The sequence below is a fragment of the Xiphophorus hellerii genome, chromosome 9 (assembly GCF_003331165.1).
Source record: "Xiphophorus hellerii strain 12219 chromosome 9, Xiphophorus_hellerii-4.1, whole genome shotgun sequence".
In the NCBI taxonomy this organism is placed as follows: Eukaryota; Metazoa; Chordata; class Actinopteri; order Cyprinodontiformes; family Poeciliidae; genus Xiphophorus; species Xiphophorus hellerii.
In genome coordinates, this window is record NC_045680.1 from 1 (window position 1) to 268,948 (window position 268,948).

A 268,948-nucleotide genomic window follows, 5' to 3' on the forward strand; every position below is an offset into this window, starting at 1 on the left:
CCGCATTTCAAATCGACGGCCAGATTTTTCACAGCGAAGTTGAACTCATCGAGCGGCGTCTGGACGTGGGAGACGGGCAGGCCCAGGTAGGCCAGGTGGCGGGGCAGGATGCCCTCTCCGCTCAGGAAGTCTCTGGAAAAGGCCAGCAGCAGGTCCTTACTCGCCTACCAGACAAAACACAAACGGAGTGAAGATTTAAATCAGAGAATCCTGTGAACTAGCGAGAGAAACCCCATTAAAGAGAGAACATGGACAGAAACGTTAGGAAATTCAGTGTAAAAGGGGATGGAAATGTGTGGGGCTGAGCAATACACAGATTTTATCAATTAAAAACTGAATTTTATGGTCTTGGAGATTTAATTTTTGGGAAAATGAGGCAGCCATCTTGTTTTACAGCTATGTAGTGATTTCCATGTTGACTCAAAATGAATGAAATAAAAGCGAATTTTTCAGGTGGAGATATTCTGTGATTTCTATTGTTTTTTAGGAACAATTATGGGAAAAAAAATAAACTTAAACTGGAAATTAAAATTTTAATTTGGCATTTACAATAAATAAGCCATAATCGCTCAATCCTACCACATCTGTAGTTTTTGCAATATGTATTGACTAATTAACTCAATATGGGCATCTGCATAAATACTGCAACTTCATTATTTTAGTAAAGGATTGAAAGGACAGATTTTGCTTTTAAACCACTTAAGATTTGATGCAATAGTAGAAATACAAAAGATGCAAATAAATGAATTCCTTTTTTAACAATCATTTATTAATATAATGCACTTAAAAACCTGCAAGTCTTAAAACTGCAAGTCTTTTAAGTGAATGTAAACCAGGTGATAAGCTTTGGCTAAAACATTTTCAGACAATTTGTTTCATTTTCTTTTACTTTAAATGCAAAAGATAGATATATCGATAGATGATAAAGAGAAAAAGTGTGTACTCCAGATAACTTTAATTTATCTGACACAGACAATTCACATTAACTGACATTTCTGTAAATGTGCCATAATTAGCCAAAATTTTATTTTTCATCTGTTGTCCTTGGACTATGCCAATTTTCTCCTGCTGAAAAACAAATAATTTTAAAATGACTTAAACAAATCGTGTCAAATACTAAAAAACTTAAAAACATAAATCAATTACTAAATTAGTTGATTATTACCATAAATCATTCATCACAACTAATCAGTTACAATTGTTTTTTTTATTTTTTTGCAGTAAATATTGATATTTCTGAAATAAACTTCTCCTGATAGAATAGTTTCCTTGTTTTTTCACAGTGTTTCCAGAATATTTCCATATTTTCACAATGTGACCTTCAGGTTTCATGCAGCAGAGAGACGCGACCTTGACTCACTTTGAACTCTGCGTCGATGCAGAACAGACACGGGTCGTGTTCGATCAGACGGGATTCTTTGGCTTTGTCCAGGAAGTAGACGAGCAGCAGAAGCTTCTTCAGCGTGAAGCGGGACAGCGCCTCCTCATGGCCTGGAGCAGAAATGAAGTCGTCATGGCAACCATAAAGGGTTAATAAGGCAGCAAGAAATAATCAAGAGAAAACATCTGAACATGTATGGAATAAAGTCTCTGCCATGAAATAAAAATAAAAGCCCAACAGGAAGTCATAATTATGAGCTTTAAAGTTATAATAAATCATTTTTTAAAATCAAAAACACTGAGGTCAAATAACCAGATGCTTCTAGATGTTCAACATCATGACTCATTACATTTTTACCTTACTTTCTGATAATTGACTTTAAAATAAAAAATTATGACTTCCTGTTGGGCTTTTTTTTTTTTTTCTTTCATGGTACTTTCATACAATATTCAAACAAAAAAAACTTTATAAAATCTTAATGCGTCCGCTCTCCAACAGACCGTCAACCAATTTGATTCGGGTGAATGGATCGCCTCTAAGACCTAAAGTTCATCAGAGCGCCTCTCCGTTTTTACCGTCTTTGTAGAGGTTAGGCACCCGGGCGTGTCTGAAGGCTGCAGCGATGTCCGGGTTCCAGAGGAGGCGCTGCAGGACGAACATGGCCAGACCCAAAACGTCGCTGTTGCTCTCCAGGGAGATCAGCTCCCCGAAAATAGTCTGAGGACGAACAACGTTAGCTTAAAAAAAAACGCCTCAAAAACGTTGGCATGATAAATATATATGTAAAATAACACTGGATGATACAAACAAAAAGCTACAACAAATGGAAAATTAGTCCAGAATTCTGTGGACATAAAGTCAAAATTTGTGGGAAAAAAAAAACAGAAGTCCATTTTTTTTTCTAAACATTGGCCCCAATCTTCTTCCATAGATATCTGAGGTATTGGGGGCTCCACATTAAAAATCTGCTCGGGGCCCCAAAGAACTTGGTGCCGGCCCTGTTTTAGTTAATGTTTAGGTGCAAAACAAAAAAAACAGTCAAAGTATGAAAAAACTAAAACTACAACTATAAATCATAAAACCTCAACTGAAACTAAGGAATACTTAGCCAATAGTAACTAATAAAACTAGAACCCACTAAAAACTAATTAAGGCTGAATTTGACAAAAAGTCACAATGAAATAAACTGTAAAGAAAAATTTTGAATACTGTACAGCACCTTGGTGCATTTAATATCTACTTTTAAATGCTTTAAAAATCCCAAAAACTACTGAAGCAAGTTACCTCCAGGCCGATCCGTAACCAGAGCGGATTGTATGACAGCAGCCAGTTCAGGACTTTCTTACGTTCGCCTGATCAAAAACAACAAAAAAACATCTCAGACTTAAAGCTGGACAACAATAATATGTTTACTGCGATAAACACGTAATCAATATAGATAGATTATATATAGAATATTAACTGAACTTCAATCTAGACCCGCAAGGCATTCTGGGGGATGTAGGCAGAGGAAAGGTTTTAGCCGCTCAACCTCTCACAGCGAGCTAAGCTAGGTTGGTGGCATTAACTCACTAACTCATTCTTTGGTTGCCTAGCAACAACCTGCTGGTAAGAAGCAGTTTCAAGTTCCCCCCAAACTTGGGTTGCCTAGCAACAACATGTTCAGTAGTAGTTTAAAGTTTCTCCTCCGTGTCTCATAGCAGTGTGGAGTGAAAAGTGGATAAAACTGGCGTCGTTCCACCAGTTTGGCTGCATTTCAGATATTTAAAAACTAATCAATAATTATCGCAATACGTTTTTCAGTCGTACTTCAGACCGAATGAACATTTTAAAATGGCAATCATGGCGTCATACCAACGTCCTTCCAGAGGTGGCGGTCTTTGCGGACCAGCAGCCGCCGGGCCTCCACCTCCAGCTCCAGCCTCTGGATGGCCTTGACCACGGCCTCCGAGGTGAACAGCTGGCAGGCGGCGCGGCGCAGGCGGTTCAGCTTCCGTTTGGCCGTGTAGGTGCTGAAGGACATCTCCTCCTTGGTGGGCGCTTTGGGAACGCTGAGGTCATCCCCGACGCCCAGCGCAAGCGAGACGGCGCTCACTGACAATAAAAACTATTTTATTATTCATCTGTAACCTAAAACATAGCTCGTCTATAGCCACGTGTTACAGCGCCGTGCTACCTTTAGCCACTTCGGTGTTGACCTTGAAGTCGTCAGGGGTCAAGACGTGGTTGAGCCACCAGGAGAATCCTCTCTCCTGCTTCTCGATCCAGCGCTCATCGTAGAACATGTTCTTGGCTGCGAACGGCATCGGGTGTCTCGGCAAAGCTAAGAACGACACAGAAAACTAAATAAAATCTCCAAGATGAGGAGAAAAAAAACTAAATTATATGTCTGACGCAAATTAGAGCCACTAAAAAGAAAATTACATTTTTCTTCAATATTTTGACTAATCCGCAATGAAAAGCAGAAAAAAACAATAGAGTCCAGTACATTTTTCAAAAAGTAACTTCTCCTGCATAACACGCATCTCTGTCTCTGAAGCTTCAGAAAACAAATTGAGATCAGAATCTGATTTATGAAAATAAAGTCAGAATTCTTAGAGAGGAAAGATTCTGAGAAAAAAGATACAATTAAAATATTACAGTCAAAATTCAGAGGGAAAACCAACTTTTAAAGTTCAGAGCAATAACAATTGAATTCTATGTGAAAAAAGGCTAAATTTTGAGAAATAAAATCATCAAAATTTTATGAAAAAAATTCTAAAAAGAAAAGAAAGTCAAAATTTTGGGGTGGAAGTAAATCAAAATTTTGTGAAAAAGTGTGAAAAGAGGTCAACATTCTTCGACATAATTCTGGGAATTAATCTTGTGATAAAAAATAATTATTAATTGCTTTTTTTTTTAAAACTGTGGCCCTAATCCTCTTCCGTACATACCCGTCTGTTTTGGCTTGATGAACATTAGCTTCGACTGAGCTACAGCAACCACTTTTGAGATCTTCACAGCCTGACAAGCGGACGCCTTCGGAGCCAAAGCACCTAAAGAAGAAGACGACCAGGGAAATACCTCAGGAAACTGCAAAACAGAAAACAGATCCAAATGCCCCCAGACGACATGAAGATGTGCAGATTTATACTTTTGGTTGGGACTTTGGCGCTCGAACGTTTAGCCTTGGAAGCAGCTGCAGACTTTGCCGTCCTCACAGACTGGGTCAGGTCTAGGCAGGAAACAAAGATGGATTAATTACTCATCTTTATTAAAACTGTCACACAATTACTGTTGGGTAACTCAGAATGAAGTCATAATATTAGGATATTGAAGTACTAATTTTCAGAACTCCAGCACAAAAAAACAACAAAACAAAAAAATCCACGCTTATTTCTTATTAAAATGACTTTTGATATTCTTCTAGTAAAATTGTGCCTGTATTCTGCAAATATTGTGACTAAATTCTTGCAGCCTGGCTGTGATACTCTGTCATACAACAAGCAGAAGGGATGACTGAAATAAAAGACACTTTTTAAAACTGATTTGACATTTGTAATTTCTTTTTTAGAAAAGTGGAAAAAAAAAGATTAAAGAGGCAGCATTGTGTGTTTTCCAGGCACATTGTGCCATTTTATTGCACAATCCACTATGATACCTTTAATTATAAAAATGCTACATATATCAAATGGCTTGAAAGAAATTTTACTTCCTGATTTAAAGTCTGTCTCTTTAAGAAGCTCCGCCTCCAGAAAGTCTTTCCAACATGGCTCCTCTATTAATCCTTTAACGTTTTTACTAGCGTTGCTCTGAGCAGTAGCTCCTATAACGAGCTCAGCTGATTCAGTTCCACCAGATGTTTGCTAATTGCTGCTGGCTAGTCTGAAGGAGCTGAGTGGAGGAGGAGCAGCGCCTCGAAGGCGGAGCTAGGTCCACCCAGGCGTTTTGCACAGCTTGCCATGGATATTAAGATTTCTCAAACATGCATGAAAGAGTCAAAGCAAAACTGAGAATAACATAACTAGGCCTGTTGCAATAAGAAATAAATCAATTAATGACATGATACATTGAAATGAGCTCAATAATTTTCATATGCATAATTTAGCGTTTTTCTCTTTTCTAAAAACTAAATGCTTTGGTTTCAACCAGCCCTTTTTTGAAGGACAATTTTGTTTACAGAAAATGTATAATTCATTTTATTTGTGGTTTTGTTTACTATGGATATTTAAAGTGTCTTCCAGATGTTAAATGTTCATTAGAATTTTAAGTCTATTGATCTTTGTGAAAATGTTCTTACATTATTTTTCCATTATTTTTACTTTAAATGGTCTCAAAACAACAACATTACCGTTGTTCTGGGACAATTTATCATCCAGCTAAATCTGTTATTGTAACAGGCCTAATTCTAACATATAAAGCTCAAAAATTGACTTTGCATAATACTCACTTGTGACTTTCTCCCGCTGACTTGTGTTCCTGCTCTGGACCATCGCTGGCGGCTCAATTTTCCCGACCACAACCCGACTCCTCTTCACCCGCTCCAGCATTCCCGAGTCCCCGCTCTTGGTGGAATCGGCTCTCAAGAACTCCTCACTCTTCCTCTTCTTGCTTTCCGCTGTCAACTGGACAGGGAACAAGTCTTCCTGAGAAGAACCAGCTGGGGACAAGTTGGAGGAGCTGGCAGCAGGAGGAGCGTGAAGCGGCGAAGAGGTGACAGAGAACCGAGACATCGCCGGGTCTGGAGGGGAAGAACTTTGATTGGGGCTGGAGGAGGTGAAATCCAGGAATTCATGTCCAGCATCACACTGTTCAGCTCCCGTCTCAGCATCTATGATGGGAAGGCTCGGAGTTCCCGGACCGGAGTCGCTCTGGCTGCCACCGTCGGAGAGTTCAAGCGTTTTCTCCAGTAGCCGTCGGCGTGACTTCCTGATTTTCCTCCCTCCAGGACTGCCGGCCTCCACAGACGCTTTGCCTTTGGTCACAGTGGCAGATGTGAAAGAAAACTTTACCTTTTCCTTTTCTACAACCTTCTCCACCTTTGAAACAATCTTTTTGCTGACGAAAAACGTGAGTCTCGGCTCGTGAGGCTGCGCGTTTTCGCTCTTCGACTCCAGAGAATCTGAAAACTCGCAGCTAGAACTTGTATTTCTTGGACTGGTGTCAAGATGTCCGAGGTCCGAGTCTATCAGAACCAGAGCGTCCTTCAAAGAAGGAAGAGAGGATCCGGTTGAGTCGCCGTCAGGGGCAGGAAGCGGGCTGCCGGACTCAATACGAGGCATCAGTTTCTTGAACATCTCTGGCGTACCGATTGGAGACAGAGTCCTGTCAAACAATTTAGTCAGTTCGTTGTTTTTAGGATTTTCTGTGATGCCATCAGGGCCAGCGTGGACGACCTTTGTAGTCGGGACAAGTAGAACGACAGGCGAGTTCTTCCTTTCTGGAGAAACGTTTCCCTGTTCCGACAAGACAACGGACCGTCGACCCGAATTCGACGCGTTCTTGTCCACTAGTTCCAAGCAGCGATCTTGAAGCAGGTTTTCCTTCATGACGCCGTTGCCCTTGTTGAGCGAAGCAAGCGGGCTGCGCACCTTTTCCCGCTTATACTGCGACTGCCGCGACACCTGGAAGGTTTTGTTTCCTGCCATCTTCCGTGGACACGCCGTTCTTGTTGATGGCGTTTGTGTTTTTTCCATCCCTCTCTTGTGTTTGATCGAATCCCATAAGCTCTTCTGCAAGAACAAAAACAATTAGTTAAGTTACACTATCATCTAACATTGAAGAAAAGCTCCAGACAGTTCTACGTTTATTCTTCTGCATCTTAGCTTACCTCATTTTTGCTAATTCAACAATAAGGAAAATGAATATGCTGCAAGTTCGCCTATACAGTACATGTGCTTGTCTTCTAATAATGAGGCTTTGTTTGCTAGGTAAAGGGCTGTATCTGCAAATTGTGACGCCATAATCATGACATTTTAGACAAGGCTGCTTTACCACACACAAAAAAATTAAAGTATTAGCCATCTGCCCGACTTTTTAAACCAAGAGTCCATTAATTTGTGTCCAGCAACATGTTCTGCCTATCAAATGCAAAAAAAAATTTTTGGTGGATTTGGTACCAAAACTGGATCGAGCCCAGGTGCCCCACGTACTTCTGAATCTGGCCCTGTTCACACACAATCTTTGTTTTTCACAGACTTTGTATTTTCCTTTCAGATTAAACTGTTTGTTGTGACATACAACTCTTTACACATCACAAAAAAATATGTTTAAAACAATATTTTAAAAAGTAAAATACCTCCTCACTTGAATATACTTACACAAAACAATTGCTTACGACTTAGAGGCCTGGACTCTGTTTAAGTTTTAAATTTTACACAATCGCTAATGTTTGTCTGTGACGTATGTAATGTGAGTTCAATGCTATGAATCTTACCCTAAGTGCCAAGTGGAGCAAAATAGCTGTTAATCTTAATATTTGGAAGTGTGGCCAACACAAACAGAAGGCTTCTCACTTCCTCCGCTGCCATTGCTTAAGCTACAAACATAGTACAGAAAATCGACGTCATCGTTCGCTAATCGACGTCATCGTTCGCTAATTGGCCAAGTAGAAATTCTACCTGAGGGAATCCCAGTAAATGGGAGAAAGCCCCGAATGTGTCAGAAGCGAGATTTTACACAGGAAGGCAATAGCCAGGCTACTTACAGACAAAATTCAGTGTAAAAATGTTTGAGAGTCGGAGCTATACAAAGAAAAAAAACTGAACTGGATAGAAAATATCAGATTACAAGTTCAGATTTGTTTAAAAGCAGCTTCAGAAACAATGGTAGTGGTTAAAGCAACAGTTTTTTAGTTTTGCATTTAAGATGAGACGTAACCTTAAATCACCTTGGTGTTTATTTCTACAGTTGTGAAATTACAGGCTGATACCAGTGTTTTTCAGTCTCTGGCTTAAATAAATGGGTGATGAACAGGCTAATGCTATCATTTGAAGCAGGAGCAGAGATGCATCTAACATCTGCAGGGCAGTTTCAGTGTGCAGCTACCTTTTTCTTTTTTGTCGGTTCTGCTCTCCCCAGCAGAACAGCTTGATGTTTAAGAACTCCATTCGCATTGAACGAGATCACCTCTCTGATGCCACCTTCTTCTGTTGGGGTCCAGCTTATTCTCAAGGTGAATGAGCTCAGAGGCTGCAAACCCAAACACGGAGAGAAAGTAGGAACAGTTGATCCATTGCAAATCCACAATAAAAGTAATGGTGTTTCTGATAAAAATGTAGGTTCAAAAGTACATGTTCCAAGCTAGTGGCTTGAATATTGATAAAGTAAAACAGTTACCTGGATCGTAAACGTGTTCTGGTCCACAGAAAAACCTTTATTTGACGGAATCTTTTCGATTGTAACCTCCGCTTCTACATCCTCAATCGGGTTCTCAATTTGCAAAACAGCGGATTTCGAGGTCCCCAACTTTACAGTACCGAAAGACACAAAAGGTGGCTTTGAAAACTGAATGAGACTCAAAACTGGAACGTCGTTCTCCTTATTAGCATCAACTTTCTTCCCCGGACTGATATACAGCAGTCCCCGTTGTGCTGAAGTTACCGCTTCAGCCATTTTTTTAAGACAATAAAAACGCGATTCGAAACAAACTACATGTTACGGAATTGTAATCAACGTTTTGTGCAAAGCAAATCCAGTTAGTACGTGATCGGGTCTGAGACATGCCAGCTAACAAACGTTAAAACACAGCATTATTTCAAATTCTGCCTAAAGGAAAATCAGCCAATGGCAAGCGAGCTGCTTTTGAGCCATGCCCAATGAGGAGAGATAATACAAGGACGCACTGTTGAGAACCAATCAGTGTCCGAATACATGTTTAAACAATCACAGTCCACGCCTACATTCAGAGATTAACAGTAAAAGAAGAGGGGCCACTTGTATTATTTTTTCAACTCAACGCAAACGAGTTATTTAATGTTTGTTTTAAATACATATTTTCCAAGACAAAAGCAGTTGTAAGAATTAGTACATGTATTTAAATGCATGCATTTTTTCTGACGAGGACAGTGATTTTATAACAAAAAAATATCTATTTTACTTTCTAACCCCAAATTTTAAAATACGTGACACACGCTATTTTTCACAATCTTTGTCCTAATTCGAAACCTGTCATTGCACAAGCCAATGTAATCGTTTAAAACCAAATTAAATCTTACTTTCGTTGAATATAGGGAAGTATTTCTCGTTGGACCACTGCATACCCATCTGGCTACATAGCTCGCCGTGATCGTATAGTGGTTAGTACTCTGCGTTGTGGCCGCAGCAACCCCGGTTCGAATCCGGGTCACGGCAAGAAATGCTGGTTGTTTTTTGTGTTGTTTAAACAGGTTTTTATATACAAAATAAATATGGAGGTAACTAAAATACTAGAAAATAAAATTCAACTCATTACATTTAATTACTGTCAAACTGCTTGACCATTTGCTACTGAGGGTTAGGTGCACACACACTAAATGAATATATTATTATGAAGGAGTGGAACTATTGCAAAAGATATTGACTTAAACTTGTCAATATTTTGTGACACCACTATAATGAAAATATGAAAAGTGACATACGATTGTAATGAACCCTCTTATATTCTAAAAACCATAAATAAAATTAATTGCAACTAAATGCTTTCAAAGGTGAACCCATGAATAAATATCACTGTATATGATATTTACTCATCTCATTTTACTGGAGATTTGCTGGAGAACTCCAGCAAGCAAACAACACAATGAAGACCAAAGAAAAGAAAAGCCGGTGGTCAGTAATTTAAAATCAGAATGTTTGATTGAATTGAAATTTTTTTTTTTTTGGAAAGATTTTTTTATGTTAATTGGTGATATATAAAACTACATAAAGCTTAGAACATGTGGTCCACATATGAAATAGTAACACTAACAAAACAAATATATATATCAAGAAAAATAACACAGCAGTCAGAAGGGATGATTTATATTACCTAGTATTTGTTATTTGGTTGGTAATTGGAGCTGGTATGACTGCTGTTTGCTAGATAATATAATAATGAATATAATATATAATCAACATGATATAACTTACCACCAAATGTTATAATTTTAAAGTGCAACATATTAAAAACAGTCTTTAAACAGGTTTTTATATACAAGATAAATATGGAGGTAACTAAAGTACTAGAAAATAAAATCCAACTCATTACATTTAATTACTGTCAATTGTTATTGTTACAATGAAAAGCAGGCATAATTGTCTATTAATCACCTGTTTTGTGAAACTTATGCTGATTGGAAGAAGTTTTTGTGGATTATTTTTATGGATTTTCTCCTTTTTTTCAATTTTCCAGCTTCCGGAAGCGAATGCGTGTCACGTGATTTGAGCGCTGTCCAATCAGCTGCCAGAAGCGGACGGCTCGTAATTTTGAACAGACGGGGAGCAGCCAGCGATGAGTGCTGCAGCTAGTTAGCTGGTAGCAAAACATCGACAGATATTTCTCCAAATAATGGACTTTACGCTGTTTCTCTACTCTGGATAAGGTGGAAACAAATCCGTGTTGCTATTATTAAACATGGACTCTCATATTATCACTCCTGGACCCTATCGAGCCACAAAATTGGTGAGTTTTTGTTGTTTATAGAGCAGAATGAGACCTCGCTAACTATTTTACTAACGGAAAGGTTTGGGGTGTTTTTGTTTCAAATATGCAGTAACAGTTGCGTACACCTCTTTGATAAACTAATTTTAATAAGAATTGAAACTAAAAAGACGTTTGTTTCTTTTACTTTTTCTCAAAAACATTCCTTTCACCCTGACTTTAAAAGCAGCTCTTCTCAGCAGCTGTTCAGGAGTAAAATCAAATACTTTAGCAGTTAGCTTACTAAATGCTTATCATGGTTGGTTAACTTTGTACATTTTAATTTACTTAAGTTTCAAACTTTCTTGATTAAAACATGTAAGAATATTTTATAATACAATGTTTAAATGCATTTAAAGAAAAAAACCGGTTTTCTTTATTGTTTCAAAGTGGGAACATTCAGGTATGTTGGCAGCAAAGTAACAGGCAAATTGAAGTATGAAAATACACACAAAGTAAAAAAAAATCTGTACATTAAGCGCAAATTTAGCGTAGGAAAAATAATACTGTGCAACTATATTGAATTTTAATTGATTTGATTAGGACAGTGCACATTAATCAACATTACCTACAATTCATGGCGATGTAAATATGCAGGAATTACACAATAGCTAAATTTTATTCTGTGTCCTAAGACAAGAAAGCAGGAAAAACATCGTACTTTACGGTTCACAGGACAGTACTCATAGTTCTATTAAAGAAATAAAAATTAAAAAAACAAAAAAAACAAGAAATAACCAACAAACAGAAACAGTTAAAAAAATGTTCGCACTTCTCAGGTGCACAGTGTTTATTCAACATTTTTGCTTGTGCCTGTAGATCAAAATAACTGAGCTTTTAAAGCTCGTCTTAAAACCCATCTATTTTATTTGGCTTTCAACTCTAGCGGGATCTAGTTTTAAATTGTATGTTTTTGTTTTTAAACTGTAAGTTTTTATTTTATATTTTTTTTATTGTTATGTTGTGTTTTGATGTACAGCACTTTGTATCAGCTGTGGTTGTTTTAAAGTGCTTTATAAATAAAGTTGGTATGGTATGGTAATACTTAATGTGTTTGACTATTTTTACTTAAGTTGGAATAATTGTTGCTATTCTGGTTTCTGTCTTTCTAAAGATCGGTAATTGGCGATCGGCCAGAAAACTGCAATCGGTGCATCAATACTTACCTGTCTGTGTTTTTCTTTCAGTGGAATGAGGTGACACGTTTGTTTCGGGCCGGCATGCCCGTCAGGAAGCACCGGCAGAACTTCAGGCACCACTCTTCCTGCTTCACGGCCGCCGCCGCCGTGGACTGGCTGCACCAGCTGCTCCAGAGCAACAGCAACTTCGGCCCCGACGTCACCAGGCAGCAAACCCTTCAGCTGCTCAAGAAGTTCCTGAAGAACCATGTGATCGAAGACGTGAAGGGCCGCTGGGGAACGGAGGACCTGGAGGACAATCACATTCTCTTCAGGTGACTTTATTGTCATATTTTAAAAACATACATGACCTAAACTGGGATTTAATCAAAGTTAAGTTGTTCATGTGTGTTTTTCTTTTTTTTTTCAGATTCCCGTCTTCTTCTCCTCTGAAACCGATCCCGTGTCCAGCTCCGGCGGCGCCAGACTCCAGGTCCATAAAGAAGCGGCCGTCACTCCGGGACCGGGAAGGTTTCTTCAGACTGAGGAACCTCAAGAAGCAGGAGAAAGAGTCCATGGTTAGGACTAACCAGATATTTATATAACCTGAATAAAAACACACAAACATGTTTTTATTCTCACCGTCTGAAGTCAGATCATTTGGTCAGTTTCAGGGATAACATTGTTTTAAAATGAATGACTTTTTGTATTTTCAATTGGCACAATTACATGGTCAGTGGAATAAATTGCCCCAGACGTTATTGCGATAAACAATAATATTGTTGTTTTGAGATGATTTTAAAGTAACATAATGACGTAATAATGCAAGAACACATCCTCAAAGATCAATAAACTTTAAATTCTCTTGAACATTTAACACTGGAACTGGAAGACATTTTAAATATGTAAAATGAATAAACAAAACAACAAATACAATGAATTACAAAGTCTCTGTAAACAAAATTGTTCTTCAAAATAAGAAAAGCACCAGAATGGAGATTTTTGTCCTCTAGTTTTTGGTAGAAAACAGTCCGACAGCCCTAGCAGCATAACTACCGAGATATAAATACTTTATTCCAACTTGTTTTTAGGAGAACGTGGATCCTGCGCTCCAAACGCTGCAAGACGAATCAAATCCGCCGACAGAAGAGCAGCAGCACCAGAGACGAGAGCTGACGCTGGAGGATGAACAGGAAATCTGGAGAGACGTCACCCTGACGCAGTAAAAACACTGAACAACCAGACTCACAGGCGTAATGTTGCATCAGAGCACAGAAATCCAAATTATTATGAGATGGAAAAGTTTGTTGTGTTTCTCCAGCCTGCAGAGGATTCTGGGCGTCTCTTCTCTGGATGAGGTTTTGGACCAGCGGCACATAAACCCCCAGAACATCATCCACAACATGACTAATGTCAACAAACACGGAGTCGTCACGCTGGAGGACAAGAGCAGTGAGTGATGGACCGCACCCAGTTAATTATTCACAGCCCTGGTAGATCTAGATTCAAAGAAACAGAAACAATTAACTAATTATTAAAATAATCGACGAATTTAGTAATCGATTAATTGTTAACTGGAGTATACAGATTCAAATAAGACCATATGCTGAGAGAACAATACACTCAGAGCAGTAATTAAACCAAAACTATATCATAAATATAATAGTTTATTTATATCATAAATGTTGCATTTATGATTTAAAAAATGTTTTGTCTGTAAATATGTTCTACTCAGAGCTCCTCAAGAGGTAGTTTCAGTTTTACCTGGTTCAAATTCTGCTGAAAAAATAATAAAAATTCTCCTATTAAGGAAACAGAGCAGTAATGAATTCCTTGGTCAGTCTAACCTGTCGGTTTTTCCAGATGATCTTCCTCATTGGGTTTTGTCCGCCATGAAGAGCCTGGCGAACTGTAAGTACAACAGATTTCTCAGAAAACGCTTCACACTGCATCATAATGATCCCAGTTTTCATGTGGGTTTAATCAACTGTTTGCTGTAGAAGTACAGCAATGGATTGTGTGTACAGAGGTGATTTTTTTGGGGGGGGATTGCTGTCATCCAAGATTATTTCCGGAAGTGCATGACAAACGTTTTTCATCAAGAAAATGTGAAAATTACTTCAACAAATAAGATTGTATTATTTGAAATGGGAGGAAAATGTGGCCTTAATGATGCAGGAGTTTTCCATGGACCCCGGGCAACATGGCGTCCTGCTCCCAGCTGGAGGGCCAAAAGCTGCTCGCTAATGATGACTAGCATTGGTTTTAGCTGACAAGTTTCAACATAACACGTTAAATATTAAATGTATGCATTATAGAAAAAAGGAGGCAGTGCTTTGCTACTAATTGTCAACACTACAACAACTAGATGGTCAGGAACAAGTTTTAATAATAAAGAGAGAAACATGGTTAAGCTAGTTATGCTAGCTTAACTTTGACAACAGTAACATGTAGATGTGATGTGGAACTGTTTGTGTTTCGGTTCAGTTAATAAAAAAGGAGGACTCACACCAATTCTGACAATCATCAGGAAAGCAGGCGTTTACATTAATCAACCAACTGCTGTTAGCTTAGCTAATAGCAGGGGTTGCTAATCTGATGACTCATTGATAATCACAAAATAAACATCAACATTAAAAAAACATTAAACTGTAACGGACTAAATGTTCTGTTGTTTGTGTGGGGAATGTTTGAGTGGTTTTGTTGTTGTTGTTTTTTGGTGTTGGAACCTGAAACATATTGTGGCGAGGATGACAGTTGCTATGGCAACGAGTCTGCGTGTCTCGTAGCCGACACAGCAGGCGAGAAAACAGAAGAATATGAGTGGCTTTCAGTTGCTCTTCAATGGTTTTTATGCTTTATTTTCCTTTTGCAGTGGCGCATGGCCTTAAATTAATAACTACAAATCAGGTTTTATTTAGTTGAAGGAAATGTTTTCCCGCGGCTATGGCGAGCGCAAGCCTTCCCGCGTTTTGCGCATGCGCAAAATTTCCGGACGTGAACAATAACACGCAAGGGGTTCACGTTGTTGCTTTTTTCCGGGACATATCTCCAAACAAATGAGTAGTTTCTAATCTTTACAGTGCAGGTGTAACGAACCTAAACCAGCCGGTGACCATGTTCTGTTGACCCGCAGGGCCGAAGTACGACAGCGACCAGCCGTCCTACCCCGGCTTCGAAAGAGACGTCTTCAAAACGGTGTCCGATTACTTCTACAGCCTCCCTCAGCCGCTGCTCACATATGAACTGTACGAACTGTTCATCAACGTCCTGGGTAGGCAACGTTTTTCATCCTGACCCGCTCAGCTGCTGGGGAATCCGACCGACCAGTCCTGTTGATGTGACTCTAACAGTGTCTCTGACTGCTAACAGAGGTCTTGGTTGTTGTTGTTTCTGTCTGTAGCTGCGTTTCCATTTACCAGAGAATTGCGCCAGTTGAAATCACGAAAATTAAATCACTTAATATAAACACGGCCACTGATGTTTTTTGATGTAAAAAGTTGTATCGCTAGGATGCGGTATGGAAACACTGTTTTCGCATCAGACCGGTCACGGATGTCACTTCTGCCGGAAACGCCAAATAAGATGACAGGAAGAAGTATGAACATGATGATTCTTTTTTTTGTGTGTGTGGACAATCTGCAGCTCACCGCATCCACAGCTCATAAAACTTTGCTGTTATTCCAACGTGTTGAATTTATACACTGCAAAAAATATCATCTTTCCAATTATGTTTGGTCTAGTTTCTAGTGCAAATATTTTAGTTTTATCTTATTTTAAGTGTACTAACTTACAAGTGACTTTTTCAGAGCTTGTTTTAGGTCAATAATTCCTTAATATTGATTAGAAAGTACTATAGATAAATTCACTTATAACAAGATATTTTTCCCATTTACTAAGTGAAATAATCTGCCAGTAGTAGATTTTTATCAGTACGAAATAATTATTTACTTAAAATAATAAATGATTCAGTCCGCTATAATTTATTGTGCGATTAATTGATTTATTGCTTATAGCGACAGACTTGCGTATGATTTTAAGTAAGTTTCTTATTTAACAGAAACACCGTAATCACAAAATAGATTTTTTATTTTTATTTTTTTTTACAGTAATGGAATATCAACAAAGATACATTTATAATGGAAACACAGCTACTGATGTAAAAGTGTGACTTAACTGCACCCTCTCTCTTCCCCTTCACCTTCTGCTTGCGCTGTCCTCTGACCTTTGACCCCGTTCCTGTGCTGCTTGCCTCTCCGCCTGCGTCCCTGTTTGCATCTGCTTTCAGTGATGTGTGGATATGTCGCAGCGCCCCCTACGCTCCAGCGTGGGAAGCGGAAGAGTTCGGAGCTGCCGTCGGTTGCGGCGCCGCCGGCCAAGTCGTCGTTTCTCTCCACGGAGTGCCTCCTCCTGTCGCTGCTCAGGCAGGGCTCATGCGACGAGGCCGAGTCGCCCATGAGGGACGTCCTCAGCGGGACGCTCCAGTCACGCAAGGAATCGGGCGGCACGAATCTGAAAACGGTTAGACTTCGCACAAGAAGCTGCTCCCTGGAAACCATCCTGGACCGCTCTCCTCCTCCTCCACGCGGCCTGCAACCGTTTCCTTCCAGCGACGAAAATCTTGTTTTCCCACCTCAGGAAGGGCACTTGAACACGTTTACGACCAAAGCGGACAGTTTTGTTCACGAAAACGCAGCAGGAGTTGTAACCAGGAGGAAACGCTCCGCGGGTTCCAAGGTTAGACCGTTAGACGGTCAGGCGTCGGCGCGGCCTCGCAGCGCCAGCAGCTGCCTGGACATCGTCATGGAAACCAAAGAAGAAGAATATGGAGGGACGAAATGGTCCAGCTGCCTCAACATGAACCAGTATCCTCCGTCTTCCTCCCAACATCTTCTCTCTATCCCAACAAAAGCTCAAGGTAGGGGTGGGCATTCATCGCGTCGTTCGTCAACTATTGTGATAAAAACTAATCAAAATACAAATTTTTAAAATTTATTATTGTCATGATTAGGCCTGTCACAATAAATAATTTTCCAGGATGATAAATTCTCCTAAAAGTTATTGCAATAAACAATAATGTTGTTGTTTTGAGAACATGTTTAAGTAATATAACAGCATAATAATGCAAGAACACATTCTCAGAAATCAATAAATGTTAAATTCTAATAACATTTAACGCTGAAATAGAAGGACGCTTTCAATATTCAAAATAAATAATCCAAACAACAAATAAAATAAATTATAAAGTCTCTCTAAACAAAATAGTTCTTTTAAAAAAGGGACTAGTGAGACCAAAACACCAAACTGAAAACATGTATTATGCTATTTTTGTAGAATGAAAGAGAGAAACAATAAATCATGCTAACTGACATTATTGCTCTAGTTTTAATTTATTGTGCCATTAATTGGCTCATTGTTTATTTCAACAGGTCTAGTCATGATAATTCCCAGTTAATGATGTTTAAAACTTTCTGTATTAGTATTCTCATTTTTCCTCCATTGATTCTTCATTGAGAGAATTAATAAAAATCAATACATTTGAAAATGTGATTAAATGAAGTTACTGTGTGCAGATTAGTGAAACAAAATCACACGAATCAGTTACCTAAAGCAGATTTAATAAATCATTCTTACCGTTATCTCAGTAGCATCGTGATAAAAGTTAAAGTCCGTATTGCCCACCCCTAGCTCATGGCTCCACCCCCGCCTGCAGTACCTCTAACCTTTGGGCGCTGCCGGCGCCCGCCGTCCGCCGCTGCCTCAGCTCGCTGGACGTGTCCAAGCCGCCACAGCCGCATCGGTCTGCGTCGCAGCTCAATCTGCCCGTCTGCGTAGCTGCCAGAAACTTCCAGCTCCCCCAACCCAAACCTGAGCACAGTAAGACCTTCTCCCGCCTGCGTGTGTGTCGACGCCAGATCTAACACCCTCACCTCTGCTAATGTCTTCCAAGCAACTTTTTTCTTAAATGAATTCAAAAGCAGCCTGCTAACGTCTGTCTAAATGCAGTGTGGATAGTTTTGTGCTGCTTCTGTTTTATCTGCATGTTTTGAACGGCTAACGCCTCTTAACTTCTACCTAACAGTCTGGTCAACTTGATTTGTGCAGAAAATTTCAGCAGTAAGGCAGTTTGACGTGCTTTACATCCTGAAAACATGATTCAGTTACCAATTATGTCAAATTTACATCAAATATGTTGGTCAGCGTTCCAGTTATTATGGTTCAAAAGCAACACTACACTATAAAACACAAAATCTTAGCAGGTGTTTTTTGTTTAGTTTCTTGTTAAAATGTCTTAGTTTTGTCTCATTTCAAGTTTACTAACTTACCAGGTAAGTTCATTTTATTTATATAGCACATTTTCAGCAAAAAGGCCATTCAAGGTGCTTTACATAGAAGGAAACAAACTAAAGAGCAAAACATAAATAAATCTAGTAATGTTGATCCATACCAATGACTTTTCATCAATATATGAGCTTCTTTAAGGTCAACATTTTTAGAATATTAATTTAAAAAGGTTCTATTCTATTGGGAGATTATTTCCATTATAAAACCGGAAAAACTCCTTAAATATTTTTCTTATTTTGTTCCATACCTTGCCAGTTTTGCTTCTTGAATCTTACCCAGCTCACTCTGCATCATAGTTGTAGTTTATTAATATCACCCATCTATTCACTTATCTAATGTAATTACCATGAATAGATGTGATTCATAATTTAGCCCAGTTTTGCCTCCATGTCGTCTCTGATGGTGATTATTTATTTTCTTGCAGGCGTTCTCCAGCCGCAGTGCGAGCGCGTCGCCATCGAGGCGCTGCAGCTCTGCACGCTGCTCCTCCCGCCGGCGTCCCGCAGGAAGCTGCAGCTCCTCATGAGGATGGCGTCCCGCATCAGCCAGAACGTGGACATGCCGCGCCTCCATCCGGCCATCGGCACCCGGACGCTGGTGAGGAGCGAACGGACGACATGTTTCCAAACACAAAAGTTCAATTCTTTTGTTGAGATTTTATGTCACGGAGCAACAAAAAGCAGCGCATGTTTGATAACTGAATAAAGATTATGATTGTTTTTAATTATTTATTACATAAATAAATAAATAAACAATTTATTTATTTATCTAACTTTATTTTTTAAAGGTAGAAGTGGGAAAAAAGCAACAGTGTTTCACTACAGCCTCTCTGTTCCCAGAAAGTTGGAAGGAAGATGAGGGAGAAATAAAAGCAAAAAAATATTTAATTCTATAAACTTTTTAATCTTAAATTGTCATAATTTTTGTTTTTAATTATTTTTTTAATGTAATATTTGTTAAAATATTTAATTTAGATGTTACTTACATTCTGATTCGTCTTTGCTCCTCTAAAGTTAGAAATGGAAACGTGTCTGACAAAATAACATTAGGCGTGATTAATATAAAATATTACATATTTACCTGGAATCAAAAAGGGGATTGTGATGAAAAATTGTATTATTTGGTAATAATGTCATAATGTATTATCAGGTAATATTTTCCACCACAGAGCTCATGGCTGTCTAAAATCAGACATTATTACATTATTTTATGATAAATGAATGTAATAATTATGGATTAGTGACTAAAAAAATATTCTATAAGTTGATGTTTCCTTACAGATTTTCGCAAAAAGAAAAAACGTTCAGTTGGCTTTTGTGAAAAAGAATTAATGTGCAGAAAGTGGAAAAGTTTCCCGTGTTATAAGTGAAATAATCTGCCAGTGGATCTAGAAGTGGGTTGCTAGGTAACGGCCTGGGCTTGGCTGCGGTTGCTAGGTAATGGTCTGGGGTTGCTAGGTAACGGTCTGGGGTTGGCTGCGGTTGCTAGGTAACAGTCTGGGCTTGGCTGGGGTTGCTAGGTAATGGTCTGGGCTTGGCTGCGGTTGCTAGGTAACAGTCTGGGCTTGGCTGGGGTTGCTAGGTAACGGTCTGGGGTTGGCTGCGGTTGCTAGGTAACAGTCTGGGCTTGGCTGGGGTTGCTAGGTAATGGTCTGGGCTTGGCTGCGGTTGCTAGGTAACAGTCTGGGCTTGGCTGGGGTTGCTAGGTAACGGTCTGGGGTTGGCTGCGGTTGCTAGGTAACAGTCTGGGCTTGGCTGGGGTTGCTAGGTAATGGTCTGGGGTTGGCTGCGGTTGCTAGGTAACAGTCTGGGCTTGGCTGGGGTTGCTAGGTAACGACACAGAAATAAGTGCAATAATCTGCCAGTGGGACTCAAACTTCTTCATCAGAAATTATTGCCTTTAGACAAGCTTCTTTATCTTGTTGAAAAACTACTTATGAATTAATTTGGACTTATTTGAAGTGAGCTGAGAAGTTTGGTCTAGAAATTAGACCAAACTACTTGGTGAAGTTTTCCTTTGTACTTTCCAGATGGTCCACACGTTTTCAGGCTGCGTCCTGAGCAGCGCGGAGGACTGCGACCTGGACGAGCTGCTGGCGACCCGCCTCGTCTCGTTTCTGATGGACCACCAGCAGAGCGTCCTCTCCGTCCCAGAATACCTGCGGAGCGCCATCAGGGACCACATCCACTACCTGCGCGCCGTACAGGTGCGCCGTTACCATGGAGATGGAAAAACTGGAGAAATCCCCAACAATGCTTCAGTTTATATTTAGTGTTTTCAAGATTTGAAAAGTGCTTGATATTTTAACTTCACAGTTTTGTAATAAAATGCCATTTAACATTTGATTAAAAACGTAAATTTGGAAAAAGGTTTTTTACAGTTGAAGCCAAATATTTTCATCCACACAATAACACATTTTTAACGATAAATTGTCCCAGAAGTTACTGCGATAAACAATAATATTGTTGGTTAAAGACCATTTTCAAGTAATATGATGTTAATGGTAATGCAAGAGAACATTCTCAACAATCAATAAACTTTAAATTCTAGTGAACCTTTATCACTGGAACTGGAAGACATTTTAAATATCCAAAATAAATAAAACAATAGAAACGACAAATAAAATGAATTCTAAAGTCTCTGTAAACAAAATTGTCCTTCAAGAAAAGCTCTAGTTGGGACCAAAAACCAGATTAAAACTTTGGTCGTCCAGTTTTTGGTAGAAAGAAAAGCTATAAATCAAGCAAATGGAAATGATTGAGTTTGTTTTAATTTATTATGCGATTAATTGATTTGTTGCTTATTGTGACAGGACTACATACTCCTAATAAAAAGACAGACACATTTTTTTCTCACTGTCTGGAGTTAAATCAGACTCATCTTGTTTTATGTCAGGTAGAATTACCAAAATAATTTTTATTTTCTAAATTCTAGAAAACTTAACACAAACATTTTTTTTTTAGAGATTTTCTTTTAAATTTCTAGATATTTTGTATTTCAGTATGTAATTTTAGTAAGGTAATTTACTTAAATAATATCTATTATTGTTTCAAAATAATATTTATTATTCCTAATGACTCAATGTCTTATAACTCTCATATTTTATATGTTAAACAAATTTATTGAAATTGGGGGAATTTTGTGTTCATTAGTATCAGTTGTGTAAAATATTATAACATGTTTTAGTTTAAATTGTTCCTCCTGTAGAATGAAGAATACTACCACAAAAAGTTATTAATAACAGTAATAAATTATGTAACATAATAATTTATAGTTCATTTGTATTGTTTTGTTTTTTGCGTTATTTTTTGGTGCAACGTTTGGAGCTGGAAAAGTGAGATAACGTCCCTTTAAAAATGATTTAGTTTTACTGTTGAAATGTATAAACTTGAATCCTCAACATCAATCTGAGACGCAAAATAATTTTTTAACACTTAAAAAAAAATCCTGATCCACAAAAGTATATAAAAGCTTTTAAAAGCGTTTTGTTTTACAGTGCCCCCTAGAGGCAGTAGATGAAAACGTTTTAATGTATAATTTGTTTTATGACTGTTTGACCGCCCTGACACCAGGTTCCTGTCGACTCGGGTCCAAGCGACGGCGCCGACCCGGTTTGCGTTCCCATGCCGATGTACGCGTTCTGCAAACAGATAAGCGGCGCTGAGTTTGAGCAGCAGAAAGCGGAGTCGTCCCAGAAGGCCATGGAGGAGCTGCTGGAGATCCTGCTGACGGACAGGAACCTCACCGAGAAGGACCGGCGCAAGAAGCTAAAGCAGGTCAGCTAACGGAACCAGAACCAAAAACAGGTCTGGATAGAACCCAAAATGATCCCATTTTCTAGAGTTTTACCTCAAGGTTCCACTTCAATTTCCAAAGCAGCTTATGGACTGAATGTTGTGAGAAAATTTAATGTTAGAAACTCATAATCAGCCAATTAACTCAGGCTGGGTGTAGCTGTGGTTGCTAGGTAACGGAGCAGCGCTTGTTGCTTGTGAAATAAAATGCCAGCTAGAAATGTTTTCATTAATATTGAGGAATTATTGATGTACAAGCTCCTTTATCTTGTTGAAAAGTTACTTGTAAGTTAGTTTGTTTTGTACTAAAATATTTTTATTAGAAACTGGACAAAATACGGGTAAGATTTTGTTTCTGCCGTGTTTCTGGGGCTTCCTGCCGATGGCTGAGTTATGAATATCTCATGTAGCTGTTTTTTAGCGACTTATTCAAGTTTATCCATACATATTTTTTCATTTAATTGAAACGCCACAATTACCAAATTGTTTTTCCCCCCAACATTAGTGAAACATCGACTAACATTTGCTGACCTTTGTAGTGGAAACGCAGCTGTTATGGTCTGTGGTTCAGTTTCAGAGGCAGTACCCTGACATCTACAGCCGCCGCTTCCCTTCCTGCGGCGAACAGAGCAAAACCGACAGCAAGCCAAAGATCAAACCGCCGCTGCTCAACATCAAGAAGACCTTCAGCATCAGGAACTGACGCCATGACGCTCACATCACGGTCAAAACTGTTACATTATTGGTGGAAAACTCCACCGATATCCGTTTGTGTTGGTTCATTCTGTAGATGAAGAGCGTCTCATACAGGCAGCTGAACAGATTTAGAGTTCACACTTTGTTTTCTTTTCAAATACTCTGCAAACAGCATTTGCAGCAAGTTTGGGAGAAATATTAAACTTTGAGCTTAAATTTTAACTTATATAAATAATTACATTGAGAGGAGCTCCATTTGTCTAAAGTTTTAAATCTTTTAGGATATTTTTTGCTTTTATTTTAAATGTTTTTAAGGACGTTTTGTTGTAATGGAAGTTTTTGTTTTGTTTTATGGCTTTAGGTTTCCAGATTTAACTGAAATAATTCAAGTGAAGCAGGGATTTTTATTTCTATAGCGCCGTGTTGGGGATTGCAGGAAGAAGACGAAAAAAAGAGTATTTTTTTATAGAAAAAACTTGGAAATTTCTGAGTTTGAAAAATCTAAAATTTTACAGAAAAACAGAAATGTTGAGATTAATCTGTGAATTTTCTAGAAAAAAAACTTGGAAGTTTTGAGTTTCAAAATGTGAAAATGGTTAATTTTTCAACTTCCAAGTTTTCCACTTTTTTTCTAGAAAATTTCTCAATTATTCTGAAAATAATATATATATTTTTTAGAAATGTACTCATTGTTTTTGTTCCTTCTACATTAGCTCAAATACGGTGTCCTATATTTCTGCTTTATATGCAGGTTAGAAAATGTTTTTCAGTGTTTAAGAAGAAAACCTTCGTTCACCGCAATGTTAATCTTTTATGAGTCATAAAGACTCTTAGTTGAGACTTAATTCAGCATTTTTTGTTTTTATAAATTAGGCCTTTAATTTACTAAATGCAAATCAAAACTCCTAAATTGTTACTTTTCATGCTACATGCTCACAGGTACTTCATACATAGAAACTAACTTCTACTTTTAGTTTCCCCTCTTTTGTTCTAAATGTGTATTTGACTTTATGAAGTTTGTTTATACCTCAAATGAAGTTAAGTGACCACAGAAATACTTTGTGTTTTTGTCAAAAACTGAACATAGGAGTGAAAATGCAGCTATAAATGTTTACTATGCAAATGTTGGGAAATAAACCTGGTTTGTGTGACTCCTTCTCAGTTTATACTATCGGTACCTTTACAAGGTGGTGAAAGGAAAAACTCACTTTAGTTTCTTAAAATGAACTGCTTGCTTATGAAAGTTTAACAGCACATGGGCGGTTCTAGGCGGGGGACAGCGGGAGGCCAGTGCCCCTGTACCGAAGAGATATTAGATAAAATAAAAGTAAAACTAACCGATCTTTTGGACCGGCTTCAAATTTTACCTTCAGTTTTATTTTAACAATGAATTAAAATTTTATTTGTTGCACTTTTAGCTTCAGCCCTATTGTGCTAGAATCATACTCTAACTTTTATTTAAAAAAAATATATTTTTACATATTTGTTAAAACTGTCAACTTGCCCTGATAGTTTATGAGGCAGATAATCTGGGAAAAGATCAATTTCCTTCACCTGCTTTTTAGCTGCTATTGCTGTCTGGTTATTTTTGGTGCTTTTCTCCAATCAGAGCCAGGAGGCGGAGCTTAGCGCTGTCAATCAAACTCATGTAGTCGCAGCTAAATGTAGTAATGGCAGAGAAACAACTACAGGGAAACTGTCTATCCTCTGTCGTCGGTGGCCATGCTAACTAGACTTAGCATTCACAACTGGATGATTGACAGCACTAAGACCCGCCTCCTGCCTCTCATTGGTTGATTCTAGTTAAATCCTTTTTTATTTTTCACAGATTATTTGTCTCATAACAGAGTTACAGTTTCAACAAATGTCTAAAAATATATATTTTCTATACATAAATGTTAAAGACTTAAGATGTTTTCCAGATTCACTCTCCTTCTTTCAAAAGTAAAAAAACAGAAAGTTTCCCAAACGTTTGCTGAAAACCATCAGGAACTAATCAGCTCTAATTGCTTCTGCATGTTTATCCAACTACAAAGGACGGCGGGTTTTAAAATTCAATTTTACTGGTGGGACCCACATCATTAGGAGGAGAGGTTGGTCGTGTTTCCAGGTCGAGAGAAAATCCAACATTGAGGCGAGGTTCTGGCGTCTGAAAGGAGCCGAGACAAAGCTGGTCTGTTCAGCCTGAGGGAGGCGTGGGGGAAAGTTTGAGGAGGAGGAGGAGGAGGGGAAAGGAGGCTTGAAAGGAGAAAAGAGAAGAAGAGGAGGAGTGAGGAAGGATGGGGGAGCAGCAGGGAATGTTTGTGTGGTTTAAATCCGAACCAGAGTCTCTTCTGAAAGCAGTTGGCGAGTCCAGGAGATTCAGCAACAACATGGTCAGCCGGTGAGGAAATATTTCCATTATTTACTCTGAAAATAGAGAGAAAGCCGTAGAGTCAGTTCTGATGTTGAAATGTTTTAGCTTTTTGAGACGTTTTACTGGAAGAAAACACCAAATCTTACCAAGTGTCTTATTGCGCTTGATATAAAACTAAACTAACTTAATAATTTTTCAGCCAGAAGTAGCTTGTTTTAAGTATACAAGTACTTGATATACTGTAGATAAAAAGTACTAGTTCTACTGGCAGATTATTTAAAAAATCTTGTTAAAAGTGAAATAATCTGCCAGTGGAACAAAAAGTTACTTCTGAGTTAGTTTTGTCCTAATTCCACTGTAGTACGATACTTACACTAGAAACTAAATCAATAAAACTTTGTAAGATTTTGTGTTTTTCTGGTGCAGATTAAATTCTGGTATGGAAATGTTTTGGTTTTCTGAAATGAAACCAGAGACATTTTACTGAAAAAACACAAAATCTTAAGTATCCTCTTCGAGTTTCTAGTACAAATGTCTAGAAATAAGACTAAACAAACTTACCGATAACTTTTCAGCAACATTTAGAAACTTAGCCAGTAATTCCTTGGTATTAATAAAAAGTGCTAGGCAAATTATTTCACTTATAAAATGGGTAAAATGTCTTGGATTAAGTGAAATAATCTGCTAGTGGAACTAGAACTCGGTTGCTAGGTAACCGGCTGGGCCTGGCTGTGGTTGCTAGGTAACAGCACAAGGCCTGTCATTTGTGAAATAAGTGAAATAATCTGCCAGTGGAACTAGAACTTTTTCATCAATATTAAGGGATTATTGACTTATTTCTAGCTGAAAAGTTACTTTCAAGTTAGTTTTGTCTCATTTCAAGTATACTAAAATATTTGCTTTAGATTAGAAACTAGACCAAAAATACTTTTTGTTTTTACAGTGTTGAGATGAGATGGAAAGTTTCCCAGATTTGGAAAAACAGCCTAACCATTCCAGCTTTTACAGTTCCAAAGATAATAAAGAAAACTTTTAAAAAGCTGTTTTTAATGTTGAAAAGAAGAGAGCAACCTGTAGATGAGATGAGAAGTTTCTCCAAATCATTTAATAGAGAAAAGAAGATTGTAAAACTTTAAAAGGAAGATTAAGGAGAAAAATCAGATGGAAAGTCTGGACTAACAAAGGAATGTAAAATGGGCGTAGAAGGACAAATTGAAAGCTGGTGTTGTGAAGCTGCCAGGACTGATGGGAACTGTAAACAGTTATGATTTGTGAATCAATATAATGCACCAAAACTGTTACTCAGTACCATTTACACATAAAAATACATTCTCAGTTGTCAGCTTGTTTAAAAGTATTCACTTTTTCCACATTTTGTTATAAAATCTTTATCTCTTTCTACAAAACTTTATACATTTTGACCATATAGAAATAAAGTTTGAATGTTTTCTAATTTTATTAAGAATTGAAAATCAAAATGATCTCACTTACATAAATTCACATGATTTAATCCTTTAGTTATGTTTGAGGTTTGATGTTTTCAATGTGGTTTCAACTTTGTTGTCAGAGTGGAACATCCTGCTGCAGGTTACCGGAAGATCTTTGAGACGGTGGAGGAACTAAATGAGCCGATTTCTGCAGAAATAACTGGTAAAAACACAAAAACAGATGGGAGATTTATTTATTAACAACTATAAACATAAAAACAAACTTTACTAACTTCAACTATTCAACAAGCTGTTAAAATGGACTTTATGCCCCACTGGCAATTGTTGTATTTTTGCCACTTTTGTAGAAATGTCCTTTGCTAAAATATGTAGAAATATGTTTTATCATAAAATCTGTTTTGTTTGATGATCTGTAATTATACTCTAGATATGTAAAAATGCATTTTGACTATCCAGAATGGTAACTTAAGATCTCTACATTTAGATTCTGACTGGTAAGAATAATAATTCATGATATCTTCAATTACATTCATCTCAAATGACTATTTAAATGTTTTTTATCCTTTATGGAAATTTGAAATGGAACATAAATCTGTGATGTTTTGACTAAACAGAAAGCTAATCCAAAGTATTGTCACTGACTTATAAAATATATCGAAGTACTAAAAAATAGATTAAAGATATCTTGAATTAGAATTTTTACCAATCAGAACAAAAAGTCGGATATCTTTAATTTATTTTAATTGTTGATATTTGAAATCTTCATTCAGTAATTCATTAGGTGTCTTGAATTAAATCTCACATACTAATTAAAAATGAATCTGACATCATTTATGGCAGTCAAAATGTAATTAGCAATATCTTAATTTACTAATGTCTAGTCATAAGCCACTTTCAGATATCTGGATTGTAACCAATTTTATGTTAAATCGACTTGCCATATAAACATTCAATCCAACAGGAGGAAGTACGGAAGATCAGAAGAGTCGATATAAGCACAATAAATGATGGAGGAATGTGTGTTATGTCATCATCAGGTGATTTTGATGAACTGTCCCCTCAGGTGTTTTCCCGTTGTGGCTCAGAGGAAGCCTCCTACGGATGGGTCCGGGTCTTTTCGAGATCGGGGACGAACCGTTCCACCATTTGTTCGACGGACAAGCTCTGATCCACAAGTTTGACCTGAAGGGTGATCAGGTGACGTACTTCAGAAAGTAAGAATGCATCGCAGATTTAAAAATGTTCAGCTGCTGCCTGTACATGAGCACACATATGGCTGCATGTTAGGGTCACTGTGGGACACAATTCCTGCCAAAAACCTCAATGATTTTCTAGAAAAACCTGGAGATTTATGAGTTTCAAAAGTTTATAATTTTCTTGAAACAAAACCCAGAAATTTTGAAATGAATCAAAATACTTTGAAATTTCTGAGCTTGAAAAGTCAAAAATGTGCAAGAAAAAAACTCTGAAATTTTGAAATTAATCTCAGAAATCGTCCAGAACAATAAGCAGATTTCTGAGTTTCAGAACTTATTTTTGACATTTTAACCTCAGAAATGTCCAAGTTTTGCTAGAAGATTTTAGCTTTTTTTTTTTTTACTTTCCCAACTAAGAAACTTTCTTGTTTTTTTCTCCAGAAAATTTCTGAGATTATTTTCAAGTTTATTTCTTGCAAACTTCAGACTTTTCAAGTTCAAATATTTCCATGTTCATTTCTAGAAAATTTCTCAGATTAATCTAAAGATTTTGAGTTTTTTCTTGGAAGTTTTTGTAAAATTGTAAAATTTCCATGTTTTGTCTAGAACATTTTTGACATCATTCTCAAAGTTTCAGATTTTTTTATGAACATGTACCATTTTTTATCTTTAATAGCCGTTTTACTCGTTATATTTTATTTCCTCTAAAGTTCCTTTACACTGGTTTGTTTCCAGAATCTAGACAAATAAATATGATTCTGACTAAAACAATAAACCACAACAATAACCCAAAGAATTTCTGCAAATAAAAAGTTTCTTTTTATGTTCATGTGAAGCTTTTGAGTTGTTTTTGTGCAGAAATTATGTTTGCAGCATTGCTGGTTATTTTTGCAGGTAAGTTTGTAATCATTGTTTCAGGTTCATCAGGACGGATGCATATGTTCGGGCCATGACAGAAAACCGGGTCGTCATCACAGAGTTCGGCACCACTGCCTATCCAGACCCCTGCAAAAACATTTTCTCCAGGTAAAACTGACAGTTAATGTTTGCCTGGCTGTTAACACAAATAATTCATTTAATTAATAGCATCTTAGGCACAACGTAGGTCTAAAGCTGGATTTAAACCCGTTCAATAAAACGGGTTTTATTGTGTCTGTTCAGGTTCTTTACGTACTTCAGAGGCATCGAAGTGACAGATAACTGCTTAGTAAACGTTTATCCGGTCGGCGAGGATTTTTATGCCGTCACAGAAACAAACTTCATCACCAAAGTGGATCCAGATTCACTGGAGACACTGAAGAAGGTAAGAAGGTTGGAATTTACCTGAGATCATTCAATTCAGTTCACAAATACTTTATTTATTCCAAAGGAAAATTAAATGTCAGAAATAATTTCATCCAAGTATCTTCAAAAAGTCGTTCTGGATGGAGATGCTGGAGGCAGAAAGATCTCCACAAGCAGTCAGTCTTCCAACGAATCTGAAGATGTCTCTGACTGAAGACTGACTGTATGATGAATATTTAGGTCGCTAACAAAATATTTAGGTTCCTAGCTAAATACTTATAATTATTTAGCTAGGAACCTAGTAATATTAAATTTGCTATCTGCTTGATAGCAAGATAAATACTTAGCTCGGACCGAAATATTTATCTTGCTTGCTAGCTAAATATTTAGCTTCTTAATTAAATATTTAATTTTAAGCTGAATATTTATTTTACTTACCAAATATTTAGCTACATAGCTAAACATTTAGCTAGCTTGATTGCAAGATATTTAGCTTCCTAACTAAATATTTAATATTTAATTTGCAAATTAAAGTATTTAGTTTGGAACTTCAACATTTAAAAATGTGTGAATAACATGGTAAAATATAATTTAGAAAATTAAACCTCTACTTTCCCCCCTATGACAGACTAAATAAACCAAAATATTGCTGTTAATTTTTGTATTGTGTAACTTTCCAAGCGTCACCTCATAAATTCTGGAAACTGATACCAGGTGTTTTCTTTGTGATTTTCTTAATTTGTTTCTCAGGTGGATCTGTGTAAATATCTGTCCATTAACGGAGTCACAGCGCATCCCCACGTTGACGCAGACGGTTCGCTCTACAACATCGGAAACTGCTTCGGCAAAAACATGAGTCTGGCGTACAACATCGTCAAGATCCCGCCGGCACAGAAAGGTGGGAAACGCAGAGACACATGTGAAATACGTGTTGTGGGCCTCTTTGTCACATCAAAAAGCTATGGTCTGTAGGTCAATCTGTGTTGTCAGAGTACATTTTTTCCAACAGGAAAAATTTACTCTGTTTGAAAATAAAGTAGAAAATAAAACGAAGCAAAATAAATATCAGTAAAATCTGATTTTTGTCCTTAGATAAATCAGATCCCATTGAGAAATCCCAAGTTGTGGTCCAACTACCCAGCAGTGAAAGATTAAAGCCTTCATACATCCACAGGTTCACATTTATACTCCAGAAAACTTTTTTCTTTTACTTTTCATCAGTTTAAATCAGTCTGTTTTGGTCTGTTTTGCCCTCCGTAGTTTTGGTATGACTGAGAACTACTTTGTGTTTGTGGAGCAGCCGGTGAAGATCAACCTGCTCAAGTTTCTGTCGTCTTGGAGCGTCAGAGGAGCAACGTACATGGACTGCTTTGAATCCAACGAAAACATGGGGGTAACGACGGACAATCAGCGTCCGAACTTCACTCACGCAGGGGCGGCCCTAGAGTTTTACCTTTAGGGGGCCAAGCAGGGGCACAAACACAACAATGGTGGTGTACTAAAATTTAAATATTTTAGCAAAACAATTTCTTTACCCAAACTAAACACAGGGATCTGTTTGGCATGTGAAAACTATGCCTCAGATTTGTTTGTTACAGTACGACAGAGTAATGGGCCAAAACAGAAAAATGAGGCGGAAATTTCCGGCAAGACATTTTTAGATTAATCCCAGAAATTTTCTGAAAACAACACAGAAATTTCTGAGTTTTTATTGCAGATTTGCAATTAAAAGTTCAGAAAATTTGAGATTCTTCTCAAAAATTTTCTAGAAAATACTTGGAAATTTTTGAGTTTGAAAAAGTCAGAAGTTGGCAATAAAAGCTAAGAAATTTTGAGATTATTCACAGAAATTTTAAAGAAGAAACTTGGACATTTCTGAGCTTGAAAGTTGAAAATTTGTAATAAAAACTCAGAAATTTTAAGATTCACTTCAGATTTATTTAGGAAAAATTTGGAAATAGAAAATTTTCAACTTTTTAAACTCCAAAAGTGAAAATTTTTTCACATGTTCTAAATCAGAAATTTCCAAGTTTTTTATAAAAACTTTCTAAATTTTTTGGGGCTGAAATTTACTCCTTCTCTCTTCTTTCTATCTACAATGACCCTAATACTGATAACAGAAATATGGAAAAGGATTAGGCCCACCGGGAAAAAAAGAATCTTGCCTTTAATCTTCTGAGATCAAAAGTCAGAGCTATGAGAAAATGTCAAAAAAAAAAAGTTATTCTGTGGCCCTAATTGTCTTCCGTACATAAATTACGACATGTGGACAAAATGCTAACTTATGTCTGGTCTGACATGAACAAACTGATCAGGTGCTCTGACTGGGCCGTCCAATCAGATTTTAAGCAGAGATGGTGGCCCCCCCAGCCAACCCCGTGGCTACGCCCCTGCTCTACAATATAAAACATGAAAATGTTGATTTTTTTTCCATTCCTTTGAATCATTTAGTGTTTATTTGCTGCAGACGTGGTTCCACTTGGCCACTAAGGATCCTGCAGATTACATGACAAACCACAAATTCAGAACCTCGGCTTTCAACCTGTTTCACCACATCAACGCCTACGAAGACCAGGGATTCATCGTGGTCGACCTCTGCACATGGAAAGGGTAATTGAGAAGCTCCGGGTATCTCTATTTGTTGATAGAAACACTGATATTTTATTCGTATTTCCAGGCATGATTTTGTGTACAACTACCTGTACCTGGCCAACCTAAGGCAGGAGTGGGAGGAGGTGAAGAAAGCGGCGATGCGTGCGCCTCAGCCGGAGGTCAGACGATACGTTCTGCCGTTGGATATTCACAGGGTGAGAGCAGAAACGATCACTTTCCGCTGCCAATCCTAATCTCATTTTATCCTGTTAAAAACACCTTTACCATTTAATCATAAAGCACAAATCAGAACACATAGTTACGCTAATGCTATAGCACTATTTAGCAGAGGCTAATGCTAAAGTGCTAACTTCAATTGAAATTGTATTTTACATTAACCATATATTCTATAATGTCCTTAAATATTGTATTTATGTGTTAATGTGTTGTACACTATTATCCTTGTTTTATTTTGTTCACATATTGTTTAAAATAATTATTTTTAGCTTAGCGCGTTAGCTAACTATGAAAATGTTTAGCGCACTTAGCTTCCCCTAAATAAATTTTCAAAAAAACATTCTAAACTGCTCATTTCCTTGGCTGTTTTGTAAACTTTCATTTGACTGAAGTTTGAAGATTGAAGTTGAAGTTTTGGTAAACAACTGAGAACACTTCAGTTACACATTCATAGTCATGCTCTTATTTTGAAGTCTGTTGCACAGCTGTTCCATTTCCTGTCCTCAAGTTCTCACTTTTTTTTGTTAAAGATTTTTCTAGAAAATTTCTGAGTTTGAAAAGTTGAAAACTTTTTATTATTTTTTATTTTTTGTGTTTGTTCAGGAAGAACAAGGCCGAAACCTCGTGTCTCTGTCCTACACGACAGCAACCGCCGTCCTCCACAGCGACGGATCCATCTGGCTGGAGCCTGAAGTTCTGTTCTCTGGACCAAGACAGGGTGAACAGAAACACACACGCATGCACACGCCTAACACACACACACACACCCACACACACACAATATCACCTTCCTGTTGTGGCTAAAAAATTGCCAATTTAGTTTTAAGAAAGATGTTTGATCATGATCTGTTTTTACATTTTTGCTAAGTTGCAATCATGTTTTACAGAGAAATGTTGTTTTGGGCTGAAGCCACAGGTTTGCTTAACAGCTTTACTTTAAAATTATTCCCCAAGAAATCAACATCTCACTATATTTGCATTGATTAATTTAATTTATTGTTTATTTGACAGGAACCAATACAAAAGCATAGATCAAAACAACCTAACGTGTAAATAGCTGTAGATAATTCATTTGTCCCTAAAAGGAACTTTAACAGTTTATTAAAATGAAAAGTTAAGATCAGTGATGAATACAATACAATTATGAAAAAGAGATATAAAAACTACTGAATCAAAACTATTATAATATTTAGATAGTTTTAAAATTCTAATCAATTTAAAGGTGAAGAAATATGATTTAATAATTGTATTTTTTAGGAAAGCTGACATTTTTTGCTCTTGGGAAGAAATGTGTTAGTATTTTAAAGGGGACCTGTTATGCAAATGTCACATTTTTGCACATATTCTTTCTTCCTTTTTGTTTTTACAGCTTCTAAAAACAGTCTGAATAGCAATAAGTGAATGCTTGTTGGTGTTTGAAAATGAGCCGTTTCTAAAACCTTCCAAACGTAAAATCACATGCCACTGGCACTAAACTGTTACCTAGCAACCCCAGCAGAGTTCCAGCACATTTGGTCAGCTAGTTTCACTGCTGTATGCTCTGTACAATGGCTGCTGGAAAAGAAAGTGTTTTGTTGTTGACTTCCCATCCAGAGACCACTTAATGCATTCTTGTTTGTTGTGCAGGAGGATCCACTTCTGCTTTTCAAAAATGTACAGTTGAATAGTAGCGTATCTGTTTGCAGCCATATTCACATGCGAGTGTAAACGTTGAGTTGGGGGTGTGGCCAGCATCAGTTTATTGAGATTTAACGTGATAAAAAACGCCCTAAAACAAAGTAAAATCTTATATTAGAATGATTTTGTGTTTTGTTGTTTGTTTTTTTATGTCCCTTTTGTCTTTTTCAGCCTTCGAGTTTCCACAGATTAACTACTCCAAGTGTTGTGGAAAGAAATACTCATTCGCATACGGCCTCGGACTCAACCACTTCATCCCTGACAGGGTAGGGAAGAGAGAGAGAGTGGATCCCACCACACACACACACACACACACACACACACACACACACACACACACACACACACACACACACACACACACACACACACACACACACGCTCACAGATTTGTTACCTTCTGTTGGTTTCTGCCTCAGATCGTCAAGCTGAACGTCCAGACCAAAGAGACGTGGGTGTGGCAGGAGGAGGACTGTTACCCATCAGAGCCGCTGTTTGTTCCCGCACCTGGAGCCACGAAGGAAGACGAAGGTAAGAAAGTTTAAGTTAATGACATTTCTAATGCAGATTTGCTTTAAAGGTGTAATTATTAACCAAATAATGGAAAGCTGACACTTTTAATGCTCTTGTAATGACATTTTTTAGTCCAACTTTGCTTTAAAAGTGTCATTATTTATTTACTACTATTATTTCAGGGTGTATCAGGTGGTTGCGCTGACCATTGGCGCCATCTACTGGATGGCAGCCAAACTACGACAGTATGTTAATCGTCTGTCTGACCTCTGCAGGCGTGTTGCTGAGTGTTGTGGTGAAGCCGGGCGCAGAGAGACCAGGTTTCCTGCTGGTTCTGGACGCCATGATGCTAACGGAGCTAGCAAGGGCCGAAGTCAACACCGTCATCCCTGTCACTTTACACGGGATGTACAAACCTCCTCCTTCACCCTAAACTCACCAGTTAAAACCCGTTTTCTACTTATTGATGATAGTGACACATTCAGAACAGTTTTTAAATCAAATACCACTCTGGTTACTGCTAAGGTTTCAGTAATGACACGGATTTAAAGCTACAGAGCAGCAGACGTTATTAATTTTTTGTTTCATGTAATCAAAATCAAAGAAAAACTATTGGCTTTGGAAATTAAAAGGCACAATTTGAAGCTAGTATGTTTGTTTTTTAGTTCACTTTTAGCTTTGTTGTCAGCGGTAGGCACATTTTCGCTAAACTGCTAAGAGTAAAGCTAATTTTTCTTTTTTATTTAAAGATTTACAAGCAAGGCAGTAATACAAATACAAATAAGTATTAGGAAACAGATGAGAAATTAAAAGCATAAGTGCAGAATGGAAAATAAATAAATGAATAAAAACATTGAAAATTGGATAATTTCAGACTCTAAAATGCTAAATTATCTTCTACAATCATCTCAATGCGTTTCTTAACATTAGGGTTCACCATGAATTTTACATAACATAGAAACTCATTGAGAAAAACACAAAACCTGGGAGACATTTTCTTACATTTGGATTTGTGTATATGATTTTTCAAAAATTCTGTTAGTTTTTCAGTTAGCACTTTAGCATTTTTGCTAACTTTGAAAACATTTAGCACTTTTATCTTCCCCTAAATGATTTTTTCCAGATAAATTCTAGAGCACTAATGTACTTGGCTGATTTATAACCCTTCAGTTGAATAAAATTTTACATCTGTGTTCAAGATATGGTTATCAAATACTGGAGGAAAAAATTAGCTCCATTATTAGCAGATTAGCTCATCATAATCATGCTACCAATACAGCTGATGCTGCCTCCGTCAATTAGACTCACCACTTTCTCGTGGTCCTTTTGTTCCTGTGCTTTTATTTCCTGTCTTTTCAATCAAACATTGAAGTTATTTGAGTTTGTTACTGAATCCACATCTGCTTTATTCTCCAAGCCTCCTCCGTGTATTGGAGTTTACTCTTCCTTCATTGTTTGAGGACAAAAAAAGCATGTTGGTATCATATTTCAGAGCAATTTCTGCTATAAACACTTAACATTCCAGTTTAATACATTTTATATAATGGATACAAATTGTTGATGTGTCTTGACTGTATGATATGTCAAATAAACAGTTTGTTTAAAACTGAAAAGTGTGGTGTCTTTGTGTTGTTTCTTTCTTCAGTGAAAACATACACACATATATATGTGTGTGTGTTTTTTTGGAACTGAGAAATTTTTCAGATTAATCTTAAAGTTCCAGAAAATTTTCTCACAAATTTTGGACTTTTGAAACTCAGAACGTTGCAACTTTTCTTCTAGAAGATTTCTGAGATTATTCTCAAATCCTGGACTTTTGGCTCCAAAATATTTTCCAAAATGGTTTTTGGCTGAAATTTACTCCTTTTTTTTCTGTTTTTCCTAATATGCCATTGTAGTGATGTGATAAATGTTGCAGAGCAGTGTAATAACTATAAACAAACACCAGTTTAGCAGCCAGTCATTTTATGTTATACAAACAAGCATAAGTAAATTTTTTAGACATTTCTAATTACAAAAAGATTAAACAGATACAGGTTAATCGTTTGTAGGGTTTTTAGACACACAGTACTTCAAAATACAGTTTAGAGGAATAAAACAGTTAAGGCCTTTTGGTTTTGTAAAGATCAAGATGAATCTATAGGCTCCAAACTGCAGATTCACATTAGAGCATATTTATGTTATGCTGCACACAGAAGAAAAAAGGGATTTTAAAAATGTAAAAATGACATTCTGCATCCCTGAAGTTTTTTCTGCAGAATCTCCTGAAGTGAAATAATGTCTGCTGCATTAAAGTGTGAGTCATGATGACCCTTAAAAACAGGATCCAGATCTCAGAAAACCAGGAGTGTTAGGAAGGCGTCTACATCCGCAGCAGCACAGGCTGTTTTTTCTCTGTGGACAGCTGGTGGCGCTGTTGTTTGATAATATCCAGAGCGTCTCTGAGAACCTGCGAAGAAAAAGAAAATCAGACTTCTGGATTAATTTATATGAAAATAATTCAGTATTTTTACCTTCCTGGTTTCCTGAGGCAGAATGACTCCGTCGTCCCACATCCTCCCAGAGGAAAAGAACGCCGAACTTTCCTCCTCCAGCTTCTCGTTCAGCTTCTTCTCCTCTTCCTGTTTGGTATCGGCAGGTAGCAGCGAGTCGGCGTGACCCGGCGCCGCCAGCGACACTCTGGCGTTGGGCCACAGGAACAGGAAGTTGGGATCAAACGCCCGTCCACACTGAGGACCGACAGGAAAGAAGACGTTGAGCTTCATTGTTTTGGTTGTCAATTGCTATTTTCTCATCAGAGCAGACAGAAATCACATGTGAGGTACCACAAGGTTCAGTCCTGGGACCCCTTCTATTTAATAGCATTTTTAAACTGAAAAAACACTTTTATGCTGAAAAAAAAGATTTGAAAGTGAAAAATAATTTTTAAAATGGAAAATTAAAAATATTGAAACTGCAAAATAATTCTTTAAACTTTTTTTTGAAATTGTATTTTCAGTTGAATTTATATTTATTTGTTGTTTAAAACAAACTTTATGGCAGCTATTAGCTCAATATAATTAAATAATTTTATGTTGTTTAAAACATAAAATAACTCACGATACAGACAGTAAGAAACAGAAAAACAAAGGGAAAAGAACAGAGTTGCTCACCATGGCATAACTGTCGCCGCCATGGCAACCACCAATCACCACGGTGATTTTTGGGACAGAGGCACAGGCCACTGCTGACATCATCGAACCCTGAGCCTTCAGACGGTTGCTGTTCGTTTCTGCCTGTCAGAAAATTACAGTATAGAAGAATCACTAATATACATCGCTTTACAAGTTCCTCATGTCTATAATTTTTAATTACTTGTTTGTGTAAGTTTTGTTGTCATGGAGATAACAAATCGTTATTCGGCTGCTTTTACCTGTGCGGCAGAAAGCGTTAGCGCCGCTGCAGGCGCCGTGTTCTGGAGGAAAAGCAGCGGTGCGTCTCTCTGGTCACACAGCTGGACGAAATGACTTCCTTTCAGCGCCGCTTCGTATGTTAGCGCTCCATTATTGGCTACTATTCCTACCAGGTGGCTAAAAACATAAAAAAAAAAACATACAAAATCAGACTTTAAATCAGACTTTAAAACCTTAATACAGAAATAAAATATGACAGAAGAATATTGTTTGTTATGGATGAAAATAGCAGAAGATATGATTAAAACAGTTATTTATATGGTCAAAATTAGAAGTTCTTTGCTTCTCTAGTACCATTTAGATAAATAATAAACATATTTTTATAACATTGTATCTGTGGTGGCAATAAATTAAAAGTACACAATAAAGTAGGTGTCTAAATTTATGATGGCATATTAAAGTAAATGTAAATATTAAAAGATGGAGGAGGATATTTCTGTCAAAAAATGTCCTTTTGAGATTTTGAGAATAATCTAAAATGTTTTGTTTTTTTTACCCCCCCCCCAAGGAAATATGTTAATTTGAAATGTAAAAAATTAGCTAGAAAAAAACTCTGAGATTTTGAGATTTCAGAATTTTTTTCTGAGTTTTCTGACTTCAAAAGTCGAATATTTTTGACTTGAGACTCAGAAATGTCAAACTCAATCAATTTTTTTTATTTATTGCTTTTACTGTTAAAATATTCTGAATGTTTGTGTTCCACTATAAAGGCTAAATCAGAGCTTCAAAATTAATAGATCAATTTATTTTAGGGATGCAACTAAAATAAATGGATTATTGTGGCAATTAATCGAATAAAAAAAAAAGGCCACAATCTGCAGATGTTTTATTTAACCATATTATCACTGATAACATGGGAAAATGTCTGGTTAATATAAGGAACTAGTGCTTTTACATCAATATTAAGTAATTATTTACTTAAAATAAGCTCCTGTTTCTTGCTGAAAAGTTACTTCTTAGTTAGTTTTGTCTTATTTCAAGTGTACTAAGATATTTCAATTAGAAACTAGACCAAAAATACTCGGTAAGAATTTTTGTTATAGCAATGTATTACATATGAATATAGTAGTGGTTGTTTTTTTTACCCATGAATCTTTGCAAAACCAGTTACGAGTGTGGTTCCATATCGACCTTTGAACTCCTGGAAGCGGCTCCCGTCTGTCAGTCGACTCACAATCTGAGCGGGAAACAAAAACGCAACTTGGTCAGATCAGGACCGCTCTGAAGAAGCTCAGGCTGCATTAAAAAACTATTTAATGTTTTAGTGTATTAATGGTTTATTAGATTAAAATTAGTTCCAATCGATTATCGATTCACTACTAACGGCCCTTTGCGCTTGCTTTAAGTGTTGTAGTTTGCCCGCCATCCAACAGAGGGCGCCGCTGGTCATACTTAGACGAAGCCGTTGACACAAGATGGCGGCGCTTCACCAGATCGGTACAGAGAAACGGTCCAAACGGAATCCGATGTGGGATGCAAAATGGACTTTATGCGGTTCTGTTTTAAAATATAAACACTCGACAAATTCCCGAAGTTTCACCTTAATGAAATTTAGTAAGAAACGTGGATTTTTGAGAGCTGTCGTGAATTTAAAGAACTTCATGGAGCGAAGTTTTAGCAATCCGTCAAGAAGAGCAAACTATTTCTGTATGAACATCTGTGTTCATGGCAGAGCAGTAAGTGTTAAACATATTGTATTCTCTTCATCTTTTATTTTTCTGTTCAGCAACTTAATCCCTGTTTTATTGCATTTTATCAGATACACGCCTACAGTTCTTGTTAGTTTTATATTGAAAGAAACTGATTTATGGTTTTAAAATACCTATATTTCCACATAGATCTAGATTTTTGTCCATCTAATGATGTACTTTTTAAATATAATTATTTTTTTGATCAGATAGTTACTCAAGTAGCCTTTTCATCAAATACGCTTTTACTCTTACTTGGGTAATTAATTGGACAACTACATTTTACTTTACTAGAGTAAAAATATATTGAGTGGTACTCTTACTTTTTGGGTATTTTATTAACCTCTTTATTTTATAAAAGTGCAAGTTTAGGGTAAGTTTAAAAATGTGAGAAATCCAAATGTTTGTGTTTATTCAGTCAATATTTAATACAACAGATTTTTTTTTAAAATTCAGCATATTACTAAAAACACAGTCCTTTATGTTAGGGAACGAGTCAATCCTCTTTATACAAGACAAAACTCAGCTTTTTAAGAAAATGGCAGCTTATCAGTTAATCAATAAGATCAATCAGTAATCTAGAAGTAGTCGTTACCATCTTCACATCCAGAGTGTGGCTGTAGCTCCGAGGAGCGAACCCCAGAAGCTCCTCTGAACTGTGCAGCGGCTCCTCTGCTGCTTTCCTCTTCGCCGTGTCCTCCTCCTCTTCCTCAGGCAGGTGGAAGTTCAGGGTGGAGATGATGTTTCTCGTGTGATCAAATGCCTCCTTCTCTTCCCACGCAAAGTGGTCCACACACCCACTCACCCTAAAACAAAGCAGCAATCAGAGATAGTCTCAATCAGTTCTGTAGCTGCGTTTCCATTACAAATGTCTTTGTCAATATTCTACAAAAAAAAACACAACACAGTTTTGCAATTGTGGTGTTTCCATTACATAAGAAATTAAATTAAAATTTAATTTAAATTAAGCTTCTTCACGTAATAAGTCGTTGAAAATCATGGCTGTGAGGAATGTAAATAGATGAAATATATTCATAATTCAGCCGTCAGATGAGACGTCTGCGGTTTATTCAGCCGTTGGCGCGGATACATTTGCAACATTTTGGTGATTTTACAGAAGAACTGCCACAACTTTTTATGAACTGTGTGATGCTGAAAGCTGCACATTATCCAAATAAATCAACAATCATCCTCCTACCACTTCCTGTCATCTTCTTCTGCGTTTCCGGCAGTAGTAACATACGGCTGTTGATCATATGTGATGCAAAAAAAGTAGCTGTGTTTCCATTAATTTGCTTAATAGAAATTTGCCAATTTAGAGGAAAATTCAAGTTTTTTGATAAAACGTTTTTGTGCTAAGATGAGTCATATGGAAATGGATGTATTTCACAAAACTGCGATGGAAACTCTTTGTTTGCCTTGAGATCTACAATCGGATGTTACTACTGGTAGAAATGCTGAAGAAGACGACAGGAAGTCGTCTTCTTTGTTCTTACTCGGCGTGTAGTCGGGCCCCTCCCAGCTCCTCCGGGGTCACCTCCTCTCCTGTAGCGGCTTTGACGAGCGGCGGGCCTCCCAGGAAGATGGTTCCTATCCGGTGCACCATCACCGCCTCCTCTGCCATGGTGGGGATGTAAGCTCCACCCGCAGTGCAAGACCCACACACCAGCGCCACCTTCCAGACCCATAACGGCGTTTAAATCGACCAAAAAGATGCACAAAAAGCCCTAAAATACTTTATAATGTGAAGCACTTTGAGCTGCAGGACATTTAAAAATGTCCTGCAGCTCAAAGTGCTTCACATTATAAAGACACAAAAATATCATATAGTCACCAGTTATAAAACCAGTAACATTACATTTTGCCAATATAATGAACCTGGTCAGTTTCTTCATTTATTTTACATTGGCTGTTATACTGACTGAACAAATTAAAGTTGTTTTGTTTTTACATGTTTGACCAAGCTAATGAAGCTATTGGTGTATTTAAGTTCAGAGTTATCAAATTAATTTGTAATTCAGTACATTTATGACTGTTTTAAAAATAGAAAAATTGTAAATTAGTTCTGAATTTTACCAACACAAAAATGTTTTATCCAACTAATTTGAATTCCCCTTCAGCATTGAAATAAAGGAATTCTTTTTTTTTTTACCAAAAAATTCAAAAAGTCTGTTTACACTCATAAACATTGAAATAAATAATTAGATATTTTTTCTTTTTACCTTGCATAGTAACACTAAGTAATTAAACGGTGGCTTATATATTCCACCACCTCCTGATGTCCTTTTGGATGGACGTTCAACACTGAAAGAAATACTACAATCTAAAATCAAAATAACTTCAAATATTGTCACTTAAAATACTTAAAACTATACTCAAGGCAGCTTTAAGGCCACCATGAATTTAAATTAATATTTTTGATGGAAAATAAACATTAACTCTTCTTGTTTAGTTTTAAAAATGCTTGTCTGATGCCTGAAACTCACTGATGTTGAGATTAAGAACCTAAATGTCACTGGTCAATAAGAAACTATTTCGTAAAAATAATCCCTCAAATGATAAAATCCCTACTTTCTCATTTGTTTAAACCCAGAAATGCATCCAGCTGAATTCAGCTATTTTTCTGTATCGGCTGATACGAAACCTCAGATATCGGTGTCAGAGTTAAAGGTGGATCGGTTCATTCATATTTTTTTTTTACCTGTGGGATCTTCATGGCAGACATGATGGCTTCGTTATAGAAAGTCCTTCCTCCCTGGTTCTTATCAGGAAAAATCTCTGACTGGATATTTATTAGACACAGAAAGGTGTTAGGAGAAACATGGCGGTTGGTGTGATCCACCTGAATGTGATCAAATGAACCTGTAAAGGTAGGAAAGCTCCTCCAGAGTCCACCAGGTAGACACAAGGCAGCCGGTTCTGAATGGCCACCTCCTGAGCTCTCAGCTGCTTCTTCACCGTGATTGGATACGCTGTGCCGCCTTTCACTGTGGCGTCGTTGGCAATGAACACACACCACAGACCGTTGATCCTGCCAACGCCTGCACACACACACACACACACACACACACACACACACACGGTCATTCAGCTGGAAGTGGTTGAGAGAAACAATAGCTGTGTTTCCATTACAAATGTACACAAAACGTGGTCAATATTCCTGCATTAAATAAGAAACACAATGAAAATCACATGATAAATCTTTTTTAAAAAATCAAAAAAAAAACATGGCACCTATCATCCTCTAACTACTTCCTGTTGTCGTCTTCTTCATGGTTTGTGCCAGTAGAGCTTCTTTCACTTTAGTATAATTTTTGGGTGTTTGTTTCAAAGAATGCTAGACTGTATTGTTTTCAAGACTACGTTTGCTGTAAAGTCTATTGAACACACAAATTTTATAAAACAAAAAAATACCACTAAAAAAATTACCTCATCCTAGGGTCAAAACTTTTGATCAGGAAAGGAAGTTTTATTCGAAATCGCAGTTTCCATTAAGCAGATTTATCTTCGTATTGTAAAACACAATAAATGTCGTCAGGTTTTATTTAACCGCAGCCACTGCTTTGCAGTTCACCAACACGCTGACTCTTCTTCATTGTCTCGTCTTTCGTCTAGCACCACCTCTGGTCAGGATTGGTAATGTTTCTACATTCCTAACTGCATTATGTGTCGTAAGCGACGTCAAAATGTAAAATTTTATTGTGAATGGAAACGCAGCTCCAGTCAGACTGGGCTGGATATTCAGGTTAAAGTACCAAAGACACAGCTAGGGATTTCTGACCAGTCAGGCAGCCGGCTGAAGGGATGTCGCCGTACGGCAGACCCATCCCAGCAAACGGGGAAAGCTCCAGGAAGTCGTCATCGTCCAACAGGAAGCGGAGGCGGTCCCTGACCAGCAGCTTCCTGTTTCTCTGTGTGTGTCTGATTACAGCGTTTTCCCCTCCACCTCGCCTCACCTTCTCCTGTAACTCCGTGTACCTAACAGAGGAAAACAGAGATTTAAACAAACTTCAGTCCTGCAAAATCAAGGTTATTATAGTTAACTAAATAACAAAATAATGAAAACTGACATTCAGAAAACATTTTTGTAAATAAAAACGATAATTAATGGGAAAAACTGTGACTATGTGAAATTGATATTTTTGCCCCACACAAACGGTTTCCATCAGCTGTCGGCAAATTACGGCGCTTACTCTAGAAAATGTTTTATCACCACAGTCAGTTGGTTGTTCAACAATAATTGAATAAAAAATTGTTTTTGTTGAATATTCATTACTCAATCAATTTAATTCTGTACCTAAAAATGAACCAAAGTAAGAAAAACTAAAACTACTACTATAATAAAAACTAAACAATATTTGACAAACACTCTAATTAAAACTAACTGAATTAGACAAACCAAAAGGTCACAACGAAATAAAACTGAACCATAATGAAAAACCCAAAACTATTATAACCTGTTAGAAAGTCTGGTTTGTTTGGGGAGGAGTGAATGGGCATTGACTCTGATTTGGATCAGAAAACAAAACTGGTCCATCTATAAACATAGATCTTGGTTCAGCTGATGGTGAACAGTGCAAGGTATTCTGGGTAAATACAAAAAACAACAAGCAAGCTAGTCTAGTGCAGGGGTTCTCATGTCCAGTCTATCCTGCAACTTTCAGATGCTTCCCTGCTCCAACACACTCGAATCAAATGAACGGCTCGTTAGCAGGCTTGTTCAGAGCTGATCCCGGTCTGTTGGAGTAAGGATGCATCTAAAAGTTGCAGGACAGTAGCTCTGTGATTTTCATCCTCAATTGAACTGAATGTACCAGATTATCAGCTGGTAGTGAATGTTGCTTTGTTTCAGATCATCCTGTTTCCACCCCTCAGTCAAATGGTAACTGCAGACACTCATTGTTTTTGATTCCACAACTGTCCAGCCTAATGTTCATGAAGTGAACAGAAGGTGATGCAACTGTTTGACTTAACAAACGTTTGTACTGCTGCATAAGTTCTGTAATTCCTGTAAATAAATTAGGAATTTAGCATTTTTCATGCACTGTGATGTGTAAGCTGAACCTACTTGTTTTGGCAGGCGCGGCTGTTTCTCAGGTTTGCCTCGTAGACGTGGCGCTGGATGGGCAGCAGGGGGAGCTCCAGCACCGGGAAGGAACTGCGCAGAGCTTTCCGCTTCGCCGCCGCAGAGCGAACCGAGAACTGCCGGCGCTGCTCAGCAAACCTGGGAAACACAAAACGAGAGCAAACACACTAATACGGACCAAATATCTCAAAATCAATGCAAGAGCTGAAATGATTCATTGGATTAATGGATTATTGACATAATCGTCAACTAATTGATTAATCGTTAACTGGAGTATACAGTCTCAAAAAAGGCCATTTGCTGAAAGAACAACACATTCAGAGCAGTAATTAAGATAAAACTGTACAGAAATATCTACATTTTGCATTTAAGATGAAAAAAACTTGTCTGTAAAAATGTTCTACCTGAACTCCTCAAGTGATAGTTTAATAAATAAAAAAAACTTTCTCTCAGACACCTTTTGCAATCGTATTGATAAGTCAGAAGGGCTGAGATTTTTACATGTTACAAGTATTTTTTTTAGCTGTAAATGCATCAAATTCAACAAGTGATCAAGCGTTCACTAAATGAATGCTGTTGTTGCATTTTAGACGATAACATTTTTATTAAATAATTTGTATTATTCTAATATCCTTTTCATGAGTCTGCTTTACGACAACAGGGTGTCTTCAGTCAGAGGCCTTTTCACAGTCGCTGTAATACAGACTGCTACAGGAGAACCTTCCTCCCCGACAGCCATCAGCATTTCTTTGAAAAAAAATTGTATGAGTTGCAACAACATTTAATCTCCCTTTGGGATCAATACAGTTTTTTCTTTTTAATATGTTAGCCTCTGCATGTAGTTGGTTGCACTGGGGTATCTAAAACACTTTAAATTTGTAAAAAGTAAATAATTTTACTTTAAAAAAAAAAAAGTTTCCTTTATTTAACCAGGTAAACCCATTGAGATCTGGATCTCATTTTAAAGAGGGACCTGGGCAGAAGTCATAGCAACCTGGTTACAAAATAATAAAACTATAATTTTCTTTCCATTTCACAGTCATGTGCTACTTTGTGTTTGACAGTCGTAATAAATAATTTAAAACTACCGATAATTTGTGTTTGCATGAGGAGAAAACGCTGAAAAGGTTCCGCGGGTGTGAATACTTTTTGGAAGCAATATACACACAAAACTTAAGAGACAAACGCTACATTAAATCACCCTGACATTAAAAATTAGAGATAAACACAGCCTTGACTCTAATCTCTGAAAATGTTAAAGTGTGCCAAAGGTCATCTGAACGCGCTGCGGATGTTAAATTAAAGATACTACAAACAAATAATCACTCCTCTCGTTACCTTAAGATGCAACGCTGCATGTTTCACAGGTTTCCGCTGCAACGCAGCTAATTACAGCTTTAATAAACTAATTCTGACGCCAAGATCCATTGATCTGAACTACAACCATTAGCAGCCAGGAAACGCTTCTTCTCTCTTTGTTGACAGCGGTGATTCCTGGACGCACTCCACTGCCCCCTATCGGAACAACTGTAATTACAAGCGGCACAACGCAAATATTTTTATTTTAAAGTCTTCGAAACTCCATTAAAGGTTTTATTAGATAAAACCTTTAATGGAGGTTTTATTTAAACCTCCATTTTTTGTAATTTCACTAAATTACAAGAAACTAATTGGTTGGGTGATATTACAGTATAAGTCTGCTAAAAGCAAATAATTCACTAATTAAAATGATAATTTTAATTATCATTTTAATTTCATTTTAGCTCCAAATTAAGAAGCAAAACGTGAAGATGATTCAACAAATATAATTCCTTATAACTGATACATTTGTGGTGAAATTGAATTTTAGCAGTTTTAAACCCAAGAACTAACTGTAATAATCAATTTAAATCATCAAACCACTAACAAACTTTAAATAAATGAAATTTAGAAAGAGAAAAACTTCCCTGGTCTGCTCAAAAAATAATTAGAATGTTGGATGTTCTTCTTTACATAAGTTAAACTTGGTCATGATTTACCTTTTTAAAACACATACCCAGTATAATTCAACTGAAAAATAAATACATCTGTTTTACAAGTAAAAAAAACCCCAAAACTTTGGCAGTAACCTGTCTGTACATCAGTATTTTGTTCTTGCAGCATTACTCCATAATCCAGAAAAATAGATAACACAACAGTATGTTATTATGTACAGAAATTGTTGGAATTTTTCATAGCTCTTTCAGTGTTACAATAGTTTGTCTTTCTTTATAATATAAAATCCTTTCATTTGACAACACACCTCAGTCGCAGCATTTCAGCTGTAATTATACAAAGTGGCCACTAGAGGGAACAAGAACATTATTTTTTAAATAATCTGACCATAGGGCTTCATATACTGATTTGATTATATGAATAATGTCATGTAGCAAATTATATGCTCCAGCTTCACAAAAAATGCGAAATATAAAGGAAAAAACTGCATTTCAGGAAATCCAAAGTAAGCAACAACAATACAGTAACATAACAGGGCCGGATTTAATAAATTGTGGTGCTCTGGGCAAGAGATTTGGTGCCCAACTCACAGGTTTTATTAAAAAAGAGTTTGTATTTTTTTTAAATTCCTATAGATTAAGCATAGCATCATTTCTAAATAATGAACAACAACTAAAAGAGTGAAAAAGATTGCAATTGTTACAATAGCTCTGTCAGTTCTGAGATTATAATGATAAAAGCTGAAATATTAAAAACAAACAAGTGAAATTAGAGCCTAAACTTGCTACAAGTTTATCAAAAAGGTTTTTGATAAACATTTTTTATCAAAAAAGTTGATAACTTTCAATTTTTTTGTTGAAAGCTGTCTACACAAAAACAACTCATTTAAACCACTAAGTTCAAACTTTTTTTGTTTTTTTGACTCTGCTGAATAAATAAATCACATTTTTCAACTTGTAAATGTTTTTTTAAGAAAATATTGTAAGCTCCAGCAACAGTAAAAACAACAACAAAAACAAAAAATTTTTATTCTTTATTTGTTTAATTTAGCTAATTTTTATTTCATTTTCAGTTTTTTTAATCCATGTACTTAAGAATGGAGAAATTTGCTGGGGTTTGTTTTGTTTGCTTATTTTTGCGTTTAGTTTTGTCATTTAGTGCTTTGTGTTTGTTATGCTAATTACTGTTTCCTCTCTGTCTGATTTGTAATTTTTGAGTGAAAATTTTGAAATACTTATATACTGAAAACAAATACTTGAAAAACTAACATTAATTGATTCTCAATAAGTATGTTTATGTAATTGTAAAATTTGAAATAAATCATATTTAAAAAAAATAAGATCAAATAATTCTTACTATGCAAGTTTATATAATTGTTTTTTATACATTTGTTTTTGTATTTTTCCGTTTATAAAACTGAACTGATTTGCACTTTTTAGCATCACAGACAATACATATATTTTAAAATGTACTAGAATTATTAAGTTTTATTTGGCTTATGGTCCTGGGCCGCTGTAGGGCGGCCCTGCTGGTTCAGTGGGAGGAGGAGAGTCAGTCAGTCAGGAGGAGGACGGGAGTCCCAGCGGCAGTTTGGGAGAACCAAGGCGGGGGGAAAAGTGCGTCCAAACCGGGAGAAGTCACACGGAGGTGTCCGCCATGAGTTGGGGAACGGAGCTCTGGGTGAGTTTTCAACTCTTTAGGCAGCTGTTTCCCGGCTCGGCTGTTCTCGTGTGAGACTCCGGCCGGGACTTTTTAATTTATTTTATTTTAATTTTTTCTTTCGGGACGTCGAGTGGAAGAAAGGTGCCGCGGTTCAGGACCAGCTTTGTGTGGAAGGCAGCGCTGTTAGCCGGCGATGCTAACGCTAAAGCTAATCCACCTTAACGGCTGTGACAGCGGCGCGGAACAATAGGCAGCCCGGTCCTCGCGCACGGGGTCCGGGGCACCGGGCCGGAAGCGGGGAGGCTCTGCCTCCACTGTTCGGTGGCTAGTTGACTTAAATTACACCCGCGTTGCTATTGTTCATATGTGTGTGAGAGAAGTTAAGTTGTATTTTTTACGGTGTTTTTGTGTCACACCCATCCTCCTCAGGCTCCTTTTAAAATTAACCCCAATTAAGCTCCTTCTTCTTCTTCGTCTCTTTGTCTTCACTTCAGCGTCACATGACTGAACGTATGTCAAAAACAGCAATGGGTTGTTTTAACACACAATTTTATGTTCTGTACAGTTAAATCATGACTTCCAGTGAGGAAGTCATGATGGACTCTCAGTCTCAATTGGAAGTGCTGTTGCGTAATGTTAGTATTTGTTCAGAGTGTATTATTATTTGTGGTGTATATTTTTGGGGTGTTGGCCCATCTCGATGTGTGAAACCAGAGAGGCAACCAGCAGCATCCCCCCTCTCTGATGAGGAGGAGCAGGAGGAGGAGGAGGGGATACTTGTTGTCCCAGAGATGATTCTCCTCCATCTGATCGCTGTGTTTATTATCTGGCATCTGAAATAGGCTCATTTTTTGCATGCTCAGCCCCCACATGTAACATGACCATGCTGCGGCGGACAAAGAGATAAAAGTTTGCTTGTGTGAAATTCAAAAGCGGTGTGAAAGGAGTTTGGTTTGTTGTGGGGTTCATTTTTCTCCCCATTCATGTTTTCTGTCCAGTTTCAACCAATCTAGCCCAGTGTCATGGATGATTTTCTGTATTCTTTTTAAAGTCTTGCTAAAACGGGAAATTTGTCATGATAACAAGTTTTGCTGAACGATAAATTGTCACAGAAGTGATTGCCATAAACGATATTGATCATTTTCAAGTAATACAATGGTAATGGTAACAGAAAGACATCTAAAATATCCAAAATAATAAACAAAACAGTAAATAAAATTAATTATGAAGTCCCTATAAACAAAATTGTCCCTCAAAAAAGGACAATTGTGAGACCAATAAACCAACCTGAATACTTTTATCATCCAGTTTTTTGTAGAAAGAGAGAAAAAGCAATAAATCACGCAAACAGAAATTATTAAGTACACAGGTTTTTGTCCTTTTTTAACCACATTTTGTCTCTTACCTTGGTCTTATTTTAAATTTATAGGGAGTAGGACCACAAATACCCAGCGATATTCACTGAAATAAAGACTTGGACTCATCCATTCATTAAAGTCTGCAAAATACAACATTTGTTTTGAAAGCTGGCGTCACTTTCTAATAAAATGTAGAGAATGTGTGAAAAGAAACAACATTTTTGGAAAAAAAATTGGGAAAATGCTTGCTTTTCTATTAAAAATATTTCATGTTTAAATATTGCTGCAAATTTAAAAGTAAAAGTATATAGAAATACCTAAATTTTTGTATTTGTAATTGGACAAAAAGGTTCTTTGAATTTGGTCAATTTGGCCCAAATGACCAAAAGTCGTACCGGATCGTTTGCTTAGGTAAAAACATGGATAAAGATTGGCTATAGTTGGAGTTTTCTCCAACTATATATAGTATACTATACTATATATGGTATACACTCTAGATTGTGTAAGCGTTGTTGTAATTTAACCATATAAATGATAAATAGCTAAATAAAAGAAAACATCTGACAGTTTCCTTGATGAAGGAAGTCATTTTTAAAATGGTGGCAGTCAAACCCACAGTTACGCATCATAATCACTGCGCATCAAAGGAAATGCGCTTGGTGTGTTAAATTTAATAGAGACAGGTTTTTGTTTTGACGTATAGCATTAAATGGAAAAAATAATTTCAGATTTTCAAAATTCAACCAGCAGATGATGGATCCTGTCTAGGAAAAACTAGACGGTGGATTGGTGCTTCAATCTGTTTCAACAATTTACTTTAATCTTCATATTCAATGTAAATGTGTATGGTTAGCATATAAAACATAATAAAAACATATTTTTAGATCTGAAATCAAAAGACACTGTTGAATATGTTTGTTCTTGAAAAGGTAGAGGTGCTGAATGGATGAAGGATTAATTCATTTTTTCCCATTTTTCCTTTTTATGTTTTTCCTTTTTCTTCCTTTTTGCCTTTTTATTAATTTATTCTTTTTATGTTTGTAATTTAATTTAGCTCAGAAAAGCAAATATTCTACTTTAAACTGGGAAACATCATATTCTGCATTGAGAGGTATTACTTTAAACTTAACTCTCTTTAATTCATGCACCATAATGACATTACTTCTTCTTTGCTTAAGAAGATAACGGATAAACAGAATTCAATTAAAGTCACTCCAGTTAATTCCAACACAATACAATATGTAGCCTGATTCAGATCCAATTCAACACAATATTAATTATTGTTTTTATAATTAACGTCAGTCATATAATAGCAGTTGGTAAAAACCCAGTAAGTGGAAGCTCAGTTTGTGTCAAGTCACTGATTTTTCAGAAATCCCTCATCCTCAGAAGCCTGTTGCTTTAATAGAATAAGACTTTAACCGTTGCCTGTTCGCTGTGTGTGATGTCAATGAAACATCCGTCCAAATAACAATATTTAATAATCAAATATTAGTAATTTATCGCTGCATCATGTCTTTTCCTCCAGCCTTGCAGCAAAGCAACCTGCCTCTCACCAGCTATAGTGGAAATGTAATCCCTGAATGATTGGATTAATGTGCGAGCTGCCCGTGGTTAGATTAAGGATTAAATGTAAATTATGTAAATCTGCTGATTGGTCAGTGAGATGCTCAGATTACTGCAGACTGAATCTCATTTATGAAACCAACTGATTTCAGATTCTGGTGTTAATTCTTACTAAAAGTTAATATAATGTGACTGGATCATTTATTCTTTATTGCAATATTGAAAACACTGATGTTGTGATTAGGCCTGTTGCAATAAGCAATAAATCAATTAATCACATGATAAATAAATTAAAATCAGCTCAATAATTTCCATTTGCATTATTTTTTGTTTTTCTCTTTTCTCTCTTTCTACTAAAACTGAATGATTTTAGTCTTCAGTCTGGTGTTTTGGTCTCAACCAGCTTCTTTTTTCAAAAATAGAGACTTTATAATTCATTTTATTGTTGTTTTGTTTATTTTTGGATATTTAAAATGCCTTCCACTTCCAGTGTTAAATGTTCATTTTAAAGTTTATTGATATTTGAGAATGTTTCCTTGCATTATTATTACAAATATATTGCTTGAAAATGGCCTCAAAGTAACAGTATTATTGTTTATCGCAGCAATTTATCGTCCAGTAGAATTAGTTTTTGTGACCAGCCTAGCGGTAGCATCTCCGTCAAGTGTCTCGGTGCTGTTTGGTTTAGCTTTTGCTTTGTGCTTTGGCTCCTGCTCATCCTTACAAAGCAAGTGAGGAACATCCTATTACTGCGCTGGCTTCCTGCCCCAACACACACACACACACACACACACACACACACACACACACACACGCCCCCACGTCCCCACGTGTGTGTGTAGAGTAGGAAGTGTGTCTGAATTGGAGCTGTGTCTGTGTTTTGTGTGTGCGTTAGAGCCAGGATGCCGGCCTGCTGTGCTCAGGTCTGTCTGAGCGAGTCGGGCTTGAGCCCAGCAGGACGGAGCGGTCAGAACCAGCTGAAGGACAACGGGCTGACAGGCGGTCGTCCATGTTGGCCGGCCAAACTGAAAGACAAGGATAAGGGGATGGAGACTTAGACGGTGGTGTGGAAAGGTCAATCTCTACATGGTTTTAGGATTTCAGAGTGAAAGCTGTGAAATGAAAAGGATTGACCGACTCAGATCAGCGGTTTGGAGGCTGATGGTGTGGATTTGGAGTTCCTGAAAGTGTCCAGTGTTGCTGTTTCTCCTGCTTCAGTTGGGAGCATTGTTTGCATTCTCTGCCTCACATTCAGACTTGCACAAAGGTGCTTGTTATTCGTGCTCCTGTTTGTGATATTTATAGCTTGCAGACTCCATGTCTGGACGCAGACAGCAGTCTAGGATCTCTGGGGCTCTTGGGTTGCTTCGACTACCATCCACAAATTTACAACAAAAAATACCAAATAACAAAATTATTCTGAAATTTAACTGTTGGAGAACATGAGTTTAGTTAAAAATGATTTTTCACATGTCAAGTTATAGCCACAAATTTCAGTGGTTTATATGAGGGGGGTCCAAAGTGCGGCTTGGGGGCCATTTGTCGCTCTTGGAATAATTTTGTGTGGGCCCTGACTGCAGTTCAAGAAAAGTACAGATTATTTTTGTAATTAAGATCAGATTTCTTCTTGGACCAATACCAGACCTTCCAATACAAAGACCAAGATCAGATCCATCAAGACCGGACCTACTAAACCTGGACCTTCAAAGGCTGTTTGTTGAGAATATGACTACTATCTCATGATGCAGTTATTTTTTTGTGCACCACAAATTGCAAAAATTAATGGAAAAAAGTCAATTACTCAACCAAAACTATTAATTGGTATTAAACTAATAATTGATATTTAAGTTATTAAATGCAGGCAAACATCGATACATAATCTCTACACTGAATTCATCAGCTTTTTTTGGACTTGTATGATAAATAATAATACAAAAAACAATAAGAGGTTAATAAATATGTGTCATATCAGGCATGGAGAGCTAGACCAGCTCGAGACCCTCCATCCCTTCACTGCCCTCCTGCCCATTGCCAATCATTGACCAGGAGTCTTCTGGTGTTTCAGCCCAACTCAGCAAAGTCCTGAAAATATGAAACGGGGCAAACCCCAAACCTCGGCTTGTTGTTTCTTCTGATTTATGAATCCATGGAAGTCGTGGTTCTTTAGAGGTTGGCTACTGTTGGATGAAGCAGCAGGCTTGTCCCTCGCAGGCCCCAGCGGGTGAGAAAACAAGTCATGCTGAAGCTGAGGGCGCTGGCCTGGACATGACAAGCTGTTAGACTCAGTCCAGCCAAGCTTGTCAACACGTTGTCTGTGTGCAGGGGGTGGGGAGTGTTTTCGTAGGTGTGAGGAAGGAAGCATGATGTTTTCAGATCAAGATGTGTGACGGCAATGGGTGAAGCCCACGCCGGCCCTTATGAGAGGGTGGATGTCTTTCCTAATTAGAAAAATGTCCTAGCAGGAGAGTCAAACTCGAAGATGGAGGGGAGGGACAGATGGGAGGAAGTTTAGTAATGGGAGATGCGCAGGGATATTTTCGTTTGGTCGGGGGAGGTGGGTTGATGAAGCCTGAGAGATGAGCCGCGTTTAGACATAATGGATTATATGAAACTTTAATGATCCCACTGGACATTTGTGGTAACGTGATACGTTGTGATTGAATGGGATGTCAGTCAGAGCAGATGAAAATTAATTTGGCTAAAGGGATCTTTTTGTGATCTTCTACATCCTCAGTCTGAAAGCTTTCTTGTGTCAAAATGTATTTATATTTTATTTAATAATCTTCTGAAACAAAGTAAAAATCCGTAAAAGTGAATCAGTTAGCAAAAAGGACTGTATATACTATTAATTTATACTATTGTGCGATATATCGGCACCAATATTGGCATCAGCCGATATTAGTAATTTTTTTAATATATTGGTATAGGTTCAATAAATAAAACTGGGTCGATATGAACAATCAATATTTTATTTTTTATCTGTTTTTGATGTTTTTTCCCCCAAAGGTGTTAAAATGGTGGTGAAATATGTATAATATTGGTAATATAACAATATTAATATTGGATATCGATATCAGCCTAAGTTTTTGTATTGGTGCATCCTGACTATTTTATAAAATAAAATCAATGCATAAATCAAGTTATTTAAAGGACTTTATGGAGGCCTTGAGTTCAAATAGCTTTTAGTTATTGACATTACATGAAGCTCTACTGGTTCAGAGTTAACCTGAATCCTTCGGTGTTATGCTTGACTGGTTTGAGTCTTACATGAAGAACATGGACTTAATGTTTCATCTAAGCTGACTGAAGTCACCCGTGGAGTACCTCAGGGGTCCACCTTGGGGTCCCTTTTATTTAGTATCTACTTATCCCTGATAGCGCAAATTATATAGCTGTAATGTGCAACAGCTCTACATTACAATGTCAGTGTGTCACAACGAACTGATGCAGAGAACAAAATAATGTGTAGATGTGCCTTTAATTTGAATTAATAGAAACAAATCTCAAGAAATAATCGAATAATCGAACTCTGATTCAAACCCAAAAAGGTCCATCTACAAACCTTGGCCTCGGTTCGGTTGAAGTGAACTCTTGTGCTGTTCGAATGGTTATGTGAACGCTAAATGGATCTGAGACCGCTCTAAAAACAGGAAGTTGATTACAGCACAGTGCATTCTGGGTAAATACAATCAAAACAAACATGTGTCTTGCACTAGCGGGAGAAATGGCTTGTGGTCTTTAGCTAAAGACAAAGAGAAATCCTACAACCGCTAAGATTTGACGCTACTCCATTTTTGTTTATATTTTGTGAGGAAGTTTCTTCTTTAGAGGTTTTTGTGTCATTTCCTTTAGTAGTTCTTGGTGCAGTGCCCCCACAAGTGAGGAGGGGAACAGTTTTTTCAGAGGGTTTTGCACATTTGATACAGTCAGTGAAAAAGAAAACCAAACCAGATGAAAATGTAACGAATGTTGCAGCTTTGGTTCCCCATCAAACCGAGTCTACTGGACAATCAGGTGTGAAAACAGCTGATTTCACACCTGAAATCAGCTAGGCATTTAGGCTGCATCCAGCCAGCCTAACTGAACCATTATTTTTTTCTCACCTTGAGGTGAAGGTAAATGGATTGATAAGTTCAAGGCTAAAATGAATAATAGAAATTAGCTTATTTTTAAAATGAAATTTCCTGCTAAAGGACTGGTGCTTGCATCCATTATGTGAACAAAGAGCCTTCTTCATCTCTGCATTTCTTCCGAATGTTTCCCCAGTGTTTCTGCCGTTCCTCCCCCTCTTCCTTCCTCTCATCTTCCTGCTGCGTCCCTCTGGACTCTTTCACAGCTGCATCCAGCCAGCCAGCTGTTCAACAGTCTAGTTCCTCTTGGATCCAGACGCAGACCCACCTGTAGGGCCTCTAAAACCAGTGACCTGGAGTCAACCCGTCTAAATAGGTCGCTGCACGTTATCCGACCTGACTTTTTGGAGACTGTAACTCCTGACATTAGCACTTTTCTATGTTGTTGAAGGATCAGTGGTTTGCTTTGGGTCACTGTTCATAGAGAACTTGGAGGATTTGATTTTCCAAAGCTTTTTAGAGACTATATTTGTGATACTTTTTCTTCATGCCAGACACAGAGATCATGTTTGGTTATAAATAAATCTAATCTCTTGTTGCACAACAAGTGTTAGTAGTATTTTCTTTCCAGGAAATAAAAAATGAGTCACAATAGACAGAAACTGTTCCAGGCCTCTGAGTTATGACTCCGCTAGTTGTAAGGATTTGTTCAAAGCAGCAGCTGCGTTTAGTGCTGTCCTGCCTTCGTGAGTCAGTCTGTCAACTGTTTGTTAGTCAGTAACTTTGTCAGGCAGTGGATAAAAAATAAGCGTTGGACCATGTGGAGAACTGGTGGAATTTTTTAGAGTTTTCAGAGTTTTAGAGTGCCGACCCCGTCATTAAACCAAGCCTCTGCTGGATGGTTGTATGTGATCAGACATGTCTTGTGTAACACAGACAGTAGCAGGGATTTCCATCAGGTTACCGCCAACAGGAAACAGTTGCCAGCTTGGTGTGTCTGGAGAAAGGGAATACTTTGCTGTTCCATCAGACATAGTGATTTCAGTCATTATTCCCGGCCAAACGTAAACACTGGGAACTTATTTTAACCCAAGACTGCATGTTTTAGTCTATGCTGGTTTGTGGTTAATGGAAAGGAGCAAATTACACCTAAATATCAGTGTGTTTCAATTTATTCAATCCTGTATTCAACACATCCAAATACACAAGTTTGTAATAAGCATACCTAAGCTAATTTATTATTTTAAAGCAAAAACACACATTTAAGGAGTTGCTAAAGATTGTCCTCAGCTGCATCGTCTTTTGTAACGCACTCTATTGGTCGTTCAATCAATCAGTCAATCATGTTTATCTGTCGCACATTTCAGAAACAAGGCAAAAATGCAAATTCATAGAACACAGTCAAAATGTGAAAATGTACATTTTGCCATTACACATCAAAATGTTGGTCGATGTTTCAGTTATTATGGTTCAAAAGCAACTCTAAAAAGGTGGAACTCAGTGTTTCAGCTGTTTTGCAGTTTTCTGGAAGTTTGTTCCAGTTTTGTGGTGCATAGAAGCTGAATGCTGCTTCTCCATGTTTGGTTCTGGTTCTTGGGGTTCTTCATTCGATATTTCTGCCTTCACCTGTGATCATGAACTCTTGGTAGTGACCTGAAGATCGATATTACAGATACAAGCAGATGAAATTAGTTTGCTTGAAGCATTCTGGCTGCATCCCAATTCAGAGAAGGACCCAGGACACGGTGGAGGGACTAAAGTCTCTTCTCCATTGCCAAGTCTCTCGGATTGGGGAAGAACTGATTATAACCACAGCATAAATTTTGAATTCCTCTTGCATCATCTCTGGATGGTTTATGAAGACGCCGTAAAGGAAGGCATCCTCAGGTTTTACTACAGTTGTAATGTTATGCAAGGGTCATCTATGTTGGTGAAGGAATAACTGACGTCTGGACTGAAAATGATTTATAATTGCTAGTGCACCTGACAGTGACACCATAAAACAATATACCTTCAGTTGGCATGCATTGCCATTTTAAATTGGCTACTGCACAGGGATATTGAGCTTCCTTATTGGAAATGCTTGGGAAATTGCATCTGGAACTGGAAATCTCTTCATCCTTTGTCACGAGTGATGCATACAGATGAGCATTGTTGTTATATAGCCAGATGGGATTAAAAGCCTTTAACCTCGTCTTGAAGCACCAGACTTGTTTCACGGACATCTGATTCTGCAATCATGTGCGTCGACTGTAGCGTGTGTTACTTGCAGTAGCAGTTTCAGTTTATGGCACAGATACTGGATGTCCTCGGGCCGATGTCCTTTGGTTGTTTTGTGCTAAACACATCAGCTGCCGGCTAAACCTGCTGGGCTGATGTTATCTCCTTCATGGATCGGTTTTACTGGAAGAACCTTACAGGAGCCTCTGAACTACCACTAGTACCTGACTGAGAGAGTTGCACAATTACAGTGTCATAACTTCTATGTAGGCTTCAGTAATGATTTCTCTCTCAGTCATGTGACTGTCCTTTTACACAGAGTAATGCGGGACTCCCTGGAGTTGGTAAACCAGAAGAAGAAGCTTCTTTCAATCAAAATAATGTGTTATCCTGTCTAATTTTATGTGGCTATTTTGTTGTACGTTTCAGTTTGATGATAAAACTGCAGATAATCTTTAAGGTGGATATATGCTGTTAAATCCTCCCTTTTCCCATTTAAGTCATTCGTTTTGCTCCACAGGCCCCTTTTTTACCCTCATTCTGAGGTGTGTCTGAGAGCAACTTGGCAACTTGGGCATTTCTGTGGTTTGCTAGCAGCTAGCGCTAGCAAGAAGAACATCACTGTATGCATTTGGATCATTTGTTCCCCAACAAAATGGCATAAATAACGGCAAACTGTTTAATTCAATAGTATTATTCAAAACACACCATACTGCTATCTCTTCAAGGCGCTAAAAGGTAGCACACTATGCTAACAAAAGCTAGTAGCATTCTAACGCTAGCAAGACAATGGCCAGTGAATTAATGTCTAAAATACTGTTTGTCATTTTAGCGTTAGTAGCAGCTTACCGCTTTGCTGCGTCCGTCGTTTCCATCGGCAGAAGGAACTGACGCTTCATTTAGGCAAAATCTTTCAGGAAATTCTTCTTTATAAAGAAGCGATTGGTGAAGCGCTCAAACTTTCCCCGGTTGTGGGTACATTTTCCAAAAAAATAATACTGTAATACTATTTAACAAGACTCTTTGAAGAGTTTCTGATGCCGGTGGACGGTGTAATGAATTGTCTGTATTATGCACACAAAGACCCAAAGCAACAGCCAGCCCTCTATTAGCGTTAGCATCCTTCAGTTTGGACTACAAAATCGCCTTGAGAAATAAAAATGGCGGATTCATAAGCCAGAAATTCATGACCTTGTTTAGCAGTTCTGCAGCAAAAACTGTGACATGATAGGAGAACCATCATGGACTGTAAGTTATTATAATAAACAATAATATTGTTGTTTTGAGACCTTTTTCAAGTAATATAATGATAATAATAATGCAAGAACACATTCTCAGAGATCAATAAACTACAATTCTAGTAAATATTTAACACTAGAACTGGAAGACATTTTTAATATCCAAAATAAATTAACAAAACAACTGAAATTAATTATGAAGTCTCTGTAAACAAAATAATCCTTCAATAAAAGGGCTAGTTGAGATCAAAACACCAGACTGAAAACTTTTATCATCCAATTTTTGGTAAAAGAGAGAAAAACAATAAATCATGCAAATGGAAATCATTGACTTTGTTTTAATTTCCAATGCGATTAATTGATTTGTTGGTTATTGCAACAGAACTACACAGTCTTTGTCCTTTTTTTAAACAATTTTTTTTCCTATTTTGCTTTTATTTTAAATTAATGGGAAGCAGGACCATAAATACACAGCGACATTTACTGACATAAAGACTTGGGTGCATCCATTCATTAAAGCTAGAAAATAAACAACATTTATGGAAAAGAGAAAAATGAAAAAGCATTCAAATGTAAATTATTGAGCTCGTTTTATTTTATTATCTGATTAATTGATTTATTACTTATTGCCACAGGCCTGTGTAATAGTTCAAAAGTAGAGAAAAACTGAACCGATTGAAAAATATAACAGAATACAAAGATATTAATTAAATTATATTATATATTGATTAAAGATACTCCAGAGACGGAAAGTACGCAACATAATATATTTAAAGGCTAAAAAAAGTTAGAGTGAGGTAGAGAAAGCAGCAAATGGCTAAAAGTTGATTATTTCCAACATTGCTGAGGTGTTTAAAATCATATTAAGAGGGAAATGAGCCACTCTGGCCTCCACTTATTATGCCTGTGTGTCCATGTGACTAATGGCAGCAGGCATGTGTCTGCCGCATGATTACAAACCATTAGCTCTTCGCTTCTCTTTGTTCATAATTGCAGCTCTGTTCTCTGTTTGTGCTCCAGCCCTCTTATGTGGTTCCCCTCTGCACCATATTTTATTATGATCTTTTTATTTAAGGGTTTCCCAGCACACAAGATGAAATAATGAATTAGAAAGGCTTTTACTGTCCCAGACCCTTAAATAGATTGACCTGAGCTCCTTTTGGCCGTGCAGAGGCCACGTTTCATCTGGTTGTTTTTGTTGTAGCTAGAATAGAAACTTTATGTTAGAATGTTAATAGAAAGTAAAATGTACCAAATAAAATTTTCAGTTTTTTTTTAACGACTAGTTTTACTTAAATAAACCATAATTTACCATTTGTTTTTGCATCCAATGAGTATTATGTTCATAAACAAATAAGTAGAGATGCACCGATCTGGGATTATTGATCTCTGATTTTATAGAGGACCAATTTTAGCCTATCTGAATTTCCCCTAAAGCTCCATAAATGACAACTTTCAAAATAGTTTATTTTTTGAAAGAATTGAAAATGTGACTCTTTTTCAAAGCTCAAATTTGATTCATTATGAGTTACATGAAACACGTTTAGAGACGTAGTTTGCTATTTATAGTATTAAAAACTCTGCCGATTTTAGTGCAGCCATATGCATCCGGTTTTCCTGTAACAATAAGATGTTTCTCTTCCATTAGCACATTTAGCAGTGAGTACATGAAGTTGATTGACGGCGCTAAGACCCGCCTCCTGTTTCTGATTGGTTGTTTTGGTGCATCTCTTCAGACCACCATAATAACTCCAGGAGGAAGTGGAGGAGATCGATTTTGTTCACAGATTATCTGTCTGATAGCAAACTGTCACAACATGGTGATAGTTTGAACAAAAACAAACAAAAAAACATTTTTTAATAAAACTTTGTTCAACTTTATTAGTGTGGCAGCTCCTGGCGCCCCGGAGGAGAAGCCGCCCTGGGCAGCTGCCCACTTTGCCCTTTATGACTAAATTAAACAAGAATTTGTTTTTAAGCTTTTTTTAAGCTGTTTACTGTAGGGGTGCTCAAGGTGCAGCTCGGGGGCCATTTATGGCCCTTGAAATGATTTATGTTGGGCCCCCTGACCACAAACCAAAAAACTGTAAAAATTCGGCCAAATTTTGATGAAAATTTGGAAATAGTTTTTCTTTTTGATAAAGCAACAGTCCAAAAGCCATTTTTATGTTTTGACTCTAAGAATTTATAAAATTCATAAAAATGTTGTTTATTATCAAACAAGTAAAACTGGAAAAAAGAAAAAAACAACTGAAAAAACAAATTTTTTCATTTTTAATTTAATGAATTTTGTGGTAGCTTAAATTTGTCTCCAGGGCAAAATGTGTGGACACCACAAGTTTACCATACGAGTTGATTTAGGAAGCAGCATTGTGTTCATAAACAAAGGGTGAGGTGCGTTTTTCTGCTCTGGGTTTGTACGTGTATCTGTGGGAAACTCTGGATTTTGTCAGGAATTTTCTACGTTTCATTACCATAGATAGAGATTTACAGATGGGTCAAGTGTAACTAGGACAACAGCGTTGGAGGAAACAATGTGAATTCATTGTAAATTCATGCAACAACAGTTTTTCCCAGGCTGTTTATTTGGACCGGTGAAGTTTCAGGGCCTCATAAAACTCCTGAGCTCACAGTTCATGGAGGATTGGGCGTAACCAAGGCAACGCCGTCATGGCCGACAGATTATAGCTGTTGTTACAGTACAGACAGAAAACATCAGGTAGACACAGGATGGTGAGACATGCTGGGTGTTTTCTGTTTTCTTGTGGGTGAGATATGACGATATTTGTCTGGATTAATCTGGGTAAACGGTTTCAGACAGAACAGCAGATCCACACAGGAACCCACTTATGGTAATTTATGATCTAACCCACTTTGTGAACTTCTTTTGTTCAACTAATCAGCGATTAGCAAACACGGCTTGGACTGCACTCATTTTAGACCCCCCATGGTTCACTTGACTTATTAAAGGCTGGATATTTTCATTATTATATTCCAGTCACATGGTTTCTTGTTTTAATGAGAACATTTCTCTAACAAGATGAGTTTTATACCTTAATACGACGTTAAAACGAGAAACATTCTCGTCAGAATGTTAAAACGAGAAATGTTCTCATTACGAAAAAGTTTCTCGTAACGAAAAACTTCTCGATGTAACGAGAAAGTTTCCCATTTTAAGAAGGAAGTTTCTCGTTCCAAAAAGTCGAGTTTTATTATAACAAGAAACTTTTGTAACTTTCTCTTAAGAAATTTCTCGTTACACTGAAATGTTCTCATTTTAATAAAGTTTCTCATCAGCAAGGTAAAGTAATAATCATATCTATGTTCTTGTAAAAAGAAATGGTCCTAATCCTACATCTTTAAGCTCATGGAAACAGTGATTAAAATAAAAGCCACTTTTCCAAAAAAAAAAATTCTGTATTTTCTTTTTTTAGTAAAAAGAAAAGAACAAAAAAGAAAGAAAGAAAATCAATTAAATTTGGAAATCAAATTCGAAACTAAAAAATGTGAGATTTTATTTTGAAGCCATATCATCCAGCTCTTAGTGTAACATTTCCTGAGGTTATGCTCATGTTTTAGATGCGTTTCCATAACATCTGATCTACATGTGAAACATGGAAACATTACACCTTTAGTTCCCTGGAGAGGCTGATTTTATTGAGGTTTTGGATCAGCATCCTGAAGCTGCAACACATTTTATTTAAATGTGTGATGAGATTCAGGTCATGGTTCGTTCAAATGAGAAGTGCACTGACTGTCGTGTTCTCCAAACATTATGGCAGAAGGTCAAAGGTCACCAAGCTCCAGTGAAACGACATGAAGAAACAAGTTTAAAACCACTGTGCAAACTATTCAACTTTTTGTGTAAAGACATTTAAAGCTGATTAACCGCAGCTGTAATTTCTGGTTGGAAAACTGAAAGTTTTTCATTAATCTGGTTTAATTTTAGGGAGCAGATGTTGCAAATTTTACTGGACAATATATTATTGTTATTAAAATGTACAATAATATTGTTGTTCTGAGACCATTTTTGAGTTATATCTTAAAATGATATAATAATGCCCTCACAAAAACCACAAACTTTCATTTAGTAAAGAACATTTAACACTGGAAGACATTTTAATATCCGCAATAAAACATGACAACCATAACAATAAAACGGAGAAAAAACAACCTAAACCATGAATAAAGTGGATAAAATTGGATTATTACTCTAAGCAAAATTAAAATCTAATAATCAAAATGGAAATTTATTGAGCTTATTTTAATTTATCATGTAATTAATTGAATAATTGATTATTGCAACAGGCTTGCTCAGCTTACATCATGGCTGTCAATCAGTTTATTATGGGATTATTTGTGTAATACGCACTAATATGAGATGTTCTGCATTTAGAGAAGACGTAGTTATGTTTTCTTTTTCTCAATTTAATACATTTCTTGTCTGATTACCCATAATCCACCACTCTAGCCGCGGTGAGCGCGGCCTGAAAAGGTGTCGCAGTCATCAGACCTCGTTCTGAAGAATGGAGGCGGGATAAATGAAGGATCCTGTGGTTTTCCTTTTGTTTGTTTTGCTGAATGAATGAATGAATGAATGAATGAATGAATGATCTGTGTTGTGACGACGCGGCTCAGAGGCTGGATGGTCAGATGCAGTAATTACCACTTCCTGCTCTTTCATTTTGGACACACACAGGAAACCCTGAGGTTAACGCTGCAGCCGCTGAACCGGTTTAATCTTTATTTACTGATTTTTAAATGTTTTACATTTAATTAAGAAATTTTCATCCCTGCATGACAGAACAGGTGAAAGAGTTGATGATAAATCTGATCCTGAGATGTTCAAACACTTTCTGGTTATCATTGAGTTTTAGAATATTAGAGATGTCCAATTCATGCAGAATTATCTATAATAATAATAATTTCTGTCTCAAATTATTTTTAAAAAATATATCTACAAATATGAAATATCTGAAGTTATTTATAAAAATACTTAGATGTAAAAATATATATACATCTCTAATTACTTATAAAAATATATAGCTCCAGTTATTTATAAACATACATCTACAAATATTTATAAAAACCCCACAGTTATAAATAGCTATATAAATAAATTAATATTATTTTCAGCTCTTGCTTTTAGCTGAAAAGTCAGTAACTTTAAAGCTCTAAGCCGATAATTGCCTGGAATCTCAGGAGCATCTGGAACATCTGGGGGTTTTTCCTGCACTGTTCTTCCTGCCACCTGCAACATTTTAACTGTTTTATTTAATCGTTTTATTTAGTAGATCTATTTGGTGCTGAGCGTATAAAACATTAGGAAAACATTAAGATGGGGGTAGAAATTATAAGTATTTATGTTAAATGCTTAACCTGCAAAAAGAAGAAGCGTGAGCAACAGACAAAACAATGAGAGCAGACACCGTAATTAAAGCTGCATTTAGCTAAAGCCTGAGCAACGCCACACCCTGCAGCAGCCATTATGCCGTCATTAATCAGTCAAAACAAAAGCTGCATCTTTTTTTCTTTTATGTGCAACATTAGAGAGAATACTTTTCCTGTTTAGGATCTTTGTCCTCGCACTGCAAAAATACTAAATCATACCAAGGATTTTTGTTTAGTTTCTAGTGAAAATATTTTAGTACACCTGAATTAAGACAAAACTGAACTAACAAATAATTTTTAATGAAGAAATAGGAGCTTGTTTTACATAAATAATTCCTTAATATTGATGAAAACGTTCCAGTTCCACTGGCAGATTATTTCACTCATGGGAAAATGTCTTTAAGTACTATGTTTTCATGAATATTAAGGAATTATTTACTTAAATGAAGCTCTCATTTCTTGCTTAAAAGTTACTTGTAAGTTAGTTTTGTCTTATTTAAAGTGAACTAACATATTTACTTTAAAAACTAGACCAAAAACACTTGTGTTTTTGTAATGTAAACACCATAAAATGAGATGATTCCAGTTAATTTGTTCTCCATTCAGAAAACCTGCAGCTGTTCTGATTCCTCCTGATAAAACATTTCATTTATCACCTAAAAAGATAACTAATCTCCTCTGCATCACGTTCTCTGACTCGCTGAAGGTTCAGGCGGCCATTTTTTTTCTCTCTCTCCCCGTCTCGTCTAACTTGTCTGTCAGGCTGCATGGGAGGCATCAGCAGAGCAATACAATAGAAAAAATCTGGTTGCTATGAAACTTGATTAGCAGCTTAGCTCAGGTGTGTTTTTTCCACTGGTGGGATATAAATAAATCCTGGATGGCCTCCAGTCCAACCCTAACATTTTGGAATGGATTCCAGTAAATTTCAGTTACATCACCGTACTTTTGTTTTGGTTGATTTTGTTTTTTGTAACTTTTCAAGCCTCAACATGCTGGTTAAGAGCATTTAAAACAGTCTGGTTAAATGTTGCCTTATGCTGTAAATTATGTGTGAAACGCATCGTAAAGGACTCATGTGTCAGCAAAAGCTCTGTGTTACTTCAGACGAGGTCAAAGGGCGGCTGTTGCTAATTTATGCCTTTACTGTAGCGATAAAGAAGAGAGGAAGTGACATTTTTATTTACTTCCTGGTGAAGTTTATGTGATATTAGGAAGCAGGAGCTGCAGAACAGAGCTGCTGAGTCAAAGAAAGGACAATGATTTATTATTAGAGAGGAAATAATGTTCTTTATTATTACAGATTAAACTGTAGGTGCTGTTCAGTGTCTGTGGTTTAATATTTAACTGACCCATCTCTGGCTGGTGACTTCTGATTGCTCTTATCTACACTTATTAAAGATTATTCTGCTGCTAAAAATATTTTTGAAATCCAAGATAAAGTTATTTAAAACATCCAGCTCTGATGGGTATCAATGAGTAAAAGTTTTTCCTGTTTATACAACACAAAGTGTTTTACAAGATAAAAACAGGAGTTGGCCAGTATTACATTTCAGCTTTATTGCAAAAAGGAATAATAAATGATAAATACACAATTATATGAAAAATTGGCTCATTTCAGTAAATATTATTTTCTTTACTAAACTGTAACAAAACCTCAAAACAATTTTTTTTTCACTAATAAGCTTTCTAAATTGGTTTTTCATGTTTCTGTGTAAATTGTGACATTTTTGTATACATTTAATTCTCCCATATTTTCCCTAAAACTGCCTCAGTGCTGCCCCCTTTGGGTTGAATGGTGGCTACTGCAGGTGAATTTTCCTATTGGTTACAGTGGTACATCACAGCCTCTTGTTTTTGGGGATTTGAACCCTTGACTTTCTTACTGGAAGGTAGCAGTGCAGCCCTCGCCCAAAGCAACTTGTCAATAATCAAATTTATTAAATATGACTCTAGATTTAAAGAGAAAAGATGAAACCAAGAAATTTGTTTGATATTGGAAGATTAAAAATGTCTCACCGTGTTTTAGGCCTGGACGTGTTTTAGGTCTGAAACACGTATCACGATAATAGCGTTTCATATCAGTCGATGTCAATAATTATTAATTTTTGTTTTAACACAGACCTTTCCTGTCTTATCCACAACTTTCATTCCACGCCGTTTAACTATTTTTAAGCAGTTATGATGCAAAAACTTAAACTGCTGCTGCGCAAGTTACTTAACAGGTTGTTGCTAGGGAACCAAATAATGAGTTGCTAGGTAACCAAAGAAGGAGTGAGTCAGTTGATTCCACCAACCTGGCCTAGCTAGCTGTCAGAAGGCTGAAGCCTTTCCTCTGCCTTCATTTCCCATAATGCTGTGCGGTTCTGGATCGGAGTTCAGTCAATATTCTATTAAATATTGAATATTTAATACATAGTTATTGATTTATTGTCCAACTCCTCTGAGTTTTGAGTTTGCCTTTGACATCCAAAGCCCTGTCATGGTAACAAATTTTGCTGGATGATAAATTGTCCCAGAAGTTATGGCGGTAAGCGATAATATTGGTGTTTTGAGACCATTTTCAAGTAATATAATGCAAGAACACATTCTTAAGATTAATAAACTAGCAAACATTTAACACTGCAACTGGAAGACATTTCAAATATCCAAAATAAGTAAACAAAACAACAAATAAAATGGATACTACAGTCTTCAAAAGGTGTAGTTGAGACCAAAAGCACCTGACTGAAAACTTTTATCATCCTGTGTTTGGTATAAATAAAAAAACAATCAAGAAAATTAAAATTATTGAGCTTGTTTTAATTTATCATGCAACTGATTTATTTCTTATTGTGACAGGCTTTGACATTTATGTTTTAGCAATGTTTTTTTTTCTCCTTTTGTCTCTTTAGGCTTTTGTCAGGTTTTACCCAGAGGTGTATGTTTCTGGGTTTATGTTTCCCCTGCTGTCGGGGATTGAAAATGTTTGACTCTCAGAGCCATAAAAGGAGTAGAAATAAATCTATAAACAATATGCAGCAGATTTTTAATTGAGGATCCAGTAGTTTCAGCTAAAACTGTCTGTGGACGCAAACTTTAATCAACAAATGGTGGCAGTTTTTCTGAAGAACTGCGCAGCTTTTGGAAAACCATTAAACTGTTTAGAACAATCATCTGAGTGGAAAAGTAAACAATAACAGACTGCATAACAAAACCTCGGCAGTTACATAAGAGGAAGAAACTCCCGTTTCTTTCGCTCAGAGGAACAGTTTGAACTGATTGAAAGCAAATGTCTGCCTTCGTTTCACAATGGGAGGAACATTTCACAGGAACTCACGGGGCTCCAGCGCAGCACAGATAACCAAAACAAATGTCTCCAGAAGAGACGAAGAGAGCTCCATGACACCAAAACATTGGAATTAGGACTGCTGTTAATCCCTGAGGTTGGCTTGTCTGCCAGATTTTTGGACGTTTGCTGCCGCAGGGTAAAAAAAAAAAAAAAAGGAAACAGGCAAATCAAATATCCACTGGAATGTGCGTGTGCTCACAGGTTGGAGATAAAACAGTGCAAACAGCTCGTTAAATAAAAGACAACATTTGGCAGATTTCAAGAGTTCAGGTTCAGAAGAGGGTTAGGGCCTCTGGAAAAAATGTTTTTTTACTTTATGAGAAGGTTAAAATCAGAATTTCGAGACAAAAGTTAAAATTTTGAGATTAAAGTCAGAAATCTGAGAAAATATCTGAATTTTGAGATTAAAATCCTTTTTCCACTCACCTACATGAAACCCATTTGGATAATTAAAACGTCTCTCGTCCACTAATGCTAATTTGGTCATAGTCTAATGTCAAAAAGTCACAATAAATGTGGGTAACCGTGGCAACCGGTGACAGCTTAAAGGGCGGCCGGCTCTTTCTGCAGCCGAGTTGCGAGTTTACAAACAAATAATCCCTGAATATCTTAGACCTCTGGAGAAAACGGTGATAATAAACTCTTAAATGTTTAGCATCCAGCACACAACAACAAAACAAAGGCCGTCTCGGCTCCCCACCTTCACATTCTTCAAATAGAGAGCAGTGTCTTTAGGGAGGCCTGTGTGTGTGTTTGTTGTTGAGTCGGATCAGACACACAGTAAACACACACAGGGTGCAGACGGAGCCCGGGGGTCTGCAGCCTGATGCCAGGCTGACATTTCCTGCAGTGTGAATCAGATTCTGCTCTCCTCTGCCTCTCTGAGTAATCAGCTTCTAGTATTAGCAGAATTAGCTCTGCTAATTAATTGTGTGTTTTTCCTGTACAACGCTCACAGATTAACGCTGTATGGAAAACTGATGGAATTTGCTTATGAGGATTTTTTCAGTTTCTTCTTCTGGACTCTAAGTGACTCATTTGTTCCCAGATTGCGATGTGAGTGAATCACAGCAGAGAAGGGGTGAAAAAGTGGAGCTTTCAGCCTTTCAGGTGTCAAATCTCAGGGGTAAAAAATGTCTGACAGTTCAAGTTTGTGTCAAGGCTGATAAAATGTTGCTCAAGGTCCTTAAACTCCACTTCTTCCTTTTATGTCTTTTAAAATACTCCAAGTATTAAATTACGCATTAGAAGTTCCACTCGTTTTCTTTTTTTACCAATTTTACTTTCATTTTAGTCTTTTTAAGTGATTTATAACTTAACAAATAGCTGAACTTATTATATTTTAGTGATGTTTCTACAGCATAGTCTCCCCTTTAGTCATTTATACTTTGCTCATTAATCAGCTTTACTGCAGTGACAACATGGAGTGCATTTCCACATAAAATGCTTAGTGAAATAGTCATTTTTGATAAATATCCACAGTTGGAAATGTATTTATTCAGAACCATCTTTCTTAATCCATTTTTAGGTTTTCAAAGAGAGAAAAACATGGATATATCACAAAATATTTTTTTAAAAAGCACAAAATTTCCAGTCTAATTTTGAGAAGGAAAGTGGATTTAAAAACATTGCAGGTACTTTTTGGTTGGTATGCTTCGATTGCAGCTTTCTGACCAATCGCTGATCTTTAAAAACTGATCTTCTAATTCCGATTTTGGCCAATTCTGATTTATTTTGTCTGAAATCTGAAATTTTGTTGCTAAATATAGTAAGAAAGTCATGAGAAAGAAACGTGCAGCGAGCGGGGCAAACAGCCAAACGTCTCTGACAGCAGAGCAGAAATGAACAGTGGTTGATTTTTAGACCTTTGCTGATTTAGATAAGATCTGCTTCACATGTAAGTGTTGGCGTCAATAAATAGCCTGAACTGTAGTCACCCCAAATTACAGACTTTGTTTCTATATTTAGCAACTTTTAAAACAACAAAAAAAAAATTATCAGCCAAATTCAGAGTCTACAGGTTGAGTTTTTTAAAGAAAAGTGCAATTAATGCACCTGTAAATAAAACAGCACCTCAGCATCACAACAAAATAAAAAATCTCATTGATGGGTTTATTTTTTATGGACGTTATGATTTTTCAGAATCAGGATTTTCCTAAGGAAGACCCTGATGGAAACAGAGCCATATGTCAGTGCAGTTTCTCTTCTGGTGATATTAATAATACATGCAATATAGATATTTCTTTACATTTTTTCTTCTTTATTTTTACAGAACAGTCTTGTAGGCCGTGTTTCAGCCAGCTGACTGGCAGGACACAGGAGGAACTGTGCTAATTTGATGTTGATCTATTAGAGAATAAATCAAAATTCCTACAAAATTGATTGACAAGTTATCAAAGTGCTGCTTCAGTCTGTGCCAACAATAAAAACTTAATCTATTGCTAATCTTGTTTCAATTACAAATGTTGCTGATGATAAATTGTCCCAGAAGTTATCGCGATAAACGATAATATTGTTGTCAGATTGTTTTCAAGCATTATAATGGTAATAATGCAAAAATGCACTGTCAAATATATATAAAAAAATTTACTCTAATGAACATTTAACTCTGGAACTGGACGACATTTTAAATATCCAAAATAAACAAACAAAACAACAAATAAAATGAATTGAAAGTCTAAACAAAACACCAAACTGAAGAGTTTATCATCCAGCTTTTGGCAGAAGAAGAGAAAAATGATTAATCATGCAAATGGAAATGATTGGGCTAGTTTGGATTTATTATACATGTTTTACATGTTGTAGTGGGCCAACATATTCTATCTGACTGTCTGAAATAAAGTCACTTCTATCATCTATTATTCAGTTTAATCGAGTCAATTCAATTTAAAAGTCCTAAAGGGAAATTAAATCATCATGATGAACTTCTGTTGTGAGCAAATGAATTAACTAACTAACTAAAAGTGAAAGTAATCAGTGTGATTGAAACAGAACTAAATAAAATCTTCACCACCATCTTCATCCGCTTGTTGCTAACAGATTCCAGTTTTCATCTCCATTTTTGTCCCTGCGGACGGAGAGAACAGGAGCCTGGAGACGCAGCCAAAAACTACAGCATGAGCTCATAGTCTATTACTTATTCATAGCCCCGTCACACAGGCTGATGCAATCGCCGCCTTGCAGCTAACAGGAGGCCGACGAGCCGGAGAGATGCTCCAGACATGAGCAAGACGGCTAAAACAAACCCAGAATAAACCTCAAAGCTCACAGCTGTGATTCAGAGTGAGACTCTGAGTATGAGCTAACTGCTGCTTAACGTCTTAGTCAAACCTCCCTTTTCTGTTTTTTTTTCCCTTTTTTGAACAAAAAATGTCCAGGATTTTAAGGAGGCCGGCGGAGGGTTTTTATTTCACAGTTCAGACTTGCTGGGGTCGCTTTGTTTGTCCGGGTTCAATAATTAGTCAGCGTTTTGTTCAGCCGGTGGCTGCTGCAGGCAGCAAACATGATTATATCCTCTGCTTTTGATTCAGTTTCATTTTGTGCTGTAGTTCAACTGAAATATGACCCTCCTGTTAGTCACTGGTTGAATTAACGTTGAGATACACAATAAGCAATGAACCAATTAATAATGTGATCAATTAAAACCAGCTCAATAATTTCCATTTGCATGGTTTATTATTTCTCTCTTTCTACCAAAAACTGGATGATAAAAGTTTTCAGTCTGGTGTTTTGATCTCAACTGACTTTTTTGAAGGATGCTTTTGTTTACAGACTTCATAATTCATTTTATTTGTTGTTTCATTTAAAATATCTTCCAGTTCCAGTGTTAAATGTTCATTTGAATATAAAGTTTATTGATCTTGGATTATTATTATAATCCAAGAACTTGAAAATGGCCTCAAAACAACAATATTATCGTTTATTGTGATAACTTCTGGGACAATTTATCGTCAAACAAATTTCTTGTGAGAGAACTGATGAATGACTTAACTAAATTGTGGTTTAGTGTATGTTGATGGAGGAAAGGCAGGTCTCTGTCATGTTCAGCCATCTTGTTTTCTGTTATATTCTATGTGTTCCATTAATTTAAAGGGGCAGAATTATATAAAATTTACTTTTTTATAGCTTTACATCATCTTATAATGTTTTCCCTCATCAAAAGCAAACCTGTAGTGTTGCTTTAATTTTTTTTTTCCATCTTTGAGAAATCCTTTAATCTCCATGGCAACCATTCATCTGCGCTAAACGCCTGTTTGGCTCTGGCTCCGCCTTTAAGGCAGAGCTCCTCCCACACCCAGTTCCTTCAGACTAGCCAGCAGCAATTAGCAAACACCTGGTGGAGCTGCTGAGCTCATTATTCTTGATTACTTGATTATAACACAATCAGGTAGCTATGAGACCATCAGTTGTTGTAAAAATATCAATTAAAATCACTAGGTTAGCAAAATAGCTCAGGAAAAAAACAACTTTGGTTTCATCTATTAAACCTTCCTGTTATCAGCTTGGAGTCTCACTCTCTGTCTGCCTGAATGAACAGTTTGTTCTTCTCCTGATTTTATTTTTTAGATACCCATGTTACACAGTAAATATTGTATAATATTGTAAGATTTTTGTAGTTTTTCAGCCTGGTGTTATTGTACGCATGGAGCTGTAAGTACAGGTGCAAACAACAGACTAGAATACGAGATTCTTGTATTTTGTATAAATGTTTTTAACAGAATAAATGTATCTTGAACCTCCATAAGAAACCATTTGTCTGCACACTAGCAAAAATTAATGTTTAGTTGTGTTAATTAGGCACAAAAATATATGTATAACAAATGGTTTCTAAAATGTGATTTCTTAAACCAACACATAAATGTGGCTGTTTTCTAAAACACATGTAGTGTGTGTGTGTGTGTTTTTCTTTTCTTTTGTTCTTTCTTTTAATTTTCTGTCTTGTTTTTTTTTTTATTTCAGGACCAGTTTGAGAATCTGGACAAACACACTCAGTGGGGGATTGACTTCCTTGAGCGCTATGCAAAGTTCGTTAAGGAGAGGCTGGACATAGAGCAGAACTATGCCAAGCAGCTACGGTACGTTCACACACACACACACACACACACACACCCACACACACACACTGACAGACACAAATATAACCATATTGACATAGAACGTTATATAAATCCTTGTATTACTGTTGTCAGATTCAAAAATATATTTTTACCTGTATGTCTTGCAATCATGCCTGAAATTTTAGCCATTTTTCTCTCTACCGATGCTTAAAAAGTCCAAGAGTATCACATTTCACTGATTTAATTTAAAAAAAATACTGAGACAGTAGCTGCGTTTCTGGAGATGTAGGTATTATTAATTTAGTGCAGTGTGCAAAAGTGAAAAATAACGCAGAAAAACCGCTGAAGCATAACTCAAAACCACTCGTATTCTTTTTTTTCTCGCTCTCTGCGTTAGCTGTGCTACACACAGACTCGTTGCCATAGCAACCGCTAACGTATCAGAATTTAACACCAGAAAACACTCAGACATTTCCCACACAAAGAACAAAACATTCAGTCCATTACAGGTTTAGGTTTTCAGACTTGATGTTTATTTTGCGATAAGTGATCGCTGTGGTAGATTAGCTACCGCTGCTATTAGCTAATCTAACACAGCGCTGGTTGCTTAGCTAATTTAAACACCTGCTCTATTGATTATCTATCAGAGTTGGTGTTCAGGTTGCCTTTTTTGTATCTATCTATTTTTTTTTTTTAACTGAACCGAAACACGCAGAATTCCACAGCACATCTACATGTTAAGGTTGTCATAGTCAAGCTAGCATAGCTGACCTATTTCCCTCTCCCATGCTACTTTTTGATTAAAGTTGTTTCCTGACCTTGTTATCTAGTTGTCTTTATGTTGACAATTAGTAGCAAAGCACTGGATCCCTTTTTATTTTAATATTTAAACATTAGGGTAACAACTTAACGGCTAAAACCAATGCTAGTCATTGTTAGCGGGCAGCTTTTTTTGCCCCACAGCAGGAAGCTGGCGGTGGGATCTTGCGTGTGAGACGTCACGCTTCAATGTGTCGACATATTGATGTTGAGGATATTGAAATAAAGAATGAAAATGCCTGTTTATGTTTCTTTGTTACCAAACTGGTAGAAACCTCTTTAAGAATCAAGTAGGGAACTACAGAATGTGTATCTCTGTCTCTGTCTGTTTCCAGACAATGTTGCTGTTTTCTTTTTTACTGATAACAGCTCTCACACTCATGCATCTGCAGCTCTGCGTAAACATGTAGCATAACCCACCTTTAGCCGTGCTCCAGTTAATTAATTCAAACTGCAGGAGCCTCAGGGAAACGACCGGCGAAGACTTTGATGTTTAAATCTTTGATTCCTCTCTAATGCTTGGATCCTTTCTTGCTGAGTGTGGATGTCTCTCCTCTCGTTTATGTGTGTGTCAGTCTGACTTTCAGCATTTCTGTACCTGCAGGATTAAAATTTCAGACAGTGCCTTAAGCTTTTATGTTTCCCTCTTTGCCTTGTAGGAATCTGGTGAAGAAATACTGTCCAAAACGTTCAAAAGATGAAGAGCCAAGGTGAGGACGTCGTTTAGTTTTAGTCCTTTACTCGATGCTTTCAGATGCCTGTGGACTGGAGCAACGGAAAACCCTGCTGGAATCTTGATGAATAATTTGACTGGTCATTTAAAAAAGCGTGTTTGATGTGGCTGCTCACATCCCGTCTGCAAAATTACCAAACAATGCAATTCGTCACATAAACAGCAGGAATGTAGAAGGATTTGTGGAGGCCAGGAGAGATTTTTCTGTCCCCTTTAACCACATGAAGCTTCTACATTTATATTATTACAGCTTCCTTAAAGTTTCGAAAGACTCAGAAATTTGTTTGGAAGTTTTTGTTTTTTTTCCAACAAACAGCTGCTTAGCCACTTTTCTAGAAATTAGATCATGGAAATGATCTATGGTTCAATGTAGAGAAAGGCTTTACTCTTATTTTAATACATTATGAATGAAAGTTAATTGTTCATGAAGGTTTGAATGAGCAGGAAATGAGGATTATTGAAAAGAAAAATTCATTTTTAATATTTTGAAAATATTTTCAAAATAAGATAAACCAGAGATTCATCAATTGATATTTTTATGGCTGATTATCTACATATAAGTGAAAAATCTGCCATTGGAACCGGTATGTTTTTTTTATTATCCATCTTTGAGATTTATTGACTGAAAACAAGCTTATTTATCTTTCTCAGAAGTTACTTTTAAGTGTTTTTGTTTAATTTCTAGTGTAAATATCTTATTATACAAGAATTAAGATAAAAAGTAACTTAAAAGTAACTGCTCAGCAGGATAAATTAGATTGTTTTCAGTCAACAATTCCTGAATAAAGATACACAGTACTGGTTCCACTGGCAGACTTGTCTCACTTAAAACAGTAAAAATGTCTCATAAGTGGAAATAATCTGCCTGTGGAATTAGTACTTTTAATAATATATATTCAAGAATTGTTGTTGTGAAAACAAGCGTGTTTATCTTGCTGTGAAGTGACGTTAAGTTATTTTGAGTGTACCAAGCTGTTTACACTAAAACTAGACAAAATTATTTAGTAATATTTTGTGTTTTTGCAGCGCTTTCTAAGATGAACTTTCTGGAATCCACCAGTTTTATAATTTTTCCAGAGAAAAAGTTGTTACTGAAATAAACTCAGAGTAATTTTTGAAAACTTTTATGTATTTTTGTTTAGTTTCTAGTGCAAATATTTTAGTACACTTCCATGAAGACAAAAATTATGTTGCTTTTCAGCAAGATATCAACAATCTGCCAGAGGAACGAGCATTTTTTAAAATTTTATTCAAGAATTGTTGTAGTAAAACAAGCTTATTTATCTTGCTGAAAAGTTGCTTTTCAGTTATTTTTGTCTAGTTTCCAAAACAAATATCTTAGTACACTTGAATTAAGACAAAATAACCCTAAAGTAGCTTCTCAGCAAGATAAATAAGTTTGTTTTAAATCAATAATTCTTCAATAAAGATACAAACAGTAGTAGCTAGTATTTGCTATCTTTAAAAATATATATTAAATAATTATTTACCTAAAACTAGCTTATTTATCTTGCTGAGAAGTTACTTTTAAATTATTTTGTCTCAAAGCATGCTAAGATATTTTCATTAGAAATTGGACAAAATTCTGTATTTTTGCGGTTCTGTCTCAGCTGGGATCTGTTTTGTTGCAGTATACAGCATACAGCTAAATTCAGAGTGATGTTTAAACTCCGTAAATTAATGTTTTATTTAACGACAGGTTCACATCGTGTATGTCGTTCTACTCCATTATGGGCGAGCTGAACGACTACGCCGGCCAGAGGGAGGTGGTGGCGGAGGAAATGTCCCACAAGGTTTACAACGAGCTGATGAGATACAGCCAGGAGCTGAAAGCCGAGCGGAAACACGTGAGTGCCGTCACGCCTCCGTCCGTCTCCGTCCGTCTCCGTCCGTCTCCGTACGTCTCCGTCCTGAAAGCAGATGTTTTGCTCCTCTCCTCTGTGTCGCTTGTGTTTTCTGAGGAATAATCTGTTGCATGTCATGTTATCCATCTGTCGTCTTGTTTCTACCATCTGCTGCTGGAAAAATTAAAATGTTGATGTGTTTTGGGAGAATAGTGGCCTCTAGATGTTTTTCAACCATAATTTATCTAATTTTATTTCATATTGAAGTCTAGTTTTCATTGGTTAAATGTTTTATATGTGTATTAGACTTGAGGTTTCATGATAAAACGAAGTATAAAACTTTTAAATATTTCTAAATGAAACTGAACTGAATTAAAAGAACATCAGTATTGATTTATTAAACCATATAATCAATTTTATTAGTAGGTCTGTCACAATAACAAATTTTCCTGGATGACAAATTACCGCAGAAGTTATCGCTAAAAATTCTAATATTGTTGTTTTGAGACCATTTTCAAGTGATATAATGATAATAATTATATTACCACACTACCACATTTTGCAATAAAACATATATTTTGGCTTTCTAATGTTTTTTATATTAATATTTTAATTGTTTCAAAGTCTTTGACTTAAAATAGGCATATTTTAAGTCAAAAGTCTGTTTTATTCCTAGTAGCTCTAATTAGCATCATACCTAAATTTACACTAATGTAGATGCAAAATTCACATTTCTAATCTCGAAGTAGTTTCACATTTGATTGACAGAAAAAAACATAAATTTTTGTGGCATGAAGATGTTAAATATGTTAGAAAATTCAAAACCTGATCAAATGACAAAGCCCTTTCGTGTGGCTTTGTCACGTTGAACTATATTTTTGTGGTCTGCTTATTTACGTGTTTCTTGTTTCTGTGTGGAAATGAGCAGCACCTACAGGAAGGAAGGAAGGCTCAGCAGTTTTTGGATCACTGCTGGAAACAGATGGACAACGTAAGTTTGGGGGTTGAGGAGAGAGAACGTGTTTATGGTAAACACTTTTCTGTCGGGGACGAGCAACTGCTACTCACACACTAACTGACACCAGGAAGGAATGAAAGATATGCTAACAGAGTTAGCCGAAGGATAAACTGAGTCCCCTCTGATCTTTTTTACCCATTTTGGACAGGAAGCAAACACATTTCTTCCATTTAAATCTGTTTTTAAGAAGCTAGCTTCGTGCTAAACAATACAATCTGTAGCTTTAATTATTTTTTTTATCATATTCAGAAATTGTAGCGTCATTTTTGTTGCCTTCTTGGCATCGACAGTTTCTAGGAAAGAGACAGAGACATCAGTGCAGATCTGAAGCTATTAAAGCAAAACTGTGTTACTGCACTGAAAAAACACAAAATCTTACCAAGTATTTTTAGCCTAGTTTTTCAGTAGACTTTAGACACAAAATTACTAACTTACACATATGATGTAGGAGATTGTTTTAAGTTGACAAGTCCTTAATTTCAAATTAAAAGTACCAGTCCCATCGGCTGATTATTTCACTAATAACATCTTTCTTCAAGTCAAATGATCTGCCAACGGAACTAGTATTTTTTAACAATATTGAGGAACTATTAACTTAAAACAAGCCCCTATTAGTTTAGTCTTAAAAATAGGCTAAAAGTAAGATTTAGTGTTTTGCAGTGTAAACTTTATCTGATGTTTTGGAGCATTTCAGTGTGTAGACTGTGTGACTTTACTGTGACTACCTAGTGACCAGACTGTAATGTCTCAGCTGTTTGCTTTACTGCTAATGCGATCCAGATGGCGCATCAGGAAGTAAACTGTCTCTGTGTGATTCATTCACGTATTTTTCTTGTCTCATTTAGCGAGACAGATGCAAATCTGTTGCAATTAATATTTTTGGTGTTTGAAATAAACTGGATGCTCTATTTTTTCCTTTTAGAGTAAAAAGAAGTTTGAGAGGGAGTGCAGAGAAGCAGAGAAAGCTCAGATTACCTACGACCGGCTAGATAACGACATCAACGCCACCAAGTCAGAGGTGGAGAAGGTAAGCTGCTTCCACCTGCAGAGCCTTCGCACCATTTATCTAGATTATCGGGTAAATCTTTCCTAAATTTTCACTGACTTGTAGTGAAAATTTTGGTTTAGTTTCTTGATACTCTTGAAATAAGATCAAACTAACCCACAAATAACTTTTCAGCAAGATATAGTAGCTTTTTAAAGTAAAGAACTCCTTAAAATAGCAGAAAAATTACTTGTTCATTTCGCAGATTATTTCAGTTACAACAAGACAATTTCCCATGTTATAAGTGAAATAATCTGCTAGAACTTGGTTGCTAGGTAACGGGCTGGGCTTGGCTGGGGTTGCTAGGTAACAGCCAGTGCTTGTCACTTAAGAAATAAGTGAAGTAAAATGCCAGTGGGACTGGTACTTTTTCGTCAGTATTAAAGAATTATTGACTAGAACAAGCTTCTATATCTTGCTGAAAAGTTACTTATGAGTTTGTTTTGTTTTTTTAAAGTCTAGTAGGATATTTGCACTAGAAACTAGACCAAAAATACTTGGTAATATTTTGTGTTTTTGCAGTGTACATGCTGACTTTGTTCTGTGGTTTGGCAGAAGAATGAAGATGAAAAAGGAAATTATTTATTCTTAAATCATTATCTTAAAGTCTTATGCGTCGTTCCATCTTCGGAAACATTGTTTAACATCACAGTTTGGAAATTTTAGCCCACTTTTCTTTGCAACATTGTTTCAATTCAACTGGATTGGAAAGTTTTTCAGTTTAAATTGCCTGTTAGATGTCAAACCTAGAGATGGACCGGTCCGATGTTAATCTCTGAATTGAAAAAAGTCTAGATCAGGGATCGATTACAATGTTCCCGATCTGTAAAGCCAGGTCTATTCAGTCTAATTCTGTGCTTTATTATTTATTTTACATTATTTAGAATGTCACTTTCTGAATGTTTAGGCTTTAGGTTGCCTTTAGTGGATTACTTGTGTGATTTTCCACAATTATATGACTAACTGTTCAGGCTAAAGCCCAGCTCTACACGCGGACTCACATGGCGGACGAGAGTAAAAACGAATATGCTGCTCAGCTCCAGAACTTCAACGGAGAGCAGTGGAAACATTTTAATAACTCCATACCACAAATCTTTAAGGTAAATAAAACAATTCAGTCGTTCTTACTCACTTTATAATTCCTTTGTTATCTTTGTATTTTTTAAGTGTTTATTACTTTTAAAAGCCTTTTTGTGTCATGATTTGCTGTTAAGAGGTGGTGAGGAAGACTCTGAGGACCCAGGTTGGGATGAAGAAGTGATGATTTAATAATCCAAAACGCACAATAATCCAGGCAGCACAGATGAGCGGAAGGCTAATGCTCATAACCAGTAGCAACTGGAAATAACTGACAGCAGACAAGACATCTGACTAGACAGCTTGACATGACTAGTCAGATATGACAAGGAACACAGGCGGCATTAAATACACAGAGGACAATCAGGGAACGAGACACAGCTGGGAACAATCAAGGGGTACACAGGACAACACAAACATAACTTAACACAGAGAAAAACCCAAAATCTTACACTTTGTTGCTTATATTCAGCCTCAGCATACATGAAGAGTGTTTGTTTTTTAAATTACAGATAAATTAGATTCCAAAGATGTATTAGATTTATGTGGGTGAATAGAATTGGGTTTATTGTATTTATTTATGTCACTTACTTCACTTATGTTTTGAAATGAGTTTGTGGATTTATTAAAAGTTTAAACTTGATTTACAAAGTTTGGCTTCATTGGAAGCAAATAAAATTTGGCAACATGAACATAAAATCTCACCATGAACATTCAAGATGGAGCAAAACTGGATATAACAGCAGAACTCTGCTTTTATATCCACAAAATTGGGCGGGGCCAAGAGTCTGAGGGGCGGGGCTAAGTGTGGGATTTAGCGAGGTTTGCAGACCCCTTTAGCAACTTCTTTTCAAAAAAGCAACAAGCAACAAAACTTACTTGCTTTGAGTTTTTCTTGCATGTTTGATAAATACTTTAATCATTTAAAGTAGCTGTGCAAAAGGACTGGTTGAGCCTAGCTCCTCCTTCGAGGCTCAGCTCCTCCTTCGAGGCTCAGCTCCTCCTTCGAGGCTCAGCTCCTCCTTCAATCAGCTCCTTCAGACTAGCCAGCAGCAATTAGTAAACACCTGCTGAGCTCATTATATGAGCTACTTGTCAGTGAAACGCTGGTAAAAACGTTGCTAGAGGGTTAATAGAGGAGCGATGTTGGGATGACTTCCTGAAGGCGGAGCTTCAGAAAAAGCAGGAGTTTTTAAAGAGACAGAGACCCAATTTCAAGAAGTTAAATCAGAACGTAAAAATTTTTTAAGTCATATTTTATATAAACAACAATTTTATAACACCTGACATTGTGCTATGAAATGGCACTATGTGCCTGGAAAATATGATACTGCCCCTTAAATGAAATGCTGAATGCTTGTGATGAGAAATCTGCTTTCTTTCAGATGTTGTGTGTTTGTCTCAGTGTCTTTTATTCATCTTTTCCTCTGTATGCAGAATCTCCAAGGCATGGATGAACGGCGAACGGTAAAACTCGGTGAAACGTATCGAAGCTTTGCGGAGGCTGAGCGGAGAGTCATTCCCATCATCACCAAATGTCTGGATGGGATGGTTTCTGCTGCCAAGGCCGTCGACGAGCAGCGGGTACGAAACTGAAAACATCAACCTTCAAGAAACAAACCCAATGCCGTTGAAACTATTCCCTCAGTTTCCATTTTCAATCCTCCCAGGACTCGACTATCGTGGTGGAGTCGTTTAAATCCGGCTTCGAACCACCGGGAGACTTTCCGTTTGAGGACTTCAGTCAGAACCTGAGCAGGACGGGTTCGGACGGGACCATCAGCAACACGCCGAAAGGCGAGAGAGAGCTGGCTCCGGTGCCGCGCTCCGAAGCAAAACACACGATAAGCAAAGGCAAGAATAAACTCTGGCTGTTTGGGAAGAAACCGAAGGTATGCCTGACATACTTTAATTATTCCATACTCACATCTGTTTCAAAGTGTCTTTGACTCAAAACAAAAACTTTATTTCTATTAATCATGATGATTTTCTCGTAGCAGTTAATGAAAGTACGATATTTAAAAGTAGAATTTTACCTCAAACCAATAAAAAACTGGTTTGAAAACAGAAGAAATGTTGGATTAAAAAACAGTATGTTTAACACCTGCTTAAAGGTTATTTTCAAAAGTTACTTTTACTCTGACAAGCTATATTCTAATTTATTCAGTATGGCTGCGTATCAAAAAAGATTAATACATTTAATTATTTACATAAGTATAAACCCTAATATGTTTTTTATTCTGAAACCGGACAGTACAGTAACAGAAATCTTTAAGTATTTAGCTGTATTTGAAACGATGCCGGATGAAAACAAAGATTCCTCAAAAATGTCGAAATTCAATTTGTAACAGAAAAGGTTCTAGGATCTCATGGGACCGTGCTAAAAATAAATTGTGTTGTGTTTTTGCGCTATTTAAAACTGCAAAGACGAGCATGGCATATATTTTAATTGTTTCAAAGTCTTCCTTGACTTAAAATATACATACTGTGATTAAAAAGTCTCTTTCATTCCTTAAGTTCCTAGTAGCTCTAATTAGCATCAGACCTAAATTTACAGTAATGTAGGTACAAAGTTCAAATTAATAATCACCAAGTAATTTCACATATAATTGACAGCTAAAACATGTGTTCTGTTTGTTCAGTTCTATGTAAATTCAGGCATTAAGAGGTTAAATATGTCAGAAAACTAAATCTCATCTATTAAATAACTAAACTCGTTTCCCTTCTTTTATGTTTCTATGTTTGTCACACTGTCCAGTATTTCTGTGGTCTGTTTATTTAAGTTTTGTTTCAGTGGTTTTCCTTGAGAAAATGTTGCATTAATGTTGTTTTACTTCCACTTTAACCAACTTCCTGTTCAGTTTTGGAGTTATTTTAAAATTATTTTTCCAGTTTCATACTTTCCAATCTGCTGCCGTTTTTGGACCCTGACCCTCTGCTAAGGCACGCCGTTGGTCACTGATTAACCTCCTGCAGCTGGTTCATGTTTAACCAATCAGCTGCTTCATGGTATCAGCAATCTGTTTGATAGATGGGGCGTGTGTTTGTGTACATGGAGCCGTTTGCTCAACACTCGGATCAGCCTTAAGGACAGATTAAGATTCTCTGGGATTGAGATTGACGCTGGTTTTTAGCTCCGTCTGAATGAGTCAGCCTCGGAAAACACAGAAGAAGAAATGCGGAAACAGGAAACCAGTCCGGACCTAAACTTTATCTGACTTGAAAATATTTTTAATTTGAAATATGTCGTTTCTTATCAGCAACTCTGCTAAAAAGAAAATGGTTAAAAGTTTTAAAATAAATACATTGTTTTTAGTACAGTAGCATAATCTCACACTGAAATACAATTAGATACATTTAGTCCCTGTTGTTTTGTACGTTATCAGAAACACTGTTCGCACAGCAAATAATTACTTTGAAATCAACAGGAATTTAAAAAAAAAATTATTGTTATTTTCCATCTTTTTTTTAAGTTGCTTGGAGTTTTTTAAAATTTCTAATTAGGTATCAAGAGCTTTCATTATTCCTTCAGGATTTAGCTATTTTTTTTGTTAATTATTTTATTTTTTGTGCAATCAAAACATTGGAGCGGCTTTCGAAATATGTTAAATGTTAAACTATTTCCAAAATATACGTATAGAAGAAAAGAGGAAAAAAGAAAATAACAAGCAGACATATTGGAGACACAAACTTTTCTATTTGTCTTTAAAGAACTTCTTGGTTAATCGCTGCATCGATCACTTGACATCAGCTAAGGCAAAGTCAGCAGAGGAAACGCTGCCACCTGTAGGTGGGAGTTGGCATCACTTAAACCCAATGTTTTTGACCATTTTTGGAAAAAATTTGCTATAAATTTACAATTATGTTGGTGTGAAAAAATGCAGGGATCTGTTGCCTTCGCGTGAATTTCTGTGATCTCAGAAGTACAGAAAAACTGGAGGGACTGCAATGTTGTTCTTTGGGAGCCTTTTTCGTCTACTGGTTTATAATCTCTCCTTACTAAAAAATTTGACCCAAATTTGAATTAAAATTTTTTGCCCATATGCAACCCACATCCATGGTGGTCTGAATGGCAAAATTCTGATCTTTTCACCCCGAGTGAGAATTATTTATTTTCCTAAATCAAAATGTCACACCTTTAACATCAGTAGCTGGGTTTCCATTACAAATATGGACAAAACTTTGTAGATATTCTACTAATAAAAAAAAACAATTTTGTAATTGTGGTGTTTCCATTAAATAAGAAATGCAATTAAAATCATATGTGAGTAAGTTTGACATGCAGTGGCATCATCCTCCTATCACGTCTTCTTTGGCGTTTTCGCCAGTAGTAACATCCTGTTGTTCATCACGACTCGTGAATGTTTTCATTGCAGATTTGTAAAATACTCTGCCGCAAAAACTTTTCATTGAAAAAGGATAGATTTCTTCAAAATTGGCACGTTTTTATTAATCAAATTTATTTTCAGAATTCAAATTTATGCAATTTTATGGTTAATTAAAACGCAGCTACTGAGAAAACACAGTTCATGTTGAGGCATTTCAGACATTTTAACATTTGATCACCAAAACATTGATCAAATGTATGTTGTAATTCAGGTGTAGGGAGTAGATTTACCAAAAATAGAGTCTAGTGAAACTTTCCGAAGTGTTTTTGTGAAAATGGCCGACTCACTCCCGTATATCTAAACAATGGAAGCTAAAGCTAACAGCTGTTTTATTCTGACTTCCTGTCCAGTCCCCATCTTTTCTCCCTCCTCCGCCACCTTCTTCCTCCCATCATCATCATCATCATCATCAGTGGTCCGTCTCCCAATTCTTCCCCACGTCGCGCTTCGGCTCCGACCTTGTAAGCCATTATCTGTCTGAGATTAAGACTACAGTACCCAGAATCCCTCAGAACATAAGAGGTTTGAGAAGAGGGGTGAGACAAGACGTGTCCATGAGTTTGAAACCGGTTTGTTTTTATTTCTGTTTTCATTTTTTTCTATCGTTTCTTTTCAGGATGTCTGCAAGAAAATGTTCTGATTTTCTATAAAACGTCTCAAATGTTTCGACATCCTAAACTGAATTATGATGGTATAATACAGAGGTGTCCAAAATGCAGTAAGGGGGCCAGTTGTGGCCCTAGGACTGATTTTGTGCGGCCCTCATCTGTAATTAAAAAATGATGCAAATTTGGAGACTTTTAATTTGTAATTTTCTTACAGTGGAAAATGTAAAGTACAACAGAAAGTGTTTGTCTTTTTATAACTGAGCTTTAACAAAATGTAAAATCATGATTATATACTGAAACGATGCACTCAAATCAACTTTTATTTAATTTGTTAAACTTTACTAACTATGATAAACATTTAGAAAGAAAATGAAACAAATCCTGTTCCTATTACTGAAAATAAATTTGTTCAACGGAGCCGAAAAGAAATTGAAAACTAGAAGCGTTTATCTTAATACAGTAAAAGTGCAAAATTTACAAAGGAGTATTTTGGCCATTGTAGATATAAAGAGAAAAAAATAGAGTGGCAAATTTCCAAAATAAAAAATGTTGTGAGTAATCTCAGAATTTTTCTGAAATAAAATTGGAAATTTTTGAGAATTTTTAACTTTTGAAACTCAGAAAATTCCAAAAATTGAACATTTTTGAAATTTTTTCTAGAGAATTTCTGATATGAATCCCAGTTTCTGAGTTCTTTGGTGGAAATTTACTTCATTATTATTATTATTTATCTACAATGGCAATACAATTTTGAAACTACAATAATTATCAATTTTAAAAAATCTGGCTTCTTTATTTGCCTGATTATTATTATTATTTTTTTTTGGCCTTTGATAACTTTTGCCTCAACGATTTTGGTCCAAATTACAAAAAATGTAATATTACCCAACAGCTTGCAGACACCTTGTTTTTTCTTCTTTTCCCTCTTTTTGATTCATTTTGTTGTTTTTGTGTGATTCTTGTCTGAAAGACGGAGGTTTGCTCCAATCAGAGCCGCGGATCCCTGGTGGTTGACGGTGTGTTGCTGGTTTTTGGGTTGATGCTTGCTGTGTTTTTGGTTTGCTGGTGCATGTGGAGAGGCGATAAATAAACAAAAGCACCAACATTATTTTAAAGATGTTGGTTTGGCTTCAGCCTGCGGTTCTGTTTGTGTGCGCTAACATGTCTGAGAGCTGAGAAAACAGCTTTGAGCCTCAGATGGTTCAGCATAAACTGGTGAATGACACTCGGACTCGGCGCCAAGAGAAATCTGGGACTGGCTGATTTTCATGGCTGCAAAAAATAATTTTATTCCAATCTGAAAAGCTTTTATTATATTTATCTGAGCTAATTAGCAGGTAAGTATTTTAGAAAGTAAATCAATACTTCAGGTAATATAACCTTGAGTATAAAACCCCCCACTGGATTTAAAGAAAAATATAGAAAATAAAATAGTTAGTATGGTTTATCTGGTTTTATTTAAAGTGAAAGCAAAAATAATGATGCATTCTGCTTCTGCAATATAATGTTATTACAGATAAACAAATAATTATAACAATGTATTTGCTACAAGTGGAACTTGATTATGATTTTTAGTCAAATTAATTGCAGGACCTGTAATTATTAATCACATTTTAAGAGTGAGAAAATAAGAAACGGTTTCAGTTCAAAATCTTTTTTTGCTGCTGAATTATTGAACATTAAACATGATGTCAACAACAAAGATATTTATTGTTTTTAATTAACCTCGTTAACCTTTTTTACACAATCTTAGAAGTACATTAAAATATGCAAATAAACAAATAATTCAATCCCTTTATTAAAATAAGAAAATAAACATTTCTATACCCAAACAACATTCGTGTAGTGAACGCTAAAGGAAAGGATGAATCTGCAGCCGTCTCTGCTCGGCTTATTACAGCAGGTTTATTCATTATTTTTTGGATTAATCGATTAATAATTATCAAAAAGTGCTTATAATTGATGTTTTTATTAATTGTATTTTTTTTTTTTTTTTACATAATTTGAATCAGGTGAAGCTAAAACTGCCACTTGAGAAGTTCTGGGTAGAAAACGGCATGTTTTTGAGTCTGTATTCTCTAGTAAATGATCAACCGATCACTACATTCGTTGATAATTATTTAAATTAATCGATTAATCATTATTAATTGTTTACGCCCAATTATTATTATTACATCTCTAATAATAAATGTTTTTTTAATTATTAATTCATTTGGTTGTTTTTTAATGTTTTTAAATGCAAATATTGTTGTTTTTTAACTCAAGTTTCTGAATATTTAGCATCCTGGCTGTAATCTGAACACAAACTGATTACATTTTTTTATTCGTGATTTTCACTGAAAACTAATCAGAATGTTTCTTTTCTTACTTTAACGGTTAATGCTCAGTGGTCGGTCAAGATGGTAAGTCAGTGTGTTGGTGTGTAAAGTAGTAGGAACTCCATTAGTGTCGAAACAACGCCAGTAGAGACCCAACAGTAGGAACTCCATTAATGTCGAAACAACGCCAGTAGAGACCCAGCAGTAGGAACTCCATTAGTGTCGACACAAAGCCAGTAGAGACCCAGTAGTAGGAACTCCATTAGTGTCGACACAATGCCAGTAGAGCTAGAGATTCAGTAGCTGCTGCATCTTTTCAGCTAGAATAGTTCCCCTGTAAAACAGACGCACAAAGTGTTTTATGTGTCAAACTAAAACAATAATTTGCAGAAATAATACTTTATTCACCTATAAAGGAGTTCTGTATTATGAAACTTTACAGCAAGGGTGTCCAAAGTGCATCCTGCACATAATAATCACATAATAAATTACAACAAGCGCAATAATTTCCATTTGCATTATTTATAATTTTTCTCTTGACCTCAAAGTGCTGTACAATTCAACTACATAAATCAAGATAACAATAAGAACAAAACATAAATGTATTTAAATGAAAGCATATTTGTATTTAAAACAGAGTTCAAATGTACTTCATAACTGTTTGAATCAAACGCCAAAGAATAAAAATGGATCAGAAACATTTGAGCTTCTCGACAGTCTCAGCACTCCGTACATGAAAAGTTAAACAGCAGTTGATTTTGGCCCATGTTGCAGAAAGTTTGGACACCCCTTCTTTACATTGGCTGTTCTGCTCCTAACTGTCCTGACTGAACAAATTAAAGACATTTTTTATGTGTTTCAACCAAACTTCTGAAACTATTGGTGTATTTTAGTATTTTAGTATGCTGTTCTGGCGCAAATTTACCAAATACAGCACATTTATGTTTATGTTTTTAAAAAAATTGACATTTGAAGTCAATTCAGTTGTGTTTCTGTATTTGTTTGGACCTCAAACATTGGTATTGGCATCAGATATTGGTATCAGAAGTGAAAAAGTGGATCGGTGTGTTCCTGTGTGTATACACTAACACCACTGCCTGTAGCGTTTTCTGTGATTTTGTCCTAATTGTGTTTTCTGATCGGCAGATTCCATCTCTGGAGGATTTCAGCCACTTGCCTCCTGAGCAGAGGAGGAAGCGGCTGCAGCAGAAGATCGACGAACTGAACCGGGAGCTGCAGAAGGAAACGGATCAGAGGTGAGAGGTCGCCGGCCGAGGCATCAGGAAGAGCTGCGGGTCCGATGCTGAAGCTGTTCGTTTCTGTCAGGGACGCCTTGAACAAGATGAAGGACGTGTACGAGAAAAACCCGCAGATGGGCGACCCCAACAGCCTGCAGCCCAAAATCTCTGAGACCAACTGCAACATCCAGAAGCTGCGATCAGAAATCCACAAAAACGAGGTTTGATGTTTTTTTCTGGATATTACTGAGCTCGTATTAATTTATTGTGTTATTAACTGATTCATTGCTTATTGTGACCAGTTGCTTGTTTGTGATGGTGGAATATGATGCTGTCATCGGCGTACAAACAGATCATCCTAAATCATTCTTGGTCTTTTCGTGGTTCTCTTTGCAGACGTGGCTTTCGGAGGTGGAGGGAAAGCAGAGCTCCAGAGGAGACCGACGACACAGCGCAGACAACCACCATCACACGCCTCACGGCAGGGAGAGGTGACCAGCCAGCCGGCTCCACACCTGCTTCTATTATTGAGAGCTGATTAATCAATTAGTTAAATAATCGTCAACTAATTTAGTAATCGATTAATTAACTGGAATTTACAAACTCAAAAAAACAGGCAATTTGCTGAAAAACAAATTAGACCAGTAATTAATCAAAACTGTATAGAATTATAAACATTTTGCATTTTAAGATCACAAAAAACTTTGATGTTCTACTTTGAAACTCCTTAAGTGGCAGATTTAGATATTTAGTAGAAATATTTGAATAAATCCATTTAAATTAAAAGTAGATGTTTCTAAATATTTTTTTATTGTGTATTTGAATTGGGACAAGTGTTAAGATTAACAACGTAAAGGCAATAAAACAACATAAAATAAATTATCATACATACCAGAAATCATAATATTAACTTAAAACAAACCACGTTTAAAAAATTATATAAACTTAAATGTTTCTAATTTATCTCCACAAAATCTGTGACTTTAATTGCAAAAGTAAATCACAAAAAAAATCATTAAATAAAAGATGTTCAGTATTTATAAATGCACACACAGCTATTTATTAATACTGTTCACTACGTTCTGGAGCTACTGGCCCTTTAAGAACATTCATGATGTAGATCAGCTCTCCTGCTGCTTTAATTTTTTTTTTTTTCCCATCAGCCCTGAGGGCAGCTACAATGACGACACCAGCCAGGAGCATCAGACGCCACATCACACGCCGAAGCACCGCCCCGCGCAGCCGGCCCAACCCAACCACGACCCGCACGAGTTCGACGACGAGTTCGACGACGACGACCCGCTGCCTGTCATCGGACACTGCAAGGCGCTCTACTCCTTCCACGGTAACTGATGCAGTGCTTAGCTTCGCCACCAGGGGGCGCGCCCGTTTTCTGAGTAATATTTTATTCAGATGAGGAAGCGGATCGGCGGAAGTTGTGGTTTGTAGGTAATTTTGTGGTTTTTATGAGAGTGTTCGTCTATAAGACTGGTAAGTTACAGTCTGTTTATGGTTAAGAAGGATAATATGTGTATTTTATTACTTTGGACATTTTCTGTTTGCTCAATTTGCCCAGAATAAGCTATGGCTAAGCTAAGCTAGGTTCCACTTTAAAATGGTGAATTGTATCATGTTTAATTGCTCTGTTTTACTTGATTTAACTTTATTAATGAGTGAAAGATAAAACTGGAGGAAGAGGGAGTAAAGAGTAAGAAGAATGTTTTATTTTCATTTACCAAATATAGCTTGCCTTACAACTGGGCCTAGTGGTAAATAAGGCTTAAAAGACAAGTAATATGATTATAATATTTGAAGCTTACAAAATGATTATTATTTTTGTTACGTTAAAATCAAGTCAGTCGCAAATCAACTTAAAAGTAATTGCCAAAAAATTTAAATAATAATAATAATAGAAAGATTGAAATAAAAACAAGCAATTAAAGATTTTGTTTTCTTTTAAAAAATGTTTGTAGAAAAGTGTTGTTCATTGTAAATCCAAAACTTTTAAATAGATTTACACATTTTCTGTACAGAAAGAAATTTCACCTGGTTTTCACATTTTTTTGAGCGTCAATAAACAAATTTATTTGAGTAATTTTCTTTCGAAACACTTACTCACCAAGTTTGAGAAATTAAAGAAAAGCTGATTTAGGCACCACAAAATTGGTTTTTCAACGTTGCATTTTATAAAAGTTTGGTTATAAAAAGACAAATTGGTCAAATTTACCCTGATTACAAAGTTTGCATTTAGACACCCCTGGTTTTGGACAGAATCAGTCAAAAATAATTTTCTTTTCAGACTTTGGAGTTTTTAAAGATAAATGTTTGAATGTTTAGAAATATAGGCTGCATTATTTCTGATGATGTGTTTCTTTGTTTTGTAGGTCAGAATGAGGGGACACTGACCATGGCAGAGGATGAGGTAATGTTCATCAGTTCTTTGCTTTTTGAAGCAATGGCGCCATCATGTGGTCTTCTGTAAAACAACACGCATGCCGCGTTTTAGCCTGCCTTCAGAGAATTAGTGACTTTTATCCCTGCAAAAACACAACATTTATTTCAAGATCTCTTAAAATTATTTACAGAGAAAGCCACATCCCCTTGTGTGTTTATTTGTTAAGCATTTAATAATGACAGTATGTATTTATTTTAGTTACATACACAGAAAACCCTGCTTGCTCATTTGAATGTTGGAACATAAAATAAAAAAGTCTGAAATAAAAATGGAGAAAAAAAGTCCTTGAAATATTTCAATTTGCTATTTGTTATAATTAATTTGATAGCAATAATTCATTGACAACAGCATTTATTTAAGTTTGAATGAAACTGCTTTTGCATGTGGCTTAATCTGCCTGTTTAACGGATAAATGTGGGAATGACATCCACAGGTGGATAAAGTTCCCAAAAATTAAACTGAAGAGTAGCACTACTTTAACATATCTTTACTTTAGTAAAAGTAAAAAGTATCCATCAAGTAAGAGTAAAAAAGTATTTGGGAAAAGAACTTTTTCCCAAATACAGTTACTCAAGTACGGAGTAACTGATCAGATTATGAATCTAATAATTTTTTATATTTAAAAATTACAAAATATAAAGTTAAGTGGAAATTAAATGACAATAATTTATAAAAGTAACAATCAGGAAAAATAAAATGTTTCTAAATCAGTTTCTTTCAATAAAAAACTTATGAAACTTCAACAGAAACTGCAGGTGTGTTTCTGAGTCTGGTGAAGTTTTGGTTAAAACATGTTTGTTTTTCATTCAGTGGGTTGAAAATCCAGAAATTTTGCTCAAGTAAGAGCAGAAATACTTTATGATAAAATTACTCAAGTAAAAGTAGAAAGTACAGCGTAGTAAAAATACTACTAAATGTACATTTAGTCAAAAACAGTTAATCAAGTAAAAGTAACTAGTTACTACCAAACTCTGGAATAATTTCTTTATTCCAGTTGCAAGTTTGAAAACCAGTTGGGTTCAAACTGGGCGCCTTGTTTACGTTTTACTGCAATGAAATATTGAAAGATTTCATGTTTATTTCTGCCACTTTTCTGCTCATAGCGGCCATGTTGGGTATGTTGTTGGACTTGTTGCAGGTGCTGTACATCATCGAAGAGGACAAAGGCGACGGCTGGACGCGGGCGAGGAAGCAGAGCGGCGAGGAAGGCTACGTTCCCACTTCCTATGTAGAAATCACCATCGAGAAAAACAGCAAAGGTGCCGTGACGTACATTTGAGGCGCCGCCGCTTCCTGTCTGTCGTTGCCTCCATGTTTGCCTTTTAGCGTCAGCGTGACGCCGCAACATCCAAACGCCGTCCGTCCCCAGGACCGGTGCTGGGAGGGGACAACCAGGACAAACCTGCTGAGCTCAGTATCAATCAGATTATCTTAGATAACTTTATGTAATATATTAGAAACTTTTTTTTTTTTTTTTTGATGAAACAATCAAACTCCCTGATTTTAAGCTCTTTTTGTGTTTTTTTGTGCATTTTTGCACTTTTTTGTTGTCTGTGCCATCCTGCAGGTTTGTCTTCATTAATGCCATTTTTATGCACAAGAGTTCATTTCATGCAGTTTTTTAAGAAGAAAAAAAATATTAAGATGACATTTTATGCTTTTCTTCCTGCAAACAATTCCCACCACAAACTGAGCTGCTTACACCTGCAAAGTTTCAGGAAAATTTATTTTATTTTATTAGATTTGCAGAGTTTTGTGCAGCTAAGTTCAATAACAATTATAGTTAACAACATTTAAAATTTTTAGATACTTTCTCTTATTGTTTATTAATAATTGAACTAAAGGAGTTTTAGGACCAGGTTCAGAAAAAAAGAATAAATTCATAATATTATGAGAATAAAGTCGTAATAATACAAGAAGGAGAAAAAAACCAAATTATTTTCTTCTGTGAAAAATTATAAAAAATTAAGATGAGGATGTTGAGCATTTTGTGGAAACATTTCAGCATCATATTCTCAATTTCAGAATTTTGAAACAATTGAGCAGCTTATATATTTTTTTCTCATTAAACAACTTTTTGTTTTTTATTTTTATGACATTTTTCAGTTAATTTTGTGTCTTTATTCCCCAAAACAAAAAACATCTTTTATTCTGACTAATACTTCGTTGTATATTTGTAGAAATTCACTAATCAGAATTTTGTTGCCAATTTCTAAAACGTGTTTTTTTTGTAAAGGTTTAAGCTAATTTAACTGAGTCGTGTTTCTTATTAACAATTATAAGATAAGAAGACATTAAAATAGTTTTTCTCTTTCCTGCTGTGAAAAGTTAGTAATTATTAATATTAGAAGGTTATGTCACACAAATTATTCACTGTAAAGTTCTGTTAATTTGAATCCAATACAAATTAGTTGATTTCTTATTAGCAATAAGCAGAATTACTCAGACTGACATAACATAACAATATTCTAGAAAGTATAGATCTATACTCAAACTTTGAGATTCCCAAATCCAGAATATTTCACTGCAGAAATGTTTTTAAAAAGTGAAAACCGTTCATGTTGTTCAGCCTTCCTGTTGTCTGCTCAAAGTCCTGCTCTCTCTCACTTTTTAGCAAACAATGGCAAACATTTATTTTCTTATAAATGGTACCTTACTGTTACCTCTGATTTAATTTTGAACAAAATTACACTTTGGTCTCTGTTTCTAAAGCCAACTTTCAGTTTTCTACCTTCAGTAGCAACTTCCACACTGAAGAGTGGTGTCATCAGCACCATTTGTTTATAGATGGTGTGTTCGCTGACAGAAAAAGTGTTGGATTTTCTGACCACCAACTGAAAAATATCAGATTCTGAAATCATTTTCTGGGGGTGGAAATTTTTTTTTTTCAAATTCCAAAAACTAGAAAATTTGTGAGAAAATTTTAGTTAAGTTTTTATTTACAAACCTGAGACAAAACTTTCAATGGGGACCATAATGGGTAAGATATGCAACTTATGTGTTGAAAAATTACAATTTCCCTCAAATTTAATAAATGTATGCCATTTTTATTTTAAAACTATTAATGCAGGGTTTTTTTTATAGATTCTTAAAGTTTCTTGATAGAAGTTGAAGCAGAAATGAATATTTCCTTGTTTTCTGCACAGTTCACAGTTCAATTTGTGCATAAAAAATGAACAAACATGAGGATTTAACCTGGTGGTTTGGTGGGGATTCGGTGGCAGGAAGAAAAGCAGCCATGGCCATCTTTTAGGATCTGGTTTCATGTTCAGTAAGAAGGATGTTTGTATGAAGTTTGCAGGATTATTTCAGTAATTCAGAGTTAATTCTGCTGTGTTTCTTTTTGGTTCGTTCCAAATCCAAGCTTTTATTGTCTGTTTGACATAAACAAATTAAAATATTTGAAAGAAGATGTGGTGCTTTAGTGTGTGACAACCTAGCTGTAGCTGCGTTTCTATTACAAATGTTCAAAACTTTGTCGAGATTCAGTAAATATTGAAAAAAAAAACAATTTCGCGATTGAAGTGCTTAAATTAAATAAGAAACGCAATTAAATCCCACATGAACACGTTTGTTCACTCAATAATTCATTAAAAATCATCCTCCTGCCATTTCCTGTTGTCGTCTTTGTGGTTTCTGGCAGTAGTAACATCCTTTTGTTGGTCATGTGATTCATATGTGAAAAAAGTTTTTCCTTTACAGTTTTATGAAATACATTAATTTCCACAAAACCACCTAATTTTAGTGCAAAACTTTTTGTTCAAATAATGATTTCTGTTTTTTTAGAATTTGGCGTCTTTCCATTAAGCAAATTTATTTTCAAAATGTCAAATTGTTCATTTATCTGGTCAATGGAAACGCAGCTAGTGTCGCAGAAAACTTACGTTTCTCTGAAAGTTTTAATTTTTCATGTTAAACACAAGATTCTCTGTGTTGAAGTTTTTAAGTGTGTTTCTGTTTATTTTTATAACAGTTTCTCTCCTCTTCGTGGCTGCAGGTTCCTGAGGGCTGCAGAGTGGCCGGGCGATTTGATTGGCTGGTGGAGGGCTCACTCTGATAATGATTGGTGGTGGAGGCTGGGGGGGCGGGGAGAAGGAGGCCCTGCATGTTTCTGTGCTTTCCATAATCAGCAGAAAGTCAGAGATTTCATTAATGACGCCATCTTTGTTTTCATTCAGTTGCATCCTGATTCGCTCTCACAGTTCGTCTTTTAACGCATCAGCATGAAATTATGAGACGGGTGTTCAAACGGACTGAGTCTCCTAACTATCAAAGCTTTTTTCTCATTAAAATAGCTTTTATTTTATAATTTTACAACTGGAATTGAGCTGAAAGTGCAAAAACATAAAAAAAACAAGCTGCACCATCTTTAAAACATAGAGCAACGTTTGCACATTTCTGATCGACCTTTCCTCTAACAGGAAAAAAAATAACTTTAACAAAAGTCTCCTCTGTACAGGAGAAGATTAGGATCACTGAAAAAAAGAATTCTGAATTTTGACTTTTTTCCAGAATTTTTTATTTAATCTTAGAATTCTGAATTTAACTAATACCATTAAACTCAGAATTGTTTTAGAATTCAAAATTTAAAAAAAAAAAATCAGAATTCTGAATTTATGCTCAGAATTACGATTTTATTCTCATAATTCTAACTTCTTTCTGATAAATTTGAATTTAATCTCAGAATTTTAAATTTAATGTCAGAATTCTGACATTAAATTCAGAATTATTATTTTTTAGTGGCCCTAATCTTCTTCCGTACCTCCGATTGTTTAGCAGAGAGCCATGTTGAATCCCAGCAGTGCCCGGACTTTGTTTAAGCCGTCTCGGTCTGCTTGCTAACACCATCAGTGCAGCTGTGCTCCATCTGTCTTCTGTCATGATCTGTGCTCTGTTGGTGATGTCTGCCTGCCTGCCTGAGCCACTCTGCTCCTCATGCCTGCCTTCATCCTCACCAAGTCGCATGTTTTTGACGCCGTTTCTGATGTTTCCGTTGATCGCCACGTTGTCGTGTCCTAATGAAGCATGATTTTTTAAATGTTTGTAACTTCTCAGAGATCATTAGACAGACAGCAGGAATCAGGTGAAAATACAACCCTTCCTCCTCCTCCTCTTCCTCTCTGTCTTTGCCTTTCCCTCCTCGGATGTCGTTGCTCCAGTCGACCAGCAGGGGGCGGCCTTTCCTTCGCCGGAGCAGCTCCAGCTGGACGTCAGCCTTAGAAAACCTTCATGTTGTTTTCATCGTTGTTTTTTACACACTACATTTCCCATCAGCCACCTGGCTTCACCCTTCGCCCTCCTGGACTCTCAACATCAGTTTGTTTGTGAATGTTTCGACACGCATCACGTATGGAAAGCCAAGTAGGCCAAAAATCTGTCCGTGTTACATGCGCCATGTTCTTTTTTTTCCTTTAATCTGTTGAATTATTTGTACATATAAACATCTGTGTCATGCTGAATGTGTTTCCATGGTGATTGTTTTGTTCCTCAGAGGTGACACGGTTTGAAGAGATGCACTTTGCCCTGAAACAGTGTTTGAACCTGATGAATGAATGAATGATGTGATTTTTGTTTTCCTGAATGACCACTAGGCAAACAAAAAAAATATTTGTTTTGTACTCTTTTTATTCAAAACACTTTATTTTTGCATGATTTGTTTAGATCTTTGATTCATGACGGTATGTCTGAGACACTAATGAACGCTTCAGACTTTTGAGGAATAGTCTCTAACCAGCAGCCGGCCGTGATTCTGTTTCTGTTTCTATGACGAAGCTGTGAAATGTGCATTATGACGCTGTAGATGTTCTAACTCCAACTTCCTTATTTTTGTCACTTCACAGCCTCCATATATCTAATCAGGGCTTAAATTAGCTTCTCTGTTGCCTTTATGTAAACTTTAACCTTGAAACTTTTTCTTAAACATGCAGAAAATTTAAGTAATCAGCCTGGAAATGATTTTACAATATTCTTCTGACTTCTTGCAGAATGAAGCAAATTAAAAATGTCAGTTTCTGCAGCCAGACGGATTAATTTAATGCATCTTGTTGCAACTTAAGCAATGACTTTGTGCTTCCTTACTTTGTACACTTAAAGTACGTAACTTTCATAAAAAGTTTTTTTTTACATATTTGTTAAAACTCATGTTCTGACAGTTTGAGACAGATAATCTGTAAAAACATCGACCTCCTCCTTGAGCTGCTACTGCCGTCTGAAGAAATGCACCAAAAGTAGCCAATCAGAGCCAGGAGGCGGGGCTTAGCACATTCAATCAACTCACTGATCAATGTGCTAATGGGAGAAAAACAACATAGAGGAAACCTGTCAGAAAGAAGCTGCACGGTAGCACAGTGTAAGGGCTGTGATTGACAGCATTAAGCCCCGCCTCCTGGTTCTGATTGGTTGTTTCTAGTTAGCACTGCGAGAAGACAGGAACTAATTTTTTTTCCCAGTTTTTCTGTCTCATAAAACTGTCACAACATGGTGAGAGTTTTAATAAATATGCAATAGAATATTTTTTAAAATAAAATTTAAGACACTTCAGCTTTAAGCCCAAAGTTGTTCATGTCAGGTTTGGATCTCGATTCATCAAGACATTTGTCTTAAATTATATAGACAAAAAAACTTTTCAGTTTATATTTTATGCATTAAAAAAGTACATTATGCTAAATATTTACACCCTTGTCAAAAACTAGTGGAAAAAAATGTAACGTTGCAGGGGTTTTTCGGTAATGATTTCATTAATTTTGGGAGATCAGCGATCGCCCCAAGCAAAGATGGCGCTGTTGCTGACTTTGAAACTTTGTTGGGATACTTGGCAACTTTTCAGGCAAATTGGTACTGGCCAAAATCTGAATCATCTGGCCAGAAAACTGCAATCAGTGCATTTCTAGTTTCCACTTTGATTATCGCCTCGTCTTTAAAGTCGGATGTCCTCCGTACCATCACCCTAATCTTAGCTCCCTCCACAGATTCTTTAGTTAGGACACTAAAACTTTACTACTGCCTGCTAGAAGAAACACGTTTACCAGATTAAACGTCCAAAACTCTAAATCTGAGTTGGGGTTGAATCGTTTTGGGGTTAATTGTAAACTCATTTCTTTAAACATTGAAAAACCATTTGCATAATTTTGTGTATTAAAATGCAGTGAAACCTTCTACCCTATTTTTTAAAGCTTTTCTGTGTTTTAATATCTTATAAATCATTCCTAACCTAAATGTCTTCCAACTATTTGCAAAACAAAGTCCAAAGATTTCCAAGTTTTTGTTGTGTCACAGAAAAAAAAGAATCAGGGAATGTTCTGCATAAAAACCTGAAAGAAGAAAATGTTTTTTCTTTTAATGTTTTTGGAGAAACATTAAACTTTTGTTTCAAACATATAAACCTGAAGTAAGTTCTTGTACTGGAAGCCACTGTGATCGTGATCCTTCAATAAACCCGACAAATTCTCTGTCTGGTTCTGGTTTTTTTCTCCAAAATCCTGTGAAAACTTTGAGAATCTTCTCACATAAGAGCCATTTTAGATAGAAAAAAAGAAAAACGGGAGAAAATTAACACCAAAAAATTAAGAATTTTTTAGATTAATCTCAGAAATTTTGGGGGAAAATTAGAGTTTCAAAACTAAAAAATTTGCGAGAAAAAATGGAAATATCAGAAATTAAAAATATGAGAGAAAAAAAATCTAATTTTGAGATTTATCAGAAATTTTCTAGGAAGAAGCCGAATTTCTGAGTGTGAAAAGTTGAAAATTTTGAGAAAATAATGTGGAAATTTCTGAGTTTCAAAAGTCAAAAATTTCTAACTTTTGAATCAGCATTTTCCTTTTTTTTTTTTGTAAAAAAAATATTTGGTTCATTTGAGCAAATTTGTGACTTCAAATTAAAAAATCTCCACATTTTTTCTAGAAAAAATCTGACACTAATCTAAAAATTCCTCAGTTTTTCTGTTCAACCTTTCAAACCTTTTTTTAAAAAACATAATTCAGACATTTTTTGGGTGAAATTTAGTCAAGTTTTTGTATCTACAGTGGCTCCAACATGCCGTTCAGAACATTTAAGCCTTTTTTCCAGTAATTAAACCCAGAAGCAGCCAGAAAAATGTAAATCTGTTCTCCGTATGTTGTAACCATGGCAGTACTTCATGCTCCATATTGTGCACATTTTTTATTTTCCTTGAATGTTGTCGAATACTTTGAACATAATTCTCCTTTTTCTTGTTGAAAATGTCGCTCTAATTAAACAAACATAAAACCACGAGAGTATTTTGTGTAAAAGCAAACATTTTGTCATGCAACACTTCATGGAAACCAGATGAGTTAGATCATAAACCGTATTTATTACATTTTACAACATTCATAATATAAACATTAAAATTAATTTTTTTTTACAGTCTTAAAATATTTACAGTCTAATATGTTTTAAATATGTACAACTTTAATATCACAATGCATTTTAGTGATTTTATTTTTAGTGAATTAAATAAAATCTTCATAGATACATGTGATTTTTGTTCAGTTTTGACTTTTAAAAAAGAAATAATTTAACCTTTTTTTGGCTCCATATTTTATAAAAACACAGCTGACAGCCATTTCCTCTGCGTCGCTACTTCGTTTTTATCCACTAAAAATACAGTCATGAATTAAATTTAAAGAAGAAAAACTGAGAAATTCATTTTTTTATTCATTTTTTGATTCTGTTGATCATCAAGTGGATTTCAGACATTATTTGCAAAATCAGGGCTCATATTTTAGCCAAGAGATGAAAAATTTATAATACTTTTTGGGGAATTTTGCAAAAGGAAATGGTTTTACTCGCGTCTTGGCTCTGTAAAAGTTGTGTTTTATATGGTAATTTAGCAATAGAAATGCAGATAAAGACCCGTCATCTATTATTGGACCGGTCATGTCCAGTGTATTCTGCATTTTAACATTTTTATAAAGCAAAGTTTTGAGAAAAGTAAATAAAATTGATTTTGACGTGCCAGCATGTCATCCACCCTCAGACAGTTTGCATTATATCAACTTAATTTATAATGGAATTAGACAAGACATATAAAACTGAAGTATTTAACAATAAATTGGTTTTCTGTTCATCTTTTGTGAAATTTCACCTCTTGGTTTATGTCTGCTGATTTTGCTGGTTAGTTGGACGTTATTCTGGCCTTGTGGTCCAAACTTTTCTGCAGAAAATAAACATTTTGTTTCTCAGTGTATTGCCTGTAGCTTTAGTTCTCCTATGGGAGACTGATCCTGCCAAAATTAATAATAAATATAAAATAAATGGCTTGATAAAGTAATTAAGTATTGCATAAAAAAGAACTTTCCCATTTATTTGATTGGGCAGTGTGACGTAAATTAATATTTGTAATTTTCAACATTAGTCATTTAACTAGGCAATGAATAGCAAGTAAAATAATATAAATTGTGAATAAATGGAAAGAAGGGAAAATGCAAAGACGAAATGTTACAGGAGAAAATAAATCAAATGTATGAAAAACAATTACAGAAAATTTTAAAATTACTAAATAAAAAATATGGAGAAAATGAAAAAGTGACAGTAAATTAAAAAATATCTAAAGAAAGAACAAATAAATAATGAAATAAATTAAACTAATACAACAATAAGATTGCAAGTAAGACCGAAAATTATAATTACTGGTCATAAAGTTAAATTAATACTGATGAAAATAATAGCACACAGTAATAAAATAAGCCGGGAAAATTTTCATATTTTATTTTTTGGATGCAACTTTTTGGCAAAATTACTTTACTGAGCCATTTATTTACTTCTATAGTCATTGCCAATTTTGGCAGGATCACTCCTCCATACATTTGTGATCAGCTCCACAGTTTCTGTTTTAAAGTGTCGCTCTACAACAAATCTTCATAGTTTTGGTATTAATGCAGTATTTCCTCTGTCTCTAAGATGTTGTGGTAAATATTTAATACTGGATTAAAAACTGACCTGATTACTGAACTCACTTTAAACAGAAAGAAAAACATGAAACACAAACCAACGTGCTTTTTGTTTTGTTTTGTGCTGCTGTGGCTCAAAACATTTGAAGCTTTGCTCCGTTTTGAGTCCAAGTCAGTTAGTCCTTTAGTTAGTGAGCTGTGTTTTGGTCACAGGCTCCAGTTTCCTGGACAACGCGGTGAGGATGAGGTTGAACTTGTTGTAGCGATCTGATTGGTTGACGGCTGCTCCGCGGCTCCCCCAAAGCAGCCGCAGCTGAAAGTCCGTTTTAAAAACTTCCAGCAGATCTTCGTCAAACTGAAACCCTGAAGAGGCGAAAACAAAAACAAGTCGAAGGAAATCGGGCAGGAAAACGGAAAATAGAACGTCTCAAAATTCAAATCTAACAAAATTGGTGTCAAACGTTTGTGTTACGTTTGTGCCGCAAATTTTTTTTCATTTGTGACGCTATAATTTTAAAGATATTAATAAATGTTTCCAGATGTCATAAAACCTCCCACCTTCTTCAAATCTAACAAATTTGGTGTTAATCAACTTGGCTACGTTTGTGCTGCAAACACTTTTATTGTGCTGCTTTTGCTCTGAAGATAATTAAAGTTTAAAGGTCATAAGGTCGACCAGCTCCCCAGTCGTTACCCAAATCTAACAAAATTGGTGTCAAATATTTGCTGTTAATATGTGCTGCTATCATTTTAAAGAGATTGATAAAAAAACAACTTTCTAAAGGTCATCAAAGGTCATCATCAATATCTTCAAATCAAATGAAGCAAAAACTAAAACTTTTGCACAAATGTAGGCGAGTTTTTACATTAAATTAGCTATATTTTGTAAATGTGAGCAGTGATGACCTCTTGAAACCTTTTTATTAACATATTTAAAATGATAGCAGCACAAATTAACACTTTTGCAGCACAAACATTTGAAAACAATTCTGATAGATTTGGGTAATGTGGGGGGCCTGGTTGACCTCTTGACCTTTCAACTTTAATATCTTCAAAACAAAAACAGCACAAATTAACTTTCTGCAGCACAAACGGAGCAGAGATGATTGACACCAATTTTGTTGAATTTTGTAAATATGGGGGGTTCAGAGGCTGGTTGACCTCTGATGACCTCAGGAAGCTTTTTTTAAATTAATATCTTTGAAATGACAGCAGCACAAATTGGTGTCAAATGTTTGTGCAGCAAAATGTTTCGTTTGTGCTGTCATTTTAAAGATGTTTCCAGAGATCTCATGAACTGTGGAAACTTTTTTATTAATATGTTTAAAATTATAAATTTGTGCTGCACAAAGGTTTGACAGCACACAAGGAGGTGTGTGGGAACTTGATTCTATTTTTATTGACCTTCTATGATCTTCTCTGCGTTGGCCATGTAGCTCTGAGTGTTGTTCGCGACGTTGCGCGCCGCCTCCAGGTGACGCAGCATGATGTCACATCCCTGGTCGCTGGTTTCCCAGAGCTCCACCCCTTCGGGCGTGGTTGATGGTCGCTCCATCAGGGTGAGCAGAGGCAGGAGGAGAGGGATGCAGACCACAGACAGAGAGGAGGCTGGAAGAGAAAGTTTAGGTCCTGAAAATGTTCCATATTTATATTCAAATGATGCTACTTTGAACAGGTTAGGATAGATCTATGGTGATACAAATGTGTTCATTACATCTTGACAAAACATGGTGAAAATGGCTGCAAATATACAACCGTACGTCTTTGAAAAGCAGAAATGGGGCCTCCTGCACAGCCAACAAGAATGCAGCAAGTAGTTTCTAGATGGTAAGACAACAAAACTCTTGTCTTTTCCAGCAGCCATTGTACAGCAGTAAAACCAGCTGACCAAATGTGCTGGAGATCAGCTTGAGTTGCTAAGTAATGGGAAGAACTCCGCTGGTGTTGCTAGGCAATGGCACACTGTGACTCAACAATCAGGAGGCTTGTGAAACGTTTCTTTTTTCAGACACCAAAATACATTAACTTGTTTCCAGAAAAGCTGTTTTTAGAAGCAGTAGAAACCCAAACGGAAGAATAAAAACAAGCAAAAAGTTAAACTCGTGTGATGTAGCTCCTTTAAAACTTGTATCGTCTGCATTGCACAGAGCAGAAAGCACTTCGACTCGCTGAAATGCCAGCAGAGCTTTTCCTGTTTTTCCTGTTACCTTCTCCTTCATACAGACTCTTGTAGAAAGGTTTGAGGATTTTCTCGTAGCTGATGGCGGTCTGCGTGTAGTTCCTTCGTAGAGTCGTCCAGGTTTCCTCCAGGCGGCTGATCTGGACCAGAAAACACAAACAGCAACTCAGAGGAAACGCACAATGTTTCACATGTTGGCGCCCCCTAGAGTCTTACACAGACAGCACAATTATCTTTCACAACATCCTTTTGGCTGAGAGTGTTTGGCAAGTTTCCTCCAAAAAACATTTTGAGATAAATCTCAGAAATCTACAAAATCAAGGAAATTTCTCATTTCAAAAAGTAAAAACAATGCCATAAAAAAACTAATTAATCACATTTTAATTTTGAGATTAAATTTGGAAATTTCTGAGTTCCAAAAGTCAAAAATTTGCCAGAAAAAAACTCTGATTTTGACTTTAGTCTGAGAAAAAACATGGAAATTTCTGAGTTTCAAAAGTTGAAAATTAGCTAGATAAAGACGAGTTTTGGTTATTGGCATGAAACTGGAATGAATTGAATGATGATTTTATAATTTAAAAAAATTTTTTTTTACCCCTCCAGGGGGTCTTTTTGTGGGCTCTAGTGTCCTTTATATGATAGTAGGCTGACAGGAAACGGGGAAAGAGAGGGGGGAAGACACGCGGCAAATGTCGTCGGGTCCGGGAGTCGAACCCGCGACGGCCGCGTCGAGGACTCAAGGCCTCCAAATATGGGTCGCGCTAACCGCTACGCCACCACGGCACGCCCCCCTGAATGATGATTTTAAATCATGAAATATTGGTGAGCTTTAAAGGAGCTGTAAAATTTAAAGTCATTACCATTTAAAGTAATATTTTATTTTTTCTTTTTTAACGTTATTTTGTTCAGTCTGGATGTGAACGTCGTGTTTCTGTTACCTGCTGCATGTCCAGAGCTTTCATGAGGGCCGTGAAGGCGAACAGATCGCCGACCGCGTTCTTCAGCTCCATGGCAACCAGGATGATGCGATTCAAGGTGGACGCCCGCTCCTCCACGGTGCCGGTGCATCCCAGAATATCCACGGCGACGCCTATCGCCATGGTGTGGTGCCTGGGGGACGGATTTGGGTTTTTGATCATGCTGCCATCATAAAACTCGTCACCAATAAAAACAAGGCGCTGCGGTAGCCATGGTTACCGTTCCATCAGGTCCAGCCTCAGCTGGCGGCCGTGCGGCAGCGTCACCAGCTCCAGACCCGAACAAACGCCCATCCGACCTTTGACCTGAGGAGTCACTCCCAGGATCCGCACCACCTGGACCAGCAACAACCGTTTTTACAAGAAGCTCTTAAGAAGAAATTCAGTTATATTTCATCACTCAGTGGAGAAACATCTGCGTCGTGTTTGTTGGGTTCATTTGACGCCACAACAACTTTGTCTCCATTTTCTGACAGAGGAGAGAAACCAAAAACCAGAAGTAACGGTAGTACTACTTCAACATATTTGAAGTAAAAGCAAAAGTAAAAAGTAGCAGTTCAAACGTTACGTAAGAGTAAAAGTATTTGGTAAAAAGTAATTAGTAACTGATCAGTTTGGATTAATATTACATCATCAGACGAATCAATATATAAAGTTAAGTGGAAATTTTGGTATTTGAATGATAAAATAATTTAAACGGTAAACGGTGACAGGTGTGTGTGAGGTGTGTGTACCTGGCAGTCGGCCATCAGCAGGTGTGTGTGAGGTGTGTGTACCTGGCAGTCGGCCATCAGCAGGTGTGTGTGAGGTGTGTGTACCTGGCAGTCGGCCATCAGCAGGTGTGTGTGAGGTGTGTGTACCTGGCAGTCGGCCATCAGCAGGTGTGTGTGAGGTGTGTGTACCTGGCAGTCGGCCATCAGCAGGTGTGTGTGAGGTGTGTGTACCTGGCAGTCGGCCATCAGCAGGTGTGTGTGAGGTGTGTGTACCTGGCAGTCGGCCATCAGCAGGTGTGTGTGAGGTGTGTGTACCTGGCAGTTGACCATCAGCAGGTGTGTGTGAGGTGTGTGTACCTGGCAGTCGGCCATCAGCCGGAGGTGTGTGAGGTGTGTGTACCTGGCAGTCGGCCATCAGCAGGTGTGTGTGAGGTGTGTGTACCTGGCAGTCGGCCATCAGCAGGTGTGTGTGAGGTGTGTGTACCTGGCAGTCGGCCATCAGCAGGTGTGTGGCGATGCTCTGGTGGTCGTGGCTGAGCAGCAGCTCCTTCGCTCTCTTCAGCACCGCCATCTCCAGCGGTTTGTTTTCAGGCGGCAGCAGACGTGATTCGAACTCCGCCGGCCTGAACGCCGACTCCGTCTCCAGAACCGGCCGCAGAAACCCACGCCTCATCTTTTCCTCTTCCTCCTCCTCTTCCTCGCTCGTGCTTTCCAAGGCGGCGATGGCGTGGTGGTAGGAGCTTCTGTCGAGCGTTTTCCGGCCCGCAGCCTCGCCGTCGGTTTTCAGCAGCTCCACGTAGCCACACGACGTGGACGGGTTCTGCGAAGTCTGGCGATCCCGGTCCGGTTCCGGTGGGCTGTAGGACCGAAGGTCGGCTGGGCTCGGATTCAGCCGCTCCGTCCTTCCTGACGACAGCTCCGAGTCCGGACAATGGACAACTGCAGGAGGAGAAACCACACAGCTGGACGGACTGCGGGAATCCGTAAGAGGAAAATGTCGACATTTCTGGGGCTTCGCAGGAGGAACAGGCGGAGCTGCAGAGGAAGAAACACATCCCTCTGTGATTTTTATACTTGAATACTGAATAAATGGGCTACATCTGTGGAAAAACATCCAGCTGTCACCTCCACTCCTCCTGGAATTAGCCGGGTTTTCCCCAGAGCTGCTAGAGGGCGGCATGAGGGGCAGCCGGGTCAGGGGCACTTTGCTCGGTTTGGGAGGCGGCTTGGGACACAGCTGGCTGTCAGAACCACGGATCGCTTGACCTGCAGCGGCATTTAGATTTTAATATTATTATCAACAAAACACACAAGTTCATTTCAAGAGTAAATTTAAATTGACAGCAATATATTAACCTTCACAGGAGATTTTACAGCCTTAAAGTCAGATGAAAATATTTATTTCAGTCAGATCTGAACCAGAAATGTGTCCAGAATTGATTTAGGGAGTTCTCACATCTGGTAGTTTGGTAGATTCGGTTCAATTTGGGACCAAAATTGCAAAATTTGACACATTTTCACACAGCACTGTGCAAACGAAAAAAAACCTTTATAAAACCTGTTCCCCTCCTGGCCTGTGGGGGCGCTGCACCAAGAACAACTGAAGGAAACGACACAAAAACCTGTGAAGGAGACACTGAGTGCAACTTCCTTCTTCACCAAATGTAAACAAAAATGGCGGTTGTAGGATTTCTCTTATGTTGTTGGTAAAAGACCACGAGTCATTTCTCCCGCTAGCGTTAGCCTCGTGCGTTTGTTTTGGTTGTTTTTACCCAGAATTCCCTGCGCTGCAGTCCACTTCCTGCTTTTGGAGCGGTCTCTGTTCCGCTTGGCATTTGCATATGGATTCAAATCGCACCAGAGTTCACTTCAACTGAACCGAAAGTGTGGTTTGTCGGCGGACCAGAGTTAGATTTTTTGGTTGATTAGAATTCACAACTACTCAAACTGAACTGGACTTTCTAGGCAAACGGACCAGAGTTGGATTAAAGCGAATTAAACAGAGCTGGTGTGAACAAACTCTTGTTCTTAGAAATAGTGAGTTTTGAGTTTTCTTTTGGTTTTCTGCTTTTGATTTTTAGATCTGTGTGAGCCTAAGCTTACACACTGTTATTACTACATAAAAGTAAAACAGCAAAAATATATTTTCTTATATTAAGAGCTCATATAAAGATATCTGATTACCTGCTAAAGGTTCTGCAGATCTACGCTGGGCTGACGGGCTGAGGACCGGCTCACTGCCGGTCCGAAACACCGGAGACTTTGGTCCGGGGCTGGTGAGCAGCGGGTCCGCAGACTGCTGGGGCAGCTGTTTGGTTCCTAAGGAGGAAAAAAGATGCCAAAGTTATAAAAAATAAATTTAATAACACATCCTTAATTGGATTTAACATGAATTTTTTTTATTTAGTGGACAAAAATCCTGCTTTCACACTGAAGGGCTCATTGTGTTGAACATCTTCTATTAGTTTAGCGCTTTAGCACTAGCAGAACAAATTTTTAATGTTTAGCTCAATTAACTTGTTAGTTTTTAGTATTTACTATTAATAAGTTTGTGATTTTCGGACCAAAATACACATTTATGTGAAGCAAGCTAACGTTTTTCATTTCTTACCCAGAGGCAGGAAGCTTTCCGATTGGTGCGCCTTCAGGGGACGTCGCTTCTCCTGGACTTGATTGAGACTCGCTGGCTGACTGCCGCATCGATCTTTCAACCTGACAGGAAGAGGAAAGGAAAACTTTACAGGTGAACATGTCTCAGGACTGTTGAAAACCCTCTGGAGAGGTAAAGTGGGGAAAATGAGTTGACTGGGTCTATCTGTAAAAACTAATATAAAACTATTGAATATTTTACATAGCAGCTCAAGAAATATAGAGATACTGCCTGAAATGCAAACAGTAAGCATATTTGAAAGCTTAGCTACACATTCTTAGGCTTCAATTATACTAAACTTTTGTTTTTCCTAAATCTTAACATTTAGTTTTGTATTTTCCTCGATTTGTCTCAAGCAAAGTATGAAGAAATATACATTGCGTGAGAAAGACACATCAAATGTTGTGCTATTTTTGGCCCTTCTGGCATTCCATATGTCAGGAACAGAAAAACCGGAGTTGAGTTCAGAGGAAGAGTTTATCAGAGTACGTCAGAATATGAATTGAGCGAACATTTGTGAGATTTAGACGCACACACCACAAATCATCGTTACACAGATATAAGCGCTGAAATCAGTCTCACTGCACAGTCAGATTCAGGGTTTGAGCAAAACTGGATTTAGCCATCTCACTAGAAAAAGTTAATTATCTCTGCTATTTAAACACAGCTGACGGTTTAAGACGAAGCAATGTAGTGAAAATAAAACACACCTAATTAAATCCACGGAGGAATTTGGAGGTTTGGTGTTAGATTTGCATGTTTGTGTGAGTTTGTGGTGCGCAGACCTCAGCTGGGCGCCGCGGACGAAGCCGTTGTCCTGGCCATGATGGCCGTCGTGGACGTTGTGCGCGCCGTCGTGACCGTTGGTGATGTTGAGGCTAAGGCGGTTCTGGCTCCGCCTCTCCTGCACCATCAGCCCCGCCTCTTTGTGGTTGCTCGACAGTCCGTACTTTTCCTCCAAGTAGCGCAGCGGGAACGCTCGGTTGATCGGCTGGAAGATGATGGCACCAACAACCTTGAGTGGGGAGAAAGGTTTGTGGTTTTATTTTTTCCATCAAAACCAGCGGTGGGGATCAATTACGATTTTAACTTGAGTTTATTACACGGCCTGTTATCAATTAATCACATTTTATTCGACAAAATAAGCAACAACTTCAATTCAAAAACCCCTTTTGCTGCAAAATTATTAAATAAACAGATTTATGAGCTCAATAAGAAAGATATTTATTGTTTTTAACCTGTTATTTAGATTATTCAACTGTTCAAGCCTTAGAAATGTGGTTGCTAACATTAGCATTGCTGCTACATGTTTAGCATTGCTGCTACATGTTTAGCATTGAGATGCTATTTCTGGCTTGAGTAGCTCTGCTGCTAGGCTAACTCCTTCTGAACACAACAACAGCCTTTTGCTTCAAAACCGTCCAATCCTGTTGATTTTGAAGCTAAAATGAATCCCCAGTGAGCCAAGAAAAAAGTTTTTGTCGTTAGCGGATGTCACTTGTGCATCAGGTTTTACTGCCGTATCAGAAACACATGAATACAAAGGTTCCGGTTTCAGACTTTTGGATGTAAAAGAAAACTGGAATTAATTTTGTTGAAATCTATGTAATTATTAAACACTTCCACATTTATTACATAAATATCAACTGGTCAAGACTGAACATATAAATTATGAAGAAACATTAGAACAACTTGTAGCTTGTAAAACCAACCTGTGAGACGGGTTTCCTGTTGCCAACGTAGTATCTGATGAGTGCAGGAACGCTGTCAAACCCTTCCTTATCCAACAGATACTCCACTCTGGAGTACGCTTCATTCAGGATCACCATCTGAATGAGTCAAAAACAGACAAAACTTCATTTTTTTCTGCTTTTCTGATAAATCTAAAGGCGTGAGACTGTGAAAACAAGAAACGTGGTTCTGCAGAGTATAAATAGTCAAATGAATGATAATGTATGACTTAAAGCTGGAGAGAAACAACGTGAGTTTGCTTTTATTAGGAATATGGTGGAATGCTGTTTGACACCTTGAAGCTGAACGTTCTGATGAATTCATCTGATCACTTAAACACAGGGGCGTCCAAACTGTGGCCCGGGGGCCATTTGTGGCCCTTGGAACAATTTCGTGTGGCCCCCAACTTCAATTCAACAATGGTACAAACTTGGACCTTCAGTGGGCACTTTTGTAATTTTTTAGCATGAGAATTTAAATTAGTTCTGCAATTAAATTCTAATATATCTGGAACACAAAGTATTTTTCTTTTGATATCAGTGTTTTATTTTGATTTTAATATCATGGTAATTAGGGTCATAAATATCTGAAGAAAGTTCAGATTTTGTCACTGGTAATAAATTAAACGATTTTCTGGATCAAATAAACTGAAAAAAATTACTAGAAAAGTTAGGAAACAGTCTATCATTTATTAAGACAACAAACGTCCACTTTGCTTAAATTAAATATTTCATATTTAATTTATTGCTGAGTTACAGAAAATAGGATTAGAGCTACTGAAAAAATAAATAATTCTGACATCAAACTCAAAATTCTGACTTTTGGTCTCAATAAACTCTGAATTGATTGAAGGAAAAAAGTCAGAATTTTGGGAAAAAAGTAAAAAAAGATAATAAAAAAAAAAAAAAAGTCCAAAAATGTGTTTCAAAATGTTGAGAAAAAAAGTTGCCTAATCATTTCCCACACTGAGAACATAAAAAAGGAAATAATGTTGCGTCTTTAGTTGGAAAGACAATGTGGCTCCTGAGTTTGTCCTGCTGTGGGAATCTGATCCATGGTGCAAAACATTTGGACACCAGTGACTTAAAACAGTTTGAGTTTTTTGTATGTTTGTTTAATCCTGCAAAGTCAAACAGAAAATAAAACCCAAACGATGAAATGGCTTCATGCTGTGGAAGCTGGCGATCATGAAAAGATCTCATAATAAAATCCGAGTCTTGAAGTCGGACTGAGTCTCCGTACCTTCTTGCTGATCTTAAAGTGCTGCGCGGCGTTTCTCCACTGGCAGGTCAGAACGTAACTTCCTGGGCTGGAGAGCGAATCCCGCAGCAGGAAGTCTCCGTCACGCTGCACCAGGCTCTCTGCGACCTGCAGGTCGTGAGCGGTTACACAAACACACAGCGTCTGTTTGCAGGCCAAACGTTTCATTAAATCTGATGATGGTGGTCTGGGTGGCTGGAACCAGTTTTATGAGCGCAGCGCCGGCTGCTCTGCACGGCTAACATGCTCTAAAATGTTAGTTTTCTTTTTCACTGACGTGTCAACAAGTTCAACACTGTTTTTAAACTTTAATTTGTCTGGATGGAAAGACACATTTAGCTCTGGTTGTTTCCCTCGGCTCAGATTAACTTTGTAATTTCTGACTATCGTTTTTCAGTTTCACTTTAAATCAAATTGCTTTTGCGATGTTTTTCTGCTACATAAACTGTAACCGACACTTGATCCACACAGCAAGCAGGCGACACAGGTCAGACCTTTTTGCCCAAATGTGACAGGATGTAAACATTGAATTGCAAAGTTTCTTAAATTAAATATTTTCCTTGTATCTGGATTTCACTCATCGTATTTTGTATTACTGATTCCCAAAGAAGCAATTTTTACAGTGTCAATGCGTAGACCTGAGCATTATGATAGCATTAAATTAAATAACTATAACGTGTTTCTACTAGGAGAGAGAGAGAGAGAGAGAGAGAGAGAGAGACAGAGAGAGAGAGAGAGAGAGAGAGAGAGACAGAGAGAGAGAGAGAGAGACAGAGAGAGAGAGAGAGAGAGACAGAGAGAGAGACAGAGAGAGAGAGAGAGACAGAGAGAGAGAGAAAGAGACAGAAAGAGAGAGAGAGAGAGAAAGAGAGAGACAGAGAGAGACAGAAAGAGAGAAAGAGAGAGAGCGGATAATCAGGGTGATTTTATGAAGATTGTCTCTAAAAATAAAAGTATAAATTAAATTGTTCAGTGTTATTGAGAAAAGTTTTTTTTTTTTGAACATTTTATACATGTAGAAATTTTATTTCCATCCAGCCACCTACACTGCAAAAACACAATATTTTACCAAGTATTGTTGTTTAGTTTCTCATGCAAATATCTTAGTTCTGTTGAAATTAGACAAAATTAACTTACAAGAGATTTTACAGAAAGTTATAGAGGCTGATTTTCAGTCAATAAATCCTTAATATTGATTTTTAAAAAGTATTAGTTTTACTGGCGGATTATTTAACCTATTTCACAAGTGACAGGCCTTGTGCCGTTACCTAGCAACCCCAGCCAAGTCCAGTCCGTTACCTAGCAACCCAGGTCTAGTTCCACCAGCAGATTATTTGACTTCTAACAAGACATTCTCCTCATGTTTTCAGTGAAATAATCTGAAACAAATATCATTATTGAGGAATTAATTAGCTAAAATAAACTCATAGTTATTGTCTTCTCTTATTTTAAGTTTACTAAATATTTGAACTAGAAACTGAACCAAATTGACTTGGTAGGTTTTGTGTTTTTGCAGTGTAGGCTTGTTTTGTCCTGTTTTCTTGTGTTTCTCTGTTTCAGTTGCAGCTTTTCACTCTTTTTCTTTCCCACAGAAACACACAAACCTTCATGCCGGACTCAGGGCTTTAATTAGGCCGCTGTTTGTTTAGAGTGTAATGGTAGTTTAGCCAAAGGAAGCAGCTTATTAAAAGCGATTACATCTCAGCCCTGGAGAACACAGCCTCCCTCACACAGTTATCCAGCACAACAAACAAACGCATACAGAAAGCTTTCTGTACGGCAGCCTGGAGGAGCAACCCCTCTGCTGGGGTCCAAACACACCCAGTAATCTGCCTGCAGTCGCAGCGCTGCAGGCTAATAACACCCGGCCTGGTCCAACTGGTTTCCAACTGGACTTTTAAAGGGAGTGTCTCTGTTTTTGTGTTGTACCTGTCTGGGAATCGCGCCGTGGTACCAGGCGTGACTCCTGGGCTCCTCGCTGCTCATCTTCAGCTCCTCCTCCAGCTCTCTGCGGAGCTTCTCCAACGAACAGTCCAGGATGAACTGGTCCCTGGAGAACTGGGAGGAGAACAGGAGGAACCGTTCAGATGAAATCTGTGTCTACCAGAGATCCATTCACAGCTTTATTCACTCAGAAATGTTGGTCCTTCAGTTTCACTCCTTTGATTTAATCCTTTCAAAGCAAAAACAACTTTTTAACTGAATAATGTTCATTTCTTTGGTTCAGGTTTATACAAAATTTGTATTTTTGTATTTGTATTTGGAAATCCATTAAAGAAACTGATTTTTAATTTATTTAAAGTTTGTTTTTTTGTTAATTTGGATCCGCATTATCCTTTTTTTTTTTTTTTACAATTATAAACATCAAAAAAAGAGAAAACATTACAAAAACCGTTACACACACTTACTAAAACATTAGCAACTGCAAAAACACAAAACCTTCCCAAGTATTTTGATCTCGTTTCTAGAGCAAATATCTTAATGCTCCTGAAATAAGACAAAATTAACTTACAAGTAACTTTTCAGTGAGATATAGGAGCTTGTTTTAAGTCAATGATTCCTTAATATTGATGAAGAAACACTTATGAAAAACTGGCTCAGAGCAGATCGATGTGTGGATGAGCCAGAACAGAAACAAAACCAAAGTTTTTATTTTTCACCTTAAGATGAACAAAGTAGAGCTAATATTTAATTATTTTTATTGTAAGTTTATTGGTAGGGACAGACTCACGTCGACAGACAAACTGAACAAAACAATCCCACGTTTGCATCATAGTGCAGCAGCAACAGCTGATTTGCAGCACTTGTCCCTAGATGGGCTTTTAAAAAGCCATAGATCTAGAATAGCTTCAGTTAGAAACTAGAGATCAGGCTGACCTCTGACCTGAACCTTCAGAGCCACATAAAGACGGTTACAAAGTCGGCCTTCTGTCAGCTGAGGAACATTTCCAGGAAAAATGACGAATGTTTCAGCATCCAGTCGCTTTGTGTCAGAGAATAAACTTTAAAATAAAATAAAACTGTTAGTTATAAATCACTTATGTATTTTACTGGCTTGGCAGTAAAATACTTTAAAGATCAGCTGTCGTCATAGCAACCGTCCAGACCTCTCAGGTCTTCTGGTTCTGGTTCTGCTCTGCATCCCCAGAAAAAAATCCAGAAAACTGCAAACCAGCCGAAACACTGACACACTTTAAACCCAGACCTCAAACTGAGCTGGTCAGAGTCGCTTCTGATCAACCACTCCAACATTTGTTAATAATTACGCTTTATGGTTTTTATAACGGCGTTTTATTTTAGGGTTTTGTTTGCGGCTCCCAATAAACCTGATTACGGTTTTATGATTTTATGACGTGAAGCACTTTGGTGAAGGAATGATCCTTCATGTACGTTTCCCCTCAGCTCTCCTTCTCTCCTCTGTCATATTAAAATAAAACAATAAAAATAAAATGAGTCATGATAAAAAGTTTGGACACCCCTGGGTTTATCCAAAACGTGACACTCGGACTCTCTCCCTTCTACCATCTCCTCTGTGGATTTGAGACGCATATCTACCAAAACACATTCCGGTTTTTCTACTTTTAAGTAAAAGTAGAAACGGAAGGAAAGTATTTCTACCAAACAACAGACAGACTTACAGAAGAGCTGCTGGGTCTCTGCATCGTTCCCTCCTTCTCTCTTCATCACACACACACGTCGACACACACGCTGCTGGCTCACAAATAAAACGCCATTTCACACACTCTCTCTCTGTCTGCCTCCACAGAGGTTTTGTCCCTCCGCCGCTCTGCCTCACCTTGCGCGACGTCATATGACGTCCCCCGCCCGCCCGCCCGCCCGCCTCCACACACACCTCCACCTGACGCACCTAAACAAAAGCAAGTGGGAGTGACGCAAAACACTCCCAAAGCTTGAGATAGGTGGAGTTTCTCTTTCTCTGTCAGGAAGTTTCTGGAGAATCTATAAAAATGTGATGAAACAGATGAATGATAAGAGCAGCTTCACATCCTCAACCAGGAAGAGGTTCCTCACTATTTTCTTTCTGTGCTTCAGTCCTTAAGTGTCATGGATTATTTTTGTAATAATCTGGCTGATTTAATGATTGTTCCCCCACATGTGAAGCCTCCAGTTTTTGCAACAGCCACAACAATAATAAAAAAACTTCTTTCCACCTGCAGCTGCGCTCGCTGTTTAATGAAGAGACGCCATGAGTCGACGTTTCTCTGTATTTATGAAGTCATGAATGGAAGATCACTGATGGTTCATGTGCAGGAAGAACGAGGAGGACAAAGGGATTCAGGAAGGAGAAATTGAAGGAAAAAGATAGAAAAACAAACATTAGCAACACTGAAAGTGTTTGACAGGCTGCAACAGATGAACTGAAGCATAAAGAACCAACTCAGATTTATTTACCCTCCAAGTCCAACTAAAAGTGACAAATGATGTCAGAATCAGCTCTACACTGCAAAAACACAAAATCTTACCAAGTAGTTTTGGTCTAGTTTCTAGAGCCAATATTTTATTACACTTGAAATAAGACAAAAGTAACTTATAAGTAACTTTTCATAAAAGATATCGGAGCTTGTTTTAACAAAAACAATTCCTTAAAAAAGTTCCAGTTCCACTGGCAGATTATTTCACCGATGACATGGGCAGAATGTCTTGTTATAAATTAAATAATGGAACTAGAACTGGGTTGCTAGGCAACGTGCTGAGTTTGGCCGGGGTTGCTAGGTAACGGCACCAGTGGAACTAGAACTTTTTCATCAAAATTAAGGAATTATTTACTTAAAACAAGCCTCTGTATTTTGCTGAAAAGTTATTTGTAAACAAATTTTTTGTTCTTATTTCAAGTGTACTAAGAAACTAGAGCAAAATTATTTTCATTTTGGTCCTTAAGATATTAAAAAAGATTTTTAACGTAACTTTATATGTTAGTCCGTCTTATTTTTCAGTATTAAATAAGCTGAAGTTGTGCTTCTCTTACTGCAGCCCAACGTTTGGCTCCTCATCCTGTCATTTAAAACGTCTCATCTCTGCTTCTTTCACTGTAAATCTTTCAGAGTTTCGTCATCAGGAGCGTTAAGGATTCGTCTTCCTGTCAATTGTTGAAAAGTTTCCTAATGATTTCCCAGAGGTGATGCAAAAACAGAAATACAAAGAAAAAGATATTTTTGATTATTCAGCGGAACCTTCTCGTTGTGAACGTGAAACAACTTTTTTTTTTTTTTACTTCTGAGAAGCTTGAAGGAGTTTGTTTGTGCTGAAGCAGTGAAACATCTAAAGCATGAGGGGCGCCGGCCCTTTAAGGACAGTAATTGGACAATCCTGATCAAAGCTGATGAGACTAAATGACTGTGGATCGACCATCAGGGACTTCCTGTTTACCTGAAGCTTCCTGTGATTAAACCAGGAAGTATTTTACTCCTCAGCTGCAGAGGAATCATCTCTGAACACCAAGATGATAGAAACTAGTGACAATTATTCAGTTACATTTACTGGAGCAAAGTTTTTTGAAAAAAATGTATTTTTAGGAGTAGCTCTAGTTTTGTTTTGATGCATCTCTGCTCTTACTGGAGTTAATTTTTTTAGTGCTCTGCCACTGTCACCTCTTATGTATTATAAACACATATTTCATAGTTTATTTCCACAGGAAATGCGTTTTTATTTATTTATTCTTTTTGTTAAATAAACTTCACATCAAGACGATGATTCTGTTTCTTTTTTAAATAAAAAAGATTTAAATGAAAATAACTCCAACTAACAGTTTCAGTTTTCAAACCTCTTGAGCTTTTCCACATCCTTGTCCTTTACTCTGAAAGCCTCACAGGTTTGTTAGAGAAGAGGTTCTCAAAGTGGGGGGCGGGAACCCCAAGGGGTCATGAGAGGTCAAGTTGGGGGTCGAAAGGTGATTTTCAGAAATGTCATCATGTGATCCCTGAAGTTTGTGGTTTCAAACATACAAAATGTGGGAAAAATGAACTTTCTGCCAGGTGAAAGGTTTTTGTGCCTCAGTGTTAGAAATCTTCAGGGTTATTTTCATTTTGTGACAGTTTCAATTTTATAGCAACATTCCTCTATCTTGGATGGATAAGGTGTAAAGTTTCAGACAGAAAAACAACAAAAAACATTTAAGTAAATGAAGTGAAACCACCATCTCATGTAATCTCTGTTGTGATATTTTACTTTGGTTTGAAAGGAATAAGCTTTGATTTGTGAGGCACAGAAAACTGACGACCTCCCTAGGAGACAGACGGAGGAGCATAAAGGGAGCGGAACAAGTCCTCTGGCTGTTTGGGTCGCGAGGAGAAACGGCAGCACAGATGAAGGACGGGGTGGAAGAGCTACAAGAATACCAACCCAAAGGAGGTGATGCTCTGGTGCTGAGTTTCACCACTAATTCTGGTTTTATTCAAATATTTTCTACTTTTACCATCAGATTCTCAAAAACGTCATAAAAAATTACATTTTTTAGCCTTTAAATGCATTTTGTTGTGTATTTACAGTCGCTAGGAAAGCTGAACTTAGTCTCTCCACTGCTGAGTAGATCATCTTTGGGTCATTTTTTCCTTTCAGTTTTCTCTGTTCCCTGTTACATTTTTAACTAGTATTTACTGCAGAACAGCTAGACAGGGTCACGTACATCGAATCTGATATTTTTATGTCTCTCAGCACCTAAATCAGTTTTTATTTAATGTATTGAACTTGGAAAAAATAGCAACGTTTTTGAAAGGAAATGACTCAAAACCTGTTTTTAAAACTGAGAATAAATTTGCTCAAAAGAACCTAAAATAGTTTGAAAACTAGATGGTTTTTAAAAAAAACATGTAAAAACATTATTATGTTTTGGATCGATGGTAAATAACAAAAACAAAACAAAAAAAAAACAACAAATAAAAGTTTTTTTTTAAAATACTTTTGATTTGACAAGTTTGGCCCAAAATATTTGGTCTTCAAGCTGCAGTGTGTAACTTTTATAGACAATGTATTTTTCACAACTTTGTTGAAGCTCTCATTATATTGTGACTTAATTTTTTGTAAAAAAAAAAAAAAAAAAAAAGAATCAAGCTCCTCTGTCTCCTCCCAGGTCTAACATCCAATCAGAGGCAGGGGGCGGGTCTTAGCGCTGTCAATCACTCTCTCTCATGACAATAAATATGCAAAAAAACATTTTTCCTAAAATAAAAGTTGCGTACAGCACCTTTAAATGTGGAAAAGAAAGATTTAAAAGCATAATCTCGCCGCTTTAACGTAACAGAAACTTATCTGTGAGTTTCCTCTGGTAATCTGACCTCATGTTGCAGAATAAAATCTGTTTTCCTTCATTTCTGCTGTAACCACAGGTGTATCTGATAGAACCGAACCCAACAGAAGCTGCTGCACAGCCAGACTTCACCCACTGACTCAGTGACGTTTATACATCTCACTGACGTCACGCAGCGCCGGCCGCCGGCCGTCAGCTCCGGCTCATCCCGGCACACTGCCTCGTCTGTCCGCCAGCGGCCGTTACAGATGAGGTCAACATGTATCTCACACTCTGAGCCAGACAGTCACACAGGCGGGTTTCATGCGGGTCGTCTGGTCCCGGCAATAAGAGCGCAGTGTTCAGAAAGAGAAGGAGCATTCAGCGTGATCAGATTTCCCTCCCTGTTGTCCGCAGGACAGAGAGACGGACGCTGCAGAAACACAAAGTCTGACCAATGACTTCTGGTTTCACCTTCATTAAGTTGCAACAAGACAGACAGACGGACTATTTGTTTGTAAACACGGCGGATGGACACGCTACTTGACTGCAGAAAGAGCCGGGCCGCATTTAAACTGGTTACCATGGTTACTGGCATTTATCTTGTCATCTTAACTTTAGCTAGCATGTTGTTAGCATCCCAGAACCAGTTATCCAGCGTGATGAAATGGATTTTATTCTTTATAGATTCAAGACTTCAACATTTTCTGCATTAAAGAAAATTTCATCTGGTTTTCAAATCATTTTGGGCTTGAAGAACAAATTTATTCAGTTACAAGAAAAATATTTGAGTCACTTTCTTTCAAAAACATTTGCTATATTTAGCCAAGTTTAATAAATTAAATATTAAACATGGCTAGTAATTAGCCATGTGGTTAAACATTAGCCATGTAGCTAAACATTAGCCATGTTTAATGTTTACATATTAAATGTGCCCAATGTTTAAACGTTAAACTTTAGCCATTTTAAATATGCAATATTTAAAATGGTTCTTAAACACGGCTAATATGTATATTAGCCGTGTTTAACTATTAAACATGGCTGACATGTTTAGCTAAAATGCTAAATCCAAGTTGATTTAGGCTGATTTAGGCACAACACAGTTGATTTTTCAGTTAAATTCTCTATTATAAAAGTTTGGTTATAAAAAGACAAATACTTTTTGTTGTACTCAACATTTTCTACTGCAAGAAAATCTAACTGATTATAATTGTACCCTGATCACCAATATAAAGTTTGCATTTGCACAAAATTTGCTTAATTCTTGATTTGCATTTGGGGGCCACACAAAAATCACTCCAACGGCCACAAATGGCCCGCGAGCCGCACTTTGGACCCCTGCTTTAAGTGGACCGGTCAGTTTCCTGTGGTCTGCTATAAACAGCAACCAGTGATCAAAGGAGCTTCAGAAAGAAGATTTTTTCTTCTGATGAAGAAGCAGAAGCTCGTCTCACCTTGATGACCGAGTTCCTGTGGTAGAAGCAACACAGAGCCGCTGTCAGAGCCTTCAAGTTGCATCGCTCCGTCATCACAACCGTTTCCAAAATGCAACCAAACAGACGGAAACGTTTCCGGTTTCTGAAAACTAAAAACTCAACTCGAACGAGCAAATTGCAGAGAAACCTCCATGGCAGAGACCCTGGATCTCTCTGCTCCACAGTCCCCTGCAGAGTGAACTCTCGCTCTGCTCCACTCATCCTTTACATCACTTTTTCCCCTCTAAGCCCCGCCCCCTCTGGGCCTCGTGTGCAGCAGAGAAACGACCGTGTGGTGAGGTTTGATCCAGCCGAGTGTGGATCGCCTGGGAGTGGCCCGGTGGCAAATCTCCCTCATCTCCTCTGGAAAAAACATGGCAGGACAAAAAAAGCTGCACTGCACAAAAGTCCTTTTTTTACTTACTAAGCAGCTGAAATGATCCCAGATCACAGCTTTGTTATATCAACTGTTTTCAAAATGTAAAGTTGTAAAATTCATAAGCAGAGGGATGCACTGACTGAAGTTTTTTGGCCAATTCTATTTTTTTGTTGTTGCCTAAAACGTCGTAGTAAGAAAGTCGCTGAGTTGGCAACATTTGTGAACTGGTCTGGTGGACCAGTCTGTCAATAAAATCTCTCTAATGGAAGAGAAGAAGAAGAAGAAGAAGATGGTTTTTAGACCGTTTCTAAGATAAATAAGATCGGTGGATAAGATCGGCTTCACATGCAAATATCGGCCGATCTCCCAAAGTTAAGGAGATCAGTGCATCTTCAAAGGATTATGAGTAAAAGTATTTATAACTGCAAACAGAAAAAAGCTGCTTTAAGTTAGTAGCATTATAAATCAGTTTTCAGTGACAATCAGAAACATTTCTAACACCCTGAAGAATAAAATAAAAGAAGAGAGAAAAAAGAACGGAGGACGACAAACAAGAAAAAGAACGAATGATTAATTACTGACTAATGTGCGACATTAGATGAATGAAACATTTATATTTTAATGAGTAAAAATCTTGCGGGGAAGGTAAACGCCTCAGCCTTGGAGTTTTGCCTCAGCACAAATTACACTATTAATTCATCAATAACAACAAATTTAACAAATAAATGTCACTTGTGTATTTCTCCAGAAAATAAAATAGCATTTAGTAAATAAAATAAAAAGTTGACTGAATATACAAACTTAAAATGTCTAAATGTAATTTAAGTCCCATTTCAGAAAAAATAAATAATTACGTACTTAATTTAGTAGTAGGCCTTTCTGAGGTCCAGAAGTTGGTTTTAGGATTGTTTTACCATAAATGAATCAGTAAATCATAATGAAAACCAGAAAACTTTTCCTTGATTCACATTGTTTTTGCAGCTGGAATTAAAAATATATTTAATGTAACTGTTTACATCTGTCACTGCTGTGGTTTTTATTGACTTATCGCATGAAGAAGCTTCTTCACGTGATTTAAATTTCATTTCTTGTTAAAGCTGCAGTATTTAACTTTTATATATATAAAAAATATTTTCTTTTTTACATATTTATTAAAACTGTTCGGTGTGATCTCTTCTACGTTATCCCAGTGCTAACTAGAAACAACCAATCAGAGCCAGAGGGCGGGGCTTAGTGCTGTCAATTACAAGTGGGATGCCGCTGCTCATTCCACTTCCCTCTTGCTCTCTGTTATACTGCAGCTAGCATAGCATGTTGTGAATGCTAAGGCTAGTTAGCAAGACCACCAATGACAGCGAATAAACAGTTTTTCTGGAACGGTAAGCCATTTCTCCACCGTTAGCATTTAGTAGCGACTACATAAGGCTGATTGACAGCGCTAGGCCCGCCTCGGGGCTCTGATTGGTTGTTTTTGGTCAGGACTGTTGCATTTCTTTAGATGACAATCAATCGGCAGTCAATCATTTCACAGATTATCTGTCACAAAACAATTGGACACTTTTAACAAATATGTAAAAATGATTTTTTATAGAAGTTAAATGCTGCAGCTTTAATGGAAATGCTGCCACTGAAAAAATGTTTTTTGTTTTTTCACATTTCACAGAAAGAGATTTACGGAACTTGAAATAGGCCTCCATCTCCTCCAACTCCCTGTACATGCAAAGTGCAGACAATTCAAAAAGAGTTGAGATCAGAAAGAAGCAGGAAAACCCTGAACTTTTCAGCTTTTAGCTATTAGATATAAATAACAAAGACCGTTTTTCTCTTTTGAGAAATGTATTTTAAGATCTTTTAGTTTAGATCTTTCTGTACTCTTTTAGAAAATGACTCAGCTCTTGTGTTTTGAAAATAGCCCAGAAAAAGTTTTCAAAGTGAGATCAAACGTCCCTCTCTCCCTTTCTGCCCTGATGAACAGCTATGACTAAATCACTGCTGAGCAATTACAGCCCCAACTTTCCCACCAAACTCGCTGCAAATGGACGGCGAAGCAACAGAGATGGAAATTCAAAACGCAGCGAAACAAGACGACGTTTCTACCGACAAACACAGAGGGAGACACCCGAGCCGGGGGAATATTCCCACTCTAATTACAGCGTGAACTCTCCGACGATACAGGAAGGAAATGCATGTCCAACATTCTCCGGGACACAACACACACACACACACACACACACACGCACACACACACACGCACACACACACCCCACTGTTGACCACAGCAGCCCCAAATCACCAGCTTGGCTGAATGTACACCTTAAAATACACATATCCAACGGTCCAGGAATGCATCGGAGGGACGGGAATCGACTCAAATCTTTCTATTTCTATATGTTGGTTGTTTCTGATGAAGGGACTGAGGGAAACGAAGCTGTTTCTGCCTCTAGCTGGAGAAATTGGGAAGTTTCTTCCATTTTGTATCATATTAATGGAAAAAGAGAGCGCTGTAAATTGTAGTGTTGCATTACATTGGAAAAGAAAACTTGACTTTGGTCATATTTGCTAACAATGAAACTCCAGTGAATTTTTGGGTAAGATAAAAAACCTCTCCCATATGATGACAACCTCTGGTTTTAGCTGTCAAGTTGTCAAACATAACGCGCTAAACCTTAAAGTTTAAGGTTTAAACGTACGCCAGAAAGGACGCAGTGTTTTGCTACTAATTGTCAACACTATGACAACCAGATAAGGTCAGGAAAAAGTTTTAATTAAAAAAAAAACAAGATCAGGGAAAAGGGTCAGTTATGCTAGCTTGACAATGACAACCTTGACATGTAGATGTGCAGCAGAATTCTGTGTTCTGGTTCAGTTAAAAAATAAAAAAAGGCGACGTAAACTCTGGCTAGCTTAGCTTAGCTAATAGCAGCGGTAGCTAATCTACCACCTGCTGTGTTAACTTAGCTAATAGCAGCAGTAGCTAATCTACCACCTGCTGTGTTAGCTTAGCTAATAGCAGCGGTAGCTAATCTACCACCTGGTGTGTTAGCTTAGCTAGTAGCAGCGGTAGCTAATCTACCACCTGCTCTGTTAGCTTAGCTAATAGCAGCGGTAGCTAATCTATCACCTGGTGTGTTAGCTTAGCTAATAGCAGTGGTAGCTAATCTACCACCTGCTCTGTTAGCTTAGCTAATAGCAGCGGTAGCTAATCTACCACCTGGTGTGTTAACTTAGCTAATAGCAGCGGTAGCTAATCTACCACCTGCTCTGTTAGCTTAGCTAATAGCAGCGGTAGCTAATCTACCACCTGCTGTGTTAGCTTAGCTAATAGCAGCGGTAGCTAATCTACCACCTGCTGTGTTAGCTTAGCTAATAGCAGCGGTAGCTAATCTACCACCTGCTCTGTTAGCTTAGCTAATAGCAGCGGTAGCTAATCTACCACCTGCTCTGTTAGCTTAGCTAATAGCAGCGGTAGCTAATCTACCACCTGCTGTGTTAGCTTAGCTAATAGCAGCGGTAGCTAATCTACCACCTGCTCTGTTAGCTTAGCTAATAGCAGCGGTAGCTAATCTACCACCTGCTCTGTTAGCTTAGCTAATAGTTATTTTAATGCAAACTAAAACATTTTGTGGGAAAGAGTTTGCATACCTTTTTTAAGTAAGAACAACTGTTTTAAAAGCAGCAGGACAGATTAGTTAGCAAAGTAAAATCAGTAAATACACGATGTTTAATGCCAAGATGCTTCAGGCAGGTAGTTTGTATTTCTGTAAATCCAGACTGCTGTGAGTCATCAAAGCATTATATCATAATCCAGTATCAGCGTCGGCCTGAAGCCGGCGGCGGCGGCGGCGTTCATCAGGCTCCTGTGATGGTTGTGATGAGTCACTGACTCGTAACGTCGCTGTAACTCGACCTCACACTGTCAGCAGAAATGTCACTGCAGTTACTGGAACAGTTACATCACATATCTGAACTATATCCGGAAATAGTTCAGATTTTCCAACTCAAAGTAAACAAAACTACGACACACAAACAGGAACGCTGCAGACAAAACTCCCTGCTGGTGGATTTATGTTTATTCCTAAAGTATAAGAGGGAAAAACACACAAAAAGTAAAATATATTTAAATAATTTAATTCAACTGGGTGCTCATGTAGTTATGGTCAGTAAGGTAATATTGTTTGTTTGGAGACATCACAACGTTTCAGAAAATAGTTTACAAAATCTATCAAATGTGGCCCAGATTATCCATTTATCCTTTCACTACAAACTCTTTGAAGAAGAGAATATATTCTGCAATTATTTTATTTTGGGGGGGAAATATTTTAAAAATAAAGACTGAGAACTAAAAGTCAAAATGAAGTCGTGTTTTTATGTCAGTGGTTTAACCTGAGCAAAACGACTGGACAAAACCCCCAAAATATTATGTTGCAAATCAAAAATAATTACATTTTAATGCAAAAAACCCACTTCATAAAGAAAAATTTAGATTTTTATTCTTTGTTTTTGGTCAGTGGTGGGTTCTGCTAACTAAAACGTTAGTTGCACTAACCTTATTGTAGTAATTATAAACATTAGCTTTGCTAATGCTAAAACGCTATGATACTTATTAGTGAAATGCTAAAACACTATTTCTATACAAAACTACAAAGCAAACTAGCATTTTAGAAAAATTCAATGTAGGGGAAGCTAAGCGCGCTAAATGTTTTCAAAGTTATCAAAAATGCTAAAAGTAAAATTAGCTCCACTTTTGGTAGATTAGCAGAAATGCGCCCACACTTGCTTTACTTCTTATCTGGATGTCTACTGTACAGATCTTTGTGAAATAAGTAAACTTAAAAATATTTAAATACACAAGCTTTTTTTTTTTTAACCACACAATGTGAACAGATTTGGAAATATTGCTGACAACGATTTAACGACTTCTTTTCCTCTTAAGTCTGAAGTTTGAACAAATTCTGGTTTAAATAAATATTAAAGTGGCAAAACAATCTAAAAACTTATCAGGATAATATAATATTCAGAATTTAATAAGAGATCTTATAAAACTCATCTATCTGTAGATTTAATTGATCAGCTCAGATCCACCACAAACTCGTTGGTGGAGCTGAATAATAATCATTTTGGTCTCCACTTACAGCTTAAAGTCTTGCTCCATTACGAAATTAAAGCAATAAATCCCAGCAGTGGATGTTTGATACCGAGACTGAAGGTTAAACCAGACGCGCTCTGACAGTTTGGTAGTACCTCCACACGGCCACCAGATGGCGCCCTCCCGCAAAACTGTCAGTCAACCTTGAAATAGAAACTGAGTTTCGTACGGAAGAATCTGGGTATTTATTTGAGCTGCAAACTGAGATAAATTGTAATGTAGCTGTTCTGTTGCAGTTTGTGTGTATATTAGTTTCTCTTTGTGCGCTGCTGCAACCTGAGACAACACACACACACACACACACACACACACACTTGCATATTTGTGCACAGAGAGCATTATTGTTTTCTAAAGCTCTAAAGCTGCAGAGCTGCTTTCAACTCTGACTGGGAATGAAAGAGAATAAGCAAAAGTGGGAGAAAAGAGAAGAATCGTGAAGAAACCAATAAATCAACTTGTCATGAAAGGCCGTCATGCTTCCCCCAGCTGCTCATTACCGGATAAAACAGTAATTTAACTGAGGATGAACACTGACAATAACCACATAGTGTCGTTTCTTCCTGAGTAGAAACGACTCATTCCAGTGCTTTTTGATGTCTTAATTCACTAAATGACATTTTCCCTTTAAACTACTGGAAAGCCCCAAAAATCTCAAAATTATCTGAAAATATTCATGCAGAGATTTTTAAAAGTTACTGTACGGACAAACTTCTTTTACATTTGACGATGGGAATAAGCTAATCAGATAAAAAGCAGGTTTTAGCATCTAAAATCTTCAGAAATTCAAGAGCAGTTATATTGCGATAAAGATTATTTTAGGAATCGATTATTCTGATGATTAATCGGATCAAATATTGACACATTCTGCAAAGTTTTTATTTCACCACTGAAACTTTTATCTAATGTTAGAAATATATTAAAAGAAAACAAATAATAAAATTTATTTTTTAATGAGGAAATTAACATTTTATTGCCTAAAATGGAAAAACGTAGCATTAGTCTATGATATCTGCAGCTAAAAAAAAAAACAACCTATAGTCTAACATTATTCCCAGATTTATCCTCTTGAATGCAGAATTCAACTTTCAGTCATAATATTTATAATAGCAGAACCTCAAAAGCAGAATTTTAATCAAAGGATTTTTTAATCTTAGATGAAACATGTGTATATATATATTTGTATATATTTGTATATATTTTTGTACAGTTTTGATTCAGTTGCTGCTCAGAATGTTTGGTTTTTTCGCAAAATGCTCTTTTTGTGAGTCTGTATAATCCAGTTAACAATTAATCAATTATTAAATTAGCTGACGCTTATTTCAATAATTAATTAATCATGATTAATTGATTCAGTTCTATATTTATCTAGCTAAGCAGTCATGTTGGAGCAGGTTATTAGTTTATTTCTCAATGAGGTTCCAATCCAATTTTAATCCAGTTAATCTACGGCTGCTACTAACAATCAATTATTAAATTATTTTAATAAACGATTAATCACAATTAATCGTTTCAGTCCTAGATGCTTTAAGGCAAATGTTCTGTGAAAATGACTTTCCTTGCATTGAAAACATCCATTCATAATCACATGTTGCATGTTTTACGTCGCTGTCGGTGGCTCACCTGTCCGTTTCCAGCTGCTTTAAAAAAAACAAAAAACCACAAACACACCTGGAGCTGCAGGGCAGAGCTGGCAGCCACATTTTCACACCTATTATGCAACACAACGGATACAGTGGCTGGATAAGCAGCTAGCACACAAACACCACTGACTCACAGCCCCAGTTTGACCAGTGAGAAGAACTGGGTTTGCTTTTCACACTCAGGTGGCAGCATCACGCATACGAGCCAACAGACGGAGGGAATGATGACGATGGAGTGATGAAGATGGTTCAAGGGTCAGGTGGTGAGACACCAAAGTGTTAAAAATAAAAAAAATCATCCAGCATCTGTGCAGTTAGGAAAGTGTTTTGATAAAATACTGATGCAGTAAGGATGCACCGATCCACTTTTTTCACTTTCGATGCCGATATCTGAGGTTTCAACACCGATCTGAGACAGAAAAACTGCACTAAATTTACTTAAAACGTTTCTTTTTTTAAACACAGACACACATTTGATAACTCTGCACCAGTACAGCTCACTCAAACACACAAACAGCTTCACAAGCTGCAAACATGTAAAACAACTTTAACTTGTTCAGTCAGGAGTAGAAGAGTCAAAGTAACAGAAACAACAAACTAAAACTGACTAAATCAAAAGGTTCACTACCTAATATGTAAAAATAAACTACAACTAACGGTTCAGAAAGTACAGCTAGAAATTCTGGATACAACGTAAAATAAATAATAAAGCTCAGAGCACGAAGCATAGAACTAGACAGAATAGATCTACATTGACAGTTCAGGCACAGAGTCACCAATACCCGATCGACAATGGTTTCCATATCAGGACTGATACAGATGTTATAATATCGGATTGGTGCATCTATAATTACATTCAATTATTTTCTATTTTATTACATTAAAATGAAAAAATCTAGAAAATTCCAACCTTTAATTTGTTCATTTAATCAGTGGGAGGAGAAATCAAAGATTTTAACTCTGGTCCGCCTACAAACCTCTGGTTCGGTTTGAACGCATATGTGAATACCAAGAGGACCAGAGACCGCTCCAAAAGCAGGAAGTGGACTACAGCACAGGGCATTCTGGGTAAACACAACCAAAAAAAACGCGCCAGGTTAGCGTTAGTGAGAGAAATGGCTCATGGTTTTTTATCAAAGACGAGAGAGAAATCCTACAACCGCTAAAATATGGCGCTACTCTTTTTCTGTTTACATTTGGTGAAGAAGGAAGTTGTGTTCAGTGTCTTCTGAGGTTTTTGTGTCGTTTCACTCAGTGGCTTTTGGTGCAGCGCCCCCACAGGCCAGGAGGGGAACAAGTTTGGAAAAATCCTTTAAAAAGCAGTTAAAAATTAAACAAATGTTTCAATTTTGGTCCTAAATCGAACAGATTCTACCGAACTTTCAGCCTAAATGCCAACTCGTTGTTTGGGTAGACGTTTTGTGTTCTAGCATCACAAATATTAGCATGTAGAGTTTACTAAATGCTGCGAACTGAACATGTAACTGGAACTGTATGTCATACTTTGACAGAAAGCCATAAAGAATATCACATGTCTGCCAAATGATGCTGTGCCAACAGAACGATCACTTCAGTGCCATCATCTCTCTGTCCCTGAAAGCTGAGACTCAGGTGGTGTGTGAGTGTGTGTGTGTGTGTGTGTGGGTGTGTGTGTGTGTGTGTGTGTGTGTGTGTGTGAGTGTGTGTTTGTGATTCAAAGCTGCGTTAAGCCGACAGCAGAGAGTCCGATTGTGTGATTTAGGGGCGAATTATCCTGATCGTCCAGCAGATATCGGATTAACGTCTCTGAACACTGAGAGGTGATCGGTTTAACTCATGTAGCGCCGCATGTGACCTGCGAAGCATTTAGGTCATAATTTAATATCCCAACTGTGGCTTGGGGGCCATTTGTGGTCCTTGAAATGATTTTGCTCGGTCCTTGACCTCAAGCTAAAGAACAGTAAAACCAACCAAATGCACTGCAAAAACACAAAACCTTACCAAGTATTTTTGGTGAAGCGCAAATATCCTGAGTAGAGTTGAAAAAGGAGAAAACTAACTGAAAAGTAACTTGTCAGCAAGAAATAAGAGCTTGTTTTAAGTCAATAATTCCTTAATATTGATGAAAAAGTCCTATTTCATCTGGCAGATTAATTCACTAATAACCTGGGGGAAATTATTATAAGTTAAATAATCTGCCAGAGGAACTAGTTCGTTTTCATCAATATTACGGAATTATTTACGTAACCTATGTAAGTTAGTTTTGTCTTATATTTAGGTATGTACTAAGCTTTTTGCACTAGAAACTAGACCAAAGTTGCTCGGTAAGAGTTTGTGTTTTTGCAGTGTAGAAAACATCTGATGACAAAAAACATTTAATTTCCTGCTTTTGTTTTAAAAAAAACAAAAACAGCCAAAAAGCCCTTGGATCTTTAATGATAAATAGATTTTATATATAAAAAATCTACAAAATATTCACAACAAACACATTTTTGTGAATCAAATGAATGAATTAATGTTTAATTAAATTAATTTTGTGGTCCTCCAGGAGTTTAAATTATTCAACTAATGGCCATTGACTCACACTACTGCCAATGTTTTAGAACTAAAGTTGGGAGGAATGTGTGTAAAGTAGCCAACAGTTTGTTTTTTAGTATTGTTTACTTTGCATGAAAATCCAAATTACAGAATCAAAAACTGAAACCGCAGTAATCCCTGTTCAACCCAAAGAGGGCAGCACTGAGACAGTTTTACACCAAATTTACACTAAAAAGTCACAATTTGAACAGTAAAACAAAGAATCACCAAAAGGATCAATTTAAACAGTTCATCTGCAAAAAAAAAGAAATAATTTGTTAATGAATTCGTTTTTGGAATAATTGATACAAACATTTAATTTCCGCAGACATTTCCCTCTTTTTTCCCTGCCCAGATAAAATGTGTGTTTTGTCCTACCTTAACGTAGTCGACAGCAGCATCCAGGGCGGCGACAGGATCCCTGGGAAACACAGAGAGAGAGAGAGTCCGGTTCAGAGAAAACATCCCGATGGGTCGGACCCGGAGGCTCGGTTCAGGTGACTCTAACTGGTGCTGATGTTGCTCCTTTTACTTCGGCTGATGCCCAAAACATTTCAACAGCTGCTCTATGAGTCCATGCATGTCCAAACCATGGTTAGGAAAACCCAAAACTGCAAATGTTTTCCATAAAGTTTCAGAGAAATGAAACCAAAAACCATCTGGGCTGTGGAGTTTAAAGTTGAGTCTCTGGTCCGTCCTCTGAGCGGTAAACACGTCCGACCGCCTCTCACTCCTCCCCCACAGTGACACGCATCACAGCCGCACGCCTACTGTTCGTACGCCGCTGGCACTTTCACACAGAGGTTACAGCACACAAACACACACACTTTAAGCAGAAGCACCAGCTTTTAGTAGAGTTTTCATCTAAAAACTGCATTAAAAACAACCCATTTAGCAGCAGTTTTATCTTGGAGCAGTTTAAATCACCCACACTGCAAAAACACAAAGTGTTCTTGGTCTAGTTTGAAGAGAAAATAAAAAAATACACATTTTGCTGGAAGATAAAAAGTTATAGCCATAAACAATAATATTGTTGTTTTGAGTTTATTTTAAAGTAGTACAAAGGTAATAATAATACATGAAATATTTCTCAAAGATCAATGAACTTGAAATTCTAGTGAACATTTAACACTGGAACTGGAAGACATTTTAAATATCCAAAATAAAGAAACCAAACCAACATAATCAATAAACAAAATTAATTACAAAGTCTGTAAACAGAACTGTCCTTCAAAAAAAGGATCAACACCATGTTCCAAATTATTATGCAAATCGAATTCAAGTGTCATAAAGATTAAATATTTTGTGTTGCTATTAAATGTATAGATGGTTTTGTGTGTCAGGGCTCTTTGAATCACTATAATTAATTTCAGAGAGCTGGTTGATTAGTTTGTCTGCTGAGCTCAATTAAAGGAAATCTACTTAAGAAGGATGTTCCACATTATTAAGCAGGCCACAGGTTTCAAGCAATATGGGAAACAGAAAGGATCTCTGCTAACCAAAATCATCAGATAGTGTAGTGCCGTATGACAAGATATGAAAACATTAGATATTTAACAAAAACTGAAGCGTTATCGTACTGTGAAGAGATTTGTGGCTGATTCAGAACAAAGATGGTTTGTACAGATAAAGGCAGAATGAGGAAGGTTTCTGTTAGACACATTCATCAAGTTAAGAGAGCAGCTGTTAAAATGTCCTTACAAAGCAGCAAACAGTTATTAGAAGCTGCTGGAGCCTCTGGAGCCTAAAGGTTCAGGATCCGTTTGATTGAAATAGCTTTTGATTTTAGTACATGTGACCACTTAATGCTGCACATTCAAAGAATGACCGTTTGCATTTCTTTATAATCCATAAAATGTTTAGAAAATCTGCTGTGCATAATAATTTGGAACAGTGCATTTTGAGTTTTTTATTTTTGAAAAAAATCCTGTTCTCACGGGGAGCTTTGTTCAGTAAAATCTGATTTATACTGTAATAGTTCATGACTTGAAAATTATACTGACCATCATTTGCCTTGACCATTTAAGAAAATCTGACAAAATATCATTTGCATGATAATTTGGAACATGGTTTAGTTGAGACCAAAACACCAGACTGAATACTTTTATCATCCAGTTTAAAAGAGAAGAGAGAAAAACAATAAATCATACAAATGGAAATTATTGAGCTCTTTTTAGTTTATTATTTGATTAAGTGATTCATTGCTTATTGCCATAGGCTTACTTGAAATAGGACAAAAAACGTACTTCAGCTTATTTTAAGTCAATAGTTCTTTAAAGTTGATTACAAAAGAAGTAACAGTTTCACTGCCAGATTATTTTTTAACTTATAACTAGGGCTGGAAAATAAATCAATAACAATAGACAATACATCTGATAAAATATTCACTGAACTCCGATCCAGAACCGCACAGCATTTTGGGGGATGTAGGCAAACGAAAGTCTTTAGTTGCTCAACCTCTCAGTCAGCGAAGCAAAGTTGGTGGAATCAACTAACTCACACATTCTTTGGTTACCTAGCAACTCACACATTCTTTGGTTACCTAGCAACTCACTCATTCTTTGGTTACCTAGCAACTCACTCATTCTTTGGTTACCTAGCAACTCACACATTCTTTGGTTACCTAGCAACGAAATGTTGAGTGATTTGCCTATAGGGCCTTATAAATGCTTAGAAATAAGAAACAACACAGGGGAGTGAAAACTGTAAATAAAAACAGGAAAAGTCACACCACCAGATGGCAGTATTTCAGATATTTAAAACAAAAACCTGATAAGTAATTATCAATATCGACAGTGATATAAACTGATATGAAACGCTAATATCATGATAAGTTCTTTAGTTGTATCGTCTAGCCCTGGGTAGAGCAAAACATTTTTCCAATGTTAGGAGTGAAATAATCTGCCAGTGGAATTAGTAGTTTTCCATCAATATTAAGAAGTTATTTACTTAAAGTAAGCTCCAACATCTTCCTGAAAGTTAGTTGTGATTTTTTTCTTATTTCAAATTTACTACAATATTTGCAGTAGAAACTAAACCTAAACCTCTTGGTAAGATTGTGTGTTTCTGCAGTGGGATTAAAACAACTTCCTGGTGTATTTCGCTCATATTTTTTCTTGACAGTTGAAACATTTTAGCCTGTTATGAATGTATTTGGAGTATTACTGCAGCTTTCTCTACTGGAGACTGCAAGGGGCTCAGTGAAAGCCGTAATCAGCTCAGATCCGCCACTACATTGGGAAGGTTGCTAGTTCAGATCCCCTCGGCTTGGAATGCTGTTCCCACGGGAATATCAGCACAGCTCATTTCTTACCAAACCAGATATGTTTATCCCCCAGCCCCTCTTAGTTCAATATAGCTCCACATAATGAGCAGGATTTAGCACAGAGGGGCCCATTCACAACAGACTGTAGCCGTTTATTCACCGCAGATTGCTCAGCCTCTCAGGCGGCTTTCAAGATCTGCACCAAAAGATGAGGAAGCTGATCCTATTGCAGGTCTAGAGATCAGAGCGTGTCCCGACACGCCCTGCAGCATATCAGCAGAAAGACACGGCGCTGTCCCCTGAGCCCAGGCCGCGCTGGCTGCTTGTGGTTTTGGTGATTGTCTGCCAAAACGTCCTGCACAATCGCTGAAAGTTGGAAAATGCTGATCTTCTTACAGCAGTTTGCAAAAGTATCCATACACCTTAATTTTTGTGTTTAGATTTTGTCACAGTACAACCATAAACAATGTATTTTATTGGGTTTTTATGTAATAAAACAACATTTGGTTGTGAAGTGGAAGGAAATTAATGTGACACAAAGTGTGGCTTGGTTGCCACAGTCAATCCTTCGTACAACTACAATTCATCAGAATTGCTGCTGAACTTCTTTAAAGCTACAAAATGTAAATTTTATTTTAAAAGTTTTTTTTTATTTAAACAGAATCTGTTAAAACTGTCACCAAGTTGTGAAAGTATTCTACAAGACAGATAATCAGTGGAAAAATGAATTTACTTCCTCGCCGAGCTACTATAGGAATCTGCAAAACTAAACCATTCAGAGCCAGGAGGAGGGTCATAGCGCTGTCAATCACCCTTGTGTATGCGCTGCTAAATATGTTGCTGAAAAACTGTCAGGCTTTCTGTTTGAGGTTGTTTCCCAGCTAAATGGTGAACCTCCACCCATATTTTTAATCGTTTTTCTCCCAGGGCTGGAGGATATTTTTAGTTCCCTCCATCAGCTGTGACCGGCTTCCCCGTTCCTGCCGCTGCAGCTATCAACGTTCATTGTGAGACTGTACTGTGACACGGCAGGTGTTTTTATCTCAGTAACAGTGAAGGAGATGTTTTTTATTTCTTGGCGTCGCCGTTTGTGTGCCGCTCTGCTGGACTCCTGTGAGACCCGAAACCCTGACCACATCAACCAGCGTGACTGTAGCGTGGAAATCACCCTGGACAGACAACACCCACTGAAATCCCTCAAAATGAATCTTCTCAAATGAGGGAAATTCCCTCTGTTACCTCCCCATGTGAATCTGCAAAAGTCAAAAGGTCGACTTTAACCCGAGGTGGGGATAAAAAATTATACTCAAGTAAGAGAAGAAAGCTGTCATCCAAGACATTAACTCAGATGCTGAGTAGTAGAGAAGTTAAGTGGAAATTTTGGTATTTAAAAACCAAAATGACAATAATCCATATAAGGAACAAAAAAATGAGAAAATCAGGCAAAATAAAATGTTTCTAAATCTGTTTCTTTCAATAAAAAACTGATGAAACTTTAACAGAAACTGAAGGGGTGTGTCTGTGTCTGGTGAATTTTTGGTTAAAACATGTTTGTTTTTCATTCAGTGGGAAGAAAATCCAGAACTTTTACTCAAGTCAGAGCAGAAATACTTCAAATAAAATTACTAAAGTAGAAATAAAAAAGTACAGTGTAGGAAAAACACTCCTAAAAAAATGTTCTTTTCAATAAAGTTACTCAAGTAAATGTAAGTAGTTAATACTTACATTAATACATTAATACCCAACTCTGGGTTTATTCTGAAGCAGCGCCGTAATGAAACTGTTTTTCAGGTGAGTGATTTTCTCTGTAGAAGTTAAACCAAAGTATGTGCAAAATGGTTCAGCCAAGACTTTTCAGACTAGACAAACTGACCACTGCTATATCAGTATTTCTTTTTCGTGCTAAAAACAACAAGCAACGCTGAATTTTCCTGCTTCTACAACCACAAGAACAATCTGCAATCAGCAGCAGAAAGGACCAGCTGAACGAGCCGAGGCGAGGAAGAGGATGAAAATAAAGAGCAGGGACTGGCTGAAGCATGAAGAGCTCACCACAATCTTTTTCTGGCTACTGTTGTTCTTTGCCGCTCACCGCACGGCTCTCAGCATGACCACAGCTGGCTTCAGGCTGGCAGCGGATGCAAAGCCCAACAGCTGCATGCAGTACCTGCAGACCGCCTCTAGGGGTCAGCGGGTTTCCATCCTTCAAATGGGAGGTGGAGTATTTCTCTTAAACTAAATTACCAAGTTTTATTTACTTCATACAAGAGAAGACATTGAGCTGTTAAAATTCAAGCACTTTTCAAGTATCTCAAGGTAACTGTTCCAGCAACAAACACTGCAAATTAACTAAAAAAATCTGTTTCAATTCATTGTTATATGACCTCATTTATTTTTGCACTGTTTATAGAGCCACTAGCTCAGATGATTAGGCAGGAAGAGGAAATGAAAGGAGTGGAAATAGGAGGGGAAGAACATAAAATAGGGTTGTTTGCAGATGACATTTTGATTTATCTAAAAAACCCAAATGAAATGTTTTTAAAAACAGTAAGTTTGCTTGAGGAGTATGGGAAATTCTCTGGATACAAAATTAATGTGGAAAAAACACAGATCCTAACAATAAATTACTCCCCGCAGCAGAAAATAAGGGATACCTACAAACTTAAGTGGAATGAAAAATCTATAAAATATTTGGGGGTAAACATAACCAAAACAATTGACAAACTCTATGATGCAAATTATTTAGAAATAAACCACAATATTAAGAAAGACCTGGGGCGATGGATGGACATTGGCTTGGATCTCAGCTCTAGAGTGGAGATAATTAAAATAAATATTTTACCACGACTGTTATACCTGTTTCAGTCCCTGCCACTGATTATCCCGCAAAAACAATTTGTAGAATGGGACAGATGGATTTCAAGGTTTATATGGAATGGGAAGAAACCTAGGGTCAGATATAAAACACTTCAGCTCCCAAAAGATAAAGGAGGCCTGGGTTTACCAGCCCTAAAAGAATATTTCTGGGCCGCACAAATTAGACCTCTGGTATGTTGGTGCAGTGATGACTATGTTTCAAAATGGAAAAATCTGGAAATAAGTAGAAAAGACATAGAAGTTAAAAATTTAATAGCACATAAAATACTCTTAGGCAAACTAAGCAATAAGCTAGATTCAATAACTCAAACTACGATTGAAATATGGAACACAGTAATTGATAAATACAATTTAGAGAAAGAAACAAGGAGTTTGAGCTGGTTTGCTTGGGACCCGAGGTTTAAACCAGGTATTTATGGTACAGGCTTCAAACAATGGGCAAATAAAGGTGCCACAGCAATATGTAAATTAACTGAAAAGGGCAATCTGCTGAGCTTTAATAGCTTAAAGGGAAAATATGAGCTGGAGGATCAAGACCAGTATAGATACCTGCAAATAAAAGATTATTATGAGAAAGAGATAAAAACCAACGTAAGTAAAATAATAGAGATATTTCATAAGGCCTACGAGGGGAATAAATTGCGGGTTATTTCAGCACTATACCAGGGACTGATGGCAGGCAGGAAGACATCTACTATGTACATTAAAGAAAAATGGGAGGACGAATTGAAGGAGCATATAAGCGAGAAGGGATGGTTTAATATTTGTAAAGTGCAGTGCACGGCCACCTGCTCCCGTGTGTGGAGGAAATTTAATTGGAAAAACATGATTAGATTTTTTATAACACCAAAGATCAGGTCCGGGATGGTATCCAGTTCACAACCATGCTGGAGACTCTGTGGCCAGACTGATGTAGGCCATACACACATATTCTGGTCTTGTCAAAAGCTAACTACATACTGGCATAATGTTAGCCTTATCTTGAAAAACATATTGGGATATGGAATACCCAGATCATGTAAAACACTCTACCTGGGATGCCTCACACACGATGTAATTCAAAAGGATGATGAATATCTGTTAAAAATATTACTTTCAGCATCAAGGAAAACCATCACAAAATTATGGTATAGACGAGACCCTCCTGCAGTGGAGCAGTGGCTGAGCATTGTGGAAGAGATTTTCGTAATGGAGAAAATCACATATAGACTAAGATTGCAGGAGGACAAGTTTGTTGTTAAATGGGAAAAATGGAGCGACTACAGACGCAAGGAGAATGCCATTGTTGTATCCAGCTAAATATGGACACGGTTGTCCAACATTGTATATGAAGTTGAATGTATTGATACCTCTCCACTGTATGTGTTCAGAAATGTTCAATAAAAAATAAGTATTAAAAAAAAAAAAAAAATCTCACCAAGTATTTTTCTCAAGTTTCTAATGTAAATATCTTAGTACATTTGAAATAAGGCAAAACCAACATACAAGCAACTTTTCAGCAATAAATAGGAGCTTGTTTGATGTGAATAATTCCCTAATATTGATGAAAAAGTATTTGTTCCAGTGGGACATTATTTCACTAAAACATGGAAAAATGTCTCGTTTGAAGTGAAATAATCTGCCAGTGGAACTAGAACTGGGTTGCTAGGTAACGGGCTGGACTTGGCTGGGGTTTGCTAGGTAACGGGCTGGACTTGGCTGGGGTTGCTAGGTAACGGCGCAAGGCCTGTCACTTGTGAAAGAAGTGAAATAATCTGCCAGTAAAACTAGCACTTTTTCATATTAAGTAATTGTTGACTCAAAACAAGTTCCTGTCTTGCTTAAAAGTTACTTGTAAGTTAGTTTTGTCTTATTTTGACAATGTTCAGTGTTCTTCTGTGCATAATTTTTTAAAACAAAACAAATAAAAATCGAATTTCAGCAAAAACTGGAACTGAGCATCCAGCCTTGCTGTGGAAACGTAGTACTGTGCATTGACAGCAAAACATGAAGTCAGGTTTTTCAAATGAAAACGGGACAATTCCAAATCTCTAAGTTTATGTTGATCCAGTTTGATTTTAAGCGAAAAGAGATTCAGATATGAAGTTGAAATGATCTAGAAGTCAGCACAGATCTCTCTGTTTGTGTCTTTTCTGCTGCCCCTCCTCCTGTCCTGGTGGTCTGCAAGCTGCCCACAGAGGTCAAGAGAAAAACAAACCGACCAATGAGGAGCTGGTGCACCATAAGGTCAGGGGTCACAGGTCAATCAGCAGAGGAATGAAAGTCAAGACTGACGTATGGTTTTAATGGAAAAGCAAACTATGATTTGTTTCTTCAAGCTTTTCTAGAGACACAAATATCTGGAGTTAATAGAATTTAACAACTAGAACGGAAGCAGATGCTAACTAATCATTTTGGGTAAAACACAGGGGCGGATCTACAGGAGGACAATTGGGGGCCACTGCTCCCCCCCCAAAAAATATTATGTTCTTAAAATCATACTTATGAAAACTATATCCTTCATATTAAATATTAATTCAGAAGAAATATATATAACTATTTATGATTCCAAGTGGGTTCAATGAACCTGCCAATTCAAACTGACAGAGCAGGGTAGAAAAAGTGTACTTTAGTAAAAGAAACAATGCTTTAAAACTAAAAGTAAAAACCAGCCATCCAAACACTTGGTCATAAACTTGATTTAATAACTAGAAATGATGCCATCTGACTGAGAAACGTAGAAAGCTCTGTGGAAATTCTATTATTTTAGACTAAAATGTGGGAGATAACACAAATAAAAACACAATTGTTACGTTTGGGACTTTCAGAAACTTCACTGGTCATTTCCTTCTCTGCCATGTAAAATTTCTAGGTTCAGTTATCACTTTAAATAAATTTACTTCCTGATTTAACCCCTTGAAATTGGGCCTTTGTCTACTAATCTCCTAATTTTGAAGCTCCGCCTCCAGGAAGTCATCCCAACATGGCTTCTCTTATTAACCCTCTAACAACATTTTTACCAGCGTTGCTCTGAGCAGCAGCTCCTATAATGAGCTCAGCAGTTCCACCAGGTGTTTGCTAACTGCTGCTGGCTAGTCTGAAGGAGCTGAGCAGGGGAGGAGCTACGCCTTGATTTCTCATACATGTATTAAAGAATCAAGGCAAAACTCGAGGTGTGTTTTAGATGATTTAATAACATTATAACATGATATATAGCTCAAAAAGTTGATTTTGTATAAAACTGCCTTTCTATATTGAGGCTAAAAACTCACCTGTGACTTTGATTAAATGAATAACTGAAACATTGATCAATATATTTTATGCGTAATGATGATTTTTGACTAAATGTGATGTTTATTGCTTGTTCCTTAATGATGTTTTTGTTGCTGTGAGTCACTCTGAGCTGCCTCGTCACCGAATTAAAGTCGACAGCATCCTACAGTGAGAAGAACCCGGCCACCTGCAGAGGCTGAACTCGACCCGGACGAATCATTCTGCCGCATGTCAGCGGCGTCTGAAATGGATCCACCGATGAAGAGAAAGCAGACAAAGAGTCCAGAGCAATCCGTGATCAAACCCGCCACACCCCGACCTACAAAGGTTCCCCGACCGCCGGAGGCCACGGCGTGCACGGCGCGCACGGCGCCGGCCCGAGAGCCGTAAACCGACCCCAGACTCAGAGAGACGGGAGGACATGATGAGGGGGGTGAGAGGCTTCGCTCTGAAGTTTAGATAACTTCTCCCCCCAGGGCTCCGTTTACAACCTTCTCTATCTCCATCCGGCTCTGAAGGATCTCACTCCCTCTTATTTACAGAGTTCACACAATTTTCAAGCATTTTGAAGAATTTTCAAGAGGAGGTCGAAAACTTTTCCAGCACCAAACTTTGGAGCTGAAAACAGTATAAACTAGAAGAGTTGTGACGGGTTCGTTGCCCGACCCAGCAGGAAAAAGAAATTGAAGCCGATGTCTGCTATTCCTTCCACTCTGCATTTACGCTCTGCTTTGTGTCAGTTTATCACATAAAATAACAATAAAATGAAATGTGTGGAAGCTTGTGGTTGTGACATGACAAAATATGAACAAGTTCATTTTTAGACTCTTTGAAAGGCTTTCCAGTCGCCCCTTTAAATAGAAAAGAATAATAGAATAGAATATCCTTTATTGGTCCCTGTGGGGTAATTGCTTATTAGTTGCAAAGCTGCTCCATCCCAGGAGTTAAATATTAATAATACAAATATAACCAGAGACTATAAAATAAATACATTTATATAAAATTGACATACACCTAAGAGTAATGAAAGTAATTCAAATATGACTGAATATAAGTAAATACTGTACATCAATAAATAAAATAACAAGTACATTTGTTAATCTATAATCTATAAATGAGTGCATAGAAAATTAGATTTAAGTTACTTATTAGTAAGTTAGTTATAAAGTCAGAGATTTCAGCCTCAAATTTCACAAAACAGCTGCTGACAATAAATAATCGAGCTCAAACATTTTTATTATCACCTTTAGTGCATCCGTGTGAAAACATTCTTTGTCTTAATCATCAAATTACGAAAGTAAAACCAGATGAATGAGTAAGATTCTCCAACTTCAATGTGCGTTTTATGGGTTATTTGGACAGAATATTCAACAAAAACCAGAGCTCAACGTTGAAAATATGAAACTACAAAAACACAATAATATGTTTCTGCTTGTTTACCTGCAACTCTTGAAATCATCGCTGATATTCTGAGCCAGCGAGGACGCGGCGGGCTGCAGGACGAGCCCTGCAGGCACTGATGCGTTCCCGGAAAGTAACGGCTGCGTCTGATTGGTCTTCAGGTCCCATGCATGGTTGCTATGGCTGACGTTGGCTCCGCCTCTCCTGCGACGAGGCAGCGTCCCGTGCAGCGAGACCGACTGGTAGGATGCAGCAGGAATCTCCTGACCTGAAGGGATGCTGCATGAGAGAAACAAGCAACTGAAATGAAACACCAAACTCATGTTACATTAGATTTTGAGGGAATAAATTTAGCAAAAAAGTGAGGATTACCAGGGGTTGGAGCCGTGGAGATCCATGGGGATGTTGAGTTTTCTGGGGGAGACGCCATGGGCGGAGCCGGGGCCTCCAGAGTGGGCGGAGCCTCCTCCCACAGTGTGATGATGTGCATGTAGCGACCTGGGCAGACTGGCAAAACGCCCCTCAGCCATCATCCTCAACTCTGGAACAGTGCAGAGAAATTACATGAAGCATGATTAATGTCAAAAAAACAAAACTTGGTGAACTTTCTGGGAGTGAAATAAGGTCACACACTGCAAAAACACAAACTCTTACCAAGTATTTTTAGTCTAGTTTCTAGTGCAAATATCTTAGTTAATTTTAAATAAGACAAAATTAGCTTATAATGACTTTTCAACAGGATATGGGAGCTTGTTTTAAGTCAATAATTCCTTAATATTGATGAAAAGGTACTAGTTGCACTGACAGAATATTTCATTTATCAATCAATTTTATTTATAAAGGACTGCCAGTGGACCAAGTACTTTTTAATCATTATTAAGGAATTATTGATTTAAAACAATCTCCTATGCAGCTGTTGCAATGTGAGACCTCACCCCCATCTGGAGGGCGAGAAGCTGCTCGCTAACGATGACTAGCACTGGCTTTAGCTGTTAAATTGACAACTTAATGCACTAAATCTTGAAAGTATTTGTGTTACATACAAGAAAAAGGAACTAACTGCTACTAAGTGTCAACACTAAGACAACGAGGTAAGGTCAGAAAAAAGTTTTAAGAAAAAATAAATAACAGGGAAAAGGAAGTAGGTCGGCTATGTTAGCTTGACTATGACAACTGTAAAAGTAGATGTGCTGTGGAATGCTGTGTATTTCACTTCAGTTAAAAAATAAAAAACAGGCGACCAGCACATTAACTCTGACAGATCATCAGTAGAGCAGGTGTTCACATCAGCTAATCAACCACCGCTCTGTTAGCTTAGCTAATAGCAGCGGTAGCTAATCTACCACAGCAATCACTTATTAATTATCACAAAATAATCATCAAGCCTGAAAACATAAAACTGTTATGTACTGAATATTCTGTTGTTTTTGTGGGAAATGTTTGAGTGTTTTTTGATGTTGAATCCTGATACACTAGTAGACCTGTTGTCTGTCGGTTGTTATGGCAACGGGCCTGTGTGTAGCGCAGCCGACACAGACAGTGAAAGACAAAGAATAGGTTTGAGTTTTTCTTCAGTGGTTTTTCCTTTGCTGTGGCGCTGCACCGAATAAGTAATACTTTCATTTAGTTAACAGAGTTGTTCTAAGTTTTGTTTTAATTCAAGCGCACTAAGGAACTAGCACGAGAAATTAGCCAAAAAGTCTTCTGTAATATTGTGTTTTTCTGAGTCAACGCACAAAAACAATGTTGGAGACAACAGTTACCACACCCAGATACACCAAACTGGGATTATCTGTCAAGCAATCACAATACAAACCAACAAAGTACCCTGCAGGGAAACAGAAGTCATCATTATCTATCCGTAATTACAATAACACAAAGCATTTAAATACTACATGTCACGCCTGAAGGACAGATTTTTATGTTTTAATTATGTCTCCAAACACACAGCAACATAAATAATGATTATTTTAGTGAATTCAGGCATACAGCACAATCTAACGTTGATTATTTTTAAATTGAGAAGCCTCTGGAGTGGAGCTCTTCCACATGGAGGATGGGTTCTCTGAGATTTTTGTAACTTTTTAAATCCAAAGTTATGCTTTTAAACACACATTTACATTAATCTGAGCAAAAAAATTTGATCACTCTGATAAAAGTTCTGCATTTTATGCAAAAATAATGACAAAAACAATCGAAATTAGTAGGCCATCACATTTCTATTCAACATTTATGCTTAAAATAATAATGGATAAATGCACAGTAATAAGGAGCACAGGGCTGCAACTAACAATTATTCTAGTAGTCGATTATTCTGTCGATTATTCTGATGATTAATTGATTAATCAAGAAAACAATTTTTCAATTAACCACCTAAGTATTTTTATTCAGTGTTAGAAATACATTAAAATAAGGAAATACAAAAATATTTCAAGAAAATCAACATGTTATTGCTTAAAATGCAATAACAGCTTTTCTTTAGTTGATTTTAACAAATGGAGCTAAAACTTTGCCACTTGAGTCATTTTGGGTCAAACATATTTACAGGAAGTTTTTTTTCCATCTTTAAGGGAAAATATTTGTATATTTTTTGTGAAGTTTTGGCTTAATTGATGATAAATCAATTCCAATAACTGATTAATTGGATTAATTGTGCTTAATCTGATGAATCGTTTCAGCCCTAGAGGTGTTTTATGTAGTATTAGGATTAGGATGTAAAGCGCTCCAGCAAGTTTGTGATTAGATTACACAAAAAGTTGGCTTTTTGAAGATTCTTAAAAATATTTCACAACCTATTTGTATCCAAATCTGAGAGGATGGAAAAAATATGAAGCAAACAGCTGCACCTTCCCTCCCTGCGACTTTATTTTGTGTTCATGAAGGAAGCCGTCATCTGTTGGCCCCAAAACACACAGTGATGAAAAAGACAGATAGATGTGCGCTGCTGGGAAAACACAGGATGGGTACTGTTCACATTTTCCTGCGATGTGAGGATGACAGATGTATCATCTGCTCTGAATCACTCTGCATGCAGCAGTTAGTCACATCATACAAACTAAAATAACATAAAAACCACAGACAAGCTGGAAGCTCTCAGTCCTGATCTCAGCAAAACCAGTGTGTGTGTGTTTGTGTGTGTGTGTTACATAAGCATCTGTATTTATCGTTTATCATTTATTGTGATAAATTTCTTGTCATGATCAAATTTTGTATTGCCAATAAATTCAATGACCTGATGTTTAAAAACTGTCTTTATTGTCAGGATTGTTAGTTTAACTATTTTCTCCAGTATTTGTTCATCTAGTGAATCAATAAATCTGAAAATATTTATCCTGGAAACGTTTTCCAGGTGGTAGAAGGCTGACTTTGTAACTGTCTTTATGTGACTCTGCAGATTCAGATCTGAGTCCATCACTACACCCAGATTTCACACTGAAAAAACACAAAATCTTACCAAGTTTGACCTAGTTTATAATGCAACTATATCACTTCATTTGAAATAATAGAAAACTAACTTATAAGTAGCTTTTCAGCAAGACATAGCAGCTTATTTTAAGTCAATAAGTCCTTAAAACTGATGAATGAGTTCTAATTGCATTGGCAGATTATTTCACTTATGACATGGTGAAAAATATCTTCTATTAAATAAAATAATCTGCCAGTGAAACTGATAACTTTTTCATCAACACTAAGGAATTATTTACATAAAACAAGCTTCTACTTATTGCTAATTGTAAGTTAGTTTTGTCTAATTTAAAGTGCACTAACATATTTAGACCAAAAATATTTGGTAAAATGTTGTGTCTAATTGGCATCAGGTGAAAACCGATTATATAAAGTTATTTCAGACAATTTACTGTGAGATAATGTAAGGTAAGAACTGAGGAAGAGGTGGACTGACCTATACTTTTGCCAAACAAAAGTTTTGTTTTCTCCTGTTACGACTGGCTCAAGGTCATAAAAACGGGAACATGCAGTGGTTAAAGTGCATAAAAAGGAATATTTATTAACACAAACAACAATAGATTGTGGATGTCAGTATCAGTGGTGTAATGCAAATGCTTGGATGTTGTGTATGAGTGCATATGGGAGGGGAGCTGAGGCCTGGCAACAAAACACCACAAGCATCAAGCGGCAGAGCGGACGCCAAGGCGACCCCGAAGCTGGAGACGGCCAGGCTTAAATATTCTGTGCTCCAATCAACGGACCAGCACCGCCTGCAATGGGGAGGAGCACAAAGACAGACACCTGCAACCACAAGGCCCAGGGCCGTAACATCTCCATTCTTTTTAATATGAAGCTTTGGGATGTATAGCAAAACTTTATCAGGTGGATAATTTAGTAGGAATTAAAAATAGCTTTATTTATGACAGGCTGCAGTTTAACTGATGATGTTTGATATGGATGAACATAGACAGACTTAGCAGTTTGTGAATTGGGAGTCCTGAGCCAGCTGTAAAACATCTGTTTTAAAACAAAGTCCAACCAAGTCGAACAGTGGGGGGTCTCAGAGTCGTCGGCTGCTGCAGATGAATGTCAATGAAAATGCAAATGCAACTTTAAGGGAACCAACAGCTGGCCGGGTCGGGTCGGGTCGGGTCGGGCCGGGCCGAGCCGGGCGCGGAGAGACGTTTATCTGAGGAACGCCGGACCAGACAGAATGTGGATTCCTCCAAAACGACCACAGGGCCTATTATATGACCCTGAGGGATTCAGCCCCGTGTGTGTGTGGGGGTGTACGCGCACGCGCGTGTGTGTGTGTGTGTGTGGAGGTGTGTTGGTGTGTGCGTGTGTGTGTGTGGTACTGACCATCTGCCAGACACACAACCTCCCCTGTTCTGTGTAAAGAGTCAAATCTCATTCATGTAAGTGACAAACACTTAAATGTTTGGCTTTAGGATAAAGTACTCATGCAACAGAAAGTCATTTTATATAAAATATGAGAAGAAAATTCCAGATTGATGGATACAAAAGAATCCATCAAAAAAATTACAAAAGTCAAAACATTTCTGGAATTAATCTCAAATTTTCTTTCTAGTAAATTTTCCACTTTTCAAACTGAGAACATTTTTTGAGAAAAGTTCTTTTCTAGAAAATTTCTTCAAAAATCTCAAAATTTATTGGTGGAAATTTATCTAAACTTTTACTTACTTTTTCCTTATTGTACATTTCACTACTTCAACTTATTTTTACTCAAGAGTAAAAAAGTATTTGGTAAAAAGTTCTGAGGAACTGATCAAATAATCAATGATTTCATATTTAAAAATTATATCATCAGACGGACCAAAATATCAAGTTAAGTGGAAATTTTCTTTGGATTTGGATTTCTTTTCTTCAGTTCTTTGGATAAAAAACTTGTGAAACTTTAACGGAAACTGCAGGTGTGTGTCTGGTGAATTTCTGGTTAAAACATGTTTGTTTCTCATTCAGTGGGTAGAAAATCCACAAATTTGACTCAAGTAAGAGTAGAAATACTTCATAATAAAATTATTCAAGTAAAAGTACAACATAGCAAAAATACTCTGAAAAGTAATTTTTTTTCCCAAAAAACTTACTCAAGTAAATGTAACTAGTTACTCCCCAGCCTTTTTTATTCGTCTGTCATTTATTTCACATTCAGTCGTTTTTCAGTCGCTGCTCTCTGTTTCTGACCTCATCCATCTTTCTCTTTCAGTGGTTCGTTCCCTCCCTCCACACGGACAGACGTCGTCTCCTTAACGCTATCCGTCCATCACATCAGCTCTTCCTTTCTACAAAACTTTTGTCTCTTTCTTTTCTTCGGCCTTCTGCCTCTCCTTCCTTCATCGACTCATCTTTGGTCCCCAGCAGCTGTTTGCCAACCAGTCACATCACTCAACACGAAACAAACAAAGGGCTGCAGAACCGTCCTGAGGTTTCATATTAGAAATGAGGGCAGAGACTTTGACGCGTTTATTTAGGGTAAGTAATTATAAGCTATTTTGGTAAATTATTGGTTTGTTTTATTGTTTGTAATGTTGTAAATGTACCAAAATAAAGCCAATCTAATCTAAATCAAATTTTTATTAATTCTTTAAAAGGATTTCATCATGTTGAAAATGTTTACGTAATTAATCTTTTCCTTTTACCAATTTTCTCTTAAAATTAGATAATTTTCCAAAAATTAAATAATATTTAATACCTCCTACATCTCCTGGGCGGCCATCTTGTTTTAGAAGCATGTATTTAGTTGAACTTTGAATTCAGGTCAACTCCTAGAAGGAACAATTGAAATAAAAGCAAGTTTATTAAATATTTTCTGTCATTTGTAATAACAGAAAAGAAAAGGAGAAAAAAAAAACATCTATTAAAATCAGATTTTGTGAAGAAAACATTTTATTTCTAAGAAATATCACCTAGCCCTACAGCAAAGGTTCCAGCCTTTGTTTCTGGTACGTCCGTAAATCTGACGCACAGGCGACATCTGCGATGGACAACAAACTGCTGGTGGTTAATTTCTGCTTTAAAAAAACAACATGAAGGGACGAAGGAGAAGATTATTGCTGTGCTCAAGTTTTGCTAAAAGGAGTTAGCCTGTCAGTGAAGCTGTTCAAACCTAAATTAGCATCTTAATGCTAACATACAGCAGCAGCACAGACGCTAATGCTAATGCTAGCATCCACAGTCAACGTTTCTTTGCACCAGTCTGATGGTTGAATAACCTAAATAACAGATTTAAAACAATACGTATCTCTGTTGTTGAGCTCATAAGTCTACATTGTATATTCAGTAATTTTGCAGCAAAAAAGGATTTTTGAATTGAAAATGTTGCTGATTTTGTACATAGTTTTTGATTAATTGCCACTCTGATTAAAAACATAACTAAACCAAATTTAAGAATTTGTATTAATTCTTTAGATGACAACAGGAAGTAGTTAGAGTAAATTTATAAATTTTTTTAGTTTGTTTTACTCAGAATAAATAAGAATTATTTGTTATATTTACTTGTATGAAATTGGTAACTTTGTCTGCATTGAAGCTTGTAGGAGCAACTAAGGTTTTATTTTGTGCACAAAATATGTACAAATCATCATAAACTCAAGGTTACAATTTAAATAGCTCAGCACAGTTTGAGTTTACATCAGCTATATTTTCTCTTTTAATTTGCCTCAAATGGTGCGTCTGACATGAACCCAGTAATGACAAATCCTCCCAGTTATGAGTTATATATTTTCATGTGGCAGATCACTGAGCAGACCTTCATATCCATGAGTGGTGATGCTGCAGAACGGCTGACATCAGCTCCCTGCTGTGGACGACCTTCGACCTTCTACCTCTGCTGCAGCTGATATTTTTAGAAACACAGGCTAAATTTAAAACCTTTAGTAATTTTTCTAAATTAACCTTTCATCTCGCAAGGTCGGACACTTCAGATCGACTCGAAGGGAATCCTTTGGTTCCAAGGAACTTAAAATCTGTATAAATTAATGAGAATAAAGAAATGTAGCATTGTAATATGATGAAAATGTCCTATTTGTTAAAATAATAAAAGCTAAATCTTGAGTCCTTTAAGTGGTGAAGCTAACCGGACCAGGCGAACTATAGGCAGCAGGAAACTTCTCCCTATTCCTTTGTGTTTTTTTTATGGAAACATTGTGCAGTTTTGTCACATTTCTTTCTGTTTTATTCCAAACAGCCAGACTTCAAAGTTGGTCTTGACCAACATTTTTCTGTTTTTCTCAACGTTTTAATTTGGACTTTTTATTTCAGGGTGTATTCAAATCAGGAAGGTCATTTGGTCCGGACCAAAAGCAGGTTTTATTTTTTTCTGTTTGCTTTCACATTAAATTTTTTTTTGCAAACGAATTAAATTACGTAAACGCAGTTACAGTTATGTTATGTCGGTTGTTATGACAACCCTATTATAGCAGATATTACCAGTCATTATTTTCAAAAGAAACTTTTGTTATAGGTGACCTATTATGCTTCCTTGGACATGTCAGGATAGGTCTATGGCCTATACAAAACATGTTCACTAATTTTTTTTTTTTTTACACATTCTTAGGTAATGAGATTTTAGTCTGTTTTAGGGCGTCTCGTCACTTTAAATCCAAATAAGCTCCTGCTGGCCACGCCCCCTAACTCACATGTTGAAATGGATGCAAACAGAAGCACAATTATACAACTATACATCTTTGAAAAGCAGAAGCGGAGCCTCCTGCACAACAAACAAGAATGCAGTAAGTTGTTTCTGGATGGTGACTCAACAACAAAACACTTTGACATTTCCAGCAGCCATTGTACAGCCCATACAGCAGTAAAACCAGCTGACCAAATATGCTGGAGCTCAGCCTGGGTTGCTAGGTAACGGGTGGAATTCTGGTGGAGTTGCTAGGCAACGCACCCGTCAACTGTGGCTCAACAAATCGGGAGGTTTTTGAAACGGCTCATTTTCCAAACACCAAAAAACATGAACTTATTGCCAAAAAAACGGCTAGGTGTTTTTTTAAGTACTTGGATTGTTTTTAGAAGAAGTAGAAACCAGAATGGAAGTATAAAAATGCACAAAATGTGATTTTTGCTAAAGGTATTGCTACACCTTTATTTTTGTTAAAACTTTTTCCAGCAGAGGAAAAATAGACTTTGCAGTGGTCTCTAGTAAAAGTGTAAAAGTTGCATATCTGCAAATACGGCCTTATATCCCACATGTTCAGTTTCAGTTGTTTGACAAATATCAGTAAAATAAAGGATCTGCCTGACGAACTGTTAGTCTTTCACTGTTCCAGGAATTTATTTGCTTCACTAAAAAATCCCAGCAGAATTACTGAAAACATCACAGAACCTCAAAACACCCAAACTATCCCCTGAAGGAGTGAATCAGTGTCTGCACATAACAGACAACTTAAGCCGCGATTATGTTCGAGTGTAAATACTTTCACATTCAAGTTCTGACATTAACCAAGTTGTTTTTTTCTTTACTGCAGTTTTGACTGACTTTCTGTAGAAATAGAAACAGCTTTTATTGTCCTGCAAAGAGGAATTCTAGGTGTAACAGTATAAGAAAGTTCTTAAATTGTTAAAAACAATGTGTGAAAAACAAGATTAACAACAACAACAATACTTGCAGTATGAATATCAGTGACAGACTGGACAAGACTGACAATGACACAACAAAATCTTACTTTTGGTGCAAGATATGAGAGCTTGCTTTAACTGAATAGTTATTGATTTAAAACGTACAAGTTTCACTGGCATATTATTTCACTTATAAAAACATTTTTACATGTTTTACTGAAATAATCTACCATTGGAACAAGTTCTTTTTCATCATTATTAAGGAATTATTTACTTAAAACAAGCTCCTATCTCTAAACTTACTTACTTGTAAGTTTAGAGTCAGAAAATGAGACACTGCAGACCCCACACATCCTGGACACAAACTGTTAAGACCTTTAGCTTCAGGGCTCCGCTTCCAAAAACCAAACAAGTACAAGGCAAGACCAAAACCTGCCTTTATGAAGTTATTTTTAAAAATATTCATTTTCTCTGAAGTTTTTCCCAGAAAATTTACATAAAACTGAAGCAAATTTTTGCTAAAAAAAATCACAGCTGGAAGCAACATGTAGATAAAATCAGAAGTTATTTTAGGAAAACCTGCAGCAACAAACCAATCACACGCCTCTCCTTGGCAGTGGAGCACCAGACAAAACATTCTGGGTCTTTGTTAGCGCTGGCACTGAAGGCCTTGGGTTGGGAACACACACCCCCACACACACGCATACACACACACACACACACACACACACCCACACACACACCTACACCCACACACACACACACAGAGTCATGGCTGAGGAGATTAACAGGAAGAGGAAATGGCAGCATAAACATATAAAGGAGAGGCGACCCATTATAAAAGATTAGTGATAATAAAAAGTTCTTATCTCCTCCCACGTTCATCTCTCAAAACAAAACTTTTCTTCAACATCCAACTGATTCCAGTCCAGCTGCTGGATTGTCGGCGCCCGGCCTGAGTCTGCAGCCGACAGCAAAACACCAATCAGAGCTCAAGATGCACTTTCCTTAATCCACAAAGTGGCGGTTATGAACAGTTTGCTTCTTCACACCAACCAACTGTGTTTCAGAGCTGCATAGTAACTAGTTACATTTACTTGAGTAACTTTGTGGAAGAAAAATGTACTTTTAGGAGAATGTTTACAATGCTGTACTTGAGTAATTATATTATAAAGTATTTCTACTCTTACTTGAGTAAAACTTCTGGATTTTCTACACACTGAATGAAAAACACAAAACATAAAACATCATAAATTCACCAGACACACAAACTGCAGTTTCTGTTAAAGTTTCAGAAGTTTTCTTTTTGTTACTTATATGAATTATTGTCATTTTGGTTCTTAAAATACCAAAATTTCCATTTAACTTCATATTTTGTTCCACCTGATGATGTAATTTTTAAATATTAAATGATTGATAATTTTATCAGTCACTTCGTAGTTCTTTTTTTACCAAATACCTTTTTACTCTTACTTGAGTAATTTCTTGCCATTTCATATTTTTACTATATGAAAAATATGAAATATAGTATACTATAGTAAAAAAATGTTGAAGTAGTGATACTTTTACTTAAGTACACTCTTAGGCAGAGTACCCAAGAATTGTACATAAGTAAGAGTAGAACTACTGCAACATTGAAGCATAAAGTTGAAATTTTCGTATTTTAAGAACCAAAATGACAATAATTCATATTAGTAACAAACAATAAAAAATCTGGTAAAATAAAATGTTTCCAAATCAGTTTCTTTCAATAAAAAAACCTATGAAACTTTATTAAAAACTGCAGGTGTGTGTCTGTGTCTGGTGAATTTTTTAAAAACATCTTTGTTTTTCATTCAGTGGGAAGAAAATTCAGAAATTGTACTCAAGTAGTAAGAGAAGAGATACTTCAGAATGAAATTATTTGCATACAGTTGAGCAAAAATACTCCTAAAAGTACATTTTTCAAAAATGTTACTCAAGTAAATGTAACTAGTAACTACCCAACTTCGGTTAGGACATAAAAAATGCTCATGAACAGATTTTCTATTTTTTCCACATTCGCAGCAGCTCAGATGAAAGAACGGCTGCAGCGCCGCTCTGTCATTAAACACAATGCAGAGGACAAACGCAAACATGTTTGAGAATGAGCTGCTTCCTCTGGCTGGCTAAAGGAGTTTTCCTGCTGCAGAAGAGACTTTAATACACACACACACACACACCCACGCCCGCACACACACACACACACATTAGGAAAACCACCCCTGGCCAGAAGTGAACAATGGGAACGACTGTCACATGACTGCTGTGTAGAGTCAGTCTTTGTTGAAGCTGGAGAGAGAGGTGTCCTACTGCGCTCTTCTGTGCGTGGGCCCACCAGCACACATGCATGTGTGTGTGCGTGCGTGCGTGCGTGTGTAACATGTTAATGAGGTCTGTATTAAATCCCACAGCAGTAGCTGCCACTTAAAGCTTCTACAATCTTTGTTGGCTTGTCCATCTCTCTCACTTTCTCACACATTAACACCTAACGTCCCTCAGCGTGTGAACTCAATCTGCACACAGAGGGGGAAACTGTGACGTCAACTTACAGATATTCTGCTAATGTCGAAAAAACATAACTGTGGTGTTTCTATTAAATAAGAAACATGATTAAAATCAGACCTGAATAAGTTTGTTCACGCAACGTCATTAAAAACAACTTCAACTACTTCCTGTTGTCATCTACTTCATGGTTTCCACCAGTAGTAACATCCTGTTGTTGATCATGTGACTCGTTTGATGCAAAAAAGGTGTTTTCATTGCTGTTTTGCGAAATAAACCAATTTTAATACGGCAAAAAAAAACAACAATTCATTCTAATGCCAAAACATTTGATCAAAAAACATGAGTTTTTGTCACAATATGTGGGTTTCCAGGAAGCAAATTTATTTTCAAAATGTCAAATTGCAATATACGTACATGGTCAATGGAAACACAGCTACTGATAATCTCACTTTGAGCAACTGGAAACACATTCAGCTCAACTTCAGGAACGATTTCTGCCTGCTTCAGAAAAGAATCAAACATCAACCTGTTTCACCTGAAACTATTGTTCTCATATCTGACTTACACTGTTTTCACACCTGACAGTCCAGTAGTCTGATTGGGAACCAAAAGTTTATTTTTTTATTGTAGTTCAATATTTTAATAAATTTTGGAGGTGAATTATAGGAAAAATGATTTGCATTGCACTCTGTTCCTTTTTATTTTGGTTCTGATCTCTGTTTGGACCAGCAAATAAACCAAAGATAAAAAATAATCTTCCTGCTGGCAAAGATTATTTATTGGAGACATGCGACCAGGTTTCTTCTCAGTAGATTTTGGGCTGAATCTGGACGGTTCTTTTAATAGTTGGTTGTGGAAGCGAGTACGAAGCGACCCGGCGGTTGGCGCCAATCGATGCATGAAACGCCCCGTGATAAACGGAAGTGCAAAAGTCAGGCACAAAAAAACTAAATTACAAAGGGGAGATATGGAAAGGAGGTAGAATACCCAACAAACTCTCAACATATTAAGTTAAGATCTCCTCATACATGTGTGTATAATATTTGCTTACATCCATAAGTTTATATACGGCGTTTTGTGGAAGGATCAATATGAAGTTGCATAACAACATCAGCAAATTAAATTTTTTATGCTTCACAGCCTCCGAACCACGAGGTCAGAGGTATTAATCTGCAGGAATACAATCTACTTAATATGCAGAGTTGGGCAGAAACTAGTTACAGTTACTTGAGTAACTATCTTGAAAATAAAACAAAAACTTTTAGGAATATTTTTACTATGTTTTATTGAAAAAACTGACTTTGAAACATTTTCTTTTGTCTGACTTTGTTATTTTTTGTTACTTATTTTCATTTTGGTCCTTAAAAAAACCATATAAGGGCAATTTCACAATTTCAACTTAACTTTATATTTTGGTCCATCTGATGATGCAACTTTTAAATATGAAATGATTGATAATTTGATCTCAGTACTTGAGTATACTTTTTACTCTTACTTAAGTCAAATTTTTGCCACTCTTAATGCGACGGCAGGTACACAGACATCTTAAAAGAGATTTTCATCCAACTTTTTCAAACAGGGGCCAAAAAATTATAGAGTAAAAAAAGGAAAAACCTTAAAATCAAGCAAAATAGCTCGCTTTGAATTTTTTTTTCATGAATACTTATTGTTAGCAAAATGCTTTAAAGGTGTTTTCATGACACTAGGGTCACTAGGGATTTTTTTTAAGTAAGGAAAAGCATAAGTACATTTCTACCAAAAAACTCGAAAAGAAAATCATAAGAATTTCTGAGTTTGAAAAGTTAAAAATTTGCTAGAAAAAAAATCTGAAATTTTGAGTTTAATCCCAGAAATTTTCTAGAAATATTTTAACATTGTTGACTTTCAAAATATTCAAGAGTTTCAAAAGTCAAACATTTTTGACACTTGAAACTTAAAAATTTTCAACTTTCCTGGTAGAAAATTTGATTACTCTCAAATTTTTGGTGGAAACTTTTTTTTCAATCCATAATTGCCCTGATTCACAGTTGTACATTTTGGAGGTTTGCTGTATCGCCTAGTTTTCAATTCCTTTTGGGCTCAGCTGAACAATTTATTTTCTTTGAAAAACTTTCCTATATTTAGTGAAGTTTAATAGACTAAATCAAAGCTGATTTTGTACTTTACATTTATTAAATTTTACCCTTTTTATATTTTATATTTTAAAAGTCTCCATCTGCATCTACGGGTCAAATTTGTATCATTTTTGAACTGCACGTTGGGGGCCGCACAAATTCAGTCCCTGGCCACCAATAGCCCCTGCGCCTCACTTTGAACACCCCGGATTTAAACGCTGAATCTTGTTTTGTAGTTTAAGACACGACACTGACTAACGTCTGAAAGAAACTGCTGCTCTGGTCACTCCAACAAAACGTCTGCATGTCATCATCCGACCTGCGGCTCATCTTTAAAAAACGTCTGGAAGGTCAAAGGTTGAGTAGGTCCAGTCAAAGTAAATCCCATCTGTTGGGTTTGAACAAAACTTCCTCTGATACAAAAAACCAGCAATTCGGAAGCAGAAATGAACCAAAAATCAGCGTCTTGTGTGAGATTTAAACAAACATTTCCGGGAGCCGGGCTGTTATCTGTTATCTTTCATATAATTACGCCCTGCTGGGATTTTAACAATCTCAACGACCACAGTAACACCCATCGCCTGGGGATGACAAATTACTGCTCACAAACTCTCAAAGCAAATATAACTCGCGTAAAGATTCAAACTAGATGGTCAGGAGTAATAAAATCAAAAGTTTAGAAGATCCGAACCTCCGTCAGATAAATCCGGTAAGTCGTTTGCTGCCTCAGGTGCCGTCAGCGCCAACTTCCACTCATTCCTGTGTTTACAGTCCGAGACTCTGCAGTCACTCTCACCTGTAAGAATCAACTCTTCTGCCGGATTGTTGCTGTTTCAGCTCTCAGTCCTTCACAGTTCCTCCAAGCTTTTTCCTTCTCATGCTTTCCAAAACGGAGTGGCTGACCGGCTGAACGTCCTGCACACTCGCACCGCTTCAGGCAGGCGACAACAAGTAGCGCCGCACAACCACAAGCCCGTCCCTCCTCCTCCTCATCCTCCTCCTCCTCTTCCTCGTCTCTCCTGGGAGCGATTTGCGAGCGTCCAGCTCCTCCTCCTGCTCCTCTGCGTTTGGGAGGAGTTTTCCTTTCGTGTCTTCTCAAGCCGAACTCCTCCTCTCACATCCAGCTCACCTCCTCTCCGGTGCGTTTCCTGCACAGCCTCATATTTCTTTTGTCTTACACAAACACCAAATGGTCTGGTGATAGAAAAGGAAGGACTCAGTATTTCTGTTTCTACTTTCACTTGAATTTAAAAAAATCACTTCTAATTTTTTGTACATGTTAAACTTCTGCTGTATATTAACTTTTAGAAAGAAAAAAAATACTTACACTCCAGTAAGTAAAAGCATTACTTCAACATATACTGTAAGTCGCAAGAAATTATGAAAGTAAAAATAAAAAGTATTTGGTAAAAAGTCTACACAATTACTGATAACTGATCAAATTATCAATCATTTAATATTTAAAAATTATATAATCAGACAGAACAAAATATAAAGTTAAGGGGACATTTTGGTATTTAAGAACCAAATTGACAATAATTTATAAAAATAACAAAAAATTTACAAAATTAGGCAAAAGAAAATTTTTCCAAATCAGTTTCTTTCAATAAACAAACTGGTGAAACTTTAACAGAAGCTGCAGGTGTGTGTCTGTGTCTGGTGAATTTTTGGTTAAAACATGTTTTAATCCAGAAAGTTTCCTCTAGTAAGAGTAGAGACACTTCATAATAAAATTACTCTAGTAAAAGTAAAAAGAACAGTGTAGTAAAAATACTGGTAAAAGTTTTTCAAAGAAGTAAAAAGTTACTCAGGTAAATGTTGCTGCCCAGTTCTGGTTAACAACATAAAGGCAGGTTTTGGTAGTGAGTTATTCTTGTTTTGGTTTTTCCTCTGGAAGTAAAAGTCTAAACAGTTTGTGTCCAGGATGTGTGGGATCTGCACAGATTTTAGCTGCCCTTTTCCTAATTCTAGACCTGCACAAGTCCTGGATGCACTGCAAACCAAAAAATCTTTTTCTTATGCTGATGACAGTGTCACTATACATTTTTTATGCATCATTAAAAAAGCAAGACATTTTTCTCCTGTTATACGTTTCTTGTAAGTTAGTGTTTGTCTTATTTCTAAGACATTTGCATTTCATTTTGGTTTAAACTAAACCAAAATTACTTGGTTAGATTTTGTGTTTTTGCAGTGAAGGAACAAAACAAGCTAATCCCAGTGAGGTTGCAAAATGTCTGAGGAACTTTATTCACTCTGAAGATTAATGAGGCTGACCTGCATGACTCAATGTTGGCTTAAGCTTAAATCAGCTGCGTGTTGCAGGTTTAAGTCCTGTAGGATTCTTCTTTTGACGTCTAACGTTGGAGTTTTACTCAGATTGTTTGGTCTTTGCTGGCAGCCTTCAGGATAACGCTCTCTCTCCTGTCTTTGTCCTCCGGTTCCTTTGTATTGTCTGCAGTCAATAACACACAGACACGTGTGTGTGTGTGTGTGTGTGTGTGTGTGTGTGTGTGTGTGTGCGTGTGTGTGTGTGTGTTTTCCTGCAGACGATGCAACAACCCCATCCTGCTGCAACAGGAGCTAAAGATGATCCGATGACCCACTTACGACACTCAGACAGAGAAACGTTTGGATCTGTGCTGCAAGACTTTCGTTCTGCTCCTAAAAAGTTTTTGTTGGAGCAACACGCTGTCAGGATCCTGTCATTAGATTAGTAAATCTTTGGAAATTGATTAAATAATTGTTTTGTTTTTTTTGTTTTCTTGCACTTGTGCTTTGTGGCGCCACCCGGTGTTCAAACAATGTAAAAGCAGCAGAAAACTGATAATACTCCTGACTGTCACAAAAAGAAAAATAAATCAATTAATTCATGATAAATTAAAACAAACTCAATAATTTCCTTTTGGATGATTTATTGTTTTTCTCTTTCTCTACCAAAAATGGATGTTAAAAGTTTTGTTTGGTGTTTTGGTCTCAACATGCTGCTTTTTTAAGGATAGTTTTGTTTACAGAGACTTTATAATTAATTTTGTTTTGTTTATTTCTTTAGAAAATTTTAATGTCTTCCAGTTCCAGTGTTAAATGCTCATTAGAAATGAAAGATATTTGAGAATGAGTTATTTCATTATTTTGCCATAATTGCCATCATATCACTTGAAAATGGTCTCAAAACAACAATATTATCGTTTATCGCGATAACTTCAGGGACATTTTATCGTCCAGTAAAATTAGTTGTCGTGGGAAATTTACAAAGCAAATCTTTTAAATTGACCGACATGTTTCTTCTGATTGTAAAATTAAAATCTCAGATATTTTCCATATCAAATTTGATTTTAATTGCTTTATTTTTCATCTTTGTTTCCTAAAAATAAATTACAAACAGAAAATATTTTTTAAAAAGTGGCTTTTATTTCAATTATTCATTCTGTGAGATGCACAACAGAGTATCAAGCCACACTACGAGAAATTTTGTTTAATTATGAAAATAAAGTCTTGTGATATTAGCAGAATGAAATCGCAGTTTTACCAGAATGTCTTACAATTAAGACAAAAAGTCTTTTTAATAAGAGAAAAACTTCTATACTGATCCAGATTACTTCACAGTCCTGCTGCTGACAATAATTTGATCCTGATGTGTTAAAAAATGAAGTTTTTCTTTATTTTTATAACTTACACCAAAGTGTGACTTTTTATTTTACATTTTAAGTTTTTTGTTATTTTTGTTTTGGAGTTCTAATACTGCAGCTATATTCCTGTAATTTTATGACGTTATTCTCATAATTAAAACAAAACAAATCTTAGCCTGGCTATATTTTTTTATAGAGTTGACCTGAATTCAAAGTTCAAATAAATAAAAAGCTTCAAGATAATTTTGTCAAACAAGATGGCCGCCCTCAGTGACATCACTCTGAACTATGAAAAGCCCCCAAAGAAAAAAAGAAAAAAAAAAAGTGTGAACAGTCTTGCTTGAATTACATCCATTTAAATTATTTAAAATAAATTTATAAATTCTTTAAATTCTTTAATTTAAATTCTTTAAATTTGAATTCTAAAGAATCCGACTGCATCACAGATGCAACTTCTTTGAACTCTAATCTTAGAAACTTATATAAAGCATTCGGAGATGTGGACATTTCAACTGACATGTTAATAATTTGTTTTGCATCTAAAAATTGGTAAATGAGTTTTATAGCTTGCTAAAGTTTTAGAGGTGCAATAAATAAATGACCAAAAACAAATAGAGCCAGTATTTAAAAATAATTTTATTTCATCTTGTGAACAAGATGCGTTTAGGTTATGTAACTTAAAACAAACGTTAGCGTGTTGAGCTTCTTCTCAGAGCTGACAACAAGATCCCATAATTAAGATTCTTATAAAGCTTGCATGAGAGTTTATATGTTTATTGTTTGAATATCCATGTTCTGGTGGTTTCTATGAGATGTTTTGGTGTTTTTAGGGAAGTAGGTGTTATAATCTACAGGTTTCTAAGTAAAAATCTAATTTTCCCGTTTTCCTCTCTGAGTCAACCTGTGCTCAGTTTCATGGCGGCATGTGATCTTTCGTCTGTGAGGGTGGTATTTCCAGGACGCTGCGCACTGAGTCAGAGTCAGATCTATAATCTTCTCCTGAATCACCTGAGGTTTCCCAAAATGCTCAGAACAGACGCAGATTATGGGTTTGTTTAGATAGGGAAGAGGACGGATATAATCCTGGCATGGGTCGTTATTTTTAAAACTTTTATTTGTTCTCAAAAGAACAAGATGGGTAAATAGATATGAAGTAAAGAGTCACTAGAAATAATACAGTCAAAACAGAAACTAGGTTTTTTTTGTTTATGTTGCTGCACCCTCTTCCTCTGCTATTTTAATGTTTGGCTCAAAGCTTACAATAACATTTACTACATTTTAAAAATTAAGGTGTAAATCAAAGCTTTAGCTAACACAAATGAACCTGAAACCACGGAGTTTCAATAATTTTCTTTCTTTGGATCTCTGCAGTGGTTGGCACTCTTCTGCTAATGCGCTAACAGTGGAGCTATCTTTGCATTTAGCACTTTTGCTAACTTTGAAAATGCTTAACAAACTGAGCTTCCCTTTTAATTTTTTTCACTAAATACTAAAGCTCTAATTTTCTTGGCTATTTTGTAAACTTTCAGCTGAATAAAGTTCGACATCTGTGCTTGAAGAATTCTTCACGCAGTTAAGATGTTTATGTTCATGCTCTTATTTTGAAGTGGGTGAAGAGAGTTCTGTTTCCTCTCCATGTTCCATCCTATTTTTCCCAAAAATGTTATTTTAAGCAAGAGACATACAGAAACAGGAAAGTAGAGAACAAAATATGACATGAGTACAATATCCAAAGGCGAACACACAGATTATAATGTAGAAATTAAATTGGTGCTTGAGGGTTGCGTGACATTTACTCTGTACCCAGAATGCATTGCTGTAGAACTACAGGCTGTTGAGAGCAACAGCTTATGTTGTAACAGGTGTCATTGACACATGGTGGGGGTCAACATGGCCGTACTGAGAGCATTAGCATTAGTTTCTGCAGAAGTCCATCTTGGTATAGAGCTTTTAGCACGTTAGCATGACTAATTATTATGAATAGCGTTAACATTTCCATGTTAACAAAAATTCTTGCCTTGGCACAAGTAATGAAAGCAGGTGCTCCAACCTGAACACTGATTTACAAACATTGGACACCAGTTTATTCTCTTCAGTTTTCCGTCAAACTTTAAAATAACTAACTTTATCCTCAGAGCTGTGTTATGGTAGAATACAGCAGTTTGCTTTCAGGTTGTCAACATGTTTTAAGCAGCAGCTCCGACACCTCAAAGTCTCCACAGAACATTCTCACCCTGATATCGCCCACTAACCGTCCGTCTCTCTTTTCGCTCCCCCTCATTCCTTGGACTCTTCATCTCCTTCCTCCCTCTCCTCCTCCGCTTTTTTCTCAGTAGATTTGTATACAGATGCATGCTTGTGTGCCCATGTGCACGTCTCCGATCAGAAACACAAGTAAACGCCGGCCGCTCCAAAACGTTGTTGGAAAATTGTGAAATTTAATTCTTAGGAAGAGCGTCAACAGTAATTTCCCCAATAATAATAATTAACTCCACGCAACTTCTTAACAAGGAAAGCATATCTAAACGATGCAACACGCAGCCTGAAGCCAAGAGGAAAAAGTTGCACACCAGAATTTCTCATTAGTCACTTGATTAGTTATTTTAAGAGACTTTGTACATAAGTACAAACATGTACACATGGTATGCATGTACAACGTCTTACACCGAAGGTATCAAAGCTATTTCCAGTGCTTGTGCAAGCTTGTTCTCACCTGAAAAAACTAATTTAATGAGGCTCTTCTCATTTCTGTAAATTCCTCATCTTTTTCTTCCAGAAACCTGCTTCTGCCTGCATCATGGAGATTAATCAGAAAACGTCTTTACGGAGGTTTAAATTCCTTAATGCAAGGAGAAAGAAGAGGGAATGTTTTCAGGTGAAATCATTTGAATTCGTCTATAACTGCTTGTCCCTGTAAGGCTGAGGGAAGGGAATGGGGCAATAATCATGCAGAAAACCCCTGGAGAGCTTTAAACGCTGCACTGTCCTGCTGCAAGGCAACAGTGCAAACAAATGCACCACCATGCAGCAGGACATGCACAAGCGTTAAGAAGCAATCTTGATAGTTTCTCCATATTAACTTGGTTCTGTTAATCCAGTGTGAGATGAAACAGCAGCAGTTAATAGTAAGAAGGAAAATCTTCTAAAATTTGTCGAGGTTACTATTTCTTCTGACATAGAAAAAGTTGGGTTATCCTAACCTAGATATCACCAACTGCATTTCCATTAGCCATAAAACTACCCAAATTAAAACTAAAATACATTCACTTAAAGAAAACGTGACAATTTTGAAATAAATTAAAAGTTTTTGATAAGAGGTGTTCTTTTCCCCAAGGATCAACGTAGATTTATTTAGCAAAACTGCAACAGAAACACTTCTTTGACAATCTTCTGGGTCACATGATCAACAGCCGGTTGTTACTACTGGCGGAAACTCCGAAGAAGACGACAGGAAGTGGTAGGAGGATGATGGTTTGTTTTTGATTTTATTGGACAATGTGTAGCTCAGAGCATAGCACAGTTCATAAAAAACTGTCAATATAAGGGGTTGAATCCGTAGCTGTACCGTAAAATGGCCGACTTCAGTTTACCGAAAACGCCACACCCGTAGCCACTCCAACGTTTGAATAAAATGCTAACGTGGAAACACCGCAATTGTGAAATAGTGTTTTTTCAACATTAGCAAAATATCGACAAAACTTAGTCCATGGAGACGCAGCGACAGGAGACCATGTGAGTGTAAGCTTCAAAGAGTAAAGTCATAATCCTTAGCAACAAAAGTTATTGTGTTCAAGGCAAAGTTCTGAATTCAATTTGATGTTTTGGGTCAGATTGTTTTCTGACCCAAAACATCAATGAGTCATATCAAAAGCAAAAAGAAACTCTTTAGCATCAACCTAACTGTGTGTGAAACTGCTCTGTAGAAGCAAAATGGGAGTTGGATTGGTTCTTAGAAATAAATTATAAATAAACTCTAAATGTTTATGGCATCATTGTCAACATACATTACACTAAACGAATTATGTGCTTTTGTGGTTAAATGTAAAATCTGCAGAATGAGACGATTTTTGAATCTGATGAATCGTCAGAAAAGCGGTAAGTTGCAGCTCTAACCCACAGGATTAGTTTTGTTGCAATATTAATTGCATTTTGTTGTTTAAAATATGTTTAACATATTTTAAACATATATAAGGGGCGACTGTGGCTCTTTGGCAGAGTAGTCGTCTTGCGATCGGAAGGTTGTAGGTTCGATTCCAGCTTCCTCCTGCCACATGTCGATGTGCCTCTGGGCAAGGCACTTAACCCCAAATTGCCTACCAATCTGCGTATCGGTGTATAAATGTGTTTGTGAGTGCGACTGGGTGAATGTGACTAGTGTAAAGAGCTTTGAGTGGTCAAAATGCCTGGAAAAGCGCTATATAAGTTCAGTCCATTTACCATTTTAACATGCCAGATTCAACATGTTAACAATTGTGTTTACTTCTCCAAACAGCTTTTAATGAGAGGCACCATAAAATATATGGACGTTTATAAAAAGGAACGTTGAGCGTTTGGTATTTTGTGTTTTTTTAGATGTTTTGAGTTGATAAAGGAGAGAAAGTCGATAACGGAGATCTCACTAAATGATTGCGGTTATTTTAACTTTACAGAAAGGCGTGTGTGTGATTGCATCTGTTCATGATGAATCATGTTCTGTTCACATCAAAACAGAACTGAACACAGCTCAGACCTCACAAGAAACCCTAAAATAAAATCTAAATACCAAGTCTTATCAGCTGAAACGGAACGAAATTAAAGAGAATTTGGATCATTTGGAGGACATTTTGTTTCTTATTCAGGATGTTCTTATTTTAAATGAGTCCAGTTCAAGGAGCAAGACATTCTGATATGAGAGACTACAGCTGAATGATGACTGCGAGACAGAAACAGAACGATGTTGCTAGTACACCGAGTATTAGCTCTGATAATTTTCCATCTGTCAAGTTGTGGGATAAAACTAAGATAAACTCAAGACGAAGCACAAACTAGATTTCACATGAGAAATACTAAAAATAATGAAGCTAACCTTGACACTCAAATGAAAACATGCAAATTAGAGGTTAAGGGAAAAAACTACTTTGAAACAATCCTCTGATTGATTCGTTTTCTGTTTAAAAAAATAAAAAGTCCTGTACTCCAAAATATCAAAACTAATACAAGTGGTAGTTTGAGAACTTTCCTCGTTCTTACTTTAAAATTACATTAATACTCTTAGTTATGGAAGAGAAGAAGGGCAACTTAAAAACTTTAATATTGACTTTTTTTCTGATTTTACTTTAATCTTCTGAGTTCAAAAGTTTGAATTCTGAAAAAAAAAAATCTGAATCCTGAGATTAAAGTCAAAATTTGATATTAAATTAAAATCTGAGAAAAGTCAGAATCCTGAGATTAAACTGAGAATTCTGACAAAAAAATCAGAATTCAGAAAAAAAGTTAGAATTATGAAAAAAACAAAAAAATTATGTGAAAACCGCAGAATTCCGACAAAAAATAACAGAATTCCTAGAGAACAAAGAATCAGAATTCCAACAAAAATCAGAATTTTGTGAAAACATCAGAATTTGGACGAAAAAAAAAAAATCAGAATTCTGGGAAAACATTTGAATTCTGAAAAAAACCTCAGATTAAAACTCAGAATCTGGTCAGATTTCTTTTTTTGTTCAGTGGCTCTAATCCTCCTCCATTCCTTAGTTAATCCTTTAAACATAATAAAACTGCAGGCACTGGTTTCACCTTCATAGCAACAGCACAAAGTAATCAAAACTCAAAGCCAAAATGCCTCAGATATGTGTGAAGTAGGAGCGTGTGTGAGAGGCTCCGGCCATTTTCACCCTGTAATTGCTGCAACTGAAGCATCTCTAATCGGGCTGCTGCATTTTGATCTCTGCCAAGGAGGAAAGTACCTGGCACATATTCACACAAAAACGATCTTCCTGCAATGCAACTGCTTTTAAACTTTAAAAAATCATAATTTTAAGACAAAGTTCTGGTTAAATATGTTGAAAATTACATTTCTAATGATTATTGAGATCTGAACGTTGGGTTTGGGAGGCTGGCAGGATTTCTCTTTTAAGGTGAGATTAAAGTCTCTTTCTTGATAAGATAGCTAGAATTGGATCAAAGAGATTCTTAACTATATCTTGGTTTTGCAGCTGAAGGACCTCCCATCCTGCTCAAAGCGCATTCCTTCTTCTTTCTACAAGCATTCAAATCTCGAATACAGCGACTAAAGCAGGAACGCAATAAAAATACATTTAAATAGATCAAACTTGAACAAATTGTAAGTGTGAAGAACTTAGATTTACTCCAACTTGGTGCCTCTTTTTGTTTTTATAAGAAACTGCAGTCCAGCAAAGCTCGCAAATTACTGGCTTGACAATGAGATATGACACTTTTTATAGCCTTTGCTTCCTACAACGGCTCTGGAAAGATATATCGTCTGAAAACGTTCAGAAGAGCCAAAACGTTCGGCGCGGCTTTTGAGGCGATGCATTGTTTTGATTGCGGATTGTTCATTTGGATCTCCATTGTCAGCCTTTAATCTTGTTTTCCTCACAGCTGTGTTGACCGGAAAGATCAGCCGTAATAATTTTGTGTAGCGCCACGCCACGCATTACTCAGTCGCCGTGACGACGCAGAGAATTTACAGTGTAATTCACGGGAAACTGTGCAAACAAAGCTGTTTGTCACCTGAAGCTGTGGGCTGGAAGACAGAATGATGCTGAGGCCTGCAGTCCTGCTGGGTTTAATCACTTTTATGAGTGTGTGTGTGTGTGTGTGTGTGTGTGTGTGTGGGGGGGGGGGGTGCGTGGGGGGGGGGGGGGGGGGGATGTGTGTGTGCCTGTGTGCATGGGTGTATGCGGGGGTGTGTGTAACAGTGCTGTCCTCATCCGAACAACACTCTCCCACCAGCAGAACCCTGAGGCATAAACACGTCTTCACAAGACAGTAATGCCATCTCCCTCCATCTTCCTGTCTGCTCTCTGGGCAGGCAGGAACTCCAGACTGGTTGGAGGAGAAACAAGCGGGTCATCTATAGGGCTGAATCCATTAATGTTGAATTGATTTTCAGTTTAATGCCCCGATATTAATTCATAAAACATTTAAATTGAGTGTTAAGAAGTAAAAGTTTTTCTCTAACCTTTCTAAAGTGTGTAAATGAACATTCTGTGTCAATGTCCTGATGAAATGTTTGTTACATACATTTTTATAAATGAGCTGCCACATAATGAGTTTTAAATGCTAATACAGGGGAAGATTTGAATTTATTTAACTTATTGCCGTTTTGTTTTGGTGTAATGTAAGTGCACTGGGTTCAATTCTTGATTTAAATATTGATATTTTTACTAGTGAGGCTAGTTTCTACTATTTGCAAAATTAGTTCTTCTGGGAATATCCTCCATATTCAAGTAAAATCAGTACTGTGTGAATCAAAAATCAATAAAATCGAATTGATTTTGGTAAATCTGAATCCCTGCCCAGCACTGGAGGCAGATGAAGGTACCTCTTCTCCTCTCTCGCTCGTGCAGGAGGTGCAGGGAAGTCAGCAGGTGGAGGCGATGGAGGTGATTGTGGACGCCAAGCTCCAGGAGGTCGTATTCTGACAGGTGGAGCAGATCCTGGAAAACATCACAAATAAACATTAACCGTAAAGAAATCAGACACAGAGTTTTATTTTAAAATGTTATAGACATGAAGTTAGTCAAAATCTGTTTATTTATTCTTCAAATTCAAATCTGCTTATTCAAAAATGTTATTTTCTCCTGACCTTTATTGGTATACAGGTTCTGTTACGCTGCTCTTGGCGGTTAGTGGTTACCATAGCAACCGGTAACTGTCGGCTCCTCCCTCTTTTTCTGTAACTGTTGAATGTGTTATAGAATCATCTCCGTGTTTTCTTCACAAGCCATATATATTGCAACATAATGTTTAGACTAATTTTATTAGGGATTCATTGGTCATTTTGCCATGTTTTGTTTATGTTTTTAACTTTCATCATAATTAATGTGCATTTTAGCTGCGTTTAAATTTACAACTGTTAACTGCTAGCAACTGTTCATTGCCGCTGTGTAGTTTGTTTAGAGTTATTTATTGTATTTTCTCCAGTCGCTACTAGAGAAAATATGTTGGACATGTTGGACTGATGTTAGCAGCTGTCGATTTTCTCTCTCGTTAGGATAAATACAGTGAACCTGACAGTGGGGTTACACATGCTTGATTTTATGCATATAGTGTAGGTTGCTCTTTTCTACTGAGACAAAGCAAGTAATTAATGCCAATTTAGGTGAAATAAAATCATATTTAAAGTTGGGTTTTAACATCTGCTATGAAAAATAGTAAATTTTTCTGTCTGTTTCACAGCATTGCCACAGTTACACACCTGTTTTATCGAACAACTCACCTAAAAAACAAGCTGTATTCAACATCCAGGTAATTCAACACAGTAAAGCAAAAATTATTACATTTGTTCATTTCACAGAAAAACCTTCAGTTGCACTGGTCCATTATTAAACTAGAAAATTTCGGAAGAAATTTAGCCGGGGCCTGCCAAGGCGCGCCCGTCGGGCATGGGCCCGGCGTCGTCACGCCACAAATCGGCGTCGACGCCAAAGAACGCCGCAACGTAATCAGTGGCACGCGGAGAACCGCAAGAACGTTAAGCGAGGCGGACGTGCACCATTCAGTATTATAAAGTAAGTATATCAGCTAAAATCAGCAGAAACGCTAATGTTAGCGTCATTGCTTTCATCAGTATGTGGGAAATCACTAGGATATTTTCTGTAATTGATTTACTCCATTCAGTATACTAAACATTGCTAAAAAGTAAAATAAATAGCTAATAGCTTATTGAAGCTAAAATGCTAACGCTAATGAACCTTGCATTGAACTGTTTAGTAACAGTTCAATGCTCATAAACTGCAGGAAGGCAGTTCATTAGCATTTACCTAATGATTGTCACAAATATAAATTTTCAATAACGCACACACACACAACATATTACAGTTTAAAAATATATATTGACCTTATGTTAAAGATTTCTACAAACTTTTTACAGGTAAAGTTTACAATGAACCAAAATTACAACATTTAAAGAATACCATAAATTTAAGAATCTAATGTCTCTGCAATAAAAAGAAATTGCTATCTTTTTTATTTTTAAACAACACCTCATATTGTTAAATAACTGATTTTATGTATTCAAGTTTTAAATATTACATTTGAGTTTGCATGGATGTAAAATTACTGCTCAGTTTAAAAATTGCGTTGTGTTCTGTAAATAAACAAAACACAAGCAAAATCAATAAACTATATGCATATTCCAGTATACTGCGTTTTGGTTTTACATTCATTCTATTTAAATGTAGTTTGTTTGTGCTTACCAATGTTTTCTGGCCGGATGTCAGGCACCGTTTTCCCCTGGTCAGTTCGTCGATGTCTGGTTTTAGTTCTATTCTGTGGCAATCCGCAAAACGGCGTGTAGGTTTTCGTCAGTAATGCGCGATCTGTGCTTGGTCTTGTTTAAAGTCATTATTGAAAACATCTGTTCGCACAGATAGGTGCTTCCAAACGTGGACAAAACACGAGCTGCATGGAGTCGAAGCTGTGGCATCAAATCAGGGGGCAGTAGACGGTAAAAGTCCTCGATTGAAACATCACGGGACTTCGCTCTTTAGCTTCTTAGCTTGTCGATCTTTCAGTTTTATTCGCTGGGAAAATTAATCATCAGCTTGAGGTGACTCTGCTGCACTCTAGTGGCGAGAAGCCGTAATGTTGGTTGGTAAGAATCGGAAGGCATTATGGGATATGTAGGTTGTAGTCAATTCGTGCTCAAAACCTATTTTAAGTCAATCAATGGGGCTGTAAAACGGTGGTAGGGGGGAGAGGGCGACATAAAATGACGTAGCCGGCCACATGTGGCCCGCGGGCCTTGAGTTTGACACATGTGCAATAGAGGATCTATCTGCTGCTCATGCAAAACAGTCTATTTTAATCCCATGTGTAATAGTCATTGGGTTAAATCAGTTATATAATGCTGAAAAAGCAAGTAGTTGATGTAAAAATATTCAAGGCTTTTATTTTGAAATTTTCATCAAGCTTAATCTTAAATTGCCACACTAATCACATGTGTAACAATTGCTGGGTTAAATCAGTTATATAAAGCTCAAAAGAGCAATTTCCTGATGTAAAAATATTCAAGGCTTTTATTTTGAAATTTTCATCAAGCTTAATCTTAAATTGCCACACTAATCACATGTGTAACAATTGCTGGGTTAAATCAGTTATATAAAGCTCAAAAGAGCAATTTCCTGATGTAAAAATATTCAAGGCTTTTATTTTGAAATTTTTGTTAAGCTTCATTTCAAAGGGCCAAACTAATACCATGTGTAACAGTGCTTTGGATGAAAAAGTCAAATAAAGCCAAAAAGAGCAATTACATGATGTAAAAATATTCAAGGCTTTTATTGTGAAATTTTTGTTAAGCTTCATTTTAAAGTTCAAAACTAATCCCATGTGTAACAGTTACTGAGTTAAATCAGTTATATACAGCCCATAGCAGCAGGTAGTTCTAAAGGCCAGTTCAGTCCTGATCTGTTTCAACTGAGGATAGATAGAACTACAGCGATGCGTATTCGTAGTCCAAACCAGCAGCCAATAGCCTCTTGAGATCCGTTGCTATGGCAAATAATGGTCTCAGCAGGGTGTGAGCTCTGAGCTCTGAGCTCTCAAACACACAATTGTGTGTTTGAGCAAACACGTTTTACTGACAAAAAAGCATTGGAAACAAATCCTTCTTGTTCGGGAACCGTAATACATATTCGAAAAGCGTTTCGAGCGTATGAGAGGGCTATGTGTCTTCTGCGATAGTCCCGAGATTCATATCTGTACCTCACTCAGAACATTTACAGCGATGAGAGAAAGAAATGTTGTGCCCAGATCTGAAATTCTATTCAAATACATGGGAGAGAGCCTCAGACAGCCTCAGAAAATCCTGTCGCATGACTTTGCTCTGAAGCACCGTGACAGAAAACCGTACGGTCTAGATAAATTTCGAAAACATTTTACCGGAGCAGACAGGCGTATCAATGTCAGGACCGATTTTGATACTAATCGTGCGATATTTGTGGGCGTGATGGCGATTTCAAAAATGATTTGGGCTGAAAAAGTTGTCTTCATCTCTCACTCTAAGCAGCCAGACACGCACTCTAACTTTAGGAAAAATGAGAAACTTTGGGTCGCTTAGAGGCAAATTGTGGACAAACCGTAACTGGTATCGACGAGCCGTCTTCACTTTCGAAGAGATCACAGACGTATCTACAAAATGAAATTTGAATGGCATTTCTAGGTGAATTTGTGACGACACAGAAAATCCTCAAAAATAGGGTATTTCTAGGATTTTTCCCATTGACTTATAATGGGGTTTTTTTCGTAGTTTTTTGCGAATTATGTCGCCACGTTAAGCCCAAATCCCACCAGAAGTAATAGCTGGAATGGCGTGAATTTTCTGCAGGTTTTGATACCTCATTTGTAGGTGTGCACCAAGCGGTATGAGCCGCATTAACGGTTACGGAAGAAAAATAAAGAAGAATAAAGAAACACTTTCTCCGACAATAACAATAGGTTCCTGCCATTGCTTTGCATGGCAGGCCCCAATTAGATGCTGCACACAACAACACTGCTGTTCATTGAGGAAGTCCGAAAACAATCAGTCCAGATGACTCGGTGGCTCCAGAGGAGTAAAAGAAAAAGTGTGCCATCTCCTCCCCTCATCCAGCTCCTGTGATTAGAATCTCTTAGCACACGGACAAACACACCCTCAGCCCTGCTGACATTAACTGAACTGATCTCTGAAGCAGACACTGACCGCTTTTCAAAACCACAGGTCAACGTTAATCAGACATCTGCTGGTGAATGACACACCGCCTGCCATCGCAAGGTGCTAACCCAGCTCAAACTAAACTACTTATCTTTAAAGGTGACCTATCAAGCTTCCTTAGACAGGTTAGAATATGTTTATGGGCAATAAAAAAAAACATGTTTAATACCTTTTTTTTCCTTTTTTTTTAAATTCCCAGATAAAGAGATTTTAATCAGGTCAGATCTTTTATATTTTAAGCTGTTTTGTGGCTTCTTCTCACTTTAAATCCAAATAAGCTGCTGTTGGCCACGCCCCCCCAACTCAACATTTACATACACACCTGAAAATGAAACGCAGAAGTGGAGCCTCCTGCACAACCAACAGGAATGCAGCAATAGGATTGGACGATAAGGTTGAAAAACTTATAAAAATATAAACATTTCATATCAGTCGATATTGATAATTATTGATAGCTTTTTTTGTTTTAAATATCTGAAGCGCTGCCAAACTGCTGGTGTGACCTTTCCTGTTTTATCCACAGTTTTCACTCCACACTGTTTTATATTTTTAAGCGGTTAGGAAGCCCAGTGGAAAAACCTTAAATTGCTGCTGCGCAAGTTACTGAGCAGGTTGTTGCTAAGTAACCAAAAGTGAACGAGTTAGTTGATGCCTCTAAGCTAGCTTAGCAAGCCGTGAGAGGTTGAGCAGCTAAGGCCTTTCGTCTGCCTACATCCCCCAGAATGCTGTGTGTTTCTGGATCAGAGTTCAGTGAATATTCTATGAATCAAATATTGAATATTCAATCAGATGTATTATTTATTGATATTGATCACGTGTCTAATGCAATATATGTTGTTATTGATTTATTATCCAGCCTTATGCAGCAAGTGGATTCTGGAAGAGACAACAAAACTCTCGTCTCTCCCAGCAGCCATTGTACAGCACATACAGAGGCGAAATCAGCTGACCAAACATGCTGGAGCTCACATTGGGTTGCTAGGTAACGGGGTTGGATTTGGCTGGGGTTGCTAGGTAACAGCGCAGTAATATCACTTAACAGCTGGGAGGTTTTTCCAGTCATCAATCGTACGTTAATGTTTTTAGCGTCAACTTAAAACACCAAAAAACATAACCTGATGTTTTTTGGCGTTGGGTTGTTTTTAGAAGCGTTGAGACTCAAATGGAAGAATAAAAATGTCCAAATTCTTGTTCACACAGCAAAGTGCCAAACAAAAACACCGAATCTCTGCAACAAAAATACATTTTTCTGTAACCAATACAGAAGCCGTACAATACATGATCACATTAAAAGTGTAAAAATGCAGCGCTCCAGCTGGTCATTGCAGCTAACATGCCCAGACAGCTCAGTAATAACATGCTGGCTAAAAAAACATTCTCTACAGAAACGGATAGCTGGCAGATCTATCCCCAAATCTCTCCCTCCCGCCATCTTTCTCATCTCCTGTCGCACAGAACAGCAAGTTGACATGTTGTCTTTTGTCTTTCTCTTCCAGATCGCACAGCGCTGAGCAACAAAATTAGCTCTCATACCACTTTGGAGAGTTGATGCAGGAGTCCAAAGATGTTGGTTTTGCTTGGGTAAACATTCGGGTCGATACAACAATGAATGAATGAATGAAGAAAATGAAACGATGGGGCAGAGAGGCAGGAATGCTTCTGGAGCCACTTTATAAAGCAGATTTTAGCCGCATGTTTTAAAATGATGAATAATAATGAATCATATATCAGTTAATTCAATCAAAAAAATCTAATTTACTCCAAGTTTCTACAACATTTTAAAGACCTATCCAGAGTTGGGTAGTAACAAGTTACATTTACTTGAGTAACGTCTTTGAAAGAATGTACTGTTAGGAGTATTTTTACTATGCTATATTTCTATGTTTACTTGACTAATTTTATTATAAAGTATTTCTACTCTTACTTCAGTAAAATTTCTGGATTTTCTACCCAGTGAATGAAAAATGAACTTCATGTTTTAACCAAATATTTACCAGAGAAAGAAACACACCTGTAGTTTTTGTTAAAGTTTAAGTTTTTTTATTGAAAGAAACTTATTTGGAAAAATTTCTTTTGCCCAATTTTCATATTTTCTGTTTCTTATATGAATTATTTTCATTGTTGTCCTTAAAAGACCAAAATTTCCACATAACTATGTTTTGGTTCATCTGACATAATTTTTAAATATTAAATGATTGGTAAAATGTTTACTCAAGTAATGAGTAACTGAAAATTATGAAATACTTTTTTACTCTTTTTTGAGTAATTTCTTGGATGGCAACTTTTTACTTTTACTTGAGTACAATTTTTGGATACTCTACCCACCTCTGGACATATCAACTTGGAAAATTAGATTAAAGAGGAAGGAAATCTGCTGTTAAGGTTTTATCTTCTCTTTACTGATAATTTATAACTAAAGAAAATATGATGAACCTAAACCTTTAATCTACAAGACAAACAATTTTGTTTGTCAGAATATGGCAAGACCTATTGAGTAATAATATATGCAACTGACTGTGATATGACTAGACCTAACAAAATAAGAGTGAGAGCTCATCCAGCTCATCATTGTTAACGTATTATTAACAATGATTGCTGTCGCAATAATTGTTTTTACAAAAACAAAAGCAAAAAAAAAAGGTCTCATTTCCTTAGATTAAAACCCAGCAGGTCATATGAAGTAAAAGAGAAAATAAAGAGCTTTTGGAAATAAAAGCTCAAAATCAAGGCTTGTTTGACAAAACAATAAAGCAGTAATTTTTGGAATAATAGATCAGATTGTCCAGCGTTCATTATTTTATCTGTGATGCATTAATAAAGTTAATCATTTGGAGCTATGAACAGTAAAAAACAGTGAAATCCTTTGGCGCATTGTGCATGTTGGAGGTTGTTGGTCGAGTTGCTATAGAAACAGAAACTGATGTTTTCACAAGAAGCCTGATTATCTTGGAGCCACTGAGTCGGATATTGTTGATACAATATGCAGAGGGAGTTTAGCAAAGCTGCACTAAGCTCATTATAACAAGCAATGGTTAAAAAAACAGACTGGGGTTGAGAGTTTGAAGACCATTGCAACTGCAAATAAGTATTTTTGGTCAAGTTTCTAGTGCAAATATATTCATATATTTGAAATAAGACAAAACTAACTAACAAGTAACTTTTCATAAGATACTGGAGCTTTTTTAAGTAAATACTTCCTTAATGTTAATAACTAAGTAATAGGTACACTGGCATTTCAGTAAACTTTTTACATAAGTGACACTTTTTTCATAAGTTGTGCCGTTACCTAGCAACCTCAGTCCGTCACCTAGCAACCAAATTCTAGTTCCACTGGCAGATTATTTCACTAAAAATATAGGAAAAGTGTCATGTTCCATTGATAGATTTTACTTTTCATCAATATTAAATAATTATTGACTTAAAACAACTCGTATATCTTGCTGAAAAGTTACTTGTAAGTTAGTTGTTCTTATTTCAAGTGCAGTAAGATATATGAACTGGAAACTAGGCCAAAAATTCTTGCTAAGATTTTGCAGTTTTGCAGAGTATAATTGTTTTTTCACTTATACAAAATTACAGAAAACACAGTGAAATTTAACCATAATATTGAAATAATTAAACACATTTTTTTTCCTCGAATTTGAAGATACTTAAGTTTCATCTAAAGTTTGTGTTAATATAATCTACCATTTGGGACTAGAATAAACCGGAAAGTTCCTGTAGAAAACACATTTTTCTGTTTGTACTTCTTTACACCACCAGTTTTCCATTCTATAATTACTTTCTAGGTTTATGAAAAGCTTTAGCAGCAGGGAATGGAATAACTTATGTCTTACACTGGCTCCTCCTTCAGGATTCAGAAAGAAGCTGGTAAATGTCTGGATGTAAAAACAGCCTCTGCTCCATTGGGGGCCATTCAGCGTAATAGGCCCCCGATCCACTTTTATTGGGCTGCTTTATTAAACTGCTGTGGGAAACACTCTTAAAAACCACCTCTCTTCACATTGGCATTCTTAGAGTAGGGATGTTTTCTTCCACAGCAGTTACTGCAACACCTCAATGGGCAGGATTGTTTTAAAATCCTCAGTTCAACTTCACTTCTTTAGAAATACTTCATGTTTTAAGACTCCAGCAGAAAACAAGGTGGCTTTTATCTGAATACCATAGTTCCTCCAGAATGATGCCTTTGGTTTGTAAATAAATCTATGTCAGGGTTATGCAAATGTTGCATCATGTTTAGTTTCAGAATGAAAGGTATAAAAGATTTTCACAAGCGATAAAGTTCAAAGTTAGAATTAAAATTTGGAATCAATGTTTCCAGAAACATTGAAGATCACTTAATAATGCAGATTTTTGTTGGTTGTTCACATAAAATCCCAATTAAATATTAAAGTTAGTGGTTTTAAAGAGACAAAATGTGAAATAGCTCAAGCCAGGCCATGTAGATTGAAAAACAAAAACTCTTTTCATCCTAAAATAACTGTGAAAATGATGACAGCAACAAATTAAATTGTTTCTTTGCAACTACAGGAACCAAATAAGCTTCATCAACTTTTGGAAACTTATATTTTATGTATGCAAACATGTGGTAGTATTACCTCTACACCATCATATTCCTGTTCCAACAGCATGCAGTACTGCGGCAGTCCAAGTTGGCTCAGCCAGCGGGAAATAGATTGGTGCTTCATGGCGATGCATATGACCACACAGGAACGCAATCAGAGGCATGAAAACTTTGCACCTGAAAAACACACAAAAAAGAGAGAATCCATTCATTTTACACAAAAATAAAAGAACAAAACATTGATCTTAACTTTCTCTAGACGTCTGATAACATGTTTTAAGCAGCTGCTGCATTCAATCTGAGCCACAGGAATTAAACCAACTTATCTCTGCCTCTCATCCCTCTGGCCAAGTGGCCTTTCACAGCTAAATGCAATGGAATTCGTCAAATCACTTTAAGGTTTTGGACAACACACCCTGACATGAATACTTTACATTCACAACATTTCTTAGGAGGAAAAAACAACTACAAAACAAAACAGATTTGCAACAGGAATAGACAGAACACAGACGACATCAATGAAAGATGCAATTCCTGATTTAATGTAGTTTGAAGAATTTCAACCCTTCCAGCTGTTTGGAAATTTCACAGCTGATGAAAACCTTGTATTGGTTTTTTTATTTTGATATAACTGGTTTTCAATTCTGATTTTGCTGGGGAAAAAAACTGACAACTTTGTCCAGCAAGTTGCTTCCACTGCCGTTAGCCTACTTCAAATTAGCACCGCTAGCTAAAAGGTTAGTTATGCTGAACTAGCCCTAAAGTAGTAATTATAAACATTAGCTGCATTGCTTGTTTTATATTGTTCTCAACACAGTCAAATCAGTGACATAGTTGTTGATTATTGCCAACTGCAGCTTATTTTGCCTAACTGACCACAGTCGGGCCCTGATGAGAAACCATGCAGGACATCAGCAGATTTTAAACCGTTTACTGCTTTTCACCCACTTCAAAATAAGAGCATGAATAGAAAACGTCAAACTACCCAAAGAAACCTTAACAGTCAAATTCAACGGAAAGTTTTCAAAAACAGCCAAGTAAATTAGTGCCTCCGAATTTACACGGAAATTTTAATTTAGGAGAAGCAAAGTGTTTCTTAACACACTTAAAAATGTTAAGTGTGTTAACATTTTTAAAGTTAGCAAAAAAGTCAAAGAGCTAAGAGAAAAATTAGCTTGCTATTAGCGCATTAGTAGAAGTGTGCCCACAATCTGCACATTTCCACTCAATTGAAACTCTTGTGTCTTTATTGCACCTTTTCCTAAAGTGGCTGGCAGTGGTAGGAGATCAAAACTAACCGGCATGACTGATGGAAAAGAGCATAAATAAAACATAAGCAGGATTATAAGCTTGGCCATTGTCTTATAACTGATCTGTAACATTTTTGTGACAGAGGAGGGTAGATGTGACAAAACATTCACCAAACTAGTCAGGCAACATCCTTAATACATTTAAATCTCTTAAAAGGAATATGTATTTTACATTAATACCTTCAGCTCTTCCTGCATGTGCCTGAAACATTACACAGAAAACGTATTTAAGCATTTAGAAGAAATACTAGAGGTCTAAACACATCTCGAATCCGACTCTACCCCAGATGGATGCTGATCAAAAACATCCATTAAACTAAAAACCACAAGACAATAAAAACAAACATAAAACAAACGTTGACAAGCGCCTTACATCAGTGATTTTACAGCAAACATTTTTAAGAATTAAACTGCTTATGTATTCTTTACCAGATATTGATTTGTGCATTGTGATAAAGCATTTTGTCTGGAAGAGAAATTGGCAAGCTGTTGATTAATAAAATCTGGTTCATTGAACTCATTCTGCTGATGGCTTAGGAGAACAGGACTCATGTCCATTTCTTTTTACCTTTTAGATAAAACTACACAGTAAAACAATTGTTTAAACTGTAACTGACACCCATGTGAAAGCAAAGTCCCGCCCCCAAAAAGTTTAGAAAAATTCCAACAAAGTGGGCGGAGCCAAGAGACAGTGAGGGGCGTGGCTATGTGGGATGAGCAGAGGTGTCACTTGGAGTGATGATTGACAGCGGTAAGACCCGCCTTCTAACTAGTTAGAACTGCAAGAAGTGGTTGATTGATCCCACAAATTATCTGTCTCATACCATGTTGTCATGACAAAGCTGTAAAAATAAATATATTTTATTATAAAAGTTACATACTGCAACTTTAATGATCTTTTTAGAGAGTTTACTAGCAAAAACAAAAAGCTGATTTTAGGGTTACAAACACTTTTTGAGGTATTTTTGTTTCTATGATAATGAAAATATCCATGACACTGTGATTGAAGCAACTTGTCAATTGACTAAACAACCAAACATTTTTGTTTCCATATCATGTTGGTTGGAAATTAGTCACCAAGAAATACATTAAACATGTGGAAACAACACAGGTGGGCACTACTTCAACATATTTTTACTCAAGTAAAAAACAAAAAGTAGCCATCCAAGAAATTACTCAAGAATAAAAAAAGTAATTGGTAAAAAACTCTACTCAAGTACTCAGCAACTGATCAAGTTATCAATCATTTAATATTTAAATATATAAAACTAAGTGGAGAATTTGGTATTTTAAGGCCCAAAATGACAATAATTGACATAAGTAACAAAAAGTAACAAAATCAGGCAAAAAAAAAAAGTTTTCCAAATCAGTTTCTGTCAATAAAAAAACTTAGGAAACTTTAATAAAAACATCAGTGTGTCTGTATCTGGTGTGTTTTTGGTTAAAACATGGTTGTTTTTCATTCAGTGGGTAGAAAATCCAGAAATTTTACTCAAGAAAGAGTAGAGATACTTCATAGTAGTAAAAATACTCCCAAAAGTTTGTTTTTTTTTCAAAAATGTTGCTCAAGTAACTGTAATTGAGTAAATGCAAGTAGTTTCTACCCAACTCTGTGAATGAAACTGACTGGTTCCTCTTCGTCTGCCCGTCTGCAGTCGGGATGAGCGTGATGTGGGTGGCAGGACACACATGGCCGCTGAAGGCTTTACGGCCTCCTTGCTTTATGCATGTGTGTGTTTTTATTCAGCGTGTGCGGGGAAAGACGCGCCATCAGTAAAATCACAACAAAGGAAGCTTTCTCAGAGACTGAGCACGTGCGGTAAACCGCCTCCTCACTCAGTAAGAGATGTCACGGGAACCAATGTGATGTCACTAAAGGTTATCAGAGCCGCGGCTCTCTAGGATTCCTTCACAACCATCCATCATGTGGATCACTTGGATCTGATCCACCCAAGGGCCACCATGTCTATTTGAGAAAAGGAGGTCAAATGGAGGATGGACTCCTGTCAGAGTCTACCAGTGTTTCCACTTTACCTTAATGAAGAGTGGAGGTCATTCCAGTCTGTCATTCACACTGAGATATTCAGTATTACCAGCTTTATGTTTCATGTTTTTCAAAACAAATGGAGCATTTTCTAAAGTTGGGGTGAAGTGGTTCAATAAGAATACCTGTAACCTTCCAGAAAATGTTTGGAAAAGTTCCAGTGTAGATAAAGAGCTGTTATCTACGGTGGCCCTGAAGTGCAAACCACTTCAACAATTCACTAAGCACAACTGAAAATCAAAGGAGCAGCATTACATATTTTCTATAGGGCCATTTTATAGGACAATCAAGTAACTATGCTAACTTCCGTTGTTATAAACAAAACTATATATATCAAAAATGATTTAATGGAAATTTGACTTTGTAATTTAACTCCTTGAAATTGGGTCTCTGTCTCTTTAAAAAATCCTGCTCTTTCTGAAACTCCGTCTTCAGGAAGTCATCACAACACGGCTCCTCTATTAACCCTTTAACAACATTTTTAGCAGCGTTGCTCTGAGAAGTAGCTCCTATAAAGAGCTCAGCACCAGGGGTTTGCTAGTAGCTGCTGGCTAGTCTGAAGGAGCTGAGTGGGAAGTCTGGGAAGCTCCTTCAGAAGAAGCTGCACCTCCGAGGAGGAGCTGTGCCTCGAAGGCGGAGCTTGGTCCACCCAGCCGTTTTGGACAGCTAAATGGAGATTAAATGATTTCTCAAACATCAAGGCAACACTCCAGGTATGTTTTTGATGAGGGAATGACATTATAACAATGTACATTTTAAAAAAGTCAGTTTAAAGTAATTCTGCTCCTTTAAGAAAACACATAGCAGCAGTTATCACCACTGCTATTATTACTTGGGACAAAATGGGTGCTCCATTAAAAAATACATCATATTATACTGTTTTTATCCTATAAGTCCATGTTTACTTTTTTAAGCAGAAGTTGACAAAAACGATACCGCACACTCATACATACAAAGCTTTTGGCATCATTTGCTATTTCATTATGATCTCAGAGATGCGCCTCCTGCTGATGTTGCAGGAAGATCCCCTAATCTTTCTCCCTCCAGTTAATCCATCATCTAATGACGCTCTTAACATTACTGCACAACACTTTAATGTAGAACCAATGACTATTAATCTCAAACTTAAACACTTTGACCTTGCTGCAGAAGATTTTTTTTTTTTTTTTACATAACATCGCATTTAATGCTTAATAATTTAATGCTTTGACTTTCTTGTAACCAACTCATTAGGTTTGAAACTTTAGTATTATGTGATAAAATGCACAAAAATAAAAGCTCAAAGAAGAAACTGATTGAGCAAGAATATGTCTGTTTAAATATTTTATTACAATGTTTTGGAGTATTGATTTAACTACTTGAAGATGAAACACCCTGAAAAAATGACTCAAACTATTTGCAGATAACAAAATTGTCTAGTTTTTCTGACTGGCTTTGACTAGTAACAAAAACAAAACTGAATTCTTGCTCTTTTTTCCTCAAACAGGATGTTATTTGTTGAAAAAAATTCACAAACTTTTACAGGATTGTAAAGTACTAACTCTATCAAGAGTATATATCCATAACTGTCTTTAGTAAAACGATTTCAACTGGCGAAAATGTAAAATCGAGAGTTTTGACTGTCTGGAAAACTAAGTCGGTAGCTTCTTGAACTTTCCTTAGGCAAGTTGTCTGAAAGTTGAGTTTGTTTTGTTACTTTTAAAATCTAAACTAGGGCTGGACGATAAATCAATAACAACAAATTTATCAACAGATGTGATCAATACAGAACTGCATGCATTCTGGGGGATATAGGCAGAGGAAAGACTTTAGTCACTCAATCTCTGATGGCTAACAAAGAAAGATAAGTAACATCAACTACCTCACTCACTCTCTCACTCTTTGGTTACCTAGCAACTCACTCACTCTTCGGTTACCTAGCAACGTTGCTGAGTAACTTGCGCAGCAGGAGTTTAAGGATTTTCCACTGTGCTTCTAAAAAAAAATAAATATAAACAGTGTGGATGGAGAAAATGAGTACAACAGCTTGAGATGAAAATGAGGATATAGCAGAAAAGGTATTTTCAGATATTTCAAGCAAAAAACTAATCAATAGTTATCGATATTGACTGATTGGATAATTTATATTTATCACAATATAAATTGTGATAAATATGAACTTATCACAATTTATATTGTGATAAATTTTTCAGCCACATTGTCCTGCCCTAACCTAAAATTTCAGTAGTTTGAAGTAGAATCGTCTCAGTGAATCAGAAACAAAATCACATTGTCTTTTGCAAACATCGGCCTCATAAGCTACGCTCACACAGCAGGCTAATGCAACCTAAATCTGACTTTTTCATGGCAATATTGATCTTTTTACCACCCATGAATACATTTTACCAGAAGAAGCCAGACGTGGTAAATCCGGACGTAAACAATAACTGAAGATAATTATAATAATTGATATAAGTAACAAAAAGTAACAAAATCAGACAAAAAAAAAAGTTTTCTAAATCAGTTTCTTTCAATAAAAAACTTAGGAAACTTTAATAAAAACATCAGTGTGTCTGTATCTGGTGTGTTTTTGGTTAAAACATGGTTGTTTTTCATTCAGTGGGTAGAAAATCCAGACATTTTACTCAAGAAAGAGTAGAGATACTTTCATAGTAGTAAAAATACTTCCAAAAGTTTTTGTTTTTTTTAAATGTTACTCAAGTAACTGTAATTGAGTAAATGCAAGTAGTTTCTACCCAACTCTGTGAATGAAACTGACTGGTTCCTCTTCATCTGCCCGTCTGCAGTCAGGCAATAATTTATAATTTGTAGATTATATTTACAAATTTATATTTGTAAATATAATTACAAAATTATAGAACCGCATAACATCACAATCCCACCACTCATGGCTCTGACTGCGCATCCAAACAGACTTTTCTACAAAAGTTTCAATCAATGCTCCATAAAAATGGCCATTTCTTTTAGCCGTCATTTCTTTTTTATTAGTTTCCTTTGTTGTTATGTTTAACAATCAATCCATAGACGGCGGCATCCATTATTACTTCCATAAGCAAAGCGCTGCCTGCAGTGTGACATCAACGTTCTTCTTCTGCACATAAAAACAATTAAGCAACTGGTAAAATCTAGTAAACAGTATAGACTATTTTATTTACCAGTCACAAGAGCCACTAATACTTTCACTTCTTTAAAAGGAAATTAGGAAGTAGATTAACGTCAAACTGCGTCTATGTGATTAAAGATGAACCATCAAGTCTGAGAGGTTTAACAACTGGAAATAAGCGAGAGGTACGCATGCCAGTGAAACCACTCTGCCTCCTTGTTCATCTTTTACTACAGACATCAAGACTTTGCAGTGCATCTTTCAGCCAGATGACGGGAGTTATGGCTGAGCAGCGGAGACTACTGAACAGATGTGCGTCATTTTGGAGCGTGGAAGCTTCTCCCCAACTATCAGTGGTTTATCTTGTAAAATTTTAAGGGGTTACACGTGGCTGGTTGGAAAAGGTTGGAAGATAACAGATGGGGGACATGTAGGGAGAATTATATCGATTGATTTAAAACTTCTTGTTTTTTACATTTTAAATATGCTCATTATTAAAGAACAAGCCTAACCAACACTCTGTCCCTCAGGAGTTTGTCTTCCTCTCCTCTTCCTGTTGTTTGACCTCAGCTGTTTCCCATGACCACATGTCTCTAGAGCATCCATTTTATCCTGGAATATAAATAGACTCATGCGTTTTATGATCTAAACAGGCCTGGCTGTTTGACAAATACTCGCCACATACCAAAGTAACTATGGCAGAGAACAAACTTGGAGAGCAGAGCGGCTAATGCAGCATTGGAGGACAATTTCCCCTTTTACTTAGCCACTCTCCAATGCCAGCGTTGGCCGTCCTCTGGAGTCCAAGGGCATCCATTTCAACAATCACATTAAACTGACAAAGAATCCAGCCAATTAAATTAGGCTGCAAAAATAACATCAGCATCACGACCACCCAGATTCCTCCAGCTCCTGGTGTTGTGAAACTTTGAGCTGAAAATCAGCTGGTAAGCTTAAATAAAATCAAACGCTTCCAAATCAAAGCAAGTTTGGACTATGCAGAGGTGTATTTCTTTGTAAATATATTTTAACTTCACTAATTAAGATACTATTTTGGCCATTTTGATGACAATCCATCAATCAATTAAGTGAATTTATAAAGCACATTTCAGCAATAAGGCAGTTCAAAGTGCTATAAATCATAAAAATACAAAAATCAACAATTGAAATATTACATTTTAGAAGTACCATCATTACACATCAAAATGTTGATGTTCATTTATCATGTTTCAAAAGCAGCTCTAACCCGGTGGGTTTTTAGCTTAGATTTAAAGGTATTCAGTGTTTTACAGTTTTCTGGAAGTTTGTTCCAGATTTGTGGTGCATAGAAGCTGAATGCTGCTTCTCCATCTTTGGTTCTGGTTCTGGGGATGCAGATAAGAACCAGAACCAGAAGACCTGAGAGGTCTGGGAGGTTGCTATGACAACAGCAGGAGGTCTTTAATGTATTGCGGTGCCAAGCCGTTCAGTGGCTTATAACCTAACAGTATTTTAAAGTTTATTCTCTGGAATAAACTTCCAGAGAAGTTGTGCTCTCTGGAACTTCTCTGAAGGAAGATGTGCTCCATCTTCCTGATTTTAGTCAGAATGCCAACAGCAGGGTTCTGGATCAATTTTCTGATTGATTTGTTAGTCAGACCTGTGAAGACACTGCTGTAGTAATACATTCAACTAAAGATAAACACACTGAATGAGTTTCTCTGGATGTTGCTGAGACATTAGTCCTCTAATCCTGAAAATGTTCTTCCGGTGACAGAAGGCCGACTTTGGAACTGTCTTTATGTGGCTCTGAAGGTTCAGGTCAGAGTCTATCACTATCTAAGACAGCATTCAGACAGGGGATGCTTGGTATATCAGCAATGGTATTAAGGCCAAATATTTCCACTTCAGCTTCATCAAACTGCAGAATATGTCTGAAAAATACAAGGTCTGAGTTCCTACTTTTAAAACTGTATTCTTGCTTTTTGTGTTGGTTTTAGAGTAACATCATCTTCTTTGCTGAGTGGCATCTCAAACAGCGAGAGAAAAAGGTTCTGTTTTTTTATACAGTGACTATAAATATGAGAGTTAATTTTACCTGAATTAATTAATCATGTAAAAAAACTTACACAAAGACAAAGGCAGGTAACTTGGGACTGAATAAACCCTTTCACCTCCTTTTCTGCTTTTACCACCACAATTCTCATCTTTCTTTTCCCAGTTCTTTCTTTTCCTTCCTCGCATTTCTGAAATTACACCAGCTGCATGTTTCCTTTGCTTCTTTTTATGTCACTTTGTCCTCTAGCTCACGCTCAGAGCATTTTACAGACGGATAACACGCAACTTTGTAACTTTCGTGTCAGCACGCATTTGCAGACGCTGCCAGAGGCAGTTGATGAAAATCACAGCTTCGGGAAGTTATCCGTGCCCATCTCGGTGTCAGTCTCTCAGCTCAGGCTCTTGCTCTGACACACAGGCGCACAGAAAGCATGGCTGGACTTGCAGCTAAAATGCCACAAAGCAGCAAACATCTCAGTTCTGTGACATGCCAGCCAACTTTCACCGAGCATCAGCATCAGTAATTTCCACTTGGCTTGAAGTTTTGCCTCAAAGGGTTGTTTCTTTTCTGCTCTGACATTAACTTAATGTTTCCTTGGACGTTTATTTTCACAGGTTTATTATTTACTTGTTTGAAATCGACTGCAAACTTATTCCTTTAAATCTTCTGTACATTTTCTTCAAAATAATTACTTATACAAGACTAGAAATCCAACAACAATATGCTGTTGCTCCCATTTTTCTCAGCAATCTGGACAATGACGGAGCAATTTATTTTTTATGCATTAATGAAAGCAACCTAAACTTAGATCTGACTAAATAAATCATCCAGAAGCTCCTGTAGTGAGAGAAAAGTAAGAGAAACATAAGCACTGAAACTTGGCAAACAACTACAGTAGCATTGATTAGATGCTAAAGATGCACAGCCAATTAGGCAAAGATCGGAATCAGATTGTTTTTCCCTATTGATTGGTTTTGATCAATGTCAAGTACAGAAAAATCTGTTTCCCTCCAGTCATTACATGCAACAAAAGCAAAAACTCACACTCTTTTAATGCTATTTAAACATCAGCTTTTTTAGTTTAGTGTTTCATAAATATCTGGTACTTTAGGAAGACTTGCAAACACAGAATTAAAAATAATGGGGATAATTTTTCATTTCTATCACCTCTCAAACCTCAAAGAAACTTTAAATTATTAGTATTGATTGGTGCATATCTTAATGTTTACTGAATAAACAGTGGTCGAAATCAAATTAGTTTAAGTGAAACACTATCAATATTTTAATTCCGCGTTATTTTTCAGGAAATTGACAGTACAGTAAGTCAAAGCCACATTGCTTTAGACTAAAAATGTCTGTCTTTAAAAATAAACAGCTTGAGAAGCCAGTTTAACACCCCACGCAGTAAATACAGTAAATGTTAGGCGACTTTATTTTTTAAATGTTGTGCAATTACATGTTTTTTTGTTGCTAAAATTACATGCATATGCAGAATGAAAGTGTGTCTTACCTGGAGAGCTTCGTCCAGCGGCTGATAGCGGTTTGCAGACCTGCAGGAGCTAAAGAGCTGCTGGTTTGGATCCTCCGCTGCAACTGCAAAGTTCAGTCAGCGGACTACCAGGATGAGTTACTGTCGACACCCAGATGAAGCCTGCAGGGAGAATCAAAACCCGAACCGTCCTGTCACAATCAGGAGGGAGTTTCTGCCCTCATGCACGGAGAAAAATGTTTCCCCACATCAAACCTGCCTGCATGCCTGCGCAGACCAATAAAAGTCTGCCAAACGCTTGCAGAGCGTTTGGCTGGGGTTACCTTATGATGCCGGAGGGGAGGGGCGAGTATGGAGACTGTTTGTAAAGTCACACAGTCAAAAATTAACAACAATAATTTGGGTTATTTTTAGCCTTTCATAAGAGGAGAAAAACGCTTCCCTTTTCAAAGTTATGTATTTACTATGTGATTCAGTCACAGTTTCAAGCTAACAAGTTATTTAACTAAATAGCTCATTAGCTAACTAAATATTTAGTTAGTAAGCTCTATATTAAATATTTAGCTATCAAACTACATATTTAGTTAGCAAGCTATTTAGTTAATTAACTAAAGCTAACTGTCTGAGCTAAGCTAAATATTTCACTGATCTGAATATTTACCTCAGTGAATTTGCGCATTAGCCAAATATTTAGCTCAGAAATTCTAAACTAAAATTTGAAAAAAAAATTTTTTACAGAAATGTGTACAAAATAAGATAGTTTTCCTTTGTATGCACACATAGCATGGTAAAAACTAGCCCCTCGTCCTAGCTATTTCCAATTCGTACAGAGGGTCTGGGCTTGACTACTGAGAAATGATTACGTGGAGGCCTGGACTGTGTTGAAGTTTTAAATTTTACCCAAATAATGTTTGTCCGTGATGTATGTCGTACTTTGCCGGAAGTTGCTTGCGCTATAAACAACCATCCTGCACTGTGAAGAGAGAAGAGGCGGCTGTTAATGTTGATTCAGTATTTGGAAGCGTGACTGAACAGCTTCGTTCACGTTCCCCTACCATTAGTAAAACTACAGGCAGACTGCGATTCTAAAACTGCGCAGAAAACTAACATCATCGTTTACGAGTTCTCTTCCTGTTCACTGATTGGCCCGGCAGCAAATCTACCGGAGAGAATCAAACTCTAGGGGAGAAAGCCCGGACTGTGCTGTAAACCATGGCGCTTTTTTGAGCGGAGATGCACAAGGAGGCGATGGCCAGGCTTGCAACAATTACTCTCTTCTTCTTCTTCTTCTTCTTTAGATTTTAATGCCAGCTTGCATCCATTATTGTTGCTCTACTGCCATCTGTTGGATCTTAATACCTATACCTCAAATTCTCATAATGAGCCCAGAATTTAAAAAAAAACGAAAAATCTTCTCTTTCAACAATTACTCTCATGCAAATCTGCTTTATGTAAATCTAATCTATTGGTGTTCAAGTCCAGCAGGGGGCGCTGAGGAGTCTCATAAATTCATACATAGCCATTAGCCAGTTTGGTATGGCATTTAAAGCAAATTATTCCAATCGTAAACTTTTGGTAATTGTGCTTGTTTGCAACAGTAACAACAATTTGTAGTTTTCTGTGCTTTTAAATCTAAGAAAAGCAGAAAAACAAACTATGTTGTTAAAGAAATGCAGAGTAAGATGTTCCATACTGACAGTGAATCTTTTAACTCTAAAGGGATTTAATTAAATTATGGTTTACAACTGCATTGCTATTTTTCCTGCAGTTGAAGAGACAGACACAATCCAGTTCACAACAAATAAGAGTTTCTTGACTTTAAATCAAAATAAGTAAAATTTTACACTGACCATACAGCCACTGACCATACAGTCACGTGTATCTACATTGATCAAATTAACTTCCATCCCCAGAAAAGCTACAAAATAAAGCTCTTGCAATCAAATTATTGAGCCATGCAAGTAATTTACACGCAAAGATAAAACATATTCATTTTCATTTGCACACAAGTCCACATCTGACAGAATGCATATCATTAAGGCTTTTTAAAATTTTTGCTCAACTGCTGCCCCCTTGTGGTTTTTAAAATTAGAACAGTGCCCCAAATTACTGGTGTCATTTCTCTTCTGAAGTCTTTGTCACCTGTTAGTTTTATTTGTTAAAAAAATCAACAAGTCTGACAGAAGACTTGTCCTACTCCAACATGATTGTATAAAATAAAACAAACATAAAAAAAAATCCAACATGCCTGTACTCAGGTAAAAGTTGGTGAGTATTAGGTAAAAATGGCGAAGTACAATGAATAACTGTTGAGTCAGTATAATATAATTTTTAAATGACGTAATCAGACACAAAACTTTTAAAGACTAAACTAAAGATATTGCAGAGTGATAATTAGAAAATAAGCAAATCAGGCAAAAACAAATCAAATGTTTTTCAACATCAAAGTTTTGAAGTGAATTCTTACAGTAGGTTATGCAATTAATGTACATTAGAACAGGGGAAAGTTGGCTACTTCTAGTAACAATATACCGTTTACATCGGAACAATAACGGCAAATACGAAAAGCAAAGCAAGCTGAAGATTGTTTAGAGAAAAACTGAAAGACGAAGACATTCTAAATATACAAATGACATATTTTAATAAACAACCAAACAACACAAAACTTACTTTGGTCGTTAAATAGTTAAAAAACTTTCGACACTGATCACATGCTCGTTGTGTAACCAATCAAAGGAAACTATCAGCCTGAAGAGCCAATCAGAATCAAGAGAGGGCGGGGTCTTCGTTGTTATGGACAACTCTCTTCCTGTTTCGCATGTAATCAATAAACTGCAGCAGTCGCTCAATGAGGAAGAGAGAAAATGCGGAGGTCGTAACAGTAATGTAAGTACTTTAGTTTGCTACTATGACTTTTATTGTACATAAAACATTATTTAAAACCGGAATGGGACGAAAGTGGTGATGTAACTAATTGTTTGGATTTATTTTAAAGAACCAGAACTGCTGCTGCTGCTGCTCACAAGATCTCAGCATGTGATATCGATTAGTAAGGGAAGAGGACATCCTGCAGCACAACCGCTGCTTTGTTTCAACTGTCAGCCTCTACAGCCAATATGGTGAAGTAGATTTTAGTTTTAACGCCGAGAAACTCTTCAGGTTTCGTTTAGTTTCGATATTAGCAATAATAATAATAATGATGAAAAGTTTGGACTAAATTCATTCTGTAATGATGTAAATGATATTGAGAATTAAATTTTTTATTAAAGTAATATAAGCTCAGATCACAGATTATGTTTTTATAACTTGGGAAATTGGAGTTTTCTTCCTATTTTTGCATTGCATTTTCCTCGTTCAAAATCGTAAATACAAACTGAAAATATAATTTCAGTTGTACAGTTTTGTTCCACTTAGAAAACTCTACAGGATTGTCATTTTAGTCCTTTATTGTTATTTTTACATCTAAATTAAGTCCAGTTCTAAAACCTTATACCAGGTGGAGGTGTACAATTATACATTACAATGTACAATTATACATTATAATGTACAATTATACATTATAATGTACAATTATACATTATAATGTACAATTATACATTACAATGTACAATTATACATTACAATGTATAATCATACATTATAATGTACAATTATACATTACAATGTATAATTGTACATTATAAAGATATTTCTTTATGTACAATTTCTGTTTAGTGAAACATTAATTCTGTTTGTTTTTTATTATTTTAGAAGCTTTGCCATATTAGGTAAATTATTATTGATTTTTTTTCCTGACTTTAATATTTCTATGTAACCAAAAGAGAAATTAACTGTGCTGCAGGGTCTTCCATTGAGGTAGTAGTTTTACCTCCAACAGAAAATGATTTATGCAGCTAAACAACCTAACCTCCATCTGATTTTCTTTTTTTTCTTTTTTAGCTCAAAACAATGCATCAGAGTGAATGCTGATGTGTTCAACGTCTGCAAATATTTCAGTTCTTAGTTTTGATACTTTTAATGTAATGAATATTTCAGAATTGCAACATTTAAAAGAGCATTTTTGCTGTCTAGTCTCTTCAATATGTCCATGGCAGTTCTGAATCTGATCAGCAACTATGACGAGATTTTCAATTCTGACTAAAGAAATCCTATTGATTGTTATTTTCCAGCAGCATTCCAATGGATGAAGTCTGCAGAAGAGTCATTTAACCAAACAGAGTGGAAAGAACAGCAGTTTGTATTTAAATTTACATCTTCAAACTACGTAGGAGCAAACATGGTGCATGTCTACAACTGCCATCCTTTCACTTCACAGCAGATTGTACAGGTAAATGAACGGATGCTGAGCCAGATTAGATAACAAAAACAAACAAAAACACAACAGTTCTTCAACATGTTTTGCTCAGGTGGAACAGGAACCTGGACTGGTGTGCTGTGGAGGCGGAGCGCTGTTTGTTGTGACAACAGGAGGATGCAAGGTGCGCTTAAAGTATTCCTCATTTTATCCTGTTTTATTTGTGACAATGTGTTCGGAAAAAAAGACAAAACATTCTGTTCATTGTAGATATATTCATTCAAGCATAGTTGAATAAATATATGTTATTCCTTAAACATTATTTTATTAGGTGCACTATCACAGGTTCTTTATTTAAAAATTTTTTATATGCGGTGTATAGGTTTTAGTTATTTTACATTTGATGTTTTTTGAGTTGTTTATTGTAAATAGTGATTTGCTGTTGTGTATGATTGAGTATTTGGGCCATTGTAGACAGGAAAAAATTGGAGGAGTACATTTCCACCAAAAAACTTTTAGATTAATCTTAGAAATGTAAAAGTTTTTTTTCTAGAAAATTTTCTGAGTTTGAGAAGTCAAACTTTCTGAGTTTTTCCTGCAAATCTTATATTACTTTTGGAGCTCAGAAATATTCCAGAATTTTTTCTGGAATATTTCTGAAATTATTGTGAAAATGTTTTGCTTTTTGGCTGAACTTTACTCCAGACTAGTATAATGTCGTAGTTCTGATACATAAATTTCCCCCATGGCGGGATTAATAAAGTTTACTTAGCTAGCTAGCTCGACGATGCTAGCTAAGTAGCTAGCTAATGCTAGCTAACTAACTAGCTAGCGCGACATTGCTAGCTAGCTACCTAGCTGCTCTTGAGAGTGATGCTTTATCTGACTGTAAGTATTTGTAAAAGATGTTAATATCTGTGTTTTAACTGGACCCAGGTGGAGGTGTACAATTTGGAAACGGAGGGCTGCCCTCTCATATGCCGCTTTGCTAGCATGGGCACAGTGAGGAGGATCCGGCACAGCTCCATCGGTACGGACACTTGCTCTTCTCCCCTATTGTTCCCCAGAAAATTATGCACACCCCTTTAGAGAACAGCAAGATTAGATAACTTACTTTTTATTTTTGTTTTAATGTATTTAAGTTTGAGGGGTTAAAGTGAGAATACATGGAGATGGTGAAGGTATATAAATACTTTTTGAAGACATGGGTAGAACCTCTCCATTCCTTCTTTAGGCAACCATCTTTCTTTTTTCTCCCCCAGAGCTTTTGCAAAGCAGTTGGTAGGAAAATGTCAAATGACAGAGTTATTAATCATAATGCCTCTGATTGTCTCCTTCAGGAGACTACTTGGTAACCATAGAGGAAAAAAACAGCGCCACCTATCTGAGAGTTTACACAAACTGGCGGCACCAGGTACGCTGCTTATGTTTTCCTTAAGTAGTTAATATTTGAACATAACTTTTACCTTTTTGGTGTAAACTGAACTGGGGAATGACCAGTTATTAAAAATACACCTTACTGTTTGCCATTTTAAAACTTTATTATAAATTCTGAACTTCTTTTTTTGAGTGGTAAATTAAATGTATTATATCATATTAAAACCTTATTTACAAAAGCACATGCATTGCACCTCTTTAAATAAGCAGATACATATGTTGTTTAATGCCATGTGGTGCATTCAGGTGCTGACAGTCATCTCTCTTTTGGCTTCTGTAAGATGCTCAGCCTGTTTTGGTGAGACGGTTCTTGCTTTCTGTTCAGGCGGAGGAGAAGTCCCGTGTTGGGGTGCGTTTATTGGGCCACCTGCTTCGCGTCGCGTCTGTCTGGGGTGGAGTGCAGATGGAGATTATTGAGATCCCGCTGTCGGAGCATCCCGTGTCCCTGGCATGCTGCGCCGTGACTGGAGACCTCCTGGTGGGCTGCGAGAACACGCTGGTTCTTTTCGCTTTGAGGAGACACACCCAGCAGAACCTGGTAACAATCCTGACCACAGTTGGATGGTGTGGTTAGGTCAGTGGTGACCAGATGTGTTGCAACATGGGCCAGAATCCCAACGTGGAAAATACTCCTTTCTGTTTTTACAACATATAACGCAAAATTATTATTTTTCTTTCTTTTTGTTTACTTTGCTCAGTACAGAAAATGATTAGAGCCACTGAAAGAAACATTGAGAAAATCATGCTTTTTTTCAGAATGCTGAATTTAATCTTAGAATTCTTTTATTTCTTCTCAGATTTGTGACTTTTTTTCATGGAATTCCAACTGTTCTCTGAATTCTAACTTTAATCTCTGAATTTAAACTTTTCTCTAAATTTTGACTTTAAAATCAGAATTCTTTTTTTCCCAGTGAACCTAATCGTTTTCTGCAGCTCAGCAATAAATTAAACATGCAATATTTTAATGAAACAAAGTGGCAATTCTTGCTCTTACTAAAAGGCGCCGGACAGCTTTGGGTAATTTTTTTCAGTTAATTTGGTGCAGAAAATCTTTTAATCTATCCCCAGCAACAAAATAAGATTCTTCAATAAACAGTTGTGCTATTAACCGAGTTTATTTGAAGAATTTATGTGCTCTAGACTTTTTGAGTGAAAATTCACTGAATGTTTTTAGGACGTCTTACCAATAACTTAAAATCCAAAGAAAACGTGGCTATTGAAATAAAATACTTTGTGCCTCACACTTTCCATTAAAGAAAAGCTAGAATTAAATTTGTAATTTAAATTCTCATGCTAAAAAATTACAAAGCGCCCACTAGAGGGTCAAATTTGTACCATAGAACAGTTCTAAGGGCCACAAATGGCCCCTGGCCCACAGTTTTTACACCTGTGTTTTATGTCTCCATACTTACATAAGTTCATTTGAGTCAAATGTTTGCCAGATGTTTTTTGTCTTTCAGGATTCCTGTTTAACTTGTTCCTTGGCTCAAACAGATTTATTGAATAACTTTATTTTGGAATAAATTTAAATATTCAGTCTGTTAATCCCAGCAGAACCTCCAGAGCTCCTGGTCCAACTCGGAGCAGAGCTGCAGTCAGAGTCCAGGTAATTTAACGTTTTGTTTCATACATTTTAAAACCTGAACACACTAAAGAGCACGTCTTACTTCATCAGAGTCGTTATAAATTCATATATGAATAAAGAAATTAAACGATTGACAAACATGTTTAAAGCTTGAGCTCTTTAAGACATATATATATAAATATAAATGATGAAATAAATAAATGAAATAAAATATGAATGATTTTAAACAAGTAAAACATCAGCTTTTCCATTTTGCTGCTGTGGCTCAGCTGATTTTTTGTTTTATTTTTATTTATTATTTTTTTTATGTTGTCCTTACAGGTCGAACTTCTAGTCAAAATCAGGAACTTTCTGTCTTGGACTTTGAACGTTCGGTCATCCTGCATCTCTCCAAAATTACTCCTAAGCAGGTACTTTAACTCTCTTTTTTTATGATTTCTATTTTCTAATATAAATTTTATATTCCAGGTTTAATAGTTTTGAATTGTTGCTCAGTTTTACTCAGTTTTTAATATGTATTTTAATATATATTACATATTTCAGTAAATAGATATTTATATATTTTTTGTGTTTGGGTACTACATAAAATATTGTCATATATTATACATAAACAAAAGGAACCACATTTTTAAATCTAAGATTAAGAATAAAAATGCTTTTTGGGAAAATGGAGGATTTATTTTCTCTTTATTTATTTTGTCTAATAATGGATTAGCATTTGGGAACTTTAAGGTCCTAAAATTTGTATTAAATTTTATTTGTCTGCATTATTTGAACCCAAAAAGCTTTAAAGATTCTAAATTATTATATGTTAATCATGCTTTAATAAACATAAGAAATGTCTTATAGTAAAAATAAAATTAAGTGTGTTTTACCAATGTTTTAATTACAAGTTTTTTCAGAGACAAAATTATAAATGCTTTAATAGAGAACCATCACAGATTATTAAGCCTTTTTTAAATAAATCCTTTAATTTACAGTGAGTGACAGACATTTTTATGGTGGATGTTACCTAATAAATTTCATGAGACTAAAACTCCTCAAGATTTTTACTATAATTAAATGCTCTGATTTATTTTAAACTATGAATTTAAGATGTACAAAATTAGCATCTAAATACTTACCTGCCTCCTTTGACTCCGTTTGTTTTGCTTTATTGTTGCAAACATTGAAAAATATTAAAGCTTTGTTTGCTTTCCCCTTTAGGTGGCGCTGTGTGGAGGTTATGTGGCAGTCCAGGCCGAGCTTGAAGTTCTGGTTCTGAAACTGGAAGTAACGGCCGAGCCCACAGGCGTGGAAGAGCATTCAGATTCCTTTAAAAGTGGTAAAAACAAACCTCACATCAACAGCGTTTCATTTCTAGATGCTCTGCTGGAGTCTAAATGTAGAATAAGAAAACTGGATAAAAGAGGAATGGTCAGGTCGCCAGTTTGGCAGATATTTAAGACAACTGATCGATAACTATCGATATGAAATGCTTATTTGGTGGTACGTTTTTTAGCCGTTTCTTCCAGCCCTGATGGGTTCTGTGTTTGCGTGTTTAGAAGATTATCCAGAAGAGCAGAGCGACTTCCTGCTGGTTCCGAAGCACCAGGAGCTGCTGGGGGACCGAGCCAGAACCTGCGACGTCCCTGTCAGCGTGGAGCAGACCGGACTGGAGGACCGCAGGCGCTACACGCTCTCCTACCTTCTCTTCAGGTGCTTTTCTGTTGTTTGAACAACATAGCATTGTGATGATGTTTCAGGATAGTGACCTGGACTTTTTTCTTCTGCAGGCGTTTTACTCCAGAGTTCTTTCAAGGCTGCAGTGTGGAGGAGATTCAGCTCCACTCGCTGCAGCTCCACCCCATGTCCACCAGTAAGTACCAGCGCCATGACAGCCCCAAATCGTCCTGCTCAGCTTAATCAGGGATTTAATATAAGCATTCAAATTAGGGGTGTGCTGAATTCATTAATTTTGAGAGATCAGTGATCAGCTGATGCTTAGATGTGAAGCCGGTCTTATCTACCTCAGCTAAGGTCAAAAAAATCAACCGCTGTCCTCTTCTGCTCTCCTGTTGGAGAGGTTTGACTGATAGCCCCGCCCACCAGGTCATGTCTGTGTGTTTGCAGTTAATAGTCACCACTTTTCAAATTTTATTTGTATGGCACATTTCAGCATTTTTAGTTTTTAGTCTAGATTTAAAGGAACTCAGGGTTTCGGCTGTTTTACCATTTTTTCTGAATTGTTGTTCCAGATTTTCTTTCTTGCTATATTGGAGACATTTCAAACAAAAAGAATCGGAAATTAGCAGGTCGGTAATCTGCGATCAGCCAGAAAACTTCAATCGGTGCACACCTAATTAATATTCAAGCATTAGTACCTTTAAATATTTTGAATTTGAGCCATTTAATTAAAACTCACTCAAAGGTTAACCCTTTAACCTCCAGCGGAACGCCCGCCTGCCGTTTTTTCTTTGTATTTTCTGGGGGTGAAGGTTAACACAGCGGGTCATTAACAAATATGATTATTAATTTAAACTCTCAGAGGATTCTCTGTTTCATTTTCATTTTTCTCACTTTTGTTCAGATTTTTGTTTTAATTTTTATTTCTTGTTTTTTTCTGCTGGTTGGAAATTTCCCAATACCCAAAGTCCATGAACCTGATCAGAACCGGTTAGCTTTTGCCCTTAGCGGCACCAGAACCTTCTGTGCAAACTCTGATATAAAATGTTTGCTTGTTTCTTATTATGTGCGCGGCAGCAACGGCACAAATTGCACTGATGTGAAAACCTGGAGCCGATAGAAATACAAAGACCTGATAAGGAAAGCTGTTGTCATGGAAACGGATTTAAATCCTCAATAATTCAGCTCCCATCTGTCACCTGACGTCACAACTACTGCAGACTTGTAGCGCTAGCTTAACAGAATTTCACCACCTTTATGCTTTACACTTCAAGGAGTGTGGGAAATCTCAGTATTGTCACAGAATCAAAATTTTTAAACACCAATTTAAAAAATTAATTTAAAAAAAAGAACTGCATAGAATTTGTCACGGAGGCTTTTGAAAACTGATTAATTTTAAAATAATTTGTGTGTCTCCAGGTAAGCAGTCGGCGTCTGTGGACGAACCGGCCTGCATGTTCTGCTTCTTCTCTCTTCCCACGGCGGGATACCTCTACAGCCTGAGGGGCGGGGTTGAACTCCTCTCCACCTATCAGTATCCAGAGAAAGCGCTGCAGGCGGTGCTCACAGATCACCTGTTGCACGTTATAACCAGGTGCTTTTCAAGCCCTGAATTTTCAACATGAAATATAAACATTTTATTTATTTCACCATTATTTTATGGTTGTTTTGATTTGCAGGAATGCGCTGCAGTCGTTTACGGTGCGTTGTGCCGCACTAGCAGCCAGGGTTGAAGACCCCTACATTGACACCACCATGAAGGTTTCACTCCATTTATTTACTTTATTTAGGACAATAAATGATGATTATACAATTTTGGTTGTTTTGGTCTCTTTGAAATTTTACACCAAATGTTTACATGCTTTGTAAAAACTTTCTGACATTAAATTGGACTAAAACTTTACTGTTTACGTTCATTCGGATAGCTAAAATGTTTTTTTGTCTGCTAAACAAAATGTAAAAAAAATGTTTCTTTTTTTCCCCACATTTTGATAAACATTAGTCTGCTTATCTGTTTAAACAATTCATGAAAGCAAAGATTGTGATGTCACAGGTCTTCAGGCTTCTGATAGGCTAGTTTTCTGACTCATGTAGATGTATGTATAAATCTGGTTTCAAACCCAAGCATTTGTGAATTTGCGTCAGTTTTTGTGACAGTACTAGTGCAGTCTTTACATTTTTTCAGTATTTTACTTTATAGGCTTACTGCAGACATCTGCTAGTATTTCTGGTTTTGTGTTTGGCATTTTTACTTGAAGGTTTTCTGTAAAATATTCACTCTTCTGTAAATGTTTTTTTAACCTGTGGGATTCCTCATAGTTCAATCCTTATCCTTTAATTTATTGTAATTTTAAAGACTTCTCTTTGCAAGTTATCGGCATGTTGGTGACATTTTCTCATGATATTTATCCATTTGTATCTCATTTAACACCCTCTAGTTGTTCATGTTGTTCAACTCCCTTATGTAAATGCAATACTAAGCACTGCTAACTAAGAGCTTAGTTCTGCTAGCACTAAAGCAATTCACCAATACAGTATTTAGCAAAAGCTAATGCTAAAGCGCTAACTTCTATTCAAATTACATGATGTCATACACAGAAGTCAAACTTTATTTTAAACAATACCGGGTTGTTCTCCATGTGAATCCATTTTTTAACTTAAATTTACCGTTGTGTTCCGCTAACTAAAAGGTTAGTTGTGCTAACTTTAAGCCACTAATCATAAACATTATGCTAATGCTAAAATGATACTGTACATCAACAAGGTATTTAGTGGAAGCTAATGCTAAATTGCTAACTTTAATTTGATTGTTGAACAAGTAAATTCATGCTTTAAAGTTTAAAAAGAAAAGGGTAAGCAAAGTGCGCAAAACTGTTTTTATGTTAGCATAAGTGCTAAGTGAAAAATTAGCACAACTACCAGCAGATTAACAGATGTGTGCCCTCCCCTACTTAAATGTCTGTTTTGTGATCTTAATATCTTCTGGAGCACATTGTGAGCATCTGTGAGAGGAACTCATGTTTGTGTTTTACAGGCTTGTCCACCGTGCAGCCTGGAGGTGTGTGCGCTCAGAATGCAGTTATTTATTGGTCTGCGGTCACTGTGTGTCTTTGGCCGCCATGTTGTCCTCCTCTCCACTGCTGACACAGAAGCACCAGAGGAAACAGAACGCCACACACAGCGCCGGGGCCTGTAGGTTTCACGCATGCTGCATCCAAACCGACACACATCTGTGTTTGCTATCATTTAGTATATTCAATTTTTAAAATCAAATATCTCATTAAATTGTTACACAAGGTTTTTAACAGTAGTAGTCCCCACAGGCATTTGTAAATCTTTTTATTGTACGTATGTGTTGTGATTTTAGCGATTTGAAAGAGCACAACATGCTGACTGGTATTTTCCTTGCTGTGGGAATCGATCCATCAACCACACCAGCTCTGGAGAACCTCCTGTCACGCCCCTTCCTGTAAGACAAACCCCAACCCAACCATCCAGCCCCCCCAAACCCGACCCACCGGAGAGTTGGTTGTCATTTTCAGGTCAAGCTGCTTTGGAAAAACACGCAAAATCTCATCTTTACACCGGTTGTCGTTTTTAAAGTAATCAGTTTGTTTTTAAGAGAAACTGGTGAACGGCCATTTCTGTTTTCTCTTGATTACAGGGTTTGTTTTCTGGTGGTGTTGAGACAGTAGCTGCGTTTCCATGTGCACAAATCTTTGTTGATATTATGCTAATGTCAAAAAAACGCAATTTTGCGAATTCATAAGACATTTAATTAAAACCACTTGTGAATGAGTTTGTTCACAAGATAACTCATTTAATATCGATTCAACGCTTTCAAATGACAACTTTTTATGAATGATACGATGCTGTCTGAAAACTGTACATTGTCTACAAAAAAAACCAACTTCCTTCTACTTCCTGTCGTCTTTGTCGTTTCTTCCAGTAGTAACATCCCGTTGTTGATCATGTGACTCCTGTGATACGAAAAAAACGTTTTCATTGCAGTTTTGTGAAATAAACTAAAGTTGATACGGACAATAAACCACGTCAAGCCGAGACGCAAAAACTTTATCAAAAAATGTGAGTTTTTTTCTAAAGTCTTGTTTTCATTAAGCGAATTTATTTTTGTAATTTCAATTTGCACAATTCTGTGATTAATGGAAAAGCAGCTACTTATCCTATTTTCTAAGTGACAACATTCATGTTCCGACGATCACAAGATTTACTTTGGAAAAATCAATTTTTTTCTTTGAGATTTAATATACATATAAAAATCTTTGCTTCTGGTCTTTATTGGTCCAGTTTCCATGTGCATTAATTATTAAAGTTTAAATATACGTTTACATTTGTGTGCGATGCTGCAACTTGGCCTGAAAGAGACAACCAGACCCATTTAGAGATTAAACCTAGCTTAGCTGCTGTTAACTCGCCTAACCGCGCCCAGTGTGAGCAAACTAATAATGTCATAACGTCAAAGTGTGAAATAAAATAAGACTTCTGTTGTTTTTTTGTTTTTTTTTACTAATTTAACCAGAGTTTTTATAGGTCCTTTAATTTCCCAATAATTAAAAAAAAAGAGGTTATTTTAATTTCCTAATGTTAATATATTTTATTTTAAAATATTAAAATATATCTATATATATTTATATAGATAAAATATATCTATATAAATCCATTTAAGACTGCTATATTTTTCAAAAATTACAAAAATAAACAATAAATCAGACAGCAACCTTCATGGGGCTTTTTTAACTGGGGGTGTCCAATGTGAGGCACGGGGGCCGTTTGTGGCCTCTGGACAGAGTTTGTGGCCCATCCAGCGCAGCTTGTTGCAGATGGAGATTTTTTTATTTGTAATCAGGGTTACATTTATAATACCACCATTTTTTTTACAATGGAAAATGTTAAGAACAACAGAAAGTATTCATCTTTTTACAACCAAGCTTTTATAATAACCAGAGCCTCGTTAATCCAGAGACTTTCCTGCATCAAGCTTTATTTAAGTTATTAAAGTCCTTTAAATATTATAAGTGTTTTGAAAGAAAGTGACCCAAATCCTGTTTATAACTGAGAATAAATTTGTTCAGTTGAGTTCAAAACAATTTGAAAACTAGATGCCTTTATTATGATACAAGAATCATGAAAAATCCTTTTTAAGTTTTGGATAAAAACAAATAAAACAAAAAAACTAAGATCAAACGTATAAATTGCCAGTTTTTTTTTTTACTTTCTTGCACCATGAAAACGTTTGACTTGATTTTAACCCAGGTGATAAAAAGTTTGGACACCCCTGCTTCACATATCAGACCAAATGCAGTTTTTGGATCAATTCACAGATCCTCTATAGAACAGATGCTCTGCTACATCATTTTAACATGCTGACTAACTGTAGACTAACTGCTCTGTTGCTCTCCTGTTGATTTTAATTGCATGGATTCAGAGAGATTCTTGCTGAAAGTGTTGGTTGTGATTGCAGTAGTAGTGATCACAATAACAGTGAACACTCTCTTCTCGTTTTAGTTTTTCATGCATGTCTCATATAAAACGAGATGTTTAATGAAAACTTTCATTTTCACAATGGGATTTGTACTCTTAAAACAATATATACGTTTGTTGTTTTTTTTTAAAAAGCTGAAATTGAGCAAGTTTTGGCAATTTTGCACAAAGGTTTTATGGAAATGGAAAATTTATTTTGAGAAGTAGTTTTTTCCTTTATTTTTTTAAGAGGTTGTGAAACACTGAAAATGTTTCTCTTCAGCTTAAGTTATTAATCATTTACTTTTATCATTTTAGTATAAATTATAACCAGTTAATGCATCAAACCAGTCAGAGAAGGGACTAATAGTAAAACAATAAATCCATTTAAGACTGCTAAATATTTAATTTCATTTTTACCATATATAGGAACAGCGTAGCTAAAAGGAAAAACTGCCTGCCTGCTTACATCTGGCAAACTCAAATTATTATTATTATTATTTTGTTTGATTCAACAGAATTATCACTTTACATAACCTGAAGATGAAGTTTGCCATGTTATTTCTACATTAATTATGTCTGTGGTGTTTATTTCTTCTGCATGCACAGATAATTTTAGTTTGTTTTACTGCTAGGTGTACAGGAAAGTGAAAGCCATTTATTTCTATTCATTTTTGGATAATACAGTGGTGTGTGTTGTGATGTTTTTGGGAAATTTTAACGGAGTTTTTTCCAAACTTATTTGGACATTTTTCTCCCTCTGTTTCCAAAGTGGAAACGATTCAAATTGTTCAATTGCAACGCAGATTATTTCTTTTTTTCTGATGTTTTGTTTAATTAAAAAAAGGGTCCGTTTCAGAGTTTGCATGGCCCAGATCCATAAGACTTGGTTATCTAATATGCATCGTTTTACGAACTAAAGAAATGATTCTGCTTTTCCCTTCAGTTGTAATACTTTGTTTTTATTTAAATTAACACTAAACAGCTTGCAGAGAGTTTCCAAGTGGATATATTCGGAGATGAAACACTTCTTTGGAAATGTTTGGGATTAGATGGAACCAGCGGAGGATTTCCCAGATTTTCATGGTGTTCTGTGTTTCTGACCTTTGTTTCCTGTTTTTGACCTCAGGAGCAGGAGGTGGGCCATCTCACCCCCCAAAGAAACCAGTCCTGTTGGACACGGGTGGAATCTGTATGTTGTCGACACCGTACCTCCCATCACGCTCCATCAGGAGATGGTAACAACAAAACTCTCTAAAATAACCATCATAAATATGATTAGACTTCACAGTATTATAATAATTTTAAAAAACAGAAGAGTTTCTATATATCATAATATAAGGTTAAGCTCCTTTTCGAACAAATTGTGTAAAAATTCATTTCAATTTGTCTTATTATTATTTTTCTGCTGTTTTCACTTTTTGTTGTTTAAACTAAATGAATGAATTAGCACTGGACAATATGGCAGAAAACGCATCACATATCAATCAATAATTATTGACTAGTTGTTTGTTTTAAATATCTAAAATGTTACCAAACTGTTGGCATGACCTTTCCTGTTTTATCCACAGTTTTCACTCCATGCCATTGTTTTTATTTTTAAAGACTTATGAGGCACAGTGGAGAAACTTTAAACTGCTCCTGCGCAAGTACTCGCCAAGTTGTTGCTAGGTAACCAAAACTTACTCGCCAAGTTGTTGCTAGGTAACCAAAACTTACTCGCCAAGTTGTTGCTAGGTAACCAAAACTTACTCACCAAGTTGTTGCTAGGTAACCAAAACTTACTCACCAAGTTGTTGCTAAGTAACCAAAACTTACTCACCAAGTTGTTGCTAGGTAACCAAAGTGGGAGTGTTTCCACCAACCTAGCTTAGCTAGCCATGAGAGTTTGAGCAGCTAAAGCCTTTCCTCTGCCTACATCCCCCAGAATGCAGTGGGTATCTATCACAATATATATTATTGATTTACTGCGCAGCCCTAAAATGAATAAATATTTACACATATAATGGCATGTCCTGAGAATCAGCTGTTCTCTCAGAAGAAACTTTAATAACTGCACAGATATTTATTTGTTGGGGTCATTTTGAGTTTTTAGGATTGTCTTGTTTATGTGTGCCAGGTTGAGTACAGCCAGCGCTACGCAGAGACTAACCCACAGGGCCTGAGTCTTCGTCACCTCCTCAGTGAAGCCCACCTCTTCCTCCGCTCCTCCCTGCTGGAGTCGTCAGAGCAGCGGCAGGCCAGCGAAGGCGTCAGAAAGATGGCCGCCCAGACATACGGGGAGGAGCTGGAGGAGGCGTTCAGACAGAACTCCGCCCAGCTTGGAGACAGTTTCAGCAGGTACCAGCGCTCTAAACTCTGCTCAGGCTGATTAAAAATGAATCGTTCATGTTCCACTCTTATCACATGTCTTTTAAAATAACTTGTCATTCTATATTTTGATGGATTACATCAGTTGTCAATCAGCACATCAATTAAACTGCACATTATTTGCAACCTGGGTTACATGTTAATCAGTGGTGGGCACCACTAGCTACAAGTTTTGCTGAGCTATTCCTAAAGCGCTATGGCATTAGTTTTGCTAACACTAAGGTGCTACACCAACATAGTATTTAGTGGAAGCTAATGCTAAAGTGCTATACCAAGATAGTCACAGCTACAGTTGTAAATTCTTCCTGAAATTTGTTTTTGTGACGACGCTCCATCTTGTCAGTTTATTTTAAAATGTTAATAAAGCCCAGCTCTTGTTTTGTGTCCTGGTAGGGGCAGTCAGAAGGATTGTCACCTGGCTTTGCCGTACTACAGGATGTCTGGTCTGTCAGTCACTGAGGTCATGTCCAGAAACCGTCCACTCCCAGGCAGTCCTCACTCCTACGGACCCGGTTTCCTGTTTTATCTGAAGAATTACCTGTTAGAGGAAACTGACCAGATCCTCAGTCAGGTATGAAAACCTTAAATTCTCTCTGAATTTTAATGATAAACATTACATCTACTAATGTGTCTGTCATGTCTCACTTTGAATTTGCTGAATTATTTTACTTTTAAAGGGGATCTGTTATGCAAAATTCACATTTTGAACTTCCATTTGGGTCTCAACCTGGGGTGGAAATTAGCACCCGCCTCTGGCCAAATGCGGGTAAAAGTATGAAGTGGTGTGTAAATTGGAGCAACGCACCAGCCGCTGTGGCGGGTTGACAATTTGAACAGAAAGTAAAAAAAAAAAGAAGCTGCATTCAGTTTGAACTTCTGTCCAGGGGAGGACTGACCGTCTGGAGTCCAGACTGATGCATTTACTATCCATATCTGGCGGCCTTACGCTGTCATCATTTAACAAAAAATTATATTAAATCTCATTTTTATCGACCGTGACAGCCCATTGGTTGATTTTAGTGACAAACATTGGGCAGATCCAATGAAATCCCTCAGTCCTCCTTGGCCCGCCCCTCCCCTCTAGGTTTATAAATGGCGCCATTTCAGCTAACGGTTAGCTGCTAACCGGAGTCCGAGAAAAATGATCGGATACGAGACGAGGCAGGTCGGAAAAACTACGACAAAAGATAAAAAGCGCATTAGCCCATTCAGAAAAATGTGTCAAACTAACCAATATGCTAATTACCACACTAACTTTGACCGTTGGAAGGGATTCAGTAACGGACAAGGAGAGGGAATTAGCGATTCAGGGGCTTTATAGTCGTCGGAGGATGATGATGAGAAAGACGTGACCAGGGACAGATTGAGGAAGAGTTCAGATTAGCTGCTGCTGCCTGGTAAGAAGGAGTGAAAATGTTCATAAAGAAAAAGTTTCATGCAGGCAGGAAGGCAGGTGTGTGTGAGGAGGAAGCTAGCACTAAGCTAACAGGAAGTCAGAAAAACTCTGGAGTAACACAAGAATGATGATGATGGCCTGTGGAATTAATAATGAACACGTTCTGAGATAGTTTAGTAATAATTGTAATAAGTAAGGGAAACAGTTTTAGCCCGTTTGGTCAGCTGGTTTTACCACTATATGCTCTGTACAATGGCTGCTGGATAACACAAGAATTTTGCTGTTGACTTACCATCCAGAAATCACTTACTGCATTCTTGTTGGTTGTGCAGGAGGCTCCACTTCTGCTTTTCAAAGATATAACTGACTAAAATGTCATTATCTAAGAATGATTTTGTGCCACATGTTTTGTTTAGCCCATAGACCGATCCTAACCAGTTCAAGAAGCATAATTGGTCACCTTTAAGCTCATACAAGGATGAAGTTAAACAAACAAAAAATCTAAAACTGAGTTTTTCTGTCTTTGTGTCAAATCAGGAAGACGCAGATGAGGTCACTAGAATTTTCAGCCAATCAGAGCCCTCGATGCTGGTCAGCGCGTGCGCCAGCCCGTGCATGATGAACGTCGACCCGGCTGCAACGCTGCAGATTTTACAACGTCTGGAGGAAACGGCTGGCGTGTCGGTGCCTCTGACAATCACCATGGCGACCATGATGCTGCGCCTGGGCAACATGGCGCAGTACACGGAGCTGATGGAGCGACACGCTGAGGTGTGTCATACTTCATACACATGTTTTTTCTCACTGTTTGGAGTTGAATCAGACCAAACGTTTCTTTTTTTAAGTTGTTTTGAATTACCAAATTTATTTCTTTTTTTTTATGTCAGAAAACATAGCAAGAACCTTTAGTTGTTTTAGACTTTTGATCTGATGTAACTTCAGACATGAGGGGAAAAGTTTGTAGATCTCAGGTTTCAACCGGATATAGAAAATAATAATTACACATTTTCAAATAGGTGTGTTGCATGTTTTCTTGCATCAATATGTGGGTTGAACTCTGTGTTGTGCATTCAGATGCTGCTGGTGTACGGGTTCATCGAGGAGCCGAGGTTGCTGCTACACGCAGCAGGAGGAGGAGGGAAACACCCTCAGGTGCGTCCGACGGCGTTGGCCGGCCAGCTGGCTGATTCCCAGCCTGGACTCCTGGTGGCGGCCATGGTGGCTTTACACGAGAACAACAAGGTGCAGCTGGAGCCGGCCGATCACGTCTTTAAGGTCCGTCGCTGCTGCAGAGCCCCCTGGTGGACACGGAGGGGATTTGTTTTTCTTTTCTGTTCCCCAGCTAATAAAATTTTTAGATACATCCTCATCTATTTTCCATACAGTCAGTGATAAAAAAAAATACAATTTAAAGTAAATAGTGTTTTTATATTCTTTACTCTTTGGTGCAGAAAACTGGTTAAAATTTGATCTATTTGTTTTTGTTCAGTGGAGATGAGACTTCACATGAAAACAGCCGTTTGTTAACCGTTCAGACTGAAACCACGAAAAAGACGCAAACAAAACGGCCAGATGATGTTATTGTCACGTGAAAATAATAAAAAAATAGTCCAAATACTTTTCTTTATTTGCTTCTTTTCATGTGCCTGTTTCTTTCTTTGATTTCTTTTGTCTATTTATTTTTTATTTGTTTTTTTCTTTCTCTCTGTTTACTGCACTCTTTCTTTTGTTAGTTTTTTCTATTTTATTATTTTCTTTTTCTTCTTTTATTCTGTTTCATTGTTTGTTTCTTTTTCAAGTTCTTTTTTTCTTTGTTTTTATTTTTGCTTCTTTTTTCCTTTTTGTTTGTCTCTTCCTTTGTTTTTTCTTTTGGTTTCTTTCATTCTTTCTTTCTTTTGCAGTTATTTTTCTTTTCATTGGCTTTTTGTTCTGTTTTGTTTACTACTATTGTTTTTCTTCTTTGTGTTTTTTTTTTACCTTTTTCATTCTTTCTTTCTCTGTTCCTTTTTGTTTGTTTTCTTTCTCCATCTTTTTCTGTTTCTGCCATTTTTGTCTCTTCCAATATTGATGGAAAGTCCGTGTTTGAGCTGCTTTGCCTTCAAAAAGAATTCTCACAAATGAGATATTAACAATCATGGAAAAACTTTATATTGTTGCCAAAAACTTTTGATATTCAACATGCCGCACTAGTAAATACATTATTATGAAGGAATTAATTTCTTTTTGTGAGGTAACCTATCAGAACAATACCCCCCATGTCCTCTAGGGGAACCGTACACTGATCTGTCTGAACGCTACGGAACCAGATGTTCTGTAGGTCCTGATGTTGTTTTGTTTGCAGGAGCTGGGATGTGAGAGCAGCCTGCAGGTGGACTTTTGGGAGGCGATGCTCATGGCGTCCTCCCAGGATGCCGTCATTCAGGAGCTTGTGTTCCGACTCGCTTCGGTTTACATCGACCGACTGACGGCCGGCGAATCCCCAACAAAACACAAGTCGCTGAAAAGTGCGGATGACCTGGTAACGGTTACGCCGCCGTCTGTATCTGAGAGCTTTTCCTCTGGCGGTTTGACTTCAGTCCTGCTCTGTGTTTTGCTTTCAGATCAGCTGCTGCTCTCATTATGGCGCCCTCTACCCATGGCTCACCGTCCTGAACCCAGCTCAGACTTCCAGCTACCAACACCAGGAGGCGCTGCACAAACTGCAGGTGTGGAGATAGAAGGATGGATAAAAAAGAGGAGTGGAGCCACTAAAATGGACTTTCTCAGAAATCAGATTTTAAACTCAGAATTTTGATTTTGAACTCAAAATTCAGCTTTTTTTCTCAGAATCTTGAGTTTTTTTAGATTTCAGAATTTTTTTATCAGGAAAAAAACACTTTATTTTAATCATACTTTATTGTACAAATTTTGACTTTTATTGACAAATTCTGACTTTAGTTTATGAATTCTGACATTTTTCCCACTTGTTTCCTCAGAATACCCTGTTTTTCTACAAATTCTGACTTTCTTTCCATCGAATTTTGACTTTTTTTCATCCAAATTTTGCAATTTGTTTCCCCAGATTTTGACATTTGTTTCCTCAGAAGTCTAGCTTTAAAATCAGAAGTCAGAGTACATTTTTTATTTTGTTTTGTGGCCTTTCTCCCCTCCCGTAACTGTCTGGATGTGGTCAAGAGGTCAGACTGATGTAACTGTCCCTGCTGCTCTGTCCTGCAGTCGTTGCTCTGCGGTCCGTCCCTCTCCATCGGCAACGTTGCTCCTCTGTTGGAGAGTCTGTCGGAGGAAACGCTGTGGGGCTTCAGCCTGCACCTCCTCTGTGCCACCAGAAGGGGGCACTATGGCAGTAGCATTGAGCGGTTGTTGGACCGCTGTCCTCAGGCCATCATAGCCTACGCCAACCACCAGCTACAGGACAAACACATGGCATGTCCCTCATTTACTTTATTTTATTTGTTGTTGTTTTGTTTATCGTTTTATTGACTTTTCTCATGTTTTCTTCCAGGCTCTCTGGTGGCAGAAACTACTTCCTGAGTTGTGCAACCGGACGAGAGCGGCCGCTGACAACGGCGTCCTGCTCGGAGCTCTGACAGGTGGAGAAAATCTCCCAACTGTAGCAGAAAAACGCAAATCTATCAGCTGATTATCAAAACAGTTTAACATGAGCTGCAGCTAATTTTATTATTTTGAGTCTTAAAACAAAGTTTAACTTCATTTTACTAGCTCAATTTGTGATATTCACTTGGGTAGTAACTGGTTACATTTACTCAAGCATGTTTACTTCAGTAACTTTTTGAGAAGTGTACTCTTAGTAGTATTTTTTACTACAGGGCACTTTTTACTTGAGTAGTTTTATTATGAAGTATTTCTACTCTTATTTGAATAAAATTCTGGATTCTCAACACAATGAGGGGAAAAACAAACATGTCTAACATTTTAAAAATACTCGACAAATGTTTGTAAACTTTTGAATTTGAGGAAAGTCTCTAAAAAACGTCCTTGCCACATTTTCTGGCATTTAGCAAACAGAAATAATTTTGGTAATTTTAACCAAGCTAAACAAGAAAAGTTTGGTCTGACTTTACGAACAAAAAAATGCTTTTGTGTTTTTATTCAGTGTATGTAAATATCTGGTTTCATCTGCATTTCCCACCTACAGTCATTTGCTTACATCAAAGTATTAGGAACATAATAACTTTTTTACACAAATGTAGCTATAAGGATAAAGTCAGAATTATACGAGAAGCGATAATATACCAATTAAGTTATAATTTTATGAGAATTTGTACTCAAAGTTGCTTCAAAACGAAGGAAACTGAACATGTTGTGAAGTTTTACTTGGTATCTGCTTTACAAATAAAGAAATTCTTAATGTTTTCACACATCAGCATTAAATTATTATGGACTAGCAGGACTTTGTGCAAACAACTGTGGGACTTGCTGAGTTTCACGTCAGATCTCGGAAAATCTTTGCTTCTTTTCTCGTTCGCTTCTCGTAATTTTGCGATTTTCGTCTGGTAAATATTCTTCATCCTGTTCATATTAGACTCTGTTCTCATAATATTACGACTTTGAAGAATTAGAGCCTAATAGAGCCTGTTATATTCTGCTTTATTGACACAAAATGCTTATCGACTCTGGTCTCCATGCCGACAGAGACGCTGGTGGTGGTTGCCATGGAGACGAGCCCCGCAGAGTTTCTGGAGCTCCTGCCAGACGACGGCTCGGCGTCGTTCTTCCTGCCTCACCTGTTGACGTGCGGCCAGAAACACCTGCCGGCCTGAGAGACGCCGACTCAGCAAGAACAGAAACGCAAAGCAAAGCATTTGATGGAGCTGAAAATGACGTCTTGTTCCTGCTGCTGTGGAGGCAGAACAACATTTTTAGTTTTTTTCCTAAGAGTTTCAGTATGTGAATTTTTAAAGTACTTGATGTAAATCTGAATCTTTTAAACAGTTTTATGGCTGTAAAATCAGACTGGTGATCATTTATCGTGGATTCCAGTCAAACTTTACTTCCTGCTTCACTTCGTTCATGTCTGAGTAAAATATCTGTAATATGAAATGTCTTGTTGAAATGGTGAGAACAAAATCTCTTTTCTTAGCTTTTTTTTCTTTGGTGTTTATTGAAAATAAATATTTTTTTTCAAACTACATTATGAAAAAAACAGTTTGCTTTGATTTCCTGGAATATTTTTGTTAAAACTGAATTATTTTGGCTTCTTTACTGTAAAACAATCCCAATAATAATGTTTTGTGATTTTGTCTCCAGACTGTTTCTACATGTATGTCCAGGTTGGAGGCACTGGGTTTGCAAATTAAGCCGAAATTTGGATTTAAAGAGTTTTTATTTTGTTTTTCTGTTTGTACATTTAGCTACTGGAAACATCCTGAGGCCTGGTAAACGGGGAATGTCCTTCTGATGGTTGCAGTTAGATGATAAGCATTAATCAGGCTAACAATGTAAACGCTATGTAATTACATCTATACGGAACCATATTAATGCCAATGCTTTGTCGTTATAACGAGATTTTTAAAAGTTGTTGTAATGACATTTATGTCTCATTAAAACCAAAAAATCTTTTCTGTTAAAAAAGAAAAGTTGCAGCGGTAAAACAGCAACACTTTCTGTTATTTTTAGACGTCGACATAGAAAGCCCCTTCACGCCTTTCTGACAGGTTATAATCTGCCTGGATTATAGACCGATTCATTTTTGATCAACTTATTTCCCGTTTTAATAAACTTTTGTGTTTTAGCAAGGTTTGTTATGAAACTTTCCCAAACTCTTAATGTTTTCCTTCCACTCAACTTTCTAGTAAAATGTTTCTATACTGCTCTGTGTGTACAAACATTTTTTGGGGATTATTCTCCTTTTGGAGGGTTTCTCTAGCTGTATTTCCATTAATAAAAAAAATTATGCAAATTGAAAGTACATAAATAAATTTGCTTAGTAGAAACTTGTTTTTCAATTTAAAACTTTTTGGTAATGATTTTTTTTTTTCTTTATCATGTTGAAGTTAATGTATTTTACAAAATTGCCGTGGAAACACTTCTTTCACATCAGCAACTGGATCTTACTACTGGCAGAAACCACAAAGAAGATGACAGGAAGTGGTAGAATTGTTTTGATTTTTTAACTATTATTTTGTTTATTTAGCATAAAAACATTTTTTAAAAATGGCAACGACCATTTCACATTTAGCATTATTTCTAGATAGTATATCTTAGGTATTTCTCCCTAACTGATACACTTAGTACAACTAACAGTAGGATCCATATGGGACAGATCCGGGGAGGAAACAAAACCACGGTACAAAAAAATAATAATTAAAAGCGAAAATAAAACCTGAGGCTCATAGCAGATTAAATTCAGATTGGTACAGGAGGAAGATGGAGTGTTTTTCATGACTTATATGAACGAACTTATTCACGTGATTTTAATTGCATTTGTTGTTTAATGTCAGAAAATTTTATCACTAATGTAATTTTAGATTTTCATTAAGATGAACAGAAATAGTTAATCTCAAGTTTTTGAATTGGAAAAAAGATTCATTTTTGGTCAACTTTTACTCTGATTGCTAAATAAAACTAAATGTTTCATTTTCAGTTTATCTCGTCTTGTTTTTGTGAAACTATTATAATCTAATCAGGAGTATTGATTTATCGGCTTTAGTTGCTGATGGCAGACCGAAGTCATTCGTTTCTGTTCCCATGACTTTAAGCAAACAACTAATCATTTTAAAGCACAACAGTGAGCAAACTTCACCCCAGACCTGAGATTACAGCTTTAAATAGTCTAACACACAGGTGTCAAACTCCAGTCCTCGAGGGCCGCTGCCCTGCAGTTTTTAGATGTGCCACAGGTACAAAACAGTGGAATGAAATGGCTTAATTACCTCCTCCTTGTGTAGATCAGTTCTCCAGAGCCTTAATGACCTAATTATTCTATTCAGGTGTGGTGCAGCAGAGGCTCATCTAAAAGTTGCAGGACACCAGCCCTCAAGGACCGGAGTTTGACACCCCTGGTCTAACATTTTCTAACATCAACATTCAGGCAAAATTCAAGGAATGTTCTTTATTTGATTAAATGTTTGTGTATTTTTCTGTCACAAAGGTTACATTTGAATGATCTGCAAGCAGAAATTGATTAATCGCATCAATAAAAAAAGTCACGTATACACGGCTGAGTCAGTAGCTGCGTTTCCAGAGACCAGGCAGTCACCAGAATCAATGAGAAGAGGGAGTAAAATGTGACCTTTAACCCCTGATAGACCTCAGCTTGAGTTGATGAGACCTCATCAACTCCTCTGCTTCTGCTAAACCTGGAAACTTCCATCGTTTGAGGCCAAAACTTCAACTGGGGCAGATTTTAAGGAGAAACTTGGATTTGTTTCTCTGGAACAGGATGAAGCTTTGTGACAAAAAGTCGGCGTTGCTGGATATCACAGAAAACATCGAAATGAGGCTTTTCTCTTTAGAAGAAGAAACTGGGATCATAGCGACGCAGGAAAAAGAAGAGAACAAACAAACCTCTGAACAGGTTCGTTCTTCAAGATAAAACTTCATATTTACAGAGCCGGGTATTGAGAAACCTTTTAAAAATATATACTTTTAGTAGTATTTTTACTGCGCTGTACTTTTTACCTTTTACTTGAGTAATTTTATTAAGAAGTATTTCTGCTCTTGAGTAAAATTTCTGAAGTTTCTTCCTACTGAATGAAAAACAAACATGTTTTAACCAAAAATTCACCAGACACAGACACAGACCTGCAGTTTCTGTTAAAGTTTTATAAGTTTTTTATTGTTTTATAAACAATTTCTTTTTTAACTTGATTTTGTTCTTTGTTTATGTGAATTATTGTCATGTTAGTTTTTAAAATACAAACATTTTCACTTAACTTTATGTTTTGGTCCCTCTGATGATGTAATTTTATAATATTAAATTTGGTCAGATACTCAGTACTTGAGTAAACTTTTTACCAAATACATCCAAGTAATTTCTTGGATGGATACTTTTTATTTTTACTTGAGTAAAAATATATTGTAGTGCTGCTCATACTTCAGTATATTTTTTCATTTCTGCCCTACCTCAAATTATTTATGAGTTGATGTAAAGACAAACTATTATCCATGTGGTTCCTCTGTGATTAAAAGTCAATATGCAAATTTCCAAACATTTATTTGACTTTAACGTCAGATTTAGTAACAAACCACAGAATATGAAACTCGTTTTTCAAGTTGCAGAATCACAAATCTGAAAGCAGGAGTTTCCTCGCTCTTTAAGAAACATTTTTGTGCTCAAGTTAGTTGTTAATCAATCCTGATATTTCCTTCCTTTAGAAGCATTTCAAGAAATTCAACCAGATGATTTGCCAGTAATGTTTAGTATAATGTCAAAGTTTTCTAAACAATATTCTAAATAATTTAAATATCTCAAAGGATACGTTTGAAGGCTTAAACTAAAGAGCTAAAGCATTTAAAAATGTTTATATCAAGAGTCTGCAGCCTTTACAACTTTAAGAGACATTTTAAAACAGTTTAGACAAAAACTGCTTTAGAAAAGTAAAGTAGCACTATTTCAATATATTTTTACTCAAGTAAAAGTTAAAAAGTATCCATCCAAGAAATTACTTTAAATTAAAAACGTGTTTGTTAAAAAAGTTTACTCAAGTACTGAGTAACTGATCAAATTATCAACCGTTTAATATTTAAAAATTATATCATCACATGAACCAAAGTATGAAGTTAAGTGGAAATTTTGGTATTTTAAGATTCAAAATGACAATAATTGATATCGGTAAAAAATTTACAAAATCAGGCAAAAGAAAATCTTTCCAAATCAGTTTCTTTCAATAAAAACTTATGAAACTTTAACAGAAACTGCAGGTGTGTGTCTGGTGAATTTTTGGTTAAAACATGTTTTTCATTCAGTTGATAGAAAAATCCAGAGATTTAACTCAAATAAGAGCAGAAATACTTTATAACAAAATTACTCAAAGTAAAATTAAAAATGTTCCTAAAAGTACAATGTTTTTTCAAATATGTTACTCAAGTAAATGTAATTAGTTACTAACCAGCTCTGCTAAATGTCTCCTAGATAACCAGGTTCAAATGGTTTTAAAGATCACAAATAATGCTAAATAAATCTATTAGCGGATTAGTTAAATTCCTAATAAGAAAAAAATCTTAATCTCTTAAGGCCCCAGAAATGCAAAATGACAGAAATTAATGTAAATGGTGCATAATAATGATAATAATCCTTCTGATTGGGTATTTTTAATTTACCATGATAGAATCTCAGTCCTTATTATTCAGCACTTTTATGTTTATGTGTAAATATATTGAATTAGACTTAATGAAATGTCATATGATGTTAAATCAACTTGTTGTGTCTGTTGAGACGCTTTAGGTTCAAAGTAAAGCAAATTAATTTGATCTGGGATGTAAAGATACATTTTTGTAAAGTTGTTTAGAGTTTAAAGTTTCATTGATCAAAGTAAAATTGTCCTGTTAAAGTCAGAAACAAGCTAAACAAGCTTTCTTGGTGGAACAGTTTTGGTTTTGCTGTGTTTATATAATCAAGACGACGCCGGTAATTCAGCATATTTTCTTCTTGGATCATTTGACTGCGTTCATCCATAATGGAGAAAATTCTCATAGTTACTGTCAACAGAGGAACAAGAAAAGGACGAAACACATTTCCCAGAAAAACTGAATGAATCTGTTTGAGTAAAAGTTAAATTCCTGCCAATGTTTTTAAACTTCAGGCCTCCATAACATTTATTTACTCCAGACCCGTTTCCCCTGTTAGACCCAGCGGTTCCGGTACCTGGAGCATCCTCTGGCCCCTGACCTGGAGGAAGAGGAGGAGGATGAAGACCTGCTAGTCGAGATCAAAACCAAACAACCAGCAGAACCAAAAACTGGACCTCCCGTCGTCAAGGAGACTTCTTATTGTTCGCACATCTTCAACATAACAGACGACACACACATCGAGATGGAGGTAAGAGATGAATCCAGCATGAAGAAATACTTTTATTTTTCACAATTCAAGTTAAAATATTCCTATTTTCAGATGACGCATGTGAAGCTAAAGTCAGTTTTTTATTGAACCTGCTGTCGTCTCCTGTCCCTCCAGTCTTTTCCGCCCATCAGGCTTTCTGACATCGAGCTGGTCGAGATGAAATCCGGCAGCTCTGACTGCGCCGCCCCGGTCAGTCTCAGGTTTTCTCACTTTTTCTTGATCAAATCACAACCACAAAAATAAATTTTTTAAAATTATTTCACTTGGTGCATAACTGTATTTGTCTCATGATGCTAAACCGTTTGAATCGGTGCTTCAATAAACAAAACAGAAACAACAAATACAATTAATTGTAAAGTAAATGTAAACAAAATGTTCCTTAAAAAAAAAAAATGTCTGAAACCAAAACACCAAGCTGAAGACTTTTATCATCCAGTTTTTGGCAGAAAGAGAAAAATATAAAAACATGATTTATATAAAAAGTAGAGATTTTATGAAATTGTCTAAACTACTGAAGTATTTTTAATGGTTAAAATTTGCAGTCAGATCACAATCCATAGAATAAGTGTTTGTCTATCAAAAGATCAAACTGAATGAGATTTTTTGAATTTCTGGAATATTCTTGTTGCTTATTTCTGTCATGTTTTTGGTAAATGTTGTGCTGTTTGTTGCAGAGCTGCAGCTTTGTTTTATGTTTTATGTTTCAGTCATCCTTAAACAAACCTCGTCACCTTAAATGGAAGAAACTGAAACCACAGAAGAGCAGACATGTGGTTAAAGACGTGATCTGTCTCCCAAAGGAAACGTTCCTGGAGCAGCTGGACAGGTGAGGCCTGAACGTTACCGCAATGAAGCACCGATTCATTTAAATATCAAAACTTACGTCTGCAGTATCAAACTTTTATAAGAATTTTTTTACATGTTAAAATTATGTTGTGACCAGAGTTTTGTAGTAGTAACTATTTACATTTACCCAATTACATTTGAGTAACTTTTTTTGAAAGAAATGTACTTTTATAAGTATTTTTGTACTTTTTACTTTTACTTGAGTGATTTTATTATGAAGTATTTCTACTCGAGTAAAATTTCTGAATTCTCTACCTAATAAACAAAAACTGAAATTTGCCAGACACAGACAAACACCTGCAGTTTTATTAAAGTCTCACAAGTTCTTCGTTGAAAGAAACTGATCTGGAAACATTTTCTTTTGCCTGATTTTATTTTTTACTTATATGAATTATTGTCGTTTCGGTTCTTAAAATACCAAAATTTTAACTTTGGTCAGTCTGATTATGTAAATTCTAAATATTAAATGATTAATTTGATGAGTTACTCTAGACTTTTTACCAAATGTATTATTATTTTTACTCTTATTTGAATAATTTCTTGGATGTGTACTTTTTATTTGAGTGAAGTATGTTGTAGTAGTGCTACTCTTACTTTAGCATAATTTTTGTCTACTACTACTACTTCTGATATTGGTGAGTGGAAAGCTTCTTTCTGTTGACAATAATCAGAATTAAAATAAAATCAAACAGTATTTTTACGGTCCTGTACTTTTTACTTTTACGTCACGTGAGTAAAACTGGTGGATTCTCTGGGTTACCACTGCCAACCACACTCCAGTCCGGTAGGTGGCGGTAAATGCAAATTAAGTTGGTTTGACAACCGCCAGTAAAACACAAAAGAAGAACCAAAAACCTGCCATTAATGCTAAAAGTAGTTAGCATAGCCACAGTTAACGGCAGATAAACAGTTTTCCTGTAATAGTAAGTTGTTTTTCCACCATTAGCATAATTATCAGCACACAGGAAGTTGTTTAATAGCTCTAAGACCTTCTCTCTCTTTCGACTGTGATTGTTTTTGAGCGGAGCGGTTCATCGGTCCCAACATGGCGACAGTTTTAATAAATATGGACTAAACTTATTTTAAAAGTTACACACTTCGGCTTTAAGAGTTATCTACACAGACAATTAATATATTTGCACAATCTGCGACTCAGTACATGTTTGTTCTTCATATTTAAGTAAACAAACGGCTCCCCACCAAGCAGCCCTGGCGGCTCGCATCACGGTCGACTCCAGCTGGTCAGCCAATCAGATGCAGAGTCGCCTGGCGTCGCTTTTTCAACCGCAGTTTGTAAAGAAACCAGGACAAAAGTTTTCCTTCACGTACCTACAGGTTGGTGTCGGGTTGTTCTGCCGTAAAACGCGCTTGAATCTCCATTTGAAGCCTAAACGTGTGTGTGTTTCAGAGTGTGCGGAGCTCCAAGGTGCTGTTTGTCCCTGATTCTCCTGCAGAGGGCTGGACTGGAGAGCAAGTCCTCCGGATCAGTGAACACGGTGCTTTGTATATATTTAGTCACCACAGCTATGAACAGGTACAACACAACATGTTTTATTTTTTAAATTAATCTTCTGTCTACAGCAGATTTCTATCTTCATTCTTCATACAAGAATGTCTCAGTAAATTGTGTCCCTACGCCGGATTAAAAATGCCTTTTAAAAGAAGGTAGTGCACGTTTCACTAAAGACTTTTCTGATATCAAAATGTTTTTTTATAAGTTTGACATAATAGTTAATCCTAAGTGTTGTGTTTCCATTAAGCTGCAGGCAGAAAACATCAGTTTGTGTGTAATTCTTTATAATACGTCTCACTTAGTGAATTAAGTCACTGAAATAAATGAACTTTTCAATAATATTCTAATTTATTGAGATGCACCTGTAGTTACTGGATCTGCATTTAAGCTGGTTTCCAGATTAAAGCTATAATTATTAACTTGAAGATAATTTTGCAACATTTTATTTATGTAGCACAAATTTGTAAGAAATGTCGTCTTTAGGCACAAACCATTTCAATTCAGTCCAATTAATCTCATTTATCAAAATGTAAGTTCATTATTCAGATTAGCTTTAAGGGTTTTTGAATAAAACTTACTGTCAGGGTTTTATTGTTTTATCAAATCAGTGACTGGGTTTCCTTCCTAGTCTTACAGAAAATTAGAATATACGCCCAGTGAGTCTCGTTTGTCAGATTAAAAGTACATTTTGTTAAAAAATACCAGGTAGGTTTTAAAGGGTAAACCCTATTTCTGTTTTTAAAAATAGTATTGGTCATATTCTTTCATTTTAAATGCTTTCAACAGCTTTAAATGGAAAATTATTCTAATTAACAGAAATAAAGTCTTTCAAACATCCCTGGTGAGCCAACCTATATAAAGTTTCACTTTGTGATTAAGTTCCTAAAATAAAAGGATTTTTCTATAATATTCTACTTTTTTGAATAAAGACTTTGTTTCTAATCCAAACAAACTGAATTTTACTCATTAAGATCAAAATGAAGTTTAATCTGTCTGGATTGTTTTGTTTTTTTTGCTCCCTCAAGACAATATTTTTTGTGAATTGGTGAAATATTAATGAATTGGATTGAAATAAATTTCTGTCAAATATATTTAATGTTTTATTTTTTTCTCCCTGCACTGATCAACTCGTTTGTTTTTACACCAACAGGCACAATATGAAAGCAGAGCATCCGTCTTGAAAAGGTAAGAAAACATTGTTTTTGTGAGTGGAAACGTAAAAATAAAATAAATACAGCTGTTTTAAAATCTGAACGTTCACAGGAAGGATTCAGGGTCAAAGGTCAGCAGAAGGAGTCCCGGTCCAGTGGGACAGAGGCAGCCTAATGTCTGCCGGGCTCCAGAGAGGGTCAGTTAAAGTCTGATGTAAAATCTGATTGGTCAAAAAGGAAGACTTCCTGTTCACTTCCTGTTTCCTGTGCAGCTCACCCTCAACCTGGACACCATTCTGAGGTTATTGAGACTAGAAAACACAAACGCAGAAACTGTCCTGAAGGTGAGCAGAGGAGACGTCCTTTCTGCTGCGCTGAAGGAGGTCAGGAAACCAGGATTCTGCTTCAGGTCCAATCCGGCCGTTTCCTTCAGCGGAGAGGAGACGCTCTGCCATGACGAAGCTCTCGGAGAGTTCTTCAGGTTTGGATTCGCTCCTTGAAGTTACGATTTCAGCCACTGATTCAGTTTACTTTTTAGTCATTAACTAGATAAAAATGTATTTAAATCTATTAAAGTCTGCGTAGAGGAGTGTTTCTCAAACTTTTTCAGAATAAGAACCATCAGTTAACATTTTGAGTTATTTGCAGATTCTGAAAGTGGATTCTAACCTCTCCAATAATGTCACACATAAATTAAAAAAAAAAAATTATTTACTACCAAGTGTTGTGTGCATTAATAACATTTGAGAGGCATTTGTAATTTAAAAGCACAATAAAAGAAAAATAGACTTGAGTTGCTTTGGCAGAAACAAAAATCGGCATTAAATATAAAAATTATTCATTATTATTTCTGTATTTAATTAACTGAGTCATTTTGAAGTAAATAAAAACAATAGCTGACATGTGAGCAGAGCATTATGAGCAAGCCAAGTCGTAAAAAGCAAAGGTCAGTTCTGACCAACGGAGATTAGAGTCCAACCGTTCAGAGCCGCTCAACAGAATCGAATCGCTCAGCAGGTTTTACTGATCACATAAAAATAATCCTGGATTTGTTTTCTTTCCACTGGTATCTTCAGTTTTTCTTTGGACTGACCCGGTTTAAAGCCAAATCCATTATTATTTTTAAACACAATCCTTTGGTAAGCTGGCTGTACGCGCCGCACTTTGACCTCTGCTCACAGTAAATAAACGGTCGTTTACATGCAGTACCTTACGGACCACTAGGGGGCGCCCGGGGACCACAGTTTGAGACTGGTTTGGCTTATGGTTTCCGCCTTTTTTTGGTGTTGTAGTTTGACCGCCAACCAGCAGGGGGCGCCGCTGGTCCGCTGTGTTTTAATTGGTTACTATCTTTGAGCGATGAAGGTGTGATTTACATCCTAAGATAATTTCTTCCCGTTCAGGCTGACCCTCCTGGAGCTGCAGCAGAGTTGTGTTTTTGAGGGTCATCCGGAGCGCTTGTTTTTCACCTATGACCTCACAGCGCTGGATGACAGGTTGTATTACGAAGCGGGCGTTCTGATTGGCTGGTCGCTGGCTCATGGAGGACCTGGACCGTGCTGTCTGCACCCGGCCCTCTACCAGGTCCGCCACTCAACAGGAACCATCTCAAATATGAATCTGTTGAAATCTGAAGCTACGCACAAAAACAAAAAGAGCTGAATGTTTTTATTTAGTGGTTACACAGAAAGAGGGTAACAGACTTAAATATGTTTGACTTTTAAATCAAACATATTTAAAAACGGCACGCTGGCGTTCCGTTGCAGGTTAAGGGGTTAAATAAAATGTTTATAAATTGCACTTTTTATCATGTAGCTACGTTAAAAAAACAAACAACAAAACAAAGCATACCAGTAAATATCCATGACTTTTTTTAATGAATGTGGTTCAATATTAACATTATTAACTTAATTTAGCTGAAAATGCTTTGGGAAAACAGTCATCATATATAATATGATTACAAGAAACGACTTAAAAGCACATTGGCATTCAGAACTTATGCAGATCGTTGCATGTATCATAGCAGCAGCTCAGAGTTGTATGAAATGTTTTTGTTTCTGTTTGTTCCTGCAGCTGATGTGTTGCCAAAGTGCATCTTTGGAGGATTTTAACTGGAGGGACGTCGTTGATGCTGAAGCTCAACTCCGACTGCAGGAGGTGGAGCGCACACAGAACTCTGATTAACATCCACGGCTTATTTCAACGTTTATTTATGAAAATATAAATGAAATGCTTATCCTGTACCGCACATAAATAACAGCTGTGGAGCCAAAAATTATTCTGAAGTAAGAGTAGCACTACTTCAACATATTTTTATTGAAGTAAAAAGTAGCCATTAAAGAAATTACTCAAAAAGAATGAAATGTATTTTGTATCAATCATTTAATATTTAAAAATTACATAATCAGATTGACAAAAATAAAAGGATAAGTGGAAATGTTGATATTTTAAGAACCAAAATGACAATAATTCATTTAAGTAACAAAAAATAATAAAATTGGACAAAAGAAAATGTTTCTTTCAATAAAAAACATATGAAACTTTAACAAGAACTGCAGGTGTGTGTTTGAATTACAGGTTAAATTATGGTTGATTTTCATTCAGTGGGTAAAAAAGCCAGAAATTTTACTCGAGTAAAAGAAGAAATACTTCCTAATAAAATTACTCAAGTAAAAGTACAAAGTACAGTGTAGTAAAAATACTCCTGAAAGTAAATTCTTTCCAAAAAGTTACTCTAGTAAATGTATCCGAGTAAATGTAACTAGTTACTACTTTCCCCTGCTGACCCGTTGACTTTCATGTCTGTGTTTTCTGGGTCAAAGTGAAACGTTTAATTCATCAGAGTGACGGTAATCTGGTTGAGCTGTTACTTTGTCGCCCTGTTTTTCTTTGTGTGGACGTCATGCAGCCTCTGTGTCATCAAACCAGTTTATCGGCCTGAATGAAACTGTGTTGCTGCTCTGCTCTCCCAGCTGCAGAGCTGCAGCGATGTGCAGCGTCTCTCTCCCAGCCTGTGTGACTGGCTGTCCGGCTGTGGGATCCATCCGGCCTGTTCCAAACAGATTCCCGCCGTTTACGCCCGCTTGGTAAAACACTACGTCTACCACAGGTCTGAGCCTTTCATCTGAATATCAGGTTTCAGTTTTGTCGGCTGCCAAAAGCTGAGTTTTCATTAAATCTGTGCAAATATTTGTCAGTATTCTGTTAATGCAAAAACAAAAAAAAACATAGTTTTGCAATTGTGGTTACATTAAGTAAGAAATGTGTGACGGCTTACTGGGGGCACTGTAAATGTAACAAGAAAAGAGGAGTAAATTTGCGCCAAAAAAGTCAGAAATGCTTAGATTAATCTTAGAAATTTTCTAGAAATAAATGGGAAATTTCTGGAAAAAAATGTAAAAATTTTCTGGAAATTTAAACTTTTTCTCAAAATTTTAGTTTTTTCTTGCAATTTTTTTGAAAACTTTTTATAGCTCAGAATAAATTTTTTTTGTTCTTGAAAATTTCTAGTGTTTCGAGTGAAATTTGGGCCAACATGCCATCATAGTTTTGATGCTAATCAAATAAATTTTCTAGAAAAAACGAGAACATTTCTAAAGTCCAAAAGTTGAAACTTTACACAAAAAAAACAGAAATTTTGAGTTTAATCTCAGAAAGTTTCTTGAAACATTGACATTCAAGTTTGAAAAGTTGCAAATTTGTGAGGAAAAAATCTCAATTTTACAATTTGAGAAATTCTTTAGAATAGATGTTGAAATTTGAGATTAAAAAGTTGGAAATTTGTGAGATTAATCTCAGAAATTCTCTAGAAAAAACAAGGGATTTTCTGAGCTCCAAAAGTAAAAAATTTGTGACCAAAAACTCAAATTGTGGGATTAATCTTAGAAATTTGAAAGGAGTTCAAATGTCAAGAAGTCAAAAATGTTTGTCTTCTAGAAAATGTCTGACTTCAACATTTTAGATTTTTTATTTATTTTCTTGTCAAAAATGTAGTTTTGCGATCTCTCTTTCGTTACGGCTGAAATTCGCCTCATCATAACGCAAAACCTGCTTATCCCAAAACTTGAGTTTTTTCTAAATGGTTGTTTCCAAGAACCAAATCCATTTTCTTTATTTCAATTTGGACATTTCTATGGTTAATGGAAATGCAGCTCCAGTCTGACTGCCTCCTGAACTCCAGGGTGGCCAGTATGATCTCCCAGTTCCTGGAGGGCTTGAACAGCTGCGGGGGGCTGTGGGATCTGGTGAAGTCGCACTGGGAAACGTTTCTGCCGGTGATGACCAGTACGGAGCGGCGGGCGCCGAGCCTGGAGGTTTTCAGACGCCTCTTCACGTTTTGCTTCAGCGATCCGGACTCTGAGCTGAGGGGAGCTGAGGAAACCACAGCGACTCAGTGGGAAACCGTCCTGAGCATGGTCAGCGGTAAGCACAGGAACACACACACACACACACACACACACACCCCGGCTGAGCTGTGATGAACTGTTAACAAACGTGTTTCCTCCTCATGTTGAATCAGACGGTGAAACATATTTTTCCTTCGAAGACCTCCTCCTCTTCATCACAGGAACCAATCATCTTCCTCCTCTTGGTTTCCCCAAATTCATCTCTCTGCGTTTTTACTCACAGGTTGGTATCAGCGATTAGTAATTGGTGATCAGTGATTATTGGTTGGTGATCATAAACTACAAGTTTCCATTTCAGTGTGAGGCTGAACACCAACGGTTATTTTATGAAACGCCACGCAGTAATCCGTTTTAAAATTTTGTGTAACGATTTAAATCATAAACGTAAATAATCACGCAAAGATTTTTACACTGCAAAAAATACCAGATGGAATTATGATGGTGAACGCCCGGCACTAATATTGGAGTGTTAGTGCCAAAAAATATGAGAATGGTCGTAATATGAGAATAAACCCATTAGAATAAAGTAATATTATGAGAAAAATGAGAAAACAGTCATAATGAGAATCATTTCATAAGAGTAAAATTGTAATAATATAAAAACAGTCATATTAGAAAATCAAGTAATATTAATACAAAATTCAATTCATAATATTACAGAAATAAAGTTGTAATATTATGACAATGAAACAGTAATTTTATGAGAAAAGGGTAATGTTGGGAATCTTGTGAAGTTATACTTTCACCATCGGTTTTACAGATAGGATGTGCTTAATATGTCTAAATATCAGCAAATTATTATCAGTAGCTGGACTTTGAAATGAATATTTTTTTAAAAAGAATCAGAAAATGCCAGATTTGTACCTATTGAAGCTTTGTTCTCATTAAAGCAGCTTTTTTCTAGTAATTTGTTCATGTTGTGACCTCATTGTCATCATATCCTAATTTTATTCTCATAATTAAAAATAAATAAATCTCCATCTGGCCCTGGTCTGTTCAAACCTTTAGTTTTGTTTCTATTTCAGAGGTGTGAAGATATTTCCACTAAACTAGAAAGTTTGCACGGTTTCACTTAATGTGACTGAATTTATTTGTTAATTTTATTATTTTCGCCAGGACTCGATCTCGTCCGACCCGGTTCTCCCTCACGCTTTTGAGGATTCTCTGGAGCTGTTTCTGCCCAGAGGAGTCCCAGAACCTCTGGACCTGTTGGTGCTGCTGAACAGAACCTTACACAGAACTCTGGATCAAAGATGTTTGCATGCAGGCGGAGATATAATCTCTCCTGAAATTATGACATAGTTATTATAAAAGGAAGCAAACGGATATCTTGGAGCATGCATGTTGTCTGCTCAACTCATTTAAAGTGTTTGACCTTCGGTTCCTATAATCTAATTTGATTTTGATAAATTGTTGACGGTGTCCTGCTGTTTGGATTGTTTTGTGTATTAACAAACCCTGGATGATTCAAGTCATTTATCTCAACAATAAAAATGTTGTTTATATACATAATCTTGTAATTTACAGTGAAATTCCACAGATGGGAATTTGAAGATGGTCTACATAGAGTTTTATCATTTTGATTTTATTTTTAACATTTAATGTATATTTAATTCTTTGCTCCAAAGTACGCTTAAGGTTGCAAAAATATTGCAATAAAGTTAATTTAAGGTAAATGATCTGCATTTTGCATGAATAATTTTAACAAATGAACATTGCAGGAAGAAAAATTAAATTATTTTCAAAAAGCCCAGAAAATAATAATGTAAATATACTTCTATCTTCTTGAAATCGAAACCCTCTTTATGTACGTTTTGTAGCCTTTGAACCACGCTTTGCAAGATTAAAATGTATAAAATTAAAATTAATACATTGTTCTAAGAGTACCTCATCATCATACACTATCCAATTCAATCTTCAGAGTTTTGTTAATTTAAATTGAAGCCTTGGTATGATTTAACACCCCAAAGAACAATGAGTTTAAAACATTCAGGTGAAACTATAAATTATATCAGGTATCATCTGATTTATTATGTCTTCTGATTATAAAGCTGAGTGGCTAACAGAAAATAAAGCAGAATTTTGTCAACAGTTTAGTTTTTATTAAAGATGTTTTTTCCCTATTAAATGTAAGAAAGTGTCCTGTGTAAGTCCTGAAATCATAAACATACCAGTATTACATTTTGGATTTGTATTTTGTCAACAGATATCTTACTAGAAATCTGTACTGAGGCTGTAGGACTGGTTTCTGTTTTTGTTGCATATTCCATTTTTATCTCAGTTTGGATCATTTTCTCTCTTAAGGCTTGAAAAGAGCAGAAAATTCACTTGGAATCTGAAATAAATTAAGATTCAAAGAAAACAAATTCTTTATAAGCATGCCACAGACTACAACAATCTTTAATTTTCTGTTTCTATCCAAGCAGAAAAACAAAATAAATATACAGAGATGACATTTAATTCAACTGTGCAAGTTTTTCTTCTTGGAAATTTCAAAAGTCTAAAATGTTTAGTATTTTCCTTGCAAATTTTTGACTTCAAGCTCAGAAAAGTCTTTATACACTGCTCAAAATTTTTTTATTTTTTTGAGCAGTGTATTTCCACTTTCACTGGGTTTTTGTATTGAGGTAACATCAAGCTAAACGACTTGCAGTTGATATGAATACTTTAACTATAAAGCTGAAAAAGTTAACATACAATCAAACGTATATTAGAATAAATATTATGAAGTTATTAACAAAACCAATTTAGTTCAAAATGAGTTTTAAAATGATTGTACGTCTACAAAACCGAGAAAAACGCAACTAAATTAGACTCAGCAGTGAAACAATTAAAAATTATAATTTGATTAGAACATTTAAATAACTTTGATTTATCACATTTTTATACTAAGACACATTTTTACACTTTGCATAGTCAATTGTGAAAAGCAAAATCAATGAGTTCATAAGTTACCTTGAATCTACACAAACTTTGGTATTTCATAAGGGTTTTCCAGAAAGCAGGTTATTTATAAACTGATTAAGTTAATTCTGGGAAAACTCAGATTTTCTGTTCCAGACTCTGATATTGAAACAAAAATAACTTCTAACTGTTTTAGACTGGGTGACGGTTTTCTGACCTAAATTTAAGGTGTTCCAACTTCAGTATGGATAATATTTACTGGTTAAACATCATCCTGTAGCTAATTCCAGGTTCAGACACTCAAACTTGACTTGAAATATCATTAATACTTATTGTTTCCAATATATTGATAAAATTGATTAAATAATAGAGAGAGAATGTCATGTAGATGCTGTTTTTGTCTATGGGTTAACTCTAACCCGTTGAATGCTTCGTACAGTCACCCTGTGGACGGATCCATTAAGGAGCTGGTCTCTGAAAAACTAAATGAGGAGAATGAAAGTGTTAATATTTTATGATTTAAAAAAAAAAAGAAACACGAAATAATTTGTGGATTATTCTAGTTTACAAACCTGTTCAATGAGATGAACTATGGTTGCATTGCTGATCTCTCCATAAGATCGTAACTTCATGTTTAGATGTGCCAGATACTCCAAACCTGTAGTGATTTAGAAGAAGTCAGTTGGTCTGTGGATAAATTTAAGAAAAGCTGCGTTGCTTTTTGAAATTATTTACCGTTAGAAGTTTGACCTGTAGGACGAGGAGCTGCAGATGTAATTGTTAGCATTGATGTGGGAGCAGCAGACGATGTTGATAACAAGGTTGTATTTGTTGCTGCTGCAGTTGTAGTTGTTGGGGCAACAGTTGTAGTTGTTGGGGCAACTGTTGTAGTTGTTGGGGCAACTGTTGTAGTTGTTGGGGCAACAGTTGTAGTTGTTGGGGCAACTGTTGTAGTTGTTGGGGCAACAGTTGTAGTTGTTGGGGCAACTGTTGTAGTTGTTGGGGCAACAGTTGTAGTTGTTGGGGCAACAGTTGTAGTTGTTGGGGCAACTGTTGTAGTTGTTGGGGCAACAGTTGTAGTTGTTGGGGCAACAGTTGTAGTTGTTGTGGCAACTGTTGTAGTTGTTGGGGCAACAGTTGTAGTTGTTGGGGCAACAGTTGTAGTTGGTGGGGCAACTGTTGTAGTTGTTGGGGCAACTGTTGTAGTTGTTGGGGCAACAGCTGTAGTTGTTGGGGCAACAGTTGTAGTTGTTGGGGCAACAGTTGTAGTTGTTGGGGCAACAGTTGTAGTTGTTGGGGCAACTGTTGTAGTTGGTGGGGCAACTGTTGTAGTTGTTGGGGCAACAGGTGTAGTTGTTGGGGAAGTTGTTGTAGTTGTTGGAGCAACAGTTGTAGTTGTTGGGGCAGCAGTTGTAGTTGATGAGGCAACAGTTGTAGTTGTTGGGGCAACAGTTATAGTTGTTGGGGCAACAGTTGTAGATGTTGCTGCTGCAGTTGTAGTTGTTGGGGCAACAGTTGTAGTTGATGGGGCAACAGTTGTAGTTGTTGAGGCAACAGTTGTAGTTGATGGGGCAACAGTTGTAGTTGTTGGGGCAACAGTTATAGTTGTTGGGGCAACAGTTGTAGATGTTGCTGCTGCAGTTGTAGTTGTTGGGGCAAAAGTTGTAGTTGTTGGGGCAACAGTTATAGTTGTTGGGGCAACAGTTGTAGATGTTGCTGCTGCAGTTGTAGTTGTTGGAGCAAAAGTTATAGATGTTGCTGCTGCAGTTGTAGTTGTTGGGGCAACAGTTGTAGTTGGGGCAGAAGTTGTAGTTGTTGGGGCAACAGTTGTGGTTGTTGGGGCAACAATTGTAGTTGGAGCTGCAGTTGTAGTTGTTGGAGCAACTGTTGTAGTTGTTGGGGCAACAGTTGTAGATGTTGCTGCTGCAGCTGTACTTGTTGGGGCAACAGTTATAGTTGTTGGGGCAGCAGTTGTAGTTGTTGGGGCAGCAGTTGTAGTTGTTGCTGCTGCAGTTGTAGTTGTTGGGGCAACAGTTGTAGTTGTTGGAGCAAAAGTTGTAGTTGTTGGGGCAACAGTTATAGTTGTTGGGGCAGCAGTTGTAGTTGTTGGGGCAACAGTTGTAGTTGGGGCAGAAGTTGTAGTTGTTGGGACAGCAGTTGTAGTTGTTGGGGCAGCAGTTGTAGTTGTTGGGGCAACAGTTGTACTTGGGGCAGAAGTTGTAGTTGTTGGGACAGCAGTGGTAGTTGTTGGGGCAACAGTTGTAGTTGTTGGGGCAACAGTTATAGTTGTTGGGGCAGCAGTTGTAGTTGTTGGGGCAACAGTTGTAGTTGTTGGGGCAACAGTTGTAGTTGGGGCAGAAGTTGTAGTTGTTGCTGCTGCAGTTGTGGTTGTTGGGGCAACAGTTGTGGTTGTTGCTGCTGCAGTTGTGGTTGTTGGGGCAACAGTTATAGTTGTTGGGGCAGCAGTTGTAGTTGTTGGGGCAACAGTTGTAGTTGGGGCAGAAGTTGTAGTTGTTGGGACAGCAGTTGTAGTTGTTGGGGCAACAGTTATAGTTGTTGGGGCAACAGGTGTAGTTGTTGGGGCAACTGTTGTAGTTGTTGGGGCAACAGTTGTAGTTGGGGCAGAAGTTGTAGTTGTTGGGACAGCAGTTGTAGTTGTTGGGGCAACAGTTATAGTTGTTGGGGCAGCAGTTGTAGTTGGGGCAGAAGTTGTAGTTGTTGGGGCAACAGTTATAGTTGTTTCGGCAGCAGTTGTGGTTGTTGGGGCAACAGTTGTAGTTGTTGGGGAAGTTGTTGTAGTTGTTGGAGCAAGTGTTGTAGTTGTTGGGGCAACAGTTGTAGTTGTTTGAACAACTGTTGTAGTTGTTGGGGCAACAGTTGTAGTTGTTGGGGCAACAGTTGTAGATGTTGGGGCAACAGTTGTAGTTGTTGGGGCAACAGTTGTAGTTGTTGGGGCAACAGTTGTAGTTGTTGGGGCAACAGTTGTAGATGTTGCTGCTGCAGTTGTAGTTGTTGGGGCAACTGTTGTAGTTGGAGCTGCATTTGTAGTTGTTGGGGCAACAGTTGTAGTTGCTGGGGCAACTGTTGTAGTTGGAGCTGATGCAGTTATAGTAGTTGGGGCGTCAGTTGTAGTTGTTGGGCCTGTAGTTATAGTTGTTGGGGCAGCAGTTGTAGTTGTTGGGGCATCAGTTGTAGTTGTTGGGGCAACAGTTGTTGTTGGACCTGTAGTTGTAATTATTGCACGAGTTGTTACATTTCATTAGTTTTTTTAAATCACCCCTTACTGATAATCTTGCTTCTATTTTCCACTGGAACATTTACATTCAGATTTTTTTCCCCGATTTCCATCTTAAGAACTTCCTGAATATTTTTGATGACTCTTAAAACAGTTTCCATGAGCCAGTTCTATTATCTGTTACATGGTGAGAATGATTGGACGGACGCCTAGATTTCTCCAATCCGAATATTTTATACAATTTAGATTTTCTTGGCCTGATGTCTTAGTGTGTGTGGTTTGTGACGTGTTGCCAATCAGAATGCAAGTTGACCAAAACATGGGACAGAATCTAAAATACACAGCAGACAAAATACAGAAATCCCGGTACAAACTTCCAAATGGTATCAAATAATCTTTCAATAACGTTCTAGAAAAATATCTAGAACTGTGTCTCCCTTGACTGTATAAAATACCTTCTGCAGACTTATAATTACCAACTATGTCAAAGAAATTTGGGAATTGCAAACAGTGGAAAGAATTCAACTGGACCCTCAAAATGTGAAAAGGATTTTCCAGTGGCTTTATGTTTGAGACAATGTCGTAAAACAGTTGATCTCGCATATCTTTTTGGATTGACGAGTCATTTTTAAGTTCTGAAAAAATATTAAGTAATAGATTGAGAACATTGGTAAAATAGAAGTCGCTGTTTTCTTTGTTATGTCAACTGATGTTTTAAATGCTGACCAAAGAAAAATTCATTCTATGTATTTTATTGAAGATCAAAAACTATTAGTTGGAATAATGTGACGTCATCTACTGTAACTGAGTGGAAACAGAGACTACAAAAAAGTATATGATGAAAAAAAATTATAGTATATATTTACAAATTAAATGGATCTTTTCAATCAGAGATGAAACATTGTTACAGTTTATTTTTTTCCAAATGTGTGATAAAAAATACATAAAGTTTTGGAAATGGGCTCTAACAAATATTTTTTGTTCGTTTTTTGTGTTTAATTACCTGTCTCTGGTCATGTTCTGTTTTCATTTTTTATAAAAATTTACAATATTTATATAGTCCTCAAACTCTCGTCGATGCTCCTTTCCAGCCTGCCATGTTTGGGATGGCGACAGCGTTTGTGAGAGTTTCTGTCTGACTTCTGAACATTGTTGAGTGAAAATCAGTTTGTGTGGCTGGACACGATAAATCACACGTTCAAATCGGTTAAGATTTCTTTTATCGTCACGTCTCAAGTTTTGAAAATCAACCAACAATTTTAAAAACCAGGCATTACTAATTTAAATTAACCCAATAAATATATTCACTCTTAGAAAATCTTTAATTACTTTATAGAAAATGTTTTTCATTTTTTCAAGGTTGATGAACCCTAATTTTTCCATTATTATTATTATAAGTTATATGAAGAATACAAACAATAACAAAAATAGAATTTGTGAATATCTACCTTGTCCCGAAGTTGCATGAATAAATCCAAGAAGGCAAAAGAAAATGATTATTTTATCATCCATGGTGAATAGTGTTGTCCTTCACACAGTCTGCACAGAAACATAATCTCATACAGTATTGGCACAACTGGTTAAGTTTGTGGAATTCTCCACCCACAACAATAAAAAGGGAGTGACATGTCGTTACTGTGTTTTGTTATTGTATAATAACCTAAAAAAACTGAGTAAGGTCACAAGAGAAAAGATTAAGTAAGGTAAAAAATAAAATAAAAAAACCCAACAAATTCACCATTGAGGATAAACTGAAATATTACAAGTAATTATTCCAAGACTGGAAATTTAAAAAGCATTTTATTACTTTATATTTTACATATTTTTCTCACATGTTAATAATACATACTTGGCTGGTTTTAAGTACAGTAGCTTACTTTCATTTTCCATAGCATCAACTAAATATCCACTGTAGATACATATAGGGCATGTAAAAGAAAATAACTGCATGAAAAAAACAATTAAAGTGTTTGCTCATTAAAATCATCAAAACATTTTTAAATGTTAATAATGCAAATGTTTAAAAACAGAAACTCAAGTGACCAAAAGCAAACAAACACAAATACTGGTCGTATTCAATAACACAAAAAACAACCATTTATGATACCCCTGATTTATTTTTACTTATGTTTCATAAATACGATTTGCTAAGATCAAATAATTCAAACATGCTGTTGATTATCTGATTGTGTTTCATGACTCAGGTACGGCAATACAAAGTACCAGGAGTTTCCTTCACAGATGCCATTACTCTTTGTAAGCTAAGCTATTACTGGAAATTTGCAGTGAGGCTGTCAAACAGGTTTCTGTCTTATTTACACTGCTGATGTGACTTCATTTAGCATCAGATTGTTTTTTTATCTTTCACATGAAATATCAGTATGATCTAAAAAGATCCAGATTCTGGTATAGCAACTTTAAGACGTGACACCAAAACGAAACAGAAATAATCAGAGTTTACTAGTTACAAAACTATTTAGTGGGGAAAAAAGTTGGACTGAATCCAAAGCTTATGTAAGTGTTCACATTTTTAAACAGCAATAAGTTCTAACCATACTTCATTCTTCATCTGTTAAATGATCGGGTCAAAGAGTAACAACTGTTAATTCGTAGGTAGGTCGCGTCTGCATAACTGGTCCTTTAATGTTGTGGGTAATCAGAGTTGGTAGAAGTTACCGGTAGTTACATTTACTCAATTACATTTACTTGAGTAACTTTTTTGAAGAAATGTAGGAGTATTTTTACTATGGCGTATGCTTTACTTTTACTTGAGTAATTTTATTTAGACTTAGACTTAGACTTTATTGATCCTTTGGGAAGACTCCCTCAGGAAATTGAAGTTACCAGCAGCTCCCAGGCAAAAAACAAAGATAACACACAGTAAGCAAAAGTGCAAAAGAATACAAAATACAAATACAAAAAAGTATTTCTCCTCTTACTTGAGTAAAATTTCTGGATTTTCTACCCACTGATTGAAAAACAAACATGATTTAACCAAATATTCACCAGACAGACTCACACCTGCAGCTTCTGCTAAAGCTTCAGAAGTTTTTTATGAAAAAAAAAGAAACTTATTTGATTTTATTTTGTCTGATTCTGTTATTTTGAATTATTGTCATTTTGGTCCTTAAAATACCAAAATTTCCACTTCATATTTTGGTTTGGCTAATGATGTAATTTTTAAATATTAAATTATTGATATTTGGATCAGACTTTTTTTTACCAAATACTTTTTTACTCTAAAGTAGTTTCTTGGATGTCTACTTTTTACTTTAGTTGAGTAAATTATGTTGAAGTATTTATACTCTTATTTGAGTATAATTTTTTGCTAACCACCTCTGCTTACAGTAATACAAATTCCTCAGTTGAGCATTTAAAAATGTTCTGCAGAGTTTTATCCTGTTTTCCCAGGTTTTTTCTGCAGTTCAAAGCTTATAGTAATACAGTTTAAAAATGGTATATTAAAGTAAAATAAAACTAAATGGCTTGTAATTTATATAAATTATTTTATTGTACTTTACATGTAAAAATTACAAAGCTGGGAAAAAAAAAGCTAAAATACAAACAATCTTCTGAATGTTAATTAAAACCTGAACCCAAAGACAATAAAAACATGTTAGAAGAAATAACAAGCCACCACATATATGTACAAAAAGGTTTTTTTTCTGAGCATGTTTGCCCAAAGCAGCAACAAAAACAATTCACTTCAAATTCAATTAAAAAGATCCTATATCTGTCAAACTGAGAAAAAACACAACAAAATTCAACTCTACTGGGACAGGATAGCAAATACATTCTTTAATTTGACTTACAGGTTAACTCAAAGAATTTGATCAGAGAAAGTGTAGACATTTTTACAGCTGGAATAATACACGCTGTAATCAGGAGAGGCCAAATCTACACAATATAATCTCTTGTACTTTATAGGGCCATTCCAGAAAGCAGGTTTTTGTAAACTCTGAATTTGGGGAAACCCTTTTCTGATCCATATTGGTTGATATTGAAGTTACTGTTACTGCAACAGCTTTGCTTTAAATCAAATTTAGTCAGTCTCAAAACTTACCTGTCAACTTAAGGTTCAGATCAGGGGCGTCCAAACTTTTTGCCATGTGGGACAAAATTGCTAACTCAAAAATATTCACGGGCCAAAGAAAACCCCACCTAAAATCAAGCAAATAAAGTAGCTGTATGTTTATTGTGGATTTTTACAGTGGTGTACTAGGGCCGTTGTAGATAGAAAAAAAATGAATAAATTTCTGCCAAAAATTCTTTTTAAACTTTCTTGAAAAGTTTTCTGTGATTATTCTCAAATTTTTTTGACAGAAATTTACTACTTACTACTTTAAGTTTGCATGTTTGCTGTATGAAAAGAAAAACATCTAGTTTTCAGTTTCTTTTCGGCTCAGTCGAATACATTCATTTTCAGTTGTGAAAACAGGATTTGTACTTTACATTTCTCTGTGTAAGAAAATTATGTTGGTAACAATTTTTTAAGTCTCCGTCTGCATCTACGGAATTGGAGGCCGCCCAAAGTCAGTCCAAGGTGCCACAAATGGGCCCCAGCCTCACTTTGGGGGCCGGGGCCCATTTGGTTTAGATACCAAATGGCTGGTTTAGATACCTGGTTTAGATACTCAGAATTGACTGAATTTAAGGAGATTAGCTGCTAGAATAAAAAAAAATCAGAATTAACCTTGATATCATGGAGAGATTGGATTTGTTGAACCATGCTTTTGGAATACCGCCCTACTACACCAAGTGTTGATATTTAAAATAAGACTAAAAACATACATAATGTGATATATTGGTTGATATATTGATTGAATAATGCCGCCAACATGTAAATGCTGTTTTTCTCCGATCAACTCCGCGATGTTCTAGGGGTTAACTCTAACCCTTTGAATGCTTCGTACAGTCACTGAATGAGCTGTTCCACGAGGAAGATGGTCTTCAAAAAACTAAATGAAGAAATTTAAAGTGTTATCAGTTGAGATTTGATTAAATAAAAAAGCCAAGTAACAATTTGTGGGTTATTCTAGTTTACATACCTGTTTAATGAGCTCTATTGCCGTTCCATTGCTGATCTCTCCATAAGATTTTAACCTCATGTTTAGATTCATTAGAAACTCCAAGTCTGTAGGGAATTAAAAGGAGTCAATTTGTTGTTGGTCAGTGAATTAATTTACTGTTAGAAATTTACTTTTATATCATTTTAAAAGATTAATTTTTCTGACATATTACTGTAGAAATTATTTAAGCTATTATGGAATAACATACCGGGAGTGGTTGAATTTTCTGTGGATGGAGGAGCTGGAGTTGTGGTTGGAGTTGTGGTTGGAGTTGTGGTTGGAGTAGTTGTTGGAGTTGTGGTTGGAGTAGTTGTTGGAGTTGTAGTTGGAGTTGTGGTTGGAGTTGTAGTTGGAGTAGTAGTTGGAGTTGTGGTTGGAGTTGTGGTTGGAGTAGTAGTTGGAGTTGTGGTTGGAGTTGTAGTTGGAGTTGGAGTTGTGGTTGGACTAGTAGTTGGAGTTGTGGTTGGAGTAGTGGTTGAAGTTGTAGTTGGAGTTGTGGTTGGAGTAGTAGTTGGAGTTGTGGTTGGAGTAGTCGTTGAAGTTGTGGTTGGAGTTGTGGTTGGAGTTGTAGTTGTAGTTGTGGTTGGAGTTGGAGTTGGAGTTGTAGTTGTAGTTGTTGTCGCAGAAGTTGTAGTTGTTGGGGTAGCAGTTGTAGTTGTTGGGGTAGCAGTTGTTGTTGTTGGGGCAGGAGTTGTCGGTGGGGCAGGAGTTGTAGTTGTTGGGACAGGAGTTGTAGTTGTTGGGGCAGCAGTTGTAGTTGTTGGGGCAGCAGTTGTAGTTGTTGGGGCAGGAGTTGTAGTTGTTGGGACAGGAGTTGTAGTTGTTGGGGTAGCAGTTGTAGTTGTTGGGGCAGGAGTTGTAGTTGTTGGGGCAACAGTTGTAGTTGTTGGGGCAGGAGTTGTAGTTGTTGGTTCAGGAGTTGTAGTTGTTGGGGCAACAGTTGTAGTTGTTGGGGCAGGAGTTGTAGTTGTTGGGGCCAGAGTTGTAGTTGTTGGGGCAGGAGTTGTAGTTGTTGGGGCAGCAGTTGTAGTTGTTGGGGCAGGAGTTGTAGTTGTTGGGGCAGGAGTTGTAGTTGTTGGGGCAACAGTTGTAGTTGTTGGGGCAGGAGTTGTAGTCGGTGGGGCAGCAGTTGTAGTTGTTGGGGCAGGGGTTGTAGTCGTTGGGGCAGCAGTTGTAGTTGTTGGGGCAGCAGTTGTAGTTGTTGGGGCAGGAGTTGTAGTCGTTGGGGCAGCAGTTGTAGTTGTTGGGGCAGGAGTTGTAGTTGTTGGGGCAGCAGTTGTAGTTGTTGGGGCAGGAGTTGTAGTTGTTGGGGCAGGAGTTGTAGTTGTTGGGGCAACAGTTGTAGTTGTTGGGGCAACAGTTGTAGTTGTTGGGGCAACAGTTGTAGTTGTAGGGGCAACAGCTGTAGTTGTTGGGGCAACAGTTGTAGTTGTTGGGGCAGGAGTTGTAGTTGTTGGGGCAGGAGTTGTAGTCGTTGCTGTAGGAGTTGTAGTTGTTGGTGCAGGAGTTGTAGTTGTTGGGGCAACAGTTGTAGTTGTTGGGGCAACAGTTGTAGTTGTTGGGGCAACAGTTGCAGTCGTTGGGGCAGGAGTTGTAGTCGTTGGGGCAGGAGTTGTAGTTGTTGGGGCAACAGTTGTAGTTGTTGGGGCAACAGTTGTAGTTGTTGGGGCAACAGTTGCAGTCGTTGGGGCAGGAGTTGTAGTTGTTGGTGCAGGAGTTGTAGTCGTTGCTGCAGGAGTTGTAGTCGTTGGTGCAGGAGTTGTAGTCGGGGCAGGAGTTGTAGTTGTTGGGGCAACAGTTGTAGTCGTTGGGGCAACAGTTGTAGTCGTTGGGGCAGGAGTTGTAGTCGGGGCAGGAGTTGTAGTTGTTGGGGCAACAGTTGTAGTCGTTGGGGCAACAGTTGTAGTCGATGGGGCAGGGGTTGTAGTTGTTGGGGCAGGAGTTGTAGTCGTTGGGGCAACAGTTGTAGTTGTTGGGGCAGGAGTTGTAGTCATTGCTGCAGGAGTTGTAGTTGTTGGTGCAGGAGTTGTAGTCGTTGCTGCAGGAGTTGTAGTCGTTGCTGCAGGAGTTGTAGTTGTTGGTGCAGGAGTTGTAGTCGTTGCTGCAGGAGTTGTAGTCGTTGCTGCAGGAGTTGTAGTTGTTGCTGCAGGAGTTGTAGTCATTGCTGCAGGAGTTGTAGTTGTTGGTGCAGGAGTTGTAGTCGGGGCAGGAGTTGTAGTTGTTGGGGCAACAGTTGTAGTCGTTGGGGCAACAGTTGTAGTCGTTGCTGCAGGAGTTGTAGTCGTTGCTGCAGGAGTTGTAGTTGTTGGTGCAGGAGTTGTAGTCGTTGGGGCAGGAGTTGTAGTTGTTGGGGCAACAGTTGTAGTCGTTGGGGCAGTAGTTGTAGTCGTTGCTGCAGGAGTTGTAGTTGTTGGTGCAGGAGTTGTAGTCGTTGGGGCAGGAGTTGTAGTCGTTGGGGCAACAGTTGTAGTTGTTGGGGCAGGAGTTGTAGTCGTTGCTGCAGGAGTTGTAGTCGTTGCTGCAGGAGTTGTAGTTGTTGGGGCAGGAGTTGTAGTTGTTGCTGCAGGAGTTGTAGTCGTTGCTGCAGGAGTTGTAGTTGTTGGGGCAGGAGTTGTAGTTGTTGGGGCAACAGTTGTAGTCGTTGGGGCAACAGTTGTAGTCGTTGGGGCAACAGTTGTAGTCGTTGGTGCAGGAGTTGTAGTCGTTGGGGCAACAGTTGTAGTTGTTGGGGCAGGAGTTGTAGTCGTTGCTGCAGGAGTTGTAGTTGTTGGTGCAGGAGTTGTAGTTGTTGGGGCAACAGTTGTAGTTGTTGGGGCAACAGTTGTAGTTGTTGGGGCAACAGTTGTAGTTGTTGGGGCAGGAGTTGTAGTCGTTGGTGCAGGAGTTGTAGTCGGGGCAGGAGTTGTAGTTGTTGGGGCAACAGTTGTAGTCGTTGGGGCAACAGTTGTAGTCGTTGCTGCAGGAGTTGTAGTTGTTGGTGCAGGAGTTGTAGTCGGGGCAGGAGTTGTAGTTGTTGGGGCAACAGTTGTAGTTGTTGGGGCAACAGTTGTAGTTGTTGGGGCAACAGTTGTAGTTGTTGGGGCAGGAGTTGTAGTTGTTGGTGCAGGAGTTGTAGTCGGGGCAGGAGTTGTAGTTGTTGGGGCAACAGTTGTAGTCGTTGGGGCAACAGTTGTAGTCGTTGCTGCAGGAGTTGTAGTCGTTGCTGCAGGAGTTGTAGTTGTTGGTGCAGGAGTTGTAGTCGTTGGGGCAGGAGTTGTAGTTGTTGGGGCAACAGTTGTAGTCGTTGGGGCAGGAGTTGTAGTCGTTGCTGCAGGAGTTGTAGTTGTTGGTGCAGGAGTTGTAGTCGTTGGGGCAACAGTTGTAGTTGTTGGGGCAGCAGTTGTAGTCGTTGGTGCAGGAGTTGTAGTCGTTGGGGCAGGAGTTGTAGTTGTTGCTGCAGGAGTTGTAGTCGTTGCTGCAGGAGTTGTAGTTGTTGGTGCAGGAGTTGTAGTCGGGGCAGGAGTTGTAGTTGTTGGGGCAACAGTTGTAGTCGTTGGGGCAACAGTTGTAGTCGTTGCTGCAGGAGTTGTAGTCGTTGCTGCAGGAGTTGTAGTTGTTGGGGCAGGAGTTGTAGTCGTTGGGGCAGGAGTTGTAGTTGTTGGGGCAACAGTTGTAGTCGTTGGGGCAGGAGTTGTAGTCGTTGGGGCAACAGTTGTAGTTGTTGGGGCAGGAGTTGTAGTCGTTGCTGCAGGAGTTGTAGTTGTTGGTGCAGGAGTTGTAGTCGTTGGGGCAGGAGTTGTAGTTGTTGCTGCAGGAGTTGTAGTGGTTGCTGCAGGAGTTGTAGTTGTTGGTGCAGAAGTTGTAGTCGGGGCAGGAGTTGTAGTTGTTGGGGCAACAGTTGTAGTCGTTGGGGCAACAGTTGTAGTCGTTGCTGCAGGAGTTGTAGTCGTTGGTGCAGGAGTTGTAGTCGTTGGGGCAGGAGTTGTAGTTGTTGGGGCAACAGTTGTAGTCGTTGGGGCAGGAGTTGTAGTCGTTGGGGCAGGAGTTGTAGTTGTTGGGGCAGGAGTTGTAGTTGTTGGGACAGGAGTTGTAGTTGTTGCTGCAGGAGTTGTAGTCGTTGCTGCAGGAGTTGTAGTCGGGGCAGGAGTAGTTGTTGTTGGGGCAACAGTTGTAGTCGTTGGGGCAACAGTTGTAGTTGTTGCTGCAGGAGTTGTAGTCGTTGGTGCAGGAGTTGTAGTCATTGGGGCAGGAGTTGTAGTTTGCCCCACGGCAACAGTTATAGTTGTTGGGGCAGGAGTTGTAGTCGTTGGGGCAGGAGTTGTAGTCGTTGGGGCAGGAGTTGTAGTTGTTGGGGCAGGAGTTGTAGTTGTTGGGACAGGAGTTGTAGTCGTTGGGGCAACAGTTGTAGTTGTTGGGGCAGGAGTTGTAGTTGTTGGGGCAACAGTTGTAGTTGTTGGGGCAGGAGTTGTAGTCGTTGGGGCAGCAGTTGTAGTTGTGGGGGCAACAGTTGTAGTCGTTGGGGCAACAGTTGTAGTTGTTGGGGCAACAGTTGTAGTCATTGGGGCAGCAGTTATAGTCATTGGGGCAGGAGTTGTATTTGTGGGGGCAGGAGTTGTAGTTGTTTGGACAGCAGTTGTAGTTACTGTAATTGTAGATAAATTGTATTAGCAAAAAAATATTGTGTGAAATGGCACTGTACTGATAATCTTTATCAAGTTAATAATTCCAGTAATTCTGAATCACTTTTCACACAAGCACAACAGCTTTTGCATTCCTCAAAACAAATACAACAAACGGCAAAACCCGGTTGATAACTTATCAGTGTGAGTCACTTCTTCAAAATGCGTAGTTCATTCCACAAATACCAAGCATTCGTGTCAGTGTCATCAATATGAAAAGTCCTGACACCATGTTGATGTACTAGTTAGTCAAATGACCTTGTCATGTTTTCATTATAATTCTCTCTGGAAGTGTTTTGTACTGCAATAAAGTAAGATTTGGTGAAAGTGGTTGAAAATACTCAAGACATCACTATACACTCTTTGAACAGACATTTAAAATAGTTACTCTACCTGAGGTAAATAAGTACCAGACATTGAATGTGATGCTTCACATTTTTACTGCATATACATTTTGTATTTTTAATCTGTTCACAACATTGTACAAAAGCAAAGTATAAACTTATTTAGAACAAGCATAAACACCCTTTGCCTAAAGCTGTGCACAGTACTCACTGAAAGCTGAGGTCTAGGCTACGAGACAGAAATTCCAAAATCTAGGAGACATTTTCAGGAAAGAATGAAAAAGAAATGCATGAAATTGACAGATCTTAAGAATGAGTACAACATTTATGTTTGTAATGACCCAAACATAGACTATTAGTTTTAGAAGGGATGATTATTCAGCATTCATAGGTGTAGTTTGTTTTGACTGACGACACACAGTGATTGAGAACAGTCAAAGGAAACACAAAATTCTGTTTTTAAATGAATGTTCCTGTGAAAAAACGTAATTGCCCAGTTAAAAAAAAACTTAACTGTGGCTTATCACTTATCTCTAGCCACAACCTGACCTGATTACTGTTCTCAATTAAAACATATAACAACATTAAGACCTCCGTGTGAAGTACACAAAAAGATTCTCAAAAGCTAGAAATTTTGACAAGATCCAAAAAAATCAGGAATAAATGTGACCAAACGTAATTTAGAACTATCCATCTGGTTTTGTACCACGTTGCAAAACCATTTCTAAATCCTTGGGACTCCATTGAACGCCAGTGAGAGCCGTCATCCGCACATTTAGAAAACATGGCACCGTGGTGAACCTTTGCAGGAGTGGGTGACCAACGTTAGCCCAAGAGCGCAGCGACGATTCATCCAAGAGGTCACCAAACACCTCACAACAACGTCCGAAAATCTGTCAGCCTCAGTTAAGGTCAGAGTTTCTGCCTCTGCCATAACAAAAAGTTGGGGCAAATGGGGCAAAAATGGCCTCCATGGCAGAGCTCTGAGAGGAAAACCACTGCTGAGCAAAAAGAACATCAATGCTCATCTCCGTTTTTCCGGAACACATCTTGATGATCCCAGTGACTTTTGCGAAAACTGTGGACTGACTAAGGTTACTATAATTAACTAAAACAAACAAAATAACAGAAATTGAAATTGAGAACATCTTTGTTAACTGAAATAAATAAAAACAGTAAACAATGGGGTAAAAACTAACTGGAACTATATTTCGCACTGATAAAACTAACTAAAACGTACTGAATTATGGGTATAATATCCTTCGTTTTTCGTGTCTGGAAAAGAATCACTACAAATTATTGCAAATGCCTGATGGAAGTTGCTGCCATGAAAGCTGATCCAACCAGTTTTTAGGTTCAGAGCCTACAGGCAATCACTTTTTCACACAGGGCCATGCAGGTTTGGACTTTTTTCTAGTTTAACAATAGACACCTAAGTTTACAATTTGCATTTTGTGTTTACTTGTGTTGCCTTTGAGTAATATTTAAATATATTTAAAACAGCACTGTATATAGGATGAGTTCTAGCTCTGTTTTGCTCTCCGCATTGTTACATTTCATTCATTGTACTTTATTTGTTTCCTCGTTTTAATCCCACTTAAAATCTTCTTACTTTGTGAACCTTAATTTTCCACCATTTAATAATAGGAAAAATGGACAGAAATTCAGAATTATTGCTGTTTTGAGGTGCTAAGGAGGCCTCAAAGATTTTGTGCTTAGGGCGTCTAAATGGCTGGCACCGACCCTGGCAGTGAAACCTCGACTGCAGGCTCAACCAAACATATTTCCTAGCATTTCAGATGTTTATTTGTCACATTACCTTCTCTTATAATAATATCTAACATGATCCTTACTTAGAAAAAAACCCCAAGAACAATTATAGAATTTATTGTGAATATTTACCCTGTCCCGAAGTTGCATGAATATATCCAAGAAAACACAAGATGATGATTTTATGCTCCATGTTGTATAGTGTTGTCCTTTACACTGTTCTGCACAGACAGATAATCTCTGTTGGTGAATATGGTTAAGTTTGTGTAATGCTCCTCCCACAGTAATAAAGAGGGAGTGACATGTCATTACTGAGTGTTGTTATATTATGAAGAACATAGGTAAGTCTTATGTTTTAGATAAAATAAACAAAATAAAGCAAAAACAGAAATTCACCAAAACATATACAGGATAAACTGAAATTATTCTAGTAAATTTGGATATTTTTCTAAAAACAAAAACTAAAAAGCAACTGGTGCTTTTTATATGCTATATTCTATTTTTTATTACTAATTTACCAACTATGTAGATCAGATCTGTAAATTAACAACTCCATCCGAAATGAATAACATTTTACTGGATAGTAAAGAACGATGGTGTGTGACTTTAGCTTCCTATACACTCTGAGTATTGTTTTATCTATTAACAACAAAGTATTGTTTTGTCTATTAACAACAAAGTATTGTTTTGTCTATTAATAATACTTACAGATGAATTGATTGTCAACACAACACATTACTTTTAGTTTTCATAACCTCAACAACTAAATGACCACAGTCTATATTTAGGTTGTGTAACATAAAGTAACTGTATGAAAATGTTCAGCCATAAAAGTTTTATTTAAATAAAATTATGAAAATGTTATTAAAAGTTAATAACAGGTTTAGACAAAAAAATTTACAAGTGAAAGGTCAGCCAAATATAAAACTTACCTGTTAATTGTCTTAAACAATAATAAAAACCAACCATTTATGATGAATAGAAGTGTAGTTGCATATAGCCAGTCATTTATTTTTTATATATTAATTCTTTATTCAACTTTTCTAAATATCAGGCTGCTGATTATCTGATTCCCTCAGATGTAAAAACCTACAAAGGTTTTTTCCTTTGAAGGTGCCATTACATTTTTTTAGCAAATCTATTACAGGAAATCTATAGTGAGGCTGTCAAACAAGTTTTGTATGAACACTGTTAATGTTAGCTCCTTTTGAGGGATTCAAAGTAACACTTTGAGGGATTCAAAAATGTTACAAATGTTGGAATATGTTTTAAAACTTTACGACAAGATATAGCTGTAGATTGAATTTCAAAAAAACAGAAGTCAAAATTTGACCGTCACTTTAGTTCCTAGTCATAACTTGTTTCTTTCTGTTCATTTCAGTGTAACACAATGTGAGCATGCGCGATGGTCCGGAGCTAACAGCTACGGTTTCAATTTAGAGTATTTGAGCTTACTTTTATTTCTAAATGTAGCAAATGGTCTGGATTGTTTGGGTTAAATGAATATTATATACATTTTATATATGTTTGGAAGCATTTTGTGTCGATTCAATGGTTTTAAATAACACTGTCTGCTTACTGCGTGTCATTAGCGTTTTGGTTGTTAGCCTCAACAGCTCAAAACAGCGCTGAAGCTTAAATTACAAACAGTCCCATGTCTGTTTTCGACTTAATGTTACTTATGTTTGTGAACGATTACTTCTCTTAGACGTTTCTAAGCTCAGACTGTTAGTGACAACCGTCGGCTGGAGCGTTTGTCTTGTGAAAAATGTGACGGCGTGTGGAGAGGAGCAGGATGGACAGAGACTTGTTGCGGCAGTGCCTGGTCCGCCATGGCGAGACGCTGTTCAACAAACTGAAATGTGAGCAAACGGAAAACCCAGACTTCCAGGCGGTGGTGACTGACCTGTGCAAAGCCACGTATGACGGAAGGTATGGCAGCATGTCGGACTCGCGTTTTTCTTCGACATTATACCTGAATTTAAAATTATTTGTACACGTAATTTATCACATTTTGGTCACATGTGCATTCAATGTCTAAACAAGCGTTCGAGGAACGGCTATTTCAAAGCTTTTGGGTTAAAAAAAAGTCCTTTTTATCCTTAAAAAAGTGCTGTTGCTAGAGGTGATAAGGCGTTAGACTTTTATCGCGATATTTTGTTATAGTATTCTGATATCGATAAACATAATTAAGGAAACTCGGGTTTTTTTTTTAGGTAACTGTATGGCTGTGACTGCATCGCACAGCAGTCATTCACCACAAACTCAATTACATTTATTATAAAAACATTCCCATTTGAAATAGGTTTCTTCAGAACACTACTTACTTAAAAAAGTATGATTTATATCACTAACCTCCACACAGTAACTGCATTTAATCCTACTGTCAAATTTATTGATGCTCTCATGGACCAAAAAGTGAGTAAATGAGTCAAAATAACTTTTTTCCATAATACTGTCAGTTTTAAAAAAAAATAAATCAAATTCATTCGCTTTTCACTATAAATGATAAACGATGCGATAAACTACCCACCCGCAGTGGTTTTAGATAGATCTAAATATCTGTTTTTCCATTACAAACAATAAAAATACTATTTTTTTGTGAAATAATATGGACATGAGGCTGTGAAACAGAGTAATAATCTTAAATATTGAACAAACTTACTTAACACATCCCAACTACATGTTTATTTAATTTATTTTCTGGTAGAAGCTATAAAGTTAGTTTACATGTGTAATCCTTATAAATCAGATACAACAACCAAACTACTACACCCTGGAATCTGTTCTGGTTTTATGGTTTGTGTCTTTCCAATGCAGCGTCACAAGGTCGCAATGTCAATTTATGCCTTTCTGCATACGTCAACGCAGCTGCCTCACATGAGACATTAATATAAAGTTTTGCATTTGAAAAGCATTTTGTTTGTTAAATGTTTTTTTTTTTCAAATGTACAAATTGCTCTTTTCACTTTCTTTCGTTCTTAACTTTATCTCTGTCATTATACATAGTAGCATAGTAAAGTTTTCAAATTGTTCTGTGTGCCAAACTCAGCTTAATGGGTTTTGTGGGAACGCTGCTAATTAAATGTTGTTAAATTGTTGTGTGTGAAGCAGAGGTGAGGAACATGCCAGTCCACTGGTGGAGCAGTTCATCGCCAGGAAGGCTGACATTCTCTTCTGCCCGGCATGGAAGACCGCCAACCCGCCACCACAGGACGATGAAGAGGAGGAGGACGGAGGTGTGTGTTGACCCACTCAAATTAGAAGCTTCTTATAAAGCACAGGCCAGGTTTTAGAAATTCAGTTCAATAATACTTTGTTCATTCCAAAGAGAAATTAAATGTTATTGTAACTCAGATCATCTAAGTATCTTCAAGGAGTCACTGTGGTTTCTCATGATGTGGGCAGGAAGGATTTCCAGTAGCAGTCAGTCTTGCAATCAGTCTGAAGGGGCCTCTGACTGAACACCGTTGCTGCATTTCCATTACAGATGTGGGCAAAACTTTGTTTTTACACTAATGTTTGCAATTGGGGTGTTTCTATTAAGTAAGAAATACAATTAAAATCACACGAATAAGTTTGTTTATGCGATAAGTCATTAAAAAACACGCCATCATCCTCCTGTCACTTCCTGTCGTCTTCTTTGACTTTTTCACCTGCAGTAACATCTGGTTGTTGATTATGTGACTCGATGTGAAAAAAGTCTTTCCATTGAAATGCATTACTTTTAATGCAGCCGAAAAACCACCAAAAACGTTTAATTGAAAAACATGATTTGTTTTGGAAATTGCCGTGTTTCTAGTAAGCACATTTATTTTCGCAATTCCAATTTGTGCAGTTTTTAGGTCTGTGTGAACACAGGTAGTGTCATGACTGTCTCAACATGCTAACAGCTCAATTTCAGGGCAGTAAAGACGATATTTTTTACAGTTTTATGTCCTGGATTACATCATTGGTTGTTTGCAAGCACTGCTATTCCACCTCATTTGCTTCTCACTGCAAAAACACAAAATTTTACCAAGCAGTTTTGGTCTAGTTTGTAGTGCAAATATGTTATTGTACTTGACAAACTAATTTAAAAGTAGCTTTTCAGCAAGATACAGTGGCTTATTTTAAAGTAAATAATTCCTTCACGGTGATGTAAAAGTGAAATGCTCTGCCAGTGGAAATGGAAATTTTTAAAATTAAAATTAAGGTATTTTTTACTTAAAACAAGGTTATATTTCTTGCTGAAACGTTACTTATAAATTAGTTTTGTCTTATTTGAAGAGTATTAAAATATTTGCACTAGAAACTAGAATTACAAAACTTTTCTACATAACTAAAATCATTATGTAGACCAAAATTACTTGGTAAGGTTTAGTTTTTTTGAAGTACTGCTGCTTCTTTTTAAATCTGTGTCTGGTTATATGGTTAGAAAGCGAGACATGAATAAGTAACTTTATTATTGAGTTTTATCTACAAAAAGATTCAGAAGAAAATGATTGAATATGAAACAAATAGAAAACAAAGCTTAGTTTATGATTGCATTTAGTAATTCTGTAAATGTGTGTGTTCTCTTGCAGAGCCTTATGCCATCATGCCACCAGTGGAGTTATTCATGGAGCTGCCGTATGAGGAGAGAAGATCCATGATGTACAGGGACTTGGAGAGAGGCGACATCGTGGTGGGACGCATCAACAACATTCGGGAATATGGCTTCTTTCTCACACTGCTGTGCATGGCAGGAGGCCTGAAGAGAGACATAGAGGACCTGGAACTTTCTGTGAGTCTGCGCGGCAAACTTGTGGAAAAACCTGATTTGTCAATTTCGCAGCTTTCATGTGTGCAGCAGCTCTTGAATTGTTGAATGGCTGCCAGCAGGTATGAATGATATTTTATTCCGGCCCACAAGAAGAATTGTTTTGTTGCCGAAGATCCTGTTTCTGTCATGTGCAGTTTGTGAAGTCACGTAGTTAAAAAAAGTCAGATGATTGTTGTTATTCCATGAATATGAAGACTGCAATGTAACGTAACCAGACTGCAGCGCATAAATATAACATACATTATTCTTTGTTCACACAGATATATGTGCTCATATCAGTCTCACTGCAGGCTCAATCTGAACCTCTAAAATCGCAACATTAACTTGGCCTTTATAGTTTTATTTTTAATTCTAATGTTTTTACAGTATTCTCTAAAAAACAGCCTTCATAGAGGAATCATATGAAGCTGCTTTACAAGAACACCTTCCAACTGCACTATTTTAACTGAAAGCTGGCATGAACATTTCACTGTTATTGGTGTATTAAAAAACTATTCAAAATAAATAAATGATGCTCAGCCTGGCGGGCCGCCATATTTATGATGCACTGTACAGTTATTGTTTTGTCTATTTTCTGTTGTTTGTGCTCTCAGGCTCTTTGTCATGTCAAGGAAATTCCCTCCACCAGCAGCCATGATGATCCTCTCTCCTACTACCAGATCGGAGACTTGATTAAAGGTGTGTTAAATGAAACGGCAGCATAAAATATAAACACAGATAAAATATAATTTAATAGAACAGTTTAGACGGCAGTCTGTAAGCCACTAAGGAAGAAACGAAAGCTTGTTTAGTATTAGCACCCTCAAACGTAGCGCAAAGGCTACTTTAATATTGTAAAGTTAGTCTGTTCAGCACAGACTGATGACTTTACCAGAACCAAACATAGAGAAGCAGCATTCAGCTTCTATGCACCACAAATCTGGATCAAACTTGATTGCGTTTGGCAAAGTGTAATGTTTATCACTTTTTTCACTATTGGTAAAAGTTTTGGTTTTTTTTACATAAATCACTTTGAACTGCCTTGTTGCTTAAATGTGGTTTACAAATAATTAAGGATACACCGATAAGATTTGGGCCGATGTCGATATCCAATGTTAATATTGCTGTTATGGCCGATAACCGATATTTACCGATATTCCATGCATTTCATTACCGTTTGACACCCTTGGAGAACAACAAGTTAAAAAATAAATATTGGTTGTTCATTTTGGCCCATTTTTATTTATTGGACTGATACCAATAGGTTAAAAAACCAAAGTCGAAGTTTATTTATGTAGTGCATTTAAAACAGCCTCAGCTGACCAAAGTGCTTCACAGCAACCACAACATCACAGGTAGATAAATGATGAGGCAAAAAATAAAATTATGTTCAGTGAAAATAATAAGACAATTATAAAATTGGCAGAAAATACCAAAATCTAAAAGTGACAAATACCGATGTTGGTGCCGATATATTGTGCATCCCTACAAATAATATCAATACTGGCCCATATTTTCAAATCGGTGCATCCCTGCTGATATTTCGTTAATGTTTTCCATCTTATTTGATGGCAAAAAGAATCTTTCCTGAAGCAGTTTGTTTATTTTGCTCTGCAGCTGGAGTGAAAGACATCGATCGGTTCCAGGAAAAGATCACAGTGTCCCTCCACCAGGCCTCGCTTTCTCCTAACCTGGTTCACATCAAGCTGGGTGTCATAACCAGAGAAGATCTGCCCACACACTACAGGTAAAAACGCACTGAACTCTCTGAACCACCATGTGGTTTAGCTACAAATACCTGAGCAGCTATTACACCAGTCAGTGGTGCTGCTCAGTAATACAACACTGATTGATTCGTCTGTTGCCTGTGGAAGTTTAAGTGTTAAAAGTGGTGATATTTTTGTTTAAAGCAGATTATTTGATGTGAAAGTTTAGCTCAAAATGCTAAGAGATTAATTCCTAAAACTTGAATAATCATCCAGTTTTCATTAAGGTTCATTATTTGTGTTACAGCCTGTTGAAATAAGCAGTAAATCAATTAATTGCATGATAAACTAAAACGAGCTCAATAATCATTTGCTTGATTTATCATGTTTTATTTTTTCTCACTTTCTGCCAAAACCTGCTGAAGTTTTCAGTCTGCTGCTTTGCTCTCAATTAAACCGTTTTTAAAGAATAATTTTGTTCATTATTTATTTAATTTCATTGTTTCTATTATTTATTTTGGATATTTAAAATGTCTTCCAATTTTTTAAATTAAATGTTCGTTAGAATTTAAAGTTTATCGACTTTTGAGAATGTTTTATATTCCTTGAAAATGGTCTCCAAACAACAATATTATCGTTTATTACAATAACTTCTGGGACATTTTATCGGCCAGCAGGCTTTGTTACAGTGACGGTTTGTGTTTGTTTCTCAGTCGTAGCGTTCGCGCCGCCGCCGACTCCAGCGAGACGTACGAACGAATCCTCACCAGGTGCCACGGCTACGAAAACCCGTCTGTGGTGGAGTATCTGCTGCAGAAGGTGGGAATCAGTGACACAAACCCGCCGTCGATGATGAGAGGGTTACAGTGGTGAGCTGTCTAAAAACCGTTTCATTTTTCATGTTTTGCAACAGCAGATTTTGATCTCTGTTTTGCTTTAAAATAAAAGCGTGGAGTGAAATGCTGGATACTCTGCTGTCACTGAAACGTCTCGTTCTGATTCTTTGATCTTGTGTTTCCTGATACTCACATGGCTTCAAAAGTCAACAACAGACAAGTTGAACAGCATTTCTCTCATTGCTGTGGCTGGCACAGTGCTGCCTTTGTTTTCTACTTCTCACCTCAGATGAGCTTTATAAAGTTTCTGGTTTTGTGTTTTTTATTCTTCACAGTAAACTTTTCCAGAAGGAGGATTTTGCTTCTGCAATCAGAAAGAAGCAATCTGCATCCTGGGCCCTGAAGTGGTAACGTTACTCTGCCAACTTTATAGTTAATATTAGGGGTGCACCGATTTATCCATCAGCCTGTTTATCGGCGCCGATTTCCTGAATTTGTGACATCGATGATCGGCTGATATTTACATGTGAAACCGATCTTATCCATCAATCTCATCTACCTCAGCAATGGTCTAAAAATCAGCCATTTTTGTTAAATAAAACAGTAATTTGTTGTTATTGAATGATTCAGAAACAAAAACCCAAGCACAGTGTTTTTAGCACTGTTTAGGTTTATTTAAAATGAATTAAGTCGATTTCATTTGCACAGAATGATTATCAAAAACATGGAAATGATGAGAAAAACTCACAAATACAGACCGTGTGGAAATAAATATAGTCAAATTTATTTCTGCTGTCATGGAACCAGCAGTGGAAAGGAATGAAAGTACCAATCTCAAAACAAATATTACGATTTAGGGCAGGGGTTTTAAAAGTGTGGCCCGGGGGCTATTTGTGGCCCTTGGACTGACGTTGTTTGGCCCCCAATCTTTCTTTTAACTCAACAAACATGCAAAATTAAAGTAATAATACAAAATTTCTGCAAAAATTATTTTTGAGAGTAACCTCAGCCCTAATACACCATTGTAAAAATCTACATTAAATATTTATTTATTTTTCTTTTAGGTTAATTTTTGTCCTGCAACTACTTTTGAGTTTAAAATTTTGTCCCACATGGCGAAAGGTTTGGACACCCCTGATTAGGTTGTGAAGATGGGGTGTATATTTTATCACTGTCCTCTCCTGACAGACCGCCCACCAGGTCATGTCTGCATGTTTTCAGTTAACTCAGCGACTTTCTTGCTATTTTTAGCGACTTTTCAGACAAAAAAAAAAATTGGTATGGACCAAAATCGATGGTAAGCTGCAATCGGTGCACCCGCAGCTAATACAGATATAATATCGTCTGTGGTCGTTTGTTAATTTACCTCCATACAAACCTGTTCTCTGCAGTGTTCGCGCAGGTGTGGACCACTTCAAACATGGCCGTCACGTGGAGGCCATGAACGAATACAACAAAGCTCTGGAAATCGACACCAATAACGTGGAAGCGCTGGTGGCGCGAGGAGCTCTGTGGGTTTACTTCCTTACATCTCTGTTTCCTTATCATGTGCAGATTCAATTGTCCCTCTGCTTTATAGATTATAAGCAGCTATTCACAAATTGAAGAACAAAATGTTCTTCAATTTGTTCCTCATACCGATATGACGTATGAGGAAGAATATTTTCAATCCAACACCCCTTCCTGTTCTGTAGAAAATGTGAGGCGTCTTTGTCTTGTTGCCTTTTGTTGGTCTGGGTGTAGTAATGGACTCAGATCTGAACCTTCAGAAACACAAACACAGTTACAAAGTCGGCCTTTTATCACCTGAAGAACATTTCCAGGATTAAACGACTGATGATTCTAGAGAAGCAAGAACCAAACAGCATTCCAGCAATCTGGAATAAGCTTCCAGAAAACGGCAAAACAGCCGAAACACTGAGTTCCTTTACATCAAGACTAAAATCCAGTTGCTTTAGATGTGTATGGAAGTTTTTAACGATGGCACTTGACAAAATTGGATTTCTGTTATTGGTAAAAGAAAGGCTTCAATGAAAAATCTGCAGAATGTGTAATTCTTTTTTGTATCTGATTAATTGATTAATCAAACCCAGAAAACTGCAAAAGAGCTGAAACGCTGAGTTCCTTTAAATTCAGACTAAAAACACAACTGATTGATTTTGAACCATAACAACTGAAACTTTGACCAACATATTTCATGTGTATCGATGATTTTAATGATGCTGCTCCACAAAATATGATGTTGGCTACTGGTTTCAAATTGGTGACTACATGATGTTTTGATGATATAATAAAAAATGAATAAAAATACTTCATTGATTGATCGATTGATTTTTCCTACTGCAAAGATTAAGTTGGAGCCGTTTGACTAAAATCTCAGACGTTATCTCTCACATTTTCTTTTGTTTTCACTCCCCAGATATGCTAACAAAGGCAGCATGGTGAAGGCTATCTCGGACTTTGAGCTGGCTCTGGAAAACTGTCCGGACCACCGGAACGCTAAGAAGTACCTCTGCCAAACTCTGGTGGAGCGAGGAAAACAGTGAGCAGCGCCTTTTGCTTTTCAAGTTGGATGTGATTTTAAAAAAAATTAAATAACAGAGATTCCCCATTCCAATTTTTTTTTGGTACTTATTTTTGAATAAACAAGATAAAGTGGTTAAAATGTTAAATTTTTTTCTCTTAAAATAAGGTTTTAATAATTAAAAGTCTGCATCTGATTGAGGCTGGTTAATGAAGACTAGCAAGGCATTAAAACATTAAACGTTACCGTTTCTGATCTTGATTGAACAGAAAATCTGTGATGGTTCATCCTGCTGCTGTTTGTTCAAAAATGATAGAAATTTGACCCGTACATGCAGATGGAGACTTAAAGATTGTTACCAACATAATTTTCTCACACAGAAAAATGTAAACAACACAAAGAATTCATGATTCCATAACCAATTTTTAACAAAAACTAAAACCAAGATTATCCAGAGACTTTTACTGGAAAGCCGACTTTGCTGCAGCCAAATCAGCTGTTATTTTTTCTTAAACGTGGTCAAATATAGCAAACATCTTGAAACAAAGTGAGCCAAATCCTGTTCTTACTGAAAATAAATGTATTCAACAAAGCCCAAAAGAAACTGGAAACTAGATGTCTTTCTTTTAAACACATAAAATCTGCTGCGGCTTATTGGGTCATTGTAGAAAAACTCAAACAAACAAATTAATAAAAAATTTTGAGAGTAATCTCAGAAATTCTCTTCATAGGAATAATAATAAATTTAAGTGCATGAGGTTCTTTAATATTAGCAAAGCTTAGAAACACAATCCTGATTATTTTAGAAAGTTTTGCAGAATCAAATTTTTACATAACAAGTTTCACTGTCAGGATGTAAAAAAACTTGTTTGTATTCAGAACTAACATGAAACCTGCTGGCTCAGTCTAATCGTAGCAGGTTGTAAGTATTAATTGATTAGATCTGCATAATTTAATTGGTTAAATTATGAAAATCCATTAAAAATATTTTTAAAAAGCCATCAGATTTGTTTCGTGACGTCATTTGTAATCTGGGAATAAAACTCATCTGAAAAAAACTACATCTGATGTTTATGTTATTTCAGACAGTGAAACTTGAAATCTGACTTCCTGTTCCAGTTTCCCATGAAGGTTAAAGGTCACTGCGGTGCACGTAGCTGTAACTGGGCCGTGAAGGAAACGCAACGAATGTTTTCACAGGTTTCTGTTCTGTGTCTTTGTGTCTTACAGACTTGAAGAGCAGGAGAAACTGGTGACAGCGGAGGGATTGTACAGGAGAGCGTTGTCTCTCGATGACTCCAATCTTGAGGCCAAAGACGCCCTGCGCAACATCAATGACACCATACAGGTGAGCGGGGCAGAACACCTCCACACGTCAAAATACAGGAGAATCCTGCAGAACAAATTACAATATTAGTTACAAATCTAAACAAACATGTTTAATTTGTCTTAGAAAGTAAACTGTACCTACAGGTGCAGTAAAAAAAGCAGAACTTTGTTACTGAGTAGTTATATTTTTCTTATGAAAGCAAATAATTATTCAAACATTTCATACGTTTAGTGGGGTTTTTTGTATTTTAACGTAGAGATTCAACAAACTGAACTTGAGCCTTAAGTTTTTATCTGATGTTAAAGTTTTTTTATGTTTAACAACTTGACATTTTTTAGTAAACTTGTTCTATTGTACTGTATGTTTGGGGTTTTTGTGTTAAAGAAAATCTGTTCTATAAATAAAGTAAAAAAAATATTTAATGTAAAAGGAATTTCTTTGTTGTCTCACAATAAAAAAATAAAATAAAGAATAGTCTGTTATTAATATAAACACCTTGTGACCTTTGGATCAGCAGCCAGCTGATGAGGAGAAACTGTTGGTTTGCTATTAGCTGTTCATAATGTGACGTTAATTCATTCGTAGTTTAATTTGTAGTTTATTGTGAAAAGGAATCGTTACGTTTTTTATTTAAATTTTGCTGTAAACAGTTTTCATTTAATGTCGGGTCGCTGGGCGTCGTCCTGACTCTAAGGTTTGTAATACTGATGAGGTGTTTGGTATGTTTGTGTTTCTGCTCCACCTTATACTCTGACCTTTGACCTCCTGACTGCCACGACTCTCTGCCGCCTGCCTTGTGGGGGGCTGGAAACGCATAAACTGCTCTGTGCCAACGACTCTTCGTCCCGTGGAAACCGGTGCGCGGCGCTTATACATGCTGCCAAACACGGTAACGTTGAAACCTTTTTTTATTTCAACCGAAAACAAATGTTGTTTGAATCACCCGGACCTCTGTCTACGGCCGCCAATATTTATGGGAAATATGTGACTGTTCATTTTTCCATCATTCTGCAACACATTTGACTTGTTTATTAATTTTCCTTTTAAACTTTAAAATTAATAATCGTCCGACTTTATGGATGGATGTGATTTTGGGGCTTTCTGAACGGTGTGAATGTTTTTGAATCTGCCGCTCGGGGCTTTTTGCCTGCATGCTGCTGTCGTGCCTTGTCTGTAAAGAAATCGATTCGCTTGCGAGAAGAAGCGCTTGCTAAGGAGGAAGTCAAAGCGACGAGCAGCCAGACCAGCGCTGAGAAATTACGTAAGATCTTAAAAGAGGAGAAAAGGTAGGTTGAACCTCGCCGAGCGCGTAACGACAAGTCAGATTAATTTTCTTTTTCAAAACAAAAATGCTTTTCCAGCTGGAGGATTTTTAGCGGATGTCTCTCGTTTTTAGGGCGAAGAAGAAACACAAGCGATCCAATTCCTCCTCTTCAGCTTCCTCCAGCAGCAGTAGTTCTTCTTCCTCGTCGTCTTCCTCGTCCCGCAGGAGGTCTAAGAAGAAAAAGAAAAAGCGGAAAAAGTCCGGGCGAGGAAGAAGCAAGCACCGCCGGAGGAAGAGTGAGGAGGGTAAGAGCGGGAAAGGCAGGATGGAGAAAGAGGAGGAGGAGGAGTTGGAGTGGTTTCCCGCGCCTCCCAACACCTCCGCCACTTTTCTCAACCAAAAGGGGGGCCTGGTGTTTGGAGGGGCGGAGGAGGACGGGGTGGGGGGCGACGGGAAAATCAGCCGGCTGTATTCTCTGGCAGCAGCTTCAGAGGAGGAAGAGTCGGATTCTTCCCACAGACAAGGGAAGAGGAGGGACAGAGCAGATAGTGGGGTGAATAAACGGAAAACCAGCAGAAGCCCGAAGAGAGACAGGAGAACAGAGAGCAGGGAAAGATGGAGGGAGGAGAACAGAGCAGGAAGGAGAGAAAGAAGCAGCGTGGAGGAGAATCACACCAGGAAACTATCCAGCTCCTCAGCTGAGGTGGAGTATTCCCAGAAACCGGAATATTCCGGAAGGAGCAGGGTTAGACACGACTCCTCCACCAGGAGCTCCTGTGATGGCGGTAGGTACGAGAATAAGGAAGAGAGGGAGAGAGAGAGAACGTCGGATCCAGAACAGAATAAAAAACCAGAGAGTTCTGGAGATCAGAACGGCCAGCGAGACGGCAGAAACAAGAACCTCCCGTCCAACCTGCTGGACATTTTCAACCAGATCGCTCAGTTCGAGAAAGAAAAGGGGGTGAAAGCAAAAAAATAAGAGTCCACCACAAAACCAGAACTACGACAGCGTATCAAAACCATTGTAGATATATATACATAAAACAGGAGGACTTCTCTGCCAATAAATTTGGGTGTTTATGAGCATGAACCGAAATTTACTAGAATAAATTAGAAATTTCTGAACTTCAGCAGGTAATAATCTGCATCAAAAGAGAAAATTTGAGTAATTTCACATATTTCCTAGAAGAAACATGGAAATTACCCTTACATTTTTTACTTTTGGAAATTTTCTGTTTCAAAAATGAAAGATTTTCACCTTTTTGAGCAAAACATTTCTAATTTTTGTTTTTTCAGAAAATTTCTGGGATTCATTAAAAAATGTTTGTTTTTTCTCACCAATTTGACTTTAAGCTCATTCATTTTTCTTTTTAGAAAATTTCTAAGATTAATCTCAAAATGTCTGAGTTTTTCTTGTAAACTTTTTGAGCTCAGAAATTTGTTTTATTCTTGAAAACTTCTGAGTTTAATCTCACAATTGTTTTTTGGTGGAAATTTTCTCCTTTTTTACATATATTCACAACGGCCCTAATTGGTCGTCATGTAGAAGAGACTAAACGAAAGGTAAAATGATATTTGTTCAGTTTAATCTTTGTTCATGAAATCCTCCAGGGCCAAACCTCTTGCTTGTTGATCTTTTTACTTTCAGTGTTGAATAAATGAATAGTTTACGCTGACACGTCTTACCTCTTCTGATAAAATCCAGTCTTACTTTCTGCAGAAATATTTCATCAAAATGTCATGAAGACGTGATTTTGTTTACAACGTCTTCCGTTGTGACCCATCTCTTTGATTTCCCCGTTTAGAGGAGAACCGTTGATTATTTTTTACAAATTACTACAATGGCTTTTTTTTTATTTTACTGTTTTTTAATGAAACCAGTTGCCTTTTGTTCTGCTGTGTGCCATCCTGCAACTTCCTCTTCACAAGAAGCTGATGGTTATGCTTCTATTCTTTCTTTTTTTGCCTTAACATGATATTTCAGCTGTAATCAAAGAGTATGTCACCTGTCATAAAACCATCTAATATGAACCAATAAAAGCATTAAACCTGTGGAACGTTAATGCAGTTTTTTTATTTCTGCTTCATCATGATAAACCTTACCACCAGTCTGTATTTTATATTTTATTTTCCCTTCACCAGTTTTAGAAAGTAAATATATTTTCACCAGTTCTCTTCAGATATGCAAAGAAATTACACCATATATGTTTAATAATAATTATAACTATTATTAAACATATATAATACAAACACATGCAGAAACTGAGGTGGATAAAGGCGTTGAAGATTAAACGATCAGCTTGGATTCTCTGCCTCCTTCTCCAGACTCAAGCCTGCTGTTATTCTTGTTGCTTCATTTTTATTCTACCAAACCTTTTCCTTCCACTTAACTTTTCGATATTATGCTAGAAGGGAGAAACTTGAACAACCAGTTTCTGTAGCAATGACCTTTTGTGGATTAACCTCCTCTTGGGGGTGTCATCAGCTGCGTTTCCATTACAAATGTGTGCAGAACTTTGTCAATATCCCTCTAATGTACAAAGAAAAAAAATCATCTTGCAATTGCTTCTTTTTAAAAATCAAGCCTAAATAAGTTTATTCACACAATAAGTCATTAAAAGACACAGAGCCGCCATCTTCCTACCACTTCCTGTTTGCACCAGTGGTAACATCCGGTTGTTGATCACGTGACTCCTGTGATGCGAAAAAATGTTTTCACTGCAGATTTGCAAAATAAATTTCAAAAAAATTATTTCATCATAGCACCAAAGCTTTTTTTTTTTTTTTTTGAGTGTTATTTTTTTATTTAGTGGTTTCAATGAAATCAAATCAAATTTATTTAGGAAATTTTAAGGTTGATGGTAAAGTTTTTCTTACCATTGTAGGTCATTAAATTTAAGATTAAAAAATTATTTTTGTTTTCTTAGCAACCGAATTTGGGTGTTCGTTATCTGTAAGCTATACCCAATAAATCTAAATATTAATCACTTTTAGATTGAAATACGTGTAATAAAACATTTTTGACTAATATTCATGTTCATTAAGATGCACATCTACTTAAAAAAAACTTTCAATGAAATACAATCCTTATGCTAGTTAATAAATTATAAAGTGTCACGATTGAAAACGTAAGATTACCGTAATTTATACAATTCTGCAGCAGTTTTAGCTCCTCCGTGCAGAGCAACAGGACACAGGGAAACTTCTGGTCAAATATTCAGCTGTTTGAAGTTCAGTCACACAGAAACCTTCCCGAGTGAAACGCGACTGCTTAGCAGAGGCACACAGGACCAGCAAAATTTGTGGAAAAGGATTCATTTTCCAGCCTGGCATTGATCCTGACCATGGGATTATGCCGCGGCCTACGGTCCTGTTTGAAGTCCAATTAAGAGCTCGGACCGCCGAGACGTGTGCCGCTCAGTCCAGCTCCAAACTTCAGTGGAAATTGGGAATCATCAAAGGACTTGCTTCAAGCAATTGGTAAAAAGTCAACATATTGAAAGGAAAATAATAAAAGTTGCTGAACATATTTTCCTATATGCAAACAGAACAGAAGAAAACTTTGGTTAGTAAACTTTGCCATTTTTCTTTCTTCAGTTTTAATCAGTTTGTTTTCTTTCTACTCGATTCTAATTTCGCCGATTGAAGTCGATTCCTCCGACGGAATTTGTACCGAGCCAATCAGCGAACAGAAGGAGAAGCTGTGAACGATGACGTCGATTCAGACATTATAGTGCATCACATAGATACACTGATCAATGTAGGGATGTCAATAATATTTTATAACGTTATGCACAAAAATAGGGGGGGAAAAACAGGCATGATATCTATTATAAAGCTGTTTCTGATGCCCGCTACATGCTAGCATGGGAATGCTATAGCTTATGTCTGTGCCAGCAGTTAGCTTCACATCCACATCCTACAGACAAACTTATGTATTCCAAAAACAAATAATCCAGATATTAGACAAGTAAACTTAATACAGAGTTAAATTAAATTAGATTAAATCATTTTTAAATAAGCCAGGAAAATGTGTAGCTCTAGAAATTTTGACTGAAGACCTGGGATTAATTATTCATTTCTGTGGAAGAAGAATTGCTCTATTTTTCCTAATGTGAAGTAACTATCTGGATCTATAACAGAGTTAATTTGGCTTGTAGCCTGACAACTATTATAAACTTGTAATTCATTTATTAAAATGCTTATTTATAATTAGAACTGTATTTTACCAAACATATTATGAGATATGTAAAATGCAAAGCTTTAATGAAGTACTTAGCTGTTAGGTTGTCAATATAACGTGCAAAAACTTAAATGTCCACCTGATAAATAAAAGTAAACGAGACGCAGTGCTTTGCTACACCATGACAACTAGATGAAGATGTCAGGAAAAAGTTAATTAAGAAAAAGTAGTGAGAGAGAAGGAAGTAGTTCAGTTATGCTAGCTTGACTTTGACAACCTTAACGTGTAGATGTGCTGTGGAATCCTGTGTGTTTCGGTTCAGTTAAATTTTTTTGTTAAAAAGGTGACTTACACACCAACTCTGACAGATTGTCAGTAGAGCATGTGTTTACATTAGCTATTGGCCTTTACACCGCAGCAGCTTTAAAAACATGCAAAAGATGAGATGCTAACCTGTTTTTTCCATACATGCTAGGCTACATGATGGTGGGGCATTGTCTCCATGTAAGTACTACAGTAAATGTCACTGATGCTTAATTTAGTATTACACAGAGCTGAGTAGAGTACTCAGAAATTGTAATTGAGTAATATTTGTAGTGTACTTATATTGTTTGTACGTTAGGAAGGACGGGAGAGCTGGAGCTGTAGGTCAGCCTGTAGTTTCAGTGGCAGCAGAGGAAGTGAAACATTAATTAGCATTAATAGCCGCCTCATACTTTGCTTCATACTTTGGTCTTTGCAACTTCCACTAAGCTTTTTAAATTATTTATTTATCTATAGTAAACTTTTATAACTCAACAAATTACAAAGATGAACTTATGCATGAATATTGAGGCATGAGGCAAGGGTTACAAACAGGAAAATGAGAAGGTTTTGGCAGATGACATGTACTTTTAGGAGTATTTTTACTATGCTGTAAACTTTTACTTGAGTAATTTTATTATGATGTATCTCTGCTTTTACTTCAGTAAAATTTCTGGATCTTCTACCCACTGAATGAAAAACAAACATGTTTTAGCCAAAAATTCACCAGACAGACACTTGAGACACTCAATACTTGAGTAAACTTTTTACCAAATACTTTTTTACTCTCATTTGAGTAATTTCTTGCTACTTTTTACTTTTACTTGAGTAAAAGATATGTTGAAATAGTGCTACTTCTGCTTTGGTTCAGCCTTTTGGCTCTCTGCCCTCCCTGCTTGGACCTGGATGTGGGCGACCTTCCTGTTGGCTTATTGGAGCTTTAAGCTACTTGGTGTCACGTATTTGATTTAATAACTGGACACACACATCAGTGGCGGTGCAACCAGTCATGCGTTGCCACAGTAAGCTACTTTGGGCTTAGCTGCCACCCTCAGGCTCTCCTCCTCCATCATTACTGGTCCCATCATCAGTGATGCTGTGCAGGCGCCACGTGTCTCGCTCTATCTTGTTAGGCGGCAGATTAAGCACTAATATACGGTCCGAGAAGCCTCTTCATTTAATATTGCACACACAGATTCCTGATCCGTCTCCGAAGCCTGACGACTTAATCTATTGGTATAAAATACTCCCTGCACGATGCTTAAATGCTCCTCATGCTTGACTCATTAGACCAGTAAAGAGTCACTGGATTTACGTTTTGGTGCTCAGTAAAACGGATAGACACAGGGATTATTGTGTACTAAATATCCTACTGTCATTTGTGCAAAAATAACAAGTTAAATTGTTATTTTGTCCATTTAAAACTACAGAAGTTGGTCTTGCTTTTATCTTTTTATATTAAAATGGAAAAGTTTGAACAGAATAGAAAAGCTCTCAGCCTGGTCTGATGCAAAAAACTTCAACATCTTCACTGCCAGAGAGTTTCCAAAAACTTTACTCAAGTAAGACTAAAAACTATTTGGTAAAAGTCTCAAGTACTGAGTAACTGATAAAATTATCAATCATTTAATATTTCAAAATTTTGGTATTTTAAAGAACAAAATGACAATAATTCATATAAGTAACAAAAAATAATCAGGCGAAAGAAAGTTTATCTAAATCAGTTTCTGTCAATAAAAAACTTAGGAAACTTTAACAAAAACTGCAAGTCTGAGTCTGGTGGATTTTTGTTTAAAACATGTTTGTTTTTCATTCAGTTGGTAGAAAATCCAGAAATTTTACTCAAGTAAAAGTAAAATGCTTCATAATCTTTTATTCTACTTATGAAGTATTTCTACTTATAAGTATTACTTCATAAGTAGAAATACTTCATTATAAAATTATTCAAGTAAAGGTAATAAATGCATTGTGGTAAAAATACTGATAACAGTAATTTTTTTCCAAAAAGTTACTTAAGTAAATGTAACTAATTACTACCCAGCTCTGTTCACTGCTTCTGTACTAAAAGTGTTACAAGATCCTGACATTAAATAAAAATAGAAATGAAACATAAAGGTTCAGCTCAGTGATTTTAAATATCACTGGAAATTGTTAATTAAGCTGAAACGTTCATTCTTGTTACAGAAAGTTTTGTATATTTCAAGCTTTTTAAAGATCATGACTTATAGCTAATGAAATGCCAAAATTATGTCTCAGAAAATGAAAATATTATATTTGTACCACAGAAATATTAAATGTTATGGTCCTGTTGGCCTACACAATCATAAAGAAGACGGCTGAGCGTTAATGCCCTCCACAAGGAAGTCAAGCCTCAAAACGTTGCTGCATTCAAGCGTTTATGATATGGGAAGTTGAGTGGAAGGAAAACATGTAGTCAGAAAATGTGCAGAAACCACAGGCGTGAGAATCAACACATTCAGAAGTTATTCACATGAACTGCAGCTGCAGACTGATTTCAATTTCCAGCAGAACATGACACTTAATCACACTGTTAAAGGTACTAATACCTGCTTTATTAAACATTTAATAACCACTGTGCAAAAATGGCTGCTTGGGTTGTAAAAGTTGCAGAATCCCAGGTATAATAATGTAATATTCAATCTTTCTAATGATCTGAATCTTAAATGTTCATTACCTGACAAAATCATCAAAATTAACCAAAATAAATGCCTTAAATATATGTAATATGTTTAAAAAATGTGTAGCTAGGGTTTATAATTATTTAGATATATTTTCATATTAGATTACTAAAATGATAAAACAATTTTAATTGATAATCTATCAGTCTATTGCGTCCTGGTGTGGTGAAGAGACTTTGGCTTTAACTTCTACAAGGAATAATTAATCAAAATTAATGTTTTCTATTGTGATTTTGAAATGTATTTTCATTTATTTATTGTGATATTTCTTAGTGGGAATATTTTCTAAAACTCCCGTCTCGGTGTTCAGCGCTGCAGTTCCGCAGGTGTCCACTGGAGGGCAGTGGAGCACTGTAGTCCCAGGCTGCAGGTTTTAAAACCACATTAAAGTGGGATCCACTTATCTTGTATTTGTATGTCTTTTGATGCATATTATAATTCCTAATGAAAACGACATATTTGTTTTATGCGTCATAAATAGTGTCAAATGGTCTCTCACTGCAAATTCAGCCATATTTAAATCCTGCAAATAATAATATTTGATTTGAAAATCATTTTATATATTCAAGATGTAGGAGGTTTTAGGGCCCAATTCACATCCAATAAATAACACTGATGCTCAGAGAGTAACTGTTATGAAAAAAAAAAAAAAATTGTCGACAGAGGAAATAATATTTCTAAGTATTCAGTCAAATAAATCCATTATTAAAATTAAAATTTTATTCTAGGTTCCACAGAAAATTCTTCAAAAGCAGCAACACACACAGGAGAAAGCAATATTATGGAAAAACATTAAAAAAGAAAATAAATGTATGTATATATAGATGTGTGTTTATTTTTCTTTAATGCATAATTCCAAATTATTTATGGAAAATTCACTAATTTCTCTGTAGAGCATTTCTAAAATAAGGCAGTTTGGCAAATTGAAATACCTTTGTGCAATGTTACTTTGTGTAATTGGCTGCCATTTGCAAATCAGCCAATCCAGAAGCAGCATTTATTGTCCTTGGCACTGATTGGCTGAACCCAGCGGAAGGAAGATGGTGGATGTTAGCTTCAGCAAAGATGGTTTCCACTGTGTGTATTCAAGTATATTATCATATATTTGGTGTTTTGAAATAATAAAATAGGCAGTTCTAAAGGCTTTTCAGGAGGTTTTTATGTATTTGTGGATTTTAGCTGTGGTCCCCAACATCTGCAAATACCATGGGGTCCACCGTACGTAAAAACCTTAATCAGGTTGTTTCCTCATTAAAAGTCCATCTTAAGTTAGGCCAGTATCATTTTAGTTTATTATCTCACATATCTTTATCTATATTTAGTTGCTTTATGTCGCGTTAACCAAATATTTTTTGTCTTTGTCCGATTTTTCTTAATGGTGAAAAAAAAAAATCATCTTTGATCTCGACTAGATGCGTATCGCTGTCGGTGAGCTAATTGATCAGAAAATATTCAGAGAGTCTTGCTGACTATTGAGCACTTAAATTGGAGAAACGTTCCCTGATTTCAAAACTTTGGCTGAAGAAGGGGAACTTGTAATCCCAGTGTCCAGTGTGGCAGCAGAACGCAGATTCATCCTCCAGCTCAACATCAAAACCCGGAGACATTTTATTACGCACAAGCGATTGAACAGTTCAGGTCCATGCAGACCAGGAGGAAGATTCAGGCCACAGCAGATTAATCTTTGGTAATTTAAACGTAATCATTCAGTTTTATTGATGATATTTATATGTATTTACTGGAGCCACAATTAGAGGTTTTTATCACCAAAGAAAATATATGTATTCACCTGCGAGGTACAATGTGGCTTCTGTGTTCAGCTTGTTGCATATTAACTACATCAAATGAAATGGAATATGTCATTATTGTCATTTATGACTGGAGTTTTTTACCCTATCAGACAACATGGGGATTAATACAACACATGCATTTCATTAATGTGAAAAAATGGTCTATTTTGATTTAGACCATTTTATGCTTCCGGGACTTTTATCAGTGTAATTACAAAAATGCTGCTAAAATTAAAAATTAAAGTTAGTAGCTCCGATATACCAGCAATTAAGTTGTAATATGCTTGAAATGAAACGTTGAGGTGCCTTAAGCCAAGCTGGTCCAGATCTGGTCCAGGATGGTGCCGCAATAAGTCACTAAAGGAGGAGCTTAGAGGTTGTGCTGCAACTAAGGCTGAAATGATTAATCGTGATTAATCAGTTACTGAAGTAATCATCAACTAATTTAGTAATCGATTAACTGTTAACTGGAGTATACAGCTTCAGAAAAAGACCATCTGGTGGAAGAACAACACATTCAGAGCAGTATTTAAGTCAAAACTGAGCAAAAGTATTTACATTTTGCATTTAAGATAAAAAAATTACTTCTCAAGTGGCTTAGCTTCAAATTCTTAAGAAAATCTCATATTAAGCATCTTTTGCATCCAATTATTAATTGGAAGCTACATTATTTGCTAAAAGTGATCAGGCGTGCGCTAAAGCATAATAGCATAATATAAAATGCTATATTACTGCATTTTAAACAATAAAATGTTCATTTTCTTATTTTAAAAAGATTTTTTGTATTTACATCTTTTAATGTATTTCTAATATTGGCTTCAGTGAAAAATTTGCAGAAAGTGACAATCTTTTTATCCGATTAATCAATTAATCGATTAATCAAACACAGAGAAGAATCATTCAGCTTCTTTGCACCACAAACTTCCAGAAAACAGAAAAACAGCTGAAACACTGAGTTCCTTCAAGTCCAGACTAATAACTCACCTGTTTAAAGTTTATGTTGAACCATAATAAATTAATCATTGACCAACATATTTGATGTGTATTAATGATTTTAACGATGTCACTGTCTGTTATCGATTTACACAATTATATAATATGTTTATGAAATGTTGTAAAGCATTTGAACTGCCATGTTGCTGAAATATGCAATACAAATAAACTCGATTAATCGATAACTAAAATAATCATTAGTAATTTCTGTTTTCTAAAATTGCACATTGACTGAAGAACACCCAGGTTTTACTTTAACACCAAGGCCATCTTTAGACCGTCCTTCTCTACACTGGAGAAGGACGGTCATTCATCTGGAAGGTTTGGTTCAGAATAAGCCGAGAGTTAAGAAAAAAAGAAGGTGATAGAGGAAGAAAAGAAAGAATAGAGGAAGTGTGGAGAAGATGAGGGCTGCGTGAGCCTTTAGACCTTGAAGGTTCGGGTCTCTGTGCTCGTTGGGAAGGTCAGCGGCAGCACCAGCAGCAGGTTTTCCTGCTTGACCGACTCTGATGAAGCTGCAGATTCTCGCCTTCATGAATCATCCAACTCTTTCCTTTCCTCCAGCCGCCCTCCCCGTCGCCGCCTCGCTCCCACATGGACTCCGTTTGACAAAGAGAAGGGGATTCCTCCTCTTAGGCCTCTTTCTTCAGCACTGAGGCAATCAGACTGTTGAACACGCAGAGGGAGATGAGACATTTTAAATTAGTGTTAGGAGAGGGGGAGGCAGAGAGAAGGGGAAAATGACATTTTTCATTTTCTACAATAAAAGGTACTACATTGAATTCTCAGAGCATGACAATACGGAGGAGTAAGTAATGGAATAGGAGCAGCCGTGGTGTCTGTGTGTTAGTGGATAATGAGGAATTTAAAGATGTATGCTTCTCTGCTGCCATTCAATCAGACTCTCACCCTGTCGATGTAACGGGCCCTCATCCCTGAGCTGCTTCAGGAAATCAAACTTTCCTCTACAGGAAGAGAGGACACGTTCAAAAATAATTTATGGTCATCACTTAACGCCCTAAACCACGGCTGCTCAAAGTTTTTGTCACGTGGGACAAAATCGCTGACTCAAACATGATGGAGTCTCAAAAAACACATTTTGATTCTTTTTACATGCTCAGTGAACTGATCATATTACTGCAGTAATCAGGTGATTTTGCAGAAAAGGTGTAAATAATTTTAAATCTAAAACTATAAAAAGGGTTTTGCATGTTTGCCTCATTAAACGAAAGGCATCCATTGGTCTGTTATGGTAACAGATTTTTCTGGACGATAAATTGTCTCAGAAGTTATTGTAATAAACGATAATATTGTTGTTTGAGACCATTTAATAATGCAAGAACATGTTCTCAAAGATCAATACACTTTAAAATCTAATGAACATTGAACAGTGGGACTGGAAGACATTTTAAATATCCAAATACATAAACAAAACAACAGTGTATTTACAGATAAACTCCACAGTTAGTGCTATCTAAAACAGAGAGGCTAATTTCTCTTAGCTACTGTTTAAAATAGTAAAGACAAGAGGAAATGTTTGCTGAATATTCAGAAATGTTTTGATTCTATAAAGTCAGGAAATAGACACTAAAAAATCCAGTAACATTCCCATCTTAGCTCCAGTTCCGTGCACCAACACAATAATATATCTTTATTTTTGTTCTGGTTTTTACTTCCTCCAGTGCTCCTACTGTTTAATGATAAGGAACATGGTATTTGTAAACTTTTAGAAATGTTACTCAGTGACATAGCAACAAAGCGACACAGTAATTTCAACTTCAGAAAACGCCGTCAAGACCAGGAGGATCCACGCTCAGCGCAGGGAAATATTTGTCACTGTTAGAAATGTAAACACTGTTTTGACATAATTGCTGCCCTGAGAATGTGCGAAGTTGAGAGAAGCTCATTTATTAGCGTCTTAACGTCCCCCGGGGGCTGTTTCCACTCCCAGGGAGCAGTCATTAGGGAGCACACACACAGCAGGAAGCCCAACACAAAGTGCACCATGTCTGTGGAACATCGTCTCACACAGAAACACATTAGAGTCCTGCTTCTTCATTGATTTTATTTTAGAAGCAGAAGCCAGTCTTTAACATTTTCAATTTGTCTGAAGATTTGTTTTGGTCCTGGATACCAAATTGAGTCACTGAAGCAGAAACATTTGGTAAAACTGAATCAGTGTCCAATACTGTGTGTGTTTGAGTAATGAAATAATTTCATGCTGGTTTTTATCAGCGTGATTGCGTCCCACCGTGTCTGTGAACATGTATTTATTGCTACTATTAGCTTTGTAATGTAACATGAAACAGGAAACTGCAACAGCCACTACAGTCTGTGAGTCAGTGTGAACAGAAATGTCATACTTGGTACGTTTACACTGCAAAAACACAAATATTTTTGATCCAATTTCTATTGCAAATATCTTAGTACACCTGAAATAAAACAAAACTACCTTATTAGTATTTTTCAGCAAGATATGGGAACTTGTTTTAAGCCAATAATTCCTCAATATTGATGAGAAAATGTTACTTTCATTGGCAGATTATTTCACTTAAAAATGGGGAAAATGTCTTGTTATAAGTGAAATAATCTGCCAATGAAACTGGAACGTTTTCATCAATATTAAGGAATTATTGACTTAAAACAAGCTCCTATATCTTGCTGAAAAGTTACTTATGAGTTAGTTTTGTTTTATTTCAAGTGTTTTTAGATATTTGTACTAAACAGACTAAAATTACTTGGTAAGATTTTGTATTTTTGCAGTGTTCATCATGTGATCTTCGAGTCAAGAGAACTTGCTGGCCAAGATAAAAATAAAAATAAAATCTTGAAAGTAGTCCTATTTTTTCTTATTTCACTTGGTGAAAAAGTACTTATGCCTTTGACAGATTATTTAACGTATAATCTGGGAACGTGTCTTGATATAAGTGAAATAATCTGCCAGAAATTATTGTGTTAATACAGGCTTTTATATCTCACTGAAAAGTTACTTGTAAGTTAGTTTATTTCAAGTGTATCAAAATGTTTATGCTGGAAACTAGACCAAAAATACTTGGCAAGGTTTTGTGTTTTTGCAATATTCGGTGGGAGTGGGATAAATTATTTGTCATGTGGACACAAATGAGCCACAACAGCCAAAGAAACAAGTTTCTCAAACCTTTTTGCTTCAGTTATAGAAGAAACTGAACCTTCAATCAGACAAAGTCCTTCTGGAAATCCGTCTTGATACCAGTGAGGTTCCCTAAGCGGTGGTCCTTGAAGAGCTCTGTGCGATCAAAGAAGACTTTTGTGACAAATGTGGGAACATTTTCAAGAAAAGTAAAGTTTAACCAGGCACTACGAAGAGGTTTTGGTTCTGTGGGACGGTGTCAAAGCAACCAAACATTGTAACTTTTCCATTCGTCGATTCCAGCAAAACCACTGCGAGAAATAAAAATGACAGACTTGCAAACCTGGTTAGCTGGAAGTCAATTCCCTCTTTTCCCATTTCTGTAGCAAACACTATTATGCAATAGTTCAAAAAACGTAAAAGGGAACAGAAAAAACTGACCAGATTAGAAAAAATAGGACCCAAATAAAGTATAAAGACTATCTACACAGCAGCAGAAGAGACTAAATTCAACTTTTTTTCACTCCTAGAGAATAAAAAATAAAGTTTTTTTTCCATCTTTGTTAAAACTGTCACCATGTTGTGACAGTTTATGAGACAGATAATCTGTGAAACGTTTGATCTCTTCCATGAGTGATTATTACTGTCTGAAGAAATGCACGACTTCTGACCAAAAACAACCAATCAGAGCCAGGAGGCGGGTCTTAGTGTTGTCAATCAATCTCCCGCTCGCTGCTCAATGTGATAACGGCAGAGGAACAACCTTTTATCGTCAGTGGCTATGCTAACTAGCGTAGCATCCACAATAGGCTGTGCTAGCTGCAGTCTAGCAAAAGAGGAAGAGCGATTGACAGTGCTAAGCCCCGCCTCCTCGCTCTGATTGGTTGTTTCTGGTTAGCACTGGGAGCTAACTAGATTCACAGATTCACAGTCTCTTAACAAACTGACAGTTTCAACAATTTATTTATTTTTATATGTTATAAAAGTTTCATTCTGCAGCTTTAATCCCGCTGGGACTGACATTTATTTTTAAATTTAAACCCTGTGTTTAATCTGTACTGAGTGTTTGCTGGTGTTTAACTTGAGTAATTTTTTAAAATCTGTTTTTACCGACCAGCGACGTCGTCGGGTCCGGTCAGATTTCCTGGTGGTTTTGATGTTATTGAATCAGAATTGAGGAAATGTTCAGATTAGAAGCCAACATAACATCCTTCACCTTTGGCAAATAAAAAGACGTTGTTGAATAGTTCAAGGCCAAAGTGAAGGGAAGGAGGAATGTGTTGATTTTCTAAGAGAATCAAAACAAAACTCCAACTTCCTCCTCCTCACAAGCCTTTCCATCCTGCCTCTTCCTGGTTTTTTCTGTCTGCATACATCAATATGGTTTTTTTGTGCCTGATAAATTCAGAGTCCTCAGCATTCAGATGTTACATCCTCAGCCACTCTGAAGCACATTGTACAAGCAAAGCAGAATGTTCCTCCATTCACACTCACACACACACACCCACGCAGCAACACACACGTTTGTTCTCCCACTGTATACATTCAGGCGTACATGTGCAAACAGATAGACACTCGTAGAAATAGATGTTTTCAAAAAGCTTGCAAATTCCATTACAGTCCTAAAAGGATTTGGGTTAATTTAGTAAATAGTGGGTCAGAGCTGCCACCGGAGCTGAGAGAGGGCGAGGTGTCTCTGCACACGCTGCCGTCTCACTGTGCGCTTATTATGTGTGCGTGTGTGGGTGTGTGTGTGTGTGTGTAAGAAACGCTGACTGTGTGAAGCGGAGAGTCCTGGAAGGAGCAGCGGCGGCGGCGCTCTAAACCCAGCCACACTCTCCAAAGATAGCGCTTCTTTCTCATTTGCTCTGGTCCTATTTTAATAATAGCTGTGCATAAGTAATTTCTAAAAGGCCAGGCAGGCACACAGGCGTGGGCGGGGGGAAATTAAACTCATTTTATCTGTGAGCAGGTGGAATCCTATTTATCATTAACATGCATAGAATTTGCACAATGTTATTTCTTGCTGCTGCTACTGATGGCGCGTCATCCAAATAATGTCAGAGGAGGGTCTCTGCCTCTTTTTTTTTTTTTTTTTGCTTATGCTGGAGTGAAATTCATAGATAAAGGTACTAGGAGTTTTTTTCTTTTTCTTGCAATTTTCTGCAAACGGAAACTAATTCTGGGAAGCTTCTTATTACAGTGCAGGCTCATTTGGTTTGCATTAAAAGAGGACAGGGGCGACATTAGGATTTCTGCCAGATTTCCAAGAGATGCTCCAACATTTGCTCTTAAATCATTAGTAACGCCCCCCCTGCTCTTCGTCTTCTCACAGAAACCCTTTTCCTCTTTTAACTGGCATTAAACAATCTCTAGTCATTATTGGCCCAATAATAAAACTGGAATATATTTGACTTCCTGATTTAGATCCTATCAAAATATTGGAATGTAAATGTGTCATTTTGCACACATGATATGGAGGTTGAATAATTGCTTGGTATCCTCTGAGTTATTTCAGCATAATTCAACACCAGGATTAATTGTCATTTATTTAACATTAGGATTGTGCTTTTTCTTTTGTTTTGGATTGTTAATCTATTTTTTTTTTTTTTGGCACAGCGTATTTAGGAGCTCTTTTAAACTGACAAATTTTAAACAGTAAACTTTTAGAATTTTGATGCATTTTAATTTCTTTTAAAGTGTCAAAACTGTGACTTTATTGTTTGGTTTGATTCATTTTATCTTGGTAAATAGTGAATAAAGTAAACTAAAACAGCAAATAATTATATTTTTCTTCAAGATTTCTGCAACATGATTAAATACAAAGTTGTTTTTTTAGTTTTTTGTGCAGGTATCGTTCAAATCATGGTTACATCTGAAAACACTGCAAAAACACAAAATCTTACCAAGTATTTTTCGTCTAGTTCCTACTGCAAATATCATGGTACACTTGCTGAGTTGCATTGTAAATAATGCGTGAAATAAATTAAAACAGCACATAATCATACTTTTTCTTCAAGATGTGTGAAATTTGAATAAATACAGTGTTGTTTTTTGAATGTTTTTTTGGTTGTTTGTCCATTACAGTTGAAGAAATTTTTCAAATCATGGTTAAATCTGAAAACTTTGCAAAAACACAAAATCTCACCAATTATTTTTGCTCTAGTTTCTAGTGCAAATATCTTAGTATATTTGAAATAAGACAAAACTAACTTACAGATAACTTTTCAGCAATAAATAGTAGCTTGTTTTAAGTCAATAATTCCTTCATGTTGATTATAAAGTACTAGTTACTCTGGCAGATTATTTCACTGATAATACAGGGAAAAATGTATAACAACACTGTCATCAGCATAAAAGGATGCCAAAGTCTAATAAATGAACTTTGTGAATGTAATTTCCAGGCTTGTTCACTGAAAAAACACAAAATCTGACTTAAATATTGACTTAAAACAACAATCTGAAAAGTTACTTCTAAGTTAGTTTTTGTCTTAATTCAAATCTTGACCTAAAATACTTGGTAAAATTTCATGTTTTTGCAGCAAAGAAGCTAAAGATCGAAGCCCATGTGACTTCCTATCACCTCAGCATCCATGTTTTTTCATGCGTTGCATCAACATGTCGCGCTTTACAGTAGGGGAGCTTCGTGTGTGTGTTTAGGTGTGTGTGCAGGCGGGATTAGACCAGTCATTCACACCAGTGTTTATGGCGATGAAGAGCGAGATGATGATGATGATGTGTGTCTCCTTTTCTCCTCCTGATAAATAGCAGCATGGCAGCTCATGGCAGCTCTGCGGCTCCTGACAGCCAGCCAGGCAGCAGCCAGCAGCCATTGTTTTCTAATGTGTTTCACTCTGCCAGCGCTGATCCTTTGCTAAGGTACTTACCACACCATTGTTGTCTAAGTATGCTATTTTCTGGCTGGGCACCTCCACTATAGAATAGGGTGCTTCCCCCCTTTCTTTCTTTTTTTTCCCTCAAAAAGAGAGGTTTGTTACAGTTGCTGTCATGCTAATCCTGCTGTGTGATATGTATATGTGTCAACACTGAGAAAGAGGGGGAGCAAGGAGAGTCTTAACCCAGCAGAGGAATGAAGTGACAGACAGACAGACAGACAGACAAGTCCTATTCTCCTCTTCCTGTCCTCAGTGACACCAAATGACTGTTTATCAAAATAAGACGAGCTGCGTATAATAATCAGATACGTTGGCGATGCATCGCCTCTAATTGGTACCAGTCTCATAGTATTTCCACTGAAACGCTCATGGAGCAGGTCAAAGGAAACTTCAGCTGCAGTAATGAGGATTATTCGTTTATATCTGCGACTCTTCTGAGTATCAAACAGCTTGTTGTTTGGAAAATGTGTTTCTACACTGCAAAAACACAAAACCTTACCGAACATTTGGTCTAGTTTCTAGTTGCTTGAAATAAGACAAAACTCATTTACAGGTAACTTTTCTACAGGCTATAAGTGATTGTTTTGAGTAAATAATTTATTATTATTGATGAAAAAGTTCTAGTTCTATTGGCAGATTATTTCACTGAAAAGACATTTTTCCAATGTAATAAGTGAAACTTTTAAGGTATTATTGACTCAAAACAAACTCCCATATCTTGGTGTAAATGTACTTGTAAGTTAGTTTTGTCTTATTTTAAGTGTACTAAGATATTTGCACTAAAAACTGAACTGGGGTTGATGCTCTTTAACTCGACAAAAACACAAAATCTTACCAGGTTTGATTTTCTAGTGCAAATATCTTAGTACACCTGAATTAAGACAAAAAAAAAAACAACATACAAGTAACTGTTCAGCCAGATATAGGAGCTTGTTTGGGTCAATAATTCCTTAATATTTCTGATAAAGTTCTAGTTAAACTGGCCGATTATTTCACGGATAACATGGAAAAATCTGTTAATACTTTTTCCGTCAATATTAAGTAATTATTTACTCAAAACAAGCTCTTATATCCTGCAGAAAAGTCACTTATAAGTTAATTTAGCCTTATTTCAAGTGTATTAAGACATTCGCACCACAAACTAGACCAAAAATACTTGGTGAGATTTTGTGTTTTTGCAGTAAAAAAGCCTGGAAATTACATTCACCCTGTTTAATTTTTAGATCTTGGTGTCTCACCAAGTATTAGCTGTAAATATGAATTTATCCAACAAAGTTTGGCTGCAAAACGTTAAGAAAATGTAAGAATCTGAATTATACCAGCCACATGTACATTTATCCTGCCTTTTACTGAGGTGTGTCCAATATGTGGTCTGGGGGCCATTTGTGGCCCTTGAAATGACAACAAGTCGAGTCAAAATGTGGCCATCAAAATGGAAATCAACTGTTGACCCCAGAAATTTGGAAATTGTGTGTTTTTCTTTTAATAATGAAACACTCTGAAGCTTTTTTTTAATGTTTTGGATCTTAAAGGATTTATAGATTTCATTAAAAAATAGTTTATTATCAAGTAGGTTAAATTGAGAAACAGACAAATCACTTTAAAAGTATTCTGCATTTTTAATGTAATGAATTTTGTGGCCCAATAAATTTGCCAGAAGCAAAAGGTTTGGTTTAAATATAAAAATATTCCCGTCTCACTTCCTGATTCTGAAAATCTTCCCCCACATGATACGGAAACCAGACGAAACGATGAAACTGATTCAAATCTTTAATCACAAATAAACACCAGCAGGACTCAAAAGATATTATTTTGGTTACTGCAGATGTTTCTAGAAAAATACACTTTGGAGAAAAAAATAAAACAATTGTAGATTTTTGATTTATAACTGAACAAAGCAGAAACCGGCAGTGATGATGCAGTTATTGTGAAATAATAAAAGTAAACATTACAACTATGTTTTAAGGAAATACCCTTAGGTTAATTTTATTCTTCTGTAAGAAATAGTAATACTTTTATAGTTTTGGTGCAGCAGTAAAGAAATTAAGCATTTCTGTTAAAAATCATTACGCAGGCTGTATTTTAATTAACTTAAACATTTCCTCTCCCAATTTCTGATCCACTCTGCAAATTTCATCCCCGCATGTTGATGATGGGACAGAAAGTCTCGGGGTGCATTAGTAACCCTTATTTAGAAACATTTTTCAACCCTGCTTTCCCCCTAAGTAGATTATAAACATTTATAATTGCGTGTTATCATAACGTCCTGCCCAGCATATTGCAAGAAATACATATAAATAAATAAGTAAAAGTTCCGTGGGTTAATTTTTTCCCTCCGTGCGGGTGCAGAGGGAGATCAGAGTTAATTCAGCAGCGTTATGGTAATGTAGAAGCGCCTATCGGAGCCGCCATCGCTCATGCTAACAAGCTTAGGATAAGCCCAGCCTCGGATGGTATGAGGTTTGAATTTCTGGAACCGGCGCCGTTTCTGCATCCAAATCTTACTTCAGCAGAAACCAGAGAGGTGATTCCTGTGCTTTAAAAATATATAGAGAAAAATTAGTGCTAGTGCATATTTTTTTCTGCAAGGAAAGGAGGTTTGACACCTCGCAAGAAGAAAATGCTCTGTATGTAAAAAATAAAATGGCAAAAATCTTCTTGAGACGGCTAATCAGCTGTAAGCACGCATTAAGAGATTTACAGCCAGCACAGGGAAAACCTCACAACATTGTTGACTCATTTAAAGATGCCAACATCTCAACTTTGTGCTCTGCTAACAAACGCGCCGTGTTAAGTTGGTGTCGCTACTCTGCACTTCTCCTGTCTGTAAATCGGCGGATCTGCCGTAAGCATGTTAGGCTGCGGCGCTCATCAGCTCCATGTGATCCCAGCCGAGCTGCGCTGAGAGACAACATGATAAATCCTGTTTGTGCTTTGACTGCGCTCAGCTCCAGGCTAATCCAAACACCTCCACCTCCCAGCGGACAGCGGAGCGCACTGAGGGCCCGCAGGCACTTTCCTCTAGTTCAAGGAGGAAATAAAGGGAAATACATTAAAAGTA

The 268,948-nt window shown here is 36.8% G+C and overlaps 10 protein-coding genes, 2 long non-coding RNA genes and 1 other non-coding gene across 23 annotated transcripts; 9 read left to right on the forward strand and 4 right to left on the reverse strand.

Moving 5' to 3' along the window:
* Window positions 1-5: 5 nt before the first annotated feature.
* On the reverse strand, window positions 6-9,156 carry LOC116725348 (abnormal spindle-like microcephaly-associated protein homolog; the record flags this gene model as incomplete). The annotated part of the gene is made up of 11 exons (XM_032571316.1): window positions 8,699-9,156; window positions 8,408-8,551; window positions 5,811-7,092; window positions 4,515-4,595; window positions 4,315-4,416; window positions 3,558-3,704; window positions 3,236-3,475; window positions 2,666-2,733; window positions 1,957-2,098; window positions 1,361-1,491; window positions 6-164 (listed from the first exon to the last, which is right to left on the reverse strand). Coding segments are annotated over exons 1-11 (2,772 nt in total), but the record flags the coding sequence as incomplete, so codon positions are not given.
* LOC116726529 (DEP domain-containing protein 1A-like) lies at window positions 1,394-23,296 on the forward strand. The gene is made up of 14 exons (XM_032573308.1): window positions 1,394-1,507; window positions 10,731-11,000; window positions 12,206-12,471; window positions 12,567-12,714; window positions 13,228-13,358; window positions 13,458-13,588; window positions 14,000-14,047; window positions 15,273-15,410; window positions 16,425-17,054; window positions 17,825-18,013; window positions 18,906-19,078; window positions 20,511-20,687; window positions 22,054-22,257; window positions 22,847-23,296. Exons 2-14 carry the CDS (start codon window positions 10,953-10,955, stop codon window positions 22,976-22,978), a joined length of 2,415 nt encoding a protein of 804 aa, XP_032429199.1. The 5' UTR covers window positions 1,394-1,507; window positions 10,731-10,952; the 3' UTR covers window positions 22,979-23,296.
* Window positions 9,641-9,712, forward strand: trnah-gug (transfer RNA histidin (anticodon GUG)). The gene has a single exon. It is a non-coding gene; the product is annotated as a tRNA-His (tRNA).
* Window positions 23,297-25,226: 1,930 nt separating the features above from the next.
* Window positions 25,227-35,887, forward strand: LOC116726470 (retinal Mueller cells isomerohydrolase-like). Of its 2 annotated transcripts, none has more exons than XM_032573216.1 (14): window positions 25,227-25,354; window positions 26,895-26,977; window positions 27,839-27,989; window positions 28,890-28,997; window positions 29,133-29,274; window positions 30,006-30,153; window positions 30,357-30,429; window positions 30,516-30,648; window positions 31,723-31,865; window positions 31,933-32,062; window positions 32,688-32,802; window positions 33,933-34,027; window positions 34,181-34,292; window positions 34,550-35,887. In XM_032573216.1, the coding sequence occupies exons 1-14, from the start codon at window positions 25,251-25,253 to the stop codon at window positions 34,705-34,707; spliced, it is 1,695 nt and encodes a 564-aa protein (XP_032429107.1). In that variant the 5' UTR covers window positions 25,227-25,250; the 3' UTR covers window positions 34,708-35,887. The 2 variants fall into 2 exon arrangements, with proteins under 2 accessions (XP_032429107.1, XP_032429106.1); XM_032573215.1 differs by having other exon boundaries at window positions 25,230-25,354; window positions 30,348-30,429.
* A 415-nt stretch (window positions 35,888-36,302) lies between these two features.
* Window positions 36,303-45,858, reverse strand: LOC116725160 (methylcrotonoyl-CoA carboxylase beta chain, mitochondrial-like). The gene is made up of 12 exons (XM_032571046.1): window positions 45,839-45,858; window positions 44,483-44,638; window positions 43,196-43,392; window positions 42,277-42,455; window positions 42,116-42,196; window positions 40,911-41,089; window positions 40,010-40,220; window positions 38,812-38,903; window positions 37,687-37,843; window positions 37,427-37,549; window positions 36,788-37,003; window positions 36,303-36,723 (listed from the first exon to the last, which is right to left on the reverse strand). Exons 1-12 carry the CDS (start codon window positions 45,856-45,858, stop codon window positions 36,637-36,639), a joined length of 1,698 nt encoding a protein of 565 aa, XP_032426937.1. The 3' UTR covers window positions 36,303-36,636.
* A 2,136-nt stretch (window positions 45,859-47,994) lies between these two features.
* Window positions 47,995-94,332, forward strand: fnbp1l (formin binding protein 1-like). 2 transcript variants are annotated; one of them, XM_032571146.1, is made up of 16 exons: window positions 48,029-48,154; window positions 72,270-72,385; window positions 73,846-73,896; window positions 75,619-75,766; window positions 76,692-76,754; window positions 77,704-77,808; window positions 78,798-78,926; window positions 80,341-80,487; window positions 80,574-80,795; window positions 87,364-87,473; window positions 87,544-87,676; window positions 87,852-87,946; window positions 88,619-88,800; window positions 89,840-89,877; window positions 91,049-91,169; window positions 93,908-94,332. In XM_032571146.1, the coding sequence occupies exons 1-16, from the start codon at window positions 48,131-48,133 to the stop codon at window positions 93,913-93,915; spliced, it is 1,692 nt and encodes a 563-aa protein (XP_032427037.1). In that variant the 5' UTR covers window positions 48,029-48,130; the 3' UTR covers window positions 93,916-94,332. The 2 variants fall into 2 exon arrangements, with proteins under 2 accessions (XP_032427038.1, XP_032427037.1); XM_032571147.1 differs by lacking the exon at window positions 93,908-94,332 and having other exon boundaries at window positions 47,995-48,154; window positions 91,049-93,521.
* A 3,723-nt stretch (window positions 94,333-98,055) lies between these two features.
* On the reverse strand, window positions 98,056-182,568 carry bcar3 (BCAR3 adaptor protein, NSP family member). Of its 5 annotated transcripts, XM_032571141.1 has the most exons (19): window positions 182,348-182,568; window positions 172,377-172,519; window positions 163,408-163,522; window positions 138,938-139,106; window positions 138,605-138,844; window positions 128,149-128,191; window positions 111,261-111,389; window positions 109,314-109,439; window positions 108,053-108,169; window positions 107,126-107,355; window positions 106,302-106,402; window positions 105,875-106,009; window positions 104,816-104,956; window positions 104,175-104,725; window positions 103,198-103,313; window positions 102,939-103,110; window positions 102,029-102,140; window positions 101,226-101,429; window positions 98,056-100,184 (listed from the first exon to the last, which is right to left on the reverse strand). In XM_032571141.1, exons 2-19 carry the CDS (start codon window positions 172,464-172,466, stop codon window positions 100,006-100,008), a joined length of 2,970 nt encoding a protein of 989 aa, XP_032427032.1. In that variant the 5' UTR covers window positions 172,467-172,519; window positions 182,348-182,568; the 3' UTR covers window positions 98,056-100,005. The 5 variants fall into 5 exon arrangements, with proteins under 5 accessions (XP_032427032.1, XP_032427033.1, XP_032427034.1 ...); XM_032571142.1 differs by lacking the exons at window positions 163,408-163,522; window positions 172,377-172,519; window positions 182,348-182,568 and adding an exon at window positions 153,035-153,221; XM_032571143.1 differs by lacking the exons at window positions 163,408-163,522; window positions 172,377-172,519; window positions 182,348-182,568 and adding an exon at window positions 152,930-153,221.
* Window positions 182,569-185,084: 2,516 nt separating this feature from the next.
* On the forward strand, window positions 185,085-206,512 carry hps3 (HPS3 biogenesis of lysosomal organelles complex 2 subunit 1). 3 transcript variants are annotated; one of them, XM_032572962.1, is made up of 27 exons: window positions 185,085-185,212; window positions 185,322-185,445; window positions 186,496-186,653; window positions 186,733-186,804; window positions 187,557-187,650; window positions 187,961-188,034; window positions 188,383-188,595; window positions 188,949-188,953; window positions 189,605-189,663; window positions 189,964-190,052; window positions 190,849-190,966; window positions 191,187-191,340; window positions 191,418-191,500; window positions 192,727-192,901; window positions 192,987-193,068; window positions 194,342-194,499; window positions 194,675-194,776; window positions 197,918-198,026; window positions 198,908-199,128; window positions 199,552-199,729; window positions 201,092-201,325; window positions 201,629-201,829; window positions 202,896-203,072; window positions 203,155-203,259; window positions 203,771-203,977; window positions 204,057-204,144; window positions 205,208-206,512. In XM_032572962.1, exons 3-27 carry the CDS (start codon window positions 186,510-186,512, stop codon window positions 205,333-205,335), a joined length of 3,270 nt encoding a protein of 1,089 aa, XP_032428853.1. In that variant the 5' UTR covers window positions 185,085-185,212; window positions 185,322-185,445; window positions 186,496-186,509; the 3' UTR covers window positions 205,336-206,512. The 3 variants fall into 3 exon arrangements, with proteins under 3 accessions (XP_032428853.1, XP_032428852.1, XP_032428854.1); XM_032572961.1 differs by lacking the exon at window positions 188,949-188,953 and adding an exon at window positions 188,665-188,669 and having other exon boundaries at window positions 205,208-205,335; XM_032572963.1 differs by lacking the exons at window positions 185,085-185,212; window positions 185,322-185,445; window positions 186,496-186,653; ... (2 more) ...; window positions 187,961-188,034; window positions 188,949-188,953 and having other exon boundaries at window positions 188,389-188,595; window positions 189,601-189,663; window positions 205,208-205,335.
* Window positions 206,513-207,956: 1,444 nt separating this feature from the next.
* Window positions 207,957-214,123, forward strand: LOC116725858 (uncharacterized). Its single transcript, XM_032572254.1, has 7 exons — window positions 207,957-208,091; window positions 210,363-210,554; window positions 210,690-210,764; window positions 211,283-211,401; window positions 212,603-212,756; window positions 212,830-212,955; window positions 214,085-214,123. Exons 1-7 carry the CDS (start codon window positions 207,957-207,959, stop codon window positions 214,121-214,123), a joined length of 840 nt encoding a protein of 279 aa, XP_032428145.1.
* An 81-nt stretch (window positions 214,124-214,204) lies between these two features.
* LOC116725210 (uncharacterized) lies at window positions 214,205-215,663 on the forward strand. The gene is made up of 3 exons (XR_004340349.1): window positions 214,205-214,282; window positions 214,358-214,566; window positions 215,489-215,663. It is a non-coding gene; the product is annotated as an uncharacterized LOC116725210 (long non-coding RNA).
* Window positions 215,664-216,789: 1,126 nt separating this feature from the next.
* On the forward strand, window positions 216,790-220,577 carry LOC116725361 (G2/M phase-specific E3 ubiquitin-protein ligase-like). Its single transcript, XM_032571347.1, has 4 exons — window positions 216,790-217,194; window positions 218,266-218,507; window positions 218,605-218,714; window positions 219,608-220,577. The coding sequence occupies exons 2-4, from the start codon at window positions 218,276-218,278 to the stop codon at window positions 219,791-219,793; spliced, it is 528 nt and encodes a 175-aa protein (XP_032427238.1). The 5' UTR covers window positions 216,790-217,194; window positions 218,266-218,275; the 3' UTR covers window positions 219,794-220,577.
* A 770-nt stretch (window positions 220,578-221,347) lies between these two features.
* LOC116726150 (uncharacterized) lies at window positions 221,348-222,323 on the reverse strand. The gene is made up of 3 exons (XR_004340554.1): window positions 222,131-222,323; window positions 221,968-222,053; window positions 221,348-221,877 (listed from the first exon to the last, which is right to left on the reverse strand). It is a non-coding gene; the product is annotated as an uncharacterized LOC116726150 (long non-coding RNA).
* Window positions 222,324-237,847: 15,524 nt separating this feature from the next.
* ttc14 (tetratricopeptide repeat domain 14) lies at window positions 237,848-250,096 on the forward strand. Of its 3 annotated transcripts, none has more exons than XM_032572329.1 (12): window positions 237,849-238,403; window positions 239,586-239,710; window positions 241,037-241,236; window positions 241,869-241,953; window positions 242,872-243,001; window positions 243,674-243,829; window positions 244,132-244,203; window positions 245,188-245,307; window positions 246,216-246,338; window positions 247,551-247,668; window positions 248,830-248,936; window positions 249,047-250,096. In XM_032572329.1, exons 1-12 carry the CDS (start codon window positions 238,267-238,269, stop codon window positions 249,891-249,893), a joined length of 2,220 nt encoding a protein of 739 aa, XP_032428220.1. In that variant the 5' UTR covers window positions 237,849-238,266; the 3' UTR covers window positions 249,894-250,096. The 3 variants fall into 3 exon arrangements, with proteins under 3 accessions (XP_032428221.1, XP_032428220.1, XP_032428219.1); XM_032572328.1 differs by having other exon boundaries at window positions 238,267-238,403; window positions 239,583-239,710; XM_032572330.1 differs by having other exon boundaries at window positions 237,848-238,403; window positions 239,583-239,710; window positions 248,830-249,073.
* The last annotated feature ends 18,852 nt before the right edge of the window (window positions 250,097-268,948 follow it).

Excerpts from the sequence above, each read along its gene's own strand:
- LOC116726529 (XM_032573308.1), top strand. The coding sequence starts at position 10,953 with ATGGACTCTCATATTATCACTCCTGGACCCTATCGAGCCACAAAATTG. Across the intron at positions 11,001-12,205 it reads CCTATCGAGCCACAAAATTG|TGGAATGAGGTGACACGTTT; the intron begins GTGAGTTTTTGT and ends TTTTTCTTTCAG. Across the intron at positions 15,411-16,424 it reads ACTGTTCATCAACGTCCTGG|TGATGTGTGGATATGTCGCA; the intron begins GTAGGCAACGTT and ends ATCTGCTTTCAG.
- LOC116726470 (XM_032573215.1), top strand. The coding sequence starts at position 25,251 with ATGGGGGAGCAGCAGGGAATGTTTGTGTGGTTTAAATCCGAACCAGAG. Across the intron at positions 30,154-30,347 it reads GATCCCGCCGGCACAGAAAG|ATAAATCAGATCCCATTGAG; the intron begins GTGGGAAACGCA and ends TTTTGTCCTTAG. Across the intron at positions 32,063-32,687 it reads TGCCGTTGGATATTCACAGG|GAAGAACAAGGCCGAAACCT; the intron begins GTGAGAGCAGAA and ends GTGTTTGTTCAG.
- LOC116725160 (XM_032571046.1), bottom strand. The coding sequence starts at position 45,858 with ATGCAGCGTTGCATCTTAAG. Across the intron at positions 44,639-45,838 it reads ATGCAGCGTTGCATCTTAAG|GTTTGCTGAGCAGCGCCGGC; the intron begins GTAACGAGAGGA and ends TGTGTTTCCCAG. Across the intron at positions 43,393-44,482 it reads AGCCGCGCCTGCCAAAACAA|GTACACGGAGTTACAGGAGA; the intron begins GTAGGTTCAGCT and ends TTCCTCTGTTAG.
- fnbp1l (XM_032571147.1), top strand. The coding sequence starts at position 48,131 with ATGAGTTGGGGAACGGAGCTCTGG. Across the intron at positions 73,897-75,618 it reads TCAAAAGATGAAGAGCCAAG|GTTCACATCGTGTATGTCGT; the intron begins GTGAGGACGTCG and ends ATTTAACGACAG. Across the intron at positions 77,809-78,797 it reads CCAAGTCAGAGGTGGAGAAG|GCTAAAGCCCAGCTCTACAC; the intron begins GTAAGCTGCTTC and ends CTAACTGTTCAG.
- bcar3 (XM_032571141.1), bottom strand. The coding sequence starts at position 172,466 with ATGAAGCACCAATCTATTTCCCGCTGGCTGAGCCAACTTGGACTGCCG. Across the intron at positions 128,192-138,604 it reads GATGATTTCAAGAGTTGCAG|GGATCCTGTCGCCGCCCTGG; the intron begins GTAAACAAGCAG and ends TGTGTTTCCCAG. Across the intron at positions 104,957-105,874 it reads ATCTGCAGAACCTTTAGCAG|GTCAAGCGATCCGTGGTTCT; the intron begins GTAATCAGATAT and ends ATGCCGCTGCAG.
- hps3 (XM_032572962.1), top strand. The coding sequence starts at position 186,510 with ATGAAGTCTGCAGAAGAGTCATTTAACCAAACAGAGTGGAAAGAACAG. Across the intron at positions 186,654-186,732 it reads CTTCACAGCAGATTGTACAG|GTGGAACAGGAACCTGGACT; the intron begins GTAAATGAACGG and ends TGTTTTGCTCAG. Across the intron at positions 190,967-191,186 it reads TTCAGATTCCTTTAAAAGTG|AAGATTATCCAGAAGAGCAG; the intron begins GTAAAAACAAAC and ends TTGCGTGTTTAG.
- LOC116725858 (XM_032572254.1), top strand. The coding sequence starts at position 207,957 with ATGAAGCTTTGTGACAAAAAGTCGGCGTTGCTGGATATCACAGAAAAC. Across the intron at positions 210,555-210,689 it reads ACACACACATCGAGATGGAG|TCTTTTCCGCCCATCAGGCT; the intron begins GTAAGAGATGAA and ends CTGTCCCTCCAG. Across the intron at positions 212,956-214,084 it reads GTCACCACAGCTATGAACAG|GCACAATATGAAAGCAGAGC; the intron begins GTACAACACAAC and ends TTACACCAACAG.
- LOC116725361 (XM_032571347.1), top strand. The coding sequence starts at position 218,276 with ATGATCTCCCAGTTCCTGGAGGGCTTGAACAGCTGCGGGGGGCTGTGG. Across the intron at positions 218,508-218,604 it reads CGTCCTGAGCATGGTCAGCG|ACGGTGAAACATATTTTTCC; the intron begins GTAAGCACAGGA and ends ATGTTGAATCAG. Across the intron at positions 218,715-219,607 it reads CTCTGCGTTTTTACTCACAG|GACTCGATCTCGTCCGACCC; the intron begins GTTGGTATCAGC and ends TATTTTCGCCAG.
- ttc14 (XM_032572328.1), top strand. The coding sequence starts at position 238,267 with ATGGACAGAGACTTGTTGCGGCAGTGCCTGGTCCGCCATGGCGAGACG. Across the intron at positions 241,237-241,868 it reads TAGAGGACCTGGAACTTTCT|GCTCTTTGTCATGTCAAGGA; the intron begins GTGAGTCTGCGC and ends TTGTGCTCTCAG. Across the intron at positions 248,937-249,046 it reads ATCTTAAAAGAGGAGAAAAG|GGCGAAGAAGAAACACAAGC; the intron begins GTAGGTTGAACC and ends TCTCGTTTTTAG.